This window comes from Drosophila erecta, unplaced genomic scaffold, assembly GCF_003286155.1.
Source record: "Drosophila erecta strain 14021-0224.00,06,07 unplaced genomic scaffold, DereRS2 tig00000092-arrow-pilon, whole genome shotgun sequence".
Classification (NCBI taxonomy): domain Eukaryota; kingdom Metazoa; phylum Arthropoda; class Insecta; order Diptera; family Drosophilidae; genus Drosophila; species Drosophila erecta.
Genome location: NW_020825207.1, coordinates 16,204,616 through 16,492,973, shown reverse-complemented (window position 1 = coordinate 16,492,973; position 288,358 = coordinate 16,204,616). Strand labels below are relative to the sequence as shown.

At 41.4% G+C, this 288,358-nt stretch overlaps 9 protein-coding genes and 1 long non-coding RNA gene across 23 annotated transcripts; 6 read left to right on the top strand and 4 right to left on the bottom strand.

Annotated features, from left to right (window-relative positions):
• Positions 1-52,203: 52,203 nt before the first annotated feature.
• On the top strand, positions 52,204-86,829 carry LOC6549280 (putative neural-cadherin 2). Its single transcript, XM_026980350.1, has 13 exons — positions 52,204-52,259; positions 58,556-58,699; positions 63,231-63,346; positions 64,725-64,889; positions 67,570-67,707; positions 70,447-70,867; positions 71,186-72,094; positions 73,971-76,296; positions 76,617-76,787; positions 79,436-79,677; positions 84,403-84,624; positions 84,703-84,876; positions 85,275-86,829. Exons 1-13 carry the CDS (start codon positions 52,208-52,210, stop codon positions 85,640-85,642), a joined length of 5,448 nt encoding a protein of 1,815 aa, XP_026836151.1. The 5' UTR covers positions 52,204-52,207; the 3' UTR covers positions 85,643-86,829.
• On the top strand, positions 61,504-62,216 carry LOC26526642. Its single transcript, XM_015157342.2, has one exon. It carries the CDS (start codon positions 61,570-61,572, stop codon positions 62,131-62,133), a length of 564 nt encoding a protein of 187 aa, XP_015012828.1. The 5' UTR covers positions 61,504-61,569; the 3' UTR covers positions 62,134-62,216.
• Positions 86,830-98,695: 11,866 nt separating the features above from the next.
• On the top strand, positions 98,696-219,408 carry LOC6549281 (neural-cadherin). Of its 12 annotated transcripts, XM_026980343.1 has the most exons (24): positions 98,696-98,870; positions 99,414-99,784; positions 116,142-116,206; positions 137,031-138,779; positions 153,625-154,075; positions 154,532-154,748; positions 154,944-155,729; positions 156,282-156,515; positions 156,571-156,762; positions 160,103-160,293; positions 163,153-163,342; positions 164,932-165,114; positions 166,312-166,498; positions 201,156-201,299; positions 201,427-201,542; positions 202,402-202,566; positions 204,874-205,011; positions 206,731-208,054; positions 209,402-211,703; positions 211,775-211,945; positions 213,094-213,335; positions 217,584-217,796; positions 217,924-218,094; positions 218,529-219,408. In XM_026980343.1, exons 4-24 carry the CDS (start codon positions 137,225-137,227, stop codon positions 218,648-218,650), a joined length of 9,294 nt encoding a protein of 3,097 aa, XP_026836144.1. In that variant the 5' UTR covers positions 98,696-98,870; positions 99,414-99,784; positions 116,142-116,206; positions 137,031-137,224; the 3' UTR covers positions 218,651-219,408. The 12 variants fall into 12 exon arrangements, with proteins under 12 accessions (XP_026836144.1, XP_026836142.1, XP_026836141.1 ...); XM_026980341.1 differs by lacking the exons at positions 98,696-98,870; positions 99,414-99,784; positions 116,142-116,206; ... (1 more) ...; positions 202,402-202,566; positions 213,094-213,335 and adding exons at positions 124,655-125,306; positions 157,886-157,897; positions 158,669-158,859; positions 203,646-203,807; positions 216,157-216,395; XM_026980340.1 differs by lacking the exons at positions 98,696-98,870; positions 99,414-99,784; positions 116,142-116,206; positions 160,103-160,293; positions 202,402-202,566 and adding exons at positions 124,655-125,306; positions 157,886-157,897; positions 158,669-158,859; positions 203,646-203,807.
• Positions 169,334-169,583, bottom strand: LOC26527005. The gene is given in 3 exon segments (XM_015157409.2): positions 169,334-169,434; positions 169,437-169,452; positions 169,515-169,583. Coding segments are annotated over 3 exon segments (186 nt in total).
• A 20,779-nt stretch (positions 219,409-240,187) lies between the features above and the next one.
• Positions 240,188-240,637, bottom strand: LOC26526270. Its single transcript, XM_015157284.2, has one exon. It carries the CDS (start codon positions 240,602-240,604, stop codon positions 240,200-240,202), a length of 405 nt encoding a protein of 134 aa, XP_015012770.1. The 5' UTR covers positions 240,605-240,637; the 3' UTR covers positions 240,188-240,199.
• Positions 240,638-242,097: 1,460 nt separating this feature from the next.
• Positions 242,098-242,691, top strand: LOC6549253 (selenoprotein BthD). Its single transcript, XM_001974389.3, has one exon. The coding sequence runs from the start codon at positions 242,239-242,241 to the stop codon at positions 242,677-242,679; it is 441 nt and encodes a 146-aa protein (XP_001974425.1). The 5' UTR covers positions 242,098-242,238; the 3' UTR covers positions 242,680-242,691.
• A 21,414-nt stretch (positions 242,692-264,105) lies between these two features.
• LOC6549254 (synaptotagmin-5) lies at positions 264,106-274,054 on the bottom strand. Of its 2 annotated transcripts, none has more exons than XM_026980651.1 (6): positions 273,677-274,054; positions 267,771-267,978; positions 266,533-266,932; positions 266,239-266,473; positions 265,683-266,180; positions 264,106-265,389 (listed from the first exon to the last, which is right to left on the bottom strand). In XM_026980651.1, the coding sequence occupies exons 2-6, from the start codon at positions 267,956-267,958 to the stop codon at positions 265,217-265,219; spliced, it is 1,494 nt and encodes a 497-aa protein (XP_026836452.1). In that variant the 5' UTR covers positions 267,959-267,978; positions 273,677-274,054; the 3' UTR covers positions 264,106-265,216. The 2 variants fall into 2 exon arrangements, with proteins under 2 accessions (XP_026836452.1, XP_001974426.1); XM_001974390.3 differs by having other exon boundaries at positions 266,533-266,929.
• Positions 274,055-276,286: 2,232 nt separating this feature from the next.
• Positions 276,287-277,140, top strand: LOC6549255 (cytochrome b5). Its single transcript, XM_001974391.3, has one exon. It carries the CDS (start codon positions 276,496-276,498, stop codon positions 276,907-276,909), a length of 414 nt encoding a protein of 137 aa, XP_001974427.1. The 5' UTR covers positions 276,287-276,495; the 3' UTR covers positions 276,910-277,140.
• Positions 277,141-277,264: 124 nt separating this feature from the next.
• Positions 277,265-279,401, bottom strand: LOC6549256 (class E basic helix-loop-helix protein 22). Of its 2 annotated transcripts, none has more exons than XM_026980650.1 (3): positions 278,958-279,401; positions 277,746-278,344; positions 277,265-277,685 (listed from the first exon to the last, which is right to left on the bottom strand). In XM_026980650.1, the coding sequence occupies exons 2-3, from the start codon at positions 278,315-278,317 to the stop codon at positions 277,559-277,561; spliced, it is 699 nt and encodes a 232-aa protein (XP_026836451.1). In that variant the 5' UTR covers positions 278,318-278,344; positions 278,958-279,401; the 3' UTR covers positions 277,265-277,558. The 2 variants fall into 2 exon arrangements, with proteins under 2 accessions (XP_026836451.1, XP_001974428.1); XM_001974392.3 differs by having other exon boundaries at positions 279,055-279,399.
• Positions 279,402-281,658: 2,257 nt separating this feature from the next.
• On the top strand, positions 281,659-284,261 carry LOC113564277. The gene is made up of 2 exons (XR_003407868.1): positions 281,659-281,977; positions 283,693-284,261. It is a non-coding gene; the product is annotated as an uncharacterized LOC113564277 (long non-coding RNA).
• The last annotated feature ends 4,097 nt before the right edge of the window (positions 284,262-288,358 follow it).

Genomic DNA, 288,358 nt, shown 5'->3' with positions numbered 1-288,358 from the left:
TGTGGCCGGAACTTTGAATAGCAGTATGGGGCATATGGTCAGAAATATTTCGCTGGTTACATAATTATTTTGGTTTGGCCTCTGGCGGATGTGGTCGCTTAACTGCCGGGACATCCGAAACTGCAAAATGCAGTTGATGGAAATTTATTCAGCCCCCGTGGCAGCAAATCCTCTGTTTTTCCCCCAAAAGTTGGTAGCAGCGAAAAATTCAATAAAAGTCCGGTTGCCACCGCGCTCCTTCTGTTGGCCTGGTCAATTTTTCTAGCTAATGATTTGGTTTCCGCTCTGCCCAATGTGTATGTGCATGACCCACTGCGGTTTTTCCGGCGCCTACATGTGTGTGAGTGTGTGCGTTAAATTTATGGCTTGCCAAGTGGTTAATTGTGAATACGTACTAGCGGTTTGGGCGTTGAAATGTGGATGCGCTGGTGGCTTAGAATGAAATGGGCTGCGATTGAAAAGATGAAAATGCCATTAGACTCAGAGTCCTACGGCGATACCGCCAATATGCTCCTTTAGTGCTTTCTGCAAATGAGATTATCGAGTCGAATGGTAGGAAATGCTTACACATTCTGCTTTCGAATTATTAAAAGAAACTGTGGGACTCAATAACTCGTTCAGAGCATTTAAAATTGTGTTTTGCTTCGAGCATCCAAGGCGCTTGCAAGTTTTTGAGCAAAGTTCAAGTTGTGTACACTCAACTAGCAACCATCACTACTAAAGTCCACAACTAATGAGCTTTCCCAAACACGCTGTTTTGCATACTTTTCACCACTTAACTACTGTTTCCCCCGAGTACTGAATTCTGGCATTTGTGCGGCTCAAAGCTAATGGACAGAGGGTGAAAAGGGTGCTGCGTGCTTGGCGAGGCCTGTGTGTATCGAACAAATATTCCGGTTCGATCCTGAACCGCCACCTAATGAGAAATCCTATTAAGTACAAATTTAATCCTCCAACTAATTTCACAAGCACGCCGGGAGCACGCACAAGCACGCACAAATTTGGGAGCTCCCATGGCGAGTGGTGGCCTTTACTTCCAGGAACATCCACCCCGGGAAGTGTGAGGATGACAATGGCTTTCACTGAGCTAGCTAGTGCGCAGAAAAAAATATTCAAACTAAACTAAATTTTAGCCAACAAAAAATCCATCTTTACTGTATAATAAACTCAGAAAAACCTTATAAAAAGCGTGTCATATTATTAAAAATGTAAAAAAGTAATTGTGCTCAAAAACTCGTCACTTAAAATGCCAAGAAATTAGTCACATATTTGCTTAATAATTAAATCATCTATTCATGGCAAAATACTAAACTCATAGTCACAAAACTGTGAAAAAACAAGAATTAAATTGGTTGGCAGTGTCAAACCGAAAATTTGCACAGGCGATTGAATCAATTAAAAGTTTCCCACAGAAGTACGAGTTGCAACACCAGCTACAAAACTGCATAGGGCGTGCGGTAAGAAGTGTGTTGAATGAGCTGGGGGTTCTCCACGGAACCGAAACATTTTCGACAAATTTACCCAAAAATTAACAACAAATCTCAGAGGAAGGAGCGCGGGACAGAGGCCAAACTTCAGCTTGTGTGATAGGTAAAGTGCACAAGTTGTGGTAAATATTTTGAGCGCACTTTATTGACCAATATGTGCAGCAGTTGCCAGTGGCAAAATGCGAAAATGTGGAAATGCTAGGGCGGACAGCCACTCAATTGACATGGCTCTTGGTGATATGGCAAACTTTGCCGGCAACCCATTGGGACAAGTTTCCGCCCACAGCGGAGGAAGTCACCGGAAGTGACTGAGTCCTGCCAAACTTCAAAGAGCTTCGAGAGCGCGAAATTGGCATTTTTAATTGCCCTACGCAGTTGGCGGAGTTACAAAGTCCTGCGACTGGCTAAGCTGTTTGAATAATACAGAAATGTATCTTGTGCATTTTTGTGCACGATTATTATAATTGCTTTAAAAATGTCAAGGGAAATATTTAAACTCAGCGCTGTCACAAGGATTTTTCGCTGTGTAAAGCCCATATAAATTGATTGGCTCACATGTAAATAAAGTCCCGGACACTCGCATAGTGTCAGCTTAAACGTAATTGCTTGAAATTTTAATGAAATTGAAAGACTCCATGCTGATGCAGCTGCAGCATAAAATAAGAAGTAATTGGCAAGCAATAAAAAAAGGCTAAGGAACCCGAGAAGACTTGGCTACAAAGCCGTGGCAAGTGAGTGTGCAAGTGGGCAAAATGGAAAACGCAGAATGGGAAACTTCACATGAGCTGGCAGCCCTCGAATCTATTTGCACTAAGTGTTCGTTAGAAAATGTTTGCATAGCAGCACTCAACGTCATTCAAAACACATGTAGAATCGTCGGAGACCCTTGAAGAGAGTGTGAGAGCTCCTTGGGCAGGGAAATTGCGTGGGAAATGGGGAAAATTCGGAACAGGCACTGGGAAGTAAGTGCGAGGCCTTGACTGTGCGATCTGAGTGAAGGAAATCAAAGAAAATCAATAAAAGGCAAATTGTCGTAGGAAAACAGAAATGTGCATCATTTTCACTTTATGCAAATCGCAAAATGTGTGATGAAGTCGACAGCTCTGCCGACTTGGCCCGTTCCACACTTTTTCCAGCTTTTCCGCCATTCCATTCCTTCTGCAATCATCGTGAATGAATACAAATACAAGTAAATGGGTGTGCCCGCCACCGACCACGCCCCCATTTTCCACTGTTTGTCATGTGCAAATGCAATGGCTGACAAAAGGCATTTGCATATTTAATGTTATTACGTTATTTTGCATGGCACACAAAAATTTATGTTTGCATGCGACAAAACTCTCAGACATTTTCATACACCCAGACTCATCGCATTGCGAATGCGCATATTCGTTATATTTCCCACAAATTTCACAATAATTCCCTTACAACTTTTGGGAAGTCAGAACGGTAGTGAGTCGAGTAAAATCTCGTGCCACACTTGTGCGCCATCGTCATCACCATAAATAATACAATTATTGTCTGCTGTCAGTTTAAATTTACGCCATTTTCGAGGCTTGGCTAGTGAAGTAAATATCGAAAATGCACAACAACGAGAAAAAAGTTTGTTGATTGTTGAGTAATGAAATTCCATTACAAGCACATTTCAGATTACAATGCCTGTCTTCAACGCCATTATCCAAGTAGTGGGTAGTGTGGTCTATTTCCGATTTTTATTGTCATTCATTTTGGGCAAAATAAAGTCTCCAGCTTAAAGGGTGTTTGCAGAAAACCTGGGTAATTGCCAATGCTATTAATGTTGCCATGTCATTTATTTGAACCAATCTCTTGCAGAATTGCTAACCATGAAAGCCCACCTTTTACACACAATTGTCTCAATTAAATTTGTATTATACACACCATTAACGAGTTGTATGGAAAGGCGGCAGTGTTTGGTTGCAATTTAACTAAAATAATCATTGGCAATAAAACGAAGCCTTGAAGTTTTTACTTTACTTTCCTAGCATAACAAGTCATGTCTCAAATCGATTTTCCCAAATCGAGTTTATTACAGCATGCTTTACCCTCGAAAAAAATCACCTACGAGCAGTCGCAATTTATGATTTTAAATTCCATATCATCATAATCAATGTTCGATGCTTAATGTAGTAGCGCACGCCCATACTTACGAGTTTGTGAGGCACACACACATATGGCGCCTCAAAGGACTCAACGGACCCGAGATACCAAAGTGTGACTTCGGTCACATAGCTTTGTTAGCCAGGAAACCAAGGGGCAAGTCAGCCTACAGGCCGGGCAGGATGTGTGAAACAAGGACACGAATAGAGAGCCGACCGAAGTGGGAGGATGAGTGCAACTGGGACTGGCTCTAGCGTCTTCTGGCCGGCAATCATGGCAACCGCAAATCATCATAGATATTTCGAAAATTTCATTACATTGTTAGGTTGTGCAGGCGACTTGGTAAAGGTGGCAGGATTTCATCCGCCTCCTTCCTGCACGACCTTCCACACAGCCACCCACTGACCCATCTGGGAAATCTCGCTGTTACACTCTACACTTGGAAAAAGCACTTAATAAAATTGTTACAATTTAATATAATATTATGTATTTTACTTTACTTATTTAAACATATTTTTAAATAAACACATGTTTTTTATAATATATAAACTTAATAGATACCAACAAAGTACTGTACTAAGATAGTTTACTATGTGCAACAAATTTAATAATCTTCATAGTCCCTTTCGTGTCAGTTTTATATTTTAAAAACTATATTTTTTTATTTATAAAATTCATAAAATTGTAACCAATTTATGAGTTCTCAGTGCATTTGTGCACTTGGCTGAATGTTATCTGCCATGCCAAATGATGTCAATGAATGGTTAGATGAGGTGTGCTTGTATGAGTCCCTGTATTATATAACACCCCACCCACCTACTCACACACACACACCTACGCATAACAGTTAATGACGGCTCTGAAAATTCCCAGGAAGAGCAGGAAAAGCACAAGTTTCCGACAGAGCCGAGCCGCCTTCCATTTCCCCATTTCCCCATTTTCCCCAAACCAGCATTTTTCGTGCCGTTTTTCTTGTTGTTTGTGTGTTTTTTTCCGGTTTCCCCATGTCCTGCCACTCCCCCCTGCCACCACCCCCTTTCCGCTTGTACCAGCCATTCTCGTCTATTGTCTCATTGTCTGTGCGCTCATGTATGATTTTTTATTATAAATAAGCTTGTAGGCATGTGTCAGCTAGAAGGGAAAAGCCCTGTGCGCCAACTAAACTCTGGCCGTAATCTGAAATGGTAAGCAACAGCAATGTCTGGCAATCATGGTGTAACTGCCAGGAAACAAAAAACGAAAAAGCACGGATAAAACGAGAAGTTGTGTTGTGACATTAAAATTTAAGATTTAAGGAATACATTGGCCGGAATTTCATTAGGTGAACGCTGCCAATTGGCTTTAAAAGAAGTGTATCTACAAGTAAAGATCTACAGCTGACAGTGAAATAGTTGATATAAAAGAAATAAATTAGAGTTTTACCTTGGCAAACGGAATAATAAATAATGAAATACATGTGCATATGGAATATAAGTTATATATTGATTCAGTTAGCTTGTAATTTCCTTAGCAATTTCTTTTTGTACTTACATAACTCGAATTTATTTAAATACTTCCCCCTGCAATCAAAACGCTGCGTAAAAACCGCCCAATTGTTTTAGAACAAAAAGCTCGTTTAATAATTCCCATTCAGACAATCTCCTTTAATTTATTTATGAAAATGTCTTGTGGTTTCCTCGCATTGTTAAAACAAATCGTCTTCGGCTGAGCAATTCAAATTGAGCACCCATAAATACTTTGAACAATTGCCGTCGGCCTGGTTGATTGTTATCTCAGCGCAAATCTGGTCCATTCAATAAAAAATAAAGACACACAATCTCGGAACGCACACATGCTGCATTTGTCTATCAAAAGCAATTTTATCTAACTTACAAATTTCCAAGAAAGCAGGAAGGCCAACCTTTTGCTGGCACACATATATTCATCTAAATTGCAAACAAATCGAAAGCCGCAGACGCGTGGGTGCGGATGAATATCTCAATTGCAGGGGAAGTTAAAGGGAAAATCCAGGAGTCGGCTGCTGAAAAAGAATACACATTGCCTAGGGCTTATTTGTCGATTGTGCGGCAATGCAACACTTTTTTCTCAATCCCCAGGTTTAAATGAATAATGGGCAACAAGGGCAACAAGGGGCAACAAGGGGCGCTCCACTCCACTTCAGCCAAGCCAATTTCAATTCCCTTCGCCATCCACTCGAATCCTTCCTGGAAGCTGTGGCTGCGTCATTTCCATCAGTTGATTGCCATTATGTTGTTAAGGTGAAAAGCGCTGGGACATTGTTGTTTTTGTTGCTGCCGGTGTGTGGCAGGAATATAGCGACACTTGCAACAGCACACAAACAAACAAAGTGCAAGGCTGTTATTGTTCTGCTGTTGAGTGGAAAATGAGTTTACACTTAAGTAAATCACTTTTGCGCTTTCATATTGACAAATGAAATTAACCCCGGGGACAGGGGGGAGCACCATCGACAGGTTCTTCCCCGAAGCACGCACACGTAAGACATTGCGTATACGCAATATCTGGCATGGCCTGCTGTCCTGCATTGTTAACTTGTTTATTAGTGATTCAGATATCCCTTCGACCTGATTCGGTAGAACCGAACGGGCCGTAAAGAAAATTTGATTTCGAATTGGCAGCACAAACCTCAGAATTAAGGTGTGTGCTAGGAAAAAGGTCAGAGGTTGCAGGGCTCACACAATTTGCTGGCTAATTTAATATGCAGGCTGCAGAAAAACCTACCGAAAAGTAAAATAAAGGCACACCAAACACTTTCCAGCTCTCGTAATTGGATTTTGCAAAGTTATTGTCTACAGGCCGGCAGCCCCTTCCTTTATCCATCCTTTCCATCTCGCACTCGCTGCATTTGAAATATCGAAAAAGTTTCTGTATAGGAAAGGGTTTCCAGTCCTGAGTATGAGATATGCATGCTAAGTCATGGCTGACCAGGCATACGAAAGTTTAAATGACTTTTGCTTACTCTTCTGCCCAGTAAGAAAAGTACTATACCCTCGCACTCCAGATGTGTGACAAAGTAACTTTCCGCCTGTTAGCTTAGTTTAATTAAAAACAAGAGAGAACTCCATAGTCGAGTTACTCGACTATCAGATACCCGTTACTCAATTGGCGGGATTTTAAGCAATTTCACAAGTTTCTGGGCAAGAAAAAAAATAAAATGAAAAGAAGTATATATTCACTTGCTTCACCCTGTGACATACTTTTCAACTTTTCTAGTATACCCTTTGACTCTACGAGTAATGGGTATACAAAAATAATACACATCTGTAAGAAGGCTACGATTTGCCCACTATGGCAAGTTTTTGTTTGCAGAGGACTATTCCAATTCACAACGTTGTACATCCGCTGGTTAGCTTCTATCCCGAAAACGCATAATTTTTTGCCGTGTATGTGTGGGAATCATTTTGCTGTCTGCTATCCGGCAATTTCTGTACTTCAATTATGTAGTACATTTAACTGACTTGGGATTCTTTTGAACTTTACCTTAATAAGATGTAACAAAAGTTAAATAATATTTGCCGATCTGAAAGGGCAGAAAAAGCATATCTTGTTTCAAACCAGAGCTCTTCTCATACTTAGCATAACTTGTCATGTGCAGAAAATTACTTTCACGTCAACAAGAAGACGAATTTGCTAGGAAAGTTCTTTTATTTTTGTTTGTAAAACTTATGTTCAGCAACACACAGGGCAAATTCCTTAAACTTTTCCGTTATACGCATATCAGGAAAAGAAGGGATTTTCCGTGACTTTTACGAAGAATTCTCAAAAGTTCCCGCAAGTACACCGCAATGATTGTCGCTCCCAAAATCAATACAAGGTGAAAACATTTTATTAGATTCTTTATCTCCTTCTATTTCCTTCTATATTCCTTTGTGTTAATAGAACCGAATTAAAATTTGCCTAAAAAGAACTCTATCCAGATGAAAGAGTTAAATTAAAACACCTTTCTTCTTGGATTCTAGAGAACTCGGTCTGCCTTTTCTACCGATGGAATTTTAGCTGTACCCAAACACATGCGTAATGTTCATAATGAAAGTGCATAAGTTAAAGTTTTTCCGTGCTCTCAAAACAGTTTTCCCCCATTTTCCGCCTTTACCACTGACATTCTTCCCGCTACATTCTCCCACCCACGTAATCTTTCTCTCGGAGCTTTGAACCTACACCTTCCGCTGTAACTCAAAACTGTTTGCTGCCAGTTTGATACCGTGTGTGCGTTATTTTGTGCTATCAGCTTCTTCCTGTTGTTAAGTTTGGCCAGCCAACTTGTGTGTAAAGTAGGCTAAGAGCTGAAATTGAGGCAAGTGAAAATTTTAATGCCGCATAACTGCGGAAATTGTTGAAAAAATCAATTCAGTAGGGCAGACCGTACTGCACATTATGCTGATGCCCATTGTAATCTCCTCCGAGATCCCACGAGCCGCAACCCACACAACTCGCATAACAATGCCAAGTGATACTAAAAATCAAATATTATAGTCACGAGGTAAGGACTGCGAGAGGAGGATAACACTTTTCCGGCCAGGACCGAAACAATCTGGCTAACGGGGAAGTCAATATGCGGCTTGGCTGGTGCATTTCTCAAGTTGGATAATATTGCGGTCGGCTTTGCATGAGGGAGAATGTGCTGCAAAAAGGGGAGAATCAAATGCACTTAAGAAATATATTTTGAGTCAGCCTGAATCATGGGAATATTAATAATTTGTATCATTTACCCTGAATCCTTGAAGCCAACACTTCCATACTCAAAAAATGTTTCTCGGGTTTTTTTCATTCATCTGCTTGAAATTGGGAAAGTGTTGTTCTTGGACAAATGTTTTTCTGAGTGCTGAAAGAGGAAATTCGCCTGCAACAATCTGCAACGTCTTAGTTTTTAGCCGACTGTTGCCCTCTTTTGACTGTTAATCGGCTGCAAAAACAAAATGTACTCGAGTGGTAAAAGTTCCCAGCATCGCCATCCAACTGTGAATGCAAAAAGGAGCATCAAGGACAGCAAAAGGAGCAGCAAAGGGAGTGCAGGATCAGTGCAGGCGGCAAAAACCGTTGCTGACTGGAAGATGCCCTAGTGCGGTTGGCACACATCACTTGTTCCCCTGGTCGATTGGCAGTGGTTGTTGCTGCTGTTGCAAATTGTGGCCCAGAGTGCCTAATAGCAATTCAATTTGTTCCGAAACGTAAGCTTCAAAGTGGCAAGAACTTGGCGATGCAAGGGATTGAACTGAGCTCTGAACTCTGAGGGGAAACCGAAGGCATTGGGAATTGATGGAATTCGGTACAAATTCAGAATTGGTTTCGCATTTGACAACAACAAGTTATCAGTAATATAATCAGTAACCAAGAACGGAATTGAAATTATTCAATTCGTTTTCAAAATTAAATAATTAAATTAATGCTAGAGAATTAAACTGCATTTCAGGAAAAGTGAAAACAATTAGGGCGGTCGAAATGGAAAAGTGGAGCACGCAACTGCAAGCGGATCTGCGAAAATGCTTCAACTGAATAGCAGAGGAGATTCTCCTCAAAAGGCGTTGAGCTGCTCCGGGTTATACAGACGAGCTGAAGGGATAAGCGAGCGAAAAGCTATTAGGATCTGCCGTAAATTCAACAGTTTATTGGCTCCCTCGCCCAAAGTGCAGCCAAAATATTTGGCTCTCCTTAATTGAAAATGCACTTGGCCAGGAGGACGGCAAAAACACCCATGCAACCTCATCTCTGTCTGGAGCATTTCTAATGAGCACTTAACAATTACATACCTACTGAGCACGTTGGCTGGGCATGGGAATTCTTTTCCATTGACTGCCTTTCTTGCTCGTACTTGAACAAAGTTTAGCACATACTTTGCTCTACTTTATTTCCCAATGTCCTTTTAATCAAAAGCCAACTTGACTGGGCCAACAACAAAGACATCCCATCGACTCGACCTGCACAACGAGCATTCAGCATCGAACAGTGGCAGCAATCGATTTAGTTGGTGGCATGGGCGGGGCAAGGCCAGGACTCGCTTTTCCAGGAGCCGGAGCGTTTACCTTGCCAAGTGCTCTTCAAGATGCACTCATTTAATTGAGTGACCCAAAAATGAACGAGCTGCATGTTTAATTTCTCGCTCTTGTGCCTCTCGAGCACTGATTGAGCTCCCGGGGCAGTCGATTGCTCCTTAAATATTTAAAGAAACTCCACTGCGAAAGGGCCGAGTGCTGTCGGCCCGGAGTCACCAAAGGCACTTAAGTGGCAATAGCAGGGCTGCTGTGATGTTGACTCTAGCATTAGGGAATTGCAGGTCGAGCAATAACTGCACTTGCTTCATGTTAATAATTGCAGGCAGCATTGTGTGCCACGTTGTATGAAAAGCTTACCCATCCAGCATCTATGATTTGGTATCAGCTAAATCTTGATTAAGGACCATGAGAAAGGAGCTCGAATTACAATTTTTAGAAGTAGAATCAGCATTTCCATAGGGACTCGCTGCAGGACATTATCCTGTACGCAATTTGGACATATTTGGCTGGCCAAATAGCAGTTTCGCAGTTTCGGCTGAATCTTGTGGCTAATATCAACATGGAGCCCTTCGTAAACAAGGCGCTTGCATGTTTCCAGCGAATTAATAAACCAGAAGTCCACTTCCATCCATGGGTAGCATTCATCCAAGGCCCCAGTTCCCGAGGGCACCCGCCCACTTTTGTGCCCTCCCAGAAACGCACATTAATGCGAGTACATAAAACGAAACTGTGATTTTCCGCTTTTCCGCCAAGGTTTCCGCCACTTTTTATACGTCATGATTTTATGCGGCTCGAAGGTTAATGATATGGATGGAGGGCGGGGAAGACTCAAAGTGCTTCGGCTAATTATGCGCATGTGAAAGGGGGTGGGTGGGGTTTTTGGGGTGTCCTGATCCGGCCACATTAGTTGTATTATTCTAATTAGCCGACGGACAAATTAATCGGGCTACGAAAAACCCAATGAAGTGTGGGAAACACACAGGGAAAAGCACTTTGGAAAATGGTCAGACATTAGCACCACCAGCTGGTTTTCCTTTATATGTTTTTTCCTTCAGGTGTAATTGCCTGCAATTTTCCCTCACTTTTCTTCGCCGATTATTGCGGTCTTTATTTGACCCTTAATGGTCGATTGTATTGTTCGCGTTTTTATAACAATCAACTAGCTTCACCTCTTTCGTCCTTAAAGGCACTTATTTTTAATAACCAGCAGTTAAATGCACATTGCATTTTCACTCCATTTGGCCGCATTACTTGAGTCAACATGCAATCAATGTGATATATTATGACCAGAGTGTAAAATGCTGTTGGCCAATTAAACATAAATAAAATGGGGCACTGTGAAATGATGGGATCATAAAAGCTAGGCGACTTATGCTATTTCACCATAAGTATGGTGTAGTTTTCTCTCCCAAAACCAACAGTTCGGTAAGCAGTTCTTATCCGATCGAGAGAAGATTCAATCCCCTGGCTGTCCATAAAAAATCCATAATTAATTAAAGTCAAAGGCCAGAGCATTTCACTGACTTAGCCCGTATCACAGACCTCTTCATGTGTATCTTGAGAAGCAAGTACCAGGGCATAAATCAAATCAAGAGGAAGGTTATCACGTTGATCACGTAATTGATTATGTAAGCTGTGCAGTGGGTGAGTGCTTGGGTGCGGTATATTTGCCGTATATATGGGGGAAACGCTCCTTTTTGTTCCACCAAGTGATTTCGCAATTAACAAGGAAAAGTTTGCTGTCATTTGGGGGCCAAGCGAGTGGATGTCGGAAAAGAGGAACACGCAATTCCCCAGCACGTGGGCATTAAAAGTCCGGACTGCCGACTACGGACTGAGGACTCCGGACTCTGGACTCCGGACTACGGGTCCAGTCCGGTCGGATGGCACTCGGACTGCCGGAGTTTGGCATTGTTGGTGCTGCCTCTCTTTTGGGACGTGACAATAAAGCGCCGAACCGTTAAACTATTGTGCGCCATAAGGATTAATGTCATTTACATAATTTGCTCATGTGTGAGTGTGAGCGAAGGATGTTGGCGGAGGTGGGCCTGAAAACCCCTAAAGCAGGAGGACACGCGTTTCGGTTTTTCGGCATTTCAGCATTTTGGCCACTCGCACGAACAGCTGCTGCAACATGATTGAGCTTTCAAATTGCTGGACCACGCTCAATCGTTAGATCCCCATGGTCTTACACTTGGCCAAATTGTATTGCCAATTTGTAGGTCCTTTTCTCTGGATTGCTGTTACCAGCATTGCTATCGGGAAAGAATTTTTGGAAGTCCAACGCAGTGAATCTATGCTTTATATGCTTAACCTTTAGTTTTTAAATGTAAAATCAGTTGTTCCCTTTAGTTTTTAAATGTAAAACCAGTTTTTCCCTTAAGTTTTTAAATGTAAAATCAGTTTTTCCCTTTAGTTTTTAAATGTAAAACCAGTTTTTCCCTTCAGTGTAGCCAGCAAAAATCAGAATGAGCAGTGGCAACCGAAACATAGCATCCAGAATGGTTAACAAACATCGCAGATTTGTTTAATTCGTTCTCTGTTTAGCCGGATAACTCACCGAGTTTCCACTGCTCAACCATTCTTAGTCAGAGTCCGCACCTGTCATTGTGTTTCGGCCATATTGCTCCGTGGTCATAATTATCCATCTGACTTGTGTTCATCCATGTGCGATGCCAGGGCATTGGTTCGAAATTTTTCGACAATTACCGGACAACCGCTGTGGACAGAGTCGAATGGTTGTCCATCATCTAGTTGCACAACTCCCATTTATGGGACCCAAATAGTTGGGGCGTTGCCCGGCGAACTGGCAAGGACATAAAAACCTCCCTCCCCCCCACTGTCAAGCCACAATGAAGTCCTTTTACCACGCTCGAGAGCAGGATAGTTGCGTTTTTGGGAAACATGATAGGGGTCCTCGTGAGTTGCATCATCCCCACAGTTTTGGCATATCACAGTAGCGACAATTGCATTGGAAATTGGATTAAGCACATGTCACAAGGAAATCAGCAGCAGCTGTCTGCGAAAAAGGAGGGAGAAAGTTCCGAGCGGCAGACTGAAAATTATCAATAAAAATAGGATTTGTTAAATGTATAAAGGAAAGAAAATTGCTGAGAATCAATAAATCTAGCTGGGAGAACTAAATAAAAATCGTATTCATTTAATTGCTGTTCTTGTGTCAGTTGCTTACGGAATACAACCATAATATAATAAACTACAGCTTACATTTAGATGTTGCTTTATAAGTAGTAATATGTTTCTGGAGCATATTTTGTTCAACAACATATGCCGCTCGAAAAAGTGCTTCCCATGTGCCGAACAGACAGTGACTATTGCATCAGGAACCACAGCACCACCCAGTCAAAAGCCACCCGGCACCACAATCATAAAGAATCATGGAGAGAAATTGTTGAGTACAGTCGTCATATCTGGCCATAACTCATGCTTTGTCCCCTTGTTCCTCGAATCCGTCTGGAGCCCACGCCACGCCCCCTTGTCTCCCTTGTCACCATCCAGCCCCTTCCCGCCTTAATCTGTATCTGTAGTCGCATTTGGATTCTGCTTTGCGTTTGGCACTGGTTTCGTTGACGTGACGTGACGCTGGAGTTTTGGCCTGGTTGGCCAATGACAATGACATCGTCATGTCTTTCGCAGAAACATGGTATGCTGCTCCTCCAGCTCCTGCAGATCCAGAATATATATATAGCATATCTATATGTATGCGAACCGCATGGAGCTGATACGTGGAATTCGAAAAGCGCGTGCCATGGCTCACACGTGTCAGTGGTCATGTCAATTGTCCGAATGAAGTGCGAGTTAGTTTGTCCCTTGTGAAAATTTGAGACACTCGCCACCCGGAGAGTGGATTTTTAAGTCCTGGCATTGATTTCCAACTGTTGATGAGCACAATCAAAGGGCTTTCGGATGAGCTGCCTTTTCTAGCATTTTCACATTGATTGATTTACATATGTTGCTTTAAAACTAAATAGCACATAACCTTCATACCCAATAGACTCATTTTGCCAAACATAAACAAGTTCTGTTTGTAAGGCTGCTTGCAAAGTTGCCACAACTTAAGTAAGTTGTTCAAATTTGGGTTAAATAGAGCCCGCCAGTAATTAGGCAACTAACTAGAGCCTCTGGTGATGAGACGCCAATAAGGTCGCAGTTGATGATAATCACGATGATGCAGCAGCTTCCTCTGGGAAATTGGCCACTACAGCGAACACGTTGAGCATTAATAACTTGTGATTTATAGCAGGAGATTAACTTTCGCCCATCTCACGCCTGCATAAAGTGGTGTTAAATTGCTACCAGTTCGATGAAAGTTTTCCCGAAAGTGGCCGTGAGTGTGTGTTGCAAGAAAAGTTTTCCTCCCTAATTCGTAGGGATGGCAAAGTATTTGATAAATGGTCTGTGTGATTGCCGGATAAATTTGCCTAAAGAGTTTAGCTTGCACGCGCAGACTTGTGAATTACGCAGACCAGCAAAGTATTCTATATGATTTTCATATATTATTGCAAATATTTTACCATTCTGATGGATTGATTGTCAGACTCACCCTTCATTCCATGTAGCGCAGTAGAGAGTAAGCCCCCTTAAAGCGGCAAACACTTGACATAATAACTGGCAGCATTTGCATCTATTCCGAAACATAATGACAATGTCGGTCTGCGACCCTTCAGCGATTTCTAAACTGTCTTTTGTTGTGTCAGCTCACAAAAAAGGAAAAAAAAGAGCTGGAAAATGAGGAAAAATGGAGAAGCGTGCATGGAGTGCAAGATAAGTCCCTGTTTTATCCAGTCCCCTTCGCACTCTGCTCATTGTGGAAACGCTACAATGCACAATTTTTACGCGCTCTACTTCTTAAATTAAATAGCAGTCTTTCTCAGCGAGTGCGTGAGTGTGTGTGAGCCATCCACACATGCAAACTGGGAAATCACACACACATGCCGCCGTATTGTCTTTTGCGGTTGCTGGAAAACAAAACGTCGAGAAAAGTGATTCATGCCACAAAAGATACAAGCTCAAAAAAAACGAGACCAGACGAGGCTCAAACTCAAATGCAATGTGAAGAAGTTTATTACAAGCACTTCGAAATCCCCTTTTATTAACACAACCACCATTATCCAGTTCGCAGGGATTAAGTTTAATCGAAGCAATGGGTTTTGGATCATTAGGGCGATAATGAGGGGTCAAAATTTTTGGTACATTTTGGTTTTGTTGGGGTAATGAGACATAATGGCACGTAAACGGACCCCAATGGCAACAATAAATGGAAATAAAGCTATCCTGTTTTATTTGCCTGACTTCGGTGAGCTGGAAGCAAATTGGCCGGCTTTATTTAATATTTTAATTATGAAAAGGCTACTGTTTAACTTATTTGCTCTTTTGCCAGTTTGGCTCGCAAATATGCACATCGTGCTTTAAATATGGGGAAAAAATGTGCCACACAATTATTCAATTTCGCTTTTATGTGCTCGCATTTATTGCATTTTTAATCGCACTTAATATTTCAGATTGTCGCGCCTCGTGTCTCCTCTCGTATGTTGTTATTTTCTTCTGTACAATATTTATTATGCCAATAATTTGTACTATGTTGCCCTTTGACTGCTTTTATAATTAATCATCGAACCTGGCGCAGAATTTAAATACCAGGAAGTGTGATCTTGTTGAGCCGGCCACTTTCTTTTATTTAAATTACAATGCAAAGGGTAATTGAAATTGTATGTATTGCATGTATCAGAACACTTCATTTGATAACATTCGAGTTCTTTTCAGAGAGAAATACAAAAGTCTGTTTAATTTTTGAACTTCTCTCCACTCCAAGGATACTTTAAGCACAAATATCTTTTTGTCCGCCTTTGTGTATCCGAATACGCAAATCTAATCTTCATGTTTCTCCCTTTTACTCTCTTGCAGGGCTGGAAACAACTTAAGCTGCGTTCAATGGAAAGCACAAAATCGCAATAATTGACAAATCCAGTTAAAAACTGTCCAATTCCCCAAATGAAAGCACAAAACCGACAGTAAAAATAACTTAAAGTCCAGGCCAAACAAGCAAGGCGAGAAACAACAGAGACTGAGTCCTCAAATTGCCCCAGAAAATTGCATAAAATTGCAGCTAGCCAACAGGAAGTGGAGAAGTGACAGGGAGAGATACTACGGCGATAACCAAAGGACACAGACGGGATAAATCCGAACGGGGTCAGTCATTTACTGCACGATTGCCAACCCCGACCAAAAGATCTGAAAGTTTAATTGCCTCTGCTATTCGGAAAGGAAGAAGAACGCAGGGAGAGCAGGAAAAGCAGGAAAATCGGGAAAAGCAAGGAAAGCAGACGAGGCAGCCGAGGCGAATGCAACAATTAAAATCAAAAAGTTTCGGACAAGATGCTGCTGCCTACGCCGTGGCGACAACAATTCCCAACTGCTGAGCGCATCCATCGACAGCCTTTCCGAGCCTAAGATCCTGTGGAAAAGCAAGGATACGGACTGCAGAATCCTTCGAGCGAAAGAAACGGACTGAGACTGAGCGAAAGAGAGGGGGAGAGAACACGCTGGCGAGTGGCGGGCCTTTTAAATCGCCAGCTTCTAATTTGAATGGACTCAGCCGCATTCGACATTCAAATGCATATTTGGAAACTTTTGTTAATTGGTAAGTGCCAGTCCGTGTTATTTTATGCTTGATGAAAACGAAAACTTGACCAGTCTCCCTGATAACTTTTGCACTCCCAAACTAAGCTGCACTTGAAAAATAATTGACAAAGGGCATAGAAAGAATGTTTATCAAAAAGATTAGACTGTGTATATTGAAAAATATCGAAAAGTGTATTACAGACAAGCAGTAAAAACACGCTGTTTTCAAACTTTTTCATACAAAAAAATGGATAATAATGATAGAAAAATGCGCTACGAAAAAAGGATACGGCTTGGGATTATATTTGTATAAGCAACAAAAGCCTAAAATATTTGCTCCTTCGAAATGTTTCCCAAATTTACTACTGCCCACAGTGAGGGCAAAGCAGAAAAACAAGAGATAGGCAACCCTTTTGAATAAAGGGTTAAAAGTTGCCGCTCTCATATTTCTGTTTTTTATTTTTCCTGCGCCTTTCCTCTTTTTCTGTCCATATTTAACTTGGCCAAAGAGTTCTTTCCCGGCGAGTGGAACAATTTTTTTCGCCACCCCTTCTCTTTCTGAGCATTTCAGCAAGGCTGGTTTAAATAGTACTTTCACCTACTTTCTTCCGAGTTAAAGTTGTTGAGGGTTAACCCACGAGAGTTGAATCTCCTCCAGGGCAGCCGGAGAGCTTTTTAATTATGAAGCTGCATCTCTGGGGTGAATCTGCGGCGTTTTGTTAATTTGTATTTTTGAAGTTTATTAGAAAACAGAAGCTTGCGCGGAAAAGTCGCAGATGCTCAGCGGTTTTGAAATTCATTTGGTGCGCCCACGAACATTTTAGTATGCAATTGCTAGTGAATTGTTCTGCTTTATTTGGACAATCGAATGAATTTTTTTATGAATTAACTCCGTTTTGTATTTTTCTTTCACTTTTACTTTGCATTCAAATTGACTTCACATTTGCGTTAGCACTTAAAGCGTCTTTTGGTTTTTATACCAATTCAACTTCACACCACTTGCAAATTAATTGGAAGCGCTTGGTTGAAACTTTTGGCTGCGATTGCCATCCAATTGCTGCGCCATATTAACAGGCAATCAACTTTGATTAATATCGAGCACAGAGCCCTTGCCGCTCGATTCAAGTTCAATTTCAATTTGTGACCCGCATCCCAATGCCGAGGCAATTGCATTTTTCCCTCAAGTTTGGAACTTTGACATAAGGACTTGCTGCACTTAATAAAGTTATTTATCTAGATCAGACTCTGCAGTTTAGCTCGGGGTAAGGACCATGTGCGTTGAGGTGATTGATGGCATCGATAAGTTCTTATAAATTGCAACCGCTTGCGGCGGACATCCAAGTCACTTTCTTATACGAGTATATGCATATAAATACTCGTATATATAACGGACAGATAAGCCGCCTTAAGCTTTGACATCTCGGCAGTTACTCTAAATAGCGCATACTAAAATTTGCATGAGCTGGTGGAAAAAAGAATAGCAATATGGCTGCTGGAAATTCCATTGCATAATTACGCCATCGCCACTGATTTCGACCCCAATTAAAAGTCAACTGCACTTGAGACTTACTTTGGCTGACCACACGCCGCCAGCCGAAAAAAATTGGAGTAATGCTGAAATAAAACTGCTGAAACTTTTGCACCAAATACTTAATGAGTGGCTCCTAAAAATTCTCATATATATGCAAGTTAAGTTTCAGAGCGAGGTCGAAAAACACAAATGTCAGACGCAAACAGAAACCTCAACAATTAAACTTTGACTGGACGACTTTACAAACTGGCAGACCAAACTGTTTTATAATGTATAAAGGTTTTCTGGCAATTGCCAAAACATAATCACTGCGAATTGCACAAACAACTCGGCCAGCAGACTTATTCAAGTGAACATATGGCTGGGATCCGACTTTTGCAAACCAAATGAAAGCCTTTGCGGTGCAGACGTGTGGTTAACTTGAAAAAAAGAATTATAAAATAAACCCTGAATGCCACAAACAGATATAATGAAGTGATAATTGTGCCATTTCTGGTGCAATGGGCGATAACTATAACCAAAACTATTTTTTTGCTAAAGTATTCCATTTTGCATTGCTTTTGTTAGCCAAAGTCATGAATTTTCCAAATAATTTGTGAAATAGCTAAAAGGAAGTAGGCTGTGGGGAAATCTAAGTATAACTCTCCACAAAAGCTTTATGGCAAAACTCAACGAAAGATCGGGTTGTCTTATAAAAGGATTCTTTTCGAAGAGCTTTTATGGTGCCTGTGGTACTTATACACCATAATATATTTGATAATTTTCTTGTATAGGGAATTATAGCATTGCATGGCTTTTGTATGTCTAGAAATGGAATTTCGTTTATCATGGGTACATCCTTTGTCATAAATTTGAGGGTATAAGAGCGACAGTAGTCGAATTTCGATATGAGCTTAAGCAGTTGTATAAGGACATTTTAGCACCACCAGAAAGCTTTCGCACGAGCTTATGTGTATAAAAGTTTTTCGGAATCTTTCAATTAAGGCGCAGAGTAAACTTTAAAATAAATCCCGCTATTAATATTATAGGCAGATATTTTACAGTACTCTCTCCTTTATAGCAAAACTGTTAAGTGTTATACAACAAGTTAAAGAGAAAAGGTGAAACCAAAGAGATTTGTTGAAAGTCATTTGAGAATCAAAAAATAATAATTGTTAAGATGACTAGATTCGCACAAACACTGAATATAAATGAAACTTCGAGAAAATGTCGTCAATTGAAACTTCACATTCGCACGTCGCACTTAAACAGCATTATTCAATTTAGACGTCAGAAGTGTCATCCGTAATAGAGACAAACTCAAAAGGCAGGACGGTCGCAGAGAACTGCGGCAATAATACAAACAAATTAGAAATTACGATGCGACAGACATGACATCGGAGGGGCAAAAGGACCAAGCCGTGCCATCTAACCCGCAAAACCATTCAGAATGTTAGCACCGAAGATAAGAGCAGCTACTACAAGTGCGACTGTGGATCTGACTGGGAGGACAAACTAGAAGCGGAGGGGAAAGCCAGCTTAAAACTATAATTTGTAGGTTGTTGCAGTCTGGCAAAGCCACAAAAACACTCGTGTGTGCGTGCTGAACAGTGAACGAAATTCCCGAGCTTTGCATTACGACTCTCAACTATTCTATATACATTTTGGGGGAATTTTAAGTCAAAAATCGCCAATTTAGAGGTGGCCAAACTAACTTACTAGAGCAAAACTCCAATTTTCTAATAAGGCGAACAGAAAAACCTCGAATGAGTTGTGGGCAATTATGTTAGGTGCACAAATATTTACCCATTTTAAATGTGGACCCACATATTCCCTGTGTATTCACATGAGAGCCTGGGGTTTTTATTATTGTGGCTTCATTTGCAATGCACAAAGAGAGCGGGATGGCGAACCTGGAGCGAGGGAGACAGAGGGAGGGCAATGCGTGGCAAGTTAGCGACCGCATCTAAAATGAAAAATCTCAAGCCCGAGCTTCGCAAGGCAACAACATTTAAGGGAAAACAGGCGAACTACGATCCCAAGAAGGGACAACACTTGTGGCTTTTCCACTCACACTTATACTCACACGAGCAGTCGTTGCGGGTGCTAAAATGGCCACAGCCACAATTTGTGTTGTCACGAAGTAAATGTTGACACTTGACATAGACAAATACAAATACATGCGGACATACACCATCACGCACACATTCGAACGGAGAAAGGGAGCGAAAGTGAAAAAGAGTTGCTAGCTAACCCGTTAGGAGTTTGTTTTATGCTTCCGCACACTTGACATTACACTGCCATTGCACATCCTGCCCCAACGCCCGTTTGGTCCCATTTCTCGTCCGGCGTCACCCTTTTTTGGCCCTCTTGTTCCATTTTGTAGGGGATAGCAAGGTTATTTGAAAACTCGAGAGCAAAGGAGCTCAGAAAAAAATCAAATTACTACTTGAATTTAAGTGCATTTGGCTCTGCGCAGCATGGCCACACTAAATAAATTGTTCAGTATTGCATGCATATGGTTCTTGGTCACACTGCACATCGTTCGTACGTCTTTTAATACTTAAGCAATCATTTTAATTAGAAAAGGCTAAAGTTTCTGATGAAGCAATCGATTATATTCGCATAGTTTTAAAGCCTTATAAGAGGTCGAGCACAATATATTATTCCAAAAACATCTAAGCCCTTCTTTGCATATTGAAAACTTAAAATCCCCTTCTAGGGTATTGCCAAGATGACTTGGACCCACCCCAGATTGCTTATTTGGATAGGAATCGCTGCCTAGCCCCTCCCACCACTTTTGTGTCGTTCGTGCCGTTATTCAATTTTACTTTGACTGCTAAGCTCACTCCAACGCCCACAACCAATATTTTCCCTGCCCACGATCCCTCCACGTAGCCTTTAGTTGCCACTACTCGACCATCCTCGGCCCTCTCCCTACGAAAGCCCCATAAAACCCCACATACCCCCAGGCACCCTGTTCGTGACACTCTCTGATAGCAAATTATTACAGTCTGATGAGTTCGTCCTGCTGATGAATGAATGCCGAGCCAATAAATTGTGCTCTGGGCCAGAGATACTGGGCCATTTTTTGTTTTGCCTGTCCTGCCCCGTTTTGTTAATTTTTTTTGGGGGGGTGGGAGATGAGAATCTTGTTATATTCGAAGTATGGGCCACATCAATTTGTTTGCCTTATTTAAGTTTCTGTTTTGATAAAAATTGTTTGCATACTTTGCCAAGTCAGCTGCCCGGACTCCCATGTTTGAATGTTTGTCCATGCATTATGGACTCTCAGTTGGGGGACAATATTTTCACAGGACCCCTGGGGATTATTTTTACTCTCCTAACACAACTTAATTAAATATACCTTTTCCGAATTAACCACGTGCATAACTCAGGGCCAAAGGCAGAATTCAAGCCCAAACCAAGGACCGCAAATGAGCGAGCTGCCGGTTGTGCCAAAATATGTTCAAAGAAATTAATTGCGCCGGTGAAAAGAGCAGCCTGCTCAGGGCACATACCTGCGTATCCTTATTGGTCCTATAATGCGGTAAGTGGGCAAATGCATTCCAGCTGCTTGAAGCTGCGACCCCACCGCAATCCCTGCAAAATAAACTACCTTGCGGTTCAAAGTTGATGCCCGGAAACTTTTAGGAATGCCTCGCGTCCGCAAGTTAATTAAAGTGCTTTATATCCTGCTGAGGAATCCGTGCACTTGGCAGTTTATCTTCGGGTTCCTGACTTTCTGGCCATCGAAATGGTTTACTCCTGTCCCTGGCATGTGGGTAGCACCATATTTATACCTGCACTTTTCGCAACCGCAAAAAAATCAGATATCTTGTATAGAAAATAATCCTTAGAAATATTAAGAGTCATTACAATAGTAAATTTCCGTAATCGGCTACAATGTTGCTTGATTTTCAAATCCACTAAGGGAATTTAAAGCCTAATGCCTCAGCATTTCTCTCGGACAATTGATTGATTAATTCGACGAGGGCATAATTTGCGGTGGCATTAAATTGAAATGAATCGATTCAAAGTAAAGTGTCATAGTTACGGCGGCAAACAGGACGCAGTGCAAAACTTTAATGCGACAATTTGCAGCTGCCACAAAGTCGCCGAAAACAAGGGAATCAGTTGGATAGATGAGGAGAAAACTGTGGGAAAATCGTGGGCGAGAAGACAATGGCAGAAGAAGACAGGCAGAGGAAAGTTCAGCTGGGAGAGCTGGGAAAACTGGGATAGCGAAGCGGAAGCAAAACTTGCCGGCAACTTGCTGACTTCTCTGAATGAAAATGAAGTTGAAAAACCAGCGAGAGAACCAGAGCTATGCCGTAATGATTGCAAGAGTTTTTGATTGTGACAAGGCGCACACACACTCAAATAGGTCAGATCATATATACAGACGCCTAAACGATGATAAATGTCCAGGCGGGCGACACGAATTTGTCAGGACCCTAAAAATAGTTCCTGATTAGGATCTTCCTTGCCACTTTCTGGGTGGCAGCGTGCAATGGCATATAAACTGTGAATTAACTGAATTCTCCGGGCCAACATTTGTCTTTGATATTAAAATAGCCCTTGGCTAGGCGTGTTAAAATTAAATAAATATTTATGCATGGCCCAAATCAAAAGTCGAAATCTGACAAGTACAAGTAGCAGCTGTCAAAGTAACTGCAAAGGATTTTATTGCTACCGCCGGAGCTTCAGGATGCTCATGCTCTTCTACCTGATTGTCCTCTGTGGAGGAAGTGGCAGATGACTTCCTCTGGCTGAACCACATCCTGTGCTTTCCATTTTTGCCGTATTCTTTGGGCTGGGTGATTCTTGAAGCGCGCTCGTCGATGCACGGAAAATTCAAACTGAAGAAATCACATAGAAGTCGAATAAGATTAAGATAGGTATTGTGTAATGCTGCAATGAAATACATTTTTACCTAGATTAGATCTAGATGTGTTTATATAGATATCGTTTTGATTTAAAAGCACTGACCAATTCTTTGTAATGCCTTTAATGTATTGTACTTAAATGTTTTTATAACCAATTACTGCAATTCATTTTTGAATAAATTTGTGTTTGCTGTGTATTGTCGTGCTTGGGTAACTCCTACTTATTTTCCTTTCCCTAGTCTTCTTCCCACAAGCCCTCGAGTATTTAGCTGGCACTTATTTAATTTTCATGTAAAGTTGATGGTTGCTGAAAAAGTTTCCCTCGCCTTTGTTTAGCAAAAGTTAAAGTTAAACCGTCTTCAGCGTAAAAGCCAAGGAGTTTGCCAGCGTATTAGAAATTCCAGTACGCAAAGTTGCTGTTCGCTGGTGTTTTTTGTGTGCTGCTGAGAAGGTGGATCCTTTGGCTCTCATCCTTGGCGAAGATTCCTGTGCTTCTTCATTTACTTGTGGCTGGCCGCCATTGGGGCCAAGTTTTCATTCTGCTTGCATAATTGAATTCCTTTCGGGGGTCAACAAGTTGTTAGGAAGGCCGTAAACGAGAGCATTATTGGTCAAGATTATGAGTTAGTAGCCATTCGAAATCAACTGAACTTTGAGTTTTGGTTACTAAGTATCTGCTTCAATGTAAAACCAAACAATGACTTGTATTTATTTGTTTTGAATTAAAAAAACCTTTACTAATTTATTATATGTGAGCAAGAGGAAACTAACGTTACATATTCAAAGAGCAAATTGGCAAAATAAAATATTTAACCTTTGTTGTTTTGGCTGTCTAAAAGTCAAAAGAATAGCAAACGCATTTATGCCCTCCATCAAGGCAATAATCTAAAAAGAAGGAAAAAGTAACCCAGCCAGCTGGCATTTTGCTGGTTAATTTATAACCAACTTGACTGAAATTTAGAGCAATATTTATGCTGCTACCATGTTTGTCCATCAAAATATTAGCATACATATTTTCCAAATTCGGCATGCCACACACATGCCAGCTGCAAGCGTTTGCCCTTGTTGCACGTCACATTTGCATCTGCTTTTAATTTTCTCGCTGCATATTTACATAGTTTCGCTGCATTGAAGAGCGTGCCTGATTAGGCGCCTCATTTGGTACTTTCGATAATAAATAATGCAATTTTAGGGCCCTGGTTTACAACAATTTATGCACCTCATTATTATAGGTCGATGAAGAGGTATAAAAAGCGCAGACAGTTTTTCTCACAATTTGTCACGTTTTTCTCGAGGGAAGGAAAGGGGCTTTTCCTTATGAAGGCCGTCTTTAGCTGCTAACGAGTGTCAGCTGCGGCGGCGGAATCTTTGAAATTCATGTTCGGCATGCAAACGATGTCACAAAGCGTCGCCTGCCTGCGAAGATATTTGCCTTGATGAGCGTGTGTCAAGCTGGGTGAAATCCTTTGGCACTGGCAAATCGAATTTCGTCTCCTGCGGATTAAGCTTTGAGCCCAGAAATGGCGAATTGTGGCCGAGTATCCTGGGTTCACTGCCCCGCACATCACAGGCAGCGTCTATAAGGAAGCAGAGTCCTTTATTTCAATTCACTGTTGCATAAGCGCGGGGCAGCTAAGTGTCTTGAAATATACAGCCGCAATTTGTCAGAGTGTGCGTGTGCAGGAGACAAATAAACAACAATCCATTCGTACGGAAAAGAATAGATTAGAGCGGAGTGCACTCACAAAATAAGTTTCAATCAACTTGAGGTGCTTTAAATAAACTCTAAGAGCTCCATATGTAGAAGATCCAAACTATCTCTCAATTTACTAAATTATTATTAAAATACGGAACTTTAATTTATTAGTTCTGTATGGCTTTGGATTTATCTAATCAATGTTAGAAACGTAAGTCCTTTATCTGGTTTATTCGAGTGCCGCATTTTAATGCACTCACTCATGCAGTTAGTGCAGTTAGTGTGCCACCCTGGCAAGCCTGGCAACCCTGGAAAAGTGCACTCTGCGGGCAACTGTACTCGTTCTTTCGCATCATTCATATGAGGATTCATGCCATTGGCATTTATCTTCGTTCTGAACTGGCATTGTTCCTACTTATTTGTGTGGGCAGTACCCTGTCTTTTGTGGGTTGATTTGTACAGAAAATAGACGGTCGGACAGGACATGTTAATGCGTCGGACAGTTGACAATCTACCTGGGAGTGGCTACCCCTACAGGCATTGGCGTATTGACCGCATCTTTGGCCATTTTGTAATAGTTACACTCGGTCCAGAGCCCAGTGCTATTGTCATTAGGAAAAACGCATTTCAATGGTAAGTGCATGTCTGTGACCGTGCAATGACAGCCGACGGCTTGAACATGCAGCATCTACGGCTTTTTTCCATCATATCGCCTGCCACATGGTGCCATCCAGCTGCAGCTCGGTAAACTTAATTGAAATTTAGAGCTCTCGAAATTAACTTTTCAATTATGCCTCCGCAATCGAATTCTGTGCAGAATCCCTGCCCATGGCTGCTTTTAATGTTTGCCAGTGCTGCACTGGCGAGTTTATAGCATGTTAAATGTGTTTTATGTAGACAGTGTGGTCGCTCTTTCCGCAGCTCAAGCACTAAGATAAATTTTTGGAAAAGGAGAGCAAAGTGTTAGTAAAGAGTCCAATAGCCAAATGGCATAGGTTAATTTGGGCCTTGTGCTTGCAGCCTATTTATTTATATGCCAGATCTTCAGCTTTATAGAAGGAGTACCATTCTTTGAATGATTGCTATCTATCTTGTTCATACAAATGTTTTTTCCAGTGTGCCCTAAGTGATCGCAGCCAAGTCCATTACCATCCGAACTGCTTTCTGTGTATGCGGTGCTGTTCTGTCCGTTGTTGGTGGACAACATGTTGACAACAATAACAACGAGTGCATACATGCCTCGTTGCAGAAATTATAGACATAAAAGCTATGTGCCAGCCATCCTGCCCAGGCACACATCCGGCTAAAATATCGTTCTACTCGGCCAGAGCTGACATGACAGTAACTTCAGCTGCAATGCCAACAACGACAACGGCAACAGAGAAGACCGGCAACAACACAAACTGTTGCACTGTCTTTGGTTGCAGAATGACATTCATAGGTGGTTCGAGAAGGGGCAACATTTTGGACCAAGCTGGGGCACAAAAACTGCATTTATGCATATGACGTGTTGCTCGCCCCGACACGCCAGCAATTTGGCACTGAAAGCCGGGCTACAAACACGGCAGAAATTTTTGGGGGTAAACGGAAGCGAAGTTTTTGGGTTCTAAAAAATGCAGCTGACATTTTAAATGCAGTGGCAGGTGGGCGTCAACTCCTTGAGGTAAAACTTATTAAACGGATCGGGCTGTATAGAATATCAGGGCAGGAGCCAACCATATCGAATTTAAATGTTCTATATTGCAAAATATATATTTGTTAAGCAGAATTTATTACCCTTTTATAGAGACAAGCTTATAAAGCTTCTTCATAATCCCTCTGTGGCCTTTCAACTTGTTTCAAGCATCTATTATTTGATGTTTGTTACTGGTCTTTTTTTGTAACGCTGAAATACGGCAAGCACTACCAATAAACCCTCGTAATGAGAAAACAGCAGCACAAATCCCAAAACCCATCCTTTTCCCGTGCTAAGTGTTTTTCCCGTTCAGATTAAAGACCCCTAAAAAATATGACGAAAAAATGCGAAAACCCACTCCAGCTGCAGAGCACTTGAAGTGGACGTGGACTGCATCAATGCAGGACGTGTAGATCGGGCGAGCCATATACAAATTTCTGTACTTTTTGGGGTCAACGGGATAATGCCGATGGGCGTGGCAGATGCCCCTAACGCACATGTGCCAGTAATTTACATGCCTGTCTATTTGCCGGCGCTTGGAGGTCGCTGGCTGTCAGGACACTGGTGAGAAAGACAGATGGATGTGGGGGAGGTGGGTAGGTTGTGAAAAGCAAGAGGAAAAGCTGGGCTAAATTCCGAACTGGAGAGAGCAAGAGCGGCAAAAAATTGGACATGTAAAATTTGCAAGAAAGACGCCCATTGCCAATGCAAAAGGCAACCTTCAAAACAGTTGCATGCATTTTTCAATTTTAGAATGACGAGGCGATGGCGATGGTTTATACGCCACACCCCCCGTATCCACCCTTTTTTCCTTTTCCCTCTTCCCTTTGCCATTTTCCAACCCCATCCCCCCCTTTGCCAGCCTTGCATGCAGGCGTTGGTTTTTCTGCTGGCTTAAAATTTCACCGCATGACATTCATCATAGAGCAGGACCATTGCGGCCCCCAGCTGTGTGGGATGGGTTAAGGCTGCCACTGCTTTTTTCGCTCTGTGTATGTGTGTGCTTTAGATATTTGGGTTTGTTTTTGTACTGAGCAAGGGAGCCAGAGTGTGTGTGTAGCCAAAACAAACATTGCAAAATTTATGTCGTCTCATAAATTTGTAGCATAATTCTGGAACTGGTGCTCTGCAGCCGCCACTCGAAAATGTTTGGCTGCAATTTTGTGCTTCTGGCCAAGAGCAACCCAACACGACCCGCTTCGACCCGGATTTGCCTTGTGGACCAACTTGGTTTGGCCTTTGAGCCGTTTGCCTGGCTTCTTTTCTCTGTTTGTTGGACTAACGAACCGCGTAAATGCAGTTTCTCGACTTTCATTCTTGGTTTTCCCCCAATTTTGTTGCTGGATAATCAAACATTTTAAAGAACTTTAAATTGAAGCTTATGAGCCCATAGGGCCACTCAACAAGGTAGAACAATTCATTCAACATTTTATTCTGTAAATAATTCTAATAATAAAAAAAACGAAGAAAGTGCTTACTAACATTTTATGTACTTAATTAGACACATGTCCTATACATTTTAAAATACACATAACTTCCTAACCCGCTTTTTGTTGAGTGCATTTAACCTCAAATCAAAGCTCAGCAATAAAGCTCGGCAATAATTTGACGGGTTCAAAGGCTGCAACTGGTTGAAAGTTCAATAAATTGTGTGAAATATTCATATCTGCTGTGGCAGCTGCACTGGCAATAAAAGTTCTGCGAAGTGTCGACGGCTGAAAAGTAGCCACAAGAGCATTTCGCAAGGCTGTCAACAAAAGCCATTCGGCCAAAACTTTCGGCATGCTAATCAAGACATTCAAGCCCACGGAATCCGCATAATCGGACTGAAACTTGGGAGCTGCCGTCATCAATTATTTCCGGCTTCGGGGAATTCAGGACTTAAGTCACTCGGTGCGCAGCTCGCATAAATCAGATATTAAATTATTTGCACTGTTGGTGGCTTAATGGCAAGAGTCACAGCTTGCGAAGTGTAATGCGCTTACGTGGAATTAGGTTAATACCCGAAGACTTGCTTGGCAGATTGCGCATACGCAACGTATGCTGCCAGTAGCAGTGGTAGTTGAACGACTCTTTGGCCATATCACTCAGACGGACCCTCTGACTTATGCATATGCAAGCATGCGGGACCAAAGAAACCAGGTGAACCAGATAAACCGACCAGAGGGACCAAAAGCCAGGAGTCAGAAACCAAATCTCTTGCCAGCGACAGCTAAGAAATGCAAGGGAAAACTTTCCCGAGGCTGTGCAGCAAGTAAATGCTCGAATTAGCTATATGAGGAAAGTGATTTCTTTGCTGCACTCGAAACAATAACTAACCTGTTTTATGTGTATAGAAATGTGCATAATATTTACATGTATTAGGTATTTGCTTTTGTGTTAAGGAAATAGATCACAGATAAATAATCAGTCTGGATTAACCAAATTTGTACATTAACTATTTTTGTTAAATGTGTAGAGCAATTATTTATTTCTCACTACACACGCCATCACCACAAGCCAAACATGAGCAATCAAATTATGCATTTTTGCACCCCCTGTTTGGAGTTTTAAACGGCTGCTTTCACCTTTGTGGAAGAATTAGTAACTCTGATTAAGCCCGATTACGGTGGATGATAGTTTACTACTATCATAGCAGCTTCCGAAAAATGTACTTCCCCCCAGAAAATGTTGCCGAAATCTGACCGCAAGCGTTTTTGCAACTTTCGCCTGGAAAATAAACTGAACTTTTAGTACGACCAAAATTGCGGCTCCAGCAATTATTCTTGCTGCTCTTTCGGCAAACAAAGGCCAATGGGAAACCAGGGCCAGTGGATCTCCTTTACCCGGCCAACAAAACGGGTTGGCCAGAGTGAAAGCCACCTTCGTTTCAGCAAAACATCCTTCCTGAGTGACTTTCCTTTGCCGCCTAGTTGACTTGCAAAATGGTTGAAATTTCAGCAGGCAGCCAAGCGGGCCCAATTTGACCTACATGCATGGCCAAGAGGACAAAAGGGCCGAAAAGGTGGACAACAGATTTTAATAATTCATTGAAATCAGCGAAACTAAGGCATTTAAAATCCCTGTTTTAAGCTGATTCGGTTATTGAATTTACATTTTATCTATTTGAGGTTGGCCTTCCGGCACTAATGGCCAGATTTGTAAATTTTTACGTTCTGAATTATGTTGAGCAATTTGTGGCTGCATTTTGGAGGGAACAACTTAAGCTTTGTCATTAATTTAGCTTTGAGGTCGCCGGCCTGGTCAGCAGATTTTCAGTAGACCGCAAAAAATGGCTTTAAATCCATTTTATGGCCATGGCCATTAACCGAAATTTGTCTGTCATGTGAGGCAAATGCTAACGATGATTCGCATACGGCACATGAAACATTTTTGGGACGAGCTCTTTTAATTTAATGGCAGACTCTTTTGCCTCGAGGTAAAAATGTAACTATCGGCAGTTGAAAAGATTCTTTTTATTCAGGAGAAGGAAATCACGCATACGCCGGGGTAAACACATACATAGGATTGGGCTAAAAAACTTTTTTTGGCCCACAACTTTGCTCATTTAAATGCTTATTAAATATGCCCGGTTAGGTTTTTAGGAAAGGCCGTTTGCGAAAAGGGCCTGAACGGCTAAAACTCGAAGCGGGGATACCTCACAACAAATATACAAGTTAGTTGACTACCTTGGCATCCGCTGAATAAAATCATTCTTAACATCAAACTGGTACACGCAATTACTAATTAATACTCTGCAAATGTTTGACCATAAATATCTACGCACTGCATATAAAATGTAACAATTTGGACAACGTATTTTGTTGTATTTATGATCACAAAAGGTTTGTTTCGAGTTCTAAAACTCAAACGCTAAAACTAAAAACCAATATGCCATTTAGTGCCAACGGCGTCGGACGAACGAGCCCAAAACTATACGGGCACAGTGGTAAAAATATAATCAAAATAGAAATTGTTGATTTTTCGTTTCGTTGTGCATACTAACGAGTTTTAAAACTTTAACCCACCAACCGAGCAACGCACTTACACACACACTTACACACACACATTAACGTTAACCCATTCCCGCCCCTTGACACATTTACTCCCAGCGCATTCGATTTCATTTTGCATTTGTGGCCCTTGTCGTAGCCTTTTTTGTGCCGTTGCCAACTGGCGGCCCTTGTAATTTCCGCTGCGTGTTTTCCTTTTTTGCCTCGTTTTTCCGATGTTGCTACCCTTTTTACTTTCGCTTTCACTCTTTCGATACGCGGAGCAGGCTTCCCAGAGCCATTAAGCTCCTTGAATGGCCGAATGTCCTGGCAGCTCCTGTCGCTAAACTGCTAAATGTCGCATAATTATCGTATTTCACTGCGCGTTTTTTCGGGCATTTTTCGGTCCTCCCTCTCGTATATGCCGCTCATTATTGTCTGCTCCTGCTTTTTGGAAATCTGCTTTGAGTAATACACATTTTTTATCGCTTTGAATTTGACAAGATATTTTCGTCATAAAAAGAAATGGTTTTTATTCATTTCGGGCGCAAAGTATTTTTCAGAATTATATTTTCCAGCCAATTAGAATGGGTTCTAAGGGAAGGACCAAGGTAAAAGGATTCTGTATTCTTGTGAATTCCTAAATCCCTTATATGTCTGCGTAACTGTTCGTAATATTCGCTGGGCACACATTATCTTTGGGCCATTAAAAACTTTCCGCGCACTCCAATTAATGTTGACAATAACAATTAAAATCATTTGAACCATTCCAGCTCACTTGGGCCAACGTTCATACCATGTATTTCCACTGCTGTAGCCATAAACTATTTGCACAAAACTTTTCGCTTCACGGCATCGTTAAAAGGACAACCAGTGGAGCTTCAAGTGTCCCTTTTGCAGACTCTCCCAAAGCCGCAGAAACTTTTGAAAGTCCTGCACTAATCGTTTGACACACAGACACACACACGCATGCTGCCAAAGGGAATATAAGTGTTCTGAAAATAGTAGACAACTTTTTAGTTGCACAAAACACAATACACAAGTTTTCGTTAAAATTATTTTTGGCTCCCCATGCAGCAAGTATTGTTTTTCCGCCCGCCTTTTCCTTTTGGCGCCTCTCCCACATTTTTTTCTTGTCCCTATTTATGTCTTGGCCTTTTTTACGATGTAGCCAGGCGCAAGAAAACATTTTCTTATTTTGTATCGTCTTATATCCATGGCCCAGCGAGCCTAAAAGTTTTTCAAACAATTCCACCCAGCTGAGTTTAAAAATAATTGCTTCTTGGCTTTGTGCGCTTGGGTATCTGCTTCATCCCTCGCTTTAGTCTAAACGTTTTATTGTTTTATAAATACTTAATATGCGTTGTAATTACTTTCCAGCATCTTATCACCGCTTGTGATCCTCGGCTTATAGTCGCTCACCGGGTCCTTTGGGTGGAAACTAAAATTGTGGCCGGATTGTGTGCGGTTTCATTAAAGGGATTCGACCCGCTTTCAGCCGTTCTTCCATTTCAACTCTGTGGCATCACACAAATGGTCAGTGAACATGTGTGCGGAATGCTTATGGGGTCGGCTAAGTGTGAATTTAATTAGAATTTTACTATAAAGCCGTGCGGACAGCTTTTGGAGTGGGTTCATGTCATTGACGCGCCTTCCAGAAGAACCCCAATTTGGGACACCAGGAGCTGAGTGTGTGTTGACCATAATGTCTCCATTTCATGGCCAATAAACAACTGAACCAAGCCTCCGGAGCTCCCGAGCTCAATGTGTTGCCAAGTGCGAAAACATTGCAGGAGTTTCAATTCATATAAATAAGCACATGCATGCACATACGAGTGTACGAGTACGTATGTATTATGTATAAATGATGGCCGGCAGTACACAACATCACAGTATTTGCAATAAGCCAACAAAACGTAGAAAAGGCGACAAATGCCAACAATGGGGTAAAAAGTGGCCAAATAAAATCCATAAATCGCCAGACAATGAAACAGACATGACGGTGAAAGCGGGGGAAATGTAATAAAAATACAAGTCACAAAGCAAGAGGGTCCTGCCAACCGAACGTGGACTTCATTTCTGCAGAAAAATGCAATGCAAAGAGAAAAAGAAAAAGAAAACGAATGCTGCATTTTGTTGTGGAAATTTTTCGGACTTTATTCCGTCGTCCATCTCGTTTTTAATAAAATGTGCCAAGCCGAACTCAAGTCAGGTCGGTTCAGCCGGCTTAGACTCAAAAGAGAGCTAAGCTCACTCAACTGTAGTTATTGCTATTTTGCTCCTGGTCAGATCCCCAGATTCCCAGACTCCCAGCCTCTCCACCTCTCAGCCTCCCAGACCCAGCAATATCAAGAGCTGTCGAATCTGGGCGAAAGGACAGCACATGCCAGTGCACACACATTCGCCAGCACTTGACCACATTTGAAAAGAGTTATGAATATTACAACAAGGTCTGCAGGAGAAACGTTGCTTGGGGTTCCCCCATTTTTATGACCCCACTGTGCTTGTGTGTGTTGCGTTGAAATTGTTATTTTTCTTATTTATTTCAATTTATGAGATTTTTATATGCGCACTTTTGTGGCCTCAGTTTTCATGCAGCAGGTCGGGCAAGTATATTGCTTTCTAAATAAGTTTTTTTTATCAAATGTAAATAACAGCTCAAAAGAAGTCGGTAAATTCTGCAGCATACAAGGTACCCGATATCAATCTAAATGAAGCCTTTGGTTTATTGCGCCATTCGTCTCTATGTCTTCCCTGTTCATTTCCATATTATCCAGTCTATTATTCGAAAGCGTCTTACCCAATGCAATTCGCATATTTTGGGACATTTTTACAGACATTTACAGTCAGCAACTAACAATTCTTGCAGTGTAAATAAAGTTGTGTACCCTAACTTTTAATGAAGTAATCCAGTCGATTTTATGTTGACTTCCCAGATGAACTAAAAATAAATCGCGGGCGAGTGCTGCGAGAGATTCGAGCAAATGAAACCTTAGCAAATTATCGCATCCATTACTTGGCAAGCTCCTGAAACCATCCGAAGATTAGGAATCCCAACCGCCATTGCCACTAATTCAATTTCAAGGAACACGCGAAAAAGACAAAACTGAAATATCGGGCGAACTATATATATATATATATATATGTACTTTTCGCTGGAAAACTAGTTTGAAGAGACTACAACTCGGTCACGAACTGCCATAAAAAGCGCAGTGAAAATGGGAAAGCTGGAAAATGGGTAAAAAAGTAGGTGGCGGTCATATCGGGGAGCGGTGCTGAAAGACCACCGAGAGTGTGTATTGGAGTTGATATTTGCGCATCAGTGAGCACATTGAACTGTCAATGCCAGAAAAAGGAGCAGGCGAAGAATAAGTTCGCTGGAAAATGGGGGGGAAATGGGGAAGCCCGTCTCCATTGCCAATTTATCAATTGCAGTTGGCAATTGACAACGACGAACCCGACCACTAATGCAGCCATTGCCGTTTGACCCGAGGGTTGAGTGCTCCATTGGGGGACTGCCTCATCATCACGTGCGTGTTGAAAAAGTAATTACATCGTGGACTGCCAACTATAAATAACAAAGGGGGCTGCGAAGCAACGACACAGTTTTTATTGCAACTTTAAAGTGTCATTTCGGGGCATAAATATTCCCCACAAAAAGATCGCTCCTTCTACGACCCCAGCCTCTTCGGTTTGCTCAGTCTGCATAAATCAACGTAAATGAATGCTATTTAGTTGATGGCACAGGCCAGGAAATGCGCCGCTTAGCCGAACACGCTCACAAGGATGCACACGCAGCTCCTTAAAAGTATACACCTAGAGAAACATGGCATATTAAAGAATAAATTACTGAAGCATATGAATATTTATACTATTCATTTTATATTACATTATAAGGCAGCTCCTCTCTAGTACTGTACTTCTGTAGTAACGCGTTTATGTCTCACAAATACACAATATGATAGTTTAGAGGACCTGGGGCGAGTGCACATATTTTTAAGAGTGCACACAACTCTGTCGGCAGTCTCCGACTGGTTGCAGTTACAAATGCAGTCAGTGGCTGGCATTTTCCACATGCATTTCTCAAACGTTCAAATGTGTACGGAAACCGAAGCCAAGTGCTGGCGGAGCTCTGATGTTGCCAACCGAAGAAAGATGGCCCAGAGAGTGAAGTACTGAAGCCAAGGGGCTGGATCTGTGTGTGTTTGTGTGTGTCAGTGTTTGGCACTTCCGTTTGATATTAGCCCGCGCTCTTCTACAAATTTAGTCAACATCCACAAACATTGGCGAAGCACTGGCCCCGCCCCACAGTGGGTTTTCTGGGGGTTAATGCATTTCTGCGGTTTTGGCCAGACTTGAGGGGATGCGTTTGGAAAGCATTTTGTTGCGTCTTGAGTAGCTGAAGATGTTTGGCCTGGCAGCCAAATGCGAGGCAGACAGGCATATTTTGCATACTTTGAGGCTAAATCAGCTACTTCCATAAATGCAGTGCGGAAATGCATAATATAGCTCAGAGTGCCTTGTCGAAGATGCCTGGTGGAATCGCTGTTCCAATCGAATGGCAAACGCCGAGGGCGTTTGAGATATCTGGCTGAATCGGGCATTATTTCATCATTAAGGTTATCAGGCGGCAGTACACTAAGGTTGACTGCTGGGCATTAGGGCTAATAGAACTTCATATTAGCTAAAATCTATTTTTATATTGCCTGAGTATAATATATCCATAGGAGCTGTCGAAAAATAGCCGGTCAGCTTACGCAATAAAGGACATGTTGATTATTTAATATTTATTTTCGTTTGAATGCCTGTTTAAGTTTTTAAGGAAATTACTTTGTTTTCCTGCTCTTAATTAATGCTTGAAACATGATAATAAAATATGTTTATCTATGATGTGATGTGTGTATGTGAATGGAAATCCTTGAATGGCATTAACAGAACCAGGAGTAAGCAGAAAAAATTATTTACAAAACATGCCACTTGCACTTTTTGCTGTCATTATAACATAAAGTCAAATTCGCAATGCAAACAAGCAAAGTAGAGCGTGGAAATTAAATAAATAAGTTGCAGAATTTTTTCGTCACTCCATAGAGGGTTTCGAGATTTTTCAACAGGCGATACTCGGATTCAGGGATAATGCCTTTGACAGGGGCGAACACTCAGGTTGGGGCGTCGACAACATTGTTTTATTAAATACAAAGTAATGGTCCTGCCACCCACACATGTTTCGCATACCCACACACATGCACCTTGCCACTCGCTCACCGATTTACACACACAGACATGGCCGCACTCTGACTCCGGAACGGCTTAAATCATTTTCCAACTTTCCTCGTTTTTTTCGTCCTTTTTTCATATTTCCTTGGACTTTTATTTTTGTTGGGAGGCACTTAAATTATGCAACAATCGCTACATACACGTACACATGTTCATCCTCTCATCCGCACATACAGCACCATGAGTTATGGTGACATTGCCCAAGTTGCGATATGTAATGCTTCAGCTGCCAGTTCAGTCCCAAAAAAGGCGTGTAATAGTTTCATCTGCAGCATTAATTGGAAATTCGTTGCATTTTCTGACAGCTTTCTATGTGATTACCAAGTACCTAGGTAATTTAATTAGCCATCTATTCGGATTTGTCCTTGCGTTCGCCTTTGACAATGGTTGGTAGTAACATAGGAAGAGAAGGCGACTTATGTTGCAACATGCTGGGCAAAAGAGAGAAAAATGAAATGGATTTATTCTGTAAGCTGATGAAAGTTTAAGAGAGGCGCTCTGTTAAAAAAAATAACATAGATGTTGGGGCTTATGGTTTTTCCAAGAGCAACTGGACAGCAAGTCTTTTGATTTTCATAGAAATGGCTGGTTGTGTTATCTATACGAACAAGAATTTAATAAGTATAGCCCGTTAACCCTTTTTATTACTCTAAATTATTTTAAAGTTTTTTTTCTGCATGACAAACTGTAAGTTCAATTTTGTACAAAATATTGCCTACTTTTTAGGGATGGCTATCCTGACTTGTTGAGTTAACAGAGCAAATGCTTCGCCATCCGTGCTGTTAGCTAGCATTGGCAACCGGCAAGAGAAAATGTCCTTTTGTTGGCGAAAGCCGGCTACTGGCAACCTACTAACCTACTGAGGCCTCTCCCACAAACGCTTGTTATCACATTAGGAAAGGTCCTTTGAATAGCAGTAAGTGCCACTGTAAATGCTACTGTACAGAGAGGACTCTGTACTCTGCAGCATCCCGACGTCGAAGTCGCAGGACACATTTTCAGTACATTTTGAGTTGTTGACGGCGGTGTGCGTGTTCTTCGGCATCCGAGAGCCCGAAAAAAATATGTGTGTGCGCTTTCCGAGTGGCTGAGTTGTGAAAAGCATGAAAAATTACACCCAAATGTAAAGTGGCTCCTTGGTTGGCAGCAGTATCTTCAACAGAAATAACGGGAGATAAATTATTTTCATGTGATATGATAGCCGAGAATTTACTCCCGTCGCACTGGTAACGCACAAATTTCCATGGCAATCAATTTCGGTCGAAATAATATTGAAAGGAATTAAATTGAAATATTCGCGCTAGAATGTGCCAACGTTTAAATGCCAGTTTATCACAATCGGTGCGTGCGTGCGTCTGCTTTAATTAATATCCATCCCAACCGCGTTCTCATGTAATGATTAATGGAATATGGAATCAATTAACTCAAATGGTTAAAGAATGGTGTCAAACTATCCGCGGAATTTACACGCACGTTAACAATAATTAAGCAGAGCTTTTCGCGGCAAAATGGTGTGAAAAGTTTTGAAAAAGAATTCGCAAAACTTTCGCGGTGCGCTCACGCGGAATAAAATATTTGTGTGTAATCAGGAATTTAATTAAAAGTAATAAAACTAGTGCCACGATGCACGAGTGAGCTGTAATTTGGGAAAGCAACGGGAAATAAAACAAGAAGAATTAAACTGCTGATGGTCGGCACCGCAAAATCGTTTTAAATTACCTGTTTAATACAATAAAAAGCATGGCACAACACACTGACCGAGCAAAGATTATTAGACACAATTTAGTTTTGGTATCAAATAAATGACAGAGCTGGATTTTACCCAGCCTAACAGCAATTTCTGCGCTTATGCCTATATCATATGTATTTTAATTAAACATACGAATGTTCCTATTTATGAATGCAAATAAGGCATTTGGTTATTAGTTTCGAGTTTGTCATTGTCTAAATGACACGACAACAAATCCATAAATATCGTGTTAATTATATCTAAAATGTGTGACTTCGGTGTGGAGCATTTCCGACCACCGCCCGTCATAAAATGGATTATCAATGCCAATAAGCTCTCTTGTATAATGAACTGATAAATAAACAAATCCGTTTCGGGACAACTCAAACAAATATTTACGACTGCACATGAATATATTTAGTATATAACTAATTGCGCGCATAACGCAAACAATTATGGACAGTACAGCAACAATGTCACCACATCGCATTCGGGGCTCAAATCTAAAACACTAAGCGGATTGTGAGGCATTGATGTGAACACACAGCGTCAGTCCCGAAAAAAGGAGCCCATCAAAAGCATGATTAATCTCAATTTATGACATCATCATCAGAGGACGAGGCCGAAAATCAGAGCTGCAAAAAATAAGAGCCGCTCTCTGCGAAGCTCTAACGATCAAGCTGGCAATTAATCAATCAATCAAATTATCAATCAACACTTTACGGCGAGTGAAGCAGGAGCCTCGCAAACTAAGCCATAATTGACATTTACGGCTGATGGGCTTAAGCCCAACTAACCCCAACCGTATGCATGCGTGAATATCAGGATGCTGCCATCCTGATTCACGGACAATATGATTTATGCAGCAGCATAATTAGTGTCCTGAATGTATAGCATTCGGTAGGCCGAGTACCCCTGTCATCGTTGCTATTATCCTGCTGCCCTAATCACATTTCGCATAATTAATAAAATAATAATATTTCCGAAATTATGCTTTTGCTAATTAGTTGCATAAATCAGCCATAAGCCGGGTGCACATCCTGCTGGCCCACTTCCTTGCTGCCCTCCTAATTGATTTGAGTTGTTGACACGATTTTTGCATTTATGCCACCTAATTAAATGGCACTACATCAGGCGGGCTTACTTCGCCATAAACGTTACCAACCCGGCAAAAGTGGTAAAAGCGGTCCGAATCTCCCAATCTCGGCTATTTCACACCTCGGCTTTCACCTGGCTTTCACTTGAACCCGCACTTCCGATTCACCGGCTGCAAGTGAAATGTTTGCCGCTCCTAATTTATCATCTGGGGTTCATTTGCCGTAAGTGAGTCTGCGGTGTCATTATTTTTTGTGGCCTTCGGGACTCGAGCTGAGCCCTACATGCCATCACATAAAAAGCGATGCTTGGCATTATGATTAGGGTACGTGTGTCAGCATTGTCTGGATAATGGAAGCGGGCTCAGAAAATGTTAGGCAGGTTAGGGAAGCACTTGTGCTGCGTTCCGGATAACTTGGCTCTCAGCGAAATCATACGGTAATCCAAAGCCAACAGCCATAAATCGCCCTGATTGCCTTCAATCTTGTCCCTGGTCCTTGAACTGTGCGCTCGAATTTCTTACTTGCTGTGTTGTTCAGCAGGATAATGGCTGAAGATAAGCCGAAAATAGACGATAAATTTGGGCAATGCATCACTGATCGGAAACTGATGTAAATCGCAATTAAATAAAGGAATATCCAGGACGCAGCCGATTTATCTCACATAAGAACTACAGCCTGGTCTCCTATTTTCTTTAATGAGTTTGGAAAGTCAATGAGTTGAGCAAGAGCCTAGTCTAGGTATTATCAGTTGGCAATACTTTGGGGCTTGGCACTCAACCCACCCTTCAGTTTATAGCCCAACTCAAAGCCCAAAGAAAGTGCAGCAATAAAATAAAAGTATTATATTAGCCGCTCTGTTGTGCGGCAGATAAAATAGTTGCAGCTCCCAGCGCTGCGACAGAAATTGGCCATATATCCCGGGGATGTGAAATCGAGCCATTACACAAGCCAAAAGCCGCGGGTCTGCGATTCCGCCAAATGTCTCCCGATATGTGGGCGGGCATTGAAATGGGTCTGAAGGGAAGGCGGCGGAAGGCAGTCATGTGAGCAATTTGGTAGCCTCAGAATCTGGAGCCCCGGGCCTCCGCAGCCAGCGACGGGGAATCGAATCAGGGACCCGCAGCTCACAGCCAGATAAGCAGCTGTGATTTATTGCATCTAATTGCTCACGAGCCGATCCGCGAACGTGCCCCAATAACATTTGCGGGCTTCACACCTCAGCGGATTCGAGCCGGATGGCCCAATGTCCAAATTGCCTCAAAACGGCAGCGGAATGCTATCGATGGACACATACATTTCGTGGTCGACGGCTCCTGCCAGCCGCCAATCAATTTAAACTAAAGTGGTTACGCTTCATCAAAACCACTTTCCAAGGGCAGACCACTTGTTCATCACTCGCAGCCAATTCTTGAAAGTTACAACTTAAAGTGTAGACTTAAGGTAAAGGAAATTGGTTCAATCAAATCGATCAAGCAGGTCTGTTTCACTATTTCTAACAGAAAGAAAGGGAGAGTAAAGTTGCAAAGTCGGCATTGAAATAAGCCGATTCGCGAAGTAACAAAGCAAAAGTAGAAGGTTCATGCAATTTTGAACAGCAGAAAAAATGTAAGACGAAATAAAGCACAATTTGAGCAGCACCCTCAGAAAAATCTTTTATTCTTTTTGCAACCATCAAGGGACATTAATAGTTCAAGAAGGAAGACTGCTCAAAGAAATCGATGGTGGTCAAGGAAGGAAAAACGTATAATTCCAACCACGAAATTTGCATGCAACAAGCGAAGAACTGCAGCTTTTACCTGCTGCCTCAGCTTAGCAACAATAGATGCGGAATGGGGAACGCCTTTCATTAAATTTCTGCCAAACACACATGCAAACAATTTTCCACTCAGCTGAAAGCAAGCTAATTTATTCGGAAATGTTTGAGCAGCGCAAATAAACGAGCGAAGCTACACGACAACAATTTAATGAAATTCCCAGGCTAATTAAATAACCACGCCCACTTCAGCGCACCTCGAGCGTAACCTTTGCCCTGCCACGCCCCCTGCGGATATTTCCACCCACTGACCTGCCAGGGAATGGTTAACTTTATAACTCGGGCTAACTTATTTTTTGCCACTCGAACGCTTTGCTTTGGCTTCGAGCACCTGGCCAAAAAAATCCTAAACCCACTTGAGTTCGAAACTTTACATCTCGTAACGAGCGGTGTCCAGCGGGATATTTGAACTTTAATGGGGGCTAATTTTTAGCGAAAATAGTTTTCAATTGTTTTGATGGGGCGAAATGTATATGCCAGGGGGCAGAGGTAAGTTAAGTTGAATTAACTTCATGTAAATTAGTAACGCTAGCACTTTGTTAAAAAACTTATGCCATGAAAGGATCATATTTAAGTGTAGTCCTGATTAATTGTTAGGAACAAGTTAATATAATTATTTGATAATACTTATCTGATCATTATTTGTTCACATCTAATTAATAAAATGTCTGAGAATCAAGTGCCTCAACTTTTCATTCCGAATACCTGACAGCCCATTAAGCACCACCTGTCTGTAACAAATTCATCCCTCAAGCTCAAAACATTTCTAATTAACTTTTAAGCCGCAGAGCAGAGCGAAAACAGATACATTCAATTTTCACAGCTGAAATTTAAGCTATTCAAATTGCTCATTGTACATAAACAAATACGTAAAGATTTTAAAAGTTGCCTAACTTCGTGTTGTCGCTAAAACTTTGCCACTGAACTTTGCTCGAGCATCTATTGCAAATATTACATATAAAAAAATGGGAAGGAAGGCAAATGAAAGTTTTTCTGTGCAACGTAAAAATTGCTCACTTTGTTTTCCGGTGAACCCAAAAATAAAGTTGCTAAAATAAAATTTAATTTCAACCTCTTACCCGTCGTCGTCGTACAACTGGAAAATAAAAACGAAATGGATAGAGCGAAGTGGGTCAATAAAATGCAAGTAATGCATAAATTTGCAACAGAAACTGGAACTCGCAACTGAAAAGCGGGAATTGTGCTATGCCCCCAAGGAAACGGGGCAGCATTAAAATAAATAAAAATTAATTGGTATGTTACCAGCCGTTGGGAGTGGGAAAACACCGACTAAATGGACGGGCTGGACAAGGTGCTGTGCATTCGGGAAACTCAACTGGAGTCCACACAGTTGGGCAGCTGAGTCAACTGCTCTGCCAAAAGTGGGCTATGCATATGCATAAGGGGCGTGGCAAGCAGATACAGCCGGCGAGTAAAGGGGGCTTTCTCCGCCCCTCCATTTCCAGTGTATAAACACAGCAAATAAAGAAAATATTACAGGACAGTAAAGCGAGCGCCTTACTCTTCAAACGCTGGGTTTTCCCTTTCAACAATAATCGTGAAGACCGCAGGGAAAGGCAAATAAAACGTGCCGGGCTTTATTATGTTTCATAAGAAAAGCAAAACGTGACGAGATTTTCCCGAATAGGCCGAATGTTAATTGAGTGAAAGCCAGTAAGGGATACCTTGGCTAAGAACCTGCCGAGCGTATTAAGTGTATCAGAGCTTGGGCATTACAATTATAGATACATGAAACTCTACTTGGGTTTCATTAATTGTTCGCTTGAGTGAGGACACTCTTAAATTTCTAGCGATGAATTAACCAAGTCCACCCGCTGGAAATCTTTTAATCATACTTGTGGTTGCTCGGATTTAAGCCAATTTTTGCTGCCTTTAACTTGGTCTACCAGCTGGCCTCTGAACTTTGACAAACTTCTTAAAAGTAATCTTGTGTACTTATGGCAACATTCTTTTCAAGTTTTCTGGTGCTCGAACTTTAAGCTACCTTTAAACCTGGAAAAATGAAATTTCAAAACTTATGACTTGGCCAACTTTTCCAGAAACACACAAAAAAAACCTTGGGCAATTCCGAATTGTGCACCGAACTCGTTCATCAAATCATTTTATGGTAACTACGGAGCAGATTTTGTTACTCTAGGTAGTAAGAAGTGAAATGCATCCCCGGAAATATCAAACCTAGCAAGGATAAAATGCAAGGCAGTTGCAGCAGCTCTTTCCCAGGCTTCGGAAAATCATGGGCTAGGGGGAGGGAAAGCTGGGAAAATGGGAAATGGGTCACACGGCTGAGTGCATTTTTGGCGCGTCAAAGATGTCGATGTGCAGCAAAAGCAGCTGGCAGGGAGATTTCCACCGACTTGACAGCAGCCAAAGGAAAAGGAAAAGCATTGGGGAAAATTGTGCCCTGTTTAGGCGTGCCTGCCTATGAAATATGCTAATGATCAACTTGAGACATGTTCAAATTATTGTCACTGCTCCGGGTGCGCGTTGTTTGGCCTCTGAATTTTTCCCTTAAAACAGCAAAGCCATCTACATTTCTTTTTAAAGTATAAACAGCTCTGGCGGGAAAACCGGAAAAGGCCCCAAACGCAGCCCGCTGCTAATTAACTCAGTTGCTGCTCGCTTTATTACTGGCGTCATATTTTTTCAGCCCGCCACTTCTTCTCGAGTATAATTCTTGTTCGCTTTTCTTTCGACTGACTGTTGCCACTGGCAACGTTTCGGCACTTTTGTCTGGCTGCGCAAATTGCTGACAAATTAATTTTTATAAATTTAATTAGTCCTGCATGCTGGCCAGATTATCCTCTGGCAATTTAATAAGCCCGCAACGATTGCGCTGAATTTTTCGTATGAGCGTTAGACGTTCGAAAATAAAATTAAAGAACTTTGTAAATATTTACCAGCCAAGAAACCCGCAGGGCGTGTCAGATGACTTGGAGTTTATTATGCAGCATCGGACAAACAACTGGATGACACACCAACCTTTCGCAAATTTTATTTTGCCGTTTTAATTGCGAGTTTTTGCGCTGCCACTTTTTTGTTCAGGAGCTAACTAAGGCACAACAGCGGAAAGGGCTTTCCACACACCCAAGTCCTCAAGAGGAAAGTCTGGGAAATGGGCAGAAAAAGTTGACAGGAACAGCAAGGAAAATACCCTGAAAGAAATAGTTGACTTCTAATATTGTATTTCTCTCAAAGAATTAGAAAACAAACAATTAGACATCTTGTAAATGGGAAGTAGGAATACACTTTCAAATTTTTGTGACTTCCTTTGGATAGTTTAAATGTATGGTTACAAACAGATATATTGTAAAAATATTGACTTCAAGGTACTATTTTTTCAGAACAGCCCTTTCAATTTTTGTTCTAATCTAATTCCTTTGATAATTTATTAATGACTGCAGGTGCCACAATTTCTCTGAATGTATCTTGCACAAGCAGCGCTTCCCATTTTCCCACCGTGAGCTGTGAGCGGGGAGTGTGTGATTGTAGCCAATGCAAGGACGAGTGCACAGGATCCTGCATTAGGTTCCTGCACGGTTCAGTGCTTCAAACTTAATCCTTGCTCTGCTGGCGCCTCTATCTCCCCGCGGCTCCGCTTTTCCGGCTCCACCGCCGATTTCCCAGCTGTATGTGTGAATCGTTAGTGTATAATTTTAAAGTTGGATTAAGCAAAGGCGACGAGGGTAAGCAGGAGCAACAAGGATGCGCACGGAAAGGAATGTGATGGCAAAATCAGGTCAACTGTATGTGGCACTTTTACAGCTTATTACGGCAAACGAAATGGCCCGCCCACCGCCCCTTTCTGAGCACTATCTGTTTGTCACCCTGCAGCCTTTTATGGAGCTACATTATCGCATAATGTAATCATTGGCCCAAATGATGGCATGTCCTCAAGACAAATTCTTTGTTATATTAGCCTTGGCAAGCCGCGCTGAAGGCACGTCCTTGCAGTTCGTTCATAAAACGAGCAAAACGGAAAGAGAGAGTGGGTCCAATAAAATAATAAAAGTAAGTTTAGTTAAAGGCAGTGCAAATAACAACACCTCAGTGGCAACAGCTTGTATCTCAAGGCTATAAAACGGCCATTAATTGGCTTTTCACAATGGCTAAGACACTGAAAGAGAGTGGAAATGGAGTGGAAAATAAATACGAAATCAACGGCAGTTAGTCAGCTATCTTTAATCTACTACAGACGTGCAATTTAATTAATTTCCTTCGATTCGACAATCCTCGAATCCTCGACTGACTGGAAAAGTTGCGCACACTTAAAACTGAAACAATGAAAATCATTCTTGGCTCAGATGGCTGTGCACTTTCCAGCCGAGAAATGCAGCGGGAAAATGCCAAGTGAAACTAATGAGTTTCCGCCAAAGTTTAAGTGATTTGCGGTCAGCTTTATCTGCTTCACATTTCGCAGTGATTCATTTTCTGAGCCCCACTTTCCACTTTTCCCTCTCAAGAGCCCAATAATGCAGTTTTATGAGTTCTCAGTCGTTTATTTATTCACATACTTTGGGCCATCTCTTTCAGTTCTCTTTTCGAGAATTATTTGTATATCTTTCTGTTTAGGAAGCTAAATTTGCATATTTATGGGACAGTTTTGCAGAGCGAAATAAATCTGCGGGCCATAATGCAAAATGAGGTCCGGCTGTAAAAAAGCCCCTTTTGGTTCTAGCGAAGCCAAGTATCTGGCTTATTGATCTATCTCAACGAATATATTAGCAACAAAATTTGTTTACATCGCGATGGCAATTTGATGTTCCAACCAAGATTATGCGCCGGAAAAGAAGGCCAAGTTATTTATTGTGCTTTTCTTGCTGAGCATGAAATCCCAATCCTTTTGTGGCCCGGGCAACTTTTTAATGATCCAAATGCTCGATGGCCTGGGTAACAAACAGCAATTTGTCAGGGCAATATAATGCGAAACTTTTGTTCCGCAATAATTGATTTACTTTGCCACCCTGTCGTCAATCAATTGCCGTGGCGAGCACTCATACGCCACGTGGTACGAGCTCAAGCGCCGACATAACGAGCAAACAACAGCAAACTCTCCTGGCATCGGCATTACATGCTCCACTGCTGATAACGGGATAGCTATAGCTCATGCGTGTGTGCGTGAGCATGAGTGCTTGAGTGTGTGCTGCGAGCACATTAGGGGCGTGGTCGGACGCCCTGATTGATGTCACTTTAGCTGTCGGTCCAACTCGCGATGCCATCGATGATGGAAGCCCTGGATTCTCGAGCATTTTGCGATCTTCGAGTTGAGTGATGGAGCTGTGTGGATAGAAAATGAATTTGGGACAAATTGGGCAGATTCCCAAAATAGCAGATTAGCCAAAGAGTCAAAAAATATAAAAGAGTGTCAAGAATACTGGCCTTTAAAAATAATTATAATGCGTCTTATTCCTATTGAAGGTATAATATATTTAAATGGCTTATATTTCTTATAAAATATTTTACTTGAAGGATTTCCAGTTTTGGCATTTGTATACAAATGAAATACAGCACTTTGGGTAAATCACCCTTTTTAAGGCGATTTTCCGCATCATTTCGCTGCCGCAGCCCCACCTCTAAGTAGAAAATAATAATTCCACATGAGACCCGCACAATTGCGCCATTTAGATGAGTTCCAGATCCTCAGCTCTGTGAGAGGGTATACGAAAGTTTTTTCGGCACGTGACAAAGGGCTGGGAAGTTGGGAAAATGAGGGAAATGAAGGCGTGGCTGATGTGTCTTTAGCTTCTCGCCTCTCTCGCGATTCCGTCAGCCGCAAAATGGCAGGCAGAAATAATGAGGCTTACATTTATGAAATTTATGCGTGACACCCACTTGAATGCGAAAGCGAAAATGAGTTTGTCTTTGGCAAAAGGCAGTACCAGAAGCGAGTGTCTTTGACGCTTATCAGCGGGTCGCCAAGGAGCGTGAACTCCCCTAATGTTGCGCCTTTGTCATTTTTAATCTTAATAAAAGAAAGTTTTGGACAAAAGTGCCGGGCGAGGCGTTTTTATTGCGCCACTAACAAAACTCGGGCGAGCAAAATGTTTATGTCACATGACAAAATCGTAGGGAAGAACAGTAAGGGGCGCGTCATTATTATCAATGCATGTTGACGACGATGAGGCGTTGGGCGTTGGTCGTTGGTCGTTGTGGGATGGCCAAAGTTTGCGCAAAACTTTCACATGAAATAAAATCAAAATATCATAAACACTTGAGCTGGGGGCGTGTGTCTGGCCTGGCCAGATATATATTTATTTATTTTTATGCCCGTCGACAAATGCCATTAGATAAATAATACCAAATAGAATTGGCCAAGGAAAAAACTTTTTCCCGGTCGTTTTCAGTTTTTCTTTCTGGTCCCGGCAAAGCAAATAAATAGAGCCAATAAAGCCTTGACAATTGATGAGGTTTTCTATTTCCAATGAAACTTTTCTGACACACTGGCCTTGAGAATGGCCCGAATGAAAAGTTTAAGAGCTGAAAATGCCGAAATAAAATCCATTTAATTCTCAACGCGTTTACTTTCGATCTGCTAGAAACCAAGCATTTTCTACTATTTCAAATCGGTTTCTCCCTGCTTTTAATCCTGTTTCGAATTAGTCCATGTAGAGATATGCATAAATTCCACTGCCACCGTCACTCTAATCCCATCCAAAAAGCAATACTTTTTCTGCCATTTGACTGAGCTATATCGCAATAACAGCAAGTAACGTGAGCGTGGGCACTGGAATAAAATATACACTGAAATTTTTATTGACTGTCGCACTGAAAATGAAACTGCAAAAAGGAAAAGATAAAATTCCAACGCAAATCAAATAAACATTCCGCATAAAACAAATTCCGGGGCACATCAAACAGCGCCACCCCAAAACTGAGTCCGAGCAAATAGAAAACAAATTGCATGTGCAAAGGGTGTGGCTAGTGGTGATGTTTTATTTTCGGTGGAGTGGCAGCGATTGCACTGCGGAGGAAAAAACCAAATGCTGGAAATCAAATAAATCAAATGCTCGTAAATAAATCATTTGAATTTATTTTCATTTGGGCAAAAACGAAATGTTGACAAAATAAGAGCACATAAATACTCAACACCCGAAAACACGTCGATTTCCCATTTACCCAGCCCATTCAAGGAGCACACACACACACATGAGCAACAAGAGTCCTGCTGACTGACATCGGACAGGCGGATGAAAGTGGCGAAACTAAGGGCCCAGAGATCTCGTGAGCCTGTCACGAGCCAACAAAGCTAAAATGTTATTTTCACACTTCCAGCTTTGCAGCTGGGCTGCTGGAGTCCTGGAGTCCTGGACTCCTTGGATCCTTGGCTCCTCTGGTGTCGGGTGTCCTGTTTCCACTTGCGGTTAGTTATTTCGGCCGAGTGCTCCGCCAGCACAGCAATTGTCCTCTCGCCCCACTGAAACACACATAAACGGCTGTCGTATTGCTGATTTTATGGTATTTCATTTTATTAGTCACCAACTGTCGATTGTTGTATAGCCATGACAACACGACACGTCTGCCGCAGTAGAGTATCTTTATAATAAGACGATTAAGGCTCACTGAACGGACCTACGGCTGTATAATGTTTTGCTTCTTGAGTGGCACTTTATTGATCTTAAGTGGAATTCCGTTACTGGGAAACCTCCAATAGACAGCTCACAGGTCTACAAAAAGGAAGTATATTCAATATTGAACATTACTTTCAAAAGCACACAGGCTAAGTTTGAAATTAATTAAAATTCAGAGGTATTTCTGAGATATTTTGATAAGCATTCAGTTGACTGTAGTAAAACCCAGCTATACAAAGTCTAAGATAAGTCAGTTTTCGACCGATCCCACTGCGGGCGAAAGTTTAAGGCAAATTACCAAGCTCCAAATTGCAGCTTTCAACAGGATGCTCTCACGAAGGTGGCGCCGGAAAATCCTTTAAGCCCGGGAATTGCTTATGCCAAACGTCAGGCGAAGAACTACTGGAACAAGAGTTTCCGAGCTTCTGCCTCCTGTTCCCTGCGGTCGGATGTCTTCAGCTGCAGCTGCACATCTTAAATGAATGCTGGGGGAGTTGGGCCAACTGCGAAAGTTGGCCACCACAAAACAAAGAAACCAAGCTGTAATTAATTACATTTTATTTGGGTTCCGTTGGCCCCGGGACGATTGATTATTTCGTGTGCGCATATTTGCTGCTTCATTTGTTTGCCAGCTCGGAAAACTTGAGCCAAAGCCCCATCCGTCTTGCAGTGTCTCGCTAATTGAATTGTTAAGCGCATTTGATGCACTTGCCAAGTTGCTCTTTAAGGATGCAATTTCGCTGGGAACTTCTCGTCGGCGAGCGTGCAAACACTCCAGTGGATGGAATGGATGTTTGTCTGCAACAGGCAGCAATCTGCTGGCTGGGGTTTTCCCCGGAAACGCTGCTTATAATTGTTTTCCCCGCCCCGCCCAGCCACTTTTCCATCTGCCGACCGACTTCATTCACTTTGTTGTTCTGCGAACAGCAACTGTGAACAGCATCAACAACAATAAGGACATACATATGTTGCCTGCTTGTTCTGGCTTCGCTGTTTTTACAACTTGAAGTTTTCATGTTTTTCCATTTATATTTTTCCTACTTCCTTTATGCGATTTTATTTTTTATTATTCCGCTCCCCGGCTTTTTTTTAACTTGGTTCGCCAGATGTTGGCTTTGGCTTTGGCTTTGGCGTGGCTATGTGGGTCACTCACTTTTTGCGTTGTTAACTCATTTGAATTGCACGTCAACAATTGTGAAAACAAAGCGAAAACTTTTGCCATTTGTTCGGCCAACAACAAACATCATTCGACAGCACCAACGCTTCCAACAACAACGGCAGTAAAGGCAACAAAATTCTCGGGGGTTCCCCGAATGCAAAAGCGCTTTGCGACTTGGTTCTATCTGCTAATTCCTTGGATCATCCCCTGGAGCTGCGTAGATACATATGTACATGATTTAGTTTTGGGGACAACTTTCCAATTGCGACAATCAAGTGCACTTTGTGTTGCATTAAACAATGCTTAGTTCGGTGGATTATGCCCAGCTTGTGAAAAGCCCTCGTGATTGTAATGTTTTAAAAGGAAAAATAATGTATAAATGAAATAGACAGAAAATAACAAGTGAAGTTAAAGTTACATTTTTCTTTTCAAGAAAACACATTCAAAATCCGTTGCTCTAGAATCCCAAGTCACTTGAAATTGCAACTAATGCTGCTATAATATTTTTCAGTTTCACATAAGTGCACTTTGTGTTGCATTAAACAATGCTTATTTCTATGGATTACGCTCCACTTGTGAAAAGCCCTTCTGATTGTAATAAATGTATAAATGAAATAGAGAGAAAATTATTAGTGAAATTAAAGTTACATTTTTCCTTTCAAGAAAAAGAAAATAAAAGCTTGTATTCAAAATCCGTTGCTCTAGAACCCCAAGTCACTTGAAATTGTAACTAACTCTTGTAATACTCTTCAGTTTCACATATGTATTGTAATAAACTCTACGTGCGTTTGCACTTATTTTCTTCTTTATTTCGAATTTTTTTGCTTTAAGATGAGGCATTTCCAAACACCAACTGTCAGCATTTTCTCTCCACTCAGCAGGTGGTCGACAAGTTGTGGCAGCTGCTTTTCATAAATAAACGAGTTGATTTCCTGTGGTCTTCATAAACTTGTCACTCCACATCCATTTGCTAGATATCACATTTCTTTCGGTGCTCCAGCCATTTTCTCGCAAGTGAACTCGGCTAATTTACTTGGCTGGTTTCCTTCCCCTGCCACCACAAAGTCCACCGTCTTGGGCGGAGGCTTGTGGGATCGGGCAAGTTTATATTCATTAAACTTCCGCCACATTTTGCGCTTTATATTTTGGCGCTTTCAAATGTCGGCCCGGGACTCTCGACTGACGCATACCCCTCATGCAGCCCCGACGCCCGGAAGAGTGTGCGGTTAGTTTTGGCCGGAAAGTTTATGCTTTTGTATTTCCGCCGGGGCTGGGCAACAGTTTTACCCACTTCCTCCTCGTTATTTTTCTTTTTTGCTTTGGCCGACTTCATCTGGGGCCGGAAAAGTGCAATTTCAAAATTTGCGCTGCATTGAGGCTTTCTTTTCTTCGGTCCGCTTCAAAGAAAAGTTAAGAAACGAGCATGTTTAACTTTTTGGCAGGCAAAGGAGCACAAGACAGCCGGCCGAAAACAAGAAAAACTCTTGTTTGCCGACTTCAATTTCCCATCTCCAGTTTTATTCGTTGCAAGGCAGCAGCTGCCGTTTAAGCAGGAGCTTGCATAAATTTGCATAAATTGCTTAAAGGCGGATTACAGAGCTGGCAAAATGACTTAAAGACGGCAAGTCTGACGCTAATTTCCCTGACCTCAATTTTTTCCCCGGCTTGGCTGCTGCTCAGCAAATCGCTGTGAAATTGGGATAATGTGGGCGGTGCGCAAAAAACAATCTCAAGGCTCAAAGACACTTTTAGAGATTTAACATCATCGTAGGTCTGATGTACATAAGATATGTTACATAATGTAAAATAGCATTTGCCCTTTGATTTATTATTAATTACAATTTCGTTAAGGCACATCCTTTTCTTGCAGTGACTGCTCTATATTTTTATTCATATTCCAGCGTGCCAGTTGGCTGGCAATTGATTTGGCCAGCTTGGCTTACGGGCTTATGACAAAACCACCAATAGCCCATCAAAGTCCAAGCAGGCCATTTGTATGCGGTGCTCGGCGCCAGAGCGAAGCAATTGAGTCACTAATTACTTTGCCTTGGCTTTAATCGTTTCGCAACGCAGAAGTGGATGCTTCTCCGCCGGCCAGCTGTCCATTAAAAGTCCTTCCCCAGTGGGCCAAATTGTTAAAGTACATTTGGAGGGGCTTGGACGGCGAAACGAGGCTTCGCCATTACCCCTTATAGCATAAACAATTAAATATTTAGGAGCCTGTCCACGCCTCCGGATAAAGGTCAAGGCTGTGGCCAGGACTAAAAAGCTCCTTGGGCGGGTTTTGGGCAGCTTTAGCTGCGTTAATTGGCCCGCCTTGGCCGGCTTTTGTTTGGTCTAGGCCCAAGTTAGCTAATGGCCAACTGTTTGAGCAGCGTTTGAGAATTTCCTAGGCAAGTTTGGCAATTCTAATTGCTAGGACTTAGGCTATGCCTCGCCTGGAGCTCTACCAAAAATGGAGCATATCCTTGGCAGCAGCTTGGACCTCTAAGTAACAAATCTGTTGCAATAAAAGTAATGAACAACTTTTAATGGGATTAAGAGCTTATTTTGTATAAAATTAAGTAAAGTCCTATGCCAGTAATGCAACTTTATAGAATACTTTTGTTAATAAATGTTATCAATATTCACCAGGAACGAAACCAAATAGAAATGAATTTCTTCATTCACTGCTTCAGTAACCAAACTTGACCCGACATTCAATCATAATCATATAACTTTACGAGTTATTAGGACCATAATGCTGTTACCAAAATCAGAATTATTCTTTACACAACTAGTTAACCTCACCCAACCTTGTCAATCATTAAAAGTTACTTGCATATTTTTGGGAAACAAAACTTTGTGTTAACCAAATCTAATTAAGTGGCCTCGAAAACGACCGCAACTGCTGGAAAAGCTTGCTTAGAGTTTTTGACAATGTGACAAGCTTTTAATAGCTACGGATTATGTTGGCAATGGGGATAATGGCGAAAAGTGTGTGTGCGAGACATTGTTGCTGACATAAATAAACGAACAATTTTAATTGCCATGCCAAGGACATAACCAAGAAGATATAACTCCGCGTAAAAAATTGAAAAAAATTGGTCGCGCCGCGAAGTGAAATTTTAATTTATGTAAAATATATTTGGTGGCTTGTGCTTCTAGCTAGTCGCCGAGTGCAAGATGATAGCTTGAGTTGTACAAACGGAATATTAATGCCAACTACTATGAAACACGCGCAGCGTTTTGATTTGTGTGAACGCCATAAAAGTGCACAGCGCAAATTGCAAAAATACCTCAAAGGCAACAACCACCGCAGCAACTCATTAAAACTAGTGCAAATCAACAAAGGGAACGGCAAAACCGGAAAGCTCGAGAATCGCGAGCTGGCACAGGCAAACTTATCATTTTAATCACAGGAAATTGCGGAAAGGTGTCGCTGCAGAAGAAGGAAAGGAAAACAGCTGGCCACCCGAATCGACGCAAATTAATTGCTCAACGCTTTGCGACTTTTAGCAGTCTGTTCGCTTAGAGCCGCCGAAATAGCTTTCGCTGCCACTGAAACTGCGTAGTTATGGTCGATCCATTAAAAATCTTTTGGGTTTTGACAAATAGCACCTATTTGGGTAAGTGTGTACCGCCATTTGAATACCCTCTATCTGCGTTCTTTGTGCAGCTACTTATAAGTGCACATGATTATTTACCCATGCGTCCCAGCCAGCGTCGTTATGGCAATGTAAATGGCCATGTGAAAATTTCATGAAGTGTAATTTGTTGCGGAGACGAGAGTGGAAGAGTCTGAGATTCTGGGTCTGCACGTGGCCCGTGAGGGGTCCTGGCTAACAACGCCTCCGGGGATGTGGCTCCTTACCTTAAATATGCATTCATGTTTCCCGGCCCAATTTTCTTAGGTGATTTCCTCTCCACGCAATGAGGAATGTAGCCAACACTCTGGCGGATATATGGCTAAAGACAAAAAATTAATTAAAAATGTTTCTAAGTTTCACCTACGTTCTTGTATTTAATGAAAATATATCTTACTTTTTTAGGGAATCTTATTAAAACCACGCGTCAATGTACCAAATTTATAATATTAGGTTGACCTAGAGTAAGAGACATTCCACTTAAAAAGCGGTAATCGAGCATAATTAGTTGCTGGTGTCTTAAACTAAGCCAATTGCTAGAATGACAGACTGCACTGTGAAGTGCGACTTTCGAAACTTTAAATGAATTTCCGATTAGGATGACGTTTAATATTGGCGACCACCAGCCGTGGCACGGCATACATGTCGTATACGCAACACATCCTCACTGATAAAAGTGCAATTTCTGGGAGCCGGCTTTTTAATTGCGGCTTTCGGTGCTGTTCCACCATTAACCCTGTCATCACAGCCCTATGAAAACCAACCCGCTAGTCGGATGTGGGTCGTAATTAACACGCCGGTGCACCGCGGTGGACCGTCCTGTTTCTTAATGAACAGCGGCGATGAGAGCGGTGAAAACCAGGCCCATAAACAAGGTCTCCACCTCACCTTGTCCTCCAGTCCTCCAGTCCTGCTGTCCTGCTGCCCGAGAACTCATTATGACTGGCAAAATATTTGTCAACTCATCAGCGCTGTGGTGGGGGTCAGGGAATAGCACCATATTTTTTTATATCGGTACACCGAACTGTCTACACTTTTCCCTGCTTTTAGGGATTATTTTGTTTCGCTGTTTGTCGCTTTGTTTGTCACTGTCCGCCGCGCACACTTTTTAATTAGTCCTTGCTGAAAGGAAACTCACAGGAATTTCAATGCGCTTCGCAGTGCAGGGGAGGTGAATGGTAAAAAAATCTTCTAGACATTTCATAAGTTTAATTAACAATTTTTTGTGTGTTGGCTAACTCGCGAAAAGCACAGGGGCTAAAGCTGAAGTGCAGGTCACTTCCGGCATCGGATGTCGGTAACGATGATCATCGTCATCATTGGGCTGGCTAATGAATACAAATATTCCGCGCTCTTGGACCCGGTTTTAATTGAAATTTCAGCCCAACAAAGAGGCCCAAGCCAAAGGGCCCGAAAAAATTCGAGCTGGCCATCATCAAAGTTAATGAGCTGCACGTTACTGGATACAAAAAATGAGAATTGAATACATGGCCGACTGGGTCCAAGGGTATTATTTGAATTTCGTGGGGTTCAACGAGTTCATTTAACGGATTTAATTGTACTTTGTTTTTTTGTTTTTGAAGGAGATGAGTCTGTGCTAAGGGTTTCCCTTGTGAGATTTGTTTTTAGGCTAACACAGCAAGGGGCAGGTTTGTATAAACCAACAGCTAACTTAATAATTGCGAAGCGGAAAGACAGAATACTAAATCATACGTTTTTATGTAATTTAAATGTTATGGTTTTATCGATTACGTGTAGTAATAATAAATTATTTTTAGCCGACTGTCAAGTGTCAGCAGCAGTTGTTTGCAAGAACATAGTGCGTCGACGGCAGCAATAAATTAATGGTGAAACTAATTATAGAACTCCGTGTCCCAATCACTTATGTCAGAAGTCAAATGAGTTGCCATTATGCAAATGCTCAGCTGACAAGCGCAGCGCAACAAAGCCGAACCCATGGCTTTCATCATACATCAACATAATGGGCGTGTAAAAACTGTCAGGCAGTTTAAACTTTTGCCACATGGCATATCACGCATACGCACTGTTTACATCCTTCCTCTTCCGCCTGCCAACACTTGGGGCATTAAACTAATAAAAACTTTTACACGCACAATTGGGTGGTATTTTCCGGACTTCACGCCGCACCATCGATCTCTGTCAATATTTGTTTTAGTTAGGATAACCGAAAACTTTTTGCATATTACACAGAAAACTAAGCGAAAACTTAATCTAACGTACATGAGTAAACACAACAGAAGATTATCATAAACTTACTGCAAATTTATTACGCGTTGTTTTACGTGGGTGCTTGTATGTGTAAGTGTTAAGCGCCTAGGGGATTAAAATATTGCCGCAAAAACATTATGGCTATTTATTCGCACTCTACTTCTGCACATTTTCGGTCGTGTTTATTTATCTGTCTGTTTGTTTTGATGTCAAACGATTCACCCTGAAAACTAATTAGCAAATTAAAACTAGTAATTTATTTATTTGCGGCACAACTTTGAGGGCGTTTGTTTAACTAGATTTCCCGCCAAAGTAAATTATGCCGAAGGCATAAAGTACGGCCTCGGTCACCAGTAAGACAATTTCGGTTTTCTTTGTATGCCAGCACACTTTGAAGTTTGTGGCTGAATCTTAATCACTTAAATGGCCCGAATTTTTGATGAGCTGTGAAACTGGAATACTACAGCAATTATTTCAACATAAATTCAAGTAGCATTTTAAAAAGCACCGTAAAAATTCCTTCAAATCCATATAAGTATAAAGTATATTATTCAAAAATTGATCTATCGAAGAGCTTATATCAAATATAAATACAAGGAATGACATCCAAAAAGGAATAAGCTTTCAGTTGTCAAAGGGAAAGAGCTCCACATTTTCCCCGCCTTTCTGTCGGTTTTAATGTGATGCGCTTTGTTGCCTTTTGGAAAAGGTAGCTTCCTTTTTTGCCTCACAAAAACTACTTTGACTATTTCTGACTTTGCGAGAGTCTGCGTTTGTGTATCTGTGTGTTTTCCATGGCTGATTTGAACAGCTCTGACATTTGACGCCACTTTGCACACATTTTCCCTTCTCCCCGTTTTTATTTCTTTTGCTTTGCTGAACAAAAAACAAAAAAATAAGAACAAAAAAGAATTCTAAAGCAGCATATAAAATAGTGAAATGTTTACGGGGTTGCAAAAAAGGAGAAAAAAATAAACAAAAATAGTGCCAGCTGCCAGTCATTCATGGACTGACATATGGCTCACCAGCAGGTGGGCGGAGATGGGGCAGGGGGCGTGGCTGGGCTTGTTAGTGTGCCAGTTATGCGACCATAAATAGCTGACGGCAGCTCAACTGCCACTGCCCCCGGCCACGCCCCTTCCGCCTCACGCCTCCACCTGCACGTTAATAGCTTAAAGTGAGCCCTTTTGACTGCCCCTCTGCCAAGCGATGGAAAAATGCTGGAAAGTGTGAGGAATCGGGCGAAAAGCGGAAAAGCGGAAAAGCGAGAGCATGCTACCTGGCTGATGACTTGGGCGCAGCCCACTTTGCTGCTCAATTTAACGCCAACAAAAAGGCAGCCACTTTAACCGAGCTCCAAGCCTTGCTTTTCTACGCGGCACATCAAGGGGTTAAGAAATGTGAAAATACAGAGATAATACTCGTACAGATGGAGGGATTAGATAAATAACGTTGAAGTTGGTGTTAGATACTATTTCTTAATAAATGATCGAAGTTGATGTTAAGCTAAAAAATCGTTTACGTAAAAAGAGGAAGTGTTTCCCTGTACAATCTTAACACAGCAGACATATACATAGTACGTTTCACTTTCCTTGAAAGAGTGATGAACACTCTTTTTGCGGGAAATACATTTTCCAGACTTTTTCTAGTCTCTATAGACCACTCGCAGGCCAACCCTTCCGCTTACTGAGCCATAATGACAGAGTGCCAAAAAATTAAGTCAAGATACCTGGGGGCGAAAGCAAAAAACACAGCGAAATGCAATTCCAACTGCCAGCAATGTGTGCACATCGTGTTTGCGTATGTGTTTGTATTTATTCAGTATATTGTAGCAACACGCATGGGGTCCTTGGAGTTTTCTTCCTAAACGCTTTCCACTCAACTCGCTTTTCCTTCCTTTTGGGGTCTTATTTATACGAGCTTTTGGCTTGGGCTGATGCCCCCAAAAAAACCAGTGTGTGTGTGTATGTATTTGTTTTGCTCATTTCTCATTTCCTTTCATTTTCTGGGCCAGGGAAGGACTAACACGTAATAGCTAGACTTACCTGCAACCTAAGTAAAGCAAAGAACTAAATTCTAAATTAGATTCTATTTGTCTTAGCCCATACTTTAGTATGAAAGACCTGAAAGGCGAGGAGTTCATTCAGCTTTGTATTTTTTTTCCACCTCATGAAAAGAATTTCAAGTTGACTTGAGCATTCAAACGAATGAATGATGTGTGTGAGCGGAGAATTTGTAGGAGCGCTGCCATAAACACACTTCACAGAAAAAGGGTGAAAGCTCATTGCATTTCGAATTTCCCGACGAATATTTAATTGGTTTCTCAAACTTCTCAGTCCTGTAACTTTTGACAAAATTCAATTAAGGTACTTGCAAGGCAAACAAAGCAAAAACAAATTAAACGTTCAACAGATTCTGTAATGCTTAGGCAAGTCAAATATCGAAGGTTTGCTCAACACTTCCGCTTGGCCACCAAAAATTGTATTTCCAATTTATGTCAATTGCAAAACAAGCGTAAAAATTATAAAGAGGATCTCAAGGACCTTGCTCATATGTGCTTTATGTTTGCCCAAAGGATAAATAAATTGCACTTTTGCGAAAACGTATATTTCTTGCTAAGACTTGCAAATTTCGAAAGCATCTTTAAAAACTATTAAAGACTATACATGCCGAGTGCATTTCACAGAATGCTTTTGCAGCCGAAAGGATTGCCCCGGCAACTGTCGTCTTTTCAATATTACGTATACGCATCGTGCGCCTGCTGGCAATTTGAATTCTTCCTTTTCCTTACTGCAGCTCTGCTCTTTTATGTTGTGGGACCGACAGTTCACTCTGGCTACTGTGGCTGTTAACGAACATTTATTCTTGTTGAATGTATACATTTTATCGTGCTCATATTTATGCCCAAGTTGTGAAAGCATTTCGTGTTTTTTGTAAAAACAGATTATTGCCTCCGGCATGTGGGAACCGATACGAAAACAAGACGGAGATCCTTTCAAGTCATTCTCAGGCTCTTGGGTAAATTGAACGCTTAAACCACTTTGTTAGTTGGGTTGACAAAAGAGGCATCCCGAAAATATTTTAGTAGTCAAATAAAATGGAACTTAATTATTTAGGGAAACTTAAGAGCTCGAGAGGATTCCGTTCTTAATGAACCGACTTTTACATGAAAATCATATTTTTCGGGAAACAATTGTGGAGCTCACCAAAGTTTATAAACTTTCTCTGGCAGGATTGCAAAAATCCACGCTTATTTGTGGAGTGCAATTTCCTTCCGTATTTGCCTTGAGCTCTCCTAGTCGAATAAAACTCATTAACGCACGTTCCCGTTCCGAAAACTAAACTACACAACTATCCAGAAAGTTTTGTTTGGCAAGACATTAGCAGGAAATAAGCAAATAAAGTGAGGCAAACAAACGTAGCTGCGTTTGCCGAAGGGAGAGCCGGAAAATCCCTCAATTCGCAGTGCACTTTATGAAAACTTATTTTGCTTTCGACTGGAAAAGGGGGACACAAACTTTTCACTTTGAGTAGATTGTTTTGTGATTTCTGCTGGCTTTTAGTTGCGCAGCATATTCCTATGGTTCAGTATATTTCACTGAGGGCTTTATCTGGTGTAGCAAAGGGCTAACATGCCAGCAGTTTTCCTAACAAGCTGAGAAATTTGAAAAATCACACGATTCTGCACCAAATACTTTAAAGTTACATGTAAGATGCTAGCTTACATTTTTAGTAATTTCTAATTGATAGCCCTGATATTTTCGGTGTATACTTGAAGTAAATTCGGTGATATATAGTACGCATGTGGGGTGGAAGTACTGCCCTCTTTTATGCCTGCCACGTTTCGAACATAAACGCATAAGTATACGACTTCCTCGACCGCAAAGAGGCACGCGCGCAATTTGTCAATCAATAAATTTGCCATAATTAATGCTGCTTATTGGCATTTCATACACTAAGAGCATGCAACCGAGCAATCTATTTATACAGTAAGAGTATCTGTGAGTATCTATATCAAGGCTGGCTTTCTTTTTCTTTCTTATTTGCAGTTACAAAATTTGTACGCATTGGTATTGCCGACAAAAACGATTCACCGCCATATTTCGATAGATTTCTGTACGAGACTGAAATCGATGAAAATGCCGATTTGCAGAGCACTGTCCTCACTGTCAACGCCAAGGATCACAATGAGTGTGAGTAACAACAACCCAAGCACTACACATAAACAATAAACGTCCCTTCATCAGGCCTAATGTGATTTTGTCCTTCTATTGAAATTAGATTTTTGCTCGGGCGAGGATATTCGTACTTAATCGCTCGAGCAAAAGAGTATATATAGCATAAACTGCCAATTGATTTAATTAAGTGTTTCTTTAATTGTAATTGACCCGGGGCATGCGCTCATATCATGTCCAACGATTTACATTTGAAAGACATTAAGACGTAGACAGCTGCTCCAGGGAGAAAGTCCATCAGGAATGTCAGTGGGCTTTGGATATATGTATATGCAAGAAATATTCGAGCAATTAAGGACATGAAACTAGTAATTTATTCAGAGCACAGCTAAAATTGCCTTCATTCATTTGTCCCATTACGTTTTCAATTTACAACAAAATTGTAGTTAAAATTAAAATATTCGTTAAGCTCAATTTAGGCTCTTTTTCTTTATTTGTGAAATGTACAACTTTTCAAAAACCATAATAAAATTAAATTAGCCAAGAAACTCTAAAGTAAACAATATAGCTATAGCCCGCAATCCATTTACCTTCTCACTTCTCGCAAACTTATGTATGTAAAGGCTGTAAAAGACAGTCATTATTGCTAGATTTTGTCAAATCATTTTCAGTCGACTTGAGTCATGAATCCTATGACTTCCTTCCTTAAGCCAGAAAAAATTATACGGAAAAATACTCGTGCATAGAGGACGTCATAAACATTTGGTAAAAACCAATTTGGCAATTTCCCTCATGGGACCACAGCAAATTTATGCATAAATATTAAACAGGCGATCCAGAATATTTGCCCCTTCCTCGCAGTCATAATAGACATTTACAACATTTATTTATTTTAATACGTAGTAATGTCTGTTTGTGTGTGCAGCCATTGTCAAATATTATTAGGCATCGGCCATGTACCGCAAATATTTACGAAATATTACAAAAATATAAGAGCTCAGTAAGGCCAAAGATACACAGCAGAAGATACAGCTCATAGTCATGCATAAATCCATAAAATACAAAGACAAGCACAAGCGGAGAGCAAGTGAGCATCTAATATGAGTATTTGTATATCTGTCTATTGATTCCCATGCGGAAATTATTATTGTTAATACGGCGGGGGATGGCGTAAGTTCTTCGTCTGCGGCAGATACGATTTGCAGCACGAAAAACATTCAAAATCTCATTGAAAGCGTTTAACAACTTTTTCCCAACCGACGGCAACGGCAAACTCGTGGGTAGAACTTTGTCTTTACTTGAATCAGTCTCCCCAACAGCAACAGCTCTCAAAGGACATTCGAGAAGACTGCGAGTCCTTGTTGTCGCCGTCGCGACGACTGCGAAAAAAGCATTAACCCGAATTGGAAAAAACCAGAGCAGAAACAACAAAGGCACACTGATACAAATCCATGTTTTGCATACAAAATACATGGTATGGTATGTCTAGAAGAAATAAAAGCTAGGCTATACAGTTTAATAGTTATACCGGCCACTGAATAAAATATGAAAATTCTATTACAACATTCAATTGCAAGGCAACCGTCTATGTGAAAACAAAACAAAAAGCATTGAAACACCCGCATATCTGTGTTTATTTAATTACCAAAATAAGGGAATCGAGTTCATTCACTATAATTACTATGTTTATCTATGTGCTTGTTCTTAGTTAAATTCAAAGGTATATGCTGCCACAGCAACAAAGCCCAGTGTAATCCCACCAGAAAAGGAAACAGAGCCGGCGAACGGAAAAATAAATGGCACACGAAAATTTTGAACTACTTGCTGAAGGAAGGGGATTGTAGCTATATGTGTGAGTCGCATGGAATATGAATTGAAGGCTGGGTCCAACAAAACAGGGTCAGGACAAATCTCTTACTCTCACCGACTCCTTGCGTTGCCATGTCTGTGTCTACTTTGAAATACGAATGGAGCTGTAAAACTTTTGTGCCATTGCGTGCCACATTGCGAATTTATGAGCGAAAAGATTATTTATTTGAATGTGCGCGAGGGGTTGCCATGTGTTGGCCAAATGTTGTCACATTCGAACCAGTTCGAAGAGTTCGAGGCATCCAAACGAAGCTCATTTATTTCCCCAGCATCCCATCGCTTTAAGAACTCATTTTTAAAGACCCACCCAAGGGCCGGGTAGGAGAAAAACAAGGAGTCGCACAACCTTTCAGTGTGTGCCATAAAAACACTTATCCGGCACCCCAACCTTCAAATAAACGGGAAAGAACAAAAAATGAGCACACGAAGACCTAGAAAGATCAAAAAACCATGGCAAAAAGCGAGAATGTTTTTCCCTCCACTTTTAAAATGACTTTTCATGCTAAATAAGTACACAAACAACATCGCAAAGCTGCTGAAGGACGAGCAGGGATACTTTTACTGCCTTTTCAGCTCCCATGTGAGTCTGGGTCTCTGGTGTCTGTATATTAATTTATTATCATTATCAGTGATTTAAAAATGGCGTCATGACATCGTAAATTGTAAACGTCATTGTCTAAGACTGGGGACTACTTAACACGACTCGCCTGAGCTACTCCTGATGCTCACGTTTTGGAAAATTAAAAAAACAAAAATAAATAGGTTCCTAGCGATGGGCTGACAGTTAAAGTGGAAAAAGAATCTATAATTAATGTTTCAAGCGAGGGTGGCCAGAGGAGTTTCCTATATAAATGTCCACCTATTTAGTTGAAGTTGTATATTTCTGTGTAAGTGCTGGGAAAATTATTTCGCAACAGAGCACAGTAAGCTGGGCAGTTTACCTGTCAAATTGGAAGTGAACAGAATAAATAAGAAATATATTAAGACCCAAAAAATATACGTACCTATTTACTCCAGGTATGAATCACATAAAGCGGAAACGTTCACTGACTCTAAGAGAAGAATCTGAGCATATTAATCAGTCAAAACGATTTTGTAGCAACTGCATCGAAATGAAATTAGAAAAATTATCAAGCCCACGAATTCCAGGCAACAATCGCATTTCGCGAAAGCGATCTGTTCCCTGGGAGGAAAACTCACCAGATAATTTTTGCGCAAAACGAGCAAAATATCAGATCATAGAAAGGAAGTTCAAAATAAGCACGGAGCCAAAGATTCCAAATGATTATTTGATGGGCTTGCCAGTACTGCCTGACTCTGACGCCAGTGATTCGGAGGAAGGTTGCCCAAAATCAGAGATTCCGGCGGCCAAATCAGAAACTGAAGATAACCGAAAACTATTTTCCTATCGGCAGTTAATGTTTATTTGTTCTGAGCTGATGAAACGATGCGATGATCGAGTTGTGCAGGAATATGAACTAGCATTGACTCAAAGAATGGCAGAGCAGTATGATACATTTATCAAGTTCAACCACGACCAATTGCAGCGAGAATGTGAACACAAGACCACTTATTTGTCGTAGTCTTTAATGTTGTGTTTGGTGTTATTATATTTTTAATTTTTTCGTTTATGTATATGTTGGTTATCTGAGAATAAAATAATATCTCTCGGTAATAAACTGGATTTATATTGTATCATACATATTTGTGCCAACACAAATTACTTGTAATGCTTTAAATGAATGTAGAAATCTGTTTGTAAAGCTGCACGAAACTTTCTGATCAGCTCTCCAACTAATGCCTTAATTGAGCAGAAAGCTATTATGGCCCACAAACAGCAAAAGTGGCCAACTTTTAATGGCTCAAAACTCCAGCTTCCTGACATCCTGCTCATCCAGTTCCCTTCCCGTGCGCAGCTAGTCGAGCAGGTTAAGCGATTTACGCGTCGCTAATTTACGCTAATGTTTGCCTTTCACATTTCCGCATAAATGCACAGACAATGTGGCAACGTCAGCCCCACCTCCTGTTTTCCACACGCTTTTCCCCCACTTTTCCCCCACTGCTCCCTCATGCTCCCTCCAGACGTGTCCTGGTTGTCACATATGAGAGCATTTCCATATTCCGCCAGCAAAGACAACACTTTTGCAGGCTGTTTAAACATGAAATAAGTAAATTATATGGCATCTTGTTGTGCCTGGCATTCTTATGAAACATTGGGGCAAGTCCTTGTGCTCCCTGTGGTCCCTTGTGCTCGTGGGGGAAAATGTTTTTTAATGAACTTAATTATTTCAGCTACCTCCGCGGCTGCCATTTTGTTCCTCTTTGACTTTGTTCATTGTTTTTTGATCTTGAGGCATGCAAATTTGTTTGGAAGGAGCCTAGTGGGCTAAGTTGGGCAATATCTTTTTAACTTCGGAAAGAGTTAGACAACCATTCGATTAGTTAAATAAAAGACAATCCGTTGATAAAATAGAGAACTTAATTCTTTACAGAATTTAATTAACGCAGCCCTTTCGACTGACAATCCTATTAGGAATGGAAAATCCTATTTTACTAAAATTTGATTCATTTTCATTTCGCATACGCCGGGTGCTCCGCGAGTACTTTGTCACCCAATTGAATTACCCCTTGAGTTGAATTTAATCTCTTCTGACGTCATGCTCCCATTATCTCTTTGCAGCGACGAATATTCGATACCAGATCACAGGCGGTAACATAGGCAATGCATTTGCCGTGCAGAACACCACCGGTGTCATCTACGTGGCAAGTCCACTTGACTACGAAACGAGGCCAAGGGTAAGTAGTCGACTACTCTGCGACTGCCGCAGCTGCTGAAAGTATGGTTTTTGCTGCAAAACTAGTCTAAGCTGAAAAAAAATGTTATCTTTTTTAATACAAATTTTAGAATATATTTAAGTAGTGCTATAAGTAATTTGAAAAGTAAAAACGCCCTTTAGGAGGATGTAACAGGAGTTTTTATTTCAAAAACTATACAAATGAATTATTGATGCCACATGTTTTGGTTTGTGTATCCACTTGTCTACAAGTTGGTGCACATTTTTCTTAGTCCTAGTTTCTTGTACTAGGTCCTAACTTTCTGTTGCATGCATAATTTATATATTTTCCCGCTTTGGCGATGAACAACAAAAAAGGAAAATATGTAAAACTATGCAAAACTTTTCGGGGGGTTCGCCAAACTTTCGACCAGGCGAGCCAAGGCGTATACAAAAATTAATCCAGAAAAAACGGAAAAAACTCTTACATGTAGCATTTCTATCTCAAAAAACTTCTGGGGTACAGAGGATATATACAGACAGCTGGCGTTACATTTCCCATTGCGCATTTTTAACGTGATTGCCAACGCACTCTATCACTCAGAAAAATCAGTAAAGGGTTCTTGCTATATATGAAACGACTTCCAATTTACTTCTAAGCTAAGCACTTTACCCCGAAGATGAAGTAAATGTTTCTATGAAAAATTTTATATTAGTGCACTTGAATCCGAAATCCTGTAAATAATCATAAAGAGAAATATCAAACATTTTTTCTGTGTGGAAGACAGAAATCCGCACCCTGCTTCGCATAGTCATCACCTATACGCAACTTGTTTTGGCACCCCAAACAGGACTGAAAATCCGTGTAGCTGTCAATATCCAGCCATGCAACAAGCGGTGGCAGTGCCACAACGGCCAAAACAACCAGCCTCAGCTCCCGGAACATGTGTTGCCAATTTCGTACTTGGTACTACTGTTTTTCACTTTCTTTTGTTTCAGCCGTGGAAAAAAATTTCGCAAACCATTCATGCGAATTTGGCTTTTGTTGTTCAAATTGCAACACAGCAGCGGCAGCCTGGTAGTTGAAATAATTCAGTTTTGCTGATGGGCATTGTCTTCTTTCTAATTCACAAAAAGTGTCCGTTGCAAATAGCGATAAATATATTTTTACTGCGAAACGTTTACGCTAGATTATGCGAAAAGTTTACTCTGTGCTGAAGTAGTGCTAGTGACAGTTGAAATTCGTTTAAATTATTAAATTGCTTAATTAGTTATGCCTGGCTGGACAGAAGCTCTAAAATGTTAAAATGGGAAATTAGGCACTTCTTAATTTAAAAACCAAATATATGCATTATCCAACAGTTGAGCTACAATAAAGCAATAATTATTGTATCTTACAGTACGAACTGCGCCTGGAGGCAACTCGCAATCGCAAAAATAATTACACCACCGTTGTGATCAACGTTCGCGATGTCAACGATAATCCACCGGTATTCGATCGTCAAACATATCGTACACAAATCACTGAGGAAGACGATCGCAATCTGCCCAAACGCATTCTGCAGGTTAGTATTCAGTTGAAAAACCATTGCCTACTTATCAGGGCAACTCTTATCGCCTTATTGACTTTGTGCAATTTAAATATAAATACCAGCGAGCGAAAACAACACATTCAATACGTGAAATTTGCATAAAGTGCCAGAAGCTGGGCGATAAAAAAGAGAAAGAAAAACAGGCCGAGGGCAAACACAATAGGCTGGGAAACTCAAGTGGCGAACGAATAGTGGCTGAGAAAAGGAATACAAGCGGGGAAAATTCTGCACTTGCAACTGCGTGGGGCAATTCAGCCGTAAATATGCATAAATACTCATTCATTAATAACAACGTGATAGTTTCGCCGCGGCAGTAAAATGCGTACACAAGCGCAAATACATTCATCAACTTCATGGCTCCGCACACAGACCACTCCCACATATATTTTCACAAGCGACTTTCATTCAAGCCATCAGTTACCAACATAAAGGCCAGTGTGCAAAAGTCGAGTTTATGGCCACATCAACATTTGAATACACTTTATTACGAGTGCAGTACTGAAGTGAAGTACTGGCAAATCAGTGAAATGGCAAAAATGTTAGGCCATATAAGTGCTATGATTATTTTTTCACAAATTGATATCAAACAGGGTCAAATATACTCTAAGCAAATGGTTTAATGGACTGCAGTTGCCTAGTTTATTGCGTTTTATATTTAATATTTGCTGTTTTTATTAGGGCAGCTTTATTAATAACCGAAAGGGACATTTGAATGATTTATTACGCGCACTTATTTCCAAGAGCATTTCATTAATGGCAACTTGTTCATATTCCTTTAACATTAAATACAAATTAAAATTGCACAGCTCAGCGGTCATGCCCAAACCAATAAACAAGAAACGTTGAAAAACAAGGCGAATTTTTAATTACACATTTATGGCGGGCCAAAGTGCGGCCGGAGGAGCATTGTCACGGCAGTCCCATTATGGAGGATATATGTCCTTGCTGCGTACATGTGTACAAGTATGTGCTGCAGTTGCACAGATACAAGGTGAATGGAATGCGTTTGCTGTCGCCGACACCTTCGGACCAAATTGATTTCTGTGCTTGGAAAATGAAATGCAAATATTTTTTATATAAAGCGCAGCTCTGGCGAGGATTCTGTGTTTGAGTTTTGGCTGGCAAGGCATTTCAATTACGCCCATAAGTGTAGGCGGGTGGAATGTGTGGCAGTGTGGTGGCGTGGTGGCGTCCTGGCGCAAGGACAATGGCGCACTCTGCTCGAAGGATCGCTTCCGCGTCCGAAATGGGCGGGGCGGTTATAATGGGCACAATGATGGCACGTAGACAACTCTTTTGTCATATCAAATTGTGTTCAACATTTAACGTAAATTGTCGCATTGTGAATGTGCAGCGGATGGAAGCTGAGAATGGGAATGGTGGAAATGGCAGGCACTTAACACGTGACGATGATTTAATGGACCAAGGACCCAGAGGATATTGCTACAAGTTTGGTTGTAATCCAACTCGGTTTTCTTTCATTATAATAGAAAATGGGTTGCACACATGCATAACGTTCGTTTTGTTTCCACAATTTGCACAGACAATCCACGCAGATACTCCACTTTGCACACGACAAAGGCAGAGAGATAAGATTCAAACTGAACAAGGCAATTATTGCTTTTAATTGACATGACAACTGTTTGAAGGATCTACTCTTCCGTTGTTCTCCCATAGGTAAAAAGCTTGCAGTTGTTCCACAGAGAGAAAGTTCTTTTATTCAGTGACTGGTTAAATTCTTTTTCATTTTATTGATACTAAATTATCTATAATTTCGAGTTACAATGTCAATTATTTAGCTCTTTAGCAATCTTTAGCTCTTTTTGAAGAGATTTTTATCATTATTAATGGAACTTGCATCGCTTAAGCATTTCACATCACAGTTTTTTACTGTGTCCCTTTTATCCTTAAGCCTTACTTCGCTTTCTTGCTTGTTGTTAAGAAGCGATTACAAGAAGTTGTAAGTGTTCCTTCTATTCAGTCATTCACTTCTTATACCTATTATTTCTAAAAGGACTAGAGCAATTAAAATTCTTTAGGAATTTTCAAGAATATTATTGTTGCCCAAGGCACGGGAAGCATTGCAGTACTATTCAATTTAGTTGATTTTATTCAATTGCTCAGTCCCCCAGAAATCCCAATCGAAGTCGATAACCATTTTGCCTATGATCAAAAATTCCAAGAAAATGGTCCTAAATGCTGATTTAATTTACCAATCACAAAGCGAAAACGAAACAAAATAAAAACATTAAAACAAGAGAATAAACCGAAATCCGATTGAATAATTACATAAATCTCGGTTTTATTAGCATTTCATTCCTTTTTTGCCAGAAAATATTTTGCCATCGGTAGAGGGTCGAAAAAAATGTGCAAAAAATCGAAGCATAAATTTACAAGCAATCTTACGGGCTAAAGGAAAAACACCTACCACGCCCACCGTCCAGATTTTCCAGCCCCCTCCGCACTTTCCCCGGTTCGACTTTCACGTTGCCCTTTATTGGACATTTAAAGCATTTGGCTCATTTGCATATTTGATTTATAGCCACCAATTTTGTAAGCAGCGTCCAGTTCAGCTTCCCCCCATCTGAATCCTTATCCCCACCGCATAGTGCAGTTCCTGTTACTAACCATTTTCTTTTCCATTTCGTTGCAGGTCACAGCCACCGATGGCGATGTAGATAGACCAATAAATATTGTATATTTCCTGACTGGCCAGGGCATCGACCCTGATAATCCAGCGAATAGTAAATTTGATATAAATCGCACGACGGGCGATATTTTTGTTCTCAAGGTAAGTGGGCGCCCGTTCACCTCACGTTCCTTTTTAAACAGATGCCAATTTCGAGTCCCCTCGTAAAACGAGCGTAATGAAAGCCAGTTAAAATTTCGCGACGGCCCCCTTAACAGCAAACCGTGCAAATGGCGCGCAACTCGAAAAAAGCTGGAACAAAAACGGGGAAATAACTTTTTCCTTTGTGACCATGCTCGGGGGTACGTGCTCTATAAGCCCCGGGAGCCTACTTTTTTGACAGGGGCTTTCCCCTGGCCGTTTAAAATTGAGCCACACTTTACACTCGCACAATGGCGCTTCATATTGTTTATATTGTGTGAGGAGTGAACAGCTAAAAAGTGAGAGGGTCCCAGCGATATGGAACTGAATACACCCTAAATAAATGCCGTGGAATGACATTATAATCTTGGGAGAGTTTTGACCAAGTTCAGGAAAACACAACATATTTAATGGGCGTTCGAAAACACTTGTATATTATTTTATTTGAAAACTTTAGTTTTAAAAGTTATTTAGTTGTTTTAAGCTTTGAGCTTCTTTAGAATCGATTGTTCCTAGCCAAATTAAGCGACTTGACAGCGCTTTAAGGTTTTTCACCGACACTCCTTTCATAACCGAAAAAGATTGAAACGCGTTCATATTTACCACTCTTCCTCGCTTTTCCATTGTTGACATCCCTCGCCACGCTGCGTTGTGCGACTTTTGTAAATTATAAAGCTCTTCACGCGGTTCGGTGGCGTATGATTAATTTAAAACTGTGACAGACCGCACACACAATCGCACTCACAATGCTGCCTGAACGAACAAAAAGTAATCTCATTTAGATGCAAAAAACTGCCACCGTCGGTTGTCAGATACATAGACTCCAATTAATTTCAGACAAAGATAATAAAAAAAGTCAAAGTGGCGCGGAACGCACATGTTTCAGTGCTGCTAGCCAACAAGCTTAGATGCTATGTAAACTCTATTAAAATAACTTTATTGACTTCAATGGCCTCCAGAAGATCATTTGATCATGGGATTTAAATCGTGTAATTTCAATCATGTAATTATAAATAGGCAAGTATCCCAATCGCGATGCCAATATGTTCTGTGTCAGACTTGTTATCACGAACAATTCTTATATTATCCTAAAGAGACATAAAGAGAAATATTACTGATTTTTCTAAAACCAAGATTCTAGCTGGAAAATGGGCGCCAACACTATTGGGCATCCCGAAGCCTTTCAAAGTACGAGCCACAAAAAACCCCACTCCGATTCGCATTCTGCATAAAATGTTCAAATGTTGCCGCTGGCGGTTCGCTTTATTTGTTTTATTGCTGGCGGATGGGGCAGTTCGCTGATGCGATAGGGTTAAGAGTGGGCGGTGGGCGGCAGGGGGCAGGGGGCGGGGCAGCGGCAGCATGTGGCATTTGTGGTTTTGACGCTCTACAACCGACCACATGTAAATGACGTTCGTCGTTCGTTATTGGCGCGCGGTTGGCTGGCATAAAATTGTGTGTAAAATCAAGCGGCAAAATGGGCTTGGAAAAAAGAGTTCAGTTGGAGGGCCACGAGTCCTTCGATTGGCGGATGCCACTGGCCGACTGCCTGACGGCTTTTAATTTGTAATTGCGATTGCATTACGTGTCACGTGGCATTAAAGCCAATTTTTTCCTGTTTTAATTGAGCGCGCCGGGTTTTAAAGTTTGTTTGCAGACAGCTGAGAGAATGTCAATCAAATGGGTTGTCTGGTTAGCTACTAAAAAAATGGCATGAAATCTGAGTCACTTAGAAAACATCAGAAAACACTAAAGATTTATTGAATCGTATATTGTATTATACGCAATACTTAAACATACATTTGTTTCAGTGCCAGTAAGGCTAATAGCATCAGGATATATTATGTATATTACATATTTAACATCATCTTGCATTCGATTTACTTACAAATATACCTCCCTTGTTCTACGGCCTTCTTGACCACTTAAATATGCTCGTAGAAATAAGATATGAAGATTTTCCTGTATCCTCAGAATAAATACAAGTCTTAGCTTTCATTTACTTCAATAAGACTACAGAATTAATTCATCGTAAAGGCAAATTGTCCTTCAAGCCGACCACACATACCAGCACATTGAATACATTCCAAGTGTGTTCTCTATGCATTAGCTGAGTAAGCAATGTTTAAGGGTAATTTGAATAGGGCCAAAGCCAGGCCAAGACCAAAAGGTTGACAGGTCCAACACAGTGGCACACACAAACACACAAACACAGCACAACAAATGCGGAGGGGAATTTTCATCGAATGGATGGCTTTTATTTCGCCATTGCCAATGCAATTTCGTGTGGATAACTCATTTAATGAGAAATCTAATAACAGACTTCTGTGTTAAGACCACCTACAATCGCAATGCCACCAAAGCCAGATTAGGAGCAAACAACAAGCGATGGCCAAGGGCTCAAGGGTTTCCAAGGTCTTCGACTGTGGCTGTGGCTGTGGCTCAGTTACAATTTACCAAGGGGCATAAAATAATTTGCAAACAAACAAACAGATGCCAAATCAAATCTCCTTGCCTTACACTCCAAGAAAACGGATAGTCCCAAGCTGGCCAAAATAAGTCATATTACAGAAAACAACTCAAATGAAAATGAGAAGAGATGGTTCGAAAAAGCACATTGAAATTATGTTTGTACACTGAATCGGTGCTTTCTTTTAGGTCCAGTTAGTAAATAATTCTTGTGTATTTCCGCATCCACAGCCCCTGGACAGAGATCAGCCCAATGGGAGGCCACAGTGGCGCTTCACAGTGTTTGCGCAGGACGAGGGCGGCGAAGGGCTGGTAGGCTATGCGGACATCCAGGTGAACCTGAAGGACATCAACGACAATGCGCCGCAGTTTCCGCAGGGCATCTACTTTGGTAACGTGACCGAGAACGGCACCGCCGGCAGCTCGGTGATGACCATGTCCGCCGTCGACTACGACGATCCCAACGAGAGCACCAATGCCAAGCTAATCTACTCGATTGAGAAGAACGTCATCGAGGAGGAGACGGGGGCGCCCATCTTTGAAATCGAGCCGGAGACGGGACTCATCAAAACGGCTGTCTGTTGTCTGGACAGGGAGCGAACGCCCGACTACTCCATCCAGGTGGTGGCCATGGACGGCGGTGGACTCAAAGGTGAGTGGTGTGAGCACACGGGCCAGTTGATTGGTGTGGCTGCTGTGGGTCTAAGTAGCAGTTCTCAGAAGCGGACAGCACTCATTGATTCGCTTTAGCCTTATCCGAAGCTTATAAGATGTCTGTATCTAAGAACGCAAAGGACTTGTATATATATATTCATATTTTAATAACGAGCTAGGGTGTGATCCTTCGCACAACCAATTACTATATATCAATGGTCCCCAGTAATGTGCCAATTTGTCTCCCACTGCATCTGTCTGTTATGGACGCCCAACTGACGCACTTCGTCCGACTTGTTTGCTGTCCAATTTGCAGGTACTGGCACCGCCTCCATTCGCGTCAAGGACCTCAACGACATGCCGCCGCAGTTCACCAAGGACGAGTGGGTTACGGAGGTGGACGAAACGAATGGCACTTACATCCCAGAGACGCCCATTCTCACGGTGACGGTTCAGGATGAGGACGAAACGAACACATTCCAATACAAGGTGGTGCCGAACAGTGGTTTCGGGGCGGATAAATTTGCGATGGTTCGGAATGGCGATGGAACGGGCTCACTGAAAATCATACAGCCCTTGGACTACGAGGATCCGCTGCAAAGTAGTGGGTTCCGGTTCCGCATCCAGGTCAACGATAAGGGCGATGATGGCCCCGGTGGAAGTGACAAGTATCACGTGGCCTATTCATGGGTGGTGGTGAAGCTGCGGGACATCAACGACAATGTGCCAAAATTCGATCGGGAGCACATAGAGGTGTCCATCTATGAGGATACGAAAGTTGGCACCGTCCTCGAGCAATTTAAGGCCACGGATGCCGACCAGGCGGGTCACTCCAAAGTAGCTTACAAAATAGTTCGCTCCACGAATCGCAAGAGACAATTTGCCATCAGTGACAGAGGAGCAGTGAGCATACAAAGGCCTTTGGATCGGGAAACTCAGGATCGGCACCATATTCAGATTTTGGCCATTGACGATGGAAGTCCTGCGCGAACGGCAACCGCAACTCTGACCGTGATAGTAAAGGATGTCAATGACAATGCACCGACTTTTGCCCAGGATTATAGGCCCACCTTACCTGAGAATGTGTCTGGTAAGAAAATTCTGGAGGTGGCCGCCAAGGATCCCGATGATCGACTAAGGGGCAATGGAGGACCCTTCACCTTTCGACTGGATCCTCTGGCCAGCGACGAAATAAGAGCGGGCTTTAAAGTGGAGTATGACCGCAGTAAGTACTCAACATATTATCTATATACTAGGGCAAACCATTTTTCGATTATTTGACATTCTAAATTACGAACTACGACTTCTGGCTTTAAAAAAACAAGAGTGGAATGTGAATTTAATAGCACGTGTATTTAATAAAGCCTGGGGCAAATAGCTTTGCATCATTAATGATGCAAAAAATGCTTAAACGCTCAGTAAGCCCAACATCTGTCGAATTAGCGCCGCAAAAAATCGAATGGGAAATAAAGCTAGCACTCGAAAAATTAAAAAACAAAGTACAGCGTATATTTAATGCATTTGCCTGATTAAAAATGTATTCAATGAGATATGTTGCAGCAATTTATACCAATTACGCATCTCATTTAAGTAATTATGCAAATTAATATCAAGCGAATAGGCAGCCAAATTTTTTATTTATTTAGAGTTTGCATTTGTGTATGGACGAATAATTAATTCAGCATCTAAAATTAATTATATATTTAAACACCCCAAAGGCTTTTGGGTCAAATCGTTTATAGGACAGACACTCGAAGCTCAAACACGCGCCAGCTCGGCCAAAAATTAAAAAAGTAGTAATAAAAACACCTCAATGAGAATGGATCCTAAAGCAGAGGGACACACAGATACCAAAGTGAAATGTGCCCTGAAATTCAAAGCAGAAAGCAGAGCAAAAAAACTGGTCCAGAAAATTGAAAAACTTGCTGTCAATGTCAGCGACAGCATTCAAGTGACACCTCAAATTTTCTTTCATTTGATCGATTTTATTGGGGTGCTCTCGAAAGTTTTCCTTTTTTTGTTTTTTCCAGGACTCGGGTTTTTGTTTCAAATAACTCCCAATAATGGCTTCACAAAAAGTGTGGAGCAATTTCCATTTTACAAAAGGGAAGAGCAGAGAAAAAATCGTAAATCAAGATTAAGCGAGTTGTTTGCCGCGTCAAGCTGACTAAATAATACACTATAACGTACTTATGTCATATTTTTAAAGGAAATTCTATGAGATAATATTGAATTCAATAAAATTACAAAACTGATATGCCCGCTTCTTAGCCAAACCAAACGTGGCAAAATCTCAAGCCTTTCCTGCCCAATTTTTACCTGAAAGCAAACAACTTAACACTGAAACTACAAAAATGATTGGTGCACGAATTTTGTACAGGATTCAATTTACTTCGTTGATTTTTCCATTCATGCGCTTGCTAGGTCCAAGATAGGGATAGAAAATAATCGAAAAAATCGCAGTATCATGTAAGAACTTCGGCCCGTGCATATACCCCTACCTTAGGGAAAACCCATAAAGGAAAACACCAAATCGCAATGAAAACAAAGCCTGCCGGACATGGTCAACTGCTCCAACCGAGATGAAGCCTCGAGGCTGAGTCCTGTCCACAGTTCCATCGCTTTCTATTCTCTGGTTCTGTGGCACATTTCGACCAATTTCTCTGTCTCTCAGTTGGCTTTTGCAGTGCATTTTTTTTTTTTGGTTACTAACTTTGTGGCACAAACAATGCTGATGATGCTGATTGTCTGGAACATAATTCAATCACCATTACTATGCAAACACAGTTTGGCTTAGCGTTTGATTTCGACTTTGATTGTGTGGCAATTGCCTCGAATGAATCGAATTGAATGGAGGGCCGAGCGCGGAGGGAAAGTTGCAAAGTGGTTCAGTTTCGAATTGCACATTGTTTGGTTTTAGCGTTTTCCGGTTTGTTTGGAAAATGCAGTGGTGCAGAACCGCGGTTTCCGATCTGGCGGGCTTTCAAAACTGATTCGCTTTCATCGTCAACATTATTCTCCATGAATTTCGTTACTTTGTCATTTATGTTTTCATAATTTAAATTCACGTTTTTCGCAACTAATTTAAATTGTCCTTTCAGGAGGTGACAGTGGAAACGGGGTGGCCATCATCTCATCCCTCCGCCCCTTCGACCGCGAGGCGCAAAAGAGCTATGCCATTCCCATCGAGATTAAGGATAATGGCGCTCCTGCCATGACGGGCACCAGTACTCTGACCGTCACCATCGGCGATGTAAATGATAACAAAATGCAGCCCGGCAGCAAGTCCGTGTTGGTGTATAACTACCAAGGACAGTCGCAGGATACGCCGATAGGCAGGGTCTACGTCAACGATCCCGACGACTGGGATGTGCCGGACAAGAAGTACTACTGGGAGGTGCAGGAGCACCAGCGCTTCAAGCTGGATACGGATACTGGCATCCTAACAATGCGCGCTGGGACGAGGAGAGGTCGCTATCAGCTGCGGTTCAAGGTCTACGATCGTGAGCATGGCCAGGAGGATATTCCTGCAAATCTCAGCGTCACAGTGCGCGACATAACAGCAGAGGCCGTTCAGCAGGCCGGGTCCATGAGATTGTCGCACATAACCGATGAGGATTTCGTTAGAACCTGGAACCCGGTTAAGAATCAAGTGGAGCCCTCCAAGCTGGAGAGATTCCGCAACAAGCTGGCCGAGCTGTTGTACACAGATAGAGATAATGTGGACGTGTTCAGTGTGCAACTCAAGGAAGGCTCCCCCTATCCCCTGACCGATGTCCACTTTGCAGCCCGTTCTGCAACTCAGCAGCCGTACTTCAAGGCAGTACGCCTGAATGGCGTGGTGCAAATGCATCGTGAGGAGATCGAAAAGGACGTGGGCCTGAACATCACCATGGTCAATATAAATGAATGCTTGCACGAGGGTAAAGGAAAGTGTGGCTCCAGCTCCTGCACCTCCAAAGTGGAGTTGGGCAAAAAACCCTATACGGTTAGTGTGAACCGCACGGCCTTGGTGGGTGTGCGCTTGGACATCACTGCTCAGTGTGTGTGCCGGTCGAGGAACTTCACCCACCAGGATCACAATTGCAGGACCCACCTGTGCTACAATGGCGGTCGGTGTGTGGAAACCCGAAGTGGTCCGAAATGTGTGGCCTGTCCGGTGGGCTACAATGGCCCGCGATGCCAGCAATCCACGAGAAGTTTTCGCGGCAATGGCTGGGCCTGGTATCCTCCACTGCAGCTCTGCCAGGAATCGCATCTCAGCTTGGAGTTCATCACTCGCGTGCCCGACGGCTTGATACTATACAATGGACCCATTGTCCCACCAAAACCGGACGAAACCGTGATCAGCGACTTTATAGCCATCGAACTGGAGCAGGGCTATCCCCGACTACTCATCGATTTCGGCTCGGGCACCTTGGAGCTGAGAGTGAAGACCAAGAAGACCCTGGACGATGGGGTCTGGCATCGCTTGGATATTTTCTGGGACTCCGAAAATGTGCGCATGGTTGTGGACTTCTGCCGCACTGCTTTGGTCTCCGAAATGGAGGACGGCACTCCGCCGGAATTCGATGACAATGCCTGCCAGGCGAGGGGACAAATTCCGCCCTTCGCCGAGTCCCTAAATCTGAATCAGCCCCTTCAGCTGGGCGGACTCTATAGACAGCACTTCGATCAGACCCTGTACAATTGGCAGTATGCCTTCAGCTCCAAGGGCTTCGATGGCTGTATACGCAACGTTATCCACAACTCGGAGCACTATGATTTGGCATTTCCCGCTTTGGCCAGGAATAGTTTTCCCGCCTGTCCGCAGACCGACGAAGTTTGCCTGAAAACCGAGCACACAGCTCGCTGTTGGGAGCATGGAAACTGTGTGGCCAGCTTGGTTCAGGCCAAGTGCCATTGCCAGCCGGGCTGGATGGGTCCTGGCTGTAATGTACCCACCATTCCGACGACTTTCAAGACCCAGAGCTATGTGAAATTCGCCCTCAGCTTTGAGCCCGACAGATTTTCCACCCAGCTGCAGCTGAGATTTCGAACTCGAGAGCAGGGCGGCGAGCTTTTCCGTGTTAGTGATCAGCACCACAGGGAGTACGCCATCCTGGAACTTCGAAGGGGCCACCTTCAGTTCCGCTACAATCTGAACTCCATGAGAAACGAGGAGCAGCTGCTGACCCTCACCGCAATCGCCGTAAACGACGGCCAGTGGCATGTGATTCGCATTAGTCGCTATGGATCGGCAGCTCTAATGGAACTGGATGGCGGCGAGTCGCGGCGCTACAACGAGTCCTTTCACTTCACAGGACACCAGTGGCTGAGCATCGACAAGCAGGAGGGTGTTTATGCGGGCGGCAAGGCCGAGTACACGGGAATCAAGACCTTTGAGGTGCAGTCCGATTTTCAGAGAAGCTGCTTGGACGACATCAGGTAAGCTCAAATGCTGATTAGAGCGATACTCCTTTCACAGGAGTCCGTTTGCTGCATGAAACAGACTATTTCACACAAGAGTAAAAATTGTGCGGTTTAGTGCTAGAGCCATTGAAGAAAAGAAAACCAACTAAACTATATTTCAATTTGAACAAGAATAGTAAAGCTTTAAGTTACGATTGAAAGGAATAGGAACGCAATAAATAAATGGTACTTTAGCATCTGTTAACCCAAGATAAAGGAAAGGACTCAGGTGTATAGCCCATCGATTGCCGGCATTCATGCGTAGTTTTCCCATTTCCCCCTCCCCTCTCCCACAGGCTGGATGGAAAACACCTGCCCCTGCCCCCCGCCATGAATGGCACCCAATGGGGCCAGGCGACGATGGCCCGCAACCTGGAGCGCAACTGCCCCTCGAACAGGCCGTGCTCGAATGTCATCTGCCCCGATCCCTTTGACTGCGTCGACTTGTGGAACGAATACGAGTGCACGTAAGTATAGCTCTTTCAGCATTTCCTTTGTGAACTGGGCACAGTAATTTATTGGGCTTCCAATTTAATTATAGCCCCTTTGTTCGCCTTTGAAGGCGGGCCGAAAGTAGCAATTAGGGCGGGGCCATATCAATTGCAAATAAAATAACTATTTATTGGACAATAGAAGATCGAATTTACCTAATTACCCTGCAGACTCTTTGCTTGTTTGACTTGTGAGTCAAGTGCAGGGGAATCATAACTTTGAGAACTGAACGCCATTAGGCTAAAAGCAACCTGGAGTGCTATATATCTGTCTATTTCCGAGAAAGACTCCCTGCCATTTTCCAACTGCAGGCACACAGACAATGGCAAACAGCAAATTGACTTCGAATGCAAAACAAATAATATCAATTGTCATTGTCTGTCTGCCTTCGCTCATGCAGCTCAGCACCGCAAGGAGTGGAAATGTGCACTGAGAAAAATGTACCGATTAGATACGATAGATAGATAGATAGATAGATAGATAGATAGATAGATAGATAGATAGATAGATAGATATATAGATAGATGGATAGATAGATAGATAGATATAGATAGATAGATATAGATAGATATAGATTGATAGATAGATAGATAGATAGATAGATAGATAGATAGATAGATAGATAGATAGATAGATAGATAGATAGATAGATAGATAGATAGATAGATAGATAGATAGATAGATAGATAGATAGATAGATAGATAGATAGATAGATAGATAGATAGATAGATAGATAGATAGATAGATAGATAGATAGATAGATAGATAGATAGATAGATAGATAGATAGATAGATAGATAGATAGATAGATAGATAGATAGATAGATAGATAGATAGATAGATAGATAGATAGATAGATAGATAGATAGATAGATAGATAGATAGATAGATAGATAGATAGATAGATAGATAGATAGATAGATAGATAGATAGATAGATAGATAGATAGATAGATAGATAGATAGATAGATAGATAGATAGATAGATAGATAGATAGATAGATATCCTAATAACTTTATAAGCCAATAATTGAATAGCTAAAATGGAAGTTGAATAACTTTACAAAGTATTTTATTTTTATTTTAATGGATTAGTGTTTATTTGTCCCTTAATACTTTAATATATATTCTAGGGAATAAAATTGATCAATATTATATTTTTTAGAAGTCCCTAATTTTCGTTAAAGTTCCCAAGTCCTAGGCTTAAAATTCCTTTCGTCGTGTTCATCGAACTCGGTTCGACTATATTGCTCGAAAAAATGTGTATTTTCCGAGTGTTTACACATGGAAATTTTCACATTTTTCCGGCTGGGTATGGCTGGAAATCTGGGGCACGACTCGTGATCCTGCAGCTTCTGCTCCACAACACCTCATCGATGATGGGATGGGGTCGCAGTACAGGTGAAGGCGGAGGCGGAGGTGGATGTGAATGTGGCGATGAAAGTGGCAGTTCCCTCGCCGAGAGCAGAGCACATTTTCCACATCATTAGTTTTGCGGAGTGACTCCATTTGAGAGCCGACGACAGCGGCGAGGACACTCAATCTGGCACTGCATCATGTCCTGGTCGCTCCACCGCCATTCGGGGGATTCGGGGATTCGGGGGTTCGGGGGAGGAGACTAAGCACCCCAGCTGTGAGCTTCTCGCTCCATTTGCTTTCGGGAACAGGAGCATCTGGGCCTGCTGCTTTTTAACACGTGTTCGCCAGGACGACGGAAGGTCCTTGTGGTCCTCTCCCTTTGATTTTTTGGGAGAAATGGAGAAATTTAAATAGTGTCACACGCTTCGTCTTCAGGTGGCGACGTGTCATAAATTATGCTTACTTTAGCCTCAATTTCGCTGCCAGTTGTGGGCAGCAGTTGTGGGCAGCAGTTCACGCAGTGCTCTGCTGGAATTTGTGTCACTCACTCAGGACACTAAGTTGTCGGACAAGGAGCTGTCCTCAATGGGAATGCGGAATGACTTCAATTTAAATGTGCAAAGTGTGTGCGCGCTTTAAGCTTTAATTTCCCCATCGCTGGGCTGTCCAGGGATTCCAGTCCAACCAAAACTTCACGCCCTTAATGCGCTTTGCAAAATATTTGAGAGGGCCCCAGCTCATGGGGGAAATTATTCTATCCCTCGGTTGCACAACTTTGTGCGAAAATAAAAAGTTTTATTTCGGGGGAAATGCGCCGAACAAAGCGCACTTTACAATGTTCCGCTTGTGATTTTGGGAGCCAGCACTAAATTTTTTTGTTTTAAAATGACGCTTTTGTTTCGAAATGCAAAATTACCGACTCGGAATATACATGTGTGTTCCAGCTCTTAGTATTATTAGTTGTCAATGTCTTAAATTTTTATGTTTCCATTTATTTAGGCTCGTATTTAACACCTACCTTAATTGCTAATATTGTTTCATAAATAAATATAGTAGGTATATGTATATAATATATGAAATATAGCAGATTTTGTGTTGCCAAATATTATTTGAGTTTCCCCCGAGTGTCGGAGAAAAGGAACATAGAAGTCCGGCGACATTTCCCTCCCATTCCCGTGCTTAGTCATTTAGTTACTTAGAGGAGGAAGTCCTGGTGGCTCTGAATTGGTAATAACTCCCGCGTCCGCCTAATTTCTCGTTTCAGCTGCAGCGAGGGGCGCATCATGTCCTCGGACACCAAGGGATGCGTGGACCGCAACGAGTGCCTGGACCTGCCCTGCCTGAACGGAGCCACCTGCATCAATCTGGAGCCCCGGCTGCGGTATCGATGCATCTGCCCGGAGGGCTACTGGGGCGAAAACTGCGAGCTGGTGCAGGAGGGACAGCGGCTGAAGCTGAGCATGGGCGCCCTGGGCGCCATATTCGTTTGCCTGATTATCATACTGAGTAAGTAGAGTGGGGGTGACCGCAAGTGAAGACTGAGTGGGATCTGCCGCCCAGAAGCCCCTCCCCCGAGTCGCTAAGCGGCTCGCCTTATTTTCCCATTCATGTGTGACAATTAAGCAGCTTAAGCTGCAACATTTTTGCCCCGCCCAAAAACACACACTTCTGCCCTGCTAATGCAATTTGCTGGGGGAAACCCGCCTTCGCCGAAAAAAAGAACCCAGAACCAAAAAATACAACGACACTGACATCTGTTTGGACAGTCGCGGCCGTGTGGGGCTAAAAAAATAAAAAAGGTAAGGGTTAACATGGGAGGCAGCCATGCATTTTCAACAACATAAAGTGGCAACAAATCTTGTATTCGCTGCTTTATTTTTGCAACACTTTTTTGTGCCCAGACAGGGGCAATTTGTTAGTTTAGCTGCGGAAAGAGGAGCATGAAAATATTTGCATAGTGGCTAATTAAGCTTGGCAAAAAGTGCAGGAAAGTTTCGTGTTGCCTGCAGAGCTTGTACCAATTTTCTGGGCAATTTCAAAGACGTAAACAAAAAGCCTTTCATCACATGTACTCTAACAAAAAACAGCAATTGGTGACCAAGACAGGGAAGATAACAATTTAAAACCATATATTTAATCAGATATTTATTTGAACCTAAGCGTAAAGTAAAACTAACATTTTTAGCTGGCCAAGCCAATTAGGACAATTTATTGCTTGAAAAAATCGCAGAAAATAGAATAAAGTTTCGCAAAACTCGGGCCACTTAATGGATTTGGCGAACGAGTGTTAAGTGGCTTTGGCCATTCGGTTATTTTTCCCACTCCGCATTGGCCAGGCCAATGCAAATGCGTTTTCTCGCACGCGCACGCAATGCACGACAATCTATTTTCGTTTCGCCAGCTCGTCTGGGATTTGAAGGGATTTTCAATTAGCGCCACACTTTGGGCCCTGTTTCGGGTGGCTTTTATCCAAGCACACACACACACATATATATTTCTGGCTCTTTCGCCGTAGGCCAGTTACTTTGGGCCACATTTAAAAGTGACGCTGATTTATCCCGCCGTTTGGGCCAACTTTAATGAGTACTTGCGCCAAAGCTGCAGCTGGGCACAATACAGGCAGGAAGAAAGGCCAGGACTGAGCTAATTAGTCGCTGCTAAGGCAGATAATTACACAGTTGGCTGCGGGCGGGAAAACAAAGGCCTAAAGTGGCCATAAAACCGCTAAACCGCAAAATAGGCGCAATAAATAAACGGCGAGTCCTTCCAACTGCGCGTCCTTTCAATTTTTTATGATGTGAAAATATCTGAGAGCCGAAGACATCAAATCTGACAGCCGCAGTCCTGTCCTCCCCAGTTTGTGTTGATTCGCCGTAAAGTGGCGTAAAGTTCCGGAGTTGCCGAGTTGCCGAGTTCCGGAGTGGCGGAGTGCGGAGCTGGTGGCAAAACAAACTAAATAATTATTCAGCATTATTTACAGTCGACGCTTTTTCATGTCCTGTCCGTGCGCAGCAGCTCAGGATGCTCCAGTGTAATCTGTGAATCGCTGAACTGTATTTTAGCATAAGGTTTCAAGTGGCCGAGTGGAGCAAGCACCAGCTTGGGGAGCTACCAGCTTGATGAGCTGACCTGGTCAGCAGGTTCAGGCCAGGCAGCAACAAGATATTACCCGGTCCTTGGTCCTTTTACAGTTAAGTGCAAACAAAGGCCGTTAAAGAGCTCTCGGTCCTTCCAGGCTTTTGTTCATCTTACAGGATATTTTTGGCTTTGTTTCTGCTAGTTTTTATGTAGGTTAGACGATGCTGCTCCCTTCTTCCTTCTCCTCCGGCTGTTGTGCAGCAGTTTTTGGGGCTCCTGCTCTGGTTCTTGTTTTATTTTTCTTGTCGGAGGTAATGTTGATTAAAGGTTGATGAATGAACAGTTGGCCCTGGCCTGCTTAGCAAAACACTGGGCCATCTATCCCAAGCTGCAATCTTTAAAATGGGGCTTCATGAGGTATTTTTGGTGAAATTTGAAGCAGCAGATCGGCCAGCTTTGTAATTAAGTTAACTGCTTTGCCGCCCAGTTGGATTTTTCAGCACGTTTGAACGGGAAACTAAATTCATAACTCTCCCTGGTCGAAAAATATTTATTAGGCACGTTCTAGCGTTGGACTGCCAGTTTAATTGTGTTAATAATGGAATTAAGTTCTAAAAACAGGTGGATATTACTCTTTTTCCCCTTGCTCAACCGCAAATTTCCACGTCGGCCAAAACAATTAAAAACAGTGCTGGCTCATGATCAAACTTTATGAAATTTTCTTTGATTTGCGAGAGTTTCGAAAACAGATTTGCAGTGCTTCGCTTTTGGACGAATTATCGAAGATTTCCGTTGGATCTTTCTGGCTGGGGTGGCACATTAATAGCAAAACTTGTGCGGCAAGATAATTTAGAAAGTTTTGTCGCTCCTTTCTGCGGCCAGAGACAAATTTAATGCACTTCAAGCCATGGCCAAGAACTGGTAGTAAACTATTTTCGGTTCAATTCCGTACTCGGTTGTGGCTTTGGGTTTTGTGTCCTGCTGCTGTTGCAACTTTATGCTGTAATTGTTGCATTAAACTTTCCAGCTCCCAAAGACACAGGACGACTTGAATCGGGTGGTATGGCAGTGGGTGTTCCGATGGATGGATAACATAGTGGTCCCCACTTTGACAGTCATTTGCAGCTAAGCGGATTACAAGTCGGCCAAAAACATTCGCATTGCAAATGCACATTTCGAGTGACTCCGAGTCGTTGTGGCATGGAAACTTGTTAGGTTCGGTGTCCTTTCTGCGTTTGCCTTTATACTTTAGTTTGCTTAAGTAGCATAAAGTTATTAATAAGTTCCTCCACTCAGCCACTGCAACATATTCTCGGAAACTCCCAAGCACTCGCCTTCTGTTTGTCGGGTTTTCTCGGAAAACACAAAAACAAGAAAGGACTCTAGTTTCGGCAAGCCGCAGCTCAAATTCCCTTTAGGAAATAATCGAATAAGCATAGATAGCATTTAATCTATGAGATTCGTTTTCGGGCAGACGGACAAACGATAAGGCGATAAGATTTTACACATACGTAAATGAAAGCGAATGCGTTGCAAACTGATGGCGGTAGTCGAAATGCCCTTTGAAAGGGCATAAGAGGACCGCAAAAAGAGAAGCCCACTCGTAGACTTGCATTTTATCATTTGCGCTTCAGTTGACAGCAATATTAACTGGGCTCCGGCACTGTGGGGTTAAGCAAACAGATAAGTAAAAATAATTAAAACTCTGGCACGACTTCTCCAAAATGACATGCCAGCCAAGAATGTTTCCTTGGGATGGCCCAACCCCGTTTTTTGGTCTTTAATGCCCCAGCATTTCTTCTGGGCTAAGCGGATTCATTAGTTGCAATAACTGCCAGCTGACTTTCGCAGAGACAGGCACAAAGTTCATTTATAAGGACCGAGCATGAAGCATTTCTCTACTGGCGAGTTGATTTCCTGTAATTGATGGCACTGAACGCGGTCCTGTGATCACTATCTTCTCAAATTTCTAATGCTTTATTTGCTGGCGCCACGCCCTTATTAAACCAATTTAAATTTCAATAAAACATTTGCAGAGGGCATATTGATTTCGGCCATTAAATTGATGTGCGACAATACAAGGTATAAATATAAATAATCGAAAAATAAATTGTACCTTGGTTGGCTTTAAACAGAAAGAGCTTTAGTAAGGTATATACCAATTTTTGCCAATATACAATTTCGCTTTGTCATCACAAAATTATTTGAAAATAGACATTTATATTTTAATTAATTTGCAATCATAAGTGTTCTCATTTGGTAACACAGTTCAATTGCTTTGACATCACAAAATTATTTGAAAACAATAGACATTTATATTTTAATTAATGTTAAACATAAAGGGTTCTCATTTGGTAACACAGTTCTTTTTTAATATTTCCTTACTGTAAAGTTATATTAGCCTCGGCTAGCCGAAATTATTTTTCTCTCGTTTTACACTCTTTTTAAAATAAATTTTAATATAAAGTTTGGGAAGGTTACAAAGCATTCCAACCTTTCATATTCAAAAAGTTTCAGTGTGCTTTTTATATTTTTATATATACTTGGCTGAAGTGTGGGACGCGAAAGCAAAAAACGACAACAATTTTTCCTACATTTAATTACCTTCATTAAATGAAAATGAAGCTGTTGTTGTGGAACTGACATTTAACAGACACCCAACAGACTTTCATTCCTGCTTCAAGTTATTGTTGCACACTTTCAGTTTATTTTTCTATTGCGCAAAAAAGAAAAGCAGGGGGAGAGGGGGATTTTAATAAAAGAAAAAAGGGAAAACAGGGGAAAACAGGAATAGAAGAATAGAGAATAGAGTTCAAAAATGTTTAGTTTAGATGAGGCAGATTAAAAAAAAACATGGGAAAGAGAATAAATACCTCAAATGATAATATAACTGCGCAGCTCAAAGTGGAATTATATTTTATATTATAACCCATTTTTCTGCAGGCTTAAAATCACTAATTAGAGTAAAGGCTACTAGCTAACTGGTCTAACTCATAAATTCCAATTATCTCTTAAATTGAAGGTACATGACAACTGCAGCCATTGAGTAGTAATACTTTTCTAGTGTTTAGCCAGCGAAAATGTGATGTTTCGCACTGGGAATCAGGAGTCAGGAAGCAGGCAATTAACCCGTGTTTTCCACTTGCCTTTCAGTCCTCGCACTGATCTTCGTGCTCTATAGCCGCAAACGCAAGACGACCAAGAAGAAGAAGCGCTCAGGACCCGAGAAGGATGTCCGCGAGACGGTAATCAGCTACGAGGACGAGGGCGGCGGCGAGGACGACATGACGGCCTTCGACATCACGCCACTGCAAATACCAATCAGCGCCCAGGGAGAACCGCCGGACATCGCCGCCTGCAAGATGCCCATAATCTGTGAGTAAACGCAGTCCCTCCGAATCCCCAATCCCGAGTGGGACATGGCCAAGTAATTGGGCGGTTGTTTGCACTTAGACCCCGTGATGACGCTGCTGCCACCTGGCCAGGAGCTGAACGTGGCCTATCTGATGGAGGAGCGGAAGCAGCGCATCGACAAGGACAACAACGCGCCGCCCTTCGACGACCTGCGGAACTTCACCTTCGAGGGCAGCGGCAGCATCGCCGAGTCGCTGAGTTCGCTGGCCTCCGGTAAGGACCTTCTATGTTTTCTGCCCTCTAAGCAAGTCCTAGCTGAAACTCAAGAGCCTCAAGTTCAGGGAACTTCATTACTTCGATTGCGAGCACACTTAAGATTAATTTCTTAAGGAGCCAATGAATAAGTGTGTTTTCCAATAGCATGCTGTGCTTATAATATGAAGCGTTTTTTCTTGAATGCCTTAAAACTCCCTTGGCTTGAAAGTTAAATTGAAATTGCCACTTGACTGCCGTCTCCCCTTTAAAATCTACTTAAAATCACCCTGAGCACAAACTAGATTCGGAGTTCAATCAAATGTCGTAATTTTACGGCCATTTCCGACACATCCCTTGCCCGCCCCACTTTCCGCAGCAACCGCTTAAACTCACTGCTCTCCCCCGTGCATTTCCAGGCACCGATGATGAGAATCAAGACTTTAACTATCTACAGAACTGGGGTCCACGTTTCAATGCCCTGGCCGCCATGTACGTGCACGATAAGGCGAAAGCCCACCAGTTGGCGTCGGATGGCGGAGGAGGATCTGGAGATGGACCTGGACCTGGACCTGGACCTGGACCTGGAGCCTCATCATCATCACCATCACCATCACCGCTGGGAGGCGGTGGCGCAGGAGGCGGAGGAGGCGGCTCTGGAGTTGGGACGCCAGGCAATGTGCTCGCAGTGGTGGCAACGGGAAGTGGAGCAGGTCCTGGAGGCGGCGGCGGCGGCGGTAGCAGTGGGCTGGTGCCACTGCCCGATGTCGACAAAGTTGTATTATAAAATAAATAGTTAAGTTGTAGTTAAATGATGTTTCAGCTGTAAGCACGATGATGGGGAAATCCTCAAGACGAAGCAGGTGTTTTGTGTGTTCGTGTGTCTGGTTAGGTTAATTGTATGTACATGTGGCTAACTGTGGAATTTACGACTAACTTAAGGTTTTAGGTGTTTCTCACGGATGCGAGGAGTCACTTCCCTTACTATTTGCTCAAACGCCTCGATTGAGGCCTTCTGTTATCTATTCACCAATTTATCAGGAAAATAATCCGCGCTGTTAAATTTCACTATTGGGAAATGTGTGAGTCTGTTGAAACTGATTTAAAGAACTATCGAGTTATGTATTGTTTATTCAGCGAGTTTTTAAAACTTTAAGACTACGCTTAATCCACTGGAAAGCTTATAGCTTTCCCTGGCCTTTCAAAGCACATCTTCTGGACGATATTCAACTGAACCAACTGAGAAATCGAATTAAATTACACGAGTACACTAAGCATACTACAATGAAAAAGAGTTTATGAAACTTGCTATACGTTAGTTAAAGACCATGTACTATAAATACGCCGTTAACTCTGTAGCACGTAAGTTGAACCAAACTAAGCCGGAATTCGGCCAACTGAAAATGTTGAGCGTTGCAACATTTGTGTGCCGCCGACTGGGGAACGTGTCCGATGGCCACCGAGCCAGGTGGCAGCTGAAAAGCAGCGGTGAAAGCTGCCACCGAACCCACGCAGCCACAAAAGTTTGCAGAGCGAGGTGGAAATTTAATAAAAGTACGAAATCATAACTAACTTTGGTGAAAATTGAAGGTAAATGGGGAAGCTCTACTGTAACATAATTTTGTACATATTCAATTCTGTAATCTTACGACTAAATTAACGGCTACTATAGCATAGAACGAAAACAAAACCACTAATAGACTAATTAACAACAATTAAACCTACATTTAATTAACGACAAGCCGGAGACGAAGACGAAGACGGTCCCAAATACGAGTGTTGATCAAACCAATTTCATATTTCTGCATTTACTAGCAACTACACAACCGTACAGAAAATGAAAGTATTAAGCATAACATTGTAATATGTATTAAAGTATGAGTCATAAACGAAGCAAATGGTTAATTACATTTACGTTAGTTAATGGACAATTTGTTAGTAGCTAGCGTCTAAGCATAATTTTTTAAAAATCAATAAAGCCCCATAAAAATACGTGTATCGCGTTCCACACTGACTAATTTCCATGCCAATACCGCCTGCAATTCTAGTATCTGGACTGGATATCTGGATGCCAGCCAACCCGGCAATCCGCTTGTTGACACTGCCTAATGATGCCTGGTGCCTCCACTTCCGGCCCAGACACTGCGGCATTTGGCGTCCTGGCGTCCTGGTGTCCTGGTGTCCTAAACGCGCCGTTAAGTCCCGGCAAAGGTGTCCAAATGGAAGCCGCAGAAAGGAAGCCACTTTGGGCGCCTCCTCCGAAAAGCAGAGTTCAACGGAGCGTTTGACAGGGCAACATGCACTGCCTCTTACAGAAAGCCAGAAGCTCTCAGCCAACTGGATGAACCGCCGGCTTTGGGGGCAATCTCCTCTAGGCCGTAAAAAATGTTGAGCAGTGACCTTTGAAATTTTCGGTTCAGGTTGCCTGCCCGCTTTTTTGTGGATTTACCAGGGGAAAACACTTCATGGTGCATAATAAATGAGACGGCTGAGCTATCGATATGAAATATGGTCACCAGCCGTCAAATATCCTTACGCCGCAAGGATATCTTTGGCTTTCTTTATGGCTGGATAAATTGATGGCTTATATTGACAGAGTTAAAAATCGCCCTAGTAAGTTAAAAATCGTGTTTCACTCACTGCAGTGATTGCTTGAATGGCATTCAGTAAGGCGATCACTCTGGCTAAACCCAATGTAGCCCAAGCACTTTTAATGGACACAAAATATGCAGTGCTGTCCCAGCGATTAAGCAAGTATCTCACTTCTCCCACGCGCCTTGTATTCCAAATGCAAATGCGCCAACAATCAGTCAATAGTTCAAGTGCAGGGATGCGAGCTGCCTGGAAACGAGCTAATTAGATGCATTAACACCAAGGTCTTCCCGAGCGGAATTCGCAGCCCAAGGCATCAGGAGTAGTAGAACACAGATGCGCAAACAGGACTTGTGGATGTAAACACAAGTTACCGGCTAATTTGGTAAAGTTTAAATCTCATTTCCTGCTCTTGTTCAAGAAACAATGGGAAAAAGGGGAAGTCTGGCTATCCAGTTTCAGCTTCGAAGGAACAAGAGCGAAATATAATATCTGGCGATGTTTTAATTGCCCATTAGATAAGTAACTAATTATCATACACAATCGATTACTAGGATTCCATGAGGAGCGGTGTTTAGTGTGTTCAATTAGTTGCACTGCACTGTAATAAAGGAACGATTCGATTTGGGTGTTTGAAAGCAAATATTTTTCCTGTTATGGAAAAATAAGTAGCACTGAAGCGGCTTACCAACTTTGGACTTTAGCAGAAGGCCTGGATTTTATGCAAATATTGGGAATTTGAAGCGGAAGGGAAACCCGACTGCATTATTTGTATCCAAAATGAATGCTAATTACATTGATTTTCGCCTGATTTGCCGCATGAACTTGCATATTCCTCCCGAACAGAATAAATTATTAATAAACATCATGCAATTTGCTTAATTATTTTTGGCCCCAATTTGTTCGCGTCTGAAAACATTTGTGGATTACCTTTCAGCCCGCAAACTGCCGAATGCCTCCCTTTCCATTGGCATCCTCCTCGTGGAGCATTTGAAAATGCTCGTTCCAATAGAAATTCGCTGGCCATTACTTAACGAAAATAGCCGGGAACATTAGCCCGGATGTTGTTATTATTTTTAATTGAATATTGGTTGGCGGGAGGGCTGTGAGCTTTGGACTTTGAGCGAATGCATTAAAGGCATTTACCTCGTCATTTGGCCAGCAATAATGGCCGACGAAAATGCGCAGCGCGGGTGTTGAAACTCGGAATAAATAAGCGGATTATTATGAGGCTCAATTACATGTAAAAACATTTGTTGAAACGGAAGTAGGCAGCACATAAATCAATTCATTAATATAAAGGCTTAATAGTTATTTAATTCGGGGGGTTTTTGCTTTTTGGCGATGTTTAAAAGGGATATTCTGTTTGTCATTTTCTGGTAAAAGTAGTTGCTTGAAAAAAATCTAGTTTGCAATTTTATGATTGCAAAAGTAATTGAATATGCTCCGCACTTTACTGACATAAAATATTTAATGGAATAAAATATTTTTCTATCCTCACGGCAATTAGCTTTTGACAGTAATCAATTTGGTGGCGCCATCTGTTGATGGATATTTGAGCAGCAAGCCGTGCCCGACAGATGGCGCCAGCAGTTGAATCGCTTCGCCGCCACCTATGTGTCGCATAGTTAAGCAAGCAACCGTTTCGGATTCCGGCCATCTGGCAACATTGTCACTAACTGCCGAATGAGATTTTCTAAAAAGATTAAATCCAATAATTTGCTGAAAAATGTTGGGTCTAGCAGCGCAATTATTATATATTTCTGATTAGTTGGTTTTCAACCACTTTCGAATTTGATATGTTTCTGTTAAGGTTGAATGATCAATGATTTGAGATAGTTGTACTCCGGGGTATTTAAAAAAAAATAGATTGAAAATTTACGATTTTTTAAAGCCAGCGCTCTTAAACTTCCAAATAACGCCAACAACATGCCATTTCTCCTCGCAGCAACAAATTACATTAATATTGACACCGCGGCAACGAAGCTAATCAAGCCAGTTCATTGAAGACAACAATTGTTAGAGGGGCAGAGCCGAGAAAGAGGCCAGAAAAAAGCGATTCTCACGCCGAAATAGGCCGCAAATAAATAAAAAACTAAAGCTGCTTCCTCATCGAGTAGTTAGCTCCCCGCGGAGTTGCGCTTCGGACTTCACTTGCTGCTAATGCGAAACAAACGAAGCGCAGAAATTCGAGGGGGGCTGCCATGAACCACACGTCGAGTGTAGCAATCAATCACCCAATTAATAATTCAAGGTGGAGGAGAAGTACCTGGCAGAGCTGTCAAAACTACCAGAAAGCTGGAAAACGTCGAAACAAATGCGTTTAATCAGTGGGAAATTAAATTTAATTAGCGTGGCCCAGAGCGAACAGTTAAGAAGAAGGCCAACGGCGGTGTGTTGCCGGTTTTATTTATTTCTAGTTACATAAATCAATTTAAATCACTAAATTGTCGCCGCGGCGTTGACAGGCAGAAGCTTTGAAAAGAAACAACAAGCTGAAAAACTGTGAAATGTTAATTATTCATATGGCACACGCTTTATATAAATATCATCTTTCCATTAAATATAATTTTAGTATAGTGAGCTAAAAAAGCCATAGCTAGACATTGATGCTCAAAAGCCTCTTTTATTTAGGCTTAATGTGTATATTGCTGTAATTATAAACGCCAACTATAAATTAAATCAAGAGAGCGCTATACTTTATTTGCTCGACTATCAGATACCCGTTAGTCAGCGGTTGCAATTCGAAGGAGAAAATCGAAAATGTCGATGGAAATTGGCAAGAAAAGTGTTAAAGTCTTAGTAGTCTTAAGTTAAAGTCCAGAATTTATACTAAGTTTATGGATACCGGCTCCTAATCTATCTTTTCTAAATGCTTAAGTGTTACTCAGTGTCACAAGAACTATTTACGCAATTGTTTAATTTCTTTAATCTGCATTGTAGGTACTAACATCGGATCAGGCAATTGCCGGTCATAAAAATGTAACGAATTGAAGGCAGCAATTACAGATGTATCTCTAAATGGTCGGCTATCCCATAGCTTTTTGAAAATGTTATCTCTCTCCATTTTCAGCACCTTTGTAGGTCAATTATGTATATCATGTCGGCACGGTTTAACCACTATATCAATCAATAACCACTAACATTTTGAAGCTAACTTTCTTCGTAATAATAATAAAATAATAAAAAATATAATCTTCAAGCATATGTCAGTTACACAGACTTTGGTCAAGCACTTGACTCTGTTAATCATTCACTTTTGGTAAGGAAACTTTATTTTTTAGGTTCCCGGTTGATCTTTTAAACTGGATTTTAGGTTATTTGAATGACAGGACGTCCTTAAAAATTCTCTTTCTGGTGTTCTCCAAGTCACATCCGGCATTCCATAAGGGCGTTTTTAACCTACTTATTAAAGACCTTCCCTTAGTAATTAAACATTCGCGTGTACTTATGTACGCACACGATGTTAAATTATGCCTGTATTATAAGACATTTCTTGCCATTCGGACTAATAATGTCGTGATAACGTACTAAACTTAAATGGCTCCAAGTGTAAGGTTATGACCTTTTGTGGTGTCAACCCAATAAACGCGACTTACACTATAAGTGGGTGTTCTTTGGACAGAAAACCGCGAGTTGGTGATCTAAGTGTTCTTCAGCACCCTAAACTACAGTTTTCAGATCATATTTCTTCTATTGCCAGTAAGGCCAGGTGATTGGTTTTCTAAAAAGGTGGTCCAAGGAATTTGATGATCCTTACATGACAAAAACCTTATTCATTTCGCGAGTCCGTCGGATTCTTGAGTATGGATAACCTGTTTGGAGTCCACAATAAGGAGTTCACTGGGAAAGCATAGAATCGGTTCAAAAAACTTCTTAGTGCTTGTGTTATGAAGCCTAAATTGGGTTGCAAACCTTTTATTACCTCATAATTGAAGTACGTAATTAACCTTATCTAGTCAACTGCAGAACGATGCTTGGATCAGTCTTTATTTGTAATCTTATTTGGTAGTTGATAGCCCCGATTTGGTAGTCGACTAAACTTCTCTGCTCCAAACAGATTCACTAGAAATTACGTACCTCTAATTTTAAATCATTGTAGATCAAACTATGACCACTACAGAGTATTATATTCTGATTATCATGTTATTTCTAGTTACCAAAAAATGTTTTTATATTTTGTATACTTGTTAAATGATTTACAAACCAAACATTCTACAAATAACTATGCGTTGATGTTACAAGAACTGCATTCAAATGGGCTGGAAATAAATATTATTTTAATTGTGGATATAAATCACCATACAATCCATTAAACCCCTCATCGCCAAACTCAAACTGTCGAGTGTTGAAACTCGTTTTTAATGACATCTGAAAAATGGCGATAATTTCGTGTCAAAGAGAAGTGGCTGCAAGTTGGCATATGCCCCGATACATATTTAATTAATGATGTTTTTAATCAACGCACAATTTGTTAATAATTAAAATAGACATCTCTAACAGCCCGCTTTAAGCTTATTTTAATATGCGTTAACCGATTTTTTCCGCTCCCAGCTGCTCTGTGGCTAAAAATCAATAATGAGCCGCCAACTGGAGGCTGAGTTGGTTTAGAATGAAAAAGGTGTTTCAGTTTTATGCTTTTCGTTGATGGCTTGCCGTTGACCTTTGCCAAATGACCGGCGGTTGTCGTTTGCTCTCGATGCTGTTTTGGGGAAAAACTCCCAAAGTGGTTTCACATTTCAATAGTTTTTAAAACGGCTTAAAAATGAAAAGAAGGTCATATCTTCAGTATGTCTGGCTCCTTTTTTATAATAAAATCATATAGTTAAAGTGTTAAATATAAACACAAATATATATTATAATCATGATGGGATTTTATGACCTAAGACTTAACTTTGTGCCCTATCTAGTCAGTCTCTATATGTTTCCAGTATCGGTAAATATTTTTGGGAAACTTCAAATGAAATATGAAATGGATAGTTGCAAATATTTTCACCTAGTTGGGAAAACTTTGGTCCAATCAAGGCCAGTCAGTCGACTTCCTTGCACATTCCATCCATTTGTCTAGCACAAATGGGAAAAGCCATGAAACTCTGGTCCCCCCTGCATTTTCCCCCTTCCCCGCCTAAATACCCTTTTAATTTTAGTTGTTGCTGTTGGCCAGATGCTCCTGCGTTTGAACAAACTTTTGGAACTGACACTTTTATCGGACTCGTGGCCAAAATGCAGGCGAAAGCATTTCAGTTTTTCTGCTGCCATATTTTCTTGCCCGTTTTGTCAAAAACTTTTGTGTTTGGAAGAGGACGCGTCAGTTTTAATGAATGACGAGCGGAGGGCCACTGAAAAAAATTCCACAGTTCTTAGTTCACAGTTCAAGCACGAATTTAAAGTATACCTTTTTGGGTAGCTGACGCTAAAAGATTGTTTCGATCCAGCTGACCGCATTAAGAAACTATTTTAATTACGACTTGGATTTTCTCCCAGTGTAAAGCCCGGAGACGGGCCAACTGACTGACTGCCACGAATCCCGCGACCGAACCGCATTGGATCCCCTGCTTTTCGGGCCTGAAGCGGAACTGTCCGCAACACACCTTACGCACGTCTTTCCAACTAATTTCTCCGCGCTCCTCAACTTTCTCGGCGGGTTTAGACCAACTTTTCGGCCCTGCCAGAAGTTTATTAACCGAACTCCTCCCCTCGCTTCGATTCTCCCCATAACCGCGATTCTAAACGGCTCTCACACAAATTCCGGTGTGGTCATGGGGCCACTGGTGGAGCAGTCCTATAGAGGGTCTCCAACTTGGCGACTTGGCAACTTGGGAGCACTTTGAAAAGCGTGGCATTGTTGCTGCTGTTGTGCTTGTTGTTGCTGCTTTTTATGGTCCTTTCCGCAGTATTGTTGTTGTTCTTCGCTGGGTTTCTTGTCACAAATCGGTTGATTTGCTAATGCTGCCTCCGAAGCTGTGGGAAAATCCCGCGTTTGCAGACTCTGTAAACTGGCGGTGAAAGATGGCCAACGGAAAAGTGGTATTGCAAAATAACAATGTCGAAGAGCAAAGGTTTCGTTCTAATTTCATATTTGAGTCCAGCTATCCTTAGGTTTACCCACATTTATTTTTTCCAGTGCCTTAATTCATCACTCGCTAAATGAAATTACCTGCAAAGTGCGTTTATCACGTGCTGTGTTTTTTGGCGCCACCTCCTCATTTCTTTAAGCTGGTTTTAAAACAGGTCTGTAAACAGGGTTAAGTGCACATCCTCATTTTAAAGTCAATATCTTTTGATTGTTTCAATGAAAAACGTGCAGTGCTTAAAAAATTAATTACGAACGGCGCGGAGTTTCGCAAAGATTAAAAATTAAGCTCTGCTTTTAATTCCACAAACATAATGAGATTAGGTCCTAAGTTAGTGTGGAATGCTGGTATGGAGCTCATATTTTGTGTATTTTCTTGTTACATTTTCAAATCCATCTTAAACTTTCAGCGAACAATAGGCGAATATTGCATTGATTAATGACCTGGTAGCCAAAAAATACATCTAGCGGACCATTTATCACAGCAAAATGGTAAATAAAATCTTCGCAGTAATTCCAAACCTTTTGCTTCCTTTCAGGGGCTTTGGCCAACATTGGCACATGATTATGTCATAAAGTGGAAAATCAAGTAACCAAGTGATTAAGCCATGAATCAAACTGGGACGTGGAGGTGAGGAGAGGGGAGTGAGTGTATTCAAACAGCATTTGTAACGAAAATCAAATCGAAAATTATTCAATAGGCTTTTGCCAAAGACGTCTCGAGTGGCCGTCGAAATCGGATTGGCTTGGATACGAATTGGATTGGATTGCCTTCGATTGGGTTTTTCTCCTATTTTTTTAGGCGGACTCCGTTTGCTCCACAAATGCATTTTAGATGTTTGCCCACTGGGACGACTGGGATTTACATAAATAAGTGCGCACCAAAAGCGGGATAAGAAATCGTTGATTTTCCCCTCTCGACACATTCACATATTTATTCAGCATTGAGGTTTCTTTTTGGGCGTTTGATTGCCTTTTTTGGGTGCCCATTTAGACAAACCGCAACGAATTTTCTCACTTTTATCGCATTTTAATTAAAAGCTGCCGAAGGTTTGATTTCAACCAAAGCAAAACTGGATTGAAAGAAAAATGTATATATTTTAACGGAACCAAAGAATTCGGAAAAAGTCGAATCATATCTGGGATATTTATGAACTCATAAATATGTCTAATTATTTGGATAGAGGCGAAGACTTTGTATATGTTTAATATTAATAGAAAATTAGTCGAAGTAAGAAACGAAACCAGAACGCTGTATTCTGATTAAAAATGCAAAACTTTTTGGATACATATGACTTATTCAAATATAATGCAAAATAATATCTAGGAGTGCAAACTTAAGCTTCAGCATTTTTTAGTCTTTTATTAAGCCGCTAAAAGCTTCATTTTAGTTACTGAGAAGGAACCGCTTTCCTTTCACAAAATGTACCTATACTCATAACTTGTATTTATTTCATCGAATCAATGGTTCAACACTTCAAGACCATTTTCAGATGCAAATAATACGTTAACACCTCGAAAAATAGACATTCAAGAAGTGCCCCTCGAATTTGGGCCATAAGCCCCTCAACTTAGCCGACTTAAGCATCCGGTGGCAGCTTGTTAGCCCGTTCTTAATCATTGCCCACTGGCCCGGGCCAGTTGACCATTTAGCTCTCAACGACTTCCGTTACGCTTGAAAGGAATTCTTATTTATTTGTTTTCATTCCCCCTCCGTTGCCAACATTTTATTTTACCATTTTTGCGCTCGCTTTGTCAGCGATTTCAAAGAGATGATTATCTAAGAGCTTTCTGCCAGTCGGCGGCTTTGTCTCGTCGACTACAGACGAGTATACATATATATACATATATATCTCTGGATCCCGACTTTTGTTGTTGCCCGACATCAATATCTCAGCGCCGATCGCCTTTCATATTTGTCACACATTTTCGAACTGGAAAACTGGTTCCCTCATGCATGACATTCGTTGTCTGTGGGTCACTTCTTTTTCCACTAAAGCATTTTAGAGCACTTGCCGATGGGCTGTCTCTTTCCTTTGTCATCTGCCCTCTCTGTCATCTTCACTTGCACATTTCGAAGTGACAGCTTTTTGCCCAAGCACTTTTTAATAGCCGTTTTCGCCCCATCATGTGGCTAATGGCCAACAGCTGACCGCATAATAGCGCGAATGCTTCAAGGTTGCTTACGATAAGATAACGGTAGCAGGTCCGGTCTTATGATTTCAGCGTGAGAACAGACTTCGAGTTGCATATTGATTTGTGGGATCTGCAGATCATTCGGAACCATTCTGAGCTCGCTTCCAAGGTAATTATCCAAAAATTGCGCACATAATTTACCCATTACGAAGTCATCCACGATTATTCATCTAGAATTTGGCTAGGTGAATTTAGCATACCCAAGGGTATTTTTCAATAATCATTTAAACTTTTTGGACACACTTGAGTAGCCGTCACTAGAATCAGCTCTTTGGAGACCAAAGCTTATGAGATCTCCACGTTCATACGGACAGACAGACGGACGGACAGTGATTCTAATCAAGTACTTACATATGTGTATATTATTATGTTGAAAAGTATGTAATAGGTAAAAGCAAAGACACTAGAATAATAAGATGCGTAACGGCCATACATTGGTTTTGCACTATGCAGCCACTTTTTTGGTGGCGGCAGTAATTGCTCTCTTCCCGCTCGCATAAAATTGAGAGCATACAAAACTAAAAATAGAATTCACTTGCTTGTGTGAGTAAAAACAGTAAACGAAAAAGTTGTGCTAGAAGACGATTATCGGTCCGAAATCAATTTTGATCTAAGACACGAATTTGATTAATGTTTTGGTCAATTTCGTTGTAATATGAGCTAAATATTATTTAAAAATTGATGCTGTGACTATTATTTTTTTAAGAAGTTGTTTTAATATTCTTTAGTTAAAATCGCCGCTCGAATTAGCTACCGTTTACATATAAATATTTTTATTATTAATTATCTGTAATATATGTATTTTTTGGTACCCAGGGAACACCACGGGGAGGACATTACAATTGTAAGGGTGTCGTATATTTATATGACCTTCGAGTCGACTTGAAATAATAAATGTTAAACATTAAAATATTTCCAGGTTCCCCAACTAAGCTCGTTTTCTAACTATTGTTTTTCGATATAATTTGCTCCTTTTTTTATTACATTTTATTACATTTTTGTACTTTATATATATTTATATATATTATATTTATATATATTTTTTATATTTTTATTTATTTTATTATTTATATTTTTAGTCGTCACTAATTTTTTCATATTTGAGATAGAATGCTGAGTTTTGCTTCCTTTTTTTGTTTATCAGCTGTCAGTCCACTTGCAATGCTTAAAAAATTAAACTTTTATAATTTTGTTTAAAATTATCATTACTTGAGTAATGTAAATCATTACACTCATTATTTGAGTGAAAACATAATGAGAAATCGCTACTTTCATTTGTGCACTTAATGCATTGCTCTACAATAAATTGTTTTATACACCGTTGTTTTTTATTATTTTTAAAAATATTTTCAAAAACTTCAATGTGTATTTTGCAGATATTAAAAAAAAAGATCAGATGGCGCCTTTAGTTTTCAAAAGTCCGATTCTATCGAGTAGTTTTTTCTGATAAGCTCAGATGGAACTGTTAAATGCTTAAATTGCGAGGTTTTTAAAAATATCAAATTACAATATAACAAAAACATTCAACAAAATAATATTTGCCTTTCAAATACTGAAAACTGGTCATTTACATAATTTTTGCATTTTTTTTTAATTGTATACTAATTTGTATTGCCAGAGTACAAATAATATAGATTTTTGTTTAGGAAACATATTTTCTTGTAGCCCTATAACTCCCAACTTGTTCTAGTGAAGACTGTAAGGCATGCCTTCTAATTTAGAGTCACAAAATATTTCAAGGAATCTGTCTTACCGGTCGAGCAGTGAGTGTAGTGTAGTGTATGTGCCGTTGTATGTATGTGTGTATGTGTGTATGTATGTATGTATGCATGTATGTATGTATGTATGTATATATGTATGTAGTGTATGTGTTACTTGCGCAAAGTAGTGAAAATTGTGTTAATTAAAGCCTGAAGAATGTTTAACTTACTGTCGGAACACTAAGTTATTGCCGCTTTTGATATTTGTTCAGGAAAAATTTCGTCTTGTAGCCCTATAATTCCCAACTAGTTCTAGCGCGGGCGGTAAGGCATGTCTGCTAATTTCGAGTCGAAAGTAGTCCAAGTAATCCTCTTGTCGGTCGAGCAGCGAGTGTATGTGTATGTGTAGTGTATGTATGTATGTATGTATGTAGTGTATGTATGTAGTGTATGTATGTATGTATGTATGTATGTATGTATGTATGTATGTATGTATGTATGTATGTATGTATGTATGTATGTATGTATGTATGTATGTATGTATGTATGTATGTATGTATGTATGTATGTATGTATGTATGTATGTATGTATGTATGTATGTATGTATGTATGTATGTACGTACGTACGTATGTATGTATGTATGTATGTATGTATGTATGTATGTATGTATGTATGTATGTATGTATGTATGTATATATGTATGTATGTGTGTATGTATGTATGTATGTATGTATGTATGTATGTATGTATGTGTATGTGTATGTACATATGTATGTAGTGTATGTGTTACTTGCGCAAAGTAGTAAAAATTGTCTTAAATAAAGCCTGAAGAATGTTAAAAGAATGGTAAAAGGATCACTAGCCTAGTCGATCTATCCATGTCTACTCTGCCCACCTAAAATATAAAAGCTGGAACAAACCATTTATTATTTGTCGCCCACTATAACGTTTGTTACTTCATTTTTATTTTACTGTCATTTCTTGCAAATTTCTGTGTTCATTTTCAAATATCTCCTCAGCACTTCCGTTAGCTGAGCAACGAGTATTTCTTTTTTCTGGTGTACGAGTATATGCAAAAGCCGGCTGTTCATTCAAAACATAAACAAAAGCGTTCATTCTACCGGCAACGGATGAACTCGCTCCCGTCAGCACTCTCTTTCCTCGTCTATTTCTCTCACGCGCTGGAGCACAAAACGAGAATAACAACTAGCCGCTCTTCCGCGGCAGAGGATACGAGCAACAACAACTGCGGATCAGCATCGCCGATGATCGTGAGTACTTTTCTTGGTCGCTTTTCAGTTAGATTTGAACACGCGAGCGGGAAGCTTCGTCATCGGCAAAGGCGAACAAGGCGGTCGGATAAGCTGCTTTTATTGGCGGGAGAGCGCGTGAAAAGTGCACGCTGTTTTAAAAAAAGAAGAGTGTGGTGACGAAGGAGTTAAACAGAAGAAGGTGCGGAAAATTGGTGAACGGTTCCGGGTGTAAACAAAACATGGGCATAAATTTGGGTCCAGAGAGAAAAGTAAAACCTGAAAAGGCTTTCACATAGCTTCATGTGTAACTTGCAAGTATTTAAATTTTATAAAGCCATTTACAAATTATTTGCTTAGGTGTACAAAGAGTTGAAGAACCATTTGAATAAGTATTAGCGTAATTTGTCATTTAAAAAACTCGAACATCCAGATGTTATGAACCGTACAAATCTTGAAACATTTTTCTTTTTAATAATGACATTATAATAATTAATAATAATAATATAATAATGGTATTAATAATAATTAATAATTATACTACATATTTAATATAATAAATATCGTAAGCATTATTCCCGGTGTGTGCGCCTTTTGCTTACATTAAAGTTCCCCCATGTTTCGATGCCTTTAATTCTATTTTTGGAGCCCAGTGCGTTTTCCTTTTCATTTTGGAGCCCCAACCCCGAAACCGTACATTTGCATCTTTTCCTGGCATTTCCGTTGCGCGTGCAAAAATCGACAGAGGAAAACAAGAAGTGCAGTGATGTGAGAAAATAGAGAAGGGAAAATATTGTATATTTTTAAATATTCGCCCTCAAGGCAATACAAGCAACCGAAAATAATAAGAACTGAAAAATAGGAAAAATAAGAACCAGCCCTTTGGAGATTGGCCCCCTGCAAAAGTGCGTTGCATGTGTTTCTAATAATGAAGTGTTTATTTTGGGCGCCCGCAAGTGAAATGCATTTGAATGCCGCAGAGCAGCGACTCGAAATCAAGAGATAAATAAAATTCGGAAATTCGAAAGTGCTTGTATACTTCGTTGTGCTTTTTTTTTACCCGTCCTCCTTTTTTGTAAAGGCTCTGTAATTTGGATTGGATTATTTCCCTTGGCGGTAAGCATTCTATCTGATATCTCCAATACCGGCAAACAAATTGTGATTTATGCATTTATTGTGAAATATTTTCGCCGCTTGTGCAATCTACTCGGTGCCTCGTCGGCGTAAAAGTATCTTTTTTTAATGGCTACGATCTCCCAGTTTTCGTCTTCTTTTTCTGTACTTTCAGAGATTTTATCTTCTTTGATGTAATTTCAGTAATTTGGTTTAATGTTTTAACAGTTCGTTTCAAGTCAAATGGCTGCAGGCTACTCTTCGAAATACTTTTACTATATTTATTGTGAGGTTTCCAGATTGAATGCAGATGTGATAGATTTATTTCAATACCATAAAATGAAAATAATTTATAAAGGTCTTATTTTGTGCTTTGAAATTGAAGCTACGTAAATCTGCCCCATATTTATTTTTTCATTTGTGTTATATTTAAACAATTTTATTTATGTGCTAAAGCGTTTGTTTTTGGCAATCAGCATTCCTGTCACATTTGGGTATTCATCACCTTAAATCAAATCTTTAAGTCACACACATCTACAATTGCTCAAAAAGAAACTTTATCCGTGGAACAAAATCTGCTACTTGATGCAGATTTTTCTCTGGCTGTCGCTGGAATGTCAACCTCTGGCCACGCTCAACCAGAGACAATAACAAACAACGCCTTGGAGCCAACTTTTAAACAAGGCCCACAAATCATATTACCCATCAGCGCCAGCAGCATAACAGTAAAACTAGGCTCTGCCACGCCCCCACTCCCCACGCCCCACGCCCACGCCCACCGCCTTGGAGAAGGGTAAAGTGCATGGGGACAAGCCGAAGCCCCGGCAACTATTTTGCACACATAAATCTGACTTATGGCACCCACTTGCACACACACTCAGTGCGTGGGAGGCAGCTCGAAAGGGGCGTGGCAAGGGCCCTTAGCTACACTAGAAAAAATGTAAACTACTTTCCAAATAAGGTGCTAAATGCACGTCAAATATAGGGCTCATTGTGATGAATGCTGGAAAATCAAGTTATCTAAAGCACAATTCCTTAAAAGTTTTTTTGGTACATATTAAAATATATTTTTTTTTTGTATATTATCATTTTGGAACACAATTTTATTACAAAATTAAATTTTGTATACTTTTTAAAAATCACAATTTTTTCGAAATATGCTGGTGCTTGAACATTCACAGATTAAAAATGGGTATAAGCTTGCATGGCTATAGTTTGTGTCCCAACTGGAGTTGTTCCCAGTTTTTGTCAGTGCATATTCCACGCCATTCCGAGTGCCGCCTTGTTGATGATGTGTCTCTGTTAACAGACCGCGAGCGCTTTTGAAAATGAAAAATGCTGATAACTGCAACAAATCACCGACTCAATCCGACTCTCGGCGCAAATTGCAAGAATGTGAGCTCGTTCATAAAAACATCACTTATGAGGGGGAGTCCACTGGGCTAAGAGCACCTTTTGTCTAAGCCCTGGCCCAAAAAGTGGCGCCTAATGATGAATGCAATTGCCGCAATTTGCGTTTGCTATTATGACCAGCAAAAACAGGAAAAGGTTTCCCATCGCAAATTAGGTAGATGGGCGAAAAACGGGGAGGAGATCTGGAGTAGCTGTAACTCGTAAAATGAAAAGCGTTTTTCGGTGTTTGCATTTGCCAGCTTAAAGCTGAGGAGGTAATCGAGGAATTTAACCTTTTGCCAAGGCAAAAGTCGTGTTTGTTGTTGGAATTGTAGTTTCGCGGCTTTAAAATGGGTAAAAAGAAGCAAGTGATTATCATCTTTTAGTGAATCGCAATAGAGGAAAGAAACTATTCTGAAATTCATTTTTAAGTTCATTTTAAAACTGGTGCAATATTCATGTGCCTCTTACCTGTACTTGAATGAAAGACGTATTGACATAACAAAGGACTATCAACTATCAGAATTTCCGTAATTAACGAGTGTAATGAGTGAAAGCATTCGTTTCCTACTTGTTTTACTCCGATACGAAGTTGCATAATTCTGGCTTAAGCCATCCCTTCACGTGACTTTTTTCTTTTGAATGCGAATGGCATTATTTAATGGCAAGGGCATTCCAGATTCGAGCACACACGTTGCTGTGTTTTGGATTACTGTCTCTGGAATTGACAGACAAAAAATACGGGGCGAATGGCTGACCGAAATGGAATGATATAAGAAATAAAGCTGGATAGCGGAAGACGATGATGAGGATGCGCGCGAAAAACGTGACGAGCGATTTGTGGGTTGAATTTTATACAACCTTTTTCGTAGAAAGCAACACCAACAAATGGCAGTGGGAAATATGCCTTCGATGAAATACGGCTGGCATAAGTTTTTAAGTCTTTTCAATACGGAATGCAATCCGAACGTCAAGTAAGTGAGGGTGAAGTGGGTGAAAATGGGGTAGAACAGACTACAGATAGTTTAACAATATTGACAGTTGGAAATTTCGGACATTAATGGTTGTGCTAACTTCTTCCGCAAGGATCCAGTTGACTTCATTCCGAAATGGAACTGAAAAGCCTTTTCAGATTTCATATATATTTCACTTCAGATACAGTATCTGTACAAGCACACTATGTTGCAACCCACAATCGGATGATTCTCAGTGCCCCATCTTCTTATTTTCCAGTCCCTCTTTCGCTGTCTTCAGTGCCTGGCATTTGCTAAATTTTTATTTGTTCCCACAGTTTGTCGTTTGGCATAAATACATCGTTAGCGGCAGTTCCAGCTTTGGCCTCAGCTTCAACTTCATCTTGAGCTAGCTCTCCAGCTTCACCTCGAGATCTTTGTGGAAGTAGAGGAGGCAAGCTGGCAGGAAGCTGCAGACAAAAAGCCGCATAGACCGAGACAAAAACTCAAAAACTCCGGGCTTAGTCGCAGTCTTAGACGCTGTCTTAGTCGTAATAGTAGTTATTGCCTTACATGCACGTTTAATGTTCTTTGGAGGCGGTGCGACAGCTAAACTAAAACAAATCCGAGTCCTCGGAGCAGCAGAGGCAGGTGGAAAGCATAGGCGAACAGCTTGATACCCTTTCCGTGAAGGTGCATAAATTCAGACGATAAACTTAAGCTGAATGGTTTTAACTACTTGGAAGTTCATGGGAATGCATAATAATACTTTTGCTTACTGATTATAAAGTGAGTTACTGCAGGAGCCGTCTCCTACAGAAAAATTAGTCATCTTCATTTTTTAAAGGACTTTTTTAGTAGTTTTAAAATAATAAAAGATCAATTTGAATTTAAAATTTAGCGCAAGCTGAAATTATTCAATTATTCAGAACTTGTAAAGTTAAATAGAGGCAAAAAAGTGAGTGTGGCGTTTTGAAAGGTCGCCCATTTTACAGGGTATACTAAACGAAAACCCCTATGTGTCGTGCCCCTGGAACCCCGCTTTCTTCGCCCCCGCTGGAGTCCACTGCCCTGAACCTTGGGCACCTCGACTTCATCCCACTGGAATGGCAAGTGAAGTGTCTGTGAAATGGTGCACAAGTGAAAACAACAAATGGGTCGCCTTGTCGGAGCATCTCCGATGTGGCTTCCAACTCGGGCTCACGTTTTTGTTTTTTAGTTCGCCGTCGATTAGCTGGCAGTTCATGTCAATGTCTGCCCCCCGTACAGTCTTACCCCCCTACGGCGGCCATGTAAACTTTTTCTGCACAATTGCTCATCACGTTGAGCTGCCGCAGCTTGAGTTCTCCCCTCGATCTTCGCGAATGAGGAATTGTCGCCGATTGTCACTTGTCCCGCAGTTTTTTTGCATTTGCTCTACTTATAAATCAACTGAATTCATAATTTTTGCAGGCGTCTTTCGCGGACTTTAATTAAGTTCAGCCAAAGGGGTTGGTTCCCCATCTTAGCCCTCGGCCACTCGAAAGAGGATGTGGCTGTTTATTTATTCGAAACTTTTTTTAGCAAGGCTTGAAATGTGTTTTCGAGTTCATTAAGCGTACTCTGGTGCAAAGAACGACGGCGAAAATCATCTGGGAATGTTGCAGCGAAGGTTGGGAAACAACTTAAAACACGAAATGATGTTTACAAAATAGGTCGAGTAAGAAATAAACATCAGCTTCTGATATAAATATTAAATAAATACGAGTCAAATTCATTCAACCCCATCCCAGTTCACAATCACAGCTGAACTTTACCTAGCAGCTAAACAATTATTGGCTTTGCCGCAAATAATTGTGTGTAAGCCAATACTTAATTACCCATTCAAAATCAGAGACTGGCACTCTGCCATTCAATTCGCCCAATAATTTGTACAATTATTCGGAAATCTCTCGTAGAATATTGCAATAATCCCAAAAGCCGAGATCTATTCAAACCCGCACCTCCTTGGGCATTCTCTCACAATCGAAGATGCCAAAGTCAATGCCAGAGCTAATTCGCCACGACTTATGAATAGCTGGTGAGGATGGGGATGGGGATGGGGATCTTGGGAGGAACTCGGTGGCGGCAACACAAACTGATTTGGCTACCACTTAATGTCCCCTTATCGAGGCGAATAGTCCCCCCGAGGTGCTGCACGTTCGCTCGACTCCTCCACCCCCACCTCCATCTCCATGGGCCAATAAACATATTAAAGACGTGCCACAAAGGCAATTACTTAGGCCGAAAGGTAGGAGGAAGGCATGGATGCGCAGCGGATATATGCAAATGGACTGGCACATATGAGCAGACCCGGCTAGTTTGTCAACCAATTTGAGAGGCCCGGCTCGTGAGAATCTTTGCTCTTTTTTTTTCCTTTATGGCCAATGGTATGGGGAAAAAGGCCTAGTCACGCTCGAGTTTTGGCCCGAAGAGCCGAGTTGTGGCAAGTTATCTGTGCCCAAAAGAGACACAGACCGGTAAAGAATGCCTTTTGCCAGACTCTGAAACCGAGAGCACAGAATCGCCAATCCGGAGGGGGCGTGCAAATAAATCTTGGGGCAATTACCAGCCCGAGACGCCCAAAACGGGCCAAGGCTAAACGGGTTCACAAGTGTTTGGCCAGAATGCTGTGTGTGACCTTTTATGGCTGGACTGGAATCGAAGTTGCAGCTGAAGCTGTGGGTACTTGTTACCTCTCCATTGGAAAGAAGATCTCTACGCCGCACTGCCTTCGACTTAGACAATTTTTAAATTGTCTTCTCTTGTCTGCCCGACTGCGTTTGGATTTATGGTCAAAAGATCTCAGACATGTTTGTGCCAGGAGAGCACTTTAAAATCGCTAAACAGTTTCCTGGTAAGCACCAGCAAAATTTACACTAGTAAAAGACTAGTAATGACTAGTAAAATAAATAGTAGTAAAGTGGACAAATGCGGACTTTAGGGACATTTTTGTTTAATTTATAGCGTGGAGCTTTTAAATATTTCCAAAAATTATAGAAATTACGTAAGTTTATTTATGCCGATAGCTGTATTAAGTGCACGCATTTTTAAAGTACTATAATTATTTATGAAGTCACTAAAAACCCTTATTAATGGATAATATTTATACAATACTAGCCTAAAGGCATGATTCGAATTTTATAATTTTCCTCCCTGTGCAGCCAAGTATTCCGTCTGATTGAAGGCACGCCAAACTATGCGGCACAGATGCTCTATGGCCAAGAGGAGCTGCTCGATCTATGAGATCGAACGATCCTACGTTCCGATTCGATCCCATGGTCCTGGCCATTTATTTATTTATCCGAGCCTCTTTTCATGTCGTCAACTTGCAGTGACTTCGTTTGGCATACATAATAACACGGGGAACCGCAGCAACCACTTGGAGCACCCAATCGAGCATACATTGGGGCCAACACAGATCACTGACTGATCATCAATTCGCTGATTCTGCTTGGCTAAATGCTTAATGTCATTGCTGTGTTGTTGCTGGTTGTTTGTAGCTTGTTTGTTTGTTTGCCCGAGCCGAGCCGAGCTTTATTTGTTTGGCATGTTTTATCTGCACCTTTCATGTTCGCATGTAATTTACTTTTGACTCGCCAAGATCATCAGTCTTTGGTCGACGAGATTTTCAACTGTTCAACTGCTTTCTTGCTCAGTCTTTCCGCGCGTTTTTCAGTTAATTAGCTTTTGACTTGTCGCTGATTTGATTTGGCTTTGATTTGCGTTGGCAGCTTGACTCTGACTGATCTTCTTCACTTCACGGCGTCAATTGTTCATGTGAAAAGCACGAAGCGGGCATTTTCCTAAGTGCTTAAATGGAAATTGAAGTGGAATTAGTTGCCTAACGAGTCGGGCAATTATCGGAAGACTCTAAGCCGACGTAGAGAAGTGTGACAGAGGGCCAGAGAAATAGATCGATCAATTAGGTAATTAGTGCTATAAGCGTTCAGTCCTGGTCGTCTAAAGTGTGGAACGAATCTTCTCCAAGAAGCCATAAGAAAACCATTGCAATCAGAAGTGGTTGAAGTAGCTCAAGAACTTATGGAGCGATAGTTTCCGAGAAGCGAATAAAAATAAAACAGATCCGACAAGATAGAAAAACTTTATCAAGTACGGATAAATTCCTAGAATACTTCAATGGTCCAAGTGGCCATTAATTGCTTGAGAATATCGATTATTTTGCTTGTGCTATTTATAACAAGATAGAGTGCTATAGTTGAGTTCTTCGACTATCAGATACCTGTTACTCAGCTAGTGGAAGTGCAAACGAGAAATTTCAACATATTCTGTAATATCAGTAGAAATTGGGAAAAAAATCATGAAGCTAAAGAAACTTTATAATTGGAAATCTATAGAAATTTACAAAAAATATATAAAAAAGTGAAAAATACCACAACATTATTCAAAAGTGTGGGCGTGACAGTTTTGGGTGGTTTGTGGGCGTTTGAGTGGGCCTGACAAAAAAATGTTTGGCAAATTTATAAATTTAAATTTGTTTAAAGTGTGGGTGTGACAGTTTTGGGCGGTTTGTGGACGTAGAAGTGGGCATGGCAATCTCAACATTCTAGCTTTTGTCGATCCTGAGATCAAGGCGTTCATGCGGACAGACGGACATGGCCAGTTCGATTCGGTTATTGATCCTGATCAAGAATATTTATACTTTATATGGTCGGAAACGCTTCCTTCTCCCTGTTACATACTTTTCAACGAACATAGTATACTTTTACTCTACGAGTAACGGGTATAAAAATTAAATAGACTGCTGGTAATAACCTTACTATTTTGTGTCGGGGTTGTCTAAGCCAGTAGACACAAAAAGTCAATTACCTATGGTAACCTTTTCACTTACCTTAAAATAATCTCAACCTGAATGCAAACCTGAATAAACCGTTTTGTCTTCACCTCCACATCCAGTTAACCCAAAAATGCGGCAATTTAAAGATTTATATCACCAACTATCGCTATCGCAGACAAAGACAAATTGCTACATTAAGCGATAACCGATCTAAGAGAAATAACAACAATTAATTCAATTTGCATTTTGTTTAAATAAACAAGCGTGCCCCGAAGAAAAAGGGAAACAAATTGTAAACGATAACAAAACAAAAAATGGAATTTTTGCCATGCATATGCAAATTAAAAAAAAGAAAAACCCAATACAAATTGAGGCAACGATAGGGATTGCCGATGGCGGAACTTATCAAAGCCCGAAACAAAATAGTTGTCGGCATGCGATTTTATTGACCATTTCAGATTCAATTAAGGGTAATTTAATTTCAATAATAACTAGATAGACAAGCGCGGCCAGTCCCCCGAATGGACACAAAAGATACTCGCACACATGTATCTGTATCTTGGCTGCACATGTATCTGGAAATCAACGCTATTCAACGCTGCTATCGATGGCTTTGGATTTTGGCGTCTTGTTCTGGTCATAGTTACAGTTATGGGCACACGGAAAGTTACTTACAATTTTTGAAAATTAATACTTCTTAGTTTTAACCAGCTCGGCAGGATTTGCCTACATTGGAGTTGTGCTGTAGTTTTCATTGGTCAATGTATTCAATTAGTTTTATAAAAATGTTGCCATGTATAATGTTATAACTGGTTTTTGGCTCTGATTTGAATGTTGCGTGCCACATACTCTGATGTGGCCTGCACTGCAATGACTCTATGTACAAATTCATTGGGATTGTCTTTATACCTATGATCTTAATTATACAATATTTGTCTTTTTTGTAAGGAAGTTGGCTTGAGTAATGAGTGAGCAATCTCGGTAAAGCCGCAGTGTGAATGTAATTTGTGCAAAATGTGATTACACAGTTTAGTTTATTAGACAATTAAGTGAAGAGGCACTCAGAAAAAAATGTGGTTTATTACAGCTTAAAATAAAACTTATTTTTTGTGGTATAACAAGAATTCAAAAATTCGATAATAAAATAAATATTCCTCACCGCTAAAATAGCCTTATTCACACTAATATTTAATAATATTCAAATTAAATAGCGATTTTATCTTAGGGCAAACCGAATAAATGCCTTCCATCACTTCAAACCCATCCACTGAACTCATTGACACACATTTCCCGCAGTCACCTGTCGGAAAAGGGTTTCTCGCCCCAGGCATTTTTTAATTTAACTGCCACCGGCTCAATTTCAGCTAATTTGCTCATCACTTGACCAAACACTCCATTTGGCCCACAGAAAAAGTGACCCTAAATAATTTTTGGCCGCTGATATGGGATCCGGTCCCTTTGGGCCGTATTTTTGTTGTGGCCAACTGGCTGTTGTTGGTTTTTCGATTTTTGTAGGTATTTAAGTTGCTGCTTTGGTCGCGTGCAGCGTCCGCTGGTAGTGACGTTTTTTCTTTACTTTGGGCCAAAACAAAAGGCGGCTCACGCAAATGTATTCCGAATTTGTTTCTTTCGCTGCGTTTTGTTCGACATTTTGTTGGGGAATTTGTTGGGCGCCAGTGCGTGTTGAATGCGTTTTACAAAATAATAAAAAAAATAAAAAACAGAGAAAAAATTATGACAAAAACAGCAGCCGCCGTGAAAATGTTTGGCTTCGGCCATTGCCAAACACACCACGCACATTGTATCTATGTTAATTAATTAACAATTAATTAGGTGCACCAGCCACGACATCGACCCCGTCGAATTGAATCGATGACGTCCCAAATGGTTAATGATGACTTTTTGAAATTTTTTCGGACCGCTGTTGTTTTATCCTCTGTTTTTATTTGGGTTTGGCCCCGTTTCCCCACACATTTCGGGTTCGTTGGGTTAGCGTGCCTAACCGAAATGTTTGGCCAAGAAAGAAAGGAAAGAAAAACATCGAAAAAGGGCAAAGAAGCCGCTGAAGTTGCCCCTGCCCCAAATATATTTATTTTTTCGAGCTCATCTCGTGCGGGTGCTGCAAACCTTCCGTGTGTCGTTTTGTTATCGGTCGCGTTTATCAAATGCGAGACAGCTTTTTATTAGACAATCCCCGTTGCCCGACCCGATCCCACTTTTGAGGCATATGAAATTGATTAATACAGCATGATAAATATTTTCAAATTCCGTTCAATTTCTTCGATATCTCTGAGCTGCCATTAAGCCCATGATCTATAGTTCTTCGATAAGTTTGTGTATGTCGGGGTGCAGCCTCCTTTGATAATGACGAGTGGAAGCGTATCAAAACCAATTTCTGTCGAAAGTCTCCCGGTAATGGATAAATAAGAACCTTATCGGAAGGAAAAATGATTAAAATAACGAATTAAAATAGAGGCAAATATTATCAGAGTCTCGTATTAATCTATGGAAAAAATCATGGGAAAGTAGAAAGCGTTGAATTTGAGATGTTCCAGTAATTTACAATCTAGGATAAAGTTCGATGGAATTAATTGTACAGCCTAATGGATTTTCGTTTCATGCGTTACAACAGCTGGTGAAAAAAAGCAGAACAAAACAGATTTTGATTTATCAATTATTAATCATTTTAATATTTTAATTCAATTAATGAAATCCCAACTTCAAAAGGGACCCATTCTAATTAAAATGCGCACAAACTGAGTTGGGGCTCAAAGAAAACACAAGCGCCTAAACCGAGCATTTAACAAGTGCAAAATCTTCGCATAAATCTGCTAATCTGTGTGCCTTACCACCTCGAAAACAAATGGCTTAGAGAAGCGCCGGAATGGAGAATGAGTCAAAAGGGGAACGTTTGGCCAAGCCCAAAGTAGAAAACAACTTCCGGCAGAAAGTTAACTTTCCCTTCCAGCAAAAAAGGGTTTTTATCTATAGAAGGTTAACAAACTTCGCGCCCAGGCAATAAAATTCTGCAGGGCGAGGCTTTTCTCCTCCCTAAATCACCCAAAGTAATACAAATTGCTTGCATGTCTGAGCATTTCATGACAATGGACTTCTTCAGACTGTTAATTAATATGTGCGGTGGGAGTTTGAAATCCCTGCGATTTATTTGGCCAAGCCCAGGCGTCTCAGCCAAGCTTTTGGAGCATTAATGACTGATTCATAATAGGTAAGAAGTTGTATGGGTTTATTTGCATCAGATAAGCATATGTTTATAATAAATCAAAACCGAAATTAATTAAAAACAGTGCAAAGCATAGGTGGAAAAATCAGAGCATGAAATGACATTCCGTTGATTGATTGAATATTTTCTGGTCCATGGATGTCGAACAGCGTAAAATCATGAAAATAATTTTCCAATTCCCTATCCCTACCTGCATTGCAAAACAAATTTACATGAACATCCTTAAAAAGAGTTTGAAAGGTGAAAAAGAGAATTAAAGTGCTTATTCAGCATGTAAAGTCCTAATCATTTTAAAAGTGGTAGCTGCAGTTAAAATCGCAGTTTCCAAGGCGTACAAATGATGAAATATAACGCATCAGTGAAATGATAAATGACGCAAGTGCAGTCCAAGGAACCATTTTTTATACTACTTAAGGGAAGTCGGTACAAAAAATGCCGACATCATCGCCATCATTATCATAAACGACAGAAGTCACAGTAATGGTAACAACAAAAGCTACTTAAAGCGCTTGCTTAATATTATTTATGCAGAAGTTCGGTAGAATTATTTTGATCATTTCTGTCACTCTAATTCATGAGAAGCTGTTCGGGGGAAATACTCTTCACTTCCTTATTTATTTATACAAAACTTTTTGTTTATGAGGCTCTCTGGCATAAATGGGCCAAGCCACTCACACAATGGTCACAGCTGGGGGTTTTCGGGGGTCGAGAAAGGCATTTCGGCTCCATATTATAAATGGATATGTACGCAAATTTGCTTGTGACTGCAGGCCTTCTAATTGATGATCATGTGTGAGAATACTTAACTAGTATTCCCAATTGCAGCTGAGAACCTTTTCGTTAATCATTTGAAGTCACAAGTTTTATGGATTTTAAGTTGGCCTTTGGAGGAGTTAGGCCGCTTTCACCTAGTTGCCAAAGTCGTTAAGGTTTCTTTCTGCTTTTAATGGCACTGTAAAACCATCCCTAATGACCCAATTCAGTAGGCAAATTAAACCACAGGATTTATGCTGATTTACACACGAAAACTGCTCCTGTTCGGAACATTGCTCAGTTGTTCAGCTTAAGCCCTAACTATAGCCATAAAATAGCCCCAAGAACAAGGCATAAAAATCAATATTTAAATTTTATTAGCCGCATACAACGGGGCGTGTGCGCCATGTTATCATCATCATCATCAAACTCTTGGCGCTTGTGCACGGCAATTGTAATTAATTGTTAACGTGGCTTCATAAATATATATAATTTGCTTATTTTGTGCAGCAAATATTTGCTTAACCACTAATTTACACACAACACTGACCATGCGGGCCTCAAAGAGTTAACGTTGGCCAACGCCTGTGGCTTTAATGTATTTTTTAAATTTATAATGACAGGGCAGCCATAATGTTAATAAACGAAAATTCTCGGGGGGCTTTTAAGCTCAGGAAAAAAGGTGGAGAGTGAATAAAGTCAATGGAAAAGTTATTAATGAAATATTAACATTTTATGTGATTAATCAATTCATCTTGAGGGAATGAATGACTTAAATTTTTATTTTCCATTAAAAAATATTTGATGTAATGGCAAAGTAAAAAAATACGTTTCGTCGAGTCTGTTCGTCAACCTTCGTCAACCTAGCCAATATCTGGTTTAAGTGAACTGTTCTCCCTTAATTTTATTGACAAATTACTTTATCAAATGTTGATCAGGGAAGAAAAACAGAAAAAATAGTTCCCCTTTGCGGCACTGAAAGAGGGCGAAAATGGGGAGTGCTCGATTCTCGATGGGCGGCAAAAGATAATGATTGTCTTGCTTGGATGCTCATGCAAGAGCTGTGGGTGGGGAGAGTGGGGGGTAAATGGCACTCATACATAATGATTATGGGGCCACTTTTCTCATAAAAATTCTAGCGGCAGCCCCACGATAATGATGCTGATGGGCAGATGGAATGGGATGCGAAATGCCACTGATGATGTCAAAACAAGCAACAAATTGGGTTCGACCCGCAAACACTTGTCATGGATTGAATCATTGATATTTTCCCTGATTACACTCCACATCATAATCATTATATTTTATTATAGTAAACGGTTGGCTTTGTTTTATCAGCTGGGCACCAACATCCAAAGACTTGCGATCTAATAACAAAGGCAAATAATAAGAGGAGCCTCCTTCATTTTCTTGGCATTTGTTTAAGAGCCGCTTGTCGGTAGAGTTTTGTCTTTGAAATAAGATGCTTGGCAAGCTTTTCCTGTTTTTTAACCCCATCTTGCAATTCCCTGCAAGCCTGTCAAGGAGATTCGCTTAAATTGAGTTTAATTTTATTAAACTAATTCGAGTGGCTACAGCTTTAAGCAGTCTAATTTGGAGCAAATTGAATCGAATTAATTAATTGAGTGACTTAACTTTGTTTAAATGGAAACAGACTACCCACCCCACTAAAGAAACGTCTTTCACAAATACAAATTTAAAAGTTTTGCAACTATTTTAGCATGGTTGTTAAATCCAATTAATACTGTTCCTAAAGTATTATCCCGTATAAAATATTCCGATGCCAGGGATTTGTGCCACCAAAAACATATTTCAATTGAATCGATTTGTGCATTGGCAATTTTCAGGCTTATTCGGCAGTTTTCGTTTTAATTATACTGTATCAGTCGTTCAAAATAAACCAGAATAAATATTGCACTTTCGAAGCATTTCCCTTGATTTAAATGTTTTCCTCCCAACGCTAATCGCCAAAATTAAGCCAATAATGTGCAAATATTTTCGTTTTACCCACTAATTTAATGTCCTTGCCCAATCGATTTGCTGTTCAACTTTCCCCATTAATTTAAAATTAGTTTTCAATCGATACCCACTATGGCTTTGATAACTTGGTTCGGTATTCGATTCAATTTCACCCACTCGGAGCTCACAATGCAATATGTTTATCAGTTTATTGATTTTCGAGGGCGCAAACAAACAAATGGACGAGCCAGCTTCCCCAGTGGGAAATGTGGAAACGGGGAAATGTGGAAATGTAGAAATGTGTGCCCAACTTGCAGCTGGAAGCTGTGGGGAGCTGGCTGGCCAAGACTTATGTCAAATGGCACAAGATCAAATATCCTGTGGTTAAAATGCGATTCAGTGATAAATCGGGCGCACATGTGACAGGGGGGCTGGAATGTAGCACAAACAAATAAAGTTGGGGCACTGGGGCCAAGGGTTACCAAATGGGGTCGTTAGAATGCATACCCACCCATCAATTCGGGAATTGACCACCCGTTTCCTCGGGAAAACTCCTCCATTAGTCTCCTTCGGCTTGGATTTTCTCCCAGCGGTTCATGTTCGTGTTTGCTGCGGTCGAAATTAAATTGCCATCTCCAACTTCCTTGGCCATTTTCATTTTTATGGGATCTGCGCTGCTGCAGCCCCATTCAAGGTTTTTGTTTCCAACTGCAGGTACGTGCAAAGTGCCGGGCCAAAACTAAAAACTAAAAAACAAAGGAAATTGTGTGGAGGGAAACGGTTTTTCCAACGCTAAATGGATAAATGGAATGGCCGGGTTAAGATAGCTCCAGGTTGATACTCGAGTATTCTCGGTTACCGTTGCGCTTAATGCATTTGATTTGCACTCGGCCGTGTCCCTTTCAGCCATCTTTCTCTTTTTAGCTGTCCACCTGTCATCTTTGTTTACCTCTTATCACCACGGACACTGTTATTTTTCAAATCCTTGCTTTAAAGGGATTTCCCAAAGCTAGCAGTGCTATAAGAAATTTGTATTTTTATCCTAATAAAACTAACTAAATCATTTTGGATCATTATGGATACACTTTTGAAACCTTTCAAATATATTTCCGCAGAGCCCAGAAAGGGCATGCAAACACTCTTCGCAACTGGCAGCAAACTCCGTCTTCCTGTGTACTTCCCCGTTTTTCATACAATTTTGTAACTTAACTAGGGTTCATTCATTTAGCAATGTCAACAGTTGGCTGACCAGAGGCGTCTCCTTTGTTCGAATGCCCGAATGAATGGGCGAATGCCCGACTGACTGGCTGAGTGATTGAATGGATGGACGTTTGGGACTGGGTTTGGGTCGTGTCAAGTGTCGCAGGCAGCGGAAATCCAAAACCCAGTCACTTCGCCGACTACAGGCTACTGACTACTGACTGCTGACTACTGACCAACAAAAACTAACTGGCTGAGCGACTGGAATGAATGGAAAAGGGGCATGCGAAATCTGTGAGCGAGGAAAAATGATACCATCCAATCTAACTGAAATGGAATTGATAAATGATGAGGCGAATGTTTCAGGTCACCCAAGACACTTCGGCCCATCGATTCTTCGCAAGACCTAAGGCACGGTGCATTCATTAAATGTTTACTGCCCGCTAATTGCAACTGGGATAAGAATTTTAAAGCGCAACACAGTTACGGATATAAAAATAGTTACTCAGCTGATGTAAGCCCATAAAATAGCAGTGCCTTTCATTGGCTTTAATGCGCAAATTATGTTAGTATTTATTGTTTACATTTTCTAAATACAACTCTAGAATTTGAGTGCGGTACGCTTAAATTGCAAACATTTTGGGCTGCAGACACTTTCATTTTGACCTCGTCTGTATAACAACACACATGTTCCCTGATGAACTCCACTTGACTTTGAGCAGCACCCAGGCCTGCAATTAATTTCACTTTCAATTTACTTTTAATTTTACCCATTTAACGGGCAATGTGTTTGGCCAGTTTGTGTTTGTAGGAAGCCGAATGCAAATTAATTTTAATTACCATCATTTAGATAATCGAACGAACTTGACCAGAAAAAGGGCCAGATGAAAAATTAAGCCAAGCTACCCTGAAGCTGAGTTTATTAAGTTCAGCGGATAATACTCTGCCGATACACTGGAAACCAATTAGACTGCTCTGAATTATTTAAAGCCCATTCTGAAATAGACAACGTTTAGTCGCAGCAGCTGCTGCTTACCACTTTTTTCCTGTATTTAGGGAACCTAGAATTAAACAAAGTCCAATGGTATTGATGGTGTAATTAAAGGCGTTTCAATATGCAAATGAACAAATTAAATGTAAAACTTTTGTATCTTCCCGAGTCTCCAAATGCATTTAAATCCACTTAAATAAATCCTCTGCGTTCCATTCTCTCACCCTCTATATAGATTGAATAAAATAAACCCTGCAAACTTTTGGCTAATGCCTGGCTTTTCCTCCGCTTTTCTCATTTTGCGGAGGGCAGAAAACTTTCCCACAAGTGAAGGGGAAAAATAATAAACGCTGTGTAGTCGCTCTTGTGTTGCCATTTTTCTGTGTGCTGAATTTTTGGCAATTTGCTTCGCCAAAGTTATTAATTATTAATTCACTTGTACCTCCTCGTCGTCTCAATTTCGCATATACTCTCCGGATGGTTGCATAAAAGCTTGGCCAATAGTTTTTGTTCAGCACTTTACATATATTGAACCGATGTCCTCTTGCCATTCCCTTCATGTGCCGGTGTTTGTGGACCTAACAACCATTTTATTGCTGGCAAGGACTTCCAGTTGTTGGTCTCTATGGCAAGTTTAAGTCAATCCTAGTTAATACTTGTTATTGCTTTGTTGTTCCACAAAAGTCCTATCCAGTGTCTGGCTCGCTTCCTGTTTGCCCCTCCCTCCATTGGCCAGTTGACTTCTCTTAACTCTGACATTTTCACAGATTTTTGGCTTTTGGCCTTTGACTAAGAACCCATCAGCCATGTCCTTGGCATTTGGAAGCTGCTTGCATGGGCTTTTGACACTGACAAGAGTTGATGCAATCGCAACGAGAATCAATGGCAGAATTTTCGATTTTTAAACACCTAAGGGCAAGTGGTGGTTTTAATTATGGGGCATGGAATAAGTAATAAAGTTGTATTAACTACTCATTGCTAAGAACAAATAGTTTACTTAACTTAAATGCGTAAAAGTGTAGTTCCTAACACAATATTTATGTGATTTTTTGCAGATCCGTGACATTCCTGTGAAATATGTGACAACTTTTTATTGCTCATTTTGGCACTCTAAAATATTGTAAGTATGTAAACCAATGTATTTAGTAATAATTAATAGTTATTAGTTAATATTGCACTATAATACTAGTACCGACATGGAACTTAAATTTAGCATAAATTGAGTATTCGCATTTCTGCTCCGCAATTTAAAACGTTTAACAATAAATAAGTAAATAAAAAGCAATAGAGCAAATCCGACTGTGGATGACAATCGGCCAACGAAATGTATTCAGCGAACTAATGGCCGAAACAAAAACTTTCCAATTCGTTTATGATCAATGCTGAATTTATTGAGCAATATTGCAATGGGCTTACGTCCCGCCGCAAAAACTAATTGCAGAAGTAAAAAAGGATAGACAGTAAATTGAAATGGTTAAATAACGCAACCACGCAACGGCAAAGTGGGGAACTCCTGGCGTTGCACCCAAATGAACGGCAGACACATAAATTACCAGCAGACAAACCGGGGGACGTGCGCATTGTCTGACATTGAAAACAGCAAAAAGTGGGCAGTATAAAAATATTTGGGGCTGCAGCGTGCTCAAGTGTCGCAGTTCTAATTTGTTTTGGGTTTTTGGTCCACTCTAATGGGGTTTTCGCATGCGGCGGACACAGCTGAAACCAAAGCTGAAGCATGGAAGTGGACATAGCTTAATTAGCAGAGTGAGCCAGACACTTGAAACTTTGGGTTCTGGGTGGTCATAAAGCCCCTGCAAATGCCATCAAGAACTCATTTCCGGCAGTGCGAAGGGCGAGTGAAACTTCCCACAGGATCGCCTGCAATTGCAACAAATTTGCAGCCATTAAATTATTAAATGGAGCGCAAATAAAACGCAGAGAAACGGGAACAAGAATCTGAGGGGAAAAACTTCTTCCTGCCTAATCAAAAGTTGTCAACCCCAAGCCGCAATTCCCCTCGGTGGTTTTTAGTGTTGACTACATCATCTTTTTTATTAAATTACAATACAAAAATGTAGGCAAAAATACTGCAATTTATTTGAACAAAAACAGTATATAAATCCCTTTACAAATTGATTATATTTTTATTATTTTGTTAAATGTTAGTTCTATATGGTTTTTGTTTTTGAATGGACCTGAAAATAACCAGCATGACAACTCTGCTTGCTTCCCTAGTTTTCCGTATTTCTCCCATCTCGTTTTCCCCTCTAATTATGAGTGTTGTATTTCTGTTGATTAACCTTGCCAGGACTTCTCAACGACATTCCAGCAGTAAAGTGTATCTGTAACTGCGAGTCTGCCTACCACATACGAGTATGCATCTGTATCTGCATGTGGGTGCCCCTACTTTAGCTAGTTCTTTTACCAGCTCGTTCATTCTAATTGAGTTTATGAGGCCCTGACAGGAGGGGATGAACAAAATCCACTAGTAACTCCCGGTGCCTTGGGTTTTGCAGTTGTATACCTCTCACTTGTCGGTCACATTGATGCATGGCTTTTTAATAGAAGGGGCAGCAAGAAAATGAAGATTAACTTCTTACTGGAGGGAAGGATTTATGGTTGCGAATTACAGAAAAAAGGGAACTCAGTAGTGGATGACAGTGAAGTGGAAATGCCGAAGGCTTTATGTTGAAAGCGAAAAGCTGTGTGGAAAGCACAGCTTTGCATTTGACTTACACGCAGTCTCTAGATGGCCTTAGCCAACACTAGCACGAATAACCAGAGAGAACGTAAATTGTTTTAGTGAAGAAGATTTAGTGGGCGTGGCCCACTATTATGAGTAACAGGTTCAAATTCGTGAGCTGGAAATATCTAGTTGTCCATTGGAAGATTATATTTAGTTAATTTCGCATCAGCTTCATCATCGTAAGCCTTATACCAACTTAACCAACACTTGAGTGTCTGGCCCTTGACCAAAACCAATTTGATTACCATTTATATATCCATAATGTAATATGACGTGTAAGCAATAGGGCCGGCATTAGGAACGTTCTTGTTGCCACTTTTCCCAATCCAAATCAAGGCTTTGGAAAACTTTGACTAAGCCGCAATACAAGCTCAAGATGCCGGCCAAAGATGAAAATCAATTTCCACATCTAAACTGAATTTAGCAAAAAGATGGCCACAATACGATTCCAATGCCGACAGAAACTCATCGTTAGGGGCCGAGTTGGGAGAAGAAGGAAAAAGACTTCTTCCTGTTTGGCTGGCCGTCTTTCTTCCTTTTTATATATGTATATATATTTCATACGTTGCTTTTGTTGTATTGGAAAAGTTTATCCGAAGCAAAAATCTATTAAGAAAGTTTTCCCACAACGCAGCAGTTTGGTTATGGTTTTTGTTTTCTCATCCTGGCTAGAAAACTGTAAAAGTTGCACTTGGCTTTATGAGTTAGTTGGGCTCTGGATTTGGATTCGAGTTCGGCTTCTTGTTCGGGGATAGAGAATAAGTGTTAGCGATAGGCCATGGAAACCTTGGGAACAACACTTCGGCATCCGTGTGCCTCCACTTGGCCCAAAGTTCAGTGGGCTGTGCTGCCTGTGCCTGGCTGCCAAATTAGTTTTGCAGTGTACATTGACATAATTTTCCCACGAGCATGTTGCTCGCAATTTGTTTTCATAATTTTCCCTCTGGCATTCGCAGGGCCCGCTATTGAGTTTTAATTAACAAAGTTGGCAGTGACAAAAGGCGTTTTGTAATTATAATTTCATTTTCACATTTCTAAAATTCTATTTCGCTGCTTCTCCAAGGCTGCTGCCTCCATCAATTCCAGACATATCAATTGTCGTTATTTGTTAGTGTCGCTCCCTAAAGACCCCAAAAACAGACACCCATCTCGGGAAAACTGGTGAATGTCTGGGAGATGCCCCTGAATGTCTGTGGAAAGTGCTTTGAAAAATTGCTTAATGCGCTCCCAGCTTGGGGTAAGAGCCCGGGAAATAAAAGTACGGAAAAATTGGCAAGGAAAACTTTGGATATTGCATTGCTTTTATTTGGATTTCTTTAAAGTTTTTCTCACTCGTTTTTATATTCCCGGCTTCCTGTCCAGTAGCTTTTGCTGATGCGTGTAAACTCTGGCATTTGTGCAAAATTTAACAGACTCGCTGGAAATGAGGAGGAAAATGTGAACAGGGGAGGAAAATACGAACAAACCTTGAACTCAACTTGTGGAAAGACAGCTTCGCGAATTTTATGATATTTTTATTGCCCTTAAAGTGGGGAGTAATGCATCATGAGGCGGACTTGCAAAATTAGGGACGTAAATGTTTGTTTTATGCAGCGCATACTTATTTTTCATTTTAGCAACTTGAAATTTTTATGCCGAGTTTCGAATTCTGTTTTTTTGGCCGACACATTGACTGATAATTGGGCCATTGCAGCCGGAAGCATAAAAGATCGTAGACATTCGGAAAAAATACTCTACAGTGAAACTCCAATAAATAACTAATGAGAGTGGCATTAACAAAATGTGCCATCAAATTGCGACACTTGAGCGAAACGGCCACCAAAACTGTGACAAAAGAGCCAAACAGTCAAGATCCCGTCTTGAGTACCCAAACCCGAACTCAAAGTCCCGCTCATGTCAAGAGAAAACCCCGGGGTGTGAGGAAATTGCAGGACGCGTACGTGACTCGAGTTGAGTGTTAAGCCACAGGAATGGGCTACGAAGTGCTGTGGAATCAGCAGGATGTCCGCATGTCCTGCGCCAGTGATGGCTGATTCAGTCTTACTTGTCTTTCAAGTTCTGAAGTTACGAAAGTGTATCTTTAACTAATTATTAGTACTCATTTATTTTAAGCTTGAATACCAATTGCCAACATTTTTTACTTACACATATGACAATTTGAATGTTTTCATTAAAAGTAATTATAGAATAATTACAAATAGGTTTATTATAGCACCAATATGTGTATCTAATTAGCTGCTTTCTTGCTTTCTGCTGTCTTCCATTTGGCATCACTGGCTCGCTTCTTTGAGTAGCTGATGATGAAGGTCTGCCTGATTTTCAGGACGCTCGGCGTGGTCCTTGGGATAGAGGGATTCAGGCCATGTCAGACGCCACCGTTGGACTGGTCAGAAATGTGTCTCAACTGGTAACAGGCTCAGCCCTCATGGGTGAACACAAAGTTCGGGGGATAATGCGGCTGTGAGTTGTTTTCGCAAAATGAAGATAAATGTTTTAATGCAAAGTTGAAAGACTGAAGCCACACAGAATGGCAAGTGAGTTGCAGGAAAAAGTTGAAAGCAATGCATTTTTTTTAGAATTTTGGGGGATAAGGCAATCTTATAAAAAAGAGTAAGCTAGGAAAATAAGAAATCAATATGTGGAACCTTTCCAAAACTAAGCAATTGTGGAATGGCTTAACGTTTATTCAGTTTTTTTGTGCTCCTAATATTATAATCCTCTTCACTTCCACGTGTAGATAACCTTAATACCGTTCCCGCACTTTTAAGTTGTATGTCTAACTTTTCCATATGCATATAGGAATTCATCCCCTCCGAAGAGTTTAATATCTATTTTTTTAGTATCCCACGCGATCCAATTGCCGCTTCCCTTAGGTGTCGTTGAAAGAACATAAATTAGGGACCAATTCATCGATATGGACACATATCGGGTGTCAGGGAGTGTCCGGGCAGGTCCTTTGGTGACTAATGAAGCGCTGACAAATGAAGCAAATGTCACAACAGTGCGACTTAAAACTGAAATGGTTGCGACACAAAAATGCACTAGAAGCGACTGGAGAAGCGAAGTGGCAGATGTTGACGAAAGACAAACTACTGCGGCATTGATCACTGAGCTTGGGTTCTGTTTTTATTTTGGGGTTCCTGATCCCAGACCCTATAATTACATTTAAAGCCGCAACCGCACAAAAAGATGCTGGTCTCCGCGCAGCCAATAATGTCATCATCATTACAAACCCGGACATGTTTCCCATATGGATGAGCGGGATTAAGCACTTTTTGATAGAGTCAAAACAATAAAAATTAAAAAAAAAAGCCAGAGCGTGTGCGCATGCGTGGCCCTTGTCATTTTACAATCCCCGTTTCCATTCCCGTCGAGAGGTCAACTTATCCAAACGAAATTGAACCTTTTATGAGGGCGAGGGCGTCTCACTTTTGCTGCCCATATGCTCATCTTTGTTTTTCAAAAATTTCCAGGGGAATAACTCATAAAGCAAACATGTGCCGGCAATGTGTGGCCAAATGTTGGGACAGGCAAAAAGAGGAAAAGAGGATGTAGGGAGCTGGGCATGATATCCCTCGAAACACCAGGGACACGAGACAACTTGAGATCCTTTTAATTGGCGCAAGGTGAGATGCGGCTCGCTTCCAATGCGATGCAATCCAATCAATTCTTATCGAGCACGCGATGCAATCAGGAGTGAAAAGCAATTATACGTCGTTGCCGCTTTTCGCCTCGATTTATGGAATTTTAATGAGTGAAATTATGCCCAAGAACGCAACAAGAGTGGCGAAAATCCAGCAGTTTTGCTGGTATGAAGCCCCAGTCAATGTAAACATTTTCGGTTGGATTTGTTGTTTGCTTTGTTTGCCAGCCCTCTAATAAAAACAACTCAACGCGCTATGAATATGAAATTTGTTGAAAATATTCAGCGAATGCATAGCGCCTCTAAATATGAATACAGAAAGTAAAAAAGGAATTGCGAAAAAAATTGAAACAAAATTAAAAGTTGATGGGTTCCACGCTGGTTTGGATGCCATGGACGCAATGGATAAATGTATTGTTTAGAGAGAGGGCTGGCAAAGTTTTTTGGCTTGAATAAAATCAAAAAGTGTCTAGACGGGGATTTATGACCAGAAACAATAGCTAATCCATTGAAAAAATTGTTGGCCCCTTCAAAAGTTAAGTATATTCAAGACAGATTGCTGCAAGAACTTGAGGAATAGGTACATACATATATAAAATAACCTTTTTCCAGTCAATAGATTTCGTACTCCTTTAAAAGTAAAAAGTGATTAAATATAATTCTTTGAAATAAAACCCGGTCCAACTCTCTTTTTTCTTGCATTCTACGTACAAAAAACCAAACAGTTGTTTGGGATTCCGCCGAAACCAAGCGTTTTCCCGCACTGGGATCAAAACTTTTAACGCGCTTTTCGTGTAAGGTATCCGGCCACTGAGATTTTAGCCCATTTTCCACCCACCCGGGCCACCTGTCAACGGCATCGCAAAATCACCATCGTCATCACCTCGCCATCTTTTCGGGCTTTTGCAGTAGTCGTTTTAAATCCGACCCTCCTGCCTAATTAATTGGCCTTCTTTTTGAATTTGAAATTAAAACTGGCGCTACCCCTTTTGCTTGTGCTGCCTTTTTGGCCCCGTTCGCTCGGTTTTCCCGCCCATTTTCCACACTTTTCCCCCTCTTCCCCCTCCCCGTCGCACGCATTACTGGCTGCTTAATTACAGAGTTTCGTGGGGACCTCCTAATCCGGGGTTTCGTTATCCCCATTCTAGCACCCCCATCCGCCCAAGAAATGCAATGCCAAATGTCTGCAAAAGTGTGCACCCCTTCTCTGTCTCGCTCGCTCGCACCTTCTCTCTCTTTTCGGTAGGGGCTGTGTTCCGTTACCACTGCGTTCCGCGACCGCTCCTTGGATAAAATATCTCAAAGGTTCCACTCAGAATTCCGTTTGCTGGCCTCGCGTTCGGTGTGTTTTGAAATTGTAGCTCCGGCTTTGGTGTGAAATTTAATTCCGATTGGAAGCGCGTAACGGTAACGTGAGGTCCCTTCATTGCATGTGTGTGTGTAGAGCCGTGGCTGTGTGCGTGAGTTGTAAACAACGCAGACTCTCCAAGACCGAATGCCCATTTTCGGGGGCACTTCTTCGTTTTTCCCGCATTTCCCACTTGACGTGTTCCCATTTCGCGGCTCTCAGGGCTTCCCCCTTTTCCCTCGATCATATGGCGCGCATTTTGCGTGCTTCCTTCCTCCTTCCCCCTTCCCCTTCCCCATTCCGCCTTTTTAAGTTTTTTGTTTTTCTTGAATATTTTTTGTTTTCTGCGCTTTTGGCCAACTTCCTGTTGCGTTCTATACGAACTTCAGGGCGTTTATCGTGTGCATAACTGTCGGGCGCAACCTTAAATAACCGTATATTGCTGGCAAATAATTTCGTCGTCGTAGTGTGCAGTCAAATGCAAATTTCGTTTTATTTTCTCATTCATGCAAAATGAGTATTTATGACTCTTGCCTTTCATTTGCTCCTTGCCCTTTTGATTTACCTTAGTTGATTTTATTTTTATGTTGCCTCTTAAAATTTGGGTGTGCCGCGCGCTTCACAGGAAGTGGGAGGAAAATTTCGGAAACTGCTAAACGGAAGAATGAATTTGATTTCCTACGGTAGCTGCTTCAGCTTGTTGTAGTGAACGATTTGATTTTGCCATTAACATCGGATAAATAGTTATAACACTAATTTAAATTCGAGTTACTCTGCTATCAGATACTCGTTACTCAATATACACGAGCTCCAACTAGCGCCGCAGAGATTATTTCTTCATAATATAATGATTGTCTCAATTTAATTTGTCAAATTGAAAGCAATTAAAATTCAATTTAAAAGAGAAATCATCTTTCAAATGTCTGGGCATGACAGATTTTTGCGGTTATTGGGACATATCAATGTATGAATCTGTATGTTTAATCCCATTCTAGCCCGAGATTTTGTTTATACTTGTGCATTTCCACATTAATTTGGTTGGTGATTCTGCTCAAGATTGTATAAACATGTAGGGTTAAAAAGGCTTCCTACTAAATGTTGGGATATTTTTTTCAATAAAAAATAGTTTTTGGCCAATTATTACCAAGTTATAACAAACTCCGCAAACTTCTAAAGCATTTCATACTGCCGCGGTAGTTTTTCACTAAGTATCTACGAATCTAGCGTAATCTCCATCCGCAGATATACCTGTAAACTACTTAATAGCCTTCTCATGCTTTTAAGCCTGCTGCTCAAATTACATTGCACCACAAAACCCTTATAAAGTTTACAAAAACCATTCCCGCAAACCTATTAAGTCCGAGCATCGCTCGCCCAAAAAACATCCTCGCAAATGTGTAAAAAAATACGCACCTCGAGAGTGTAACGGAAACTCATGAAACTACAGGATATTTCACAAATACAGATGAACAGCAACACCTACTGGCCATGGGAGGGTAAGGGGAGCAGTCGGGGGAAATATAGTTGGTCCAGAGGTTAGCTATAAACGAAACGTGGGAAGCCAGGAAGTTCCCATTGCGGTTGTGGAGGAGATGGAATCTGTAGGCCCAGAGTTTTGGATGGGATGCAAAACATATGATTCGGAGCGGAGAGTTTTCCTTGGTCCGCTGTTCGCTGTTTTCCCTGCTCTCTCTCTCTCTCTGTGGGGATTTCAAGCAGTTTCTCTCTGCTCCGGAACCACTTTCTCCCTTTCTCTCTGCGCCCACTCACTAAACAGGCGAGTGTGCGCTCTCTGCAGAGCTGCTTCCCATGTTATTTGGTGGTGGAAAACTCGGTTGGCCTAGACAGCGCGCTCTGAGGACTTTTCCAATATGCTCTGTGCTCATTGTGTCGATAGAGTTGCTCGTGGAAGGACGACAACGACGGCGGTGTCTCCAGGCTTTTGAATTTCGGTTCGGTCCGCGCCAAAGGATATACAGAGACTCACACCAATATAGCACAGAGCATAACTACCGCCCACCACCCCTCGAATACATAGGCGCAGTGAAAAATTCTATACGTTTGCTGTGTCTGTGTGCGTGTCTCGCGTCGCGTGTTACGGTGCATGTGTGTGCGCGTGTGTGCGAAATGGGCACAGCGAAAATGATTTAAATAAATTTGGAAAAGTCCATTAAGAGAGCCAATACAAAATTCTTTGCTTCCCCATAAATCTGAATAAAGGAAATTCAACAAAGGATATACAACACAAGCGAAAAGGAATAAAATATATGTATAAGATATATCCAAGTGTGTGTGCCAGTGCAAAAGTGTTGATGGAAACTAAAACCAAATAATACGTGAAACTAACCGGGTATTGAGTCCCGAAAGAGATTATAGTTGTAAAAACACAAGCACTCGATAAAATCAATAACTGGGATTAGAAGCTGAAGTTTATAACAAAGCGTAACGGCAAAGGAAATTGGAAAAAACGCAAATAACTTAAAGTAAGCACAGGTCCAATGAAAGTTTATGTAAATATACCGTTTTTGTTTAAGAATATCTCGTGTAAAAGCTGAAACAAGAAAAGTGTGGAAAATGTGTTGTCTGTAAATTTGTACGGAAATTATAGAAATTGCTGCAGGCAAAAAAGAAGGGAAAAGAAGTTAACTGCTCTTGATCCTAAAAAGAAAAAGAGTTTGCAATACAAAATATACTTTTTTTTAACGCTTTTTTAAAGAATCCCATTGGATTTTGGATTCATTGCTGGGCTGTGTGTGTGCTGGAGCAGTTGAGGTTAACACACCTTAGACATATACATACACGGCACCGTACACACTCACAGCAGCACACACACCAATACAGAGAGAGAGGAGCCCCAGCCCGAGAAGCTCTTTTGCCCCTGTGCGTATGCAGCAGTTTCTTTTTGGCCCGAGCCCCGCTCTGTTTTTTGGGGAGCATGAAAAATCGATCGAATCCTTGCTCCCCTCTCTCCTCTGGAGCTACAATTATGTTCGGCCCCTTCTGCCCCACAAGCGGAAAAGGGAAAACAGCGGCGGCCGCTTATCAGCGAAAATACGAACTCGTAGTACTCCAGCATAGTTTCCCAGCAGGAAAATTGGCAGGACTCTGCACAGTGAGTTTTGTATTTCGTTGGGGGGTTGGTTTTTCGCCGAGAGAAGTGCAGAGAGTGGGAAAACTCTCTGGGCTTTGCAGATTTTCAGCCAGCTCTCTGGAAACTCTGAGAGAATAGAAAAGAGATTGCCGCCATGTGGACTGCACTTGTTCCTCGGCACTTTGCTTTCACTGCGAACTTCTTGCCGGTTTCCTGGTTTCTGCTTTCATGTTTGCTTTGTCGCGATGGGTGGGAAAAAAGTATCAAAGTGTGAATCAAAAGCATTAGAGAATCGAAGAACAGTTTTGAGACAAATAGCGCAGGGAAAATGCTGGAAAATGTTGGAAAAGTGGAATATGTTAATATTAGGTGAAGTTCTCTTATAATAAAATAGTTTTTTGCTTGCAAAGAATCTTTCTTTTGTTATGGTATTCCATTGAAACTTCATTTCCTTCATCATTATATTTACTGATACTGCTGCATTTTTAAGTACTGTTCACTAACTTTCCAGTTTCTAATATTGTCTTTTATTGCCGGGGCCAACCAAAATCTCATTAAAAAATATTTTGGCCAGCCTTGTCTGTCCCCTTCAACGAACCTTTCTCACATATTATGCGCGAAATTGCCCACACTTGAATATTTCCATTTTATTGAAAAAGATGAAAAACTAATCACTATAATTTGTCAGTCAATAATAGCAGCAATAATTTGCTGGCAACAAGCAAACTATAATCTAGCAATTTGCGAGCAATAATGTAATCAGTAAATGGCGTCTACACTCTTGACGTTCCAAGACCAAAAACACAAAGCGCTCGAAGATGCTACACAATTCAGAAAAAAAGGAAATAACATGAAAAAAATAAATATGAGTATAAATCTACGTGCCAGTCAGGAAAATAATAAAACTCCGTCTGGTCAAAAGATATTTTGTGAGCAAAGTGTGGCGAAAGCGATTCACCGAAATTATCGAACTGTGGGCTAAAAGTTAACAATAAGTGCGGTCAATATGGTGCTATTGTGCAACTCAAAGATAAATGAAATATTTAGTTTCTTATGTAACAGTTAAAGACAAAACATTTTACTCTATAAAAGTAAATCTTTAAAATTAAAAGAAAGCATTTTAACGATCTTAGCCCACTGCTTGCCACTTTACCACTGGCGGCGTTGATGCTATCGCCTTGGTTCGGGCCAAAGGCAAAAAAATATCTGACGTTGACTTTCGACTGTGGGAATTGTGAGAGGAGCAGCAAAGAGCTGCTTGCCACCTTAAAAGCCCCAGACAGGCAGCCCCGAAGAGTTCTTGGCCAAGTCAATATAATTGACTTATCTGCGCTGCATTGTTCTTGCCTTTTGGGGCCAAGACGAGTCGTCGTTGTGGCTGCTATGCTATGTCTTTTGTAGTGGCTGTGGCTATATTGGCCCGAAGAGGTTGGCTCCCTTCTGCGGTTGGGCTTTTGAACATAATGAAGCTCGATGGCCTCGTATTTGACTTATTGCGGTCGGAACGCGCCGCCGTCGAAGATTCATTGATCGATGGCGGCGGCGGCGCGAGAAGCAAAAAAGCGAAAAAAGCACGTGAAATATTGGCGTCTTAGGTAGGTGGATATAGGAAATTCGACGGGGGGCCGCCTGGCTGGTCAATAACTATTGAGATTGATTGAGATTGCTTTGCGGTTAAATTGAAAGCAAAACAACGACTTCAGCTTATGCAAAGTAACAAGAAAGAGTAAAGACAAAGTAAGATCCAAGATTGGCAACTTCCTCTGCTTAGAGCATTTTCAATTAAGTTTTTTGGGCACTTTTTCCGCAGCTGGCATAGCAAAGGGTCTCGAATTATTAATTTCAGCCTCAATTTCCGTTCGGTGCAATTTTCCAGCCAAGCGACAAGTCCCAGAGGAAAAGGCGTTCGTAAAACACGTCCTCTGCAAAATTCAAGGTACACAACAATAATAATTTGCTTGATGCCCCATGTTTGCATTCCTTGAGTTGCAGCAAAGCGAATTGCTAAATTGAGAATTTCAAGCGCTCAATGAATTTGCATGCCTCGCATTCGTGTGTGGCAAATATTTAAACAATTTTCCATTTATTATATTTTTGTTGACGCTGCTCGAATTTTAATTTCAGGCTCTCTCCTTTGAGATGCTCTGGGCAGTGGCTTCGTAGAATGGGGGTCAGATTTGGGTGTAGCTTTTGCCCCTGTGCGGTAACTCATTTTGAATTCTTCTGTTGTTTCATTAGCTGCATAGTTAATTAGTTTCTAAATTAAAAATAAGCCTTAGTTATTGGAAAACATACATGTCATCTGGCCTCATTATTTGCGTACTTGTATTAGTCCTGGCCAATTCCATCTGGTTTTTTAGATCCTCTCGAAAGGCACTACCCATGCCCCTGGGCAATAAATCTCCTACGGTTCGGGCTCTTCTTGAACTTATTTTTGCGGGTCCAGGCCAACGCCTTGTGGTCTCTTTGAGTCGGGGCAAGAACGAAATGAAATGAAATCTTTATGAATGAAATTTCTGCTTAATGCATTCGTCTCGTCCAGAACATGTGAGCAGCATGTGTGAGGCTTATGATGATGACGGCGGCTGAGATGCGGAGGAAGGGTCAACTTGGGCAGTCCGGTTGCCACTTGGAAATACAAGTATTGCCTTTGCCCTCGCCAAATGTGCAGCCTTCTGTGTGCCTTGCCTTCTTCTTAAATTGAGCCTTACTGTCTTCGTTTGAGTGGAGTATGGGCAGAATATGTCAGTTCTAATGGAATTTTCAGGCCACATTAAAAAAAATGCAAGCAACTTCCGACCCAGGGAAAATTTGTTTAAATGCAAGCGAAGGCTTCGCATAAAAGAGCAGCAACCCCGGTTTTCCATTCGCCTCTTGCTGCTCATATTTTCCGCTGCATTCCGTTGCTAATTGAGGACAATTAAAATTTATTAGCTGGCAACAGCAATTAAATGCAGACACCCAGCAAGCAATCGAGTAATTTTAAAATGTCGTATCAAATAAACTAAAAGAGTGTAATAACGAACCACGAGCTTTACGCATTTGTCGGTTTTATTTACCGGAATATTTATGATATCAAGTTTGTTTTAGTTAGTTTCTAGTTATATTTGCTAACTCCTTTTGTTCAAGTCCAGGACATAATCCCCCGACTAACGAGAACAACGAATGCATAGAAAATCTGGTAAAAACAAGAAAAGAAATATATTTCCCTGGGTCTTAACCCGCCATAACTCGAACAAATAACCTATCTGTCAGATACCAAGTATCTGGCCTACTCTGCTCTGACATCCTTCAACTCTCTGAGCGCTAAGCTCATAACTCTAATAAGCTTACACCAACTCGTATTCTGAATAATTGCATTTGCTCCGGAATTGTGAAGCGGTCGAGGCAACCAGCAGGGTCATAACCACCACCCACTCCACCCGTCCATTCCACTTGACAATCAATCAATCTTAAGTGGAGAGCTGCAGAGAGATCTCTGTATAGTACGGAAAGTATTGAGGGGGCATTAGATGCTAATCTGCATACTGTGTCAAATGCGATGTCGGGATGCATTGGGTTAGTTTACTTTTTGCCAAGAGGCACTTGCAACAAATTGGAGATGAAGCCACAGCTGCGGGTGGCAGATGAAAGAAAGCCAAGGGAGGGGTTGCATTTAACCGAAAACTGGGAAGCTCCTAAATCTTCTCTGGCAACTTTTTGTCGCACTGCAGCAGCGGCAGCGGCAGCAAAAACAATGGAAAATCAATAGGAATTGCAACCCCGAGCAGGAATCATATACAGTCTGTGATCCGATGTCTCGGGTCGGGTGATTGCCCTCTTTGCCGGTTGCTGCGGTTCTTCTCCGTCCGCTGAATGGGTCCCCAGCCCCCTCCTGTTTTCCTCCCCCTGCGGCCATCCACTTCCTCCTTTGACAACAGTTCCGGCATCGTTTGCGAGTGTGTGTGTGTGTGAGTGACTGCGTGTGTGTGTGTGCGAGAGTGTGTGCCAGGGATATTTATGTGTGTGCGCTCGCGCATCGTATCCTTTTTATTTCACAAAGCCGGAGCACACTCAGAAAAGATTCTGCACTAATTATTTCAATAAATTTACGATTAAAAGATTCAGTTTTTCTTTAAAAGGTTAAAAAACACTCATAGTAATGAAATGAAACTATTTCATAGCTGTCCATTTGGGCTCTATCAAAAAATAGTTGGTCTATCTTACAGATACGAATTCTTTTCAAACGTCATTTGTTCCGACCAGCAAGACAGTTTCATAGGTGCCACCACATATTTTCTCTAAGTGCACGAGCGGAATAGAACAGACTTTCCGGGGGTGGGCAGCCGAGGGTGGTGACGACAAATGGCAAAAAAAGTGGAAACGGAGTGGCGTGTGCGGCAATACTTGTGACAAATCTGTAGGATACAAAAAATGCAGATGTGTGTGCACGAGGGGTGATCCACAACTCACATGCAGAAACCAGGGAAACTCGCTTACGAGACTGGGCGCTATAAAAATGTAAAATTCATTCAGGGCAGCCGCAGCAGCGACAAAAGGAGAGAATAAGACGATGTGCGACAGCAACAACGTGACTGCGCATAAATACGTGAAGGAACAAAGGGAATGGATGGGGCAGGGATAAGATATAGATTGGAGCCGTGGAAAGCACCAGACAACGGAAATCGATAAACAGTTTGGGATATGTGAAAGTATCTGTACAACCAAAAACTGTACGCCCTTGAAGGAATATACTTGCTTCATTAATGCTACACAAATGTATGGCGAAATTGCCTAGTCGTGAGTATAGTACACCGATTAGCTGTACAAATATCACATCATAAAGGGAAATCGGTAAACAGTAGTGGATATGTATTTCCACAATATGTTTCTTTAAGTACTGTTTCACAAACTCACAAATAGGACGAGTAAACGTTATTCCTGAGTTCAGCAGATCACAAGAAGCATATGCGATCCGATTATAGGAAAATTAAGCATCTTAAAGTATTTAAGCGCACACAATGAATTCTGCATTGTAATTTATTCATTCGACACTCCAATTTTTAAATATATTTGATATATTTGATATATACATGATAGTTTACGCGCTGACTAAGCCAACGTTGCTTCAATGTAGGCTCTTTAATTTAAATTTCCCCCTTGGACACACTTTTTATTTCGACAACCACATAATCCTGGCCTCACGTATTCCCTGGGGCGTTTTTCTCGCATCTGATATTTATTTAGGTGTTTCAAATGCCGTATTTATCCCCACTTGGGACGCTTTAAAACATTTACACCACGCTCTTATTGTTTTAGCGGATTGGAACCGCTTTCCAATTAATTCCCGTCCCCATTTGCCCATTTATGCCCCGGATTGTGTCTCAATTTAATTAGTGTTCGAGGCTGTTGGGCTTTCGAATGCGGCACACACAATAAAATAAACGACAATAATACACGGGCGCGAATTCGTGCGACAGGGAAGCAGCGCAAATATTTAACCTTGATGCTATATTCTGCATACTTTTAAATACACACATCTGCAACCACCCCGCGCTGCACGCAGAAAATCTAGGAGTGAGTTGAATATTGCCACTAAATGGTTTCGATTTCCGAATGAGAAGAACGTCACTTCTTTTATTTCAAATGGCCAACACAAGTTTGGAAAAATATTAGCAATAATATTTGAAAATAAATATATTGCGATTGGCAATTCTTCCAGTGAGCGGCCAAGTTGAATGTCCTCTCACTTATGACGGTCACTGTACCGGCGCTCCCCTCACCTTTGCATTGATTTTGTTTCTTTTTCCCCTCATCGATTGCATTCTACGGCTCACATTGTTTGTTTTGCATTTCGCTGGATTTTGTTTTCCTTTTTGCAACTCTAGCTTCTATTTGTTTTTGGTTTAATTCAATTTTAGTGCAATGCACTTTTTGCGCTGGCGATGACGCCGGAAGTGCAGCGGAAGGTGATGAATGGAGTGGCCGGGGGGCTTCCATTTGGAGGTGCGGTACATCCCCCTGTTAGTCAGACTGTCATGGTTGTGTAGATTTTGCAGTTGGCATTGTGCCAACAGTTCTTGTTGTGTTGCAGTGCATCCTTACTCATAAGTTTTTGGCACATTTCATGCTTAATTCAGTTCCATTGTTGAACATTCTGAAATATTGCTGAAATATTTCCGAACCCCTGTTCGGAACTTGGAACTTGGACAGGAAAAGTTGCGGATAGGTGTATTAAAAGTTGCTACACGCATCGGATTGAAACATGCTTTAGTATTTACCTCAAAATGCTTCTATCAGTTGCTAAATTCTGAACTTGGTGTTTGGGTATTGCCTTTGATACCGTATCCATTGCATGCTGAGCGCTACATTAATTTGAACACACGAAACTGCCTAATCGCCTCTTTCAAATAAAAGTAATCAACAATTGCCGGACTGAAGACCTGCAATCCACATCCCCTCACTTTTGCCCATTTAATGGCACATCGAAGAATTCGCTTTGTGCACGCAAAATACACCTCCCAGCCACAAAAAGCCAGACAAAAGTCTGCAAATTTAATTAAGGCGTTACCTCTATTCAACACCTTCCAGGCGTTCGTTCGCAGGAGGGCACATAAAAAGTTAATTTCTCCCCAGTGAATTCCTGGAACAAAGACCAAGGCTTCCAGCTCTTCTTGGCAGGAAGAAACTGCAGGTCCTACATTTAATTGCTTAAAAGCTTCGGCAATATTCGAAGCGATGCGAACGCAAAGGCACTTTGGATCGACTAAAATTGTAATTACTCGACAGAAAGGCGGACAAGCGAAATTTTCGTATGCCTCTGGGGTGCCAGTTAATGACATTATAATGGCCAATTGTTCGATTTGTTTTCCTTGAGAATTGGGTCCTCTAGCAGCGGTCGCTCACTATTAGGCCTGGTAATTGTCTGATGTTATTATTTGTCTTCGATTAGCCAGCAATCAGTACTCAGTTATCTTTTATTCCTTATTTTTACGCATATTCAAGTTGAGAAGCAAGTATAATTGCGTTTTGAAATATAGGAAATAGGTAAGAATATAGTACATTTGAACTTTCGAGTTTTTGTCAGTGCAAGCACTTTAACTATGATTACCCAACATCTTTAGCTTGCCACGCATCGCAGCTATCATCTTACCGGCGTTTTGCGATCAGCTACCTGAGTTATCATTATCGCTAATTCCAGTTAGCAGAGGCAGCTGACCAACCAGTCTCGAGGTATGGGTTCTGGGTTCTTGAGTTCCCGAGGAGGCGTGTCACCAGGCAAGCCCATGTGTTAACACGTAATTTGTAGCCAGACATCGGAGGAGTATCAGGTTGCTCTTAACTGGAGTGTGAGCACCTAGCTCCCTGACTCCTTTATTTTTCCCCGCAGTTTTCTTTTTTACCTGGCTACCGTATGTGCGCTGCTTGCGAGCGGACTTCTTGTGATATGCAAATATTTGGATGGCATGCAAACATCTTTTGGCGCATGGCAAGAAAGGGGCTTAAGAAAACCAATATACGTGAGCGACGAGTGCGTAATGACTTTATTTATGACTCGGCCTGAGACAATAGCCTGGGGAGCAGATACCTCAGCGAATGCGATATTTGCATGCCGAAGTCATTTTCCGCTCGCCGTCCTCCTGCGAAAGTGTTGACAGGCCATAAATACTCGCAGGACTCTCTGCGATTTAATGAGTTTCAGTCGATTTCACGGGAATTTTCATCTTTTGGTTTTGCTCGTATGTGTTCCTTTGCGGCTCAGCCTTAATTTAAATAGCAAAACAAACGACCACCGGCCAATTAATCATTGTCTGCTTAATTTTTCATTGTCAGCCAAAAAGGGGAGAAGGGTCTCCTATGTGGATGACAATTTTTGGTTGGCGTTCCCATTCGTTTTCCTCTGCCGGAATGGCCTATTTCATATTTGATGAAGCACTTTGCTGCTCCTGTCCTGTCATCCATTCTGTTGCCGTAGCCGCATACATTAGGAGGAGGGACAAACCTGATTTTCGACCCTCCTCGAAAGACCTGAAAATCGGAAGTGTGTTCGTTCACCCCTCTGTCTTTGATTCTATTCGTTTTCAAATTTCTACCTGGCAGGACAGATTCGTTGGCCATTGTTGTGTGTCGAGTGCCACGCGCTTTGGTGCCACAATAATAAAAAAAACCCTTCAAACCAAATATGTCTCGTCGCCTTTGATAAAGTGTACTTGCACATGAGGAGTTTGGAAAGAGCCCATTTAGGACTGGCTTTTGTTTAGAAGCCCGTTAAGTTTTTCATTTGCATAATATTCCGGGGGTTGCCCGCAGTTTCTGGTTAAAAAACGCATTATTTAATAGTTTTTGGGAGCTTAGGATCATTGTTTTCTGACCTTGATTAGGGAAATGAGTTGTAAATGGTTATCATATTCTTGGAATTATGAGGGCAAAACGCTCACTACAGCTTGCCCTATTCAAAATACTCGCCGCCTTAATTCATTGCATGTATTGACCATAACAAATATTTAATACCCTTTGTTTGACCGAAGCGTTTCGAGTAACTCCCGAGTAACTATTAAAGCTTCGTTAGCCAACATTCGGTTGGCATTCAATCCAGGAAATTTTAGGACGGGCTCAATAGTGGGTAATTTATTCAGCTGCGTTCGTCTTTTACGAGCTCCGCTACTGAAACTTGTTAAAAACTGTTGCCAGCAGTTAAAAATCTAATAAACAATAAGCCGGCAACGCCTTGAGCATGAATTCATTTTTGACTGAGTCTTCGAAGACACATATTCACACTCAAGTTCTTTTCGGGTTAACACGCGGCAGGTGGTCTCGCCACATTGATATTTAATCGATTTTAAATGACTTTAATGTGGGGAAAGCCCAATGTGATGCTCTGTGGGGGCGTGTTCAGGTTTTGTGCCCGAGGTTCTGTGAAATGCTACTATCAGAGCAGGCTAGAAAGTAAGCTAGATTGATTTCACTAAACTTTATGTCAAGAAAGATACGTTTTCATCAACCCAAATATCATTGTAGCTTCCAATCGTATGCATTTCATTTACTTTTTCTGCTGTGTGCCCTTTGGCTGCCATGACGCATCAATCAATCCAATGGTTGAATATATAAATATAAAGCACACGGAATTCCAGCATCAAATATTCATTTATGCCGAAATGTAGAGCTATGCATAGGAACGCTTTTATTCACCATATTGTATCGCATTTTATCTTCGCTTTTAATTAAGTGGCACTATGAAAAATAAAAAGACGAAACCAACTTTTTGAAGAGACAAAAACTGAACTGTGTTTTGATTAATCGCAGACCGGGGCATTTTAAATGAATTTTAACACGCAGAACAGCTGCCGCCAATGGAATTGGGAAAGGCCAAGAAAAGATTCAGTTGGAAGCCTCGTAGAAAATCGTTTATTTTTGCCAAACAAATTGTAAATGATTTATTTGGCTTATATCTCGGAGCTTGTTACCCCCGAAAACTATGGGTTTATTAGCGGCAGAAGCAAGTTATGCAAATGCCCAAAGTTCACATAATTTGTTGGTAGTCAGCTTCGTCAACTGATTAGCAGATCACACAGATATGGCCTTAAGTTTTCGTTTTATTATCTGAATCGGCTGCCGGAGACATTTTCATAGCTAATTGCAATTAAGATGCCGAAAGAAAGATATCCGAAAGAGGTGACAATAATACACATGTGACTCTGGTTTTGGGTCGATTAAAATTAGTGGAAGAGTCGTTGTTCCATTTCGAATAAATCAGTCGGAAATCGATACCTCAATGTAAAAGCTTCAAGGATGTCGCGCTAGAATTCATAGGAATGTTTTTCGCAAACAATGATTATTTTACACATGTGTAGCTTCATTATTCAACTGTCATTAAGAGTCACCCATGTAATCATTTGTCATTCAATTCCGGTCACGCCCAATTATAAGTCAGGCTAGTTATAAGATCATTAGCCAACTATGTGTAGCCCCCACTCCTTTTCAACCCGGGAATTGTTGGACCAGAAATCCTCCGCGTTGATAGAAACGCGTAAAAAGCTAATAAAACTATTGTCAACACATTCGGGATGTACGAGTACACAATCGGTCAACTAAAGTCAGTGGCAGTGGCGCCTGCGCAGCTGTTTGAAAAATTGTTAAATGGAAAGGAACCTTTTTCCGACTTACCCAACTTTAGGTAGCGAAATTATAGGGTGCGTGCCACTGTCGGATTAGAGGAACAGGGTCGGCATGGCGTGTTGCACACGGGGTAATTAAAATAATTTTCTCAATGAAATTGAAGTTTTCAAGGCCAGCCATGTGTGGCACATATTTGAGGGGGTGGAAATGCAAGAGCTCTGCGGAATTACCTACAGCCTAGGACAATGCGATTGCCAAAGCCTTATGTAGAGCATGTCGGGGCAACATCAAAAACTAACCGAAAATCCCACATCCTGGGAAAAGTCCTTGACTGGAACAGACTGTGACAATGTTGCCATTCTTCCCCTGTTTGCCGCCCGGCCTGCCAAAATAGCTTGAATATTAAATACTTTTACTATTACCATGTAAAAGTTTTCCCTTTGTGCAACATTTTCTGAGCACTTTGGGTGTCTGGTGCTTGCCTGCCACACAGCAATTAAAAAGTGAAGAGTTGACACTTCTCTAAAGCTCAGCTGATGCCAGCGATGTAATGATGATGATATAGCCTCGAGGATTGGGCTCCATTTGCTCTAACGTCTGAATGTTTAATAATCTTGGAAGAGGTGCAACGAATTTGATTTTGAGAAATGCAGTGCTCCAGAAATATCAATTTTAATGATTATATATCTTAAAAGTGTGTGCTAACATTACATAATATGCACATTGAATAAAACAATGCCTTCTGTTATAAAATAGCAGTATTATGCCAGGGTTCTTTAATTATACCCCATTTAAATATTTATACTTTATGACCCGCGAATATGCACCTCAATAAAACAAACTTTCCTGCATGCTTGATGAGCCCTCACAGTGCAGCACCAATATAATTTATTCACCTGGCCTATGAATTATTCACTTTCAATGACCCATAAACTTTACACAATGCCCATAAATATTAACCTGTACCGAGAACTGCCACTAACCACAAATCCATTTTCGTTTCTACCCACTTTATTTGCAGTTTGCGCCTCCCACGGGAAAACAAACAAAAATGTATTGATCAGCAGCGGAAAAGGTAGACTGGACAAAGGAATTTACCCATGAATAAGTCAAGTGTTAATAGTAAAGTCAATAATTGAAGAGGGAGCATTTTGAAACGGGCCAGTCACAGAAAAGGTGTTGATACCAAACAGGATCAGAAAGTGCCGCGGCAAAATGGCGGCACGACGTTGCCTGAATCAGCTCAGGCAACGTTATATAACCAACCGATTTAATATATGCACCTGCGCGATATTTTTAATATCCCTCCCCTTGATATTGGCCATAGAGGAGACCACATTTGCTGGTCTTTCGGCGGAAAATGCGGCCCGCATGCTGGCCGGCAGTCCCGGGGACGTGGAAAAGTCCTCGTCGTCGCATCACAGCGAAATGTCCTTGGTCCTGCCACACGACACCTATCCTGGATTCAGCATCAAGAAGTTCAAAACCCATCCTGTGAAGATCAACGGTAGCTCGCACTCTGGTGCAGCTGCCTATCACATGTTGGACACTGACTACTCCAAGTACTTCACCGTTCTGGAAGATGGCGTGGTGATGACCACGGCGGATATTTCCCCCCTTGTCAATCGTCCGGTTCAGTTGGTGGTTGTGGAACAAACGCCCAATGCCACCAATACCCACAATCTGCAGCTGTTTGTGATGCACCGCAATGATATGCTGCGATTTTCGGGTTCCCTACTCGATGCCAGCGGCGAAGTTAGGGAGAATCAACCGGCGGGCACCAGGGTGAGAGGAGTGCCCCTGATGCAGGCCTTCAGCGGTTCCATCCTGGACGAGGAACTGGCCACCCCCAAGAAGGTGCGGTACACCATTATCGACGGCAACGTGGACGATGCGTTCGCCCTGCAGGAACGCAAGGCCAACAAGAACATACAGATAAGTGCCAAGTCCTTGGTAATTAATGGCGATGACGAGTCCGGCGTTTGGCTGGTCACCAATCGTCCGCTGGATCGAGAGGAACGGGCTCACTATGATCTCTCCGTGGAAGCCTCAGATGTCGATGGCTTGGACAAGACTGTTTCCAAAATACAAATCTCCGTGCTGGATGAAAACGACAACAGGCCGATTTTCAAGTCGCTGGACTACAAGTTCGCCATCGCTGGCCAGAAATCTGCAAGCATGGAGAGCAATAGTAGTGTGACATACCAGCGATTTGCCATCATGGGAAAAGTCGAGGCCACCGATGCTGATGGTGACAAGATCGCCTATCGGCTGAAGTCGCCCAGTAATGTTGTCATCATTGTGCCTCAAACTGGCGAAATAATGCTGGCTGGAGAGCCCACTTCAAATGAACTTCTTATCGAGGTGATAGCCCACGATCTGCGGTATCCCAGTTTGCTGAGCGCAAAGCCCGCGAAGGTTCTATTAGAGTTCTTGGCCGCCGAACCCGTTTCGTTTATAATGCAGCACCTGGAACACGATGAGATCAACAATCACTCACATCACCGAGAGAAAAGACGTGTTACTCGAGCGGTGCGACCCACCAAGAGGATTGAGTTCACCGAAGCTGATGGCGACACTGAGGGAAAATCGGTGTTCCAGCTGGAAAAGGAAACCGATAAGGAAACATTCAAGATCCGCGATGACAATCCCTGGGTGACGGTGGAAACAAACGGCGCTGTGCGAGTGAAGAAGAAGTGGGACTACGAGGAGCTGGGACCAGAGAAGACCATCGATTTCTGGGTCATCATCACCAATATGGGACACAATGGTGAGTGAAAGTCCTACTATCTTTTTCATTATACACAATTTAGGATGCCAATTTCCATGCATAAACAGTCAGGTTCGAAATCTTTACTCCAAAACAATTAGTGAGCACTCCCTGTATTTGCACAGTGATTTATTAAACGAACCAAGCCCCTTTAATCTTGCATATTAGCACTCGAAACTGTTCAGCTATTTAAGCCTAATTATATGCGTTGGCGTATTCGAAAAGTAAATGAGTTCGCATAGTACTGCCGATAAATTAATCGCATTATGAGTATTTTGGTTAGGCATCTAAGGAAATCAAGGCGAAGTATACAATGACGGACAGGCTGTACTAATTGAATTGGCTTGGGGCTCAACAGATAAAACAAAGATTGTTTCTGGTGGGTAAATGCACTTTCTTGGTACTAATTAAGGCTTAACAGCGCTGGTCTCTTCTTAAAATGCAGGAAAATTTGATATCTATAGTCTTGGGCTTCACTTTGATTAGCTGAGGCGATATCAGCCATCTGAAAGCGATTTTGTTCAACCTTTTGAGCTGAGCATGAAAACACAATTTCAATAAATCACAGAAATGTGCTGACTGCCTTTAAATTTCTTTTGTGCTTTAAATTGCTTTTCAAATATTTGGTTGACATGGAAAGCAATTACGCTCGATACAACAGAGCATACATTTGCACAGTAAGAAAATGCGTGTGGCAAACGTATTTGCATTTTATAACTCAATGTATCGCTAAGACTGAAGTATTTATTATATTTTCAAACATATTTTCCACTGACTGAATACTTTAAATCTTTAGCTTTGAAAGTTATGCGTAGTTTTGTTGACCACTTCACATTGACTGTCAGTTGAGGCGTGGCTCAATAAGCAAATATTGAACCCACAGCTACCCAGAATCCATTCAGGCATCAACTGAGCAGCTGTAAGGCAAGCTAGGATTCCTGGTGGTTCTCAATCCAGGAAAACCCGAAACCGCATTTTCCCTGCCCATCTCTTGACAGGAGTCGAATGAAAAGTTCAGACAACTGACAGCTTTCCCTCTGAATGTCCAAGTTGGTTTTCCAACCAGTGTACGAGTTCATGAAATGTTGAAATATATTCAGAGAACACCCCCCACACACACACACACACTTGTGTCATTTACATCGGAAAATGGCTGCAGAAAAGGAAAACTTTTGCCCTGCAGTTTTTCCGCATTGTGTGGACGGCTGGGACTTCGGACAGCGATTGGTGACCCCTCAACCCCTTTGGACTGTTCAACTGTCAGTCAATTAACAGTTTCCATAAATTTTGAAACTGCCACTGTCTCTCATTCGCTATCGCATCTGCTCTTTGTTTGAGTGATTTTCATTTACACTGTTTGCCTTCGCACATTAGGCTTTTCCATTTTCCTGGAAAATGTCCCCGGATTGCCCGGATAAAAGTGCAGGCTACTTTGCAATACTGATTAATCAGCCAAAACTGAATTGTTTTTGTTTAAGAGGCATGAAATTCGCTACGAAAAAAATACAGCATTACAAGTATAAAGAACTGTTACACAAATGATGTCTGCTTTCCCAGAAAGTATCAGGTAAACAAGCCACTTGATGAAATCATTCGAAATTATCACTTGAAGCCGCCCTCAAACCTCTTGAACTAATGCTTAGTATCTCAAGCGTTTAGCCAAGACATTCGAGATTTCATGGAACTCTACGAGTATATCTAGGCTATCCACTGGATCCGAGAATCCTTGAGTTAATTTATGAGCGTACGGCGCAAGGGGGAGGTGCACGGAAAATTCTAGGATGCACACATGGCTGGGCGGAAAACTCTACTATGTAAAACACTTAACAAAGCATTGCAACAGCCAAATGGCCAAGAAGCAGAAGAAGAGAGGAGCAGCAGCAGCATAAGTGAACACGAAATTTACGACAATATTTTTCATTCATTTAAAATGCTACGCCAATACACATGAGGATATTCAAAGGCGTAAGAGAGAGAGGGCGAGCAAGGGAAGGGAAAGAGAGGGGCAGAACGTGTGAAAGAGAGGGGAGAAGGGACGAAAGAGTAGTAAAAACATATATCGAGAGCAACATCTGTGGAACGTGAAACGCTAAAACCTGAAACAAATGAAATTTGAACAAGTTGTTGAGCATGCGCCCCGAAAACCGAGAGAAATCGAGAACGAGAACTTGCAGAAATGAGGGTTGGGTTGTTGGTATTATTCTGAGCTGAGGAGTGGCGACAGGTCCAACAGGAAAACGCTCGTAACAATTAGAATTCTCCTTGTCTCACCCCAAAAAGCCCAAAGAAACCAATATGAGTTTTGACTCTACGCCCCCCTGTGAAAAAATACGCACGATTTGACATAGAACGTGCGAGAGAGAGGGCGGTATTTCGGCACAGAAAGGGATGGGGCTAGCGGGTGTGTTTGTTTTAGAAATTTCCAAGCGCATTGTTTTGTCCAAAAATGCATGCAGTTCTTTTGCATTGGAACAGCTCCCCAAAGGATGAGGGGCTATACACTGAGGGTCAAAGGGTGGTAGCAAAAGCTTTGACATTCCGACACAAGCACATGCACAGGAAAATGAGGTAAGAGGCAGAAGGCATCAATTTTATGCACTGCCAGGAAACCAGAAAATCACACGCAATGAATGTTAAAATTTAATAAATCTGATAAAAGATAAGAAACTCCTGAAAAATACACACTAATAGGAAAATTCTTAAATAGGGATGGGATATGGGTTTAACCTGATTAAATATATTCCTACATGGATTTTATTTACTCATGAATGCAGAGTTCCGCGAGATCGCAGGTGCAGTGTCCAAGAGCCAATCTTCAAGATACAGCCTTTGACTCCATTCGCAACTATTTGCGATTGGCAACTTTAATGGCGATATAAAGCTGCGTACCTGTACTCGTGCCCCATATGAAAAGTTTCCACAGCCTTGGCTCGTAAACTCCATCTGGCTGTCATAAAACAAAGGAGAGCAGGGCAACCCTAAAAGGGAGCAACCCTGGATAAATGCTGTGCAAATTGTAGCATATCCTCGGGCTGGCTTGCGTATAAATTATGAAAATCAGAATTTAAGTTTACGGCGAGGAAAACTTCTTGGTACGTCTTCTTTGGAGCAATAATCGAGTTTAGACATACAAGCACTCACATTCACCCAGTGCACGTTGTGGGTGGAAACTTGCTTAATTAAGCATTAATATCATGTTTTATATGCAGGTCTGGGATTGCAGTGAGTAAGAAACGGCAACTATTCCCGTAATGGAAATTATTTAAATTAGTTCTACGGCGAGTGCTGTGAACTGTACGGTGAATCCTTAATGCACTCGCTGTGCTCCTATTTAATTTTAATATAATTTATGCACATTTTAAATCAATTGTCTAGAAAACGTCATTTAGAGGAAAGAACAACGACTTCATATGTCATTATTTTAAAATAAATCACCCTATCATTTTTAATAGGTGTTAATAATGAGAAAAAATAAACATGCTTAAATGTTAGCTTCCTCTTACATTTCGTGTAACTTCACTCGATTCTTCAGCTCTTGGAAATTTGTAAACTTGCAACCCACATCTGCGCCATGTGGCAAGCTTCAAAAGTGTTTTGGCCTGAATTCCAAGTGCCGGCGAGGGGATATAGAAAAAGGAAAGTTTAGGAAAAACTGCTGGAAAAAGGTACGCTAAGTAAGGATGCCTGGCTAAGACTTTTCAATATGACAGTTGAGCAGGGTGAATATCAGGTTTTGTGATGATATCATTTTAAATACCGCGTGCTTAGGACAAAAAGTGTAACCTTTCGGCTTCAAAAATGCAAATACAAGTCTCATACTTTCCCATACAAGTTCATTGGTTTGCCTAATCCAATTGGAATTGCATTCGAATTGCTCGTTTCCCTTTTTGCGGCTTTGATGTCCTTGGACATCTTGCGGAAATGATAAGGTCACTTGGTTAATCAAATTTTAAATTGCGATACGACCACTGGATCCTTTTGATTCACTTTGTTGCTTACTAAATTTGAAAAATTACTTCAATTTATTTGGCCGCATTTCATCTGAGCAAGCAAAATCAATTTACGAATTTAGTTGCCAACTTTATTTGCATTTTGGCTGACATGGGAAATTTACAACCAAAAATATGGAAAAATCGTGTACGGTGCAACTGGACAAAATAATGTTTGAATGACTTTGGTGTAAATTAATGAAAAATCAGATTTATGTATAGAAATAGTTCGATTTTGATCTACATCTTATTGACATAATACCTTTAAATCGTACTGATTGATAAATGCCTGTTAGCTATTTATTGTATTTCCACTTAATGTGCTATTTATTTTTAAGAAAGAAGGTTTGCTTTTGAGTTTTACTCTTTTTCTGTTTGTTTTGTAAAATTGCCGTCAAGTTATTTTCTTATATTAATCTGTCAATTAACTGTATGTTTGACACTAACGCCAAATAAAACGCTAAATATGCTGTGCCTTAATTTTTGAATACATGGTTCCAGTTTCCAAGTCGCAAGAGTTCAAAAAACGCTGAGCTTTCGCGAAAGGCACAAAAATTGTCGAATTAACATATAATCGGAGTAGACAAGTGACAGGAACATCGAAATAAATGGCCATGGCCAGCGACAGCAACCGGAACTGAACTCGGATTCGAGTCAGAAACAGAATTCCAAACTGAAAGAGACGGGAACCAAAGGCAGAGGCGGGCCAAAACGCCTAGAGGCAGGCTACAGTGCAAAGGAGCATAACCGTGGCATGCTCGCATACATGGAGCCACGAATACAGATACAGATTTCCACCAAGAGATGTGGCAACAAAATGGCGTCTGTTGCGACCATGTTGCCATGGCGGCAGACGGATGGGAAAATGGGAAATTTCGGCAAAGATGGATGCGCACTGCGTCCAAAAAAGGAGGAAGAATATCAGAATAGCCGAACGCGGCTTATTTTGTTTGTTTTGTGTTTTTAGCTTTTGGCGACTGCCACTGCCACTGCCACTGCGACTGCAATAAGAAGCACACACACAGAAATATAATGGCGTCCAGGGGATAAGTAATGGCGCCCCATTTGGGCAGTCAAAACAGGAAGAAAAGCCCTTAGAAAACTAAACGACAAATGGAATAATAAGTACGAAGTAAACAGAGACGACGGCTGCGAAAAGCACAAAAGTAAACAAGCCGAGGAAGCCTGGAAGCCAAGAATCCACCCTCCGATAAAGCAAGATTTATATATGTACGACAGCATATAGATACTTTATAGGAAAACTCGAGCACAAATGTTTGACAACGCCAAAAAATTTGCTGAGCTCTGACTTTATTGTTGTACAAGCCTGGGGGATTATTGACTCAGATTCATAAAATCAACTTTAAGCTCTGCCGAGAGCCGGCTAAAGTTGGGCTTTCAATCCCCTAGATTGGCTTAGTTTCATCACTTCTCAACTATTTCTTTAAAATGGCTGTAGCGCATTTTATTTGACGCATTAAAAAATATTCACTGAGAGTCCTGCAAGTTAATAAAAAACTGCGGCGAAAGTACTGCAGCACAGGAAGCTCTGAAAATGTATTTCTATACAGTTTCTTGGCCCTGAATTCTATTTTGTTCATATATTTTTCCGTGTATTTTGTTTCCAATTTGTTTGGGCAGCAATTTGATACCTTTTCTGCCAAGTTTGTTCAAACTAACGGCATTTGCCGGACTGCTGTACTCAGCTCTCGTTACATTTGCAGAAAATGTTAAATGGTTTCGCAGAGGTATATGGGTTTCTAGATGCAGCTAAAGCGGTTTCTCCTCATGAACCAAAAATCATGTACCCCTGAAAACATATTTCCAGATTGCTTCAAGTTAGCTTAGCTCCCAAATTGAATATTATTTTAGGGTATCTGCAGTTGCTGTGTTTCTGTGTCCCAAAAGTTGAGTCCGCACATCCGTGCGGCCAGTTCGCCGCAGTAATAATTCATGATACAAATTGCGTTTATTACAATGTACCATAGCACGGCGCAATGGGAACCCGTATCCGTACACGGAACCCGTAAGCACACGAGACCGTAGTCCGGACTCCGGAGTCCACAGTTCGGAGACTTCATTCTGTGCGTGGCAGGCAGCTCGATTTGCATTGCAAAAATGGGAAAAACGGGGTAACGTATATGGTGGGAGGTTGGGAGTCGTTGGGAATACACGAGTACAATTGGCCTGTGGCTTGACGGTTTCTTGCGGCAGTTATTTATCACAGTTGCAAGTCTGTGATTTGTGTTTTTGTGGGCGTTGTGAGCACACACGTCACGGTCCAATTAGCAGGACCAAGAGCGATGAAGTTGTTATCCGCAATAATAATCGCTGGCTGGCTGGTTGATGAAAAGTTAACGCACAAAATCTTCACACTTCAGTAGGCGATATCGTTCGGTTTGACGTCAAGTGATCCGTGAAAATTTCACATGTCATTGAATTTGATTATGGCCAGAGAAGCTCTAAATAAATTAGCCAAACGCATCGACATGGACGTCACATGCCAGACTGAAATATATAAATTTTTAACACGCTTTTAAACACATGTTTGGGTCATCATTAATGCCACCAGCATTTGTCACATTATAATGCTTCATAAAGCAACAAAGAATCATATTAATAAAAATAATTAATTTCGCATATGGTTGAAAAAATCGCTTTTTATCGCGTGTTACATAATTCGCGATGAACATTTTAAATATAATAAAATTAAGGCACATGTTAAATGAGTTCGACCCAAACCAGGAACTTAATGAAGGTATTTATGCGTAGGCTCCAGAAAGTTTATACAGTCAAAAATCCCAAAGCAAACTTTTACTGAGCTACATCAATAAACACTTGCTTGCCCAAGCGAAATAAATAATTTTCCTCCCCATTCACTTTTTTGGTTGCAAAAACTGACTTAAATAAGAGCAGCTGGAAAACAACAGAAAATCATATTTAGCACAGTGTTTTTCACTGTTAACCGCATTGGCTATTTGATGAAAACGAGAAGAGAAAAACCAGCGACCATTTTACGAGTGAGAAAAACACAAATCAAACAGCAAGTGTGCCCAAAAGGGGGCAGAGTGGGGGAAAGTCCTGCGGATTGGCCGTGTTCAGTGGCCATTTTGTTTTCACATTGCAAATACAAATTGTTCGCGGAAAATCGTAGTCCTCTAAACTCACCAGCTGCGCAGTTGTTAAAAAAAATTCGAGGAAAAACAACAGAAATTCGTATTGAAGGAAAGTCCTTGCTTGCCATACCATTTTTTTAGTGTTCTCCTTATTTTTCCCTTTTTCGGACCAATCACACTTTGCATATGCAGCGTTGCGGTATTCACACCAGCGATCCTGCCCCCATCACCACGGGGCACCCATGCCCCTTAGTTAACCCCCATTTGGCCCGGCACTGTGTTTACTCATTAAAATGCAAAATGCTCGCGCTTGTAGAGGTGGTCCAACTGCCATTCATTTAACGCTCGACATTGTTGATACTCCGTGTGTGGCTTGGCTTGGATGAAAATCCAATGAAAAGAACATGTTTCCTGTGCGGCAAGCACTGGGGAACTAATAGAGCTGTTGAGATTTAATTTGACTTTCATTGTAAGCTGGCAATAGACCATTACAAATCGGGATGCAGAATGTTTAGCTATCGACTAAAGGACCAAGTAAATACAGTGCACTTAAAAATACACGTTCCCTTTTATTATATTAATTAGATTCTTTATTAAAAAAGATGTTTACAAATGCGTAAATATATTTTTAAAATTTTAGTAAAAATATATACTGGTAAAAAAGGGAAATTTTGTTAATCCATTCACTGCTGAGACCACAGTGCGCTTCAGGTTATCCCCTTGAAAGTTCCCCTGTTTTGTGGGGGGGTCATTTGGCCTGGCCTTTAATGACAACATGCCAGATGTTGTTGTGCGATCTGGACACTTGCCAGCCCCACATCCCTTTTTATCAGGACCCTCTCTGTGCGAGAGTCTGTGTAAATTGATGTGCCATTGTGTGGTTGCAGTTTTATTGAATGGAAAGTGCGTGTCAGTCCCCGGACAGCGACAACGACAACAATTTACATAGCTTAATGCGCTGAAACATTTAAATATTTTTCGGTATTTGCATTTAATTTAAGCAATTTCCAGTGGCTCGATTTCAGGCTGTGTGAACATGTGGGCGTAACTGACAGAGATTTTCTTTCTATTCTCCTTTTTTGCCATGCCGCACATGCGAAACACAAATCAGTAGGATCCGAAATATATACACATACATGCTAAGCTTTACGATTATGATTACGGTTTTCATAGCATACTTTTGTGCGCTCTGCTTATCTGAGAGTGCTTTCTCATTGTGCGAGTGTGTGTGTGGGCCGCATTATTTCTTATGGCATCCCGCTTCAGCCGATGCTTATTATTGGAAAGTAAGGCTCGTAAAAATGCATATTAAATGCGGTAATGGTTATGACCCAAACTATAATTTTTCCAGAGCTGAACTTTCCCTCAGGGGTAACGTGGAAACGTGGGGCAAAATTCTAATGAAGTGGCGTGGAGTTTTTGATTTATGCACCTCTGGGGACACGCGGGAATCAAATCAATGAAATCGAAGGGAGAGTATTTGTCATACTCCGTACACGCGGAGAAAAGTCGAGAACTTGTAAATAATATGAGCGGTGTTTCAGGAATCACTGGCAACAAAAAAACCTATAGGTATTTCATTTATAGGTATTTGGATTTAAGCTGCAAGAGCATAATTTAATTTCCCTTGATTAAGATATTAACAGTTTCGAAGCCCCATTTAATTTATATCTGTGTACCCCACATTATTTTATCGACGGTGCGCACAGTTCAGTGCATTTCTATGTCACCCAGTTGGCGGCCGACTGCCTGAAACTAAAGTGAAATTTATGTTGGTAACTTAAAGTCAACTTCTGCTCGACTTGCTCATCAATCAAAAGCCAAAGTCCTGTGCTTAGCTAAGAGCATGCAAAAGGAGCAGCGGAGGTGGGAAAAACTAATGTCTCGTGCCAGTGCCAGAGGCCTTAAATGACTGACTGCCACCTGAGATGGGGAAAAACCTGCAGCCGCCGATCCCAGCCCCAGTCTCCACCTCATTGGTATGCAGGGGGGCGTGACTTGACGCCGCTGGCCATCGGGGTGGGTAACATCATGGCTGAAATTGCAATCAAGGCAGCGCAGTTGGCGCAGCACAATCGCCATCAAACTCAATCAAGCTCACGACAGCCCCCGGATAACAACGGATTGGATGAGCTTGTTCAGGAGAACAGGGGAACAGGAGCACCCGGAGCACCCGGAACACCCGGAACACCTAGAGCCCGGTGATAAAGCTCGGCTAAACTGCGTCTATACTGGAGGCGAGGCGCCATCGGAAAATTTCATTAATTTTCGCTTAATGTCCGCCATGTGCGCAATTTCGCTTCATTTGCTCGTGCTTCAGAGTGTGTTTGTGTATGCAAAGGAGTTTCCCGGTGAAAAGAATGGTGAATAGCCGGATGGAGCAGAGAACGCCTGCAGAAGAACTGCGGCTGAATCGCTATCTAGTTTGATTAGCTTTAAGACAGCCTAATCGATGGAGATTTCCGAGGGGATTTGCCAGCGAGAAAAGATAATTGAAATTTTAAGTGATTTCTCCAAGAATTTATACATGCCAACGAATGCAACGCTTCTGGTGACTTATATGGCACATTAAAGGCAGTTGTAAGCTGAGCTGTATATCAAAGAATGCTTTTCCCTATAAAACACTCATAATCTTAGCCTCCTTCGCAGTTTTGTCCCCTAAGTCGTAAATTTTTGTATATACGCCATAGGTCCAAGTTGATTACGAGCATTTTAATTGAGTCGTGGCGCTCATCGCTCGCCTTCTTTGCGAGTGCGTGCAAATTAATTTATTAATCTTGGTAATTTTTTTTGCCCATCCTTCGCCTTCGCTGAAATTGGCAATTAAAGTGTCTGCGATGGATGGCGAAAAGCGAAAAGCGAAGAGGGGCCATGTGTCATCGCCTAAGCTTGTCAAATGGTGTTTCGCCCCGTTTAATGTGTCAACAGTGGACACTGCATTTAAACTGCCAAGTTTATTTATCAGAAGCAGCGCGGGAAATATGACACCTGATAAAGTGGTGGTTTTTATGTTCGGTGGCAACAGAAGTCATAACATTATCTTTATCTGCAACTGCCAATTTGCTGCCTGCAACGCGGCACAGCAGATAAAGAGCCACCGGCGGGACCTCTTTTCCGTCCACTTTTATTTTTCTTATTTTTGCAGTCTTGCATATCTTTGCATCCGAAAGCAGGCAGTTTTCCCCCCAAGTTTTCATCCTCCAACCAACGACAGGCAAGCTCGTTGTCACACCTCAGATTCCTCGCAAGTTTCCATTGCAGTGGCACACTCTTCGTTTCGCCTGTCCAGGTGTTAACTCATTTGCGTGGCTGTTAAGTAACTCAATAACGACATCTCAAATTGAGGACTCCCCGCGGAGGCTGCATCTCATGGATACACAGGCCTGAAGTTGCGTTTCTTAGCTTGCGATTCGTAGAGACAAATTAATGACTGCCAGTGTGTCAGCTATCGGGAAGAAACTGGTTTTTAGAGAACAACTTGGTTGCCATTTACTTTGTTTTCTTCAATAAGAATGAAAATTCAATCCATCTCTGATTTTGTAGCTCAAGGGAAGTGTAGAGATGTACTTAATATTTTGTCTCCTCTTTCTTTTCCCCTGCCAGATAAGAGGTTATTTATCACAAGCGATTTATCAAAAATAAACAAGACAAGAACATTTCGTTGTAGTTCATTATTTGGCAAAAGTTTCCTTTGGAATCATTGCCTCAACTTCAACTTCAACTTCTTTTCCATGAGTTGCAGTGGGTCCCAAAATCCCACGAGCTTGGCCAAACTCTCAGATTCGATTATTCTCTCCTTCTTTCCTCCAGTGCAATCATGGCAGGGCAGAAGAAAGAAACTTCAATCCGAATTAGCTTCAATCAATACGTATGTTCAATATTTGGCAATGGCTCTTTCTACATTCTTGCTCGAAAAGCCCGGAATCCCGGCATCCATTGTGAACAGCTTCATTAAGTCTATGGTAAAGGATGGTCATAAAAACATGGAGTCCCTGCCCCTGCAGAAGGGGAAATATTACAGCAGCCATAAAAATATATATCGGGTAAAAGCTGCTGCTCAACATTGTACTTGTATTTGCTGCACGTTTTTATCCACGGCCCTTGACTCCCTCGTGCCAAGTTTTGCCATTCAAACCGCAGCGAAAAATGAAGAAATTCATTTGGAACTCGCGTACCTGAGTCTTGGGCCAACGAATAAAGTTTCGACTTGACTGCATTTTAATCAAGCCGAGAGCCACGAACCGCATTTTGACCCTCTTGATTATGTCGAACACGGTGGGGTGTAAATCGTTCAGCTTTTGGGTTTGCGGGGGCGCCACAAAGACTTACCCCTTACCAAAGTCATAAAGGCTAAGTTGCCGTTAAATTGCGGTGAAAAATTGAGAACATTTTTCGGGTGGTTGATAGGTTTGCTCATCCTCGATGTGTGCTTTATGGGACATCAAAACTTACATTTCTTTAATTATAATTCAAATCATGAGTGGTACAATAACAACATATGATTTGCCAAGGGGCACGAAACGTAAACTCTCAAATTATATTTGCATAGAGTAAAATGACGTTAATGCAGCACGTAGCACAAGTTTCGCATGTCAATTTTCCCAGCAAATTCAATTTGTTTTCGCTCATCTCACAGATTCGTTTGCTTCCGCATTGGAAAATGTGGTGGTGTCTTGGGGTGTTGGCTAAGAGGGGAACTTGGAAGATTCAAGCTGGCACCCACTTGAAGATGGCACCACCGAGGCTGAGCCACATCCCCTGAAAATCGTCTGAGCTGTGATGAGCTGCCTTGTGTGTCCCTTTTCGCTTGGCTCGGGCTCCCCAAGCTCCACATTTTTCGCTCAGTGCAGCTTCTCTCACTTCGGCCGCCTTCCACTTAATCCATTGAAACAATAAGCAGCTTTGTTTGTTCTATCCACGACGACAGTCTCGCACTTTTCTTCTGGACTTTTGTTTTGTTCCTGCACTCCACGAAAATGGAAAGAGATGAAGAGACTAGGGCAGAAAGAGAGGAGTATACTCGTAGGTGCTACCGCAGCAGTTTTCAGTTCTTGGAAACTTAAATCTCATGGCACTTCGCTCTCCTATTTTCATACCCTTCAGTGTGTAACTTAAATACAGATTTAATAATTGATTTCAATACCCAAGACATTTACAAAGTGCTATTATTAGCAACACAGTAATAGTAACCTAAGCCCCTAGAAGGTGCCAAATATTTAATTGTCTGCCAGGGTATTAGAAATTCGCCTCTCAAAGGCTAGTTATCCTGTTACTCGGAATATGATCTCCACCATTTTTGCCCGTTTTTCGTTGTACCACCGAAGCGCGTCTGAAGTGCAATGCAAACGGAAATGGAGACAAAGGCGGCACAAAATCCCTGCCGTCTGCTTTTGGGCGTTTCATTTAGTGCTAACCTCTGGCCGCCCCCCTCTGGCTACTCCCCTGTCTGCGTGCATCCCAACCCCCTTTAATCGCATCTCCTTGGGATCCTGGCACTGCATCCCCTTGGCTAGCTTATGATGACAATGGCTCTGGCTGTGACTGCGAAGGGAGTTGCTTGGGGTGGGAAACGCCATCCCCTGGCAGTGATTACGAGTATTATAGTAGCTGCATGGTTTTGACTCCTCAAGGATCTATCCCCAGTTCGCAGCGCGTGTGACAGTCACTTAATGTGCATATGTGCGGGTATACTTATGGCATTTTTGATAAGAGAAAGGCTACACACATGCACATATACTCGTATGTAGGTACTCACATAGAGGAAGCGATGAAAGTGTTTTGGGGGAGTGCCAAGGAGTTTCATTTAATTGAAACGAATGTGCGCAGGCTAAGTGGCAAAGATGATGGCTCGTTATTACTTCATGTTCCGGGTGTAAATTGTAGGATACTTCACTAAAAATGCCTTGAACATGTAGGATGCTAGTGCGCTACGCCAGAATGGGAGCTGTAACATTTTTCAATATCCATAAATGTGTTTTTCCAGCTTTCATATATCGTTAGAAATCGTTGAGCACAAGGTTTAATGTATGATTATTTAAAAACACTGGAATACACAGGACCCTGGCCAAAACTCACTAATGAAAGTACGCAACGAGAGTTTTTAAAAGTGCTAAACTACGTCCCCTTGAAAACTTAATCACAAATCACATTTATTCGTGCTCATTGCAGCGCCGAACATAATGAAAATCCGTCTTGCTCTCCGCGTTTTAATCCGCCGCACATTCACATTCTATCGCCAGGCCACAAAAGCATTTTCTCCGCTTTCCACCGACCATTTTCCAAGCCATCGTGTGCATTGTCGCCACGGAAATCCGCCATGTTGGCTGCTGTTCGTGCCTCGTGGAGGAACCCAATGCACATTAGTAGCGCTCACACACAGCCGTAACAATAAAACTCGCTTCGTATTATTTAAATTTCAAGTTATGTGTGTGTAGAATATAGCATTATTTTTTTTGTGATTTTTTACCTGCTTGGCACTAGCACAATAAGCCATAGAAAAGCGTTACAATGCCAAGCTGGCAGGAAAATAACAAAAGTTGGCAAGAACCAGAAAAGAACTTTGCCAAGTTGTGCCCTCTCACTTTTCCCCCGGATCCGTGGAATTTTCCTTATGCGATGGGTAGAAGTTTTTCATGCAATTTCTGTGCATCTGTTGAGCGAAAATGCTGTTTATTTCCACGGATTTCTTTTTGGCCAACTCCTCGCCGCCTTTCGTCTTTGTTTCAATTGCAATATTTGCTTACACGGACTAAGGGTTAGCCTCTAACCCTGCTACCTGTTTACAATTCACTTTGCTGCTCTTGAGGAATTACACATGCTTCCCCCGTTTTGGTTCACTTCGCTTTCGCTTCTATTCCTTTGTATTTTTTCTCGCTGCCACTTTTTATGTATCGCCTGAATTTCCTCGTGCTGTTTGAGGGGCAGGTAAATCGTCTGCTTTATTTGCCCGCTACTTCAGCCGACCTTCCACCACCCACATGTCCCCCCAATTCCAAAAAAATTCACCCGCCTCTAATAAGCGTCCGTCTGCTTGGGGTTCCCCTCGTTTGCCGCTTCTTGTTTGTGCCAGCGAAAAAAAAGGACAAAAAACAGGGAGGAGCCCAACAACATGATTGGAATTTTCCGGTGCAGACATTTTTTGCAAAGGTAGTAGAATAAAAAAATTGCGTCCCTGCATTACTTCTTTGCCTCCGTCCTTTCTTGGCCTTTTATTGATTTCTTTCAGCTTTAACCATTTTGTTGTGTGCATGTTTAGTGGAAATTAAAAGTTGGGGCATTTCGTTAGCTGAAGGAATTCAAACGGGTAACTTGTTAGATGCGAAAGTTTGCTAAGAGAAGTATAACTTGGTATAATTTATGAAAATAACTACTCAACCAATAGGCTAACTTTGTCAATTAACTAAAGCACGAGTTCCAACATCAAGCATATTTCCTATATTTAAATATAATAATCATTTGAACACTTTAGTGTGTCCTTAAAGCGAAGCCCGTGTATGCCAGGCATTGGCCTTGCCTTGAGACTGCTTTTCCGGCTGATTGCATTTCAATGGCTGAACAGAAACCCGAGAGTCTTAAATTGCAAAGGGGAGCTTCCCCCCTACTTACTATCCATTAGTTGTAATAACAAAAGGCAAAAGTTTCGGCAAACCGCCCGAAAAAGCCAAAACACAAACAAACCAACAGAGAACACAAAAATTTCTCATGCTTCCCTTGCACAAAAATGTTCTGTGTGTGTTTCAGCTGGCATCAAGTATACGGACAACCAGCGTGTGATAATCCTGGTGAAGGATGTGAACGACGAGCCCCCCTACTTCATCAACCGACCACTGCCCATGCAGGCGGTGGTTCAGCTGAATGCACCACCCAATACTCCAGTGTTTACGCTTCAGGCCCGAGATCCCGATACGGATCACAACATCCACTACTTCATCGTTCGCGATCGGACTGGCGGACGCTTCGAGGTGGACGAGCGTTCCGGAGTTGTGAGGACCAGGGGCACTGATCTCTTCCAACTGGACATGGAATACGTGCTGTACGTGAAGGCCGAGGACCAGAACGGCAAGGTCGACGATCGCAGGTTCCAGAGTACTCCCGAGGAGCGGCTTTCCATCGTGGGCGGCAAACGAGCCCCCCAGTTCTACATGCCCAGCTACGAGGCCGAGATCCCAGAAAACCAGAAAAAGGACTCAGAGTAAGTCAAAACAAAGTGATAGAGAATACTGCAGTACCCACAAAATGGATTTTTACGTTTTTAAACAATTCCAAGTAAAGCTCTAAAAACATTTACATTTTGACCATTTGGACGAATACTTTTAATTAACAAAAAAGCAGCTGCTTTGCCGGCATTTTTCGCCAGTGCATGCAAATTTCGTGGTGCTGCCAATAAAAGTTATGCATAACAATGTGAACTAGACGGCGGCCATGTGTGAGTGTGTGCAGGACCCGATCTGTGTATGTGGTGGTGGGCTTGTGCTCATTGAAATTCCGATGGGAAAACAACTGTCAAAAGGCTGTGGTGCGAGTGACAAGCACACACACACACACACACACACACAGAGAGTTTGAAGTGGTCTGTGGATGGACATAAAATATGCAAGAACATTTTAAATTTCCCTTTGCTAACTTTTTCGTATCCGTATCCTTTCAGCATCATTTCGATTAAGGCCAAGTCGTTCGCAGACCGCGAAATTCGCTATACTTTGAAGGCCCAGGGCCAGGGAGCCGGCACCTTCAACATCGGACCCACGTCGGGCATTGTCAAGTTGGCCAAGGAGTTGGACTTTGAGGATCTGCGACAGCCGCACGTGTACTCGCTGATTGTGACAGCCACCGAGGACTCCGGAGGATTTTCCACCTCGGTCGATGTGAGTGAATGGCATATCCTTTTCGAGGGGTTAAGTCGCTGAACGGCTGGAAAAGAAAAGCTTTTTTAGAAGGTTTTCCTGTTAAAGGGTTTAATATTAATTATAAGAATAGGAAAATGCTGAAAAAAAAACTTTTCTTGCCACTGAAGAAGCCTTTAAATAGTGAAAACAAAAACTAACCTATTTCTTTTTCAGCTCACCATTCGCGTTACGGATGTGAACGATAATGCGCCGAAGTTCGAGCTGCCGGACTACCAGGCTCACAATGTGGACGAGGACATTCCGCTGGGAACAAGCATACTTCGCGTCAAAGCCATGGACTCCGACTCCGGGTCGAATGCCGAAATCGAATATTTAGTATCCGATGATCACTTCGCCGTGGACTCCAACGGAATCATCGTGAACAACAAGCAACTGGATGCGGATAACAACAATGCCTACTATGAGTTCATAGTCACTGCCAAGGACAAGGGTGAACCGCCCAAGTCGGGAGTGGCTACAGTTCGAGTGTACACCAAAAACAAGAACGATGAGGAGCCCAAGTTCTCCCAGCAAGTGTATACCCCCAATGTAGATGAGAATGCAGGACCCAACACTCTAGTTACCACTGTGGTAGCCTCCGACAAGGACGGTGACAACGTGCGGTTCGGATTCGTGGGCGGCGGCACTTCGTCGGGCCAGTTTGTCATCGAGGACATAACCGGTGTGATCCGACTGCACAATAAGGCCATATCCCTGGACAAGGACAAGTACGAGTTGAACGTCACCGCCATGGACGACGGATCTTGTTGTGTGAATGGAGACCAAACTATCCACACCTCGACTGCCGTGGTCGTGGTATTCATCACCGATGTCAATGATAATAAGCCAGTGTTCAAGGACTGCAGCACCTATTACCCGAAGGTCGAGGAAGGAGCTCCTAATGGAAGTCCTGTCATCAAGGTTGTGGCCACCGATGAGGACAAGGGTGTGAATGGACAGGTAATATTATAATGCCCCAAATGTTTTCTGGGCAGGAAATTGTGGCTAAAATTCGTGAATATTCTGTTACATGAAGACTCAAGAATAACAAAACGGAATATTAGTAAATGCATTGAAATATTTCACGCGATATCGTTTTTAAGCACTTCGGGGCTTTATCGATTCAGCAATGGAAAACTTCCATTCATTTTCGAATTAACTAATTTAGGTAAAATATACAATATATCTGCAATAGCAATCCCCACTTTAATGCCTCTTTTGATTATCCTTTCCCTAATTACATTCCCCTTTCGGTCGGCAAACCTGATTAATTATACGTTATTTGTGTTTTGAGGCCAACGCAAACATGATTACCCACACCTAATTGAATTACCTGCATGTGTGTGGTAACGATAGGGTGATTTCATGACGAGATTTGGCCATAATTTTCTTTTCGTGCCCGCCAAGTTCATTGCACTGCTTAGTGCATGTCGTGTGTGGAGGTCGAGTGCCTCAGCAGCTCTAATAGCAATTTGTGTCAATCATTAAACCATTTTGCATGTTTTTCGACAGGTGAAATACTCAATAGTTCAGCAGCCGAATCAGAAGGGCACAAAGTTCACGGTGGACGAGGAGACCGGAGAGGTGTCCACCAATAAGGTATTCGATCGCGAGGGAGATGACGGCAAGTTTGTATCCGTCACAGTTAAGGCCACCGATCAGGGCGATCCCAGTCTGGAGGGTGTCTGCTCCTTCACCGTGGAAATCACTGATGTCAACGATAATCCTCCGCTGTTCGATCGACAGGTGAGTGCAATAAAAATGGTCAATCTACAAAATGAATCACACACCCATTTTTCAGAAATACGTGGAGAATGTCAAGCAGGATGCCAGCATAGGCACGAATATCCTCCGTGTCTCCGCCTCCGATGAAGATGCCGATAATAATGGAGCTATAGTATACAGCCTGACTGCTCCCTTCAATCCCAACGATCTGGAATACTTTGAGATTCAGGCTGAATCCGGTTGGATTGTGCTGAAGAAGCCGCTTGACGTAAGTGTTTGCTTTTCATTTAGCCTTCAAATTAAGAAATCGATTACCCCAATTATGAGTTTGCCATATCCCTACTAACCAAGTCTTATTATTTTAATTTAAAGTTTTAATTTTCAAAAACGAAACTTTTCTTTTACTAACTAAAGTCAATGACAGATGCTTAGCATCTACCAAGTTCAGTCAGCTCCAGCGGCTTGTACCTATATCTGTATATCTTATCTTCTTGCTTTTGATTTCCGTTCAAACTGCACCTTTCTTTTCATTTGAATTTCAATATTTTACAAGACCGCAAAAAGTTGTAGGTGCAATAGAGCCTGATGTGCAACAATGCAAGTTTTTTGCCATATCTAAACAAATATCTTTAGTTTATTCCGATTGTTTTGTTTAGTTTATAGTGCGTGAAATTGGCGAAAAACAAAAGCTTACCAAGTGCAGATAATGCCGAAGAGCAAATTGATTTTTAACATTTTTTGAAACAAATCAAAACTAACACAAAACAAGAAAAAACCCCTTCAGAAGTTGGTATGAAAATGCTTATAACAGTTCAGCTATTTTTGGTGACAGGTTTATAGGTTTAAGAAAAATGTTAATATTAAAAACATTGTAGAACGCATACCCCAAAACGATCACGAATATTTTTGAGCATCGTTGGAACCTATTTTAATGGTTCTATCCATAAAATATTTTGAATTTAGTTGTACCCTCAAAACAGCATCATTTTGTATTGCCTTTTTTTAATTTATACCCAAATATTGTCCCAACAAATCCCAAAGCAAAATAAACCTAATACTTTTTGTCGAGACTATGCAATTTTTTGAACGTCTCTTGCTGGAAGCTTAAGTACTTATGCTATAGCTATTATATTTTTGTAAACAATGTTTAAATGGATTTTTGAAGAACATTTTATTTTGCATGCCCATGAGAAATGTGGCCAAATTTGTAAAGGATGTGAATAGGAAACATTTACATTAATATTCTTATTTTTAATGCACTTTACTTTTTTATTTTCTTATTATTTGTTAATTACCCATTTGAGAGGGAATGTAATTGAGGCATTTTAATAGTTTACATTTATCTTTACATATCCAATATAATGGTACTCAAAAAAAAATCAACAATTTAGGGTTGTTATCCAGTAAGTAAATATAATTACTGTTACTGTGCTAACCCCTTAAAGCAGTTAAAAAATCCAAAACTGTACGCTAACATCAAATTCGAAACTAACTCGAAGAACAGGTTGCATTTCATTGAATGTACATAATTCTGAATTTTAGGATTAATTCCATCGTAGGGTAACTCAGAATAATGCAATAAAAATAGTCTCGCCAAAAGATTCCACCCATTTGTGTGATCGAATCCACCGAATCCGTTGTTACCTATGAACTAATCCCACCCCATTCCAAATGTTAAAACCCCTTTTATCTCCCATATTTTGTCTTTTATCGTTTGTTTTACTTTTCATATACTTGTAAAAACATTGGATTAAATTTAAACAGTTGGAGGGCCAAAGGAATCCTTCTAGTTTTGAAGCCACTCAATAAGCTCTCTAAAAGTATTCATTGGGAAATATTTTTCCACATTTATCATTCACAACTCTGAATTAAAGTTAATCGAAAGTCCAACATATTCAAAACACACGATTATCTTGGTCTTTGGCTAAAACGTAACCTTCAAACCTAAGAGATTTCTGTAACACCTTTGTTCGAACAACGATGCCTTTAAATACGTAATCGCAACGTAAACTCAGTACACAAACCAAAACGTAACCAAGCTAACACTTTGGGTTCGGTTCTCGACTACTCCTTGCAATGTTAACTCCCGTTGTGCTGTTGACGCTAACATTTCGCCCTAACTGTTCTGTACTGCTTCAATCAAAATTCACCCACTCAATCAAATCATTCAACAGCGTGACCGATATCGATTGAGGGTTAGTGCCTCTGATAAGGGCACTCCCGCCTCGGCAGCCGATGTCGATGTTGAGTTAGATGTCGTCGATCGGAATAATAAGCCACCCATTTGGGATAAGAGCATTTACGGGCCGATTCACATACGCGAGAATGTCACTGTGGGTACGGTTGTAACATCGGTTAAGGCAAGGTTTGTATAGCCAATGAGAACTCACAACCTAACACTAAAACTAAAACAAAAACTAAAACTAAAACTAAACCTAACTTGCGAGTCTAACAGCTGTCGGTCTCCTTTAACATAGTCTAGATACAATTTTTTGAACCAGCGGAATAACAATCGGCTAACCTAGCATTAAGCTTTCAAGTATTTTGAACATACGGTCTATTCACGTTGCGTGAGCTTTGGAATGCGAATCCTTTTTTTTTGGCATATCGTAAAAGCTCTCACCGAATACAGCAACCAAAAGTCCTGACCAATCCGTAAAACCGAATCGAAAATGGAAGTGGAAAAATTCAAAATCCTTCAATCTTTAGTTGCTGGTGTGTAACATACATAATGATTTTGATGCGAGCAACCTGTTTTTTAAATATGGTTGCCCCTCAGAATCTTTTTTGGATTTTGTCGAGTCCTATTTCTTTCTCTTTACTAAACAAAACACATCACCCATTGGATCTGTGATTCCCCTAAAAAGACTCAAAACCCCTACATTAATTAATGCCTGGAATTGTGAGAATCGTAATGAAATTTTTGGTGTTGGTTTTCATTTGAAGAATACGCTGCTTAAACATGCGCCATATTTTATAAGCAAATCAAGGTTGCAGTTTAGTTTTAAGCTTGAGGAGCAAGGTAACTACACAAAGTGTTCAAAAATGTTAAAAAGCAATAGTCGAAATCGAAAAGAATAATAACCGCAGCAAACTGTGTAAAGTGTGCTATGAAATTATACTTATTAAATGCACAAAACCCAATATTAGTTTCTTATATTAAATGTTTAGTTGACATTTTCTTTTGAAAGCTACATATTCTCATTTAAATAATAAAACATTTCTTTTTGAAGGCTAGGGTCGAGACTATATTACAAATTTTGCACTGCATTTAAAATACTTTTTATTAAGGCCGTAAACTTAAAATGTTTTTCTTTTCCCGTTTTTCGATTAATTTATAACTTATTTACTTGCGGTGTTGGTTTACAATTTACTTTTGATTTTTAACCGAAAATCTACTATTATAACAACATCTTTTTTAGAACTTCTTAATATAAAAGGTTCCAACTACATTATATCATTTTGTTTTTTGCCTTTTTCCTGAACAAATGTCGTATTTACCAACCAATATCGACGCGTCTGTCATTTTTGCATCGCCTTGCTTGATTTTGATAATAAACCCAACCGATTTTTGAAAATATTGATCGTGAAATGTATATAAAATACAGCGCGAGACATACAAGTTAGAGGCCATGGCCCAAGACAAGGGCTATCCGCCATTATCGCGTACTGTCGAAGTACAAATCGATGTGGTCGATCGTGCAAATAATCCGCCCGTCTGGGATCATACTGTCTATGGGCCCATTTATGTCAAGGAAAATATGCCCGTTGGCGGCAAAGTCGTCTCGATCAAAGCCAGGTCTGTTCATTTTTCGTGCAAGAAAGTTTATCTAAAAAAAATCAAATCAAATTCCATTTTGCTTAGTTCGTTTTTAAGAACTGCATATTTTTTTAACATGATTCTAGATGTTTTTTTTGTCATATATTATTGGTTATTGGTGTCATGTCTTGCAATACTTCTGTGTGTTCTGAATGTTTGCTATAGATGTTTGTTAGCTATTGAATTGCCATCAAGAAGGTGTTTTTGAATACCCAAACTCATTAACGCCTTCTCCTAATCTATAGTTATTTTATGTGGTCGCCCAACTAGTTTCCCCTCCCTAATATCATCTCTTCCCATAGAACCCCATCATTTATATAAAGCACTCAAACTGCACCAGTGAAATATACACCCAATATATGCCAAAACTGCACAAGTCACACATGTATATTTAAAAGCACATTTATTTTTTAATTATATATAAACCATTTTTCAAGAAACAACTAATTTGTTTTTTTACGCGGATAATTATAGTAAAAATTAAGCATACCTAAAATTATAAATACTGTTTAAAATATATATAAACGCGTTTATTAGGCACTGCACTAACAATATTTTGGGATAGTTTTCAGAAAGATACATAGATATTTATTACCGAAAATATCCGTTTTCATATTTTTCCAAGGGTAATATTGGCTTTTGTAAATATAGTAATCTAGTATACAAATTTTGCAATGCTTTTGCAAACAAAATTTGTACGAAACCTAAAAAAATCTGGTCCTGCATTTGAAACTCCTAATCCTTTGCTCTGCGATTCCTTTTTCTTCTTGACCAGATGAAAGTGCTGCATAAACTTCGAATGGCACACAAGTCGGCTTTGTCGCCAACCTTTGCCGCATGATGAGCTGGGTCAGTTTCAATTACCTGCCACTTAGTGGAAGCCGGGGGCAAAAATAAAATATACAAGTCGCCTGCTGAAGAGTAAAGGAGGTTGTGAAAAAATGGAAAGTTTATTTTAAACAAAGTTTTGTTTTTTATAATTGCAATTAAAAAACTTCAAGCAGCGGACTTTAATGACTTTTGACCCCCGCGACACTACTTTTCTGCTTTGCATCTCCGCGGGCACCGTTTTATCTTCGTGGCAAACCAGCCACATGGCGCTGGCATTTTAATTATGCGTCAGTCCGAGTCAGTTTTTATATTATCCAATCCCATTTTTTACCCTGCACTTTTCCTCTATCTTGCCGCACTGAAAGCAAATGCACTTAAGCCGAAAGGACACGTTCAAAATAAAAACAAACGTATATAGAGTATAGTACAGTAAAGTGAAAAAAAAAAACACTGCACATACGCACCTGCACACACCTGAGCCTGATTCTGAATTGGTATCTGTATCTGTACCTGTATCTGTATCTGCTGTTTAGCGTTAGTTTAGTGCCCTTAAGTACACCTCCTTTGTGTTCGCAGCGCAATATTAAGGAAATTACAATCTATTAAACGTGCTTGGGTTCTGCTTTCCGCTTTCTGTTTTCTGTTCTCGCCTCTGTTCTTTATGTGTTTAAATTTCGAATAAAAAGCATTCTCATCCTGAGTTTTCTTCGTCGCAATTATCTGGTCATGTCCCAGCACAGAAATTTGTTAACAATATGTATATATACATTGGGCGCCATTAGGAGAGGGTTTAAGTGTTTTGGCGAGGGCGGTTTGAAGGACTCCCCAGTGTGCGCGTATATCATCATAATTGTGTTTGCTCTTGGGGCGCCGCGAGTCCTTAAAGGCTCAAGAAACAAACGCAACAAGGTCGAGAATATATTTCTATAGAGATTTCTTAGATAGAAATGTTGATTACAAGCCTATTATTTTACGTACTTCCTTTAAGCCAATAGCAACTAGTTTAGCCTTTAAGCGAACTGCAAACGGCCTACAACATTTACTTTATGTGCTCAGTGTACAGAAGCAAATAAGTCCATCATTTTGAAACACTTTATTTTTGGGTTTACCAACACAATCAATAAAATTAAAATCGATTCACACCATCCAATCACAGAACAACTACAAAACAAAACGAAACCTCCAAGAAAATTTCATGCAATCCACAAATTTCCCAACCATTTTCCCACCCACCATACCGCCATGAATTTTTTTTCTTCGCAACAATAATTTTGGTGTCGTTTTTTTGTCCTTGGCAACATTTTGCGCAGTCCTGACAGTTTTCATTTATTCTTAAGACCCGTTCTTAAGGCTTTTTTCCTGTCAGCTGCAAATGCTGTCCATGTTCAAATAAAATATATATTTTCTGCATACTCGTATATACAGTACGTATATACTTTGCTCTTTTTTGCGCCTAATTTGATTTTCAGTATCAAGTGCCGAACCCATTCCCAAAACAGTCAAATGGCAATTAGACTTTTTGAGGCCATTTGCTTAATATTCGGTTCGTTTTTTTCGGTTTCCACCTTACCAACCGCACAAAAGACGCTTCAAGGAATTTTGTTGTGTACGATTTTTTAAAGCACACAACGCAAATTTTGACTGCACATAGTTAAGAGCAAAAATTCCATTCATGCGTCATCTTTTTGTATTTTGCAATGTCGCATGTGCCTTAAACAGAGATATATTTTTGAGTGTGTGAATGTATGAATGTATCTTTAAGAGCAACAGAATGGAGCTAACGCAGCTAAACACTGTATTCAACTTGAGTCCAAGCCCTTCTCTTGCTCTTTCAGCATTTAACCAATTGATTTTTGATAAAGTTAACATACAAGTATATTTAACGATTTAATTTGTAGCATAAACATAATTTCATGTAGCAAGTATCTAACCACGTACGATATTGTCACTGCCCTTTACTAATGCATCACCCACTTTACACTTGACCTTTGGCCCCAACGTCTGCAGTTCGGGTATTGAAGGCAACCCCACAGTTTTTTATCGACTGATGCCCGGGTCGACGGCCCAAACGAACAAGTTTCACACGTTTTACTTGCAACAAAGACCGGACAATGGCGATACTTGGGCTGATATAAAAGTTAATCATCCGCTGGACTACGAGAGCATCAAGGAGTACAATTTAACCATACGTGTTGAGGTAAGTTTGTCCACATGCCAAAACTGCAAAGAATCCGAAGGAAATTCAATTTAAAGTTGGCAAATATTTGCACAATTTTCAAATTCAGACGGCAGTCGAAAGTTTTCGAGTCGGTCTTAGGCCCAATTAGACATGTATTTGACTTTTGTATTTGCGAATGGCTTCCAAATACGTTTGTAATTATTTGATTTGAAAAGTTTTAATTACTTGCGCGAATTTCCTTGCCGGAAAATGCAAATGCCAGCTCCGGTTCGTTTCGAATTCATTAGAAACTAACTGATTGAGTGACGGGGTGGCGGTCCGACGAACTGACTGACTGACTGACTGAATGACAGCTCGCGGCTCAATGGTAATCAAGTGCATTCCCAATCAATGTCAAGTTTCAGCATTTCCTCATTAGTTCGGCCATTCAGCGGAGGACAAACTGGGTGCCAGACTAAACAAACCGCCTGCTGAAATATTAATGGGAATTCCGCTGCTAGCCGCAGCCTAATGAAATGTTATAAAAATGCATTTGCAAAGGGCATTTGCACCGTTGTGCACTCGATGTGCAGGTAATTAAATATCACAGGGTTTCAGATTCATATCCTGCAAATGACCCACTAAAAGCTAATGGTCTCGATGGGCAGGAAAACGAATTTCTAAATGAATTTGAAAATAGTTTGCGGTTTTGGGGAAGCCATGAAAGCACACATTTCCGCATATTAGTCTGACAATACATTCGTATTAATTTTTAATTCACGTTTTTTCGCTTTTGCGGTTGGCAAATATGTCAAATATACTTTTTGTTCAACCTGCGGTTGGTGCTAAATTTCTTTAATAATTGAAACTTTTGAACTATATTAGGCAGTAATTAATTCCAAAAATCAAGAATCGAGTGTGTGGGCTTAGAGATTTGCGTATAACTTATCAAAGTTCTGCGGCCAAGACCCAATCATGGTCAATAACATGTCTAATTACTGCTCGTGTTTACCCAAGAAAATGGAATAAGCGCAAAATAAATAATTCATATCGGCACTCCACTCCATCAGGATTCCGGCTGCTGTCCACATTAGTGTAAACATATGTGTGCAAATGTGTATGAATACATATGTATATATCGATTTCATATGCATTGATTAATAACGTAATGCCGGAATCTGAATGGCAAATATTGCGCAAATAGACGTCATAAGCAGTAATGTTAGTTGGGCCAATCGGCAATCTGGCCGTAAACCAACTAATAAATGACAAGTTGCCAGTTAGATTTATTCTATTGATTGATGGCAAGTGTGCAATCAATCATCTGGCAAAGGGTGAAACCGACACTTGACATAGATACCCATCAGCACAAATAACCATTTCGACTTGTAAATAATGTGCGAGACACTTTTTCCACAACGCTGAGGAATTTTAACAATTTTTAATCAGCCGAGATAAATTGCAAATTAATATACAAATATTTCATCAGAAGCAAAGGCGGCCAGCGAAACCCACTATGCAGACTTTATTGCTTAATTAAAATACAAACACTCAAAAGATCGGGAAAAAAGTTATGAAAAATCAAACGTGTACCCTTTTTAAATTGGTTTTTCCCACTTCTCTTACAGAACAACGGGGCCCAACAATTGGCTTCGGAAGCGACCGTTTACATAATGCTCGAGGACGTTAATGATGAAATACCTTTATTCACCGAACGCGAACAGGAAACGGTGCTCGAGGGCGAACCGATTGGCACCAAAGTGACACAAGTGAACGCCATCGACAAGGATGGCACATTCCCAAATAATCAGGTGAGCAGCGAGCCATTTCGCAGCGGGTGGGAAATGGAGGGAAATCGGGTCAAAACGGCGGAAATGCCGGACGACTGCGATAGCAAATTAAAGGGAGCGAAAAAACGAGTAAGCGGAACCAAATGGCTGGCGGAAAAATCCAGATGAAATGCGGATCTACTTCAGCAGAAGATTGCTTAAATCGAAGATTGGTGTTTCTGGAACTCACTTAAACATAAGTATTACAACAAAACGGAGGATTCAGCAGGTTTATATAAGGGAGTGCAATTGTAAACGGCTTAATTGCATGTATCGTGCCGAAATGCAATAACCTGCATTCAGCTAAGACTTTAAGTTTCAAGCAGTTCGATTTATAATTCATAATACCCTAATTCCACAGCATCAGCACCCTCTCAAGCGCCTTTGCCTTGAAACCCCCCAACGAAGCCTTGTTTAATCCCTTTAAACTGCAGTTTTCAGCGTCATCTTCAAGTTTCACTCACTTTCTGAGCCACCTAGAGTTCTTTGGTACCCGCCTTCATTTGCCCCGCCCTGCTGTTACGGACCCTTTTACGCCTTTGTAATTGTTTTTTGCTTCCCGCTGACCACGTCCTTCGTCCATTTGGCCATTTGGCCATTTGGCCATCAGCTGGCAGCTGGCTAATAAATGTCAAAGAGTTAACATTTTTGCACGCCTTCCAAGTGTGTGCTAAGCCCTTGGTGAAAGTCCAGGACTAAGGAGGGCGTTTTGAAAAAACTAATGCAAAATGCAGGGCGCGGACAACCGCAGGGTGATTTCCTTTTGTGATGAAAGGGTGGTGGAGATGGGTCGGGTCTTTCAGACAGACCCCTCAAGCCCTTTTGCGATTATAATAATATGGCACTTTCGCGTTGGCTATTCTTTGTTTTTATTCAAGTCCTCAGCCAGCCACAATTTGTGTCCTCTGTCCTCAAGCCAAGTAATTTGCATGTACGCGCGAAATGTCCGCACTAATTAGCGTTTTCATTTATAGTCTGCTTTTCCCCCAAAACGGGCTCTGGATTTGATTATAATTATCGTTTCTCTTTAAAGTCCGAAGCGGTAATTAAATTCGCCCACTTTGGCCACCCGAGTTAAATTCTTCATTTTCCTCTCTGTGATGTTATGCGCGCTTGCATCAAATCCATGTCTTAATTAGCCAGAGTATCGAGCAGAAATAAACCAGATTTCCCTTTCAGGTCTACTACTACATTGTGGATTCCCCGCGAAACGAGGGCAAGGAATTCTTCGAGATCAACCTGCAGAGTGGGGAAATCTTCACCAAAACCGTCTTCGACAGAGAGAAGAAAGGCGCCTATGCCCTCGAAGTGGAGGCTCGGGATGGAGCCCCCTCGGCTCGACCCAACAGCAATGGACCCAATTCAGGTAAGTCACACAGTCACTTTCAAGAGTCACCTCAAGCTTGTTAGCTTAAAATGTGCCGTTAACCATATAAAGCTAAAAGTTTATCATTTTGCAAAATTAGCTTTGAATATAGCTCTCTAAAAGCAGTGCTCTCCGATAAGAAAAATGCAACACAAAAGTATCTTTTAAGAAACTCAGCAAGTATGCACTTCGGATATGATCTCACAAGCGGCAGAATCGTTATTCATAGACAAGCCTTGAACATTCGAAACGAAGTCCGATTCTGTATATTTTTGAAACTTAAAATTTATGCAAAGTGGCAAACTTTTATCGCCCCAAGATTGCGAACGCATAATGTAGTTTCGAAACAAATTGTTGAGTTCTTGAGTGTCACCCGAATTCGCTACAAATGGCAGCAAATAAATTTGACTCAAAATTCCCCAAAAACCAGAGGCGAATTCGCTTTGCAAATATTTACCAGTCTGCTTGTGTGTGTGCATAAATACTTCTGTGTGCGTGTGTGCCAGGACGAATGTGTTTTGTCGAGTGCATTTGGGGCATTTTATGTATGCGGATGCGGAATGTTGGCCAGGCATTTGCCACATTCGGCGTGGCGGACATCAAAAACGTTTACGTTTACGTCAGCCGGGCGTCCTGAGTTTGAATGGCTAAGCTGGTTGGTAAAATATTTGACGTAGGTGCGGATTGTTGACGGGACTAAAAGGGAGGCCCGGATGTCAGGGGAATCGAATCGCAAAAGCATTAGATCTGATTGCAAGAATAACTTTGCTGGGAAGCAGATTAGCGCGTGGCAAACGGGTCTTAATAGGATTAACATTTGCAAATAAATCAACCTGGATTTAATTATGGAAATACCAAGTATTTATTAATTGACTACCTTAATCCTTAATCCATGTTTGTCAAATGCAAAAATGCTGACAGAAATACCAATGCAAAGTGTGTGACAGTTGTCAACATTCCACATCAGCAATTACACATTGTTCGCAATTAAGCGCTTGTCAAAAATGTAATTTTCCAAATTTGATTTGCAACTTGTGGCTTGTACCAGTGGTTTCTTTTCTCATTTGCTACACATTTCCATGGGTAAGCCTTGGCAGCATTGTTATTTGCTGTTCATTAAAAATTGCCCCTGAAATGGCAATCAATTCCTCCACACTCCCATCCTCTTGGCCATCACGGCTTTATATTTTGCCGGATTTTTTGTTGTGCTGCGGCGGTCTGTGAAAATGCTTTTCAATTGTTTAATACGTCACTAAGCCGTGCATAAGCTCGTGGTAAATGGAAACGGCGGAAAACGACTCGCTTGCGGGCCACATTGAAACTGATGTGCAATCAACATGGGCGCGAAAGAAGAGGGGGGGCTTTTGGTCATGAAAACGAAAATTAAAAAGTTTCCTGCCTGTTTGGAAAAGGGAAAGCTGCAGAGATATACAAGTATACCTAAATTACCGCAGTTGCTTTCAAATATTGATATTCATGTTGAGCGAAAAAGTTGTGGCAAGGTTCTTGGGGTTTTCAGGAGGCTGGCCGCTTTTCCGACGGCTCATTTTCGGGGTCAGGTTCTGGCAACAGCTTGTGGTTTTGCAATTTTCCCAGCCAAAACAAACAGGCATCGCTGGCTGGGATCTTGTTTAGAGTAAAAGGCAATAAACTATTGTTAAAAGCCCGGCCGCTGCGATGATTTGTTTTCGGTTCTATTTTTTTTCCACATCGGTTTCGTTTTCATTTTCTGCTGATGCGAAGCAAAAGTTTTTGGCTTTTATTTATTGTTTTTAATTGATGTTGCCATATTTGTTTTTACGTGGCATCGCCAGCAAATGTATATATATATATTTTTTTATTGTGGGCGGTATATACATTTTATTTTGGCAGGCAGCAAAAGCTGAAATTGTAAATCTGTGGCAGGAGTATCTCTTCGCATGTATTTACATATGAAATTGAGTAAGTTTCAGGCATCACTAGTTGTGCTTTATTCATAGCATTGAATTGACCCGAAGAGCTTGAAAATATTCAAAAGTCGTTGGTTGTACAGTCGGAAAAGTGTCTTTGGCTTGCTACATTACAATATACAAGGTTTCAAACAAAAATGTCATAGATAAGGGTGCATTGTCTTTCACTTAACCCATCTGTAAGAAGTGCCGTATTAACACCTTTAAAAAGTTAAAATTAAAATTGATTTCCTGGTATTTCCTGTACTCCTTGGGCTCCGAGATTTTCCTTTGCAAAGCTCTGGCTTTTGTACAATTTGCCTGTCACTCTTGGCGCTTCACATTGGTTTTGCCAAGAATATTTCCTGTTTGTATTATGCTTTGTTGGCATTTGCGTTTGGTTCTTCCTTTTGCATTTATTGAAGTTTCTGCGGTGCTTTGACTGCATTTGTGTGCAATTTCGTTTTCCACGATGGCGGAGTTTTCCACCCCGCCCATTGTGCTATTTCCCAGGACTCCGTTTTGCATTAGTCGGGGCAACTCATATTATTTGGCCTTTGTTATTGTTTGGCTTTGAGCAGGGCTGCTTTTATCCTGTCTGCGACCTTGTGACCCATTTAAATGCCAACAATTTTGCCACAGCTGCGTTTCGCCTTGCATTTTCCGCTTCATTGGCAAATAGACCCGAAGCGAAAAATCATTTGCCTAAACAACAAACATATCTGTTATCCCACACGCACACAAACGTTCAAACTCAGAATCATAAAGATACAAAGGCACTGAAAGAAAATAAAGGATAAAATTTTCCCTGTCATTTAAACTCATTTCAAAAGGTGTTGTGAAGTGTTTGACGTATAATGTTGAATATTAGTCTGAAGAATGCATTCATTCACAATAACACAGCTCTTTAGCAGCAGCATAGTGTTTTCATTTTAATTAAATTGTTTTTAAACTTTTTGCTTGTGTACCCAGTCACCGATGTCTTGTTTTGTCCGTCGCTTTTCTTTCCCATTGCTGTTTGGTTATCTGTGAAACGTGCTCTTTTTAGTTATGCATACTTTTAGGCTTAGCTACCTCTCCGCACGTACCACATCCTTTGGCTTTCTGGGGAATAAATGCGCCAAGAGGGAAACCAAAACACCAGACAAACAAAACATGACAAATGTCGGAAAGTTAAATTTAAGCAACACTGGGCAGTGCGAAAGAGTTATTTGGGGAAAACAACCCCGACGGAAATTATTATTTATCCAGGGGCCCAAAATTGAGCCACTGCCGCCTGAAGCAGTTTAATCCTTTCCTCGTTTGGTTCTCGTAAAAATCGTATTAGATAAAATAAGCAGAATTTGCATGACATACTCGAGTGGATGGCCGAGGGCGACCTTAGCAATCACCCAATTGTTACACACATCATAAATTCAGAGAAAATAGCAGAGAGCAAAGACTCAGCTTATTGGGATACAAAACCCTTTGGGGCATAAACGCCTCCCAAGCAGTTGTCTAATTTCTGGGGCGGAAAGAAGTGCTCGTAAAAAATGTTCGAGGCCATAAAATAGGGCCACTCCCACCGAATATTACCGCCCCTCTGCCGGCGAACAGCCATTTTAGCGAAGAAGTTGTTTGGAACTTTGCTCTAAATATTCGATAATGCTTTTATGCCATGCATTCAATTTATGACTTCCTACGAAAGGCCCAACTATTTGTAAATAGTTTGTTTGATTTTTTGCTTTCATTTTTTTGCCACTTTAAACTCGTCTCGTCGCACATTGCGCATACGCAGTGATGTCATCGGGAATGGAACAATAAATGGCCGTCGAGTCGTGAATTTCCTTTGCCCATGGCTTCTCCCGCACTCGACGGAACCATTTATCTTGATTGCCGCACTCCATCATTTATGATCGATGTTTGAACTACGTCCTCTCGGTTAAAGACATTAAAAATAGTCGGCGATGACCATCGATATTTGCTGTAAATTGAATCTGTTTGTTAATAATGGATTTTCATTTGTTCTCCTCTTTGCAGGTACGTAAATGGAACTTTGCACAGTCGTTGGTGACTATGACTGATATATTGGGATCTTTGTGGTCGGTAAGATAAATATAATAAAGAGTTGAATGCCAGAAATCGACCATTTAAACCAAGTTTGCTTTCATCTTGGCATACCCAGCCCATAAATCCTTGCAATTAGATAAGAGACAAAGGAGATTAGACAGCTTAGTACTTTATATGTATGTATGTACACAGATGTAGTTGGCCTTCGTGGAGTAGTTTTGCACTGTTAATATTAGCCAAGCAATGCCAAACAATTTGTCAAAAGCAAAACGAAGGAAGCGAGAGATGAAGTGGAAGACAAAATAGACGGCAAACTCCATTCGAATATATATATCCCTGACAGGGCGTGTGTGTGTGTGTGTGTGTGTATAGGAGAAATCATGAAAAATGGCATTTCCGCATTGCCAACTTCATTTCCGCTTTTCCTTCCGAGCGGTCAGAGTGGCAACAAGTCAACAACAAGTTGGCCAAAGTGGCAGCTGCATTTACCATTGAAGAGCTGACAACGTCTTGAGAAATGTCCGAAGGGAAACGCTAAAATAAAGTAGAAAATAGAAGGAAGCAGGGGAAACGGTGCAAAGTAAACGCAAATATGTACTTTTCGACCATAAAACAAAGCTCCGGGCACTTGGGCCAATTTGCTACGTTTTTCTGGTTAGATGCCGATAAACAAGGGGAACTAGTTGAATTTTCCGTCCTTCTCGCCCTTTAATTTGCATAAATCGCCTTAAAGTGGCTGCCAGCATATTCAACACTTGCCCACAATGGGCCAAAAATAGGCACAGAGCCGCAAGTTTTCGCCGACTCGAGTCAATTGCGCTTTCTAGAGCAATAAATCTTAGAGATTATTTTAATTTCATGCAAACTATTTCAAGCTGAGCTGCGTCGAGATGGCTGTCAACAACTTTTGCGACTCGAGAGCAGAGCAGCAACAAAAGATAGCAAAAAGTTGCCGAACCTACGCAAAAAAATTAAAGGAGGTTACGCAGTGAAAAGCACCAAGTTCTCCCTAACGGTAAAACGAGGTTGAGTTCCACACGCAGAGATGAGAAAATAACATTCGGTGGCGGAAGCTAACAGTGCCCGAGCTCCTTCTTGGGATCCACAGTTCGAGGGGAGAAATGTAACATGTTTTCGAAAACATTTACATACCGAATGTACACTGAAGTCGAAAATGTAGGGGAATACTTACAGAATAATGAAAAGTTGTAGATGTTTTACAGGGCAGGAACAAAATAGGCTCCACATTCCCCTAAAAATGTCTACTAGCAGTATGTTTGTTTACTTAAATTTGTATTTGCCGAATATGAAGGGGAATGTTTACAGAATAATGAAAAGATGTAGATGTTTTACAGGTCAGGTCCACATTACCCCAAACATGTCTATTAACAGTATGTTTGTTTACTTAAATATGTATTTGGCTGACAACAATTTAAAATAGGTATATTAAAAATACTTTTTTCAAAGATTCAACTCTTGTTTTGAAACGAAAAAATATATATTTTTTAATTTTCGCCTTACCATGCATAAACAGACTTTAAAATGTAGGGAGCAAATGTTAGCTTACGCCTAAATGTACGTACCTCTGTTAACTTAACACTGCAGTAACCTTTTCGAATTTCCTCTCTCGTGGCAAAGACCCTCTCTCTATTCGGTGTGGAACGCATGTAAGCGCCATTCGCGGGCAGTCTTCAAAATCCTTTTAACAGTGCCGGCTTTTGGCAGGTCTTTGAACCTGATCTACCACCCAGCTGCCTCTGTGTGCGTGCTCGTGTCCGTGTGAATGGGGAAGGACTCTTAACATCCTGCCATGCTGTTCATGGCGTTTTTCGAGGACGCTTCTGAGCATGTTGAGCAGCCATCGAAGCGAATGCATGAAATGCAGCTCATACTCTTATATAGAGTGAGGATGCTGCCACCAAAAATGCGAATCTGTTGAATGGGAGTGCTGAGTGTTATTTGATGAGCAATTTTAATGCAATTCGCCATGACCTTGACGCCCATCGGCTAAAGAGTGGCTTTCCATTTTGCGGTGATTCCAATTTATTAATGAAAATAAGTCTTGAAACTTTTCCGAAATATTTTTTTAAAGCTTAAATCGTTATTATGATTTCCCTGTGGAGATGGTAACCTTAAAACTGCTTTAAGGACACAAACGAGCTCTTGCAATTGTGGGCGTGCCCACGCCCACTTGAGCTGATATTTATGGCACCGCACTTTGGGTCCACTTTTCAATAAACTGCTTAGTCGCAGTCGCAGGCCACAACAGCAGCGAAAGCTCCGCAGAATCTTCTGCCCCATTCGGTGATTTATAAGTGCAGGTCTTCACACCCTCGACTCCACAAATTCCCACCACCCCTTTTTGCCAGCGCCACTGCATGCATCTTGTTGCTATCAAAGTGCAAATAAATTACCGACAGCGGAGGAAGAACTGCCCATTTGGCATAACGCTGGCCAGGAGCACAGGATATGGGGAGGGATTTAGTCTGCTGCCTAAGCGTTTTCTGATGAGACAGCTCACCTGTGCGCTGAAGAAAAAATGTATAAAAATGTAAGGTCAATGGAGTTCTATTTTTATGGAGTGAAAGTAAAAGCTGGAATAGGAAAGACGTCGTGAATAAATTTAAAGAGGCGATTGATATTAGTTTTAAATATCTCGGAACAACATGAACATTGTTTAATTAACATTCTAGTGCGGAATTATTTTAATTACCACAATGTTCAGTTGCTTGCATCTGGCCAAGAAAACATGCTCGGTATTTGCTTGTGGCCCAAACAGGCCATTAACTGGCCTTCATTCACTTCCCTTCACATTGACATCGTTGTTGGCGTTGTGTCGACGCTTTCAAACGTAAATGACACGTGTCAAAAGTCAGTAGGAGCAACCATACTACAAAAGTGCCACGCCCACGCAGACAACTTTAATTGTTTACGAAAGTCCGAGACCACTCAGCGCCAAAATGGTAGCAGAAAATAAGGTTAATACTGCCGGAATGCTAGCAGAGGGCTTCGGTCTCGTTTTGGCCAATATTTCCTCTGAAGATTAACGTCACATCCACGCAGCTTGGCACCTTTTTCAAGCCAAATGATTAATGACAGCAATTTTGGGGTGAAATTCGGGTGGAAGAGCATTCTGCCTCTTCCTGTTCAGCCGTGGGCAGCTCGCCCTTTGATGGAAATCTACTTGTTGGCGCCAGTTTTTCAGCCAATCAAATTTGTCGGGAGGAAAAGCTTGGCCAACTGATTTATTTCCCAATTCCAGAGCATTAATGATTACCTAGCTTATGAGGATTAAGGACATTTTTCCCTGAATTATTCATCGAGCGCCAAGTTCTTGCTCCCTCCAACTATAAATCATTTAAAAAGATCATGCAAATAGTTATGGTCCGCAAAAAATGCATACATTAGTAAGCATTTAAAAGACATGCCAAAATATATTTAACCTAATTTTCAGATACTACGACTTTTTTAGTTATATAACCAATGCAGCCGCGAGCATAGGAGGATTTGGTAGGACTACATTTTGGCCACGCAAGAGCTGTTCGAAAAATGTCAGATGCAAGCGCATAAAAGCAAACATCTGGCAAATTAGTGGGGCACAAACAACTCCAGGTAGCTGGCTTTTAACCCTTCCGGCTGCAATATTGAAAGCCCGAAAGAGATACACGGCATGGCGGGAAAGGAGTACGAATGTCGTTTGTCGGCATTTGTCACGTGCAGTGACAGGTGGTGGGGGCGGCGGATGTGGGCGTGGCTGGGTGTCGGTTTGTTTGGGAATTTGTGTGCAGCGTTTGATTGAAAGGCGTTGCGATTGTCGCACCGCCACGTTGCAATGCCTAACCCCAAAGGCATGGGGCCACCCTTGAGGTATACATATATTGGTGGGTAAAAATTCGAGGCATCCTGCACATAGCAGCACTCAATCAACCCAGCCAGTCAATCAGCCAGTCAGTCACTCATGCATTCAATTATCCAATGCAATTCATTTGAACACGCGTGCACTCGAAATTATTGAGCAAACGGGTTTTGTTGAAACAGTGTGATGAGAGGTACAAAAATAAAGTGCCCACAAAGGTGGAAAAATTGCTTATTTCCGCGCTGAATATGCATTGATTGTTGAAAAAATATAAAAAGGCAATTGGTGTAAGGACTCCAATGCGCCAAATCAATCAGATTTATTTATATTACCAATTTGAAAACAAATTGAGATCAATTAAAATCAGTTTCAGATCTACATTTTCCGCTTAACAGCACACGAAACGAAGCACTGAACGCCAATAGAATTTCAAATCGCCGTTCAAATATTCATTAATTTGGCAAAGTGCTAAAAACCAAATTATATCATAACCATGAATTTCAGTGCTCATGTATTCATATATACGTATGTATTTATATAGGGGTAATTAGAACAGCAAGTACGGCAACAAATATGCAAAAAACGTACAGAAAATAAAGTACCAAATGGGGAAAGTGGGCGAGTGGTTAGCCATACACATGTTTGCGATTTAAATAACCCAACTTGGTTGCATAGTCTGATTTTGGGCCACAAAAATTGCATTTCACATGTAGTACACTTGCAGCCAACAAATCTAGGTCAGCAACAAATATTGCGTATACGCCCAATCCAAAAAAAAGTGTAATTGATTTTTTGTCCAAAAAAATCACATCAAATAAACAAGTGAGTTGGGACCTGTTTTGAATGGGATAAAGATAGATAAGGAAAGAATGTACTGCCCGGATTTATTTAATGAATGTTGAGCGAAAACATGCGAGGGAAATAAAAGTGGTCACATTAAATATTTCTGCTTGTGGTTAAAGTATGATGTGTTCCTTATTTCGAAGCACTTCAACTTTTCAAACAAAATCAAAAACTTTGAATGCTCGCATGCGAATTTTCCGCATTTTCCCGCATGGCTTTTGCATTTTCCGCCCTAAGGCTGTCGTCTCTGGCCAAACGCATAAAGTGTCAACTTTATCATGAGACTGCAGCCAACTTGCACTCCCTTTCCAGTCTCCACTTCCCCGCCCACTTTGGCCACCTTTTGTGGGCGGGGAAAATATTGCCGGAGCGTGCACATTTCGCACATTTATCGGCAGAGGTCAGAACTGACCAAAGGTTTTCTGACCCTTTGCTCACCAAGTCTTCGACAACCAAGCTGCCAATTTGCGTGCCATAAAAATGGTGGAAAAACAAAAGTTCTGAGGTAAAAGTATAAAGTAAGGGACTGGAAAAGATTTGAAAATTCTCTAAAATATGTCACTTAATAGCGGGAGTATTAGCCCAATTTACGTGCCAAAGAATGTGAATGAATTCTGGTAGAATTGTAAGAAAATGTCAGAGAATATGCAACTAAATTAGTACTGCCGACTAGGCCGCGTTTATTTTTGCGCACAAGTAGCTCAATTTGCTTGTCATTCACCAGCAACAACTGAAAAAAGTGTCAATATAAAATCTAACAATTTAATTAAAAACTTTATGGCAACATGTCGCTCGATTTCCTCTGCTCTTCTTTAGCTAACACTAAAAAAGCAGGAAAAATACTTCATAACTTCTGTGGCTGACAATTGCGGCGGGCAAGGAAAAGAAAATAACCGAAAAGAAAATAGGGGGGTGGCAAATATTTTCATGTAACCAATAAAAGCACAAAGTAGACCAAGTTCCCCAGCAGTGGAAATGGCAATGGCAATGGGAATAGAAATGGAGATGGAGATGGAGCTTCCTCTGATATATTGTCATAAACGTTGACGAAAGGCAAACATAGGAATCACGAGCTGGAAAATCATCATCATGAAAGCAAAACAAAAAGCCAGGCAACACACATACAGTCGCAGCTGCTGCTGACAGTGGGAAATCACATGAAAACAACATGTCGCTGACTTTTGGAGGAGGGGCTGGAAAAGACGGTGGGTGGTTTTTGAATGGAGAAAAGGCAGCCACCCAAGAGACTTGAAAAGTTTGCAAACACTCGATACGGCTGCATAGCAGTGGCACAAAAAATGAAAAGACAACACAAAGTTTTCACATATTTTACTTACAATTAAATACAATTGTTACAGCATAGGAAAAGGGGCGTGGCTGCCATCTCCCGCTTGTGGGTAATAATTTATGATTCTTCACCGCGCTCAGAGCGCGTAAATTATGAAAATCCACTTAAACTTGCGCCGCGGAAAACCGCCAAGGAAAACCGGCTAACGAAGCAAAACAAAAGTCGCAACAAGGCTAGACGCTTTTCTTTCTTTCTGTTTCTGTTTTTGTTGTACTTTTCCTGTTGTTTGCCACTTTTATAATTGCTCCACTTTTTTGTGACTGTGTCGGCATTTTTTTGCGACCCAGCTTGTGCACAGTAAGCAGCTTTCTACTCGAATCGCCTTAGTATTTGGTGTGTCACTTAAATTAAGATCGAAAGTAAATTTATCGTGGTACATATAGATAAGATTAACTCATCTATCATTCATAATTTTTGGAAAGAGAAATGGAAGTGATGGTTCAACTTTCTATTATACTTGTTCTTCACAATATTGCTGAGCAGCTCATGCAATTAGTGCACAAAAGTGATTTCAAATGTTCCTTTCATGCGCCTTTTATGCAAATGTTTTCTTGTTCATTTAAAAATTGAAACAAACAAAGAAAACCAGAGAGAGTACATTATAAGCATACTTCGCTTTCAGTCATCCGTTGTTTGTTTTTTATTACCCCCAATTAGTTATGAAAATGTCCTCTTAATTGCGGCAGTAATTAACTCTAATGAATTTAATTGTTCCACCACTCACCATAATGCAAATATAATTTAATCAAAGGCAACTGCGAAATATGGCGTACATTCTGCTTCATTGTTGTTTATCGCTTGTGTTTATTTGTCAGCATCTGTCATCACATGCGGTTTTCATCAAAACTTTGCACACATGAATTTAATTGCAAAACAACGATCGGGGTGTTTTGGAGTTTCAGTTTCTGTTCGACTTTTTCCAAAACGGGTTCTCAAAACTTAAACGGCGTCAAAAGTTTGTTTGGTCAAAGGTGTATAAACTATGCAAATAATTTAAAAGTTCAGCTTGATAGAAAAATGACTCAACGAAACTAAGGAAAAGTGCTGGAGCAAAATTGCAATTAGCAATTGAAAGTTCTGGCGTGTTTGGTCTTTTTTCCTTTGCATCTGCAGCGGAAATAATTTTATAGCAATTTTTGATTTATTTGGCACAAAGTTGCAGACAAAGAAACGGTGTGCAAAAACCCAGAAAACTAGTCAAATAAATCAAAGCAATTATGCGTAGCGTTCCTACTTTGAAACGGATTTGTACTGAATACTTATATGCGTAAATACTTATAGTTTTTTCTAGGAGCTGTCACATGCCATGTACTTAAAATTGTCACTGTGCTTAAATTGTCACTTCGGTTATCCTGCCATTTTTCCAGGACTCGTAAGCGATTCGCATGCAGAAAGTTGTCCCCACAAACATGCAAAATTATTAATATTAACTAATTTAAGCTGGTCTAAAAGGCAGTAGCTACCTTTTTGGCCACGACATGTTGTCGCATTGTTGTCAACGCAAATTTCTCATGTTGCATGCAACAAGGCAGAAGAAGGTGGCACTCCCTCGTGCCGCAACCCCTTCAACAGCTCAACGCTTCTGACTTTTAATATGCAAGCAACCCGAAAATCCTCTCCCCATTTCATCTACCGGTTTTTGCTGCTACTGAAATTATTTCGTTGGGGAGCAGCTACGTTGAGTGTTGCTTTGTTTGAGGAGCCACGTCGCACCCTACACACTGCTCTACAAATTTATGGCTGGAGACCTCAGCCCTACCAAGCCCCTACCACCATAGTCTTTTATTAAAGTTTTTGCACATTTCGTCCTTCGCATACTGTATGATGATTTTGTGCCCCTCGCCCATTTTCTGCCCATTTCTCATATGCAACAAAATTTGCATAAAAAATAAAACATCAGCAGCCACGCCGAAAAATTGTTGCGTTCGTTTATATTTTGTATTTTTTCTGTTTTGGGAGGGTCCTGCGTTGTGTTGTTATTTTTCCAGCTTGGTTACTCTTCTGGATCCCGCTCATAAAGATATATATGCAAATTGTGCTCCACTTGGCTCGCGGCCTTCTATGCGCATATAAGTTGGCCTAATCACGTGCCACTCAGTGGGGAAAAAGTGGCAGGGACTGCAGCTCGATTATCCTGGCAAATAGGTAAACAGGTTTTTGGCTCCGCCAGAAGTTTTATCCTAGTAAAAATCGACAGTAGTTTAGGAAGACGGAAAACTTTTAATGCTAATTATTTCTTCTACAAATTTGAGCTTCCGTTACCCAGATAGTAAGAAGTCGATTTTTAAAGATCTTAAATTGCATCCGTGTACAATGTATAGAGAAAATTGTTATAAACAATAACTCGGAACATATTGGAATGGTTTAATCAAATAATATTTACAATTTCTCTTTCATTAAATTTATTTATACTGTAAAAATAAACGCCGCTCTTTTTTATAATTTTCCATAAGATTCATCCAATTTTACATGAAAAATAGCAGTTAAATATCAAGTTAAGCTGAGCGAAAAATAATCCGGCTTGGCTGGATATTAATTCAAAAAGTTTTTTCGGCCTAAGCTTCCCCAATACTGATCAAACTGATGAAAGCAAACATAAGCTTTGGCTTTTGCGGCATCATCATCAATATGTTTACATTCAAGGGCCGGCAAAAACTTAATAAAAAAGTCTGGCTTGAAAATGCATTCACTCGTGCTGCAATGCTGCAAATTCATTTCAATTTTTCGGCGTAAAGCTTCTGAAAAAAAAAAAAATTCAACGCACACACACTGGCAGCCCAAAGGCCGCGGCCACGCCCACTTTTCGAGGAGCTCCCAATAAAAAAGCTTTGTTAGCATAAAATTGAACATGTGTGGACTGCTAAAAAAATTGGAGAGAGGTAGCCGGGTGTTCGTGCGTTGTTGAAACCCTTTTGTATGATTTTTTCAGTGCTCCCTTTAGTGCGCCGCATGGATTATCCTTTGGATTATCCTGCGCAGCATGACTGCGTTTTAGTTGCAATTTCTTGAACGCTTTTTCCCAGCGAGTTGAAAAGGCAATAAACGACCGTGCCCGTGCCCGTGCCCTCACGTCCAATGCGTGCTGCCAGTATTTTCCCTTTAATTCGTTAAAGTTTCGGGAAGTTTTGTCTTCGGCGAAAACTTTCAATTTACTAATTGAAAATGTGTGCTTGCATAGAAGGGCGAATCATTTCGAATCATTTAATAATTCGATTTTGCCGAATCGCGTGCACAACAACAGCTGGGCGTCCGAATAATTTTGAAATAAATAAAACAAGCAAGCGTAAAATAAAAGAATGCTCCAAATTAATTAAAAAAGGGCTAATAAGGGGTGGTGTTGTCGCCGCCTCTAATTGAGTTCATCAACAAATTTTGTTTTCCTCCTTTTTCCGCGTGTAATGAGCTTAGGTATGGCTGGGCTTACGGAAAACTTCAATTGTTGATCGTAATCCAATGCGCTTACTCGCAGTTTGTATGTGTGTGTGTGTGTGTGCGACGCCTGCAAGTATGCTTTATAAATTTTGCGGGCGCCAAAGGATGCCTGTGCGTGTATGTGTGGCAGGATTAAACGTGAAATTTTAATACGGATAAATTACAGCAGAAACTTTTCGCTGCGCGGAATTTGTTAATTTACATTTTTCAAATTCGGTGAGCAAATTTAGCACATTTTTAAATTTTTAATAGGTGCTATTAAATTACACCCTGAAAAGGAAAAGTGTTAATATCGAAGACTGTGGTCTTGTTCACGACTTAAATTCAATGATGCCGTAGAGGAATAGAACATTATTGCATAATATCAAATAACCTACGTAACACAAGGCACCCGCAAAGGGTTATTTAATCCATCAATTAGTGATTTAGTTGGAGCCTATTCTAAAAGGTTTTAAAGCCTGTCGGCACAATAAATAAACAGGACTTAAGTGCTGCCATGGAGTGCTGCTCCACGCCGCACCACTCCATGTAAAAAGTGAACCCAAGGCAAACACAGCACACACACTGGCGCAAGTAAACAAATACCAATGGCAGCCGCAAACAAAACGGAAGCAAAGCGAAATCCTGTCTCGCAATGAGCAAACAATAGGCGAGTGTGTGTGGGTGCGGGCAAAAGGGTTCAGGTGGGGTCAGCTGCGGTTAAATAATTGGGATGGTCGTTGGTAGAAGGGGTTATCTCGGCATGTTGGTGTCAAAACAACAAATTGTTTTATAATGCTTGGGACGGACAAAGGACACACAGTCGCACACTCGCACACTCGCACACCCACACACTCAAAGACGAGTCCAAAATGGAAATGGACACACACAGAAGCCATTTGGGCGTGGTCAGCGTATGGCAAATGGTATTTGGGTATTTGGAGGCCGAAACGGAAAGTGCTCGGGCTTATTGTTCGCATTGTCTAAGCTTTTATAATTTGCCAGTCAAATGTCACGACAAAGGGATCGCCTCATTTCTATTGAAGCTGTGAAATTTCCGTGGAAACGGCTTTCACAAAGCGCTGCAAAATGATTGCGCCATACGTGGCCGTCTATTGTTTTTTGGGTTTTTTCATGTGCTTTTTATTCTGCCGAAAACTTTTCCGTGCCGGTGCACCTATGAAACAATTTTCGTACCGAAAAAGGAATTTGTTATTGGCTTTATTCTTTCTATGGATGCGGAAGCAATAGCCCTTAACTTTTATTTTCCTCAGCGTGCAAAGCTTTGGAATTTGTATAAATTAAATTGTTCTAACTCAGGTGGAACTTTTTGACGTTTAAGAGAATGAAAAAGAATTTAGTAGCATACTACACATTAAAATCATTTAGAAGGGCCAAGGGCCATTGAAGACAAGGAGATGGAGCTCCTTTAAATAGGGCACTTTGTTTCTAAATAACTCGAAGCCTCCGCCTTGCGAGTTTCTAAGCCAGTAACTTCACCAATGCATCGGGATCGGCGGAGATTCATTGAGTTGTCACCTCGGCAGCTGCAAATTGGCCTGACAAATGCGATTGGCAGGCAAGGAAGTTGTCTGAATGTAGGGAATGTCTCGGCTCGTAAATTGGCATTCATTTGCATTACCGTAAAAAGTTATTTGCACATGCATGTGTGCACTTGGCCCGGCCGCACGCTCCAACAAATTGCAGCTACTAAAGCGCTAAAACGTGACGACAGATGCTGGAAAAGCCGGGGAAAGTCGGGGAAAGCCGGGAAAGTGTGTGGGCCCAAGGCAAATACCCAAGCAAATTCGAGTGCAACAAGGGGCGGGTTCGCTGAAGGCTAAGACATGGCATTAGCCTTTTCCTACTTTTATTTCACTTTGCTCAAATGCTTATTGGCTTAGTCCGAAATGCAGCAGCAGCAGCAACATCAGACTCAATAATGCCAAAGCCATGCGTCTATACTCCCGTTTAAGCCGATTTATCAACAGCTCTTCCCCAAGCCCCTCCAATGCCCACCAGTCCAGCTGGCTGATTGCAAAGGATGACATGGCGATGAGATCTTAAGCTATGTTCGTTAACTGCAGTCCTTGTCGAGGAATACAAATTAGTTTCGACTGCGAATTCGCCTAAGCATATTGTAAATGCATTTCATTATGTTGTAAGTGATGGATTTCCAGGGCAATTAAACATAGAAGCCCGAGATACGATCACTTTAACCACTATGCCACTCAGCTTGATCTAACGCCCTTGCTAAAATTAAATGCATACAATCAAGCGTTGAAATGCCGTCTAAACAGGGGGGCAGGTGGCATTCGCCTGAACAATGACAGTCCTGCCATTTACAACCTGGCTGAAACAAACGCAAAATGACAGCCAACAAGCTGCAGCAGCAGCAACAACAACGCTCTGCCAGCCGTCGCGACAACAACAAGGCCAACAGCAATAACAAGCGTGACGCAAGTTATGCTCCAAGTGGGAGCGCAGTTAAAGTGTCAAAAACACGCGCACACAAACACACCGAAGGGGGGTGGTGGGTGGAAAGTCAGGCCAGAGTAAGGGTGGGTAGGGGAGGGGGGGGGGACCCTCACCTGAGCAGAAGCCACCGAAGGTTGTCCCTTGGTATGCAAGTTTTATAGATTTTTTTCACACGTGAAGCATTTAAACGCGCCATTAATCTCAAACAGTCGTGGCGACTCTCGCCTGCTCACAAACTCCCCAGGTCCTTTACACTGGGGAAAAATAATGAAATGAATGATATAAGCAGGGCTTTGGCATCGCTGGTAAATATGTCAAAGAGTAAGCTTTTCAGGTACCAATCAATTCTGTAACACCTTTTAAGCCGCATTTTTTTGCTCTGCTTTAATGGTCACATTTGTCATAAATATCGAACAAGCAAGTGGTTGCCACTCAGCCCCTCTTTTTGGCCCCCACTTTATTTTTATATGACCACACACCACACACACACACCGCACACACACGCTTATACACAGTATCTGGCAGACAGGCGAGTGGGCGTTTGGTGGGCGTGGCGCAGAGTAGCACATGCGATTGATTTAAAATGCACTTGAAATTATGTACGATATATTTGACAAGTGAATTTATTTAAATTTTGCTTTTGGCAGGTGTCCGGGGCCAACGGGGCGTATGAGTGGTTTTAACTTATGCGGGCGACCGTAACAACAGCACAACGCTGATGGTTATTTATGATTTCAAGTGTATTCCGTTGTCTGCTTTTAGGGGTCAACTTATGGCCATGGCCGTAACACACATGCGTGTGTGTGAGTGGGTTGTTGGCCATTGTTTATGGCCGGGCACTTTTTGCTGCAATATGTTGGCCTGGCAAACAATGCGATCGCATGTAGCGAACCAGCTTCGGAACAAATTGTGCTACATAAATTATGCGAATGTCAAAAAGTTTTTGGCAATTCAAACACGCCCACCCGATCCCGCCCGCCCCAAAACAAATTGAATTAAATCGGGCACTTGGAATTGGCCCAATCTCGGCGGGACAATATGGCTTGATTAAGGAGTTCTCAAATAATTGATTAGGGTCTTACAATAATGGGGCATAATCGACAAGGCGGAAGCTGTTAATTAATATACGCAAGAAATAAGAAGAAAGCATGTTTTTCATTATATATATTCATTAAATTCTTCGGCACTCTCTTCACTTTTGAAAGTCTTGCAAGAAAGCTAAGCTGCAGCCCTTCTTCCTCCAACTACACTGGATTTCTTCATAAGGCAAGACCAACATTCATCATAAATGAACTTTGCCCGTGCAAATAGTTTCGCGCTCAGTTTCATTAGGGCTTTTCGAAATGCACAAAAGTTTTGTCATCAAAAAAATCCCGCTCTTATACCGCAGATGATCAGCAGTTTTCGCGGTGTGCATTTAATAAGCAGCGTCACATCTTTTTATGATTTTATCATGCATATAAACATTTGACAGCTCGAGTGTTTATGGCGAACTTCCCGGGCTCATCTAAACTTGCCAATTCTGCCATCAATATCATCATCAGCAGAAGCCAAGGCAGCCGAAATATCTCTATCAGGAGCCACAGGGTCCTGTGCCTTTGATGGCTGCATTTAAGTGCTTCGCTTTGGTTATAAAACTTTAAAATATGTGCGCATAAAAGCAAAGCAGATTCTTTGCATCTAACAATGTACGGAAATACGCGATTTTGGCAACAGCTGAAGCTCAATTTCCGAAGTATGCTGGCCAGCTTAATGAGCTGAGCAAACTCGAATATTTCCTTCTTACTTGGTACCAATAAAGTTTGGCCAAAAGCGAGACAAAGTTTCCACGTGGACCTAAGCAATTCAATTAGCAGCTGGTGTCGTTTTATCAGCAAAAATAATGAGAGGACTCCGCATTTTCAAGGGCGTTCAATTACAACATTTATTTTTACAATTACAAACTAACTTCTAAACTAAATAAATTACGACTTTGTGTTGTGTCTACACTTTTGAACTTTTTCAAGAGATTTCAAAACACGCCTTGACATAATCTCTACACAACCGTGTTGAAAATCAGCTTGTTCTCTCTAAATCTACAAAAGCCAACTCCTTCGTTAAGCTGACTTATAAACTCAAAAAGAGCTTTTCTGAAAGCTTTCAGGACTTATATTTTTATAGTGTTTATAAATATTTCTCTCTTCATACTTATAGATATTTATGGATTTGGTTGACTAACTTATACTTTCTTTCGTCATCTGACCAAAAGTTTAGCATAATACCATAATAATGCCTAAGATTGTAACTTATATTTCGAAGAACCAATCATTTTTATAGAAAAGTAGCACTGAATGTTGTGTACCTACGGAAGCTTTCGGCTTCGTTCTTAAATTCGTTTTTGTACTACACAAGCTTGTCATGTATAAGGGCTTTTGAAAATGTGTAGTATACACTATAGAATATATTTATTTTCGAATTTGCTTAGAAGCTTATACTCGAAGGATTTATTCAAGACTTTTTAGAACAGTATGTGAATGCTAGAAGTGCTTTCGAAATCACAAACTGTCGTAGGAGAATATCCCTATATTGAGTCAGACTTCCGACTTCTTTTATAGCACTAAACTTTCTTATAAAACTTGTATAACAGTTTTGTGAATTTTCTCCACCGTGCAAAAGAGAAGACTTTTGCTTAAGAGCACTACCAGTTTCTTTTATCTTTAACACAGTAGTCGTTGGTTAGTCAAGCACTTTTAATTACCTAACCACTTTGTTTCTCACAATTCGCTATTTCACAATTAAGGCTCCGAGTCCAAGATGAATCGAGTTTGTGGGCTTTTGCACTTTTAACACCTCAGCGGGGGCTCATTAGGGTGAATTATGAGCGATTTAAACAATCAAATTGAGTTAAGCAAGTGACAAAGTGAATTAGGTGACAGACGGCTTTGAAGTTCAATTCAATGGTGGATGGGGGAGGGGGAAGGGGCAAGGTCGTGTTCCAAGGGAATTGCTGATGTTGGGTGGCTGCCAGCTGGAGCGCCCTTACCCGTTACTATTTGCCAAACAAATCGCTTAAGACCCTGATGGCAGCCGAACAACAAATATACATGCACACATTTGTCAGTCAATTTTCAATTGGCATTTGAGCCTTTGAGCCGGCACGTAAATTTATTTGCCTTTGCTTGGCAATCAGAATGGGACCCGATATCGTAACTGAAATCGGAGTGCGGAATCACAATTGAATCACAGTGTGCGATTTGAAAGAAAAAACATATGCACCTGCACAATGAGAAATCGCTGGATATTCATAGGTGTGCGGGTAAAAGACCCTCGGTAATGCAGTCAATTGAGTATTCATTTCACTGAAAATGTAACAGCACTGCATTCGAAGACTGCTGCCGATTTATCAGCTCGCCAATCGAATTTTAAAAATCCGGGCACAATGCCAGTGAAATATTTTTGAAATAATACTTGAATTGGTTGCCTGTTCGCCTAACATTTTAATACGGCTCACTAATTTATCATTCAATTGAAGCCGCATTAAAACTCAAAGCATCGATGCGTACTTTTTGGAGCGAGTACTTATAGAATTTAATTAAATATTTAATAATAACTTAACGACTTTTCAAAATGTGCATAATGCAGTTTCGGTGTTTAGTTCAATCAATCGCCGTCAATCAGAGCTAAAACCCCAGAGGGCTTACTTCAAACGCAGAGGGTGCCATTTTAACCCCAGCTCCTTAAGAAGCGGAAGAGGCCAGTTATTAATTACATTTTATACATTTCGAGCGATTTATTATTATGCGCATTATGAAATTGTTTGATTTATGTTTTTGTGGGGTGAGGTCCTATTGAATAACTTATTGTTGAACTCTTTCCTTTGACAATAAATCAAGGGTTTTCTTGTGCTGCTGTATTTGCTGCCTGGGCAGCTGTCAAGCATTCCCACAGGACATTTGAGTATGTGGACATATTATGACATTCCATTTCATACAGGATAAATTGCTTTTGGCGGAAAGAATTCGAGCGTGAGACATTCTCTCCGGGGAGGTGCATAACTTTTAAAGCAGTTTAATAGTTAGCAGTGAAAACTAAACTGAATATGGGGATAATAAACTTTATTTTTGCCGGGAAAACAAACAGATGCTCCACACCTTTGGGGAACTTTTCTTAATTTTCAATTAAGAAACGCAAACAATAATTTAGATGCGAAATGAAAAAGTGTCTTGCAGATTTCTCCCAGTAGTTTCTCAGCTTCCTGTCTGCTGTCTACGCAATTAATTTGCTGCAAAAAGGCGGACAGAAATCAGCTGAAAGCATGAAAAAAGTAACGCGGACAAAATGCAATTGCAAGGCGATCTCTTTGCCGTATTCCTCTGTACTTTTTTGGTGCCTTTCCTTAGCTGAATACGCATAAATTCGCATCCGGCGACAAGTTGGCGCAATGTGCAATGAGTTTTGGGCTGCAGTACCTCGTTCACTTAAAGCGCAAAATTGTCAGCGTTGCACTTTATCAAAAAGGGAGGACAAATGCACAACAAGAAATACTTACTTAATCGGTAATAAATGGCAAAAAACTATCGCCAAAGCGATGCAAAATAAATACGTGCCTGGCTTGAAAGATTTTCACGGGCAACTAATTTCTTGCAGTGCACTTATCGCCATCGCAGTCTCTGTTTGGCAACATGGCGTATGCGGCACTTCCGCTAAGCGAAAAAAGCGGAACGGAAATGTGCAAATGAGTGCGCCTTGAATATCTTAAGCAGGCCATGGATACTCCAAGTTCCCTTTCTCCCATTTTCTCCCTACTGTCATCTCAATTATTGTTTTGTTTTGCCAGAAAAGATGACAAGCTGGGAAAAATGACAATTTAGCCTCCCAGTTGCCGTTTTTTGTACTGTTTCGCCTAATTGGAAAACTATATGCAGACAGCGAGAAGTAGCAGCCAAGTGCTGAATATGGCAGAATAAAATGGGGCAGTAAAAGTGGCGCGCAAATGCCACTGAACAGTAAAGAGAAACACAAAATCAGTAAAAGATATGGATGATTATTTGGTCGATGTGCAAAATGCAAATAAAAATATTACTCAATTTTGTAGTTCTGTGTAATAAAATCTAAACTGCAATTAGTGAAACTAAATATCTATCAAAATGTGTAATGTGAAATCATCTAATGTAAAGTTTTCTGCACAATCTACAAACATTGAAGCATTTGCAATCCCCAAACAACTTTTAACCCTTGACCCACACATTAAGCATCAATTACCAAACGCTTTCGACCTAAAAACAACCTGTGGGTAGTTCGCTACCTTTAGTTCGCTACTAAAATGCGGCAGCTCTAATTGGATTTAATTTTCGACTAGGATGTGAAAAACAATATGTAAATAGCTATGACCCAACATCAAAAGGCACTCTGGCATTAATTTAAATGGTCAAGGCTATGCTATCAGTGAAAGGTTACCCGTCATTAAAGTTCACTCATTTCACCACAGCGGCCTAATTTGAACAATTTCGATTGACCGAGAAACACAAGCCATTATAGGATTTCTTCTTTAAATTTCCATCGCGTTGAAGTCAATTCACACACAACTCATCCGGATAGAGGGCTCGAAAATCTTGTTTGATAGACCTGTGGAAAGGTCGAACTTTAACCGCAGAAAACGCGTTTTCATTTCCGACTTCTGTGATGAATGACAACAGGGAGTGTGCTTCATCCATCACAGCCTGGTGAAAACTCGAGCTTTTCGCCATGTGCGTGCTTGGGAGGCTGGGAAAATTGAAAAATGTATTACAATTAGTCCTCTCTACTAGATTGTCCAGACCGAAATGGTTTTCTCCCCTCATTTAACGTATGATTCCGATGCTTGCTGGAGGTTTTGTGCGATAATTTGACAATTATCACCCTCTAAAAACTTTTTGCGTGTGACAGGCAAAAAAGGTAATGTCAACTGCAGGGTGGACCAACGAGGGTCTTCGTGGAAAGGTGGACAGATAGGCTTTGACATGTATTGAACTTTTGTATCTCATATCATTTTATCTGGGAGCAGTTTTTGTGAAATTCGCCAGAGCTGCTATATGCTACTTATTAATACAAATTCAAATACATAAATACTTGTTATTCTAAGTTTATTACATATAAAACAACATTTATCTGGAAATCAAAACAACACTGCTTTACATTTTAGCAGTTCAGAAAATATTCCGCAATAATAATCATACCCATTTGCGAAGGGCATCTCGCATTTCACCCACTTAACACTCTAATAATTCTTTACATTTTTTGTGAGCGCAATCTGTGCGAAACTTTATTAGCTCGGCCAGCTGTCACACGGCAACCTTTATCACATTAAAACAGGCGCAGGAAAATTCAAGGAAAATAGGCGAAAAAATCTCGTTATCCCAGCGGTGAGGGACACACTTGCCAGAGACCAAAAAATCTTGCCCACCTTTCACCTACAAATTTTATTTTATATAGACAGACCCTTTCTCGTCCTCTCGCTTCCCCTAATTGATCAAAGAAACTGCCTCTAAAACGGGGAAAGGAAAACTTCTCGAAACTTGCCTCAACAATTTTCACGCCAACTTAAAGCCGCTTACAAGTGAACTGCGAATGAAGAATCGAGAAACGAACACAGAAGTTCAGAGGGAATCTTTCTGGTTGAGTGGACTTGAGGGCGTGCACTTCCTCATCTTGGCTACCTTAAAGGCATTTCCCCATCTTCTTGTTTTTTTGGCCAACTTACCTGCTTTGCGCTCATTAAGATGCATTGCAATCTGTGTGTGCAATATGCTTTACCTGGCGATGATGATAATAAACGGCAAAGTTTTTCCACAACTTGAGTTGATTATTATGCGCCGACAAACTTGGAATTGTTAATGCGTGTTAAAGATTTTGCATTAATTATCTGAGCGTGGCGGCGTCGGTGTTAGTTAGTGGGAAAACTTTAATTAAGTCGTTATGCAATTGTGGAATCCGCATTGCGCATACGCCGCGTGTGTCGAGGACGAATGTTGACTAAGAATCGTTGCGTATATGCAAACTAATTAAAACGAGCAAAAGTTTCGTTCGCTGAAAAGTAATTTATTTCAGGAGCTCAGATAACTTTTTTAGATTTTAAAGGCTAAATAATTCGAACTAAAAATACATGTTTTGTGTACTAGACAATTTTAATTGAAAAAAATGTTTTTTTTTTTTTTAAAGATAGAAACTCCTACCTCTTGTTCAAAAATACAAAAATAATCATAAAATGAAAGCGAAAAAACAAACTAATAAAATCACAAACAAAACAAATTGAAATACCATAAATGCTGATACAAGCAACCAAATACCAATTGCAAAGCAAAGGAAAAACAAAAACTTTTGCCACAAATGCCATAAAATGCCAGATACTGCAAAACTTGTTTGGCTGCAAAATTTTATGGCCTCAACCAAAGTTGAACTCTGTCCCGAGGCCTTTGATTCCTGTCAAGTTGGATTTTTCTCGAAAAAACTTTGACTGCTAGATGATTTAATTGGGAGTGCAGGTGATGGAGGAAGTCCTTAAAGTGTTTGGCGAAAGCTAAACAGAAATGTTCCCTGCCGTTATCCTTTTGTGTGGGTCCCTGCCCCCAACTCTACCGAGTTCGCATTGTCAGCGTTCAGACAATTGAGCTCAAGTGTTGCCACTTGGATTGGAGTCCCCTTGGCACCGGCCTCACAACAAGTATAAATGTCCTGCAGAATGTCCTGCGACAACGACAAGGGAGAAAAGGGAACTCTCGTTGTGAGGCAGACAAAAAAAGGTGGGCCAAAAGTTTTCTTAGATAAGCCCAAGCACGTGTCTCTGAAATTCATATTACGCATACGCGGCGTGGTACACAACATTTCTTGTTTTGCAGTTCGCTGGTCCAGAACTAGCGCTTATACTCAGCTTAAACTAAAGCTTTAGTTAGCTGTAAGCATTCTGTTTATTTTTAAAAACATATAGTTTTTTAAATATACAATATATATTTAAACTTAAAGCAGTACACGTTTGGTCAAATGTATTCTTCCCCTTTATTGATTAACCCGAATGAAAACCTGCCAGTCTTTAATTCCTTCCCCCTTTGTCTGAAAGCAAACACAAGCTCCATTTGCCAAGCAGCAGTGCTTACTTTTCTCTATTATTACCACTATGATGGTAAGAGTGCTTATTGTCCTTGGCTTCCCGACTTCCCAGCAGTCACAATGCCAAGAGTGCAATTGTTGGGAGCAGCATCATCTTCGTTTTATCGCACACCCACGGCCTCGTCCTCGTCCTCGACTCTCGTTTAACTTTTGACCTCCTTGCAGCCTTTGTCCTGTCTTCCAAGTGTTACTTCTATTTCTACTTGTTTTTGTGACCCACAATTGAGTCCCATAACTCATAAAAGTTTGTAATCAAAATAGCTGAAGAGCTAATTGAGTTTGCTGTGTACGAAAATTGAGCTTCCTTTCTTTTAGTCGATTGAAGGCCGAGGCGGGGTGAGAAAATTATTATCAGCCGTTGGCCAGCTGCTTTAAAAACCTGGCCAACTGGCAACAAATTAGCAAAAAGCTTTTGCCAAGGACAAGCAAAGGATTGGCTATGAAAAGCCCGGCAGGCACATTCACGTGTATATTTTATTGAACCGCCTGTGATTTTACCAGCACATTGGGCAGTAAATTCTCCAGCCGTTCACTGATTGCTACACGAACAGTTGGCCGAAGTCAGGACATTGAGGTCAGCTTCTGCAAACACGCACCCAAAAGCCAAATCAAGTCGAGCTGACTTGGCCCAAGCCACCGTCCACCGTTCACCGTCCACCGTTCACCGTCCACAATCCACCTTCCTGCGATGGCTTTCTTTTCTCTCCTATCGTCCTTGTGCACTATCAGCAGGAAAGGAAAGCAGAAAAAAACCCATGTCCTGTTTGGACTGGGTCCTGTGTGGGCTGGGATAATGAAATAAGCCACAACAGTAACGGCTCCTCGAACATATTGAGTGGAAGCTGCACAAACAAATGAACTAAATGTGAACACGTAAGGTAAATAGCGATTGGCCAGGATGAAAGCAGTAAAAGACGGATGGGCCTTGGTCTTAATTCAGACTTTAATCCACTAAACTGAACAGTGCACAAGGCAAAGCAAATTTGGAGAAGGTATTTTTTGAGATTTATTTTAAGCTGAAGACATCTAGGTTTTTTGAAAACCTTTGTGCATACTTACAAGAAATATTGTGTCCATAGCTAGCCAATATTTTCTACTCGCAACTGAAGTTCTTAAACCGAAGTGCAATTAATCAGTGAGACGTGCCTCGCCCACATTCATGTGCGTGCTGCACACAAAATGTTGATAAAAATGCGCACTGCCACTTGCAGCGTGTTGCGAGATTGTTGACTCGCTTTTATTTATATCATTTTTTGTTGCCAGTTGTTTTTGCAAGCATTTTTACAGCCACATTCCCACAATGCAGCAACTATTTCGATATTTTTTGCCTCTGTTCGCTCTCTGGGTATTTGTTAAATGCTCAGAGTTTTTTGCGCAAATTGTTTGAACAAACTGTCACCAAATGACAATGCGGCGGCTGATGATGATGGCACTCGTTGTTGCAAGTGTTGGGATTGGTCACTTTTGAAGGGGCAAGAAACACATTCGGTACTTTTGGCCTTTTTTTGGAAGTACTATAATTAAGTGAGGGCAGAACATATTTTAGCTCATTCTAAGGAAAACTTTCACTGCTAAGTAGATTGCAGTTTTTAATGTAAAACTGTGTGAGAAAAATGTGCAATTTTCCCGCTTTCATTTAAAGGACATTAAATAGTCAGAAGAAACAGACTTTATATGTATCGAAAGGTTTTAGTGCTGCCGCCTTGCGCAAACTGAAAACTGCAACGAAGCATGGCAAGGGGCAGATAAGCTGCATCTTATGCAAATGTAATTAAAATGCAACAGAGAGCGCTGTTTTACAATATTTTATGCTATTTCGCTAGCTTTATATTTTTTGCCCTTTTTGTTGTTGCTTAGGATGAAGCTGGCTTAGCGACACAGTCGTCCGTCTCTTTCGCGCTGCACTTGCTATCTCTTGTTGGCCATTCCGGTTAAATGAAAATGAGCGTTGTTTTCTATTTATTTCTGAAGCGATAATTAAAACAAATAAAAGTTAATGAAATACAGTTGAGAATGGCAAATGGTCGCCTGACTCACCATAAATGTAGTCGTGCAACATCCAGCAAACATAGCCGTTAGTGAAAACCCAATCCCTCAGTCCGAACTAATTGGGTCACAAAACAAACAAACCTAGAATTAAGCGGTGGAAAAGGTGAATCAGAAATCGTTCCTACAAAGCCAAAGCTCTTTTCTTTTTCGCACTTTTAATCTGATTACGTAGCAGTTTTCCATGCTGCCTTATTCTGGCAGTGGAATTTCCCGCTTTCCTGCTTTTCATTGTCACTTTTGTTACCATTGTTGTCATTGTCGCTCACGTCAAGCTCAGATTACGCAACTCAGGAATAATCCCTGATTTGCCTCTGATTTACTAAACATGACGAGTTGGAAAACGAAATAGGAAAGAAAACCAGTGCCTGATAATTGAAACAAATGTGTGAATAAAAAACCTGGCTTGGACCCGCCTTTATGTTGCGGAAAATTTAATTTGCGATACAAAAGCCTGAAATCTAACAACACAAAGAGTTTCTAATGTCAAGTGCAGACTTTCTGATGTTAAACAAACATGTTTTATGTTATTCTTAAACACATAATGGAAATTCATTTCACTAAAATGCATTAGCAGTTGAGCTGTAATTACACCCAATGCTAAGGTCCTGAATAAACACAACATCGTCTATACTTAGGTTTCTGTTTGGAAACCGAAGTTGGCAAAATAGTAGCTCCTATAAGATGTTGCAAGTAATTGAAATAGCCTGTGGAAATATATTCTAATATGCAAATAAATTTACCCAAATTGGAAGCAACTGTGATGATATTAATCGCTTTAAAGGGTTCCCTCGCCTTAAATTTAGTTATTAAAAGAGGACAGCAATTATATTCGTAAGCTTATTGCTATTTGATCTGTCACTAAATCCAATTTCCCGTTCTTACGTTTGATTGCAGGTAAACAAATAGCACTCCTATCGCAACTCCTCTATAAAACCGCACTCAGGTAAGGTTGGTACTTCGTTTGACCGCATCGAGCAGAAACTTTAATTACTTTGACGCTAAAGTTCGGTGAAGTTAACTTTATGTGCAATTCCCTTCAACTTTAAGCTGCTTATAAAGAAAACAGCGAACGTAAAGGGAAGTGAAGGAAAGCCGGAAACTTTCATGTGCTAGGGTCAATAAAACACAATGGAAACGAAACGAACTACCAATAGTTGCAAGTTGCAAGGAGTACAGAATTCCTAAAAATATGCATGACTGTTGTGGGCCACACTCGCACACAAAAATAGCAAGTATATTTGTGTTCTGGCCAGAGGAAAATGTAACACACACAGTAAGGACCGAATTCTGAAAATATTGCGCATACGCCAGGTGGTACAATGGCCGATGCTGACACTTTAATTTTTACGCAATATGGAACGGTCAACGGATGGAAATGGAAATCTAAACATTGTTATACATACATATCTTACATTTCCATTTCCGCGACCAAAACTGCCAATGAAATATATAAACCCAACAACAGCAAGTGAGATCAAATATGAAAAACAAATATTTTGGAGCCGACTAACTAGCATTTGAGCTCTATGTGCCCTATTGTTTCAGTTGCACAAATAATTTCATTGCACATATTTGAAACAAAATGGAAATAGGTATGGGAATGGGAATCAGAATTGGTAGATGGCTAGAGAAATATTATATCTATAAATCCGTGTGCCCCAGATAAGCCATGCTTCTGTTGCAAAGGAATTTTTGTTTGTCACTGGCATTGTTTGCCATATTCATATGAAAGGAATATTCTTCTATTTGAACTGATTGCATATTTGATTTTGGATTTGGACGGAGGTCCCCCGCCCTATAAGAATATTGAATACAATTCAGTAAGCGCAAATACAGGTTAAGCAGGTGCCATGCAAGCTTTTCAGCTACTTCACGTTCGATTTGTTTAACATTTTTTGTAATTTGTTGGAGCCAGCTATTTGGATAACTGCACGTAAAGCCAACTTTTAATACACTTTTATGCTTAGGTGGCGACCCAACATAAACCACAAATTGTAGTCGCAACAAACATTGTGTAATGCGGCTCCGACCACAAGGGGCATAAACAATATTTATAGTTGGCCGATGTAGATACAGGAGATGCCGTCGTCGCACCAACAATGAATTTGCGACCATAAAAGCCAAAACATTGTTCATTCGCAGCACCAGCTGCTGGTGGAAAGTAACAGTGGCGCACAGACAGGACCAAAGTCTGGAGACGTTTTATGAACACTCCGCACACATCCTGCATCCTATATCCCGCATAGGATATCCTTTATATATGTACGCCGATGTTTCCCCATCGATGGCTTCACCCCTGCCATATTCCATATCCATTTGAAGCACATTTCAATGGTTTTTATGGCAAGAACATCAATCAAATGGAAAATAATATTGACAAAACATGCGCACGACATTGTTGATGTGATTTCTTGCAAAAAGTGAAGTAAATATAGGCGTGCACTTGAAAAAGTTTAGGAAAATTAAATGAATACTGAAAGGCAGTAGCTAAGTAGTAGTAGTTGTATGCCGCAATCCCACACCGAAAGTTAAACTCTCTGGGGGCTTCAAAACTATTTTACTAAAAGATCATAATCAATAAATTCCGATTTTTTGTCGAGTGTATGCATTTAGCACAATCGCGCCGCACTCGGGCCACATAAATACAGAGAAAACGTCTGAAGTAAAATAAGCAATTTGGGGACGTGCCACCGCAAAACTAGGCAACAATTTAAATCGTATCGCAGTGAAATAGTTTGATAAATTGACGCAAAAAATTGATTGATGCCGGGGTCCTGCGTCCTTCGTCCTGCCCTATTTCTGGAAAAATTCCAAGCCGTTGGCCGCGTCACTCCAGCGACAAGTGTCGATAAGTCACGCGTGACTCTGGTCTCGCATGCCTGGAATGGCATAAATCAATGTAATTAATTTGAGTTTATCAAACGCCGAATGCCGTCCTTAGCATGGCCAGCCACTCGATGCCTAATGGCCGTTCGAGCGGGATAATTATCTCCATTTGTGTATACAATACCGAGATGCTACTGATGTTATTGGTGTCTGTCATTACCGACAGACATTCGCCATTGAGTCTCGAGAGAAAGCCGAAGAGCTGCAACATTGGCTTGACAAAGAGCCAGGCCAGTAATTTTTATTAATGGGCTTCTAATTTGTTGGGCACTTTTCTCCATTGAGCTGGGTTCATTGTCTGCGGCCTGACAGCCTTTAAAGTATTCAGCTTGGCCATCAACTTAAATTGGTTTATTGCGCCAGGCCGCGTCCACCTGTCGCTTTTGCTTGGAATACTTGATGAAAACTCTAGAATTTTCTTGGACGGTTGCGCTGAAAGTTTCGCCCGAGAGATACAATTTAATGCTTCACTGCGATGCGGTGGAAAACTCATTTACCTCGGAAAGCGACTTCTGAATGCGAGGCACGCATTTCGGCCAACTACTCGCTTTTCCGCTCCCCATTCTGCGGGATAGTGTAGCCAATCATTGAGCATATGCCGAGATAGAGGGAACGGGCTAAAATGCTCGACATGTTTACACCGTTCGATTGGCAAGCTGTGGATGCTATTAAAAGTTTTGCCAAAGTTGCGCACATAATTTAAACTATGACACGAGGGCCGCAACTTTCCACCGCTGTCCTTTCAGGATGATTAGTCGTCCCTTGGCCCAAAAAGGCAGCAGGTGCACTGGCAAGTTTCCGGTGATATAGCACTTTGTCCACTTGACGTAGTTTGGCGACACTTGAGAGCTGCTTGCCCGAACACTGGGAATATAATATTTACAGAAATTCGAAATTTTCCAACTGAAGCTTTTAGAATATAAAATGCATTCTAAGAGTTCGAAGTTATACTGTATTTGCTTGAAATCGTTGGAGTTTAAAAGACCTTTAATTCTAAGCACGCCTGTAAGCAAAGTTATCTATTATTTTATGGCTTCAGATTTCCAAATACAAAAAGGTTTTGCTTTTAGAAGGACTATTTATATACCATTAAAAGTTTGCCAAAGTGTAAAAAGTTCCAGCTGATTTTTCTTAAACTCCATTGACAGCTGGCGAAGTTTTCTGGCAGTCAATTTGCGATGTCGAAACTGAGCACGAAGCCCGCTCGAGTGGCGACAACTGGCAATAGTGAGGGCCCCATTCTGGTCCCCCAAACGGCTAACCCATTTTGGCCATTCATTATGCAAAAGCTGCTACTGTTGTCGGCATAAACTCACTGGGGACCGAGACCAGCATAAACAAGTCAAGTGCAAGAACAGGGTCACTAGTTTTTGGTCAGAGCAGAATTATGGCCATTTGGTAATTGTACAATCGTATGCAGCAGATACAACTGCAATGACAACTGTTCCGGAGGCGGGCACACGATTCCAGGCCCAACTCTGGGCCAACTGTCATCAGCAAAGGGAGAAATGTTTCTTATTCTCACTTTCCTTCTGCTGGCCACAAAAACCGCAACAAGCCCCCAGGAAAACTCGTTTGCCTCTTGTCGCCGGCATCGTTGGGCTGCTCAAAGTGTTATTTCGTTTGCCCATTGCCATTTTGTATTCAGTTTCGTGTTTCAATTGCTTAAAGGAGATGTGATGGGAATTTTTCACGGAACAATTTATCATCCACCTGGGTCCCATATATACACGTCTCGGTATTCTTTATCAATTAATGTCCTGCCAAATTTTGGGTTCATAAATTAGCTGTTAGTACGTGACAGCATTTTCTTGTTGACTTTCCGGGTGAGGGAGTCGAAGTCGGAGTCGGAGTTCCCTGGCCTGTCAATTGATTTAAATGGCTTTTTTGTGGCTGTGCCTGACTGGCATTTAAACTAATTAAAAAGTGCCAGGGAATCTCTTCAGTGGCGCAAATTAGTCGATAATTGGAAAAAGTGTGAGCACACAAAATTCGGTGATGTGTGAAAGAAAACCCCAAAAACCACAAACAAGACAATCATATACACATGACACAGACAGGCCCACAAATATCCGAATGAACCGCAGAAACATTGTTGAGGACCTCGCATGTGGTGCAGCTACATATTTATACTTATTTTTTGAATCCAAGGACGAAGGACGAAGGACGAACAGCAGGGAACAGCTGCCAGTCAGTGGGGCAGACAGGAAAAGTGACAGACAGGCAGATAGACCACAATCATAAAAAAATCAGCAGCTGCAGCAGCCAAGCGACAAAATGCAGTTGAACAAGTTTTTACGAGCTGGGGCTTAAGAATTGCAATAAAATATTTTTGCAACAATTTAGATGCCACAGCTTCCCCTTCGGTGGCATTAGCTTCGGACATGCAGTTAGCTTTTCTTTATAGCCCGACCACATTAAGCGCCATTAATGGCCCATACCCCATACGCCACAAGCGGATGCGTATGGTCAGTGATTTCCCCTTATATCGTACATTGTGTTGCACTTGCAACAGCGGCGATCGTAAAATGAAATGGGTAAGGGAAAGCTGCATCTGCCAATTAGTTTTTACCTCAGGACAGTTCAAACTATACTATGAATTGAATTGAATACTATGAATATGAAACTGTAACTATATCTTAAAAGTTTCTTAACTTAAAGTCCTGGTGCTAAAAGAATCCTTATGTAGGTATCTTCCCCGAGTCCTGTAATTGTTTATTTTCCTTTTTCGTTTTGCTGCTTAATATCGTTAAAATTCATTCAAGTGCGAAACTCGTCGATAAACTTTGCCTCAAAGCGAAAAAATGGAATGGGATGCACGGAAAAACTGTTAAGGAAAGCTGGGGAAAAATATGGCGTCTTTGATTTTGACATTGTGCCACATCACGTAGTGCATATACATATATAAATATGTTTGGATGGCGAAATGCCTGAACAAGCGAAAATAGCGCATAAATTTATGACACTCGAATTGGAGGGGGGCGTGGCATGCGGCATGTGGCATTTGTGCAGCTAAGCGTGGCAGCTTTTCGGGGGCAAAAAAGTAGAAGAAATATCCATATTTATTGAACACTATTTATTCGGTAAAGAGAAAGCGAGTGTGACACATTTTCCTCAAGTTAAATATGTGATAAAGATGACTTTGATTTCGCCACTCGGCTGCAGTTAACCCAAATTGCTTCAATGTCAGCTCTTAAGGCTGCACAAAGGACTTGAGATCCTGGCCAAGAAGGAACCCCCAACCTCTGCACAGCCCAAAGGGGAATCCCCAGCAGCTGTCCAAACATTGCACACACAATTCACCATCAAATTCGATGTGTGTCAGTGGGCGAGTGTGTGTCAGAAAGCTGGAAAGCTCAATGGGATATCTGCTATTTGATTTCGAGTTAGTTTATGGGAGTGCGGTCGAGTTGAAGAATGCAATAAAATTGGTGTTAGATAAATAGATAAAGTATTTCAAGGGCTGGGCTTCTCCTTGTAAGCCGATAAAGGCGAAAGGATAAAAGCTTTCCAAATTGGGTTAACTTTTGACTTGGCCTCGGGTGTTTTCTTTATTGTAAAACGTTTCACCCCGTACATTATATTTCGCTTATATTGCGCTGTAAATTCCACACATCCCGGCAATGTGCTTAATAAAAACTCATAAAATTTCATTTATCCGAGCACGAAGAACTCAAAGAAGTCGATGGCATGCGGAAAAAATCTGCGTCAAAAATATATATGAGGCAACATGAATATTTTATATGTTAAGCATCAGCAATCAATATATATTGTGCAAGGTATTGTTTCGCGGAAACTCACCTCGTCTGCACGCAGGTAAATTGATTTTTGTCGTTAAAAGGTCAGGCAGAAATTACTGCGAAAATGTAATGAAAATCTTTGTAAGATCGTATAATTTTGCAGAATTTTCACAAGCTCAAGGTTTGCAGTTGTCCTGCGATTTAAATGGCCCTTTTTAATTACATATATAAAAGTGCCATAATTGAGGACTCTAGAACATAGGTTCATGTTTTGAAGCAACTTTAAACAATATCCGTTTGGATGTCGAGTCATTATTTTTAATGATGTATCTCGGTTAATTAAAGCATGCTGGGTGAAACAAAAATCCTTTGAGTTTTCAGAACACACGAATAATGGGAATACAAAAATGTTCATCTGGCAAATGCAAGTCCTTTGACTAAAGCATAAATGTTGATAAATACACTGGATATTATTTGCATTTAATAGCAGCCTAGCAACAGTATTTTGCCAAGTTTTAATTAAAATGTCGTCACATAGAAAGCAAGCCACAGTCGAGTTGGCAATTAGCAATGTTTTGCCATAAATTTAATTCAAAATTGGTCACAAACATTTGCTAATTTAAGCGCCACGGTGGGATTGCACGCAAGGGCATGGAACTTATCACACATACGCCATGTTAGCCGCCCTGCAATAGAAGTTGTCAACCTGCAGCGCCGGCAAATGTGCATAATTCTTGCACACAGATAGTGCCCAGTCAAGGCAGCTAAATTATAAACCCAAACACAAACAACGCTGGCACCAGAGAAAGTTTTCCTGTGTTGTCCTTCTCAGGATTGCTAAGTAAATTGATAAACAGAAACATTTGTGCCGAGCTCCGATTAAACTGAGAGAAAATATCGCACAGTTTGATTATTCATTTCGTCAAAATGGTTTTATATACAACTCATAGACTCCACCTACACATAAATGCATGCACTTAAATATTCAAATCTACGATTCCTTGGGAAACTATAATTGCATTCAAATGCCAGCCCAAATTTCCCCTGTGCAGCACGCAAGTTCTAAATGGGCTGTTAAGCGGCAAAATTTTGGTCGCATCTGTTGCCGTAGATTTGTGTGTACTCTTCAGGTTTTCGTTTGGTCCAATGGTCTTTGCATTTATTTAATTAAAACGCACTGGCTCTGACCGACGTTGTTATTGCTGCAATTATAAATGCTATATGTAATTTACTGCCTGCCTGACATCTCTGCTCAGTGATATGTCTCATTGTCACTGGCTTTGTTTGTCCAGCCCTCCGCCCCCCATTTGTAGTCCACTTGGAGTTTTCTTTGTTCTATTTGCCCGACCTGGCATACTAAATCACCTGAATACTTGCATTCAAATCGGGCAGAATGAGAGGTCTTTTTTGGGGTAATTTGAATTTAATTTGAGTGAATTCGAAGCAATTTCAGCAGCCACAATAGGTGTTGTCTAACATTACCAGAGGAAATAATAGTTAATTATGCGAATGAATACTCAAGACAAGAGGCTTAAATGGGCTGAATACAAAATTTCGCTCGAATTCATTTGCGACCGCATTACTGCTCACTCATTCTGTGATCAAATGTAAAATCCATGAATATCAAATAAATTACATCATCGCACATGCAAATAAAAATCGGAAGTTCAAAATATCCCAGCTGCTTAATATGCGAAACGCGTTGAATCTCCCACGCATAAAAAGCTATGAAAATAGGGGATCTAGCCTTAAATAAAAGACAAACAAATTGCTGGTCGCCCCAATAAGAGGCGTCATATTGTTGCTCTGTCTGGCAGAGGAAAAGTTTTCCTCATTGTGTATAGTACGTGATAATTGCGAAGTACCAACCGTTCTTGAGTGTCAAATTGAAAACGAGAAATTTAACCGAGCGAAATGCTGTTTTTACCGCCCTCTTGCCCACCAACAGTCACCAAATTCATACGCATTGGCATCGCCGATAAAAACGATAACCCGCCCTATTTCGACAAATCGCTGTACGAGGCCGAAGTGGACGAGAACGAGGACATTCAACACACAGTGCTCACTGTAACGGCCAAGGATCACGACGAGTGTAAGTAGAGGGCCCCTGTGGACGCCCCCAAAAAATGCTCCCAGAAATTCCGCAATTATTATCTTACACACACATTTTTCTCCGTCCCTATTCTCCTTCTCGTCCTGAATTCGTCCTTCGCCCACAGCCTCACGTATCCGCTATGAAATTACAAGCGGCAACATTGGCGGCGCTTTTGCGGTTAAAAATATGACGGGTGCCATTTATGTAGCTGGCGCTTTAGATTACGAAACTCGACGCCGGGTAAGTAAAAAACCAAAAACCGGAAAAAAACAAAAAAAAATGGAAATACAGAAACCGCGTTCGCAAAAAAATGAAAAATGCAAAGTGGAAGCCCGCAGAGGACTCCTCTGTAATCGACAAACGTTCTTTCGCAGCTCAGATATATTTATGACATAAGCGTTGCGGGCTTAGTCAACTGTGAGATTTGTTTATGTCATTGGAAAGCTGAGAATACATAGAGCCACCAGGGATTACAACAAAAACATTCCCGAAGTACAATTATTTTTTCTTTAAGCTTCAACAGGAATTTTTACTGAAAGGCAGAAAAAGAGCAAGAAAATTAAAGAGTTAATTGGAGGCTTCAGGGAGAAAGTTTTTAAAAAGGTCCCTAGAAAAACGACAAGAAAACTCCATTTCACTGCCCAACCAGGCATTAAGGCCATTCTAATCTTGAGCAACTATAAAATTCATTAAGAAACTCGCTCTCCCTTTGAATTTCAATTTACACGCTTCGCACACCGCGAGGCTGCTTAAATATTTAAAAGTTCAAACAAGTTTTGTTACACGAGCTGCGGTCGAAAAGACAAATACCAAAGGCAAGAACGTGGATGGCCAACCATTAATTGAATTGCAATTCGAACAATTGGCCAGTACAAACTCAGTCGTCATCCAATTTTCGCGTCTTTAATTGCAACGCGGCTAGGGAAACTTTCTCCCAAAATGTCGAATTATTTAGCAAACCACTGAAACAGGCAAAAAGGCTTGATAGAAATATTGATATAGTTGTAGGCAGATATTGAATAGCTTAAAAAGATCACGTTAAAAGTGTTGAAAACCCAATCGATGAGTATAAATAATACGTTTTTCTCTGTGCGTTCAGTATGAACTTCGCTTGGCCGCCTCCGACAATTTGAAGGAGAACTACACCACCGTGATTATCCATGTCAAGGATGTTAACGATAATCCCCCCGTTTTTGAGCGACCCACCTATCGCACCCAGATCACCGAAGAGGACGATCGTAATTTGCCCAAACGCGTCTTGCAGGTCAATGAATGAAACAAAATGAATCTGAATCCTAGCTCACAGCTTTTGTTTTGTTCAGTAGAGTTCATATTCAGCTAGATATTATTGCATGTGTTGAGTTTTACCTTTCAATTTGTTCCCCGCCCCGAAAACTGCCTGATCCACACTTTATTGCACAAAAGATACACATAGAATGTTAGAGTGAACAAGCTTCGTTTTTAAAACAATTTGTTAGTTTTTATTCATCACTCCCAATATTTATTTTAATGATGTGAATAGCCTAAAAAGCGGCATTTTACCCTTGTTTTTTACACAACAAATTGTTGACATGTTAAGGGCATTTACTGCTGTGCAATATTAATGAACTCAAATTTATGTTGGTTCATTTTAAAAGTATTTACAATGGCAAACCAATACATTTTTTAAGTTCGAAAGAATGCAACATATTTGAAGCCATTTGCATGTTGTTCCGCTTCCCGCTTTTTCGTTTGATTTAGGGCTAGTGAAAAAATATGACGAAAAGTAATTGAACAATTAAAAAATGCTGTCCATTTTAAAGTGGACATGGCCTGTAGAATGTGGCCTATAAAAAGCGTATAAAATTTATTTACCGAATGCGCACACATAAAACATTTAAATTGCGGTTTACAGAAAAAATATGGTAATACTATTGATTTATCATTAACCGGGCTGCGATAAATTATGTATAAAATTGAAAATGACTTGAAATCATGTCGATCAACATGCACACCTTCAAATGTCTGCACTTTTTATTGAATAATTGAAAAAGTCAATTAATTTATCGCCATTTAATGAGTGAGCGAGCGCACCACTGAATGTGAAAAATGCAAATTAGCCGTCAAGTCAAGAGTGGAAAAGCGTTTACAAGATTTTGCTGGATTATTCTTTCCGTTTCGTAAAGCGTAAAGCGTAAAGCCAAGCGAGCTTTCATATAATTTGAATCAATAGTTTTATGTTCTCCTCGTAATTTATGTGCATTTTATATTTATTGTTTAATTTCGTTGTTTTTACCATTTTTCGTTCTCTTCCCTGCACCAATTTTCCGTTGGCCATATATTTTATTTAATGTTTGCATAAAGTACGAACTCAAATTGGTTGCCTCGGACAGTTTGAATGAAAATCAAACAACAATCGTCATAAATGTGCGCGACGTCAACGATCTTCCACCGCAATTCCCGCAGACATCCTACGAGCGAACTCTCGACGAGGGAATGACCAACACGCCCTTTACCATTATGCAGGTCGCTATATTATTTACCATTTCCGAGTCCTGTACATAAAATCATACCGACCACGAACATATAGCAAACAAAGCCGCTCCGCCACGTAACAATTAATTTAACCCAACAACCCGAAATCTCATTCAGTCTCATTTCCCATGTAAACTTTGTGTAAACCAGCCATAATAATACGTAAACATAATGAATAATCTCCGCGAGCAAGGTGTAGTGTTCGAATTTATTAAAAGCCATTCGGCGGCAATTGTGTAAATTGAAACGTGAATTCCACTGGGTATTAAGGTGCACTATTAAAGTACATACAATTAGTGGGGTGACTTTAACGAAAAATTGATTCTGTTACTAAAATATTCCCTGCGGTATTGCGCAAACTTTCGCATTTTATTTATCGCACATATGTGCTTTCCATTAGCCATTTATGTTTGCTACCAAAAGCTGCTAATTAAATTCAATATGCTCTTTAAGTATTAATGCCACACATTTGCACGATTAAGCTTGACCCGCTCAGATTTCCTATTGTGGTTTTAACACGTTTCACTTGTGGCTAGTGGCGTCCAACTAATTTAATTAAAATGGACATAGTTGGCGCTTAGAGACAACAAAGAGAATTAAAATCAATCAGTCAGCACCTTTCTTTGTTTGTATTTACATTTTACTAACCATACGCAAATAATATTTTATATTTTATTGATTTTGTGCTCACTCACTGCTAACAACAATAGTTTTCACTGACCAAACCTAAAACCTGAATCCTGAAACCTGAAAGCACTATGCAAACAAATCATAATCCATTGCAAAGCGGCTAAAAAAGTCAGAATGGTAATTAAAGTAAATAAGTACGAGTGAAAAGTGCCATTGCAGGTGAAAAAATAAACGCACTCGTACAAATCGCATTCATCTAAACTAACCGAAGCATAAATGGTTTTGTTTTAAGTAGTTTTTGCATGGCATGTTTGTATTATTTCCCTACTACTTAATTCGCACTTTTTGCTTGTTTACCTAACGTTGCTCCACTTTACTCCTCACTTTCCCGACCATCAATAATAAATATGTGCATTTGGATGAACAGGTTACGGCCACAGATGGCGACAAGGATCGTCCCCAGAACATCGTGTACTTCCTCACGGGCCAGGGCATTGATCCGGATAATCCAGCCAATAGCAAATTCGACATCAACCGCACCACCGGCGAAATATTCGTACTAAAGGTAAGTCATCGGCGAAAACAATGCCGCAGTGCTTGGCTCTTAATTTAAGCATTAACAAATTGCCAATGGCCGCTGTGAAAAAGTGTTCGTTGCATAATAAATACGCGTGTATAAATAAAATGCGGTATTTAAAAATCCATGTTGGCCGAGGCAGCAGCTGGTCCGAAACGCAAAATAATGGCGAAATTTCGAAATATGCTCTCTCTGATTAAGCCCCATCCATGTGCACTTAAGCCCGCTTCGAATCAATCCCAATCGCCACAAAATGCAAACGCGCGAATCTGTCGGCGTGCTCATTATTTCGCATTTAAGTTGCAGTTGGCTATTAAATAAAATGTTTAAATGGATTCCTCGAGGCGCAGGAAGTGACTGATGACCCTCAAGGTCTCGCGGATTTCGCAAGGAAATAAATAATTCATTTGATACGAAAATGCACTGCACAATGCAGTCTGCTCTTTAAATTGCCCCCCGCAGGCGGCACGCAATTGAAAGAAAATGAAAACTAATTACAAAATCACAATTGAAAATCCCTCGCCACATGCGAGTTGGAAAATTTCACTTAGCTCTAGTGCAGTCCCAAAAACGCCAAAGTCAAATTAAATGAAATGAAATTCCCATGCGTCCAGCGCAAAACAAAATTAAACGAATAACACTCGTGCCGCACAATTCGGCTATTTTAGTCCAAGGACTATCTCTCTGGACGTGAATACAATTTTATAAAAGTGGCGGGTGGAGAACTTGGTAGGGGATACCAAACAGCTGTACCGCATTTTTTCTGGGTTGTGGGTCGGAATCCCCTGAATGTGACCCACTCACAACTAATCCCTTAAATTGAATATGTCATAACAATGCTGGCAAATTTGTCATGCAAATTAAAGCGATGACTAGCTGGGGTATTTTCTTTTATTCCGTACTTACGGGGTATTTCCGCAGACTTTCAGGTTGTTCCGCACTTTAGTCAAACCTAAAAGGAGCTAAGAGGTTAGGTTGCTAACGGAGCTACAGTTATTTAATGTAATTGAAAGCATGGAAACGTCTCTAGTAGAAAGCTTTATATTGAATGCACTTGTATCTCGTATCCGGATAGGCTTTAGCATATTTCTCCAGAGTATCCTTCGGTGTAATCCATCAACGCAATTATTTGTACACAGTTCTCTGCTGTTGGCGCCTCGTGCACCAATTTTTTACGACAAATCCAATGTCAGCGCCATGAAAGACTCCTCTTGTTGTCGGTCCGCTGTGCCTGTCACATGTCGTCGGGGGTTAACGACGGTGGAGGTTAAGGGGTCGTGGGGCTGCGATTTGCTAACAAGGGTTTGGGGCCATGTACGAGTGTATCCAAGGGTTGCCGGCAGCCAACAGCTACAAAGTACTGATTAAAATCGCTTGCGCATTTTATTATTTGCATACGTATGTGGGGTTGCGTGTGTTAGGATGGGCATTCTGGGGGCTTAGGCCAACCAGGTGGGACCGAAACCCATCACTCAGGCTGCTGTGAATGCATATCAAAGTCACAATCAACATCAGGGCCATTTTTGTGGCTTCCCCAACATTGTGTTAGGGCATAATTTCATGGGTTAAAGATGGTGTAGCTCTTAACCCACAACAATGTTAATCGGTCCTGCGTTTATGACAGCTAAAATTACGCACGGCCCTGCGTGTTTAACCCATAACAGCGCTTTACACTTAACTCACACTTTTATTTCGATGCCTTTATAGCCTCTGGATCGCGATCAACCCAATGGACGCCCCCAGTGGCGTTTCACTGTATTCGCCCAGGACGAGGGCGGCGAGGGACTCGTGGGTTATGCGGATGTCCAGGTCAATCTGAAGGACATCAACGACAATGCGCCCATTTTCCCGCAGGGCGTATACTTTGGCAACGTGACTGAGAACGGCACCGCCGGCATGGTGGTGATGACCATGACTGCCGTGGACTACGACGATCCCAATGAGGGCTCCAATGCCCGGCTGGTGTACTCCATCGAGAAGAACGTGATTGAGGAGGAGACGGGGTCCCCCATTTTTGAAATCGAGCCCGATACGGGTGTGATAAAGACCGCCGTTTGCTGTCTGGATCGCGAGCGGACTCCGGACTATTCGATACAAGTCGTGGCGATGGATGGCGGGGGGTTGAAGGGGACGGGGACGGCCTCCATACGGGTTAAGGATATCAACGACATGCCGCCGCAGTTTACGAAGGACGAATGGTTTACGGAAGTGGACGAAACGGATGGCACGGCCCTGCCGGAAATGCCCATTTTAACCGTGACCGTGCACGATGAAGACGAGACGAACAAGTTCCAGTACAAGGTTATCGACAACAGTGGCTATGGCGCCGACAAGTTCACCATGGTGCGGAATAACGATGGCACTGGCTCGCTGAAAATCGTGCAGCCCCTGGACTACGAGGATCAGCTGCAGAGCAATGGCTTCCGCTTCCGCATCCAAGTGAACGATAAGGGCGAGGACAACGACAATGACAAGTACCACGTGGCCTACTCGTGGGTGGTGGTCAAATTGCGGGACATCAACGACAATAAGCCGCATTTCGAGCGGGCCAACGTGGAGGTGTCTGTATTTGAGGACACCAAAGTTGGCACCGAGCTCGAGAAGTTCAAGGCCACCGATCCGGATCAGGGCGGCAAGAGCAAGGTGTCCTACTCCATCGATCGCTCCTCGGACCGTCAGCGGCAGTTTGCCATTAACCAGAATGGTTCCGTTACCATTCAGCGTTCCCTGGACCGCGAAGTTGTTCCTCGTCATCAAGTCAAGATCCTGGCCATCGACGATGGTTCTCCGCCGAAAACCGCCACTGCCACCCTTACAGTCATCGTCCAGGACATCAACGATAATGCTCCCAAGTTCCTCAAGGATTACAGACCGGTTCTGCCCGAGCATGTGCCTCCACGCAAAGTGGTGGAGATCCTGGCCACCGACGATGACGATCGCTCCAAGAGCAATGGCCCGCCCTTCCAGTTCCGTTTGGACCCCAGTGCAGATGACATCATCCGCGCTTCCTTCAAGGTGGAACAAGATCAAAGTGAGTACTTCTCATATTTACAATTACTTCTTAAAGATCTTCACTCAGCAGTTTAGCTTACAAATGTAAGATCCTTTTTGTAAAACGCTATGTTTTCTATTGCAATTTTTGTTTGTGCTCATAGAAGTTTTTACAACTGAAAATTAAAAATGCATTCAAATTAATTTGCCCTTTGCCGAAGTATTATTTTCGTTCTATCGAACTTCCAAACTGCAACCAATTACATGTGCATTGCGGCGCCTTCTCAACATGAAAAGGTACCCAAAAATAGTTACAGGCCAAAACTTTGCCAGCCTCAATGAAAAGTTAGCCAAATATTTGGGTCAAAGCTTAAACAATGCACCCACGTAACACTCTTAGTTATTTTTGATTTTTTGCTTGTGCCCCAGCTTGTATTGAATTTTCTTGGCAAGTATTGAGGCTTGTGACCGCTGCCACTAAAGGCCAACAATAGCATACAAATGCAATTACCTCGCAGGGGAAGTTTGAAATGAATAGCCAGGAATCTTTGGCCATGCAACAGAAACCGTAAACCGCATCGCACATGAAAATTTAAATAATATAAGCAAGGCAAACGCAGAAGATTCGCCCACCTGGGCGCCAAATAAAATGGAAAATGCACAAGTTTCCAATGAAATTACACCATGAAGAGTCTGCCCCAAAATCCAAACTCCATATGTATGCAACGCAGCTCCCCTCGCAAAGCCAAGAAGTGCGGAGAAAAAAGTGACCCAGCCAGCATTCACAATTTTTGTGGGTGGCAATCCAATTCTGATGCCTCGGCAGGCAAGTTGGGGGCTTCCGTGGAGTGCGGACAACTACGATTCTGTGACTTTATGCAAACGTTGGCTGGCCTGGGGGGCAGAAGGCTTTTACAGACTCCTATTTGCATACAATTTGCCTAAAAACACACCATGGAGTGTCTTTAAAAATACATTTCAACTGTGCGGAGAGCGCCGGTCCTCCTGGGGTTTTCCCCTCCGGGGCAATAGTTTCCTTTCCTCCGGACTTCCAGTCCCAACACTTGTTGGCTCAAAGGCGTAATTACAACAAATGGGCTATTGCACAAGCTGCATCTGCAATCAGGTGCAAGGGAAAACGTGTTGGCCAATAAAAGAGCTTAGTTTTCGGGTTGGCTAGTTGTCAGAGCTCACGGCTAACTGGCAAATGCTTTGAAGTCCTGAATAACAACTAGATTTGGGCTGGGCCTTGCCTTAGGCACTTACATGACCGAGAATTGGTAGTTTATTCACCTGTAGGCACACGCTTAAGTAGACTTAGGGCTTTAGAATGCAGGACTTAAGGATATGTTTTCTAATCCATTATAACTTCACTTGCAATTTCCAGAGGGCGCCAACGGTGATGGCATGGCCGTGATATCCTCGCTGAGGTCCTTCGATCGCGAGCAGCAAAAGGAGTATATGATCCCGATTGTGATCAAGGATCATGGCTCACCAGCGATGACCGGAACCAGCACTTTAACCGTCATAATTGGCGATGTGAATGACAACAAAATGCAGCCTGGATCCAAGGACATCTTCGTTTACAACTACCAAGGACAGTCGCCAGACACTCCGATTGGGCGGGTCTATGTCTACGATTTGGACGATTGGGATCTGCCCGACAAGAAGTTCTACTGGGAGGCCATGGAGCATCCCCGGTTCAAGTTGGATGAAGATTCCGGCATGGTAACCATGCGAGCAGGAACCCGCGAAGGCCGTTATCATCTCAGGTTCAAGGTCTACGATCGGAAGCACACTCAAACCGATATACCCGCCAACGTTACGGTTACAGTGAGAGAAATTCCCCATGAAGCTGTTGTCAACTCGGGTTCCGTGCGCCTATCAGGCATTTCAGACGAGGACTTCATTCGAGTCTGGAACTACAGAACCCAAAGCATGAGCCGCTCCAAGATGGATCGCTTCAGGGATAAGCTGGCTGACCTGCTGAACACTGAGCGAGAAAATGTGGACATATTCAGTGTGCAATTGAAGCGGAAACATCCGCCCCTAACGGACGTTAGGTTCTCCGCCCATGGATCTCCTTACTACAAGCCAGTTAGGCTAAACGGAATCGTACTGATGCACCGCGAGGAGATCGAGAAAGATGTGGGCATCAACATCACCATGGTGGGCATCGATGAGTGTCTGTATGAGAACCAAATGTGCGAGGGCAGCTGCACAAACTCCCTGGAAATCAGTCCGCTGCCCTACATGGTGAATGCCAACAAAACCGCCTTGGTCGGAGTTCGCGTGGACACCATTGCTGACTGTACTTGTGGAGCACGCAACTTCACCAAGCCCGAATCCTGCCGAACCACGCCCTGTCACAACGGTGGTCGTTGTGTGGACACCAGATTTGGTCCTCACTGCTCGTGTCCCGTGGGATACACGGGACCCAGGTGTCAGCAAACCACGCGCAGTTTCCGTGGAAACGGTTGGGCCTGGTATCCTCCGCTGGAAATGTGCGACGAGTCGCATTTAAGTCTGGAGTTTATTACCCGAAAGCCTGACGGCCTAATTATCTACAACGGTCCGATTGTTCCTCCAGAACGGGATGAGACGCTCATCTCCGACTTTATTGCCCTGGAATTGGAACGAGGTTATCCCAGACTGCTTATCGATTTTGGCTCGGGAACTTTGGAGCTGAGAGTGAAGACGAAGAAGACTTTGGACGACGGCGAATGGCACAGAATCGATCTGTTTTGGGATACCGAAAGCATTCGCATGGTGGTCGACTTTTGCAAATCAGCAGAGATTGCAGAAATGGAGGATGGCACGCCGCCAGAATTCGATGACATGTCCTGCCAGGCAAGAGGACAAATACCGCCCTTTAATGAGTACCTCAATGTAAATGCTCCTCTGCAAGTGGGTGGCCTGTATCGGGAGCAGTTTGATCAGAGTCTGTACTTCTGGCACTATATGCCCACGGCCAAGGGATTCGATGGTTGCATCAGGAATTTGGTGCACAACTCAAAGCTCTATGACCTGGCCCATCCCGGACTTTCGAGGAACAGCGTCGCGGGTTGTCCTCAAACCGAGGAAGTGTGTGCTCAAACGGAGACCACAGCCCGGTGCTGGGAGCACGGCAACTGTGTTGGCTCCTTGTCCGAAGCTCGTTGCCATTGCCGACCGGGTTGGACAGGTCCTGCCTGTAATATACCTACCATACCGACTACCTTCAAGGCGCAGAGCTATGTCAAATATGCTCTGAGTTTCGAGCCCGATCGATTCAGCACGCAGGTCCAGCTGAGATTCCGGACCAGAGAGGAGTACGGCGAACTTTTCCGGGTGAGCGATCAGCACAACCGGGAGTATGGAATCCTGGAGATCAAGGATGGGCATCTGCACTTCCGCTACAATCTGAACTCACTGCGCACTGAGGAAAAGGACCTCTGGCTAAATGCCATAGTCGTAAACGATGGCCAATGGCATGTGGTGAAGGTAAACCGATATGGCTCGGCTGCTACCCTGGAATTGGACGGTGGAGAGGGTCGTCGTTATAACGAGACCTTTGAGTTCGTGGGGCACCAGTGGCTATTGGTGGACAAGCAAGAGGGTGTCTATGCGGGCGGAAAAGCTGAATACACTGGAGTGCGGACTTTTGAAGTATACGCTGATTACCAGAAGAGCTGCCTCGATGATATACGGTAATTAAGTGCTTCTTAATCAGTAATATTTTACAAATTTGCTCACACTTTTTGCCAAATTGTGTTTACAGTCTGGAGGGTAAGCACCTTCCATTGCCACCGGCGATGAACGGTACCCAGTGGGGACAGGCCACCATGGCCAGGAATCTAGAGAAGGGTTGTCCCTCGAATAAGCCCTGCTCCAACGTGATCTGCCCCGATCCGTTCGAGTGCGTGGATCTGTGGAATGTCTACGAGTGCACGTAAGTTTCCACCAGCCTACCATTTCATCTTACAGAAACCACCCACTGCTTTTCGTTTCTCATCAATCAAAAAGAAAAATTCATAGCATTTAAATAAATTGACGTTCGGACTGTACTTGCACATAACATTCACCAACCAACAAAAAAGGGTAAAACCGCAAATTACCCGTAAGCCAAAACGGCGATAAGGAAAACCCAAAAACCAATACCGCAAAAAGTTACAAAAAGGAAAACAAATCGCCAGCTTTTGATAAGCAAGCGCAGAGCTTACATTTGATAGGCTTAATCAATTAAAGGGGCGGGAAAAACAGAGGAGCAAAAAATAGGAGAATACACGGTAGCGGCAGGAGGAGCAGAGTCCGGAAAAAAGCCTGCGGAAACTGCTCGTCAAAGGAGCTCGTGCCGGAGATTCAGTTGTACACCACCCCACCCGTTGAACGTTGAACACCCATTTGAACACACATGGCACAAAAGTCAGTTAGTGATTGGCACTAAACGTTGCGTGACAAATCAATCGGCTTAGGCTTACGTTTCCGATTTCGCTTTGACTTCCAGTTAAAGTCGATTCGAGAATCCAGATCCGGGAGCAAAGAGCATTTGTCCGGCTTGCAATGGTCCTTGTATGTACATATTCACGCTTTTGTTTTCTTACACACAGAGCAACAGCCACAAGCTTACCACAGGTACTACTTCTTTGCTTATCTATGTCGAACACACACAAGCCAACCTTCTTACTTGCTGGCCTAAAGCTTTTGGCCGGGGGAAGTAATTCAATGAAAAATAGGTAAAATTCCCCCTTTGCGTGAAGCCACAGAAAGCAATTGGGATTCTAAAATCACTTCATTGAGTGCCTGACAGTAGTCAGCAAAAAGTAAGTTCTCTTTTCAAAGAGTTGTACATAAATCAAAGATTTCCAGGGTCTGGTGATATTATTTGATATATTTGAACAAGAATTGTAATTGTACTTTGCGCCTAATTATCTGACACAACTTGGACCTGCTCAATATGTTACTTATCCATCACTCAATTGGAACATCCATTCGATATTTGAATTTTCGGTTGCCCAGTTTCTTTTCCCATCTATCCGAACAACGCAAACTCAACTAACTAATCTTACACCATGGTAATTAAAACCCGCATCGAAATAGTTGCGGCGAAGGACGCATTATGTCGCCAGATTCCAAGGGCTGCATGGATCGCAACGAATGCCTCGATATGCCCTGCATGAACGGTGCCACTTGCATCAATCTCGAGCCGCGCCTCCGATATCGTTGCATATGTCCAGATGGATTTTGGGGCGAGAATTGCGAACTGGTGCAGGAGGGGCAGACCTTAAAGCTCAGCATGGGCGCCCTGGCGGCGATTTTGGTCTGCCTTTTGATCATACTGAGTGAGCATCGGACCAGAGAACCTCCTCCAAAAATCGAAATATGTGCTCGAAATATGCGACAACAACTTTTAGTTATAATCAAGCAATTAGTGCTTTAGCGAATGCTTAGCGTTTTAGTGTCTATGTTGTTACGTTTTGCAAAGTTAATTACCTAGTCGCAGTCATCCAATCAATTTCACGCAAATTCCATTTCATTTTACCATCCATTCGACATTTCAAAGGCTACCAGGCTACTGTGCACTTTGGTTTTATTTGATCATCTCATGCTCTATCATTTATAAATCCAATCATTCGGCATCAAAATCACGGATCACCGAATTCCCCTTTAATGAAAATTTATATATTTGGCACATGGCTTTCAAAATGTCCGCTCGCATTTAACCCATTCAAAAAGGCATTTCCATATTCATCAAACTATGATTTCATTTCCATACCATTCCATTCCATCATTTGAATGTTTGTTTTTGGCACGTTTTCCGTTCGGCCTTCCACTCAATATGTCTAGTATTATTCCCTCTGTTTGTGTGTGTGTGTAAATATTTTATGTAACTAAATGAAGGTATGTACCAAATATTTAATGAATCTGTGACTTACTCCTTGTCGAGTATTTCATTTGGACGCCGACTCTGCAAAGCACACTGTCCATTTAGTTTTTGCGCTGCACTCTGCCAACTATTCGCCCACACACTTTGTAAATTGCACTCAGCCAAGAGAATGAACAAGACCTGAAATGCCCTTCAGGTAAGTTAACAAATGTGCAGTCAGAGATACAAGTTGTCCATGAGGAGACAAGGGCAAGCCACCCAAAACCGAGCAAGAGCAATTGCAGTTGTTAGCTTTGGCATTTCGAGAAATCACGATGCTCCAAATCCGCCCACCTTACGAGTATACGAGTATACAGAAAAAAAACAGATAAATACTGACTTGGGAGGACAGGATGATCAGACAGCTCAAAGGAGCAGGTTGGAAAGTGGCACTAAGAAGCTGCCACTTCCATTTCGGCAATGCCTCGCGAGGATTTACTACGTTTGCATTTGCTTTTCTCGATTTCTTACGCTAAATGCCGGGTACGTGTGTAAACAGCCAGAAAAATGCCAGTTTCAGGCTTAGAGCTCAGCTCCATTTATATGCCACCTTTGCTTAACGTTTAAAAGGAAACGCGGTTCACGAAGCATACGGAAATCATTTCGTGGCCGAGCCAGCGTCAACTGAAACTAAATGACGTGAAATATGGCAAACTTTATAGACGAAAATTCCGTAAAAATTATCAAGTACCTTACTCACTGCTGATGGGCTTAAACTGTGCACTTGGGAGCTATCGAAGGCAAGGAGGAGCAGTCAAGAGTAGGAAAAACTATCCCTGACTCAACTTTTCAGCTGGCTCTGATTTAGTGTGAAAGTTTCTGGCTGCTTCTGAGGTATTTACTCTATCCTCGCCTTTTAAATTGTGCTCCATTTGCTGTGCTTCCCCGCTGTGCAGAATTCTATGGTTAAGCAATGGCGTTTGCCAATATTCAATATATCAAAAGTGACTGTCTGTATTTGAAAAGTATTCATCTGTGCAGAAAGTCGCTCAATAGCCATGAATTTAAAGCAGCTGTGAAAAGAAGAGGCCAAAGTGTAAACAAATTTTCGATTCCTTACCATTTTGGTTGAAAAAAGTCCACTCAAGATTGATAGATTCGAATTTTAAAGCAACTCCATAGTACAGGCAAAAGTAGGATTTTAGTTAAATGCCAGCTTATGAAAATTAAGTACAGGTAACGAGAAACACAAACGTATATTACTATGCGAATGAGTAGTTCAACTGTGATTGTACAAAGCCATTTTTAGGGTCCTGCTAATTTTATCACGACAGACATTTGGATTATTTACGCAACAAGACATCGCACACTCCCCATGCATCTCAATTACTTCAGTTTGAGTCCAAGAAATCTCCCTTGGCAATTTCACACCTCAATTCGCAAAAACAACTGGCACTGCAAAGTTTTTATCTCTCTGCATCTGTAAGATCGAGTGTGAGTGCGTTTCGCAAAACTAATCAAAACAAACTTAAGGACCGAGACAAAAAATTGTAACAAAAAGTGAGACAAAATAAAATGAAATTCAACTTATGCCAAGAATGCAGCGAGAGTAAAACTTTATTCAATTCCAACCAGGGAAACAAAAACTGTTACATAATAATCATAAAGGGAAACAAAAATTGTAAGAAACAGCACTTAAAATGCGTGTTAGGATGGGCAGCTCGATGAAGGGCGCTGCGGAATGCAAATTCAAAAAGTTTGTAACACGACCAAAAACTGAACTGAAAACTCACAAAGCGTAAAATAATAACTACTGCGAAAAAATAGCTTGAAATGGTAAAGTTGCAACGAACGTTTAAAAGGACTTTCTGACAGTTTTTCACACTTCTAAAGGAAGGAAGGAAAATATTCCATGCTCAGATCTATTGAAGCGAACATGAAAACAAGTAAGCACTGGGAAAATTCAACATCCAAAATCAGGAATAATATGATAATAATATTTGCTGTGATTTTATTGTACAATAATTAATGGAAAATTCCGAAAAGGACTTAAGTTCTTATTCCTGATCCTAGGACGTTGGTTTTTCTCAGTGCCACAATACGCAGAAACTTTATTCAAGACACACCCACACATCACATCCCAGCATGATGGAAACAGATTTTAAATAATTTCTTTTATTTTTTCAACACCCTCGACACACCCACACATTCCGTACACCCACATCCACCGAAACAACCAACCAACCAACCAACCAACCAACCACTCGTATACGTAACTTTTCGGGCTCGTCCTGCAGCTGTCCGGCGGGCTACAAAAGCTCGGGCAGCACCTGTGTCAACGACAACGAGTGCCTACTGTTCCCCTGCCGCAACGGGGGTCGCTGTCGCGATCATCATCCTCCAAAGAAGTACGAGTGCCACTGCCCCATGGGCTTCACTGGCATGCACTGCGAACTGGAGTTATTGGCCTCCGGCGTATTGACGCCATCCCGTGATTTTATTGTCGCCCTGGCGCTCTGCCTGGGCACTCTGATACGTAAGTACTTAGCGGGGAGACAAAGGAGGTGTGGAACCAACGAACTGCTGAATTAAATCGAAAATTGAGGGTTTGAGTGGCTGAAGATGGTGGTAAAACTTAAAGTAGCGAATTATCCAGCTCACTTGCATGTTAAATAACTATAGCTACTTAATAGTACATGTATTTTATTGCACGTATCCAACTCAGTTTTTGCTTTAATATTAAATTGTAATTTATTTCATTTATTTGGTTTTCCCGTGCCAATTAAGTTTGATCAGACGTGTGTGTGCCCTTAAATATTGATGGCACTACACGTAAGCCATAAAATTAATTAAGTCTTACAATCGGCAATCTGCAACGGACCGGAAACGACGGATCCCAAGCAGCAAACATGTCAAAAGTCATTTCCGCAAATTACATAACACAACAAAAGTCCTTCCTTTAATTAAAGTTTATTGAATGGTCGCGAAACATTTTTGCATATCGATTGGGGCGTGGCTGCAAAAGCATCCAAGTATAAATTAAACATTGTTGGTGAAGAATAATATTTCGGCACTGCGAATGCGTATTTGACTAGCACAATAATTGCAATTATATGCTGGACAGCTGCCGAAAGGCAAGAAAAACAGAAAAAATACAACTTTCTGCGGACGAAGAAGCCGCAGCAAATTACTTAACGTCAACTTCAAGTTGTGGTGGCAATTTCCACGACTCGAAATGCCGAAAAACTTTTTGTTTTCCCAGGGTTTTCCCGTGCAACAGATGCTGTCTGCGTTTCGCAATATGCTGAAAAGCGCGCTGGCGAAATTAGAAATGCTACAGAAGACAGCGGATTCAAGTCGTCTGCAGCTTGATTTGCCATTTTCTGTTGACCAGAAAACTGGGACAATGTTGGCAATATTGTTTTAGCTTTCTTTTCGTTCCCTTTCGTTTCGTTTTCCCCATTCTGTTTTCCGTGTTTCTGCTCTATTCCGCCCTGGTTATACAATTTAATTAAGAATTTTTCTGCCAGCTGATAGCGCACGGGAATGTTTGGACCCGCTTTTCCGCCGCTGAAGAGAAGTACAACTGAAATTGTTCTGCATGTTAAATTAAGCGTTGTATGATGCACTTTGTAAACCTAAGGAGTTGTTGTTGCATACCAAAGGAGGGCAATATTTGAGGGGAAATTGCATTTTAATATTGTTGCATTTCACCTACTCGCAGTACTCGTCCTGGTGTTCGTCGTATACAATCGCCGCCGTGAAGCGCACATCAAATATCCGGGTCCCGATGACGATGTGCGCGAGAATATCATCAACTATGACGACGAGGGAGGCGGCGAGGATGATATGACGGCCTTTGATATCACACCTCTGCAGATACCGATTGGAGGGCCAATGCCACCTGAGCTGGCGCCCATGAAAATGCCAATTATGTGTAAGTTTGCGTGAGAGTTTTCCCTTCCAGCCCTTAAACTACAATTTCAGAACAGATTCTGTTTTGCGAGCACTTAAAATTAAAATCCGAACTAAAGGTGTTTATTTGTAATGTCTCCTATCTGCAGATCCCGTCATGACCTTAATGCCAGGTCAGGAGCCCAATGTGGGCATGTTCATCGAGGAGCATAAAAAGCGAGCCGATGGTGATCCGAATGCGCCACCTTTCGACGACTTGCGGAACTACGCGTACGAGGGCGGCGGCAGCACAGCTGGATCGCTCAGCTCGCTGGCTTCAGGTAGGCCTGAATAATACCCTACTTTAGGACTAGTATTTGCACCCATTATGCAGCCGTTTAGTCACGAAACCAGAACCGAAAAGCCTGAGCAGCCCCAAAAAGTAGGCTACCAGTAACTAGAATAGCACTGAAACGTGCAACTAGACCACCGATTCGTTGTTGTCTCATCAACTTTCTGACATTTCCAGGCCAGCGTTTCTCAGACACAGCTGAATATTGGGTGTAAATCTAAAAATGGCAGTGCTCTCTTCTGATTTGACTACACAGTGCAAAAGAATACCTATCGAGTCATATATACTTTTAAATATCCAAAGTCCCACAGAATAATACTTGCCATGGTACTTGCCACTTGAGGCAGACAAACAATTATGTGCCACATTTTCTCGAATGCCTAGACTAAACATGGCTTTTTGTGCCCATATTCATCGTTGCAGGAACTGACGACGAGCAGCAGGAGTACGACTACCTCGGGGCCTGGGGGCCACGCTTCGACAAGCTGGCCAACATGTACGGACCCGAGGCGCCCAATCCCCACAATACCGAACTAGAATTGTAAGCTGGAGAGGCGAGGAGCGGCGAGATGTAGAGTGGGGAGAAGGGAGAGACCGAATCCATGTCCGATGCGGATACCTAGATGAACAAACTAAAACTGTTAGTAGATACAAAGTTGCATTTAAAACGAAATGAAGCCCCGCTCCCGAGGGAAACTCACACACACAAAGAAAGCGCAACCAAAGAAGCATCTCAATGCTGAAGTTGGCAGAACTCTCTACGTAAATGGAAACTAAGAACTAGAAAACTAAATAGGGGAGGGGAGTGAAAGTGAAAGTGAAATCAAACACATATTATGACACGTAAAATGGCATTTGTAAAAATATTTCATCAGCATTTAAATTTAAATAATTACGATAATGAGATTTAGTTATTAGGGCAACCGGTGGGCCGAAAACGGCAGCGGTTGCACTTTTTCCAGCATTTTTTGCGGGGCAAGTTATGAACGAAATAAAACTAAAAATTGAGTAAAGGGATTTGTATGATGTTGGAGAGAGCATACCAAAGTTTAGTTTAGGAGCGCTTATGAATTTATAACTTTAATTCTCAAACAGATTTATTGTGCATATTATTTTAAGTTGTAATTATTATTTTAGGCATTCTCTGTTTATAATTTTTGTGACGCACGTGAGAGTCATTTAGCGGTTAAGCCAGAACAATTCTCAACGCCTTTAATTTATCGATAGTTTAAGTTAAACCATTATTATTTCGCATTACTTTTTAGGGATTACGATTAAACAGAATTAAAACTTATATAAAGGAATACCCAAAGACTGTTTTCGTTCCATCATAACAAGTATATACATACATTAAAAACACGAAACATATATATATATTAACATATAAACATTACGAAATTTTTAACTGCAACCGACGGGCGTTTCGCAATTTGTCGCATTGTGTATAATTCAATTTAAAGTAAACCACAATCGGCAAACCCTGGCTAAATTCCAGGAAGAAAGTACTCCTAAAAATATTCTAAAGCAGGAAAACTATGCTAAACTCCATAAAAGCGAATCAAGCGAACGAGTAAAAGAAAAAAGTAAAAGTAAAAAAAAATAAGAAAAAGAAAAAGAAAAATTACCTTTAGATGAACTTAGCGCAATTGATATAATTAAAATGAATACTTCAAAGAAAACAAATGATATATATTAATGATGAAAAAATGGAAAAGTATTTTACATTGTATATATTATTAGTTTTAGCACGTATACAAAGAAACACACAAATACAACAATATTAAACCAAATCGAATTGGTAGCAAAACCTAAAATAACATTAAGTCATTTCAACTACAGTGCATTGAAATAAAAAGAAATAAAATCCTCCATATACATAAACCCAAAACTAATTGCATTTAAACACCAACTTTTTCCACACAATAAGCAAACGTTTTGTAGATTCGATCTTTTTTTCCATTTGTTTGCTGAAACTTTAATCGATCGACAATGGTCGCAAATTTGTAGTATTCTTCGTTTGTTGTTGCATAGACCCACACATAATAAATGTTGTTTTTTAAGTTGAATTCGTGTGTTTGTTTTTATTTTAACCTGTCAGCCAGAAAAACAAAAACAGAAACGCAGTTACCCGATTACAGATTGTAGAGAACCGTAAGTACATAACAAAAAATATATATAAAATCTGTGTAGACCATAGTGTTTTCTAGGCAGCATGGCCGCGAATTTTTCAGTTCCTTAATTTTACAGACTCTCCCTTTTAGCAGACAAAAAACAAAAAACACAACAACAGTTTTGGTATTCGAATCATTCCTACTACCACAGAAGAAAGTTTATGAACACTACTTAAGAAAACCTACCATATACATATAACAAATGGAAACGGAGAAAAATCTAACAAAACTGCAACAAAAGTTGACTATTGAAAAGTGCAAAGATTTTAACGTAATTGTTAAACCATACAGCGAAATAAATAATAATACACTTCTCTGCTGTACTTGTTTGAGAAATTCATAGAAATTTTAAAGCACATTAATTGTTAAATCGAACCTTAACTCGAAGTAGCCATTTACGAATAAACGAAGCCATTTTGCATGATTTGCCTGCTTAGTGCAGTACAGTGCGGTACGGTACAGCAAGTCCGCAGGTCAAGAAACACACGGAACACTGCCAAAATTAGGGTTTAGTTTCGCTGGACTCGTGAGGTTAATTCAACGAACCATTCATTTTTCGCTTTCGCTTTTCTTTAGCGCACTGAACTTTTCATTTGGCCTTCTTGCTGACGCATCTGACTATGAATAAATTTTGCATTTATATATGTATAGGTCGAACAGCCAACGGAAACGAAAAAATGAAAAAATCTCAAACAACCACAAAACAAACAATAAACAATGCAAACATTTTAAATTGTAGACATTCAGATAAACAGCAAACAAAAGAACCGGGCGATATTTTATATTTATAACAGCTGGAAAACACACACAGAACAAAAACCAAATTAGTAGAATGGCAAGTGAATTATATACTCATTTACACATATTTGTTATATATTTTGTAACGTAAGTTAGAAGCATATACTATATATTGAATAATGCACAGACACATACATATATGATGCGAAATACATTTACACCAAACACAAATGAACACGGCGACAGACTGGCAAAAAGACAGACCCATACATGCGATGCAAGAATCATACTATTTGATAACTATGTATTTATAATGTATGCATTTTTTACAAACCCGAAAACAAGCGGCTAACACAAACCGAATCTCCTCTATGAATCGTAAATCCCGTTCAGTCTAATAAAATGCAAAACAGATACACATACTAAAGCAAATGAAAATGCGAAACCAGAAAACAAAAAACCAAAAACGAAAAACAAAAAACCGATTTGAATGCAGTTTTAGATAAATTTGCATATAAGTACATTACTATGTAAAATCCCTTTAATATACACGAAAAAGAAAATGCAAACGGAAACTAGTATTAAAAAAGAAATTATGAATAAATTACGAGTAATAATGATAAAACAAGAGCGAGGCGAACTGCTGGAAAAACTAACAAATCAATTGTGTCAGTATCGAAAATGATAAAAATGCTAATTAAGTAAGCGACAGAGAAAAGGCGTGAAAAACTTGTAAGCTAGTCGCGCGCCTCTCGAGGAAAATGGGGAAAATATTTAGTTAAGAAAACGTATACATGACATACACACACACACACATTGACATATACACACACTCACTCATAGACAACATCAACAACTGCAATTATATTAACGAGGAATTATTATAAAAGCAAAAAACACACAAAAAGAAAAGTGGAAAGCAAACAAAAAGAAGGAATAAAAAATAAATAAAGAATCTGTAACGTTATATGGAAAGAAAAATGGAGATCTGTGTATTTATTGAAGTGCGGTGAAAAAGGCTGGGGGCAATGAACTTTTATTATAAATGCAATTTATATATCCAGAATGGCTTGAAATATAATATTTCGAATGATTTAAATTCATAAATTGCAAAACTGTGAAATTAGAAGTTCTTAAGTTAAGAACTTAAGTTCTGTTTATATTTTCCTTGAGCACTCACTTGGCCCCCTTTTAGTAATATACAATTAATATTTCTATTAAAACTATTTATTTGTTCTCTGCATGGGGAGCATACATTGAACTCATGACCTAAGCGCATTCAGTACCTATAAGGCAAATGTAAATGTTTGTTTCCAGACAGTAATCCCTTATTATCTTAGTACTACAAAGGGCCATTCCCATTTCAGGTATCTCTGAAGAACAGTGCTATTTGTTTATTTGTACATAACAGATTGCAGTGTTACTGTGAAACCAATATTATGTCAATGTCAATGTTGAGTCAGACAAGCTGAAGCCGCGGGCAGACACTCCAGGATCACAGTACATCCTTATTTGGACCGGGTGGTGTCCTTTGTCTGCCAACACACTATCGCTATCAGCAAATTTAACCAGCACTAACTATAAACACAAAGCGCACAATAGAAGGAAACACTTTTCTCGAGAAAAGAATGTACTAACAAACATCCCTTCTCTGATTTTTCAAGGGAAGGCGGTAGGTTTGGTAAATGGATTTGGCCTTTGCTTTTGGCCCCGAATACAATTTCCTTTTTTCTACCCAAAGCAGCGCATGAAAACTTCTCAACACCACAAAGGCAAATATGTGTGAAAGGAGGACAGCGGATTTTCTTCCCAACATTTTCCAGTGCGGCATCAAATTTCCAATATTATTGCTCCCTGTTGAGCATTTGTCTTGCCCTTTTTGCCGGCTCTTGGCACGTTCCAACAATTGTTTAAGGCGCCAAAACAAATTGCGCATACGCCAAGTGGTGCGGGCAAAGGCAGAATGTATATGCAAACATTCACTTCGAGCGCAATTTATAAGCCACAATTTGTGCGGACTATTTTTAGCTAAACAATTTGTTTAGCCGTCTCTTTGCAGCTGTCGATTTATTGGCCAACCCTTTCCAACGCGATTTCCCCCACTTTTCCCCTGTTCGAACCCAATGTCTCCCGTCCAATTTCATTGTCAAGCTTTTGGTTTTGTTTGTTTTCCCTCCCCCACCGCCAACTCACTGGTATTTATGGGTTTTGTTTTTGGGCTGCGAAATTTATGAATTTCGCGCTGACAAGAGCCGCTCGTTTATCTCATCTAATAAGTTTCGCTTGTTGCTCCGCGACCCTCATACTATCCCACTTTCCATTTCGTTTCGGATTTTTCCGACCTTCGCCAAGTGCTTGTTGCTCTGGCTCATTTGCAGTAAAAACTTCTGGTTATGGCCTTTCTAGAACACACTTGGAGAAATATCCAATACTCAGAACTACTCATCTTCGGTACGTTGATATTCAATGAGTTAAACAGTTCTAAATTAAACTTATGGTAACAATTCTGGTCAAACTATTATTAATTAATCATATGGCGCACGCGAACTAATTATCCATGCAAAAAGTCTTTCTTTAGGCATTCGCTTTAATTTAACCAAGCAAGAGTCATTGAAAAGAATTCATATATTTATTGGTATATTTTTCATTGTGCACTTTGTATTGATTTTGAGCTGGAAAAACAGTTTGATGAGCCAGCTGAACGCTTCAGTTTCAGTTTCCACTTTGGGCCTTCGGTGCACGGTTTTTGTGTGGAATCTGTTTTATGGCAGGTTGTTAAAGGCGAGAATTTTCCGATTTTGGCTGTCAAATATAGTGAAACAGCGAGGCGGCCAAAATGCGGATATTTTTTAGATAAGTGCGGCAGTTTATAAAATCGCTCTGGGCAGCTTTGAATGGAATTTAGCAGGCGAGTGATGGTTGAGCTTTTAAATGGGTACAGCAGAGCGACATGTGAATCGCATTTGTGCATATTTGGCCACTGATTTTATCTCATTCATGCCGAATGATACTTATCACATTTGCACTTCAAAGAGGAATACCAAATACAGGCATTTTCAAATGCGATTTCGAGCCCGAAAGCATGCAGTAAATATGCGCACTAGATAAGCACATGTCATGTACATATGTTTGAACCAGGCCCAGATTCCGGCTTTGTTTCGTGCCGCCCACATATTTCAATATTTTGCCAACATGTCACATGGATGACATTCATTTCCTACAGTCAACACGCACAATTTGCCGCTCGCAAATGAAATGAATCGCTCCAAGACAACAAAGTCAAACTGCGGAAAGAACTGCCAGCGCAACTCGTACGAATCCCCTGGCACACCGGAAAATCTTGGACGAAAAACCCAGCAAAGTGAAAGCGGTGGGGGGAAAGCGGAACATGTTTTAGCCCAAAAGCGAAAATCAACACATGCAAATGGTGAAAGTGAAAGCAAGAGCTGACAGCTCCGGGCCAGATGGCTGGGAATAGATTTCAAAAAATGTTTAGCAATATGTATACACAAAGAGAAATTACCAACTTCTATGAAAGGGTGCAATGGGCACCCTTGCCAAAACACAAGGTATTACATTGAAGTAATATGCAAAATTACCCATGCATTTTATGAAAAATAATATTTCATTTAACAATTATATATGGTAATTTTTTTCGTTCGCCCGAAGTACATAGGAATATGTTTAAGAATTTGTCACGGAAATGCTTGAAATACCCCGAAGATGCGTGGGCTCAGAAAGTGAACCGCTGGAAAACTTAAGCAATTTAAATCCTAATCGGGCTCCATTTGATTGTCCCACCATGACCCCTTGCGGTTGGTCGTTAGGGTCAACTTGTCAGTCAATCAAAGGTCAAAAGGGTCGCCCAACTGCGGCACCAAAAAAATTATCAAGCAAAAGGGACGACGGTCGCTGGTTGACGAGCATTAAACAAAGAGGGCGGATCACTTTAGAAACATATTACATTTTGTGGCTACAAATTACTTAATGAATGTGGGTGTGGGTATGCCTCCGGATTCCAACGTGGCACGAATGGGATATATCCTCTGGCCATACGCAAATACTTTGGCTCGGAGGCAGCCGGCAGCCTTGAGCTCTTGAGTGGACCTCCAAAAATGTGGATTGCTCGGTCCTCTGCCGGAATTTGCATAAACTGTCGCCGAGCACGTCTGTCGAGCCACCTAATTGAGCCGAAAGAGGCGGGCTTAAGCTTGTTTTAATTGCATTAGGGAACAAAACGAATCGGAGGCACAAGAACCAAAGCTCGGGCTGAGATTTCTCCAACTGAAGCTGACGGAGATCAGCATGTCAGGCGGCTAACCGCCATTTCAGAAATTAATTGGTATCTTTGCTGCCCGCAGCTCGGGTCACACATCCCACACATCCACTTATTTAAATTGATGGCCTCCCCGGTGTCCGGGTCAACCTTTAATGCCTCTGGGTGTTGTTGTCCAGAACGGTTAAGGAGTTGGTGTTTTGGTCAAGGGATTAGCTTATTAGTGTATGTCATTAAGTGATGGCTCAATAACGACTAAGCCTTTATTGCCGCAGTGCAGTAGGCTTTCTTGAGCTGCACTATACAAATTGAAATTTTAATTACTGTAGCGGGGTGAGAAAACTGCTATAAATTGTTAGTAATAGCGCAGCTAGCGCATGTATCCATTTAAAAAGGGTTTTCAATCTTGTTTGTGGTGCTTCACTCGTTCCTTTTTTCAAAGATGTATCTAAGCCTTCTTTGATGTCACAGAGTAAGCGTATTTCCATTACATTTGATGCTGCAGCTCATCACTCCATTCGCTACACAGCTTACCACCGAAACTAATTTCATTTCTAAGAAGATTGTGAGTGCAGTAAGCCCTTATCGTCTTAGCCACGTAATAGAGATTATGCCATTTAATAACGCAGCCACTTAGCGAGCAGCCGAAATCAGATTTTAATGGATTTGCAGAGTCCCAGTTGCGAGGGGAAATTGCCTTGAACTCCCGTCAATATCGGAATCCATTAAGATGTCCTGCGAAACAGATAATAGTAATAAGAGCCTTAAGAAAAACAGCCACCCACACTGGAGATCACGTTTCTTTTCACTTTGAGTCATTTTCAGCACAATGTCCCCACGCTCAACTCTTTCGAGTAATTTAAATGTATGTGCTCAGACGACGGTAACATTTTCTGATTGCTTTCCATTTGCGGAAGAGATTTTCCCCTCGTCGGGCGGTGGATGGATATTCATTTAATAAAAGCCAACAGCGAACAAATTTTAATGAAAGACTGCCAGCTCCTGGCTCCTGGCTCCTGGCTCCTGGATCCTGGGACCGTTGCATATGTCTGCGTTAGCCTTAAGCGCGTACAGTAAAGCCCCCCAGGCGAGAACAGGAGCCGCAACGGCAACACCAAGTGCAATCGCACTGCCAATGGTCCGCGGAAGAGGCAGAACAAGGGAAAACGTGGTGGAATCGGGCTAAAAGGACGAAAAAAGGGAAGCCGGCAAGGAAGGAAGCACACTGCGTTACGCTCCTTGCTGATAAACTCTTTGGCAGGCCTTTTGACGGGGTCCGAGCGACTGAAGGACATAATAAATGCCTCACTTTTTCGAGGACAGAGGAGCGCGTCCAGGCTTCGCAAGAATTATAATAAAAGTTAATCCGAATTGCAATACCAAGTATTATGCATTGGCTATAAAGTATGCAGCAGCAAACAAAAAAGGAAAATAAGTTGAATAACTTTTGGTTATGAAAGTATTTAATAAAAATATTTAAAACTAAAGAATAAATAATTAAAAAATGCGTTTTTTGAGTTTGTTGATATACACAAATTTATATATATTATTTCAGGAACCAATTCAGCTTTCCTTCGTCTGCAAATATTGTGCGGAATATCCAAATATACTCGCAGCCGGGAAAGCCAATTTTATTGAAATTTCTGTGTGCGCAAGTTGTCATTGCGTATTTATGCTAAATGGACGCGTTGCCAAAAGGATATGCCACGAGTCCCTTCAAAGCTGGCCTCTGGAAAGTAAAATTAATATTTTTCATTGGTTATCGATTATCGGCGTGTGTGCGTTGAAGGCCTTTATACATAGCACTTAAATTTAAAACCGTACACCAACACCTGCGTATCTTTCAATTTCATTGGCAGTGGCTTTTGCTTTTGCTTAAATAGTTTTTTCGCTCCTGTGCGCCACTGTATCGCTTCTCATTTCGCAAATTGCATTACTGCCGAGTCATAATTGCGCTGATTAATTTCCATAAAGTAGCCATGGCCAAAGGGACTCGCTCTGAGTAGCCCCATAACTGCCCGGCAGTCGTATTCATATATCTTGGCTATATGCAAGCCGGGCCGGTAAATGGATTGCAGCAACAAAAGTTTATTGCTGTCTGAATTTTCCCCCTTTTTAAATTACATGCTCGTGTATGCCGGTTTCTGTTTTCTTTATGTTTCGTAATTTAAAAAGGCAGTTTACTCATTAGCATAAGAAGCGAAAAATATTACGAATCATCTGAATTGCGGGCTGGGTTGGACGAGAAATGGCAGAACGGCTAAGGGATTAAGTTTCGCAATGGAAGGGGAAGAATGAAGGCCTAAAGTGATTATTTTCTTTAATTGATCTTGGAATTGCTGCTCTTTCAGTGGGAGATGTGAATATACATTAAATAAGTAAATAAATAAGAAGGAGAAGAACAATAAACAAAGTGCTATGATCGGGAGCTATCTTAAATTCAAGGGTTGATTGATATTTGATAATTGATCATTTTTGTAAGTGTGACCCATATTCTGCTTATTTAATTCTTCGCAGAAATTACCAAAAAACTATTTCCCTCTAGGACACACTTTTCCTGTGGCCCTCTTTCCGATTCCCACCAAATGGCGTAATCTCATTTCGAGGCAAATATTTACCTGTCCACTGGGCGCATGTCACCTGCCGAAGTTGGATGCGCTTCACCCACGCAGCCGTGACAGGAAACACGTGACATTGGCGCCCATCGAAGGAGAGGAAAACTGGAGCTTCTGATGCATGTATTCCTTCATGCGATTGCATTTTTTGCCAGCCAGCTGCGCTTTGCACTCCATGAAAATCACGTAAATTTCATTAACAGGAGCAGGGAAGTTACAACGGAGAAATAATAATTGCGAGGCGATTTAATTGTGCATGGAGAAGCTGAGTGCCAAAAAGACGCGGAAGTCAGCCGCACACAATGTCACAATGGCTGCAAAGGTGGAAGAGGATATGCCCCATGAACTCCATGTGCTGCTCTTTTTAATGCTGAAAAATGAGTTTGTGAGCGGCCAGCATCTACCGCTTTTCACGCGCTTTCCCCCCAGCTTTTCCGACTCCCCCCCCCCCCCCTGTGTGCAGCGAAGCAATTTGGCGTGTGAAACGGGTCAGGTCAGTGGAGTCCGCACTCGGCAACATTTGCAGTCGGAATTTATACTGCACTTTCGAACAAGTGGCTGCCTTTCTGTGCCCACCATTTTCCTATTTTCCCCGCCGAACCGCTTTGTTGTTGCTGTTTTAGTTCAATATGTGCTGCTGCTACAACTGCACTTGGCCAAGTCATTAAGAGTACGTGCCGGCCTTAATGTGTGTGTTTGCTTCTTTAACTACATTTAATTGAACGAAATTGTATTCCAAGTGGCTTTAATAGGAACGGCAGGGAAATCATGAGCTGTTTGCTTTAATAGTTTCAGGCCTCTGCATTTATTTAGGTAAATTATACAGATCTGTTAACCATTTCAGGCCACTTAATAAATATGCCGTCTTTTTGTATATATCTAGATAATATAGGTCGTATATTTCCGATGTATGCCCTTGTATTTACAGACATTTGCTCAGACAACTTAGGCTTATAGCCATCGAAGAGAGGGTATTTGGCCTCCACTAATATTTCATGGTCCTGTCCTTGCCAGAGAAGAGTTTTCTCGTTCGACTTGCAATCCTTTGAGCAAAAGGCATAATCATAAATACTCCGCTTGTCATTTAGTGTGCAATTTCCGCAGCTCGCTGGGAAAACTTGCCGGTTCCGGCTGCCAGGGTCATAATTCCTTTTGAGTTGACAGTAAAAGTGGCGCTAATGTGGCAAAGAGTCTCAAAGCTAATCAGCTACAAAACTGTCGACGATGATGACGCTGGTTATTGGTAGTTGAGGCGGCTGCCTCAGCGCGCCTGCAAACGGGCTGCAACTTTAATAAGAAAATGATTTCCGTTTGGCAAATTGGAAAAACGTTTGCGGCGTTTTGCTCGCTGATATTTCGCTCCTTTTTTTCCTTTTTTTTGCATCCTATCCGCCGCACTCTATTTGCAACCCCCTGCTCCCTGCTTCCACATGCTGTAATCCATTTATATGGTAATTTTTGCGTCGCTCGTTGCGCATACGCCACGTGGCCTGTCATAACTATTTCAATTCGCACAACATGTGCTGCAGAAAGTGGCAGGAGCATTTTCGGTGGGAAAAGGCGTCAGTAGTCGCAGTCGCAGCCGCAGCCGCAGCAGGAGCAGAAATCAATAAGAAGCAGTTACCGCAGAACGGAAACGGAAATAAACGCAGCAGGTGAATGCTAAATTGTGGTTCCTCCTCCATCCTCCATCCTGCAGCCCATCCGCCCAACTACTCGGTGAATCCCTTCGTCTGGCCAACTGATTACTTACAGCTTGTTGAACCGCTCTGCTTGTATTTTATTGTTCTTAGGAATTACTCCTTTGCGCCCTTTGGACTCGGCGTTGCGGTGGGAATCCATAAGTCTATTTTCGTGAGGGTTCTTTAACCAACAACCAGCTGAAAAGGATGAAGCCAAATTGTAGTTAATTAACAACGCTATGGTTGCTAACCTATCAGGTACCCATTACCCGGCCGGAATTACGACGGAGATACAGAAAAGAAAAATATCTAAACATTTTTAAAAATGTTTTTTCCCATTTCCATAAAAACTATCAAGTGTGAATCAAACTTTTACCCTCTATAGGCTTGGATACTTAATTCCATCGACCTGCTACAAACTTTCCAACGAATCCAGTATATCATTTTACTCTAGGAATAATGGGTAGAAAAAGAGAAACCCAAACTTGAACAACTAATTAGTATCTTAGTTATTCAGCTGCCAATGCGGTAAGAGGCTTCGACAAACCCGAATTCCACCTAGTATGCTCAAATGCTATTTGAAAATATTCGAATAAGAATAAGCTTGAATAAGCTACCAAAAAATTGGGTACTAAACATTTATTTGCATATAATCGTACCCGTTACTCGCAGAGCAAAAGGGTATGCTAGATTTGTTTAAAGTATGTAACGGACAGAAGGAATACATACTTCTCAGCGAATCTAATGTGTGGTAAATGGTAAATGTGAGTGACTCTAATAATAATGGGTATAATATAGTAGCACTTGGAACCAACCTTTTTCTAAATTCCACTTGTTTTAGCACGGCCACATTATTTCCACTTGCTTTTCAAATGCGACACATACGGGAACGGGTTAACGACAGTCAACAACTGTGGAAAATACGGCAATAAATTAATAACGAATTTAATTAGTTCTGTACCACTGGAATAGACACAGACACCTGTCCCACAAGGAGGAAGGAGAAGGGCTCTGCATCCAAAAGGATTCTGGCCAAAATGAGCCACAGTTGCGTTTTAGCTTCTGGTGCTGTACGAGTATTTGCTTGTTGTTCCATAGGCGAAAACTAATTTGAAAACATTTTAACACTTGTTTGGCCATTCCTGCACCGCTTCCCCTGCAGCCAGCGTTTTTGGCATTATTAGTGGCTGGTGCTGTCGTTATTTTGTTAGATTTCGCTTTAGCAGCTACATTAACTTTGCCCAGACGTTGTTGGAAGGCACACACGAAGTGCTCCACCGCCAGGCTTTATATTGCAAAAACATTTGTTCAAATAACGAGCATAATAACAATAACAACGGGCGGCACCAGCAGCAGCAGCAGCAGCAACAGCATAAAATATGTATCCACTTTTATGGAGTTTTAATTTGTTTTGTCGCCAAAAACATTTCCCAAGGGGAGTGCACCGAAGTTGGTAATATCCGTTTCACGTTTTTGGCAAAGCTAAAACACTCAAAAAGTGTAATTACCCAAATGGTGTTATAATTTAGATGTGTGTTGGGGGACAAATTGAAAGGGCTCGGCAAGAAAAGTTGAAGAAAGTTTTCTGATTTTTCCCCAAAAAGGGGAAGTGCCTGGCAAAGTTTTTATGTCTGGGATTTCGATGCCTGCATTCTAATCGCAGCAGTTTATTTTAATTCTTTCATTTGCTTGAAAAACTTAGCTACGCAGAATAACTTGTATTGCCATTTAATTCTGTTGATTCGTTATTAAAAATCAATCTCTCTACGTACTGTTTGCACACATCCCATTGGCATTTCCAATTGAAAATGCTGCGAATTGTAATATGCACTCAAAAAAAATAGTAAATTTTTTTTATTATTATTTGTATTACAATTTGTAAGAGACCGATGGAATTCCGGATTGGAAATTAAAAATGATGGCAATAATATCAATAAAAAATTATTTTCGACCATGTTTCAAGTAGAACCTTTAAGTCTGATTAAGTTTGGATGATTTCGTTCTTTCTGTGTGACATTGCATCTCAATTTATAATTTCGACTTGCAACATTTCCATTTGTTTGCTATCTGCACTATCTATGCGCGCTAGATTTGCAAATAAATTAGATTGAGGCAAACGTGAGCGCAAACTAAACTGAAATATGTTTTGTAAAATTCCGGCGAAAAATTGCGCAAACATTAAATTGGACAACATGTGCGCGCCTTTTGCTGTAGCTTTTGCAATAAATTTCACTGATTTACGAGAATGCGATGCGAGTGGTGGGGTGGAAGGGAGGAGGGGGGAAATAAATAAGAAGGACGCGAGGCACACGCTTAACTAACTAAATATATGTTGCAACTTTGCCCCATCTGGCTGCATATCAAATTATTTGTTGCACTTTAATAGTGCCAAAGTGGAGAGCGGAAAGTTTTCCTTTTAGCCCGCCATTTTATTTGCCATGTTCCTTTTCCCCCGCCCTTTAAATGAATTGCACATTTGACATTTGGCAAAGCATTTGAATAACGCAACGGCCCCAAAGGCGTTTTTCCAATGCCAACAGGTGTCCTCGAGCGTGTTTGTGTGGCCCGGCAAAAAGCTTTTAGCATCTAAAGGTATGCAAATCAGTTGCTTCGCCACAAAGTTGCTGCCACTTTCAGCTGGGCGGAATGGAAAAGAACTCGTCATTAACGCCCCAAATTCCACGCCCCTGCTCAAAAGGGTAACTCCCCCACTGCATTCTCGACCTTCTGCATTCTGGCCACGCCTTTTGTTGCAATCTTTGTAGCAAACTTTTCGCATTAGCTGCCGAGTTTGATACTCCAAAAACTATTATAGAAAAATATTTTTGCAACCCGAGTGCGGCCAAGTGCGGCCAGGGGTGGCGAGTGTGGGGTTTTCCGGAGAGCTTGGTATTTGATCCTGGAGCTGACTGGTGCATTCTATTGGCTGTTGAGGGGTGCATGCCGCAGTGCTACAGTGGGGAAAGTATTGTGTTCCCTTGTGCAATTTTGCTGCCATTGTGAGGGATTTAATGTGTGCGAAATGAAGTGTAGCAAAACAAGTAAATTAGGCTCTCTTAAATTCAAACAATCACTACTTTCCACGCAAAGAAAATATATTTATCACCAAACTTTAACACAAAAAGTATTTTATACTACATTCAACAACTTCATTTTCCGCATTAGGTTTACCGTTCTTGCGCAGCGTGTGCTGGCAAACTTTCGTTAAAATTTTCCTACTTTTCACGTCATCGAGGTGCCTGGTGAATATATATTCCATGTGTTTGGGTTGCATTATGTGTGCAGCCGTCGTTGTCGACCTCGTCTAGATTGGCACTCGATATTCGGAAGTGCATTCCCGCAACGTCACTGGGCTTTTCCCTCGCCCCTTTGTATTTTCAGCTTAGTTAACACAAAGGCATATTTACTTTGCCAACCCAACCCCTGCCGAGGAGAAAAACCCAGAAGCTACTTGCGTAAAATTTGATAAATTCCGGTTAAGGCTGCAGAGCCTCCCAACTGCCGGCAAATCTAATAAAAAACACCATTCAAGCCCTCACTCCGTGTGTGCTGTGCCGCCAGCTACACTGCGGCCAAAAGTTAAAGTTTTAAAAGCCCGTCCCCTTTGTATTGCCATCAAGATCGGGCTCAAGTGAGTGGCTGACCTCTTGGCCTCTGCCGGCCATATGTCGTCGCCCTCCGTTCAATTACCTTTTGGGCTGCAGAATTAGCATCCAGCTGGGCAAACATTTAGTTGGGCTACGCAGCTTTAAGCCCAAGTCATGCTGCTGAACTGGAACCAACTGTTGCCTGCTCAGAGTCCTATGATATGTAACTTGTCAGAAGTTTGCTGACGTGCAGATTAAACGGCGAGTAGTCTGCCAGGAGCAGTGGAAACGCTACTCGCTGCTCGGGCTGGGGATCATTTATCAAGAGCAGCGTACTCGAAACATTTTGTTGACACTCCTGACGGCTTGCAGTTCATGGATAACGAATTTCGGGGAGCAGGGCAAGGGTTAAGCCCTTGGGTGAAATATTGTGCCACTGTTCGTGCTCTTTGATTGCCACGCCAAAACATTTTGAAGAAAGTGTTAACAGCAAGCAGTAATAATAATCAATGCGAGCAACTCCTCATTATATTCCATGCCCAACAAAGCATTATTAACATGAATTTGGTCTAAAAGCAACCAGATCAAACTTGGTTAGCCCACGCCTGCTGCAAATGAGCATTTACATGCAACTGCCCTGAAATGCGAGTAATTGGAGTGAACTGGAGGTTTTCCCTGCTGATGACTGGGGATACAAGAGGAGGATGCCTGCTGTGCAGCAGAGCACGGCGAATCACAACAATCATGCGCGTTCAATTGGGCATATTGATTGTGAATGTAATGCCCACTGCTCGTGTTGATTGTGCTCACAGGTCACACAACAAAGGTTGTGACCCATGGGGCACGCCCACCGCCCCTATCTGCGGGGGGCAACTAGCTCAAGTCCCCGGCCAAGAGGCGTACTTCTGCGACTCACTGTGTCCTGCTCGTCATTTGTCTGCGTCGGCATCTGTGAGCTTGTGTTTCCTCCGCGGACACAAGGACAAGAGGTTCATCCGTCGCCGCTTGTGGGCGGTAGTCCAAAGGTCGACCTCAAACACACACTGCCACTGCTCGGTGCACTGAGAAAAACACCTAAAACTCTACACTCATTTTGTAATGTAGGTGGGGAAGTTGTTCTCACCCAGATGTTTGCCAGTCATTTTATTTTCAACTATTTATAAGAGTTCTAATATTTGTTAGTTTATAAACGAGCGTAAGTACAAAACCAGTTCCCCTACTTTTTCCCAGTGCATCGGCCCAACTACTCAGCGTTGTCTGTGTAATTGTGCGCATTCGGAGCGACCTCGTTTGTCATTGCAAATTATGCGGTTAAATCGTTCGTGGGCCTAGTTCTGTCCTCAAGCCGGCTCTTTAAAATATTACGTTTCGCTTTGTTTTAAAGCACTTCGTAAACCAGTTCGTTTTAACTCAAACTGAATATTCATGGCTAGCAGAAAAACACCCGGAAAACTACTACTGAAGCTCTGTGCATTCGTCTAGAATTTACATATCTCTCACATATACATAAACCGGCTTAGAAAAAATTATGTTATTTTCCTGGTTTGAAACTCGCAGCTACCACTAATAAAACTGAAAAAGGGAAAATCCATGTAAAGTTGAATTACCGCAGCTGAACAAAAATATAAAAGTTTAAACAAAAAGCGAGTAAAGCGGATTCGGATTATTGCTAACCTATTGTGTACCCTGTATATATATATAACATAAGGCACAGGTAAAAATTTTAGCGGTCACATTATAAATTTTATTGTTCTCAAAATTATTTTTTATGAGCCTTACCAAACATGGTTAGGGCATCCGAATTTAAGTTTAAAACCGCACTTAAAGCTAGAGTATCTCAACAAAAAATAGAGTTGAAGGCGCAGATACTCAAGGACCTTAAGTGTACTTTGACTTTTTCGGACCGCAGAGCCATGAATACTTGTGTTTATGATGAGCCCCAACTGAATGCCCACATTTGCATGTGCCAAACAGAAAAATACGAGAAATTAATGTGGGCGCAAAAAAAGTTTCATTAAAATAGTCGGCGGGCTGCTGATTAAGTTTTCCTTTACGATAGACATAATTAAGGGTAAGCGTGAAAGCCTTTAATTGAGTTTTCTTCGGGGCGCTCCTCAGTGCCCCTTGCAGCTCTTAGGATTCCCAGGACGTCCTGTTGAGAGGACTCGGCTGCCGCTTCGTCGCCATCTTCTTGTGGCAGCTACCACTTTTTGTGTTGATGGATTAATCTCTATCACATGTAAACAATTCACGTGCTCGCAGTTGCCCTTGTTGTTGCGGCTGACGTTGTTTTTCAACACTTGCTACTGGTTTTCGCCAGGATTTTGCGCTGCCGGGTTGCATCATAAAGTCATTTGAGCATATAAATTGCACTTTTATGCTCCGCGCCTGTCCCACAAACACAATTACGCCGGCACGTGTGTGTGTGTGTGTGTGTGTTCGTGTGCTAGCAAGCAGTAGAAAGGATGTCAGCGAAAGAGAAAGCCGAAGAGCTGAGCGCTTAACAGCACTAGACCTGAAGCAGTGCCACAAACTCAAATTTAGACATTAAATTTAGCTCTTTAGTTAGTGTGTCGGGTTTATATTGAACTACACTTATAGTTTTTTTCACTTGAGTTTTCTTAGTACCGCGCCTGCGAAAAGTCACAGACTGCAGTGCGTAATTACAGCAAATCATTCGCATCTCAATCGCCGATGGCCTTAATTACACTTCTTCAGTGCCATTGTGAGTGCAGCTTTTGGGGCATATATCAGCTCTTTGCCTGCAGGGCTGTCCAAACAGTCCAAACAGCAGCGGGCTAATTAACACAGGGAGGCAAGCGGGGGGTGTGGCAGTGGCAGTGGCAGTGAATGCGGTGGGAATTCCCCGGTGCCACAGCAGCCAGAGTTATGCATTAATAATGCCATCGCAGAGCAGCCCAAAAGCCAAAAACAGCAGCCAGCCAGTGTGCAGGCACACACGCAGGACACAGGCTTTTGTCATCGGCATGTTGCATACTTTTCTGGGCAAGTGCAACATGCAACAATGGCGCTGCGTCTGGCCAGCAACAAATTATAATGCAATTGCAAATTCTGGTCGTTTGTTCTGTGCTGCGTCTGTGTGCGTGTGCGTGGGCGAATTTATGCGTTTCTCTGCATTTCCTGCATTGGAATTTACTTGGGGTTATTACCCATGCTACGGGCCATCGGAGCGGCATAAATGCAAACTGCAAGCTGGAATTGTCCTGCCCCAACGGCCAGGAAACCCCACCTTTCCCCCCTGTCCCCACAATCATTGTGGCATTTGACATTTTTCCGCCAATTGTTTTCGGGCCGGATTTTCAACACTTTTGCTCGGCTGCTGCGGTCTGCCGCATTTCATGATGAGTATTTAGCCCATCGCTTTGAGTGAAGGGAATCTCCACTGACCTTCGACCTTAAGTCGAGAAGTTTTCTGTAAGTCCGACAATTATTTTGTTTCTTTCTCAATAGCAGAGAGTTCAATGTCGAAAACAGACGTCTGGGAAACTTATAAAAACTGAAAAGTGCCTGGCCAACTGAAACAATTGTTGCAACATGTAAGAGCTCAAAAGGATTCGGCTAAGCGATGTACAGCTTAAGTGGTATTTTATTTAATTCCAAAAATTGAATATATAGCTTTGCTGCATTTCCCTTTTCAAGAATAGTGTGCTTCTAAAATTTCATTCATTTACAATACAAAGCTGTAGAGCATGTTGTAAAGATTTCCTTAAATTTAGTTTCTATTGTTATGGACAAACGTTATATTGTGTTAAATCGATTTTAGTTGACCTTCGACAAAGTTTAGTTTGGGTTATTGGGTGTTGATGGACGCATTGAGCAGTCTTTTCCCGTCACTTCATTAAGCATGCTCGCCTCGCTCCAAAAAGCAAATTTAAGCAACTTGTTGCAATTACAATACTGTTGATAGGAAAACTTTTAATCGGCTTAATGCGTAGCGAAACTATACAACTAATTCCTCGGTAGGCAAAACCGATAACAGCAACACAACATCCACGAACGACCGAAACTTTGTGGTTTGAACTCGGTGGCACTCACACTCGATTCTTCAGTAACATGTACTTGCGTTGCATAATCACAGCAAATAGCATGCTGATAGGTCTCAATTTGTTGTACAATTTGTAAATAAATGTTCGAATTAAAAGAATTCGGGAAATCTTTGTCAAGACATTTTCTTAGCTGGTAGTATATATCTCTGGCCTTGCGATTGTTAGCAATTGTTAGATTTTATTTATACATTTATTGGATTGGATTGATTTACATTTTCAGAATGGCGATCATACTTTAGTATTAGTAATTTGTTTACTCGTGTCCCAACTTCTTCATATCTATAGAGAGTGCCATCACTGCCGCACATAGCTGAGTATGCATAAAAGTGTAATAGTACACAATTTCAATGCCTGCACAAACTTTAATTAAAACGACTTTGCCGAGCGGTAAACATCAGTGTCCCAGGCGTCAACCGCACACAGCTACATATGCGCACGCTCACCCAGCAGAGTGCTACGTGCAACCCAATAGATACGCAGATACACGACACGGGGCTCCTAATGAAGTGCATGAATGCCTTAACAAGATGGAACCGAAATCTATGTGTACTGTGTGCGTGCCCATAATCATTTTGATGGGCACGTAAAATTCAAACTAAAATCAGTAGGACGCTGGCAAACGATGACGCATCTGCCGGGGGCAAGGGAAAATTCGGCGGAAAAACAAGATGAGACGAGACCGAGTGGCAAACTAATAAAATAAAATGGTGGAACTGCCACGAAAACCAAGTCAGGTCCCAAATCGGATGCTAACCGGATGCGCAAACTTTGGCCTCCGTTTAATAATATTTATTCTAATTGCTTGGGCGGCATGTGGCTGCCATTATCGACTAGCAAAAGTCAATTTAAACGCCCTACTTGTTGATACATGCCATTTTAAAATGTTTCTTCCACGACTTTCCACATTAAAGTGCAAATAGTTCTGCCATTGATCACACAAGCGCCCAGAACACACAGTTTTGGCGAACGTGCCCCGAATTTCTGTCCGCAAACTGCTGACCTCAGTTGTTGGGCAAGACTTGACCTGAAGCCAAAGTAAAACTCCATTGAGCTTGTGGTTTGGCTGGCTCAGTGATTAACCGCAAGCAATAGAAGCCGGTGGCCAAACGTTGACTTATAATGACTGCATCTGTGCGATAATTCAAGGCAATAATTGGGCGTTTACTCATATCAGCAGCAGATATGCATCTCCCTAACTCAAAGCCATGCCCATAACAATTGGCCATTAAGTCGGCCCACTCTCACGCGATATCTTGGGCGTACTGCTAATTAAAGACAAACAAAACTCTTTAATGATAGCAATGGGGCGGAGGGAAGGGGGAATGGCAGGCACTTAAAGTTTTATGAAAATTGAAAGGAAAATATTTAATTATGAATACAGGCAGCAGACGGAGAATAAAGCGTAAAAACGTTTAACCTGTTGAAGACAACGAGTGCAAAAGCCCCGAGCAAATATAACAGCGGCTACATTGTTCTGGTTACTCAGGGAAAACCATTAAAAATACTGCAAATGATGTTCCCACAATAGATTTTCCCTGCTGATGCGGGCTGAGAAATATATTAATTAAATCTATTAAGAAATCCGTAAGTAATCAAGCAAGTAGTCCCATTCTGTACTTTTTTAAATGCCCTAATTTCAAAACGTCTTAATAAAATTGGAGTAAATCCGCATAGTTACGAATATGATTAATACTAATATTGCTCTCGTATGAGTTGAGAGAAAAGGTTCCAGGGGAATAAAAGTTTAGGAACGCCTGCAAAACTAAATAAACGCCTTGGGCGTCTCGCCTGACATACCAATTAGGCTAATACTCTTGATTATGAATAAATTGCCGCAATGGAGGTGGTTGGGTGGGGCAATAAAACCGGGCGATGTGGGGATTATTAAGAAGCGGGTGGCGATGGCCGAACCATTTAAAGCTCATCAATTCAGGACAAAGCAGCGCGTTGAAAACAATTGAGCAGTTAATGTTTGTTTACCCCACGTCCGCAGGAATAAAATGCGAGCGAAATACAAAAGCAGATACTAGAGGGCGGACTAAAGTGAATTTAAAGGAAAAATCCCATTTGCGACTTTGCTTTTCGCTTTTCGCCCATCGCTTTTCCTTCCTTTTATTCTGAGGGCATTTTTCGGGCAACGCGCCGCAGGCAGAAACTTTTCATAATTGAAATAAATAAAATACAGCCAAGACTAAACTGGAGAGTATATTGTATATTCTTGGGTACGCTGGGGAAATCCCCCGATGAGCGGCCATCTATGTTTGTGTATCAATGGAAACTCATTTATTTCGAGAATATTTTATAAAATGCGGATTCGTTTTATGCCCGCCGGACTCGTTTGTTCAGAAATTTAATCAAGCTTCGGCCAGCCGGGCGGCGAAAATAATTTTCACAAATTCTTATACGCATTTCATTTGCCACACCGTCCTAGCTCCAGCCCCGCCCCCTGCTACGCCCACTCTCTTTGCCGCTGGCATGCAAAGCGTTTTTTAATCCCCGGCAACTTCTGGCTGCCCGAACAAACGCATTGGCCAATTTGTGGAAAGCTGCAAAAAAGCAGCGTCCAAAGAAAATCCGATCCAAAAATGAATAAGTAGAGCTGAAGGTTGAAGGCCATGCCACAGCCCTGTGGCAATTGCAGGAGTTGCAGCACCACGAACATTGACAAATGGGGCGAGGCCACTGGCCAGATTACTCGACCATCTGTAAGTCCAGCTGACGAGCGGAAAGTTGCTCACTTTGCGGCAATTATCATAATGAGTGTGGCAGCTGAAAGTATCAGGATTTATCGACAACTTGCCAGGTAAATTAATCTGCATAAGGAAAATGTTCAATGGATGTCAGTCAGGCAAAAATCAGCAAGTACATCCAACACATTCTCCTTTAATAAACTTAGCATAAATATACAATTATTACTTAATACGTATTTCTTATACATATATTTTTAATAATTTCTAATCATTTCACGCAAGTACAGCAAGACTTTCCTTTCTTCCTTGGCCGATCACTTTGACTTGCCTTGTCCATTGGTCGTTGATTCCTCGATCTTTCAACCTCACATATGTCAAACTCGAACTGCTTAGGCATTTTGGCGGACTTCAGCTTCGTTATCAAGCACTGAAAGGCGAAACAAAATGCAAATAGTATGACTATGATGCAGCCCAAGCACACCAGCAGTATGGGCATTTTCCATAGCACTTCTTCTTCTACAGCATTTCTAGACTTCAGGTTTTTCTTTATAAAACTATAGCACTCATCGGCACTCATTAGGTCAGCTCCGTATGTACGCTCGCCTTTGAAAGTTAGAAGATTGGGGAAAAACCTTAGGCGGCTTTCGTCGCATTTATTTGTGAACCAATTCATGTTGCCTCACTATTTCAGAAGTACGAAAATAAATTTTACTCCCAATGTCGAAGTATCTAACAATGACAATTGGTGCTTTGTAGTTTTTGGACGCTCGTTGTTTGCTAATTATCGCATTTTTGTACCAAACCAACAAAGTAAACACATTCAAATGAAGTAGAAACAAATTTGTAGATTAAGCAAATGCAATACATAGTATTATGCATACATCCTAATATTTTAATCCCGCCAAGCAGCCAAAGATGTGAGCTTTACTAAGTAACGCCATTTGACCCCTGCTGAAACCCCTTTAGAAATAATTTGAGTAAGCCACCATAAATCTTGGGTTTTAAATTTCCTGACACACACTAAGCCCAAAATTGAAAGTCGAAGGCAAATGTTTGCGATAAACTACCTGGGCAACTTAAAGCGAAAGTCGAGGGCATTCCCTTGACTATTTGTTGGGTACTTTGCCAACACAACTAAGTATGTTGATCCAATCAGAGGGAGCGGAGCGGCCATATCCAAGATGCAAGGCGGTAGACCCAAACCCCAGATTTGGTGAATATATTTTCCCAGGGATTTGCGGCAGGATTCGTCGTCGTCGTCTGTCAACTGTCATCGGCTGTGGCTCGGTGGCTCACGTTCCGACCTCTAACCCTTGGCGACTATCGTGTGGCCGGGACTTACTTTTATTTATTTCCATATTATTCGAGCGGCAGCGCGCTGCTCTACTTTCAATAACTGTGAATAAGACCGAATGAATGAACTGCTAACCTTGCCGCTGGCTCGACACTCGGTGGCTCGGTGGGTGGTGGGTGGTGCTGGGAAATGAGGCGCTCGACTTTTCCTGCGCTGCTTTGTGTTCGGTTTATTAAAATATACATTTTCCTTTTTCATTTGGCTTCCCTTCTGTGCGCAGCATTCTATTTGGCAGTGCCTGCTCTCTACTCTTTAGCCTGGTAAATTTTGCAGAAGGAATCTTCTTTATTTTCTTTTTCACGTCGCCGCAGGTCAAAATGTCAGCAAAGCTGGACAATATACTAGACGTACAGTAATTACTCGCAAATTTCCTACTTTCGTACAGCTTTTAAATTAATTACTCAACATTAGGCATTTCACATAGAATCAAAGTGGTTGCATTTTTTCATTAAGCACTGTTTTCCAATTTTAATTATATTCTATATGTATAATATTTGGCTTTTACTTTTGATTCGAAATAACCCCTAATGTATTTAGTTTCGTTAACTTTTTTAAGCAATATTTATCTCAAGTTAAGTAACCTCTGCTTAAAGACCACTGTGTAGCTCTGCTGGTTGATTTAATTTTTGTATTTATTTTAAGGCCTGCGGCTTTTGCATATTTCATGCGCATTTGCATGTTCCTTTCCGAGCCTGCTTCGCCCTCGAAGATTTATTTGTCAGATACGCTCTTTTATTTGATTTATGAAGGCGGCCCATATCCTCCATCGACCAGGTTATCTGGTCGCCGATAAGCTGGAGGCTTTGAGCTGCCCATGAGAATTGTGTCAAACCTCTGAACCTCAGATTCAGCTCCCCGTCGGGGATTGTCTCCCTCATCCTGCAATGACTGCTGTTCGCTGAAGTCCGTGGTCCAGATTTCCACCTGCTCACGTGCTCATCTGCCCACTCGAGATGCCCGACAAAAGGCCACTGGATCCACTGCAGCCGGTGCTCTACATTGACCACTGCCGCTATCGCCAAACTTATCGCAAGCAAGCCCTGCATCTCCATTCTTCGCTGGCGGAGGCTCTGAAGGCCATTCAGCCAAGGGTTAAGCTCCAGCTAAGGATCAACGACAAGGGACCGCCACAAGATGGATCCTTTGAGGTTGCTGTTGCCCCGCAGCCAACCGACGATTCCAGGGCCCGCCAAAGTGTGTGGACTGGGCTGAGGCGGATGCCCAGTGCATCGAAGGTTCCCCATGTGGACGACATTCTCACCCCAGTTTGTTTCGCCCTCCAGCTGAGGGATCCGCACAAGGAATCCCATCGCCGCATGCTGACCAATTTGCGGCACAACGAGGGCAGTCGCGCCAGGAGGAGGGATATCAAAAATGTCTTAAATAAAACTTAGTAAACAATGTCATACCGTGCAACATATTGAATTGTATTGTTCATTTTCATCCCACTTACTATTCCACCAAAGGTAAAGTATATTTAAAATTCCTGTTTCATGGCGTTACCAATTACGCACGAAGGAACAAAAAAGCGAGCTCATCATGCCGCTAATTTTTTGGTTAATCTGCCAAATCTGCCGCCAAGTGAATTTCGTTTCTAGGCAGACACCAAAGATAACACCAAGCCCCTGAACTAATGAAAAGACAAACTCCGCGCCGAGGAAAATGCACTTGGCGGATGTGTAACTGCTTACAGGCGGCAGTTATGGCAGTTATGGCAGTTATGGCAGCGCCAGAAAATTGCAAGAGGCAGCGAAAGACCTCCGCCCGCCCCTTTCCTTATTTCCTGCTCATTTTCGGCGGGGGAGTTGCCAGTTAAGATTTTCGCCTCGTTGCAGGGATCTTTGGAGGAGCGACAGGAGCTCAAGTTGAGTGCTGCATTTCGGCTTCATTGCATCTCGGTGAGCACACAGTGGGCGATAGAGGTCTGCTCAAGGAAGCCGGGCAAGGAGCGGCGAAGGACATTAAAAGGCAGTGAGGGCGCTGCGTTGCAAGCCAAAAAGCACAATAAATCCCTGCCCTGCAAGTAGTTGTATGTTATATTTTCGTTGCCAAAGTATTCGCTGCCTGACGGACCGTCTTTGCCGGAGCGTTTGCTTTCGTGACTTAAGTTTTCAGCACACACATTGTATGCACTCACACACACACACGCACACGCACACTGGCAGCGCACGCATACTCATTTAACTAGGAAGCACAAACAGTCGCCGCAGGATACGCAGCTACAGTGGCACCAAAAATGTGTGTGCTCATAAAAATGCACCTGCCATAAGGTACTTGGCTACATTCCCTATTTACTTGTACATTTTTCAATGCCTTTTTAAAGCAATAAGGAATAAGGATATTACCTTTTCAAAATGCAATCAACCCTCTGACCTTCAAGCGTGTTTTTCTTCCTAAATAGTGAGCTCTTCGATCAATTGAATATCAGTTTCTGCAAATATCGCTTAGCCGAACATCACCGCTTCACTGTTCGCCGCTTCGTGGGTGAGTCCTGACAGGACTTGCCGGTCACGTTCCGAAAGGCAGCATAAGTAGTGGAAAACGGCAGCATATTAATCTTGCAACCAACAACTGCTAAAACAATAGCAAACAGCAAAGGCCGCGAAGACATTGCAGCAGTAGCACTGTACTGTGTTGCCAGCTTTTCCTTCCGCCAGCAAACGGAACATGAAACTAAATCGTTTGTGCCCTTTTTATTTTCCATTTTGCTCCAAACTAAATGAACTTCATTATAAGTAAGGCGTCTCTGGAGTTGCATTTCTTTGTCGGCGGCTGCTTTCTCTGGCATTCTTTTGTTTTAGCATTTTTGGCTTTCGGTTTCAGTGTCAGTATAGTTAACACAAATGGCGCGCTTTGTTGCTGTCTGGCTGCAGAAGCTGTTGCCAAAAAAGGATGCAGACTTTCGAGGAGTCTGCAGGATTTTTGACAGCCCGGCATCACGTTCCCATTAAAGTTTGAGCGTAAACTGCTGATGTTCCTTATTTAAAGATAAGTTCAGTGTGTTTTAGTCCAGGAAGTCAAAGAGCTGCAGCTTTACCATAGTTAGTTAAACCAATCCATCCCATTTAGTCTAGTCAGTAAATCAGATTTCACTCATTGAAACTGCTCTTGCGCCACTTTTTTCTTGACACTCCATTTTCGCTGTTTTAATAAACTTGGTGTCATTTACATTTTTGCTTCTACTGCAAATATTGAAATATAAGTGAAAAAAATTAGAAAAAAGTATAAAAGAGGACAGAATGCCAGGAAGGCGAGTTTTATGCTGTTTACGCACATTTTGCCAGAAAGAACTTTACTACGCTTCTTGGACAGCAGCTCCCCAGATTTTGCATGGAAAAAGTGCAGAGTGCATGTAAAATGATTTTAATAATATTTCAAATTGACATTGTCGATGGTCCTGATGACATTCAATTAGTGAGCAACACTTTTTCCAGCTGCAACAAATGATAAGTGATTGGTTTCTGGCTTAGACGTTTCTCCTTTTCAATTTTGTTGCACTGCATGCGCAATGTTCAACTTACCCCATTAATCAATTTGGAAACCCTTGTTGGTTATCATTTTTCTTGGATGTCATACAGATCACTCCTTGCAAAAACGTAGAGAGAATACCATTCCTGGCATTTAATTAAGACTGAGAACATTCTAACCCCAAAACACTCAATTAAATACGTGCTTATATTTTGAAATTCAGGTCAATCTCTCAATTCGTTTAAAAACTTCATTTATTTTTCTTGCATATTCATTGATGTATGGCTGAAAATATACAGTACGCACAATACGAATTGAACGCGTTTTCAACAAAGGAAACGCTATTCAGCAATAGAATACAATTTATAGACGACAAACATTTTTAAACGTACTGAACAAAGAGGCAAAGTTTTGAACTGGCTAATTGGCATTGAATTTCATTTAATTTTTTGTTGCGTCAGTTTTGGTCGGTTGCGCGATGCATTGTGCAACATTCGGTGGATATTGATGGCGTTCCGATAACAATAATCAGGATTGTTGACAGTCCACTGGCTTAATTGATAGAGTTAGCGTTGCTACATGCCGCAATTTGGCCGCGCCTACAATTCCGCTTTATTCAGCGTTGTTTTCAATCACTCGTAAGCTGGCAGGCGATATACTTGTACGACTATCAAGATTTTCAAATAAAAAATAACAGAGGAAATGTCGCCGCAGAGTCAATTTCGATTTCAATTAAAAGCAGCAGCAGGGAATTCGCAATATGCCCAGAATGCAAATACCAATTTTGACATTTTTCCAGACCAAAAGTGGGTGGCTGGGTGCGGCCAAGGTGAGCGAATCGAAAAGGTCACTCGCAAACTGCTGACCGACTGACAAGCTTCGCAATCTCTGGCAGTCAAGCGTGAGGCTTTTTCTGATGGTCAAGACATAACGAGATGCATCGTATCGAATTCCCAGGGGATGTCCTTCAGTGGGAATCGCCCAGCTTAAAGTAGAAGATACGTCAGCAAGGCAATATAAATGTTCCGCACAAATTACATCCGCATTCTATCAACTTTTGTAAGTGTATTATTAAAATAGGGTTTGTAAATAGAATTACATCAATATCAAAATATTTATTTAGAACAAAGTTCGTTGAACTGTATTAAAACTATCATATTTTGGGCTATCAAACTAATTAGATGAAAGTCATATAAAGGCCAAACTGGTTGGCCAATAAAGCGATAATTACAATTTTAAATTGTGATTACCAATTTAGCAAGCTTATTAGCCTTTTGCATAATATAAGCCATGCTGCAAAATTCATATCTCTTATTAAGCCAACTCGTGAGCAGCTAAATTGTTTTTCTAAAACCAAAGCCATATATTTCGAGCAATCCCAATGTCAGTCCTTTATCGCTGCTCCACATGTCGCCCAAATCGGCCGGCGATTCCCCAAAGGATTCGCCACAAACACACGCACAAATATGACAACGACAACAACTACAACTGGTCCTGTCCAAGTGTCATTCCGTCATGATCTATGGATGGGAACATAAATTTTGAGTGCTCAACTCGGGGGCGTGACGGCATCCAGCAGCGGACATCGATGCTGCGGCGAGAATCGAATTGAAATTTGAAATTTCAAAAGTGATTACAACTATACTCGGCTGGCAGGACTCGCGCGGTTGCGAATTTCAGGCGCTAAAAACTGATTGCCGGAAACGACTGTAATTGGTTGCACATGCAACCTCCAAGGGGGCGGTGTTTTTTGTTTTTCGCTGGGATGCGGAAGTGGAAGTGGAAGGGGAAGTGGCTTAGCGCTGATTGGGTGGCCTCCACATGGGCATTGTGGCTGCAGCGGTTTCGCTGCAGTTTTTAGCATTATTGTTATTATTTTGCGGCGAGCGGAGAGCGCTTGTTAATGATTTATGCATTCATTGTGCATAGAAATGACATTGCAGTTGTGCGAGCAAAGTGTGTGTGGTGGGGGATCCCCTGCTAGTTTAAATGCACATTTGGGGCACTTTCGGGGGGCGGGCAGGGGGGTGGTGGCATCGCAATGCAACCGCATTGCTGTCGACATCCTCGACTTCTGTGATTTATGCTGCTTTTGGCCATTAGCCTAACACTCTTGTAGCGCCAACAGTGCAGACTTAACAGTGGCCAGGACATCAGGGAGAACAGAGTTTTGAAAGAGCGAATTTCCCAAAGAGCCTGCTCTGTTGGCCAGGATTCTCTCTCTCTCTTAAGCGCTGTTAGCTGTTTTAAGAGCTGTTCCTGCTCTTTCACTGTAAGTGCGGCTTGGCTCGACAGATTCAAGTTCTTAACAGCACAACATAAGGTTCGTTTTTCCATTACTTGGCCGTAGGTCAGTAATTTTTGTTGAAAACAAATACAAAACCCAAGCACGTGATGCCATAAATCATTTGTTTCGCCCGGAGTTTTTCCTGTTTGCAACACACTACTGCATCTGCATTGAAATGTTGCAAGATAGATTATGCATAAAGCAAAAGTAAATAACGACATATTTAAGCAATTTTGAAGTAACTCCTGCTCTTAATGTAATTATTTCGGATTTTTACTTTGTCTTGTCTAGTTTTTAAAGTTTAGCCTAATTGGAATAGAACAACAATACCCTTCGAAAGTATAATAATAATTATATATATTAAGATAATCAAGTCAGTCTTGATTTAATTATATTTCGATCATGGCCTGCCATTGTCGATAACGACTTAATCTTAAATTTGATTTGACGATTGTATCGCTGCACCTTTTTATTGTCACTTCTTGGCCAACAAACCGAATTCCCAAGCCAAAAGAGCCGATTATGAATTCAGCTCAGTCATCGAAGATCTAAGCAAAACGCCAACAAAAGGAGTCCCAATGAAAAGTACGAGAAAAACCAAAAATAAAAAGAGAAAAAGATACTTTAAGCCCGCTGCTGAGTGTGTGTGTGTGTATGTGTGTGCGGTTTTTGTATCTGTGTGTTGCTCACGTGGCTGTTTAAGATTCATTTAGCTGCAAAACAATGGCGGCAAATGGCTGGTAGACTGCAACGGTCGTGAGATACTCTTAATGGGAGAAACCTGCGGAAAAACAACTTTCGTGCACAAGCCTAATGCACTTTTCCTGCACTTTTCCGGCTGGGTTTTGTAGTGTATAATGGCCGGACGACAAGCCATTGGCTATGGTATTGGCTTTGGTTGTTGGCCATGGCTTTTGGCCGTTGTCGCTGCTGCAGTCGCGGGAAATTACGTGAATCAGCGAATTTGGCAGCAAGATACGGCCAACGATAGAGGCAACAAAAACAGTTACCGGCAGCCACATAACGACGCCGCGGCCAATTGCCGATTAGCATCACTTTTGGCCAAGGCGAAACAGTGAGGAAGAGCAGTTAGCAAACAGCAGGGTGCGAGCAGGAGCAGCAGCAGGAGCAGGAGCCACAGGATATAGGATAAAGAGAATGCCCATGCCGGACGGATATGCAAGTGCAAAACAAAAGAAACAACTTGGATATGGGCGAAGTGGAGGACGTGGCATGACTGTAAGTGATTGTAAGTGAGTGAGAGTGTCTAATGAAGCCATCGCTGATGACCAAACGAGATGAAGGACCAAAACACTGGGGGAAAAAATGGATACCAGATGACTTGCAAAATGTAGCCTACTTTTGAGGGCTGGATTTGTGTTTTTTAGTTAACAAATAAATGGAGGTCAAACCTGTGCACCTTAAATTTACATTTTAAATTTACTTATTAAATGGATTGCTTTAGGTCCCCGTATTTTAATATTCCTCTTCTTGCTTGTAAGTTTCTTTTCAGTGAACTTGTCCCTTTTTCTTGACTCCTAGTGCCATTTTTTCTGGCAAGGCTTTAAGAACGACAGCCCAAACAAGGGGCGGGGCTTAGGCTGGGCGTAGACAAAAGGACCTCGGCCAGGAGACAATGATGTCGCCAAAATCGTTGACGAGGATCTGCCACCGAGGGCGCCGCGCCTGGATTTGGAGGACTCAATGCCTGTCGCTACGAGTGTCAATATGAAAATGAATGCGTGTGGCTTGCCTCTCCTTTTTTTTGGCTGCCACAGCACCTTACTGGTTCTATGTGTGGATATGAATTATTCATAAAATGGCAATGGCACTCTGAGCAGCGACAAGAACAAGAGCAAGTCGTGACGATGCCATTGGAATGTTTGTGGTAACCAAAAAAACGGAAAAAATACCCTGCAGCTACTGATTCCAACTTATACTCTTTACTCTTGTGGCAATAATATTACTTCGCCTCGACAGGCACACTTCTTTCCTAGAAGTATAAGTTACTGTTTGCAGTACTGAAGAGAACAATTCGGAAAGCCAAGAAAATGTTGTTATACTTGTACAACAATAGAGTATTAAGGGGGCCGCCTATTCTATTTTACATCCCTTTTTTGATTTTTGCAACCGCGACAAGAGCAAAACACGAGGGCAACAACAATGAGACGCCATTTGGGATGCCTGCCACATAACACACACACCCACCTTTATGCATATATGCAAGAGTAAGTGGGTGTGCCTGTGTGTGTGTGGGGGAAAACTATGCGACATAAAACGTTACGAGGATGGCGGGCTGTCGAGTCACTGAGATGGCCGAGGCCTCTTTGAGGCAGGTTAACCCCTGGCAGGCACTGACTTCAGCCCCCATTAGCCAAAGTGAAATTAAGTACAGATCTTGCTGCAAATTACTTACCATCTTTCAGCGAGATTGAGTTGCAAGCCCTCCAAATGCAGTTTATAAGCTTTGGGAACGACCTAATCTGCCCCAGTGAAAATCACTTAAATTCGCCAGCTAATTAGTAAAATGGAAAAGCTTATTATTCCGATTGCAAAACTTCTGCTCTCGTATGCAGCGTAAATCAAGAGCTGGAAATGAATGAAAAGGGAAAACTTACCTGACGTTTTCGGTGAAATTCTCGCTATCGACACGAGATGAGAAATTGTAGAACTTGCAACAGGGACTACCCAGCGAACAACAACACAATCATCATTGGCATCAGCGAGGGTTCTTCACATCCTGAACTCCCCCATCCTTGCGATCCGCATGCATAACAAAATCCATAATGTTTGCGCAATCAAACGAAGCCAAAAAAATTTAATCAAACTACGACAAGAGCAAAAAAACTTCCTAACAAAAGGCAAAAAAAGGATTGGAAAAACGAAAAAAAGTGAGTTGCGTGTGCTCTTTCTGTATTTGCATATACATTTGCATATGTCTGTGAACAGTGGTTCGGATTATACAATTTGGTGTTTTTTTTTGTAAAATAGTTTAAATTTATTCCTTGCAAAAACTGACTTTAATTCCATTTATTCGTGTTAAGCTTCAAACTTTTATGTGCAATGGGCTAAAATTAAGAGTTACCCATTCCAAGTGTGAATACATTAGCAAAGCGGCAATCAAGAAGTTGTAAAATAATACAAGATCGTTCAGAAACATTGTTCATTTTCAGAAAAGTAGTTTACCATCCTAGTTAAGTTACTATGTATTTAATAAACTCACATTTCTGGCTTCCCAATACCCATTTAACCCACTGTGGATCACATTCTTGTTTGGGTTGGCAGACCTACATGGGTTAGCATTGCAAATTTTCGCGACTTGACTAGAGCTTATTCAAATGATCTGAAGAGTGCTTTGGCCAGATAGCAGAGGAAATCGAGGAAACGGAAGCCTGAAGGGAAAACTGGAGTGTGGGCTGCATTTCAACTGGAAAAGGCAGCTAGTAATTAGCTCAGTGCTTCAACAAATTTCAACAATTCTGGCAAAGTCTCCATTTAACTGCGGTTTTCCATAACATTTAAAGCCAAGTTTGTCCGTCACTTTGGGCCCAAAAAATTTGTGTAAGCATATCACGATGCCACGCCTACTTTCTGCCTTGGCACACTCCATTTGCGCGGTAATAGTTATTTGCGGACAGTAAAAACGAAAAGAACATAAAACAATTATAGTCCCTGCGCTGCATCGCATAAAAAGGAGCTGGGCAAAAACCTTTGACAAATTTTGCTCGCTGCTGCGTGGCAAGAGTTTCGCACTTGAGCACAGTAGAAGTTGGCCAATTAACAATTTTTAACGATTCACAATCTAAGCACTTAAAATGTTATTACATTGATCGATAATCATTTGAGAAATATAATGATAAGCTACTCAATTACTTAGATACAGAGTGCCAAGTTAAGCAAACTACAGACCAAATTCCCGGGCCACTGTACCGAGGCGCCACTGTACCATTTGAAGCCTTTTGTCACAGCAAACAACAAACTGACTTGCTAATGAAAAGTTTATTGCCCCGGGGCTATATGTACTTAGATCCCCAGCCATGGTCCGTCATGGCCCGTCATCTTCTGACGGGGGGTCTCCCATGGCAATGGAATGGATCCGGGTGCTCCTGCATATGCATGCGATGGAGCAGCCACTCCGGCTTGCCACTGTTGTCGTCTGTTTAGTGCTAATATTATTTACACCAAAGTAGACCGAGTGGGAGGCAAATGACAAAGCGACATAGACGCATAAGCACTTTATGTGAATGACGCCCCCAGGCATAAACTAGAATTATAACGCACACACACTCGGCGAGCTGTGACGAGCCTGGAAACAAAGGACTTTCCCCCAGTCCCCGCCGCAAAAGTATACAACAACATTTTGTGTAACTATATTTTAGAGGCAAGCCAAACAAAACAGCAACAGTCGCTGGCAGCGTCAAAAGAGCATGGGCATGGCCCAAAGCCAACCGAAAGGGCCTAAAGTGTATGAAAGCGTCTTATTTGTGCGGTTTCTTTGGGCCGGCTGAGCTGGCTTTTCCACGTACTAATAAGCCTGGAGAAGTGATTAGAAATTACTCAATAATATTTATGTCAAGCGAACAGGAAGTAATGCATTTCATGATAGACACACTTGGCCGAGTTGAGATAAAGACAACAACCAACTTAAATTAACACAGAAACTGCTTATATACGGGCCATATTGTTCCGATAATAAAATTTGACAGGCGGAGTATATATCTAACATTATCTCATTTTATGAGTTAAATACGCAGCAAATCCGTAAGCAATCTTCCCCGCATAATCAGATAATCCCCCAGTGATCTCGTTTTATAAAATGCCCCCCATTTGGCTCCTCCAAGCAACCTTTGCCCCATAAATCGCTCATCTCTAACAAACACACAGCACATTCAGCCAGGTTTGCTGCCCTGTTCAGGTATTTTACGAGCTTTATATTGATAAACAATAAAACCAGCCATCGCAATTCACACACACCCACATGTGTAAGGTAAGTCAGGAACTTCCCCTTCACCACGCCCCGGCACTCTGGCTTTTATAAATTTTTATTTTAATTTTATTTATTTTGTTTGGCTTGGCTTTTATGTATTTATGGGGCAACATGCGAATGCAAATTGAAAAGGAACATGAGCAGCGACACGTAGATGCCTCAGCAATATATGATTACGGGCATTTGTATTTTCCTCTCATTTTATACTTTTTATACTGCAATAAATAATTTTATTATGTGCCGAGACCAATAAACACATTTGAGGCAAACAAATAATCGAAAACATGCAGATGCAAGGCGCTCCCGGCAGGATTCGCATATAAATCAGGGATATGGAAAGGGTGTCCTTGCGCGGAATTTCATCTCCTTATTGTTCAAAAAATGCAAATACCCTCACATTACATAGTATTCTTGCTTCAGCAATTTTGCACTCGTTTGTAAGTTTGTAGCGCTAAGATTGAGACTTTTTCATTAACTTTATCATATCAAAATTATAAACAAATGCCAAAGAGCATTTCCAGTTCGCTCTTACTCCTTATTACCCACTCAATCTCTTCGCCTCCCATTGACATTAGGAAATGAGTTTAGCAATACTTTAGCCATTTTCACAGGCTCTCAAAAGCAGACGAGACAGTTCCAATGTGGGCGGTGGGCGGTGGGTGGTGGGTGGAGGGGGCTACTTAGCCACGCCCCCTTCGCCTGCTTTGCGCTTACATGCCAGGCCGTAATGCTGGAAAATCCACAAAACCCTGTTAGCTTAAGCTCATTTGGTAACTGGGGAATGGCACGGGCATGTGGGGCTCGTTCCCTGGGAATGGGACAGAACTTTCCTCCTATGGCACAAATGATATGCGTATTTAAATGGAATGGCAGTAGCTTTTCCGAAAGGGGAGCACACGAGCACGCCAAGCGAAATCACACTCAAAGTCAAAAAGTGGCAAGGTGATTTCAAGGGGAAGGGAAAGGCTCTGAAATGAAAAGCAGAGAATGCTTAGCATAAATGGCAGTCAGAAGAATTGTCGAACCAATAAGACGATTAAGGCTTAATTTGCTTACACTTGTAATCGGCTATTGCAATACACGGGGATAAAAGCACAAACCGAAGAATATTAAAATGTAATCAGGATTTTGGTTAATTAAAATGGTTAACTATAAAATTAATAATGCGAGTATATAGGACTGAGATTTTTTATTACTTGTATCATCCCATAAATCGTCTTCAATCAAGTTTTTGGTTAATTTGAAGCTGTAAAACCCGGGTTAAAAAAAAGTATTAGACCCATCGTTTACCCTCAGGAGACTGGACTCTTCTCGCATTTTTCCATAAGCCTGGACATGAGTTACTTTTGAATTTCTTTTGCGGCCAGCCAGGCTCCTAGAAAACTCTCCATCGCCATCTCTGCTCCAAAATGGCAGACACTTTTGGGCCATAAAACATAAATCTGCAGTACTACAACAAACGGCAACGAAAAAGGCAAAACATACGAAAAAAGGCAGCAAAGTGCACTATAAGTTCAAGAGCTCACAACTGGCTCGATATATATAGCTACATATAGCTGGGGGCCGCCCATTTCTTCCACAGTATAATGATGCCAAGTTATGTTTCCATGTGTTCTGTTTTGTTTGCTCGGCGAACAGTTTTTCCCCGTTCAATGTTTGCTAGCTTCGGCCGATAGTCATAAATGCCAGTGCACTGAGAAATTGTTGAATCTACGAATGGAAGGGTACTCCTACAGCTAGGAAAAGCTAGTAACCCCTTCTAATTAGCCAGAACCTTCTACACCTACAACTGTGTGGTTTTTCCTTTGAAAATGTAGATATATTATGATCGCTATCAATGAATTATCTGAAATTACGGAAGCTATAGTAGCACTTGTTTCGCTTTTAGGAGGTATTTACAGAACTTAGAAAAGCGTATTTTCCCATCGATTTAATTCGCCAAATGAATTCCTCATCCTCGGCCAGCTGCAAGTTCAGTTACCCGCATTCAGTTGGCTCTTGGCGACTGTGGGCCATAAAACACAAGCCGGTGGAGAAGACGCGAAAAAGATGAGAGCCCGACTAATAATTTTGGGCGTTTTTCCTTTTTTTTGGTTTTTCACTGGTTACCCAGAGGCCACGCCCACCCAATTTTATCGTGCGCCTCGGCATAAACTAAAAATTGAAAAAATTGAGCCTCCGCAAAACGGCAAATGTGAAATAAAACGGATGGCAGCGGGAAAGTCCGGAAAAGTGCCAAGAGATTTTTGCCGCCGTAATGATAATTCTGGTGGCTTTAGTTGCTCTTACTCGTTTTTTGCTGTTTTGTTGTTGCTGTGGCTAGGACGTTGCCACAACAGCCGCAAAAGCCGCAGACAAGCGAAGGAGAGGGAGGAGGGGGCCGGCTATCATGCATTTTTGGTTTATAAATTCAGTTTTGGTCTGCAAGCGTTCAGCCGGAAAATGCGAGAATTCCGGCCAACCAGACCAGGCCAGAGGAAATGGACAACGCACATTGTTTGCGCTCATTTCCCGCCTCTCGCATAAAAATTCAATCTTAAGTTGCTGATGGCAAATTTGTTCTTATTCAGTTGTACAATTCGCTGGCCCAAGGATTTTGTTTTGGCTATTTGACTGTTTTTTGCTGTTTCCATCGCTCACCGACTGTCAGTCTCGTTCCAGCCAATTTTAATTGGCCTTGTCTACTCTGTTGTGTACTTTCAAAATGTTTACTTTAAATTAAATAATTAATTTGCAAAAGTCAAACAAGTGGTTTGCTTATATTTGCCATGGACTTTACTTTGTGAGTTTCAGTTAATTAGTCGGGGCTTCAACTGCTTTGATTTTAAATTGGCTAAATGCCCGTTAAAAATGTGTCTACTCACGTTTCCATTAATTGCGTGTCAGCAACAACACCTCTCGATAATCAAGTTTTTATATTAACAGGTTAATTTAAGTAAAGAATGATTTACATATGATCTACAATAAATTAAAAATACAAATAAAAAAAGTCGAGTTCCCCGACTATCAGATACCCGTTACTCAGCTAGTGGTAGTGAAACGAGAAATTTCAACATTTTCTGGAGTATCGGTGGAACGAAAAAAACTTAAAAATATGTGAAAAGTGTGGGCGTGGCAAAAAGTTTTTTGCAAATCTATAGAAGATTACAAGATATATAAAGGAGTGGAAAAATACCACAACATGTGTGGGCGTGACAGTATTGGGCGGCTTGTGGGCTTAGTACTGGGCGTGGCAACATTTGGACAACAAACTTCCTCTCTGGAAGCAGCGTGCTGTTGAGATTAACATTCTAGCTTTTGTAGTTCCTGAAATCGAGGCGTTCATACGGACAGTTTGACATGGCCAGATCGACTCGGTTATTGATCCTGATCAAGAATATATATACTTTGTATTATATTAACAGGCTTCCTTCTGCCTGTTAAATACTTTTCTATGAGTCACGGATATAATAAATGATTCACGCTTTCATTACTTGTACCAATTATGTCTCATTTAAAGTAATTAATTAATTCTTTTTAAGGCTGAGCTTTGTAAGAAATTTTCAAAGATTTATTCAGTCAGTGAACTTTTTTTCTTTGACTTTAGCGCTTCAAGAGAAATATTTATATTAGCAGAAACTAAAAGAAAGCGAAGAACAGAGAATTCCGTGTCCTTCCTTAGCCGTTAGTTGCTCCACGATAAAAAGAACTCCTTCACATTTATAACTACACTTTTTTATTTCCCGAGTTGCACAGAGTGGCGGGGAAAATTCTGTTCACGCCGTTCAATTATGGCGCTAATATGCACTTGACAATGTAATGACATTTATTGAGCGGCATTGGCATTCCCGCCATGGCTGTCAGGGTGGCCAAAACGGAGGAAACTGCGAATGGGGGAGTCTTTGGCGGACTGATTGAAAGTGTCAGAGTCGAGAATTCGGATTCAGCAGCCAGACATTTGTCGCAATGTGAAAGAATTCCCTGCATGGCGCCCTCCAGGCTTGAATAGCGTTAATTTCATGTTGCTGACAAGGCTTATTGACAGGAAATCGCTGGCTGCTGTGGTTGGGTTTGGTGGCTGGGCGGCAATCGGGTGCTTTTCGGGTGATTTTGGCCCAATCCGGCTGTATTTGTCAACGGGCCACAAAAGCGCGACATTTATTAATCAAGCTGGGGAAGATTGCAGCGCCCTGGGCGCGTCTAATCAAACCATTTCCACATTTGCTCGCTGTTTTCCTTGCAGCGTATGCAATTAAGAGCTGTCCTTTGAGTCGGTGGCCCAAAGTTATTAACTGTCAATATGAGCGCAAACACAGTAAAGTTTCAGCAAAGCTTGAAATTAAAAAATAACATACATTTGTGGGAATGCAGTGCCTGTGTCATGGGAAAGCCAGAAATTAAAGTAGTGGCTCTAATGTGGCCTTACTGACGGTATTCTGCTATAATAGGTTAGTTACAAGTATGTAAAGTGTAGAACAAAGCATTTCGACCACTAGAAATATGTATGATATTTATGTCTATGATATGAGAACAACATCGGGCATATGTTAATCCAGGAATTCTACAATAGCGTCCTGCTCGTCTTTCTGCAAATTGCTTTAATTGCAATAAATGTTGATGCATCAGATAATAATAGAGCGATAGACCTCCCTGGGCACACAAATGTTTATTATAAACATCACACCAGAATAATGCCCATCAAGTGCAACAGCGACATTGACGTTTTGAAAACATTTTGAACTATGACAACGAAAGTCCGCAGCCATGTCAAAGGACTTTTCCGTTGTTTTTCTCTGCAGTCAGAAAAAAGAAATATAATTATTGATGCATACATCACGTAAATTAGGCGTAAAAAAGGTGCGACAGTAAGGAAAAAATCAGTTACGACTGCTTGAAATATATTTTAAAATGTCATACTTATTCCTTCCTAAATGCTTTTTAAAGCGTGTTACAATTTCGTTACTTTTTTACAGACAGGTTGCAACCGTTTTAGAAATATGTGCCCCAGTTCCCAAATTGAACGATTAATTTTGCAAGTGTTTGGCGAATGTATTTGCTTGTTTTCCCGGAAATTTCCGCGTGGCTGAGGCGCGATAAGTGAAATCAGAAACGCTTGCGGCGACAAGCAAAACACGAACTACAAATTGTTAAACACAAATCGCAGGTCCATTGTGCCATTGTGGCATGGTGCAGTCCTGTTGGCCTGTTTTGGCCATTTCGGGTTGTATTTGTTGGCCAAAATGTGCAAGTGTCGGCCTGATAACGAACTGGAACAATTCGGTGACAAGGCCGAGGGAAAATGCGTGGCGACAGGTGCGGCAGGTGGCTAAATTACGATAAGGAAGGAACACAGTGGTGCTAATGTGCAGGTGGGTGGCTGGATTTACGTGGGATAGCATAACTCTGACATTGAGCGGGGTGCGGGGTGTATTGAGGGCTAATAGAGGATTTAATGCAGCCAATAGGCTTGTGTTCCAGTGAATTATTGAGTAAAGGTCACCCAACGTGACAACTGAAATTTTGTCCAGCCAGGCGCCAATGGAATGAACTTCTAGGCTAATATGGTCGCTTACATCAGCCTAAATTTAATGAATATTTGCATAGAAATATTACACGAAAGTTTAATAATCTCTTGATTGAATTCCAATCTGCGGTGCCAAAACTAATTACGTTGGTAAAACGCTTGACAAACTTTAGAGCAACTTAGCTTAGACATGCAGTTGCACTTGATTACACAGCCTGGCCGGAAAATGGGAAAATCCATCGCACAATTGAGTGCTTTTCCTCGCTAAAGAAAACATATGGCCTGCCGGAGTGTCAGGAGCAGGAGCAGGAGCACCGCTGTCCACATTATCCGCACCACTCCTCGATCTCCATTGAATGATGTCTGCGTGTCACACTTTCGCCCAAAGTGCAATTACCTACTTGTGTCACGTGCAATTTCCAAGGAGTGTCGATCTGGGGCGGGCGCATGTTGCTGGGGGCGTGGCAGCCCGCCCCGTCCATGGGTATGCACATAAATAGTGAGTGCATCAAAGTCAGTGCGGTACTGCATGGCTGCTGCTGATTAGGGTACTGAGGCAGTTTGGCTGCGATTCGAGGCGGCAGCAACGCCACATCAGCAGCAGGCCATTGTCGGAATATGAGGATGCAGTCGAGCAAATACACCGATAAAAAGGCACAGTCCTCCAAAATCCCAGGAAAAGGGCTAGGAAAAGTGAAATATTATATAGAACTGACCGATTAACCCGACATATTCTACCAAAATTAAGCTTATCTTCTTGTATTCAATTCAAATATAAGTGGCATTTACTGTTTTTCGCCTTGAGCTTTTAAGTCGCACGTAGCTAGATAATTTTGGTTATTTTGTTGCACATCTTTATTAAGAGTTAGTACATATATATTAGCCACCGAGCAGAACTTGCCACTTGTAGTGCACTGGCGAGTGCAGGCGAGCGATCCTGTCACTTTCCCCCCTTTTGTGGCCCCATGACGTGCCAATTGAGTGGCCACCAAATGCCATTCCATCGTGCTCCGCCATCGTTCCCTGTCAGCCACAGCATCGCCTCACTCCTCCTCATTTCATTCACCCGTTTCGTGGCTTAAATCACGTTAAGACATCCGGCGCTGCGACTTGGCATGTTTGCTTCTGCCTGGCCATCCACATTGCATCTGCGAAATGCAAACTACAAATGTTCTCTGGATGTTCTGCTCCCAAACGCCCACCGCCCACCGCCCACTTCACTTTTGGGGGCGTGTCGCCGGGCGAATGTGGCAAAGACTTCAGCTTCTGCTGCAAATGTCGGTGTGTTGTTGTGGAGCAACCAGATGAACAACAAGACGGGTACATAACGATCATTATAATGATGTGCATATTCCTAGATTAATTTGCTAGACTTTTAAGGAGCTTCAAGTACGTAGTATTAAGGAGTCTTTCAATTAAACTTTAAGCTAGTTTTAGTTGATTTCTGCCAAAACCGCCATAAATTTGACAGTTATGTGCTGCGGCCAGTAATGCAATTGTATGGTTTTTAACGCAGCATATTGCTTCAGAAGAAAGCATAAAATATAGGAGTATGCCGCGTTTGATATGCGATGCCCTCACATCCGCTCCAAATCCTATTGCGGCGCTCTCGTGGAACCCTGATGGTCCTCCATTCAACCATGTGCATCCTGCCAGGGGCAATTTTCGACTCTCTTGTATCCGCACGATTCCTGCCATAAACCACTCGAAGCTCCAATATCTGCACTCGAACCGTGCAGCCTGCCGTTCGAATTGAAAACGTGCGGCCCTTTATAATAGCCAGATTTCCTTCCTTCCGGGCCCACGACAATAATATTTACGGTTTTTCGCCTAAATTCCAATTAAGAATGGATGGCTTTAAGTGCCCCGCCGACTTTTTGCAGGACCTATTTTTACCGCAGTGTCCTGGCTCGTCAGCGTTAAACGAACAAAAAAGGACGAAAAACAATATTCCAGCGATTTGAGCGCATCTAAAAAATGTATAGGCCACCTTCGCATGTGTTGGCCACTGCCGAGCAATTAGAGTTCTACAGCGGCTGACCGCTGGAAATGCAACACGGGATAAAAAGAAATGCACAGCCGGAAATAGCGCTGGGAAAAAAGCGGAAAAATGGAGGAAAACAGCATGGGTGAAAGGAAAAATGCACAGCAAAGTAGAAAATCGCACAATCAAAACGAAACTGCTGACCAGCATCGATCTCTGACGACGACGAATCGACGAATCGGGCTCGGAATCGAAATCGGAACGGCAATGGCAATGGGAATCGGAATCGGAATGGGCATGGATACACTGAGAGAAAATCAAAGCTGGCCCGCAGTGCGCTATTCAAATTGGTTTTCACTGATAATGCAGCCACAATGCAAAAAAAATGCCTACTTTTAGACACCTGCATGTGCGTTTTCATAGCCTTCGATTAAACTGAATGCTTGACAGTTAAGTTAGATGGAAGTTGGTAAAAGAAAAAGCAAATTCTTTACGGGGTTTTTGGCTATATGAGCGCTATTTAAAGCGGATAGCCTGTGTTTGCCACTGTGCAATGGAATGGCAACCGATTTGAGAGCGCTGTTGGCCATTAAAGTGTGGACGTTGTCGCCATCGGGAGATGGAAAACGGGAATCCGTAAAGGAGGCAGGGCAAGGAGCTGCCGGGTGAAACCCGCAGCCGCAGAGTCACCGACATGGTAAAAATTCATGTTTACCAATGTGTCCTTCGAACGGTTCGATGTGTGTGCGAGTGTGTGTTGTCCTTCTAACTTGTGGTGCGTTGTCCTATTTACGTTGTCGTACTTCATGCATTTCAATCACCAAGCTCAACACAATTTAAATATGCTGATTGGGTGGCTGAAATTTCGTTTCGGCTCTCACCAGCTCGCCAGGGACAATGTTTTGGAGCCCATTTAATGGGGCTGTGTCCATCTTTAATTGGCTTTGTTCATCTTGTTGCTGTACTCAATGCCCATTGGCGAGCGTGTTGGCGGTTGCCAGGTTTCCATAAATTTTGTTTATTGATGGGCCGCATCGAGTCACCGCATGTGACATTGCTTAGCTGAGAATAATTAATTTAATTTCGGATCGGGCTTTTTAGTTTAAGCTTTCGTGCACTCTGTTGACATGCGAAATGGCTTTTTATAATTGGTTTATTTCGCAACGGTGACCGGGATGTTCCCCCTTTGGTTTTGCGGCAAAGTGGTGCTTGAAATGGCAGCGGAAAATATAAATACGCACATGCTAAAAATATGTTTTTAAGATGGCTGAGCTAATTGCATGGGCAGCTTAGTTTTAAAAGTATTGCCATACATTTAATGCCAGATTAAAGCATACAACTTCAAGGATTTATGTTCATGTGTTTCATCTTTATAAAACAACCTATTATAAAGCTATCTGTTTCAATCAATCTAAGAGAAGGAACGACTTTTTTAAGGCGATCCCACGAAATCCATTAAATCTCAAAACGTTGAGCTTTTTCTCCATTGCATTGGAGAATGATCCAAATATACACCTCTGATTTCCCCCGACAATTGAAAAAGGAGTTGGCTATTGGGGGATTGGTGGAAAATTCGGCGGAGGCGTCGCCGAGCTAATCTGCTCGCTGTCAAAAGTCATTGAAACAATTCGAAATGACAACAAATATGGAAGTCGCACAGAGATACAAAGCAAACACCTACATGCACACACACACAAGCTTGTATGTAGTGGGGGAAATCTGCCGGGGGGCGGGGCTGAGTAGGAGATTGGAAAAACTTGGGTCGAACGAGAAGCGAAAACTGCTGACAGTTGCATAAACAATAAAGGCAGACCCCCAAAAAGCGAACTCAGCCAGCGAAACGATCCAACGAATGCGGTCAACATCAAAAGGAGGATAAAAAAATGAAACTAAAGGAAAGGGATAGGAAAGGATAGGATAAGCGGAGGAAGGGACCATCGAAAGCAGAGCAAAACGAAACTGGAACTATTACTGCCACTGCAACACACATGCAACGTGTGGCAAGTCTGGAGCTGGCTACGAACCACCCAAAGCACCCAAAGCACCCAAAACACCCAACCACCCATCGCCCACCCTCATCTCCATGACGGCTAGAACAACAATGTGACATTTTTTCCACTTTGACGACAATTTCCCTCGCGGCACAAACGGCAGCAGCAAAAGCAACAGTAGCTAGTTGCCATCGCCACTGCCGAATCTAAAGCTAGATGGCAATGGAACTTAAGGATACAACGGGAGTGCAGAGTCCAGAAAGCAAAAAGGGAATTCCTGGTCAGTGGGTAGCAGTTTTGGATGCTCTTTAGTTGGATGGCTACGAATAAGCTACTAAGGATATAGTATAGTATATAGCATAGTATAGGTATAGTTTAGGATAGTATGCTAAGGATCAGCTCTGAAAAAAAACATGCCAGTGGATTTCATTTGCTATAATGTGTAAGCGATGGTTATTTTCTAAATTAAAGAACAATATTTATAAATTTATTAACATTGATAGCATTTGTGCATCACATGAATTAGTAACGAAGAAGTTGTCGGAGTGCAGAACTATTATCAATTCAGCAGTCAGCACAACCCATTTGGAAGAGCACTGCGGAGGAAAGTCCACAGATACAGCGGATGTGTATTCACATTCACACGCAATGCCGCTCGGCAAGAAGGATGTGCGAGGAGATCTTGCAGGACTCGCCGTGGTTCTCCAGCATGCCCGCCTGCCTTGGCCCATGGATCACAAAAGCACGAAATTGATTGTGTAAATAAGAAAACGAAATTGTCGTTAGTTTACGTTTTCCGCTGACAAGCTTTTGAAACTGGCCAGAACCAACGACTGAGGACTGTGGAAGGGGTGAGGGGGAAAAAAAAGGGGTGGGGGGGGACTGGGAATGTAGTAGCAAATAAAAGGAGATGAGGCAGGGACCAAATGGCGTTGAGATAGACAAAGAGTGCGACGAAATTAAAAATGGAATTTACTCGTTAGTCGCATTTCCAGTTTATTGCCAACTGACTTTGATGCGAGGAATTATCGGTGAAAAATTGATAGCTGCTGCTCGAAAGGAATCCGATTGCGATTGCCAGCGAATAGAGTGAAAAATTTCACAAGCAGTGACAATTGGCAGACAGAGTGCATCAATAAGTCAGATATGTACATAATCTGAAATGCATTGTAAAGCGAATGCTTTATGAGGACGGCATTCGGTAGATGCACATATTAAACTAAGGCTGCAAAGGAAAAGGTTTAAAAGAGATAACACACCTACCGTAGAAATAAAAACATAACAATACAGGAAAGTATTTTGCAAATTTTAAACTTTTTCAATCTTTTTTTTGAGAAATAATTATCACAGCCTCTACTGTCACAGAGCTTCATTTTCAGCAGTTTACTTAAGCCCTTTTATCAATCCAGCGACCTTGGCCACAACTTAAGCATTGTAATCGATTGAAGAAACTTTATGAAGAAACTAGAAGGCGGGGTGATGAAATGGTTACTTTGAAAAGCATGAAAACATAGGAAAATGGGAAGTAAATAATTTATCTATCCTTGCCCTGTTTTCTGCGTTTATCTTTGAACCCATTTTGAATCGCCAATCGGTCAGTTGGCTTTTGAATCGCTTTCGGGTTCCCATCGTTACGTAGCTGAATCCCAGACGAATATACACGGCATTTAGCAGAACTTAGATTATCACTGGCACAAAGATTGCGCACTTTATAAATATTATAATATGTTGGTTAACTAACCAGTCGATTTCAAAATTGATATTTCTTAGATATCGCTTTCCTTTTTCGAACTGAAGCTTCAGTTAGATTAGACTTAGATCTAGATGCGTTTCAAACATTTTTGGTGCACTCCAAATAGGCTTATTTTGCAAACTAAATCCAGTGCCTATTTCGATTTTAAAAATAATATATAATTAATAACATTATTATAATATAATTTATTAATAATATTACTATTAACAATAGCTCAAAGCTAGTTACATTTTTCTTTATATGCACATGTGCATATCCATGTCGATTCCCTTTCGACGCCACCAATTTCCGGCACCCGCTCAAAGATGCCTTTGTAGCTTTCCCAGGGCTTTCCACACCCCGTAGTCATGGCTAGGGCTACTTACGCCCGCCCCCACCTTCCAAATTGAATGAAAGCACATTTTGATTGAAAAGGAAATTTACGGTGAACTTATACAGACACAAACGGGAGCCGCAACAGTTCGCAGGACCTGGGGCATGTCCTGCATGGCTGCTTTAACAGCCAATGTAGCGTTGCCCTTCGTAGCTCCCGGCGGATTTATCAGTCAATTTTAGAAAATTAGTTAACGGGTTTGCCGGAAACTTTTCTTTTTTGCACGCCAACTTGGCCAACAAGTTCGCTTCGCCCACCAAAAAATTTAAGGCTCAATGTCCACGAAACAGGGAAAACGGGGCAGGGATTTCTTTGGTTTCGTTCCACAGAAACGAAAAACTCTAGCGTTTGAAGTTGATGCCTGAAATTAATTTACGGTTGGTCAGGGGAAAGTTTGATAATTAACCTCAACGTGCACTAAATGTAACCCAAATTTAAGGTTCCATAGCAAAGAAAAACAAATTTATCTTCTAAGATCTAAGAACTTTATTTCACATGGATAAGTTTAGGTATTTTGCGATTATGAAATACATAGTGCGTTTAAACTAAATCTACTATATAGACAAAGGTTATTGTAATCACTACATTAATATTAATGCATGTAAGCATCCTTTAATTTGACTACAAATATTTCTACTTGCTGTGCATAAATGTTCAACAAATTGTTATAATGCCAGAAATCAAACTATAATTCTGTTATTTTTGTGCCCTCTGTGCCCTGAAACCATTACGAAACTTATAAAAATAATTTAAAATCATCGCTTGCGTTCTACATTGATTCGGTAATTTGTTTACGGTAATTATTTATATTTTAGGTACATCTTGACGTTTCTGACACATAAAATGTATATGAAATATATATTTTCTTTAATAATTGATACCGTACAAAGCACATTCATTGAGATATATTTGACCATGTTTGAAACTATTGGTGATTTATTGTGACCCTCTGTTTCGACTCTTTATCCTTCTTATAACGTATCCCTGCAAGTTCCCTTATTTCATTACATTTTTGGTTAATAAGTCGCCATATTCTTGTTATACTTTATGTATACGATATACTTGTGCAGCTATATTCACACTAATAGTGGCTTACGCGAAATTTTTTATAAAAAAGGACCATTACTATTTTCCACATTCCGTATTTTGTTAACACCTTTTATTTCGTATGTACGAATTTAGACGTCAGGGTGTAAGAATAAACATATTCAATTTTAAACAGTTAATAGCAAGAGCTCGATCGAAGAATACTTGAGGAAGCTTTAAATAGGTTTTCTTCCGATCGTTATAGCGTAATATACAGAATATACAGAATAATATATATAATTCATTTTGTATTTAGTAATTCTGCAGCATTACAGAATCGTATAATGTTATTAACATGCCAGTGCTAACACAAAAAAGGTTTGGAAATTCACTTCATTCACATCTCTACACGCATCCAAGTCAGCAACCATGAATGTATCTTATGAGACACAATCCAAAAGTACTTCAATCGGCTAGAACCGACTGCACATACATCCTTAGAAACTAGGATGGCATCTGAGGAAATACTGGAGAAATACCTTTACAATATTAGAGGACTCTAGTTCTTTGAACTTTTGGCTGCTGTGGCCAAATTGTTTGCAGGTTCTTGCAGTGGAACCCATTGAGCCGTGGCATTTTTGGCACGAAAAACTTCTTCAAAAAATATTTTTTCCTCGGTGCGTACTTCGGGAGAGTTTCCAATGAGAGTTCGTCCTAAAATTTCACTTGATCCTGCAATATACATATAAATAATGATTACTTTTACAAAAACGTGCAACCTTTAAGATATTAATATTGCATGTAAAACTATCTTCCGACATTATCAAGGAATACACAAGAGATGACATTTTAAGACAAATTCTACAGTGATATCCAATATAAAGTGTTTTCAAGAGTCGTTTAAAGTGCTCAAAAGGTAAGCGTTTACCTTGAAAGAAACATCTCAGTATAATATGATATGATATATAATAAAATCATTATTTAGCAATGCAATAAAAATAAAACGTAATCATTTCACTGCTTACCCAACAGACCATCGTGGACCACGGTGAATTCTAGTACACAGTTTTTCAAAGTCTCCTTGGCCACGTCGAAAGCAAGAGCCTCATTGTAGACTGGGTTCAGGGTGCCCCGTTGAACACCCGTCTTGCGCTTCTTTATCTTCTTGCCACCGGGACCGAGGAGGGTTACCTTCACATACGGATCTGAGGAGTTTCGGGCATCGTCGACAATCCGCAGGTTTCGTGCCTTGATCAGGACGACCATCAAACGCTCCGCTGACGGCAAGTAGGCCAGGGACACCATTATATCCCCCAGATCCACTTTCATGTCTTGGGCCGAGGCAGAACTAAGAGGCGTCCACAGTTTCAACTGCTCACTGAGATCCAGGTTGGCCAAGTGCAGCTTACTTCCGCCGATGCAAACGTGCCGGGAATATGCGTCAAAGTCGTACAGTAAAATTTCCACGGTGCGCTTGTCAATTACGCCGGCTGTTACCTCGAAAACGAACTGCTCGTCGAAAACTGAGAGGGGCTTGGATATTGAAGCAAAATCCCAATGGAAGTACTCAAAGCTATTCACCTGGATTCAGGGTCCTCTTGTGTATACGCGTCTGCCAAAAGTTCTTTTTATCCGGCAGTAGGCGGACCTTAGCATATGGGTCGGCAGTTCCACTAAACTGCCTCGGTTGCAGATTCTGGGCCTCCAGCAGTCGCACATTTAGCAAACCTCCAACTGGATCGTAGCCAATGCTCACATGCAAGTTACCCCGAACTTCGTTGAGTGAAACTGGATTGAGGGTCTTCGGCTGGGAATGCTGTTAGATAATAGAAATATAAAATACATATTTTTAAAATAACAACGCCCTTCACTCACACTCCTATACAAGGTCATGTCGATCTTGGTGTGATCCAGCTTGGCATTCATGGAGGAAACTCTGGGCCGGCTGGGATGCATGGCCAGGACCACATGCTTATCGGACCTCGCGATTGGCACCGAGGTGGTGGAGCAGTAGGACAAGCTGTTGGACTTCAGGCTGCCGGTGGGTGATGTCGGTGTGGGCGGTGCGGACTCCTCGGTGGTATTGGAGACTTGTTGCTGGATGGCCGCCGTGGAGTTGACGGTGGCCGGCACCCAAAAGGCCGGGTCATTGTCCTCGCTCTTCAAGGAGGTGGGGCTGAGGTTGCCGGCATTTCCACTGCTGTATTTCCCACGCGGTACCTCGTTTACGTTGTCCACATTGTAGCCCACGGCACCGGCAACCAAGGCCTCCCTGCTAAGACGAAACGAAAAAATTATTCGAAGGTTAGTATCAGCAAAGGTGGCCCAACAACTCAAACTCAATCTGGCACAGCTTTAAGGCGGGTTTCCCATAGGAATTTTTCCCAAATTTAATTTTCCCTTTGGGATTAAAAAAAATAAATTACAATAAAATAAGAAGTAGAGAGGGGAATGCGCTTATATTTAGAATGAGCTACAAAATATTATTTAACGGCAAACAAAAACATTTTTCATGAAGTGAGAGTTGTTTTTGCCTTTTCCATTTTCAAAGTGTATTATTTTAAAACCAGATATTGTTAAACACCAAATCATGCTCCATTATCAATTGCATTGGACACCCATTAGAATGAGCTACAAAATATTATTTAACGACAAAAAATAGTTTTCCATGAAGTGAGAGTTATTTTTGCCTTTTCTATTTTCAAAGTGCATTATTTATGTATTTACTTTTTGAAACCAGATATCGTTAAGCACCAAATCATGCTCCATTATCAATTTCATTGGACACTCATTACAATGAGCTACAAAATATTATTTAACGACAAAAAAATAGTTTTCCATGAAGTGAGAGTTGTTTTTGCCTTTCCATTTTCAAAGTGCATTATTTATGTATTTACTTTTTAAAACCAGATATCGTTAAGCACCAAATCATTGTCAATTTCATTGGACACCCATTAAAATGAGCTACAAAATATTATTTAACGGCAAACAAAAACATTTTTCATGAAGTGAGAGTTGTTTTTGCCTTTTCCATTTTCAATGTGTATTATTTTAAAACCAGATATTGTTAAACACCAAATCATGCTCCATTATCAATTTCATTGGACACCCACCTCTGCTGATCTTCATCCTTTTCGTTGGCCGACTCCAGGAGATTTTGCTCGAACCAGTTGAGGCGATAGCGTTTTGAGCAGGTGGTGTAGAGGGCTGCCCCAACAGCCGAAACAACAAGGAATGACACGGAGGCATAAACGCCAATTTGGGCCAAAGAAATGTCCTCCTCACGTATGACAATGTCCATTTCGCCGGCTGAGCGTGGGTCTGGAAAGAAGAAGTAATGTGAAAGAATGTAGACACTCTTAGTCCAAACACATGAGATGGTAATGTGGTTCAATTACTCGGCCTGACCCGGCATCGACGTACACCTGCTTAATGATACCCTATCTAGCCATAAAACATTCATTAGCAAGTCAGGACCTCGGGATGTGTGTCTCATAAATAAATCAAAGCCTGGGACCCACGTTCGACATTCATCTTCTCCGCTCCCTGGCTTTGTGGGTTATTAATTGACCGGCTTGAGGCGGTGGTGTTTGTGGGGCATCGGCACCACAGAATCCTGACCACCGGCACGTGCTCACCGCTACCCAGCAGCTTCAAGGATCCACCAGGAGGCTAATTGAGGTGCCGTGCTTTGTCTTTCTCAGACCGCAACCACACAAAATTGCCATAAAGGCGACTCGGCCTCGGTTAGTTCGCAATTAGTCGAGCAAACTGCCGTGACCCTCATCCCTAGAAAAATCCGCCAAATTACACTCACACTTAAAACAAAAAACTGGCGTAGAATGTGCGTCGTTAAACCTCCTTCAACGCTGCACAGTTTCATGGTTGCGCTTTTCCTAAAGGTATGTGATAATTAAAAGAAAATAAAACTTTTATCCCTTAATTAGTTAAGGATTCAGAATGAGACTAAGCCAAGGAATGATGCAATAATTCATTATAATACCACTTTAAATATAATTCCAGCCGCTATTATATTACCAAGTTACATTTACAATTACATTTAAAGGAAAAAAGTATTTTCATTAGGAAAAAGCATATTAAAAAAACAAATATAATTTGATAGCCTCATAGTTTCAGTCCAATAAACTAATAATTTGAAATTGTGAAAAATTACACACACTATTAACATAAAATGTGTATTTTTCGTTGTAATTACAACCATTCTCCGTGTAAAAGCAATGAAAAGAGCGCAGAGAACTGCCAACAAGATAAAGCGTGGTCTGTTGAAAAAGCAAAAATTTATAGCCGACTGGTTAATTAATTAGTAAATTTATATTTGAAAGCCACCTTTGGATGAGACCTGCGTTTCATTCCTTACCTCTGACCCTTTCCCTTCCCCTTCCCAACCACTCCACTTTTCTGGCCAATCTCTGCAAATTTACTTTTCGCTCATTATTTATTTACGTCTAACTTTTGTTTTGGGTCTACGCTTTCTTTTATGGCAATTGCATGAGGTGTGTATGCGGGTTCAATTCCCTGTACCTCCAATTCCCTTCTCCCATCTCTTAGTGTCTTGGAAAATCTGCGGGAAGTGATTTATGTGCCCTGATGTGCAAATAAGTGTTGGGGGCCTAATGGGCTGCCTGGAAAATTTATGAAATTAGTTTTCATTTAAACTTTGACAGTCGCGAAGATAAGCTGAATGGCCTAAGACAGAGCAGTAAATTAGTTAAACATTTCGAGTATACATTTCCAGTGAAATCAATTTCCCAGTCAATCGCCCCTAAATCCGCCGAGAAATATGGCAAAATGCCAGCCTGCTGATATCACCTGCCGTTTTTCAGCATAGGCGGCTCCTCGCTTTTGCAAATCACACATAACCCAATCAATGTCAAATTGAGCAGATCGCTCTGCCACACCCACACCATCAGTCAGTCATTCAGTCAGTCGAGGTGTCCTTTTGCGCCGCCTGCGCGAGTGTCAGGATGTGAATGTCAGGTCATATCCTGGCACTCGTATCTCGCTCAAAATGTGCTACCCTCACTCAAAAAGGGGTTTGTGATGTTGCAAAACAGACTCAAAAAACGCGCAGCAATTAAAATATTGTAAAAGAATTAAAAAAATTAAAAAAATTAAAAAAATTAAAGCTGTGTGTTGAATAAGCCAAATATTTTCCTCATAGCTCATGTCAGCCAAAAGCTGTGAAAGAGTATTTTACAAAATCTGTTGCCGGTTTGCTTTTTGAGCCTGGCATTGCCCACATTCATCATTCACACGTGTTTGTGCCTGTGGGCATAGGGATTTATTGTTACTGTCATAAATTTTAATACAAAACCGCGCTTGGCCCTTTTGGCCCGAGCGTCTGGTTGGTAAATTATTTGGCGGCATAATCGTGCACATTTTCACTTTTCGCTGGAACCCCTAGATAAGACCGCACTACTTCCGCCTGCGATTTTGTTTGCGTCGCAGCAAAGTCAAGGGCAGAAAACGCGTCCCTCAAAGGCCCCTAATGTGTGGACCGAGCGACTAAAATTAAGTTTATCTAATCGATAAAACCGCCGAATGGTTCATTGAATGCCTGGGAAAACGGTGAGTGTGTGGGCCAGCTCACTCCCGTGATTTGGCCCAGCTTTGGTTGGCGATTTCATCATGCGCGCTAAAAAAATTAATAGATTAAGATGCCTTTCAGCCACCGCAGAGCCTTTGAATAGCGCAATTATGGCAAATTATGCTCATTAGTCTAATGAAGTGTTTTGTGACTCAAAAGCTCGAGGAATGGCCCCAGCTGCGGGTCCAAATCCACGCCCTGCTGCTTTTGCAAGGAATGCGGACAATTGCAGTAGTCGGCAGCGCAAATACCCTATTATTCTGTTAGGAATGAGTCCGTTTAGAGGAGAAACTCTTTAAAGTAAAGAGCAAGCTTGTTCACGTGGCAAGCGGAAGTAACTTAACTCGCACACAGCAGCTCATTTTAAAAGCCAGCCAAGTTGCATTAATCTCCCATTTCCTTTGACTTCCGGAAGTACTTTGCCCCTATCCCGTTATCCTTCCTGCCTTCCGTAGCCATTGTTTGGCTTATCCTGTCGCAGAGCATTGCGGATACATTGGCCGAGTACTGGATGCACACCTGTCCCTGGCAACAGTATTTAGATTACGTCGAATCCACGGGAATGCGCGTGTTGCTGTTGTCCTGGATTGCACTAGACAAAGAGGACAAAACAATGGTAATTGCAAACAGCACTCGCAGAAAATATTGCTGCTTGCATCAGCTCATTTACACAAATGTTTCATTAGAATATTACAAAAAGAAAAAAGTAAAATATATGTATACTACTCGGCAGTTACTAGGCTATTTACTCTATGCAAAATAAATAAGCAAAACAGAAAGGAAATTTACCTAAGCCATGGAGTTATTTGCAATGCTATTTTTTAGCCACATCCACTTTTGGTTATCGATTTGGTCGGCTTGTGCCTCCCAAACTCTGCCCAGTTGCATAAGCGAGCTTATGAAGGCTCCAGCCGACCTGGAATCCATTAGCTCGTGTCCTTCTTCACCTGCGTTGAAGTTTCATTTGGTTTAAACCCAGCCAGTGCAGTTTATACACGGTCCCTGGAGCAACAGATGAAAAACCTTCGGCTTGCATAAGCAAGCAGCCCCAGCTAAACTAATATACACGGCACGAGGGCCACAATGTCCTCCAGGATCCGGAGGTCCTGGCCGTCAATAATCACGCATCAGCAATTTGTTATACGCGCCAAAGTGACACATTCGAGGCGCTAGTTTGTCCACATCGGCAACATCATTATCACTTCTGCCCCTTTGAGTGCCCGCAGTATGTCTGTTTTTGTTATTCGAGTTGATTATCTGCCACCGAAGGCAACGCGAGTTGTGGTCCTCAATGTCAATGGGATCAGCAGGGCAAATTGGCGGCTGACCCCATCGCCGACCCCGCTAATTAGCCATCAATGAATATTTATAGCTTATGCGGGGATAAAGGGATGTGCTCTAAGCAGCTGAGAATTGGCAAGGAACCCGGGCTGAGGCAATAATCATTAATAAACCTTTCGAGAAGAGAAAAAGCTGGATACTAGACTGTTATGCCTCTTCCAAAGATGCGATTAGGGAAATTGTGATTAGAAATCCACGATTTGTAAGACTAACTGAATTCCTAGAAGATATTTAAGCCGAAAGTGACAGCACTTTCATATACAAATACATTTTCTATGGCAAATAGTCTTTTTTTCCTCTGCAGTCATTTAAAAAGTCAAGATCAACTATGAGTATGCCAGGAAGCGAAATCCTGCCAATCCTTTCACTCTCATTCGAAAACACGCCAAAGCCCTCCATATGCGATAAAAGTGGAATAAAAGATCCCATTAAAATCAACAGCCATATGTCAACTCGCCACAGGCCATTAAACCATGGGATCCGACCGGCGGGACACAGAAAATATTGAAAATAAAAATATAAGAGAGAAAGCGGCGAAGGCAAGATAAACAGCAATTTAATAAAGTGACCCAAAGTTATGCGCCTCAAGTCTAAGGGCGGTAGCATAAAAATAAACAATAAAACGCTCATTAAAACGCTGAAAATGCCCAAGAAGTAAACAACGGAAAATGTTTACATGCGCTCTCGGGATGGCAAAAAAGAAAAATAAGAGCAGAAACATATCCTGGGACAAGTGTGATATTAATACTTGTGTTTGGAACAAAGGGAAACCCGCTCGGCAGGCTTTGTGGCTACATAAAGGAGCCAATGGTGGTGGGTCACAGGCTAAAGAGCTGCCAATAACTCAACAAGTTAACAAACATGGCTGGCTGCCTGTGAGCTTCTTTATGACCTCGTCAATTTTTACTGTGGCTTCTGGGTTCTGGCTCCTGGCTCCTGGCGACGTTTTTGCATTAAAAATGCATTAATCTTTGGACACGGGATAAATATTCATGGCCTTACGGCCAGAGATGTCTATTATAAATGCACCTCTTTAGTGCAGCCTGTTGACTGCCTGACACGCAATATCACAGGTACAGGAAATATATGACGAAGGTCGCTCGATTCGGCTACGGAATGGAGGTCGAGGGTCACGGCCACAAGCGGGTGTTTCAAAGACATGGTTCTTGTGTTTGAGTGGCTGCCAGCGTGGCCAACGTGTCCTGCCTTCTCCAGCAGCTTAAACAGGCCGCGTCTCAGAAATTGCGAGCGAAATCCTCGCTGTCTTTTCAAACGGAATACGGAAAATTGAGGGAGGGATGCCGCACATGTTTGGTGTACATTTTACAAACGCTTTCTACTAATTAAATTAAAATACCTTTGCTTTGAAGGGTTTTATCGCGCCGAATGCACAACGTGCTCCACGTGGCGTATACGCAATGCAATCTTTTTAATCAGCAATCAACAACTCTCGCTGAGCGAAAGGGAAACTCATTTTCCAACGCAAACAATTTTCCTCAAATCTGATTTGGATCAAAGGATGTGACGATTTTCTGATATCACATTACATGCGATTTAAGGTTTAGGAAGAATTTAAAACGTGAAGGCCCTTAATTGGAAAGTATGCTGAAAATTAATGTAATTGTTACAATATTAAGGCAAATGTATTGAGTATTTAATGTTTAAGTGAAACTTTCCGAAAACTACAACAGTTTTGAATTGCTATCCTCAGCTAATGTTTCGTTATTCAACTATTTCACTCAACATATTTCCTCAGAAAGTCGAGCAGAACTTTTCTCAAAACGAATTACAAAGAAAAATACACTAGTCCAACTTTTACAATAAAAGTTTGTCAGCTTACACTTCCTTTTTCGTCCAGAAAATCAATTTACTGGTCCAACAAGTTCGAATTACATTCGCTCGACGAAACCATTGTTCAATAAAGATTTCAGTCGACTTCAAAGCAAACAAAACCCATTAAATATTGAATGGCTTGTTTTCGAGCGTGACTTAACTATTTTTGAAAATTATAACTACGCACTCGTATGTAAATTGAGTTCACACGGATCAAACAGCTGTGTCAGCACTTACCCCTTGTATATTTGCAAATCGGTGACACAGAGCCGGACAAAAATGTGCAAACAATTTTGTTATTGAAATTGCTGCATGCAATTCACCGCAACAATATGTTTACGAAATCCTTTTGACGGTCCAACGTGGCGTATGCGCAATTTGCTCTACACAGAGGAACGCATATTGTGCGTGCTGTGTGTTGTTAACGAGTTTTCGAAGCAATTTCCTTATCAGCGGGCCTTTATTAATTTTTAACTCAATAATCCCCTGCGCACACTGGTCAATTACAACAAATAAATGTTGCCAAGCAAGGAGATAACTGGAAGCGGCTGAATTTCCCCTTTTCTTCGCTTCACGCGCCTCAACAACTTGGCCAGAGCGTTGCTGAAACTCGACTGTGTTGTTGTTCACCAAAAATTACACGCAGTTACCCGATGTCAAGTTCCATCACACTCACACTCGCGCACCCAAAACACAGATGGGCTATGGAAACACCACACACATGCAAATGGGAAACTTCGAGTCCTCAACGGAAACGTCCGTTAAAATCCCAAATTTAAAAAGTTGTTTGATATAAAATATAGTTTCTTTTTTTTAAGCCAGTACATATAGAGTAGCAGGTAATAATTAACTGTGGTCCGGCGTTTTAGCCAAAAAGTAATGCAACTACCGGAAGGAAAAGCCTTCTTACACAAAAGCTCCCCAAAGAGCAACAGCTGGCCAATTTTGTAAAAAGCCCGCGAAATTCCAAACGGTTAATACTTAGACCTTTCCAAAAAGCTTTTTAGAATTTCAGTTAGTTAAGGCGTTGCCACCTTTATCGTTATTTAGAGAAATTTATATATTTGTAGCTATCACATAATATTATTATCAGTATAATTGTGTTTACATAAGAAGCAAAATTAAATAATATATATTTCTTACATATGCATTGCATTTATTCATAATGAGTTGCAGTAATCGTTATCTTTTTAAACATTTATATTATTTCTTCTCCATGTTGTGCAAAACGAAATTTTGATTATGGCAAAAGAGAAAGGAATACTAATAATATGTATTTTTTTTATTAAACTTTGATATAAGCTTATTTTAGAAATGATTTAGCTAGTGAACTTTGAAAATGAGCTTTAAACAAAAAATATAAAAGGAAACCAATGAATAATCACCCATAATTCTGTCCGTGGACTTGACAGTGGTTTTTAGACTTCCTAGTACTATTTAGCGTTATCTAAGCATGTTTGCAAAAAATCGTCAGACCTAAATTATAATCTCTTTCCCTACATACTATATACTAGTAGAATAGCTCTAGACAATTATTCAAATCTTTTTGTCACAAACATTTGCGTATTTCCAAAAAAATTTACGGAAGCTCACGATCACGCACATTTAGAATGATAACCTCCTATAGCTGAATTAGATTATGCCTTTTAGTAGCAAAGTTAATCTCAGGCTAATGCTCAAAGATATTTAATATGGCTATATCTAGTATCTATATAGCTCTCTGTAAACCTCAAAGTCAAAGTCAAGTGGGTTAGCCCAGTTAAAGAGCTCATTCAGCTACGACTTTGAATATTTTTGCGGTTTTAAGTTATTATTTAACGTGATGATGCTGATCTTAACACTGATATTCTCGCATATTAGATTACCAAATACCACACATCAAACTTGAACTGAATTGAAAATAATAAATGAATAATACCAATCGAATCGTGACGCCTTAAAGTTATTTTTTAGAACTGTTTTCTTGTTGTTCTTTTTCTTTGAATAATATTTATGTACTGCGTAATTTGAACTATTTCCTTAGCTCTGCAATATTTTCTTTTTATAAATACAATGTACTGAATTAGTGAACTGCGTTCTGTCTGGAATTCAATAAATGGGAAATAGTCTGAATATTTTCATCAGACCTTTTGTTTCGTAACAATTATTGATTAAACGTACTCGCTCCATGTCAAATAAAAATCTTTCCCGTGGTTCAAATAGTTCAAAAGCGTGGCATAATTTTCAAATCCATTTCAATTTCAAGTTCAAAGTTGTAGTGAGCGATAATACCGAAGTCATTATCTCTGTTCCCATTAGGCGACTTTAAGAACTTAATACAAGCGTCACAGTCTTGACACGAATTGTGTTTTTTGGCGGGTTAAAACGAATTTAAATATTCAAATCGAATAACAGCAGGCTATTAACCCAAAATGTATTTTGGTTGCCTTAATGACTGGCGATCAAACGGTTCGAGTAGACGCAATTGATTCGCCCGATGCACGTTTGACTTGCGCCAATAAATCAAATGTAATGCTGATAAGCGCGTTGAATGCCTCCCTTTTAATAATTACTGGCCCATTAAATTCATAAGGTAGGTAGTAATTAGCTCAGTGAGCAACCCGCTTCCAAGAGAAATATATATAAATTATGCTCGTCTCTACGAGCATATTTCGAAATTGACTCACATGCGTTTACATAGTTGCACAATCTCCCAATCCCAGTGCAACGCCTAGCCCACCCATGAATGTGATTGCAAACAAGTTTTATGTGCATATATAGTATAGAAACCGATCTGTAAGAGCCTCGTTTCTCTGGACCCGAAGTCTTATCAGCGTGCTCGATTGATCGACTCACGTGTTGTCATTTATAAAACGATTACAATCTAAGGCATGAATGACACTCCAGTACCGGTGGCTGAGCATGAAAGACACTCAAGACCCCAAGTAAAACTGGAACTGAAACCGGCCACGCAGAACTCAACTTGAATCGCCTCCCGGCTGTCTGAAGTGATCGGGCTGCATTACAAATCGTTGTGTCAGATATAGGTAAAAGTGAAAGTAATTCGCACTTACAACATGTCATCTGCGTTGACCAACCTCTTGCAATCGCTGAGGATTGTGCCCTTGGGCCATGGAAAGGCCAGTAGCCAGGTGGTCGTTGTGCCGAGCAAAAAGGAACGGCCAAAGATGGAGGATCTGCCGGAGATCACGTTGGAGGAGGTGGCCCAGCACGATAGCTTCGACGACTGCTGGGTGGTAATCTACGACAGAGTCTACGATGTGACGCACTTTCTGAGGGATCATCCCGGCGGCGACGACGTCATTATGGATCACGCAGGACGGGATGCCACCATCGCCTTCCATGGCACTGGCCACTCTGGGGATGCCGTCGAACTGATGAAGGACTTCTTGATCGGCCAACTTCCCACCAAGCAGCACATTTTTCGCACTGGCAAAAACAAGGTTTTGTCCCTGGGCATACCGGAATAATATAAAGCCAGCCGATTTTGCACCGATCGCCTTCGCCGCCGTCCTCCATGTCGTATATGTCGTATATATTTTTAGAGTATTCATCGACTAGTTTTATAGATGCAATCAGCTTATTGCGAATTCCGCCAAACGGCTTTCGCTTAATCATCAAAAACCATACAGCCAACTATGCATGTTATATACTTTTGCTAAGCCTTGAAACGGATCTAAGATTAAATTATTTTTATTGTGCGTGTGCTCTTTGATGTTTGCCACTTGCTGATTATAACAGTTGGTTGGGTTCGGCTTCTTTGAGTGTTTGAAACAAATTCTTCGCTGACAGTTATCAGTGCAGTTGGCAAAAAGAGGTTTCCAATTTATTCGGAGTCTGTTTCTGCGACGTACTCTCTACTTCAATAATACTTTATTCGTTAATATTCAGCTTACACATATGGGCTGACAATAGGTAAATGCATAAATAAGAAATGCTTATGACAAAAATAAATATCACTGAACAGATTTTCACTTGGCTGCTCTGTAAAGAGGCTCCTTATCAACCTTCTTTCGTCTGACTAGTACACGATTATTTGGCATTTTCATTTTCTTTCCCATTGACTTAAAAGTATTGCTCATTAATGGATTGCTTATCAGTTGAACCCTGGCTTATTATTTAACTGCTGCTGGTCGGTGGTTCGTTGTGAGGTCCTTGAAGGAGGGCCTGCAATTTGGCAGCCGCCGGAAAGGCGCCCAAATCAAGTGGCGCTGCTCCCGTGGTGCTTTGTATGTAGGCCAGTAGTCTAAAAGCATAAATATATCTGTTAATAATTCTGATTGAGCATAGCAATGTATTGTGTTACCTTCTCAACTCCTCGAGCGCGTTTTGCTGCATCAGTATGTAGTTCTTAGCCAGCAGCAAGGTGGCTATTTTCGACAGCTTTCGCACGGAAGGTGAATGGGCATAGGGAATCACGCTTCTCAGCTCATCGAGGGCATCATTCAAATCGTGCATCCTGCGTCGTTCCCGGGCGTTTATGTTCAGCCTCACCGTCTTTCCTTGGCGGTTTTTCTGCTTGCCACTGCTGGAGCCACTTCCGCTGGCTCCACCACTGGACACGGCCACCGTGGTGGTGCCACCACTGATGGCAATGGCTGCGATGGCGGCGGCCGTGGGACTCAGTGGCTTCTCCGGAGCACTGGGACCAGGCTTGTTCTCATCCGTCGGTGGCTGCTGGGACATGCCCATTCCCTGGGCATAGAAGCCACCCAGACCCACCGATCCAAGTGGAGTCCGACGGCCGGGCACGCTCTGTGGTGGACTGGCGGTGGGTGCTGGATGCTGGCCACCTAGCATATTGGCGGTGGGCGGTATTGGCATGTGCCCGTGGTTGGGGAGACCGGGAAACCCAAAGGCCAGATTCGAGGGATCCATTTATATTATTTTAGGTAGCTTTTCCAGCTGTGAAAAAAAAGGTTGAAGGGATGTGTAATCTTTTAGAGTAGTCCTTGCGTCTCAAAATTGTTTTGTTGCAGGGTTGCATAAGGATAATATAAATAGGGGTGGAAATGAACGCTGCTCGGTAGCGCCATCTGGCGGAATTTTATGTACGTATTAAGTTGTCAAAGCTTTTCATAGGTGGAGCGCCTATTTTGTATATAAAAAGACAATAGTTAAATACATTTTAAAAGCATCTTAGGGAATTCATCAAACTTATTAAAACCGACCACAATTTTAGCCTTTTTTAGATACAACAACATAGTAATCCGTAATCAGATTAAAAAGATAAACTTTTATTTCCTAAAGCCTTTCATAGGTGGCGCTGTGCAGTAGACCAATTTTGAGGGATGTTTCAATACGATGTTCCATGGCGATTACAATTTAAGCGGTTTTAAAATTATTAAAGAGCCCAGCACTTTAGTAAACAATAAACTTTAATATTTAACGTTAATAATGTATTTGGCAATTATTAGCCCAACGAAAGGGATTATCAAATATGCAAGATCGCCGCAGCACTGTATTTAACTTGCAGTTAATTCATGACACACTTAAAGGATTATTCATTTAAATTAACCACAAATCACAAGTTGGCCGATGCACAAAGGGGACGAGGAGCACAGAGCGCGGTAAAAGAAATTGCGGACTTAAACATTTTTGAAAATCGCACGCACCACAAACCAGGCAAAAAATTAAAATGCGGCTGCTGTGTCAGAGGATTCAGATCCTGAATCGCAATCGCAATCGGAATCGATGCGCGAGTGTGAGGTGCCCGGCAACAACAGAGACGACCGCGATTTTGTGGTGGGTTATAGTAGTCGCATAACGATTTTCCGATTTTTCTCCGCTCGCTCTCTCTCTCCCCCTCTCTCTCTCGCTCTCTCGGTTTTCCAAACGCCCCGTCTCTGTCGCTCTGGCAGTCCGACGATTATAAACTTTTTGCCACCGACGCCACCGTCGCCGCTTGGTGTTAATCTCTTTCTGCAGAAGGAATATTATGAGCCACTATATAAAAATGTGGGTCGGGTGTTGACGCCGGTGGTTGACGTTTAGTGGTTGGGCTCGCATAAGGCAGCATCCACACCCATACATACAGCAGGACTATTACCAATACTCACAAAGGTGAATGAGTCACAGTTTCAGCACTCACAAAAATAAATGATTGCTACGCGAAACCACAATATTTTGTAGCATAAATTGAATCGGATTTCGCAAAGTTGATAAATTGGTATTTGCATTTCAAAATGGGATGAAAAAATAAATGAATATATATTACTATGTAATTCATATTATAAATATACATATATATTTACATATTTCAGGTTACATATAAAATATTTCGCTTAACCTGAACTTTTAAATTTGCTTAATAATTATTGACTTTGACCACCCCAAACTTTGTTAAATTGGTGAATATTATTTAGTGCTGGCACATTTTCTCCCGGTGTAAGAAGTTTTTAATGCCTTGCCCTGTCTGTCCGAAAATTCATTTTTCTTGTTGTTCAGGATTTTTATCGCTTCGCTCCTTTTCAACCCTGATGGCCCATCACCACCCCTCGCACCCTGAATCCGCCAGCAGGCCCGCTCCTTTGTCTGTGATTTCAATTTCCATTGAAACTGAATCTAATCACATGCTCACTGCCTGCTGATCCCGGGCCGCCCGGCCGGTCCTGGATTCCTGTCCTAGGGGGTTGAACCTCCTCGTCCAGGGAACAACACGGAGTATGGCCAGAGCCCGTGCATCCTAGCATTTCCCTATATGGCATACAGCATAGCACAGAGGATGCCGCATCTGCATGGCATTCTCTACGTGAGCGCGTTTGTGCGCTTGCGAGTTGCCTGAAAATTATGGTATCGCATTGTTCAAAGCTGGAACAATGCCATAAATGGCACATGCCAAATATTTTCGTTGGCAAAGGCATACGCTGGAGAAAGGCATGGAAAATGATCGGAAGTCCTAGTCAAATCTGGGCCAAATTTGCATTTATTAAATTATATTTATAGTTATTATTATTTATGCAATCTTGTGGTCGGTCCATTATAAAATCGTATCAAATACTACAAGTTCGAAATATACAAAGACTAATTTTCGAACAATACTTACAGAAAGTGTTTTTCCATTGACATGGATTTCAAAATATTTGTTCTGCCCATGTTTGTATTTTTTGGAATGTTTAAAAGTTTGCAATTGCATATGTCAAGCATATTAATTAAAAGACCTTGTCTGAAAAGTCCTTTTTTTTACCGTAGAGTAGAGTAAGTAGGGTAAAAAGGGTATACTAGATTCGTTGAAAAGTATTTAACAGGTAGAACGAAGCGTTTCAGAACCTATAAAGTATATAAATATGTCCGTTTGTTGTCCGTCCGTATAAATGTCGAGATCTCTGGAACTATAAAAGCCAGAAAGTTGTGTATAAAGTTGAAAGTTGAATATAATAGAATTAGATACATACAGGTACATTTCGCTAATTTAATAAGTTATCCATAAAATACGTTATATTGCATACGGTATTGCACATAATTATTATAATAGATTATCCAGAAACGAAGAGCTTAAACTAAGAGGCTCTATTGGCTGGTAAATTCGAAATAACTTTAGGCAGATACTTTGAAGGCATGAGTTCTGCCATAGGTTCCCTAGCTAAGCAGTCGTTTAAATCCAGAGCCAGCATCTCTATCCTCCTGTCAACTGCAATGCCCACTAATGACTCTCCACACTTCAGGCCTCGCAGGACATTTATGTATCAGTGGCGGAGTGTGTGTGTGGAGCTGCCTGCAGTCGTTTAGTCCTTAGAATAAGTCAAACTAGGAGCACGGGCGACAGACCTAATGACTTCGCGCATGATAAATTTAATAATTTGCGCTGGCAACTTTTCCATTTGGCCTTTGTTTGCGCTTCCCTCGTTTCGTAGGGCAAATTTTTGTGTCAGATGTTCGGGGCAGCAGTCACCGTATGCCATTATTTTCAATGAAATCCGGAATCTGGACAGCCCCTCTAGGCAATGCACCATTTGCAGTGTGATTGTGAGAGTTCTTTCGGGTTTCGGGTTCGGGTTCGGGATTGGGATTGGGATTGGGTTTATTTGCAATCGCAGTGGACTCACCCTTGCTGTAATTGTTCTGGGACTAATTCAGTTTATATATGCAGCATTTACATTGCAATTTACGGCGCTTCAGCTAGGGCCAACAAAATCATTTCGACTTTTCAACCCCGAATTTGAAATTTAAATTTTCGGTTTTTTCATTTTATGGCCACATTTTTATCAATCCATATACATATAGATGGGCATTTGTCGCTGGTCCGTATCCGGGTCCCCGGATCCCCGGATCCCAGGTCCGGCAACGGCAATGAGGAATTTCATTATAATTTGCATAATTTATGCGCGACCGTGATTTGCATAATTAAGATTTGTACATTTGTGCATGCCAGTCATCATTAGCTTAGGCTCCGCACTGCGGACCAATTGTAAATGGCTAGATGGCTGGCCCGGGGATTTTTTGGCTCGTACCTCGCGATCCGTCAAGGGGTTGTCATGGGTTAATGGATGACCCTCGAACTTGGCCGCGGGTATGGACATAAGTGCATCTATTCAATATGTGAGTATCTCAACTATTTCAGCTTGGGAAATTATTCAATGCTATTTTAACCAAGACAGTTACCTAATATTTCATAGTGAATATAATGAAAAACTGTTCTCCATGTTAAGGTATCTGCCATTCGAGTTGTGGACAACTTACAGCCCTGACTTTTTCGTCAGCGAAAATTACAATTGCAAAAGCCCAGAAACCCAAACGAAACCCCAATTTAATGTTCGGGTATGCGCAAATTAGACAAAACCATAGAATCCTTGATTCTGTGGGGCTTGGCTCGAACTAACAGCACTCCATGGGGCAATGTGAATCAATCATTAGCATTTTATTGTTGAAAACCCAATTTGGCACATTTATGAAGAGGCATTTGCTGCCCTCCGCACCAGTTTGTCCCCTCTTCGGAGATTCAGTTGATGCCTGGCTATAGGCTTCCTAACCTTATTATCGATGTGCTTTCCTTATATTGGCAATATTTATGGCAGCCCTTGACGGTCCGCCTAATGATTCCCCAGCGTATCGTTTTCAAGGTAGCACTTCCGATCCCCAAGCCACAGACACACAAGAACGCACTCCTGGCAGCGCCATATTTTATTTCGTTACTTTTATTGGCAGACGTCAACGAAATACAAAAAATGTGCCAATTGTACGCTGGGGAAATCGCTGCCGACTTGCGTGCAAAGTAAGATGCGAATGAAGATATATTTATCGCTCATTTCCGGCCTGACAGGCTGGATGCGCTTTTGCCATTCGCCATTCGCCGAAAGTTCTGCCAGCCAGGATAAACTTGGCCCATTTTGGCTAACAAAGGAGAACACAATAAGCATTTGGAAGTCTGTCATTGCTATGTCGCAAAAGAAAAGATTTGGAAAATATATATGTGTGGAAAAATAAGCGAATTAATTCACTTTAATTTTCAAGTTCAATCGTTCGCCTAGTCACAAGTTACACAACTTATGTAGGTGCTGCCGCCTTGAAGGCAAACCCGAAATACTGTGCGGTCTGCTTTGTTTTAATCTAATCCCCGTGAAAGCCATCACACTCTAAATAATTACCGATTTGCACACAAAACGTGCCTCGGAAAAAGGAAACTGTAACGCACAGAATTTGATTTCGCCACTTTGATAGGATTTCTCATCCATTAGCCGAACTGAATGGATTGCGTCGAGCTCTTATTGATTACATCTAATGCCCATCATATGCGCTCTGCGTACCACCAAAAAAGGAAATAAAAAAAGCAGCGAAATAATAATAATTTCAGACAAAGGCGAAGCGTGCAATATTTTATCAAATTATGCGATGTATGCAACTTCCTCTGCAGCGCGAATCCTTAACACCCCGCTGCCCAGCCAGGCGTACTTACAATTTATCAGCATCAAATGGAAACCAAACAGCGAGGGTGAACCTGAACCCAGTTACTTTCCAGAGGGGCTTGGGGTGGTAAGCCAGCTACAAAACAACAATAACAGTGCCGGAGCAATACCAATTCGAATTAAAATGCTGCTGATGCCGATGCCGATGGTGATGGTGATGGTGATGCTGGGGCGGAGGACGAGGACGAGGCTGAGGCGGAGGCTGAGGATTCGGCACCACCCCCAAGGGTGGCAAAGGGGTTGTTTGTCGGTTTCCCTTCGGTTCTTTATACATTTCGATTTTTTCTTCTTTTTTTTTTTTGTTTTGCGCGCGTTGTTGCAAATGGATATGGAATGTTACACAAACAAAAGGGGAGTAGGGTGGCCGTGTGGAAGTCGAAAAAGAAGAGCTCGAATCCAAGCCGAGCACCAAAAGCAGAGCAGGATGGAACAAAAACACAAAAAATTGCAGGCCCGGACCACCACGCACAGGACACAGAAAGGACCACGCAACCGGGACCCGGGCGAAAACAATGGGCACAACTTTGATACGAGCACCGAGGGCAAAGGACGAAGGACGCAGGACGCAGGACGCAGGACGCTGGTCCGTGGGAGGATCAGCAGGAGGAGGCGCAGGCTGGATGGACCCAACAATCCCCAAGTACAGCTCGGTAAATGCCGACTGAGTCACCTCTGGTCTCTGGCCTACACAAATAGAAATCATAAATCAAACTCTTAAAATAACAAGACGAATCTATATTTCGGTGTATATTCTGTATAAAAAACTAGAAACGTTATACAACAAAGCCTCTTAATGGTTAGATAAAGACTAGATAAAATACATAGAATGTAGAATTGATAGAATAACAGATAAATAATTTTGCATATAAATAAATAAAATTGTTTTAGACGTTTCCAAATAAATTATGGCCATATCTGACTAAAATGTATTACAGATTAATGGGAATACTCTGAAAATGCTCTATTTCTAACACATCGAATCGAAGTTCCCTTCGAATTATCAGTTAATTTGATCTGATTAGCTGGCTGTTTTTCAAAGTGTACTAAGTCGATGTTGCTGATGCCCCTCGGTGCGATTTGGGATTATGCGTCGTTCGGCAGCGTGGCACACGCATTTTTGATTATGCCCCTAACCAAGAGGCAGCCATGGCCTGCAATTACAATCGTAGTCCAGGTAACGGCAGAAGCCATTCGATATAGTGAACTACGCCTAGGAGTATGTACACCCCCGGCACAATTTGCAGCACACAGTGCTGGGGAGAGTCAACTTTTGTTCGATTCCGTTCCTGTTGCTGATTTTGATGAATTATGCACTCCCCCGGCTGTTGTCCTGGTTTGCTGGGTGGATGCTCGTCGACTGCGGGATGACAGTCTGCAGCAAATGGCTGGGCCGGCTCTAATGATGTGTCCTTGTTCCTAATGCTTTCAGCACGGCACTGCGATTAGGCCAGACTTCCATTCGGAAGAGGTGTGCAACGCCGGCTGATTTCTGTGCCGAGATATTGAATAATGCACGGCCGGGGGAAATTCGATTCCCAGCTGAATTTCGAGCCGCCTGCTTTCCCATGGGAATATTTTCAAATCAGCTCCTGCCGCTGGGCGAAACGCTCGATTGCACTTGAAACAAAAGCCTGGCTTACACTTGTCATTGAACCTAGAACTAAATTGAACAGTGTAGATTTCGGAAGGCAGACAGCATTTTATTGAATGCTTGAATGCTGTTTAGAAAATATAGCTATTGGTTTTCCTTCCAAGCTGTTATCAGATATCTTTGGCTGTGTTGGTCAGCGCAAAGTCTTCCCCAAATTACTTTTCGAAGCTGGCAGCTTCCAGCTCCGATATCCTTTAATCAGGACATCCTTTAATGGCCAGCGTGCAGCGGAGCGTCGATGTGACAGCGGCTGAGCCAGGGATTCATAACAAATTGTTGCGCTGACGTTGATTAGACGCTCGCTGGACGGCAGCTAGTAACCACCAGAGCTACTCAAACTGACAGGGCAGAGTCGTTACACTGAAAGAAATTGGAAAGATCCAGCGTATTGTCGGGAAGGGAAGTTCAATTAAAAGTTTTCAGGCTAGTAGCAAACATAACGATTACACATTAAACTTACATGAGGCATTAAACTTACACACACAAAAGACCTTAATCGCTGGTTGCTCAAGAATTCGCGTGTTTAAAAGTCAGCATTATTGGGCCAAATTGGATTTATTTGCATTCCCACCTAATAGCCCAGATTGGGCCAACATTTTCAAGAACCTTCATCCGCTCAGTGCAGCAAATCCCCTCGGTTGTGGTCCAGCATCAGTCACATCTCCAATTGAATTGAATGTACGTGTGTTCCTGACGGACGGAGCCGCCTCAAATTTTGTTTAGTTTCGCTATTCTTTGGTGTTTTTTCCTTTTGGCTTGGATGGCGGAGGTGCGGAACACTGTTAATGACTGATTGTGCGTTTCTCGGCGCTTCGCCAAATGGAATTTTGATTGCATCCGCTTACGTGCCGCCTCCCTGGGAGATCATTAAGGGAATCCATCTTGGTCTAGTTAAATGTGTCACGTCAGCAATTATTTGGCCACATGAGGCACACTCCATTTCGTTTGGCACAGAGCGGGGGAAGACATCAAAATAATTTCGGCATAAATGCGCAATTTCTTGGGTTCCATTTTTGCATTTTGGACGATTCTCATTTATTTTATTGTGCAGTCGAGCGCATAAAATGTGCAATAATAAATATAAATGCTGGCTGCCGACCGGCGACGACTTTGTCCGCTCCTCCAATTTCCACTTCCCCATGCCGCTCGGACTTAAAACTTTATGTGCATATAACATTTCGTAGCCAGGAGTCCGGACTTTCGGTCGGTTGGAGAGAGATGGACTTTTGGTCGCTGGCTGGCATCGTTAACATCATCAGTGAAGCAGTCAAATGCTAATAGCTGCCATTTCCTGCAGGTCCGGCATCGGAGAAAAACCGAGAAAAGCGGAGCCGGGAGCGTTCAGGAAAATTATGCGCACAAGCGAAGTTGGGTTCTTCTCGAGGCTGAGCTTCTACTCAGTCTAGTCTTTTTTTATGTACATTCTTCATCTGTATGCTTTTCCCGGTTCACTCAGTTTGTTTGTTGCCTCTCCACTGATTATGCTTTGCAAACTGCAAAAACTGCAAAAAAGAAGTAGTAAAATAGTAGTTGTGGTAGTGGAAAAAATGAACGAGAAAAATAACTGCAAGAGTGGGAGAAAATACTACGAAAATGTTGCATTTCTATTGTAAGTTCCCAACACGCCATTTACATTTTAGAATATGCAGCAAATTAAAACAGGAAGCAACTTTAACGAGGGGCAGAATATTTTAGAATTTCAAGTGCGCTTTAAAATCTGAAGTACCCTTTAAACGGACCTAAGCTGTATCATATTTTTGACAGTTTAAATGTTTCATTTCAATCAAAAACAATGTCGTTTCTTTTTTTAGCTATATTTTGCAGGGTAAAGTCATATGTTGCGCATATTGGTTAAATAGACTTTCACATGCTTGCATCTGTAGATGAGATATAAGAACGACAAAAGATTAACCTCACAGCAGCAATCCATCATTTATACAAAATGTAAGATGATGAGGTTAGGAATAAAAAATGTTAATGAATGTAAAGCTCCGATGCGCAAGTCTCCTCCTTTCGCGCATCCTTGAAGGACCTAGGTCCTTGAAGATCTCCCTTATCTCCTCGGCGGTCTTGGGTCTCATCGTTATTAGAAAAGACTAATAAAGACTAATTATAATATCTCAAACTCCATTGCCAAAATCAACCGCGACAAGAAACACCACTCATAATAATACGAATCTGTTTTTTGTTTGCAACTGATGGATTTAAAGAGCTAAAAAAGCACGCCATGCTAAATATTCTTGTAATAAAGACATTCCACAAATCATTACGACACAACCGCAAAATACGAAAACCCTGTGGAAACTTTTTGACGTTCGAGTAAGAGAAACACTGGAATGACGACATAATACCAACATCAGTAAGAGAAAAGGGAAGAAAAAAAGTTTTGCCAAAGGACACCTCCGCGCACTTGAGTCCTTTTTTCTTTGTCATTCTTTGACAGGCCCAGATAAATTGAATCAAATGAGGAACGAACGAAGACGTCGAGCAACGAAACTTTGCATGCGTCGAAATTCAATTCTAATTAACATAAATTTCCACAAATGAATGTCAACCGCAAAAGGTAGTCTCGTAGCAAAAAAGGGGCTAAAGCGCAATACTCAGTGTTTATACGAGCAAATTATTCTGAAATGTAAGGCAAGATTTTAAAGCTCATCAGATGAATAACTAAGAAATTAATATTTAAGTTCCTATGGCTTAATCTTTTGAATAAAGCTTGAATCCTACAAATAATAGCGCTGAGTTTGTGCAAACATTTCCTTTAAAATATACCGCATAAACGTAATATCAGATCCACACGTCCTCACTGGCAACTTCTAATTTAATTTATGTAGCGAGGCAACTTTTTCAGCAGTCATAAGTTAAGCCTCCCCTCGAAACTCAACCTCGAATGTCCTGGAGACTCACGCACAACAGGTGTGGAGTGGGCTTGGATTGGGCGCCCTGGAGAGCGCTTAGTGGAAGGTTCCAACTTGATCCTGAGTTGGTGGCACGTGTGGGTGAAACACAAAGTCTTTCCTGGATATCCTGGGCGTGGCATCTCGCCCACAGCTTCCGGCTGCTCCTTTGCCGCAGTTGTCCTGTCTGCTCCTAGCAGCTACTAATGAGCTGCACAACAATAGCAAATATTATTTGAGTGGAATTTATGTTTGGAGCGAGAGATTGGGGCTTTGTTTGAATGGAATTTTGGGGCTATATTTAGTAGACAACCCTCCTTTGAGTATGCCAACTATTTCGATTCCGACGTAAAAGGAATAATTCAGCTTATTATTTTAATATTTTCCAAATATTTGTGTAAATATTTACAGCTACAATTAATATGCAAACTAAAAAATAATATGCAATTAGCGTAATTACATACGAACT

Excerpts from the sequence above, each read along its gene's own strand:
- LOC6549280 (XM_026980350.1), top strand. The coding sequence starts at position 52,208 with ATGGTCGATCCATTAAAAATCTTTTGGGTTTTGACAAATAGCACCTAT. Across the intron at positions 64,890-67,569 it reads TGCCCAAACGCATTCTGCAG|GTCACAGCCACCGATGGCGA; the intron begins GTTAGTATTCAG and ends ATTTCGTTGCAG. Across the intron at positions 84,877-85,274 it reads GCTGAGTTCGCTGGCCTCCG|GCACCGATGATGAGAATCAA; the intron begins GTAAGGACCTTC and ends GTGCATTTCCAG.
- LOC26526642 (XM_015157342.2), top strand. The coding sequence starts at position 61,570 with ATGAATCACATAAAGCGGAAACGTTCACTGACTCTAAGAGAAGAATCT.
- LOC6549281 (XM_026980339.1), top strand. The coding sequence starts at position 137,225 with ATGGCGGCACGACGTTGCCTGAATCAGCTCAGGCAACGTTATATAACC. Across the intron at positions 138,780-153,624 it reads CACCAATATGGGACACAATG|CTGGCATCAAGTATACGGAC; the intron begins GTGAGTGAAAGT and ends TGTGTGTTTCAG. Across the intron at positions 218,095-218,528 it reads GCTCAGCTCGCTGGCTTCAG|GAACTGACGACGAGCAGCAG; the intron begins GTAGGCCTGAAT and ends TCATCGTTGCAG.
- LOC26526270 (XM_015157284.2), bottom strand. The coding sequence starts at position 240,604 with ATGAATTGGTTCACAAATAAATGCGACGAAAGCCGCCTAAGGTTTTTC.
- LOC6549253 (XM_001974389.3), top strand. The coding sequence starts at position 242,239 with ATGCCCGACAAAAGGCCACTGGATCCACTGCAGCCGGTGCTCTACATT.
- LOC6549254 (XM_026980651.1), bottom strand. The coding sequence starts at position 267,958 with ATGGACATTGTCATACGTGAGGAGGACATTTCTTTGGCCCAAATTGGC. Across the intron at positions 266,933-267,770 it reads AAGGATGAAGATCAGCAGAG|CAGGGAGGCCTTGGTTGCCG; the intron begins GTGGGTGTCCAA and ends GTTTCGTCTTAG. Across the intron at positions 265,390-265,682 it reads GGTCCACGATGGTCTGTTGG|GATCAAGTGAAATTTTAGGA; the intron begins GTAAGCAGTGAA and ends TGTATATTGCAG.
- LOC6549255 (XM_001974391.3), top strand. The coding sequence starts at position 276,496 with ATGTCATCTGCGTTGACCAACCTCTTGCAATCGCTGAGGATTGTGCCC.
- LOC6549256 (XM_026980650.1), bottom strand. The coding sequence starts at position 278,317 with ATGGATCCCTCGAATCTGGCCTTTGGGTTTCCCGGTCTCCCCAACCAC. Across the intron at positions 277,686-277,745 it reads GCGCTCGAGGAGTTGAGAAG|ACTACTGGCCTACATACAAA; the intron begins GTAACACAATAC and ends TTATGCTTTTAG.